This window comes from Diadema antillarum, unplaced genomic scaffold, assembly GCF_040938485.1.
Source record: "Diadema antillarum isolate AM-2024a unplaced genomic scaffold, OU_Dant_1.0 seq00001152_RagTag, whole genome shotgun sequence".
NCBI classification, from domain to species: domain Eukaryota; kingdom Metazoa; phylum Echinodermata; class Echinoidea; order Diadematoida; family Diadematidae; genus Diadema; species Diadema antillarum.
Genome location: NW_027271963.1, coordinates 635,331 through 923,688, shown reverse-complemented (window position 1 = coordinate 923,688; position 288,358 = coordinate 635,331). Strand labels below are relative to the sequence as shown.

General features: G+C 39.9%; 5 protein-coding genes across 5 annotated transcripts; 3 read left to right on the top strand and 2 right to left on the bottom strand.

Moving 5' to 3' along the window:
- Positions 1-50,097: 50,097 nt before the first annotated feature.
- On the bottom strand, positions 50,098-51,582 carry LOC139744271 (craniofacial development protein 2-like). Its single transcript, XM_071654717.1, has 2 exons — positions 51,478-51,582; positions 50,098-51,234 (listed from the first exon to the last, which is right to left on the bottom strand). Exons 1-2 carry the CDS (start codon positions 51,580-51,582, stop codon positions 50,098-50,100), a joined length of 1,242 nt encoding a protein of 413 aa, XP_071510818.1.
- A 22,765-nt stretch (positions 51,583-74,347) lies between these two features.
- LOC139744274 (homocysteine-responsive endoplasmic reticulum-resident ubiquitin-like domain member 2 protein) lies at positions 74,348-211,882 on the top strand. The gene is made up of 8 exons (XM_071654720.1): positions 74,348-74,535; positions 127,677-128,253; positions 140,626-140,703; positions 142,219-142,475; positions 179,704-179,838; positions 189,958-190,335; positions 190,729-190,861; positions 210,322-211,882. Exons 2-8 carry the CDS (start codon positions 128,092-128,094, stop codon positions 210,493-210,495), a joined length of 1,317 nt encoding a protein of 438 aa, XP_071510821.1. The 5' UTR covers positions 74,348-74,535; positions 127,677-128,091; the 3' UTR covers positions 210,496-211,882.
- LOC139744270 (uncharacterized) lies at positions 107,105-108,458 on the top strand. Its single transcript, XM_071654716.1, has one exon. It carries the CDS (start codon positions 107,268-107,270, stop codon positions 108,456-108,458), a length of 1,191 nt encoding a protein of 396 aa, XP_071510817.1. The 5' UTR covers positions 107,105-107,267.
- Positions 109,463-111,598, top strand: LOC139744267 (uncharacterized). The gene has a single exon (XM_071654712.1). The coding sequence runs from the start codon at positions 110,357-110,359 to the stop codon at positions 111,329-111,331; it is 975 nt and encodes a 324-aa protein (XP_071510813.1). The 5' UTR covers positions 109,463-110,356; the 3' UTR covers positions 111,332-111,598.
- A 60,879-nt stretch (positions 211,883-272,761) lies between the features above and the next one.
- Positions 272,762-273,580, bottom strand: LOC139744269 (craniofacial development protein 2-like). The gene has a single exon (XM_071654715.1). It carries the CDS (start codon positions 273,578-273,580, stop codon positions 272,762-272,764), a length of 819 nt encoding a protein of 272 aa, XP_071510816.1.
- Between the last annotated feature and the right edge of the window lie 14,778 nt (positions 273,581-288,358).

Sequence of the window (288,358 nt, the reverse complement as noted above, 5' to 3'; positions counted from 1 at the left end):
ACAATATGCCTAATGAACATAGTACACTCTCATAATATATCTCCGGGAATTAAAAAAAGCACCAAATAAACAAATTTTAATCATCAACAGTTACCAATGAAAAAAAGGAAAACAATGGTGCACAAACCTGTTGAAAGGTTGTATGTTTTCCAAGTAAACTAATATTCGTAGGATATTACTGAGCAAAAAGAAAATTGTGGCTGCCTGGGGAAGTGAAAAGAGAGAAAAGAAAACATTACCAATAAAAATGTATACATATATTGTAAAATTACAAAATTCTCAACATAACAAAGATATTGCATTGCTGTAAATCTTCCAGGTATTCTAAGTACATGTATTCTCTATCAAAGAGTCTCACAATGTTGCAGGCGGTACAGAAAGAGGGGAGGGGAGAGGGGTTGGAAAGCAAGAAAGAAAGATGGGGAGAGAAGGAAAGAGGAAGAGACAGTGGGTGAGAGGAGAGAGAGAGAGAGGTGGAGCGAGATGGAGAGAAAGAGTACACCGCAATACTTTGTTTGCAGTGCTTATAAGAGAAAAATTCATTAACATTAAACTGTTGACCTTGCCGGACCGCACCCATATTCAAACTTATTCAGACTTAACCGGCATCTCAGTTATTATATCTGGTATGACTTAAATGATCATAAGAACCTTTGTTATTGATTCACATCAATCGTGCATTGATCGTTCTCACAAAGTAAGGCATTGTACTGTTTTTCAGTCTTTCTGTTCTACATCTGTATTCCCTCAATCTCTCACTGCGCCTAAGGCGTCTGTTAGAACTCTGCATTTCAGGAAACCAGTCTCTGAAGCATTTGAAGAGAGACAGAGCGAAATTCAAGCAAAGATTCTCATTTCTCATTTCTCGTTTGTACAGGGTCTTGAGTCCGCTTTGTTGCAGAGCAGAATCATATTTCAAGTATCTATCTCCCAGGATGATTCGGGGTGCTCTTTCCTGTACTCGCTCAAGTTCTGCACTCTGCTGGGCGGTGATGGAAGAATGCCTGACAGGCACACAGTACTCCAGCAAGGGACGAGCATAGCATGTGTAGATGGTCATGAGATCCTCGGTGGAAGCACGGAAACGTTTTAGCGTGCGGATGACGTAAAACTTTCGAGAGGCTCTCTTGGTGATGTCTTGGATGTGACTCTGCCATCGGAGGTCCCTCTGAAGTATCACACCAAGTAGCTTAAGCTCCTCGGCCTCTTCCAGAGTAGCATTGTTCAACTTATACTCCGATGGTGTTGGTGGTGGCACGTCTCGTGTAAATGAGATACGCATTGCTTTACACTTCGATGGATTTACACTGAGGCTTTTAACAGAACACCAATCTTGGAACTCGTTCAGGACACCCTGCATGGCACTTTCCTCGCTCACACGACGGCTTTCAACAAATATCAGGTCGTCGACGTATTTCCACCTACCGACAGACGGGCTAGACACGAGAGCGTCGTTGATGATAGCAAGGAAGACGAGCGGGCCGAGTCTTGTCCCTTGCGGTACACCTCCAGAAGGAGTCAATGGTGCAGATAAGGCACCATTGTATCGGGTCATCTGCTGTCTTCCGTCAAGGAAACTGCTAATCCAAGGGATGAGTGATGGACGGACACCCATGACATACAGCTTTTTATTGCGATGTTATGATTAATGAGGTCGAATGCGCTTTCGAGAAGTCTATAACTATCGAGGTGGAGGTAGTTTTCAGTTTATCCGCATGACTGAACAGCTGATGTAGAAGGTGCACTAGATAGTGAGTCGTGGACATGCTTTGTCTACTCCCAAACTGCTATGTGTCGATACTTGTTAAGCAGGGCACGGTAGACAAATAACTCCGCAAGTTTGGCGAAGTGATCCGTCAAGGATATAGGCCGGAGTCTTTCTATCGTAGGCGGGGTTTCTTTAGGTATTGGCACAACAATGGATCTCTTCCATTGAGATGGAACTTCTCCTTCCAGCAAGGACGTGTGTTGCGACAAAGATTGTCGCCCCCGGCTCGGGGCGACAATTTTTGACGGAGTTGGCGTCATAAATTGTCGCCCCGTCACAAATTGTCGTCTGGCGACAATATTTGACGCTTGTACAGTTCCCAATTTTTGACCTCGATGGCGACAATTTATGATGGCAAAAAAATTGTTGCAAACATAAATTGTCGCCCCGTCAAAGATTGTCGCCCCCGGCTCGGGGTGGTTGCTCCGGTGTTATGCTTTGGTGGGGTGGGTATGACTGGTAAGTTATGCGTATGTGTGTGTGTGTGTGTGTGTGTTGGGGGCTGCATGGTATGTGCTGTGTATGATATGTAGATGCGTATAATATGTGACTTGTTTATGAGTTTGCGTATAGCTGTGCGTGTGTGTGTGTGTTTGGAGTATATAATACAATATGTGGAAACTGCATGTGTGGTGGTTGTATAGTGGAAGTGGTTTGTTTGTCTGTGTGTATACGTGTGCCTGTATGCGTACGTGTGTCTGTTTGTGTTCGTGTTTTGATGTTTGTGCGAACGAAGTTTTTTGAGCAGCAGGCACTACTGTGGCAATGAAAATGCCTTCAACGTGTATGCGCACGTGTTTATAGAGTTTACAGCAGCGTTGTTTTCAAAATAGTATGGGTGTGTCAATTTCAGCGGTGAGGCGTGCTAGGTGAGAGAGACCGAGAGGAAAGACATACGAGGGAGGTACCCTCTCTAAATGTTATCTGTCTTTGTTCATTTTTTCACTGCAGTCATATTCTTCCATCATTCTTAACTACAACTTCCATATCACTATTCTTTGTCATATGCACACCGCCAATACATAGTACGTATTGTAAACAAACACCAACAAACACTCAAACAAATCCTCATAATGCAAATAAACCACCTCAACACTTTTTTCCCTTGATATTTATTGATTTCATTCAAATCATTCATAACTCAACCCATTCTGGGTGTAACATGAACAAAAACGTTACAAATGCAATTCAAAACAAAAACAAATCCATTTGTCAATTTATACTACAAATAATCTCACTTCAACATATAAACCTCGATTATAAATCAACCCTACTAACAATTTCTTCACGAGAAAGTTTTGACATGTACCAAACCTATATCCCTTGAATATATTGGTTTGGATCATGTAACTCCTTCTTACTTACAAGGGCATATACATAAAAAAAAACATACATTATACAAATCTAGAATGAAATCATTCATAAAAAACCCGACCAATCCTCCCCCCCCCCCACCAAAACAAATCTACATCTATCCTAAATATTAAATCCTACCAAAATCTGTCATACCATTTAAAACTATTCTTCTTTAAATCAAATCCCCATCCCACCAACCCCCGATTAACAAAACCTAAATCATCCCACACCCACATTCACAAACCCACATACATACACACACCCACACACATACACACACACTGGTGCTGTTTGTTATTCCGAAGGTTCGTTTTTCCGAAGGTTCATTTATCCGAAACACACAAATTCCCTATACCTAGAGGTTCGTTAATCCGAACATTTGTGGCGTCATTCCGAAGGTTCGTTATTACGAAGGTTCGTTGATCGAAAATGCAATTCGGAATAACGAACCTTCGGGCTAAAGAGCCTTCGGAATAACGAACCTTCGGAAAAACGAAATGTAACCCACACACACACCGGAACCGATACCACCTTCCTTCCTGATTGAATCGACTTCCCAATGTTGATACATAAAGACATAATGGACCGTATGCATAAAAGCAGCATCCGCCCGCACGCAAGCACCACTCCGAATTCATATACAAATCCGTCAAACAAACTCATCAAACTCAAAGCTGCTGATAAAATCAATATAACGGTATGCCAGCAACAGCTTATCCCTCCCCACGCGCAGCCAAAACACATACGCTGACATAATAAACACATTCTTCCATCATATACACTAACACACACGCACAAACGGACACTAAATTATCATGTGCGCGCGCACATGCACACTTCCTTGAAACCTCACCGTGACAGTCAGTCCGCAGCGCGAGCGAAAACGCACGTATTTATTTAAGTCGTATGCACGGCTGAGCGGTGCTTGCATACGTAATGAGCAGATACATGGTCATGAATAAATCCGTGTAGAACGAGTATTTCTTGTCAGTTTTCGACACTTTTAATATCGACTGAAAGAGAAAACAGCAAATATGCTCATGATCAAAATAAAACGGAAAAGAAGAATATAGAATATCAAAATCTCTCTCGAATTCGGTATTGTATTCAAAAATATTCCTTCACGTTTGACGCCAAAAAACTAACCTGAAATCTTTCATGCCCCTCTAAAATATGGTAAAGACTATGTCCGCTAAAGTATATAGTTTAACAATAAGGGCAAGTTTTCTCATCTTCATTTCACTGGAAGGAAAGAGGCACAGCAGTGTGGAACCAATACAAAGATTAAATCTTCATTCCAATCTTCGGCTAAGTCATCTACTGCGTTCGTTAGTTTTCTGCTTTTTTCCCTCTAAACATCTCCATGTGACCCAAGGATTTATCAGCACAAAACTACAGCGTTTACGGTAAGCGACGAATCCCCTATCGCAAACTCTTAGCGCAACTTATCTGGTTAGTTCACCATTCCACATTTATTTTGAAGAAGTCCACATAAAATGTACGTGCCCTTCTAAACCTCATTTACTACACAACTGAGCTTTGATACTGATTTACATTGTTATCACTTTTACGAGAAGAATGAACTTGATCTGAAAGGTGCTGATGCAACCTGTGACTCTGTATTTAAACGCTGTGTATACCAAACTAGTCGATCTTGTTACGTACGAACACCGTCTACAGTACGTTTTCCAACCAGCTTGTTAACCAAATTTAATTTGTAATTCACAACTGGTTTGGACATGAACGGACGTCGTCCATAGTATGCTTCCCAGTAAAATCGTTTCACATTATCAAAGTCCATCTGAAATATGTAATTTTAACTGATTTTGACACGAACGAACGTCGTCCTTAATAGGTCTCGCAGGTAATTCGTATTTCACACCTTAATCATACTCAGTTCGAAATACGTAGCCACACCATTACAATCAGTTTGCAACAATACTTGAGCAGTGTGTTTTGTGCTGTAGCCCACTGTTGTCTTATTACCAAGGCAGTCGTTGTAACCGGATAATTGTCATTTATTTTACCCTTATCAAATTATGTTCAACGACTCGCCTAATGCTGTGAAATAATGTAATATTTGTTTTTTCTACACAATTTCACGGATTGTGCATTGGTATGTACGTAAATGGCTTGACATGATTCTTGTTGCATTCAACTGCAGGTTATATTAAACCCAATATGAATGATTTTAATACATTACCTCCAACTTTATTGCTGTTGTTGTTTTTTTTTCTCCAACAGCAACCAAAAAGTAATGACATTGGGTACATTGTACCAGTAATATGTAATTCAGAATCTGTATCATAATGATACTTTTTTTCCTTGTTTACAATAGAAAAGGGATGACAAGAGGAAAAAAGAAAATGTCACCTCTGCTCGTCATTCTGTTCACATGTATAGGAGGGAGGGGTGACCACAAATTGTCTCTATTGGAATCGGTTAAAGAAATGTATAATTCCGTTCTCGTGTTAATGGTATTCCTGCTTCTGTTCTCAGAGGTTGAGACAGTTGCGTTTACCTTGTTTGATATAGTAAGTTTTGATCTATGCACATTATGTTCAACGTCATTTATTCCTTCTGTTTTTTATAGAAGGTATATCTATGTTGAAATGCCAAACGCAAGCTCCACAAAGATTTTTAATTTCTTTTATATGTGTGCCAAGCGTGCACTTTTAAATGCCTATGATAATAGCACAAAATGTATCGACACAATTCTTATTTGTGACCACATGAACTTGTCCCTTCTTTTTCTGGTATGCAGATACTCCAGTAGCCAAATTCACACCCCCTGTCATTATTCCACACCCAGTGAACACAAGCTGTTAACATGTTTCAAGTGTTTCTTATTTTCTGGTTGTAACCGTACAACCGACATTTTTGCTGTCAATGTCTGTACGTACGTAGCTACTCAAATGTGTCACATTTCTTCAAAGGGGAAAATAGTCATTCCAGTGTCTCTCCCTGCTTTTTATACAGTTTTCTTGCTGCTTGTACTGACAAACACAGGTATTTTTCTTTGTAAATCATCCCGTGAAATCCCTACCTCAAGACAAAAATTGTACTCGCACTTCAAGCTTGGTTTACGCATAATGCTTGCTCATGTTTTGTTTATAGACATTCCTTTGCCAGCTACTCAAGCATCTTATATAACTCAGACAGGTAAATGTCGTCTTCTCCCTAAACAGCAAGCAGCAAACAAGTTCAAAAGCAGAGTTTTGTGTCAACAAGTTTATGTAATACCCACTGTTCTGAAACTTTTTCACAATGGCTGAGTCAAATAGTGTGAATGATATGAATAATGGAATCGTTGTTATGTCTGCTTATGCACAAGACAAAGAGGATGTACCCGTACATGCCACAAATAGCGAAGAGGGTAAGAACCCTGATATAATAAGTTTTTTGAACTCACAAGCTCACGAACTGATACTTGATTCTGATGTAAACGACACCAGTCGTCAAACACCACCTACAGAATACCACATTGAAGACGACATAATTTCATTATCTCATTCTAATCCAAACCAATTTTTTATTTCGCACTTTAACATAAGGAGTATAAACAAAAACTTCAATCAATTCAATATGTCCGTGAATCAAGTTAAATTTGATAGTCAGGTTATCGGAATCAGTGAAACCTGGTTAAATGAAACATCACCTTCTTCGCTATTTACCATTGATGGCTTCACACTTTTGACAAAAAACAGGGCAGGTAAAAAAGGCGGCGGAGTTGGGCTTTACGTCACTCAGAATTTGAATTATGAACTCTTAGACGAATTCAGTTTAATGTCTGAAGTTATTGAGAGTATTTTCATTGAAATTAGGGTTCCAAATAGAAAAAGTATTGTTGTCGGTGAAATATATAGACCTCCAAATACAAGCCCCACTGAATTTATTGAATCTTTATCCGTACTTTTAGCTGCTAAATATTTGGAGAATAAAAGTTGTTTCATCATGGGTGACTTCAATTTCAACCTTTTAGACTGTCATACCAACTCCGCATGCCAAGATTTCCTCAATGTGATGTTATCCGAGTCCTTTTCACCTCTTATAAAGAAGCCCACTCGAATTTCAGATGTCACAGCAACTCTAATTGACAACATCTTTGTTAATAGTTCTCTTTCCAATATCACGTTTGGTGTAATAGTGTCTGATGTATCCGATCATTTTCCGATTTTCGCTGTTCTGCCCAATGTTAACATAAGTAATGCCTCTTTTTATTCGCCCAATTCTGGTTTTCGAGAAATGTCAGAAACTAATCTTAATAGACTTAGGGAGAGACTAGGATCCGTTAATTGGTCAATTGTTAATAACCAAAGTGATGCAAATTTAGCTTTTGAACACTTTTCACAAATATTATCATCCGCATTCAATTCCATTATACCCGTTAAGCCATTTACTCGTTTAAACCGTAAAAAGGTTCCAAAGAAACCATGGATTACGAAATCTCTCCTGAGGTCTATTAACCGTAAAAATGCTCTTTTCTACAAATACCGAAGTGATCCTAACAGTCGAACTCGGTCTCGGTATGTGCATTATCGCAACGTTCTTACATCATCCATACGTTTAGCCAAACGAATGCATTTTTCAAAGCAATTTATCAAGCATAAAAATGACATCAAGGTGATAAATGAAGCGCTGAACACTAAAAATAACATCGAACCACCTAGGCATATTATTAATAATGATAAGTACATTGAAGATGAAGCTGATGTGGCAGAAGTATTCAATGAATACTTTGTAAGCATAGGACCTAATCTTGCCAGCAGTATTCCGCATTCAAATACTGATTTTCATTACTTTCTAAAAGACCAGAATCAGCAGTCTCTTTTTTTTGAACCTGTCATTGAAGAAGAAATCAAAGATATCGTGCAAAACTTGAACACTAAGAAAAGCTCTGGATGTGATGGAATCACCAATTTTCTCCTTAAAAACATCATTAATGAAATAGTTATACCATTAACACACATTTTTAATTTATCGTTATCTACTGGCATAGTTCCACAAAAAATGAAAATAGCTAAAGTAGTACCAATTTTTAAAAAAGGACAAAAAGAATCTGTGACAAATTATCGCCCTATATCTTTGTTAACTTCATTTTCAAAACTTCTTGAAAGGTTGGTATATACGCGCACACACAAATTTCTCGAAAAGTGTGAAGTTTTTTGTAACTCCCAGTTTGGTTTTAGGAAAAACCACAGTACGACCCATGCCTTACTCACTTTTATCCATAAAGTTGCTCATGCTATAGATGACGTCTCCCACACTATTGGAGTTTTTCTTGATTTTTCGAAGGCCTTCGACACAATTGACCACGATATTTTGATTTACAAGCTACGACATTATGGTATACGTGGGAAGGCTTTGGACTGGTTTCGAGATTATTTATCAAACAGAAAACAATTTGTGAGTATAAATGGCCGTGATTCTCAGTTAAAGTTAATTTCATGTGGTGTTCCACAGGGCTCCTTACTAGGCCCACTATTGTTCATTTTGTACATTAACGATCTTCCTAGTTCCTCGCCAATTCTTTCCTTTATATGTTTTGCTGACGACTCCAATCTGTTTTTTACACACAGAGATCCTTATACTCTTGTTAACACAGTGAATAAAGAACTTAAATCTGTGCAATCTTGGATATACGCCAACAAATTGTCACTTAATATTGATAAAACTCATTGTATGCTTTTTAGCAATAGTCTTAAAACCCTTCCTTTTCATATTAAGTTTAATGAAACTGAATTAAATCAAGTCAGTAGTATAAAATTTTTAGGGCTTTTTATTGATAGTGATTTATCTTGGAAATCCCACGTTAGTTATTTAAGTAATATTCTTTCTAAAAATACGGGTGTTCTTAATAAACTTAAGAGTGTTTTTCCAAGTCAAATTCTGCTTAATCTTTATTCTACTTTGATTACTCCGTACCTTAATTATGGTATTCTTGTGTGGGGGAATGCAACTAGAAATCTTCTTGATATACTGTTCCGTATTCAAAAACGTGCCATCAGAAATATCAACCATGTCGGATATTTGTCCCACACGAATGATTTATTTTTGAAAAATAAAATACTGAAAATATCAGATCTGTTCAGTTACAACGTCGGCATATTTATGTACAAATTTTCTGCCAACGAGTTACCGGATGTTTTTACTAGCATGTTCAGAAAAAACTATTTGATTCATAATTATCCTACCCGCCAAAGTGACGCATTTCACCTTCCACGTACTCGAACAATTTTCGCTAAAAAAACGATAATGTATACGGGCCCTAGATACTGGAATGACCTCTCCCCCGAAATAACAAGCTGCTCGTCTTTATATTCCTTTAAACGTAAATTAAAAGAGTTTTTATCGAGTGCATATTTTGCAGACACTGAACAGTCGTAATGTCTTATGTAATACTGTGGTATGTTATTGTCCAATCAAACATTTTGTCAACACGTTACAGATTCCATTTAGGGTCTTGCCATCGGGCTCTCTGAATTCATCATTAGCAATTCCACACTCTACTTCGTTTCCCTCTCTTCCTCTTTCCCTCTGCCCCTCTCTAACCTTCTATGCAGAGCTTGACGGCAGGCACCAAATGGCTTAATAGTTGTACATGTTACTTTTTGTGTCTTACTGATCATATCCTGTGAAAGTTTTAATGCAACAATAGTTTATAGTATATACACCAAAGTAGGCTGTATAATAATGATGGCTCGGTCACAGTAAGTTCATATTAATGTATAGTTTGTTTGTTTTTCTTCTACTTCTTTTTCTTCTTCTTTTTTATTACATAAAATTTGGCAACCTTACATCATCATTCTGGTCTTCTATCCGTTCTCCGTTTCTTTTTCACAAACACTGATTACTCGGGGCTTACAGCCAAACAAGCTAGCTTTCATGTAGGTCCCGTCATACTTCTCTTTGATCAACCCCATTTCGATTTCGATTTTGACCAGTTATCATTACATGTAATTACTGTGTTATCACCATGTATATTGTTTGTTTTCTGCACATTGTTCACAAGGTAAAAGAACTTGTCTGGTTTCTGTTGTAATGTTCATAAATGAGAAGTATGAAAATAAAATGAATTGAATTGAATTGAATTTCAATACGGGTCAGGAACTAGCAAAATTCAGAGACATGTCTAGCGTCGAGTTTAAAAAGATTATTCTCACCGGAATTCCGGGTCTGTGATTGGTCGAAATCTGTCGCAAGACGCGGCGTGTCGCATTGCGTAGTATCCATTGGCTGCTGACTCAATGCTGTGAGTTCAAAAACTATGTATCAGATTAAAGTGTCATTGATATGAGTAATAGCTGAATAGTGTACAATTGAGTTGGAGGTAATTTGAAAATGAAAGCCTATATTAGTTTCATGAAATCCATGATTTTTTTTAATGTTAGGTTCCAGATTGTGATCGAATTTTCACTCTCTATACAAAACTTGAACTTTACACAGGAACCAATGATGTGTATGTGAGTGTGCACTTACAATGACCCTGAACAATGGACCTGGCTACCACCTGTCCCGAGCTCTACTGCAAGGCACATGAATGCTTTATCAATTATTCATGTGGATTGCCCTGAGCATTGCTAGTCTGAATTCTTGACACAGGGTGAAATGCATGCACATGAAAGAAGTAAACACATGTTTCCATGTGCTTGCACACACCACATTTCAGAATGAACAAAGACTACTAGTAGCTGCGATAGTGGAATTCCTCATGAAGCATTCCAATCCTGGTCATTGTCCACGACCATTGTCTTGGGTATCAACAGCACACTCCACGCGTGTTCATTCACTACCCAACTTCCGGTAAGAAAACATAATTTGCCTTGTTTTCAACAGGAAAATTCACAACCTTAAAAATGGTGCCCCTCTTCGTTTTTTAATTGATCATACTCGCTCAAGTTTCACGATTGTGAATCGAAGAAATTACGGAGATCTATTTTCAATACCAGTCAGGAACTAGCAAAACATCAAACTATGATCTAAAAGCTTCGTGAACACCGGCAAAATAATCGTTTACTTTGATGCTAAAATGGACTACTATATTGAGATAAAAAATAGGGAAATTAGGTATCAAATTAATGAGCATAATCAGCTCTATAACCTACCCAACCATCCTGGGTCAAACAATGCACTGCGAAAGCTATGAAAGCTGTTATTGCGACCTCTGCAAAAACTCTCGCAAAGTATCGCGAAATCTCGTCAGTCTCAAGGGCACAAACTGCGCAAACGTGATTCTGAATAAACTTGTTCGTGCCTCATTATCGCACGCGCTGCGGACTGACTGATGACTTTTTACATGGCATGTTTGCATGGATGTAGCCATGTAAGTTATGTGTCGGTATTTCAATGACTATGTCAAGAACGATATTACCCAGCAAAATGTGCTTCGAGGGCGGGCGACAATTTTTGCCGCCAGCCCTCATCATAAATTGTCGCCAGGCGACAATTTATGACGGGGCGACACAGGGGGCGACAATCTTTGACGGGGCGACAATCTTTGTCGCAACCGACGTGTTGATGATGTCACAAAGCGGCGAGGACAACTCAACAGCAAACTCACGAATTTTCGTCGCATGAATTCCTTTATTCACATTTTACGAACAGGCATATTCATGTACAAATACGCAACAGATCAACTTCTCTCATTGTTCCACAATATATTTCACTTAAACTCCAATATCCACAAAAAGTTTTTGAACGTAATTACAATAATAACAATAATGATACCATTTTACACCTCTTCCAAAACATGTTACAAAAGTTGTGTACTAGTATTATATTTATGAACAGTATTTCAGAATGAGATAATTTTAATCCACTAACTTGTCCAATGAGTACTTATTTTCCGTCTTTCCGTGGACCAGTAAATGCCTAATGCAGTGCAGCTGTCTGTGTGTGACTCTTGACATCACTGATGGTGTAGTGTGTGTAACCAGCGCTGATGTTATGATGCTGCTACACTGCTGATCTTATTGTTGCAACAAAATTTTCTTCCATAAATCCTCAGAAATTACTTTAGCCTTTTTTTTTACACTGCGGTTACAGCGCTTAAAATAATTACACAAAGTGGCAGATTTCTGTTTCAACCCCAGGGTACCAAAAACAGCATTATACAATGTATATCCAACTTGCCTTTGGACAGACTCATCACCTTGAAGTTATGAATACACCAAAACTGTTCAGCCCAGATACCAATCAGACATGGACTCAACATCTTGTACAACCTACCCAGTCAACTTCACTCTCATTCACTCTTTTCCTCTAAGGCTCATCTATAAGACAGTACTTGTTCTCGAAATAAAGTACCCAGCTATTTGATGGTCAACATAGACAGGGGTGTGTGTGGATGGGGCTTTGTACACTCATTATCGTTTTGTCGCCAGCTGCTTAATCTGTCTCGACATTTTAATATCTGAGTAAAGCGGAAATGGTTCTCTTCAACTTGGAATCATTGACTTTGAATGTAAGCTGTGTGATTTTCTTAAGTTACGGGTCTTAGGCTTGGTTTTCGTCAATTTTTAAACTGTGATCATTTTGATGTTACTGGCTCGACGCGAAAGCCGCATTTTGTTCTATTGAACTATAAACTATATTTTGTATCTGGTATCCATGTGTGGACCATGGCATTTTCATGTTGTTTTCAATGCGCCACGCAGCGGTTCGGCGTAATAATGTTAGAGGTAAAAATGTCAGAGGTAAAAATGATGGAAGTAAAAATATCAGAGGTAAAAATGTCTTGATTACATTGGCGTGATAATAAGTTTGTATTTGAAAGTGATTATATGTCATTATGGAAGGTCTTCTTAAGGACACAAAGCTGACTTTTATATCTGTGAATGTTAAAGGTATAAGGTCTTACTTTAAAAGAATTAAAGTGTTTTCATGGTATAAAGATAAACAGGCAGATGTTATATTTTTGAAGGAGACGTACAGTCTTGAAGACAACGTTACTGAATGGACAAAACTATGGGAAGGAAAGGCAATATTTTCACACGGATCGTCGGGTGATGATTTCGTTCAAAGATAGGTTAGAAGTTGATATTATTGATAAGTAATAAGTGTCGAAAAATGGAAGATGGATATCATTACGGGTGAAGATAGAAAGTAACGAATATTTACTTTGTGATATTTATGCGCCAACAGGCGACAAACACACAGATCAGAGACTCTATTTTGAGCAACTACATGAACGTTTGAAGTCATTTGATGATATTAGTTCTTTGACTGTCATAATTGGGGAAGATTTTAATACTCTTTTGAATAGATGTATGGATTGCGATGGAGATAACCCGGCTGGGTGTAATGTTATTCAAAAGGTGATTTCCAAAATATGATATGATTTTGATCTAGTAGACATTTGGAGATTAAGAAACTCCCTTGCTAGAAGGTATACATGAAGACAGTCCCACACTTTAATACAGAGCAGATTAGATAGCTGGATGATTTCGGATGCTCTTCAAAGTAACATGTTAAGGAAACTGATATTATTCCTGGGGTTGGCACTGACCACTCTGCAATTATTTTAAAGATTGAGAATAAAACAACGAAATATGTTAATGCCACAAATTGGAAGTTTAATAATAGTCTCTGTGATGATGAGCAATTCTGTACTGAGATGTCCCGAGGTATAGATGTCTGGATAACGAATCATTAGAGTTTGAATATTTGAGGGTAAGATGGGATTTTGTGAAGTATAAAATTCGTTGTTTTTCTCGCAAATGTAGTATTATGAAAGCAAAGAAGATGAGGGAGGAGAGACATTAGTTAGAGAGGCGATTATATAATTTATAGAGGTTGATAGGAGAGCAAGGAGATCAATTCCTTCAAGAATACGAAAAAGTCAAATGTGATTCTGATGCGCATTTGAATCATTATTACACATGGTATTATAGTAAGGTCCAGAGTAAATTGGGTTGAATATGGAAAGAAAAAAAACGAGTTGTTTTCTTAACTTAGTCTTATACATGTATTAATGTGTTGAAGAAGGGAGATTTTTGGATGATAGTGATTCTATAAGTAAATATATTACATATTATTATTCTGAGATTTTTAAGGAGCCCGAAAAGAAAATTTTCACAGACTGTTCTTTTTTAAAGTCTGATGAGAGTCCATCACTGTCATCAGCAGAACGCGATATATGTGATGCAGATTTGACTTTGAGAGAATTCACGGCGGCTCTGAAAATGATGGCCAAAAATAAATCCCCCGGAAATTATGGCTTGACTGTAGAATTTTATAATAAATTTTGGAATAAACTTGGTGCTTTTTTGGTAGAAATTATGCATTACAGTCTTATGTCTGGTAAATTATGTTCGTCGCAACGACAAGGAATGATAACGTTGATATCTAAGAAAGGGGAAGACAAATTATCTGTTGAGAATTACCGTCCGATTACCTTATTAAACGTTGATTTCGAGATATGTTCGAAGTTGTTAGCGGTGAGATTAATGAAGGTTTTATCTAATATCATCCATTCGAAGCAGGCAGCCTTCATGAAAGATAGGTATATAGATGAAGCGGTTCGCACCGTTTCAGAGACACTTTTTTTATTCTATCATTAGATTGAAAAATATTTGTGGTTTTATTGTAAACCTTGATTTTAAAAAAGCTTTTGATTCTCTCAATCATCAATATCTATTTAAAGTGTTGAAATTTGGAAAACAATCTTGTAGATTTGTGCGTGTGTTTTATAACGACATAGAAAGTTGTGTTTTGAATAATAATAAGTCACTGGGTATTTTAGGATTGGGAGGGGCGTCCGCCAAGGCGATCCTTTGTCACCTTATGTGTTCATTTTAGCCATAGAGACACTTGCACTCCATAATAGATCTAGCCCAGAAATCGTGGGAATAAAGTTAAGTGCACAGGAGGAAATAAAAGTTTCTATGTATGCTGATGATATCATAGATTTTTTTTAACAGATGATCCATGTTTTCCTAATCTTGCAAAGATTTTAGATGATTTTGCCATCTGTTCGTATTTATCAATTAATTATGATAAGACAAAGGTGGTGCGAATTGATCAATCTGTGTTCACTACTTCACACAAAACGGACATGCAACAATTTAGAAATGTAGAGTTTGTATCTGCTCTCACTGTTTTATATAGGAATAGATATTTCGTACTCCTTTCACGACCGGAAGGCACAATTACAGAGAATTTTGATGAATATCATTAACATTTACATTGATTGTGGAGAGGCCATTTTGTGTGATGGACTTGGGTCGTTCTTTGAATCATATGGACTTGGGTCGTTCTTTGAATCATATACATGATATTCTGCTATATGAGATGAGAGAAGGATGAGAGAGGGCGCTATAATATGAATGTAAAAATGACCCACGTCCTTCATTCTTACATTCATATAAGATTTCACTCATTCATTTCAGGCACTTCCGGGGGTAATTAGGATTTATCATTTATACACAAGATGAGTCCATGCATAAGCTACAATTTCCCATGCAAACTGAATTTGGCCAAAAATTGGACTTGGGTCGTTTTTATATTCAGGTCTTCAAATGACAAAGCAACACAAAAGCGCAGTTTATACTACATGCATAAAATTTATAATTACATATGTAATACAAATAAGGCCGTACATTTGATTCAATAAGGAAGCAGAAGACCGTCGGCATAAGCATAGCTTGACTGGGCTGATGGCCTCATTGGGAAATATAACTCAGGTTTCCCTCTCACACAAAGTACTCTTTTTTTGTTCTACATTACAATACGTTCTTTGAATCATATACATGATATTCTGCTATATGAGATGAGAGAAGGATGAGAGAGGGCGCTATAATATGAATGTAAAAATGACCCACGTCCTTCATTCTTACATTCATATAAGATTTCACTCATTCATTTCAGGCACTTCCGGAGGTAATTAGGATTTATCATTTATACACAAGATGAGTCCATGCATAAGCTACAATTTCCCATGCAAACTGAATTTGGCCAAAAATTGGACTTGGGTCGTTTTTATATTCAGGTCTTCAAATGACAAAGCAACACAAAAGCGCAGTTTATACTACATGCATAAAATTTATAATTACATATGTAATACAAATAAGGCCGTACATTTGATTCAATAAGGAAGCAGAAGACCGTCGGCATAAGCATAGCTTGACTGGGCTGATGGCCTCATTGGGAAATATAACTCAGGTTTCCCTCTCACACAAAGTACTCTTTTTTTGTTCTACATTACAATACGTTCTTTGAATCATATACATGATATTCTGCTATATGAGATGAGAGAAGGATGAGAGAGGGCGCTATAATATGAATGTAAAAATGACCCACGTCCTTCATTCTTACATTCATATAAGATTTCACTCATTCATTTCAGGCACTTCCGGGGGTAATTAGGATTTATCATTTATACACAAGATGAGTCCATGCATAAGCTACAATTTCCCATGTCAAACTGAATTTGGCCAAAAATTGGACTTGGGTCGTTTTTATATTCAGGTCTTCAAATGACAAAGCAACACAAAAGCGCAGTTTATACTACATGCATAAAATTTATAATTACATATGTAATACAAATAAGGCCGTACATTTGATTCAATAAGGAAGCAGAAGACCGTCGCCATAAGCATAGCTTGACTGGGCTGATGGCCTCATTGGGAAATATAACTCAGGTTTCCCTCTCACACAAAGTACTCTTTTTTTGTTCTACATTACAATACGTTCTTTGAATCATATACATGATATTCTGCTATATGAGATGAGAGAAGGATGAGAGAGGGCGCTATAATATGAATGTAAAAATGACCCACGTCCTTCATTCTTACATTCATATAAGATTTCACTCATTCATTTCAGGCACTTCCGGGGGTAATTAGGATTTATCATTTATACACAAGATGAGTCCATGCATAAGCTACAATTTCCCATGTCAAACTGAATTTGGCCAAAAATTGGACTTGGGTCGTTCTTATATTCAGGTCTTCAAATGACAAAGCAACACAAAAGCGCAGTTTATACTACATGCATAAAATTTATAATTACATATGTAATACAAATAAGGCCGTACATTTGATTCAATAAGGAAGCAGGAGACCGTCGGCATAAGCATAGCTTGACTGGGCTGATGGCCTCATTGGGAAATATAACTCAGGTTTCCCTCTCATACAAAGTACTCTTTTTTTGTTCTACTTTACAATAGTATGCTTTAGAGGGAAAAGAAGATGTGAGTGCTATGCGATTGCAATAGGTGAATTGAATGTTTGTTGTGGGGCCATTTCATAATATGTAGGACTAATTATTCTGCAGTATATCAGTACAATAATACCAATAAATTCAGACCAAAACATAAACAAAATCATATCAGTTATCATACTTTATTTTACTAAACATATTGAGTTAAAATATATTTCTTTAAACCAGCTTTGAAAGAAAACAGAGATATTCGTGTTTTTAGGGAGTCGGGTAAAGCATTCCATGTATCAGGTCCGTGATGCCTCACTGACCTGTGAGCTATAAGTGCTACTAGTATCACAGCATCTCTCACAGCTGATATTTGAAGCAATAGGGCAAAGCGAATTTCGGCTGGTGTGACCTCCATGACGGCTAGCAGTCAAATGAGAAAAATCGAAAGTCGGCTCCCAATTTACAACCTTGCTCTGTTTCCTCATATCTAACTCTTGTTGTCCGCAAGTCATCCTGATTGTCCTCGTTCATGATGTAATCATTCCTGGTGTAATCCTATATGTTTCCGCACTGCCCGGCTACGATTAGCATATTCCGGGGTATTTCGCGCTTTTCCGGAGTGATTCCTAGTACACTCGTAGGATTAATGTCCGCAGTCAGTCGGTGGACAGTTCGCGGACATCCCAGAAATGTCACAGGACAAGCCGATTCCCACACTTTTTCCGCGTCTGACGCGGACAAGACGCCGAAATGACAGAAGTTGCTTCCCAACCTTTCATAGGCTTGTCCGCGCCCTAGTGGACGTCCGCCTTTAATAAGCTAGGTGAATAATACCTTTGATTTTTCTTATTTATTATTTTTTAATAGATTGTAGTGTGTGTTGTTGTGCCTTTGGTTTGTTTTGGGTAATATTTAGTGTTTCCGCTTAAGGCTATTTTTCCTTTTTTTTTTCTTTCTTTCCCTCGTTTTCTGTGTATATGATCCTAGAGTGTATGGATGTATAAGAGAGTATAGTTCCAAAAAAAAGATCAGACGCCTGTAATTTACTGTCATTGAATGCTGTTAAAAACGTTTGCTTTTGTGATGTCAAAAATGCATATGTCATGTGACTTATGAAAAAAGGATAATGTTTTGTTCTGATCAATAAACTCCAGAAATACAAAAAAAAAAAAAAATGTCGGAAGTAAAACTGTCACAGGTAAAAATGTCAGAGATAAAAATGACAGGAGTAAAAATGTCAGAGGTAAAAATGTCAGAAGTAAGAATGTCAGAGGTAAAAATGTCAGAAGTAAAAATGTCATAGGTAAAAATGTCAGAAATAAAAATGTCAGAGGTAAAGATGTCAAAGGTATACTACACGACAGAGGTAAAAATGTCAGAGGTAAAAATATCAGAAGTAAAAATGCCCGAGGTAAAAATGTCAGAGGTAAAGATGTCAGAGATAAAAATGTCAGAGGTAAAAATGTCAGAGGTAAAAATGTCAGAAGTAATTATGTCAGAGGTTAAAATATGGAGAGGTATAAAATAATAACCTAGCCAGAGCAAACTGTATTTATCGAATTATCATATCCAAATTGCGGATTTGAAGAATATTTAGGGAATTATATTTTTTAAAACATTAAAGCACTCTCGATATTCTGAGTTTGTTTCCAATGCAGTGGGGTAATCTGTCTGTTCACTGGAATATCTAACCAGCTAAGAGCCTAGTAGACCTATGTGAAATTATTATTATTGGTTTTCCCGGTCAATTTCATACTTTTGTCACTCAAATTCATTAATGTGCATTCAAATTCACGTAGCGCACGCACGCGAAAATATTCGGGCATTCAAATTCAGAATCCGAGCGATCAATTTCATTTATGAGCGTTCTATTTCGTTTTCGTGAAATCAAATTCACGATTGGGCATTCAATTTGAAAATGCGAGCACCGACTTTCCTACTCGTGCATTCAAATTCATGCGATAGTCACGTGATAGTCCCAATGAGCTTATTTGGAGCGTTCAAATTCATTTTTAGGCGATCAAGTTCCTACTTCGTGCAATCAATTTAACGAGGAAAATGGAGAAGACTTTTAAGAAAGGAAAATGGGCCAACACAACCAATGGATGCTTGCATATAGTGTAATTAGGATTGTTTACATGTTCTACATTGTACCCTGTTCATGTATTCTTTGTTTTTCATCTCAATAAATTTCAAATTGCAATGTCCAATCAGCAGTGCATCCAAACAACACAACGACTAGTAATCATATTTCTCGATGATACTGCATGCTGACAACGCCCCAACACCAACCATATAATGACAATTGATCAATTTAAGACAAACTGACACACAATGATCTCACATAGTCCCGCAAATTAAAGTAAATCAATAAGACAGCAATTATACACATCAAACAACACGTATAAAATGTTTATGTATCAGTTTCAATATAGTCGAAGCTGTGTTTTTTTTTTCCTCGAAAGTGGCAACCAACCCTCGTCTGTAGGCCTATACCGTGCCTAATTTTTGTTTGTTTCATTTTCTATCAAAGAAGATGGCTGGACAACCCTTATTCAGCTGCAGAAGCTGGTCCAGTTAGATGTTTTGCTCTTTGCGATGAATAAATGAAGTGGGATCTTTTACGTGCATGAGTGGTTGTGACTCTCTTACACGTGGGACCTCCATTTTATGTCCAATCCGAGGGACATGTGCGTGTATATTCCTATTTGCTAAGCGCGAGTTCAAAATTGTCAATTAACAAGTGGACTTCTATTGTAGAATAAATTATCATCATAAATCCCAATATATTCAAAGCAAAATGAGAAACACAATGCATACACGGCCCCAAGCTAACTAAATTCAAGACTTCTTTTAAATTGAATGCAGTTATTTGAAACATGGTTGCCTATTCACGAATTTGAATGACAGACGAGATTCCGTCTCCAGCTTGACATGAATTTGAATGCTCATTGATGAAATGCGTGCTCCTCTCTTAAATTTGAATGCTCCGATAGTGAATTTTAATGTTCCGATAGCGAATTTGAATGCTCCGATAGTGAATTTGAATGCTCCGAGAGTGAATTTGAATGCTCGGATAGTGAATTCGAATGACCGGATTTTGAATTTGATTGCTGATTCAGTGCTGCGAGCGTGGAATGCGTGAAATCGAATGCTCGGAATAGGAACTTGAATGACAATACTATGAAATTGACCGGGAAAACCTATATTATCATCATTATCATTATTATCATCATCATTATTATTATTATAAGGGGGTTCTAACAATGCCTCAAACCCCTTAAACAGTATAATCCTGCGTTGTTACGCCCAATGAAGTTATCACACACACACACACACACACACACACACACACACACACAAACCCACTTTTGGTATTAACGTATACTTCTACGCAGATATACATACTCTTACATACACACTCTTACACAAACGAATTCTGCTTACGTCCCGGCTAGTATATAGTCATTATTGTTCATTTTTTTAACTGTTTAGTGCGAAGAAGTGAATGAGGCATAGTCTAAGCAAACCGCTAATTTTCCACCTGTTCTATGTTATTTTCTCAAATTCAGGTTTCGTATTTATCTCTTTGTAAGAAATATAAGCCATATGCTTTTCCTGAGGCCGCCATCAAACTCAAGCTTCAGCTTAAGATGACAGTCTCCTGATTTTGTATGTATTAACTCGATTGAATAATCAATGAATTTCCAATTGTTTTTGTGTGATTATGATTCACCTATACAATATTTCATTATTGGTACATTATTACTGTATTTCTATTCATCTATAATATGTTGTAGTACTGGAAAATTTTTTGTTATGTTGTATATATTTTGTGAAAAATGCAGAAATAAATCAAATCAAGTCAATCAAATCAATCTCACAAGGCCCAATCACGACATAAATGTACAAGTAAAAAAATACAAAGCGCAAATAAACAAACTACAGTAGATGTACCGGCAGACATAAGTAAGCTATTGCAAAATATTTTATTACAAGGTTGTAAAAACCGATAGTTTGCCATGGGATTTCTCTTGTGTTGTAACGCAATTATTGTTGAAAGGATCCGCAGGCGAGAGAAAAATCTAAATGTTTGATGCCTTTCAAACTAAGCTGTTGTTCCAAAGTCAGATTTCATTATGTTTAACGTAGGTTTATCACAATGGTGTGTTGCTAAGAATTGCTAGAATCAGCCTCCAAAAATTACGTTGTTCCCTCGTTATACAACAACAATATGAAAACTCCACTAAAAAATAGTAAGAATCTCTCAGTCGAAATTACAAAAGGGGAATAAAAAATTATACAGGCTCAAAATTCGTTAATTTTTGTTAGCAAAAATATGGATATACCCAGGTACTAAACCAAGATTTTACCATTTTGATCATTAACAACATTTCATTAGATTCATATTTTTTTCAGAGGGGGGGGGGGTAGTAAACTAGTATAGCACAGTAGTGTAACATTTGGGGCTCGTGATTGTCTTCCAGATTTTGATTTAGAAAGAATGTATTTAAAAACTGTTTACACATTTTGATAATCTACGTGACTATACAGATTGCACTGTGTCAGTTAAAAAGTGAGAACTAATGCTTTTCGTTTTTATGGGAAGTCGCTAAATTTGGCAGAGCTTTTAATGCTACGAAAACTGTGACATTTTGATGATTTACAGGTAAATAGTTAAACGACAATATTAAGGTGAGCTTACACTATACAGGATGGCCCAAAAAGTGGAACAGCTGGTTTTTAGGACCTTGCTGGGATAAAATGTGATAGTATTTTATCTTGTTGGATGAGCATCCATTCTTCATTGAAATAACACCAGAATCCATTTGGTGGAGAACTCTTTATTTTATTAGCAGTTTAGTTTGAATAGTCATTTCACTGGGTTTGCTCGTGTAGCAAATTCAGAGCTCTGTCCTGCCTTGATATACAAAATCGATTACAACAATTCTGCGGGAGCATCCCACGAGACCGACACCCACGAGTCATACGGTCCACGAGACCGACATCAATATTAGGTCCATGAGTCATACAGCCCACGAATTATGCGGCTCAGGAGTCATACAGCCCATGAGTTCGACACTACGCACAAAAGGCTCATGAGACCGACACTAAGCAAATGTAGCCCACGAGACCGACACTAAGCAATAAAGGCTCATGAGACCGACACTAAGCAAAGAAAGCCCACGAGACCGACAGTAGGCACAAAAGGCCCACGAGACCGACACTAAGCTAAAAAGGCTCACGAGACCGACACTAAGCAGAGAAAGCCCACGAGACCGACAGTAGGCAAAGAAGGCCCACGAGACCGACAGGATAAACAGCGCCATCTACATGTCAATCACCTGTACAGGGTGTTCCATGAACGGAAAAATAACATACTGGCGGGTTTAATTTCGTAATGCTATCAATTGAAAGATGGTGACCATCTACATGATTATGAACGTCATCAAATATGTATTTCTACATACTTCTGGGGGGGGGGGCAAGTGTGTCAGGGAGCGACATTGTTATCAAGTAGAAAAATTGAATTGTATTCTTCATGCCCCCACCCCCCCCCCCCATAAAAAAAAATAGAAGAATAAGTATTCTTCATCCCCCCAAAAAAGAGACAAAAACACAAATGAATTTAAAAGAGGACAATAACGATGCATGGATTAATTTTAGAGCTTTGATAATGCCATCGTGCTATTTTTAATAGGTTTTCCCAGTTTTTAGCTAGAAGATGGACAAGATATATATTTTACCTCTTCTCTTTCCCGATTCACTAGTTGCTTATTCTATTTTAGATATTCTACCCTCCTGCTTTGACGTTTTGTAGTAAGATCTATTTGTAATTTTCTCTGTAACTATAATGTAATTCTACTGATTAAAACGTTTTATATGGCAGGGATTCACCTCAATTTTGTGGCTTGTGTTATTCTCCTCCGAACAGTACATTTTATCGTGAAATACAATAGCTGTTTTCATGGATGAATCTGGTTTTTCCGAATCCCTAACGCTACCTTAATAGAGGATTACGTTATTTTTTACTTTTCATTAATACTAAATCAACACCCTCGCAGGTTTATTGTGAAAAGATCTGTCACACACTTTTACTGTACTTTGTTCATTTTTTTTTTTTGACAAACACACACCCATGCAAACACAATTAAAGATCCTGATCATTTCGGGGGGGGGGGGGGGGGGGCAACTGATGGGGTAACACCCTGCCGGAGATGGCAACTCTTCTTTTCCATCTCTCATATCTTCCTATGCTATTATAAGGACACCCTATACAATTGATTGGTCTATAGGTGGCGCTGTTCATCCTGTCGGTCTCGTTGGCCTTCTTTGCTTAGTGTCGGTCTGGTGAACCTCTTTTGCGTCATGTCGGTCTCGTGAGCCTTGTATGCGTAGCGTCGGTCTCGTGGACCTTTTAAGTGTAGTGTCGGTCTCGTGGGCTTTGTTTGCTTACTGTCGGTCTCATGAGCCTTTTGTGCGTAGTGTCGGTCTCGTGAGCCGTATAACTCCTGGGCTTATTTTACTTGATGTCGAACTCGTGGGCTTTATTTACTCAGTGTCGAACTCGTGATAACTGGTGGGCTGTATGACTTGTGAGCTGTATGACTAGTGGACTGTATGACTTGTGAGCTGTATAACTTGTGGGCTGTATGACTCGTGGGTGTCGGTCTCGTGACGTGCACCCGGTCTCGTGGACCGTATGATGGCAGCCCCCCCCCCCCTCCCCCCAACTTTTGGTTCGTAAAAAAAAAAAAAAAGAAAGAAAGAAAAAAGGGGGAAAATTGGGGGAAAAATCACAACACCCATGAATTTGAATTCCACCCTTACATAAAATTCCCGTCTAAGCACCGGCGTAGCAAAAAGGGGGGGGGCGATGGGGGCGGTCGCCCCTTAAAGACCTAATAAAATGCTTGCAAAATGTTTTAATATGCAAAAGAAACGTAAAATATATGTCATGATTATCAATTTAAATATGTTGTCAGTGTCGTTCCGGTTTTTATCGCTTCTAGAAACTCCCCCAAATATCACATTTTTGGAGGACCCCGTTGCAGCTTTTGCGAAAAAGATAGTCACGTGACCAACACCCCTGAACCGATTGATGACGTATAAGCACGGAGTTGTGCTCAGTTAGCAGACGCCGCTCAGCACAAGCGCTTTAGATTACTAGCTTGGTACATGCGCGTACACGATAGCTAGCCCGGCCGGGCCCCGCGGGATGTGCGCTCCCGGTCGACCCACTGACTGTCGACATGTACGCATTAGTACCACGTACATTATCACTACGTTAGCTTGCACAGATACCTGGTACCTCGAGCATAATGTCTTCCCCTATATGGGTAAACTTCGACATTGATGATGATGATGACTGCAGCTCTGACGATAGCGGAGAAGAAGAGGAGGCACATGAAGTTGAAGGGGAAGATGGGGAGGGAGAGGCAGCCGATGAACCAGAACGTTATCGTGGGGCGGGCTGCACCTTACCGATATGAACCAGCTGCATCTCCCCCGCTGCCAGTGCCAGAGCGTATGAACATGGCACCAAGCTCGAGAATAGACCTCACGGAAACGATCGCCTGGGAAATACAGAGTGGTATGTCTGGTATGCCCCCATATACTAGTAGTTTAACGTTAGAAAGGATATACTGTATTCTACGTGATTGACATTGTAAGTTGCAACTGTTTGTCTAGTAAGTAGATTAGAAGAACAGACCCAGCTCGCTCACAAAGTGAGCGGCTACTCCGGCCGCAGCAAGCAAGCGGGAGCGTCCCGGCCGTGGCCTGGCCCGTCGGCCGGCGCTTACAAGTTAAACTACTAGTAGTAGTCTAGTAGTAGTCTAGTAGTAGATCTAGTAGCAGTCTACTAGTAGTTATAGTAGTCTACTACTAGTAGTAGTCTACTAGTACTACTACTAGTAGTAGTACTATTACCACTACGGCACTAGGTCTAGTAGACTAGTAAGTAGTAATAGCAGAATCTTTGGTAGTAGTACAGAGGCTATACACTCTTAAACGCCTATTAACGGTTAGGGGGATAACTATGTTGTTACAGGGTGGGTCGTGGCTCAAAAAAAAAAAAAAAAAAAAAGGCCTAACCAGTTTCCCATAGTTTCTGCAATATTTGTTATCAGTAATTTAGATGCGCCATTTTCTAAGAAAAACGATACCAAGAATGATCGTCAGTTTTGGTCGAGTAGTTTTTGTTTTATGCTAAAAATCATACTGTGGAAGGAAGCCCAAACGCCGTGCTTATCTACCGATGAATGCCACGGTGGGGCTGGATTCACGAGTAGGTCTAGGCCTATACAGCAGGCGAGTCGCCGTAGTATTAGTACAGACACGCAGTGGTAGTGGGGCTATCGTGAAATAGGTCCCACCGCAGTGCGCGTGCACCGTACCCGTGCGTTTATAGCAAGCAAGGGTAGGTCCTCCTAGGGTTTAGGGTTAGGTAGGGTTGTATTTATGGTTAAATTGGCCGTTAAATTAGTCGAGGGCCACATTATGAAGTCATTTTCGCCGCATTCACGAGTATTGACTGTGGAAGGCAGCCCCACCGCCGTGCTTACCTACCGATGAACGCCACACGGTGGGGCTGAATTCATGAGTATTTAAACAGGCGAGTCGCCGTAGTATTACTATTTAGTACAGTCCTACGCGCAGTGGTGGGGCCTATTTCACGAGTTTGCCGAAAATAATGGATATCCAAGCGTACCACAGTTGTAATCTGTATTATTGGCAGTATTAAATCCGATACAATTCATTAAATATTCTTTTGTCTAAATGCTTGGCCAATGACAATAGTGCAGCGCAGCACCTGCTATGCGCTCACTAGCTCGCTCCCCCGCCAGCGCTAGCCAGTGCAGCCGCCGGCCGGCTGTCGCTGCGCTGCGCTAGCATAGCCTTGCCAGCTCACTGGCTACCTAGACTGGTCGGACAATCAATATCGACGACTCCGTTCTTAGACGTCATCACAATTTAGAAGTGATAGTGCGCCGCATGCGGCGAAAGTATAGAAAGTTTCCCAAAACCGAGGAAATTGGATCCATTATGTTAACAAATATAGAACAAAATTCAGAACAATAAAAAAACCCGCACAACCATAGAATTACTTAGAATTTAACATTTAATATTATTACATCATTGAGAAAAAAATGCCTCAACCATTTTATTAGGTCTTTAAGATTCTGAATAATTCTGAGTGCACAAGACTTATCACTTACATTCTGAAAAATCAATAGTTCCCTCATGTACAAGGGGAATATCCCCTTTTAATCAACCCTTTCCTCTCTCAGTTCCCCCGATCATTTTTTTGTTGTTGATAATTTCCCAAATATTCCATCAAATATGCGTATACGAGATACCTCAATTTCAAATTTAAAAAGGCAAAAAGCTCCCTCGTACGGGAAGGGTGGGGATAGCACTCTCCCACGCTTTCTCCCTGTTTGCCCCCCCCCCCCCCGCCCTGTGCATACAAGTAGGCTTTGGCTACACTTTGAGTTTTCCAAATACATGCCACAAAATGTGTGCACCAAAACGTTTAACTGCAATCAGAAAATACAGAATCTCCCTCAAGTAGGAGGGAGAATAGGGCTTATCCCCTCCCGCATCATCCTGCTATGTCTCCTTCCACAGACTTGCACTTCTCTGATTGACAAAGTTCCAGATATTCCAACAGAAGTGTGCGCCAGATTGTTGAATTTCAGTTTAAAAAAAAAAAAAAAAAAAAAAAAGCTCCCTTGAATATGGGAGGGATATCTTGCCACCCTCCCATTGATCGACTATAGTCCCCTCTATAGACTTAGTACACTTTGGGGAATGACAATTTCCGAATTTCCCACAAAAAGTGTGCTTCAGATCGCTTTATGTCAATTTAAGAAAAAAACGCAAAAGCTCCGTCGAGAGGGAGGGGGTATCCCCCTCCCACACCCTCCCCCTCTACCTCATTAGACTTTGTACACACACACAGATGCACACGGAGAATAAGAGCTGAACGCCGTGATTTTGCTATTAACACTCTCCCTGAGAAAAAAAAAGCCGTAATTATTTTCTTCTTTTTTTTGCGGGGGGGGGGGAGCTAGAAAAAATTCCAAGTATTGCACCAAAAGTTAGAATCAGATCGCTGAATTTCAAGTCTGAAAATGTAGAATCACCTTCGTGTGGGAGGAGAAATATCCCTTATGTACACCCTAGTCTGCATGCCTTTTCTGTTTGATTGCTTAACAGCGTTCATGAAATTCATTGTAAGAATTTATACAATAAGTTTGTTTAAATGCTACCACTTAATATAGGCATATTGTTCAATATACTATTAATCCACATCAAAATATCCTGCTACCTTAAAGAAGTGGGCCGTTTCAAGTCGATAAAACACGCTAAAACATGCATCAAATCGCACCATTTACAACATCAAAATTCAACGAGACATGAAACTCGTCACTGTAAAAGACGAGTTAGGTGATACGCTGGGAGTCATCAGATATCGGTCATCTGTGATCGACAACAAAAACAACGAATATATAGCGATTTTAAGTTATATTGCTGCAATGATAATGTTAGTAAAGTCGGATTTTACCTTTATAATTAAGATCAAATTGTTTATAACAATGACAAACAAAAAGGAAGGTCCCGTACGTGTGTCTGTGTGTGCAAGTAGGCCTAAATAGATTAACAGGTTTTCTTAGTACAGTGTATCTGTACCATGTCGTCCTTGACACAAACAAATTGAAACACGACAATAAAGTGTTTCAAAGATCATGTTGACTTTAATATTGGTCTTTTCAAATATGAGCTTTAACCCTTATTTGCATAACCACAACTGCTATATCTAATCTTGTCATTGTCTGGTCTTTTGTATAGTGATATATCTGATCATTTACCTATATTTTTTATCTGTGACGAGACACAACATTCCCATGTCAAGCAAACAGAAAGTAAGAAGAAGCGCAAATTCACATCAGAAAATATATCATTACTCAACGACGATTTAATCTCGGAAACATGGGATGATGTATTACTTTGCGCAGACCCAAATATTGCTTATGATACGTTCAGGAATATTTTTTTTTCTTATTTTAACAAACATATCCCCGCAATTGAAAGGAAAAGTAATAGAAAGATTAAAAATCCATGGATAACAAAAGGAATTTTCCGATCAATAAAGAAAAGAAATATGTTATATAAATACAGTTTACAGTATCCTAATAATGATAACGTTAATCGATATAAATTATATAGAAATAAATTGATACAAATTATAAGGCTTTCCCGTAGGATGTTTTATACAGAAGCCTTTCAAAATGCTACTCGAAATATGTCAGCCACTTGGAAAGTTATTAATGATGTTATTGGTAAGCGAAAGAATATGTCAACATTTCAAATCATGTGTGACGGTCAAACACTCTGTAACCCTAGGGATGTAGCATGTTGTTTCAATGAGTATTTTGTTGATATAGGTCCTAGTCAAGCTTCAAAAAGAGATCCCGCACAAACTGATTTTTCGCAGTATTTAGGTGCGTCAAATGATAATTCATTATTTTTTAAACCAACAGATTATGGTGAGATTCTTGACATTGTTCACTCATTAAAATCAAGTTATAGAACTGGTCATGATGAAATGAGCATGTATTTTTTAAAACAGATTATTGGTAGTATACTGACACCCTTAGTGTACATTTGTAATTTGTCACTCTCAACTGGTATATTTCCGAATGCATGTAAAATTGCTAAAGTTATTCCAATGTATAAAAAAGATGACTCTTTTCTTGTATCAAAGTACCGTCCTATTTCTATTCTTCCTAGTATTTCTAAGGTAATAGAAAGGCTTGTACACAACAGATTGCATGATTTTTTTGACACAATATGATATATTTAACGAAGACCAGTATGGTTTCAGGAAATTTCATTCAACGGATATGGCACTAGCCCAATTATACGATAGAGTGTCGACTGCCTTAGCTGAACAAAAACATGTCATCGGTGTTTTCATGGACCTAAGCAAGGCATTCGACACTCTTGACCACACTATCCTCATACGTAAATTGCAGTCCTTACGGTGTTCCTGGCATTCAACTTGAATGGTTTAAAGATTACTTGTCAAATAGAAAGCAATATGTGTACTATGAATCTGTTAACTCTGAAGTATTACCTATACAATGTGGAACCCCACAATTTCTAGTGTATGTAAATGATATTTCAAACTCATCTAAGTCACTGCAATATATTATGTTTGCTGATGACACCAATGTATTTTGTTCCAATTCTGATATTCATTCGCTCCTAAGAACTCTCAATACTGAATTACCGAAATTATCTATGTGGTTTAAGAGTAATAGATTATCACTTAATCTGAAAAAGACAAATTTTATGTATTTCTACAACAACAAGCATAACAATGAAATGCAACATTTAAATATCATGGTGGATGGTGTATTATTGGAACAAAAAGAGAGTATTAAATTCCTTGGAATATATATATATATAAATGAAAATATGAAATGGAACGTTCATGTACGATATATCTCTGATAAAGTATCTCGTAAGAAGTTAAAGTATTATATCCCTCAGAATATTTTATTTATATTATATAATTCGTTGATATTATCGCACATTTCTTATTGCAACATTGTATGGGCAACTTCAAAAAGCCACATTGATAGTATATTACTATTGCAAAAGAAAGCTATACGTATATGCACCAACTCAGGTTATCGAGACCATTCAGATCCTTTATTCGCAGAATTAAGAACACTTAAGGTAAATTACATTAATTTTTTTGCAAAACTCACTCTTTATGTTTCGCTTACATAAAGGTCAGTTGCCATCTTCTTTTTACTCACTATTTCAATTAAACGAGGAAATACATTCTTATCCAACAAGACAATCTGATAAGTTTCATTGTATAATCCCAAAACAGTGATGGCTCTGAAATCTGTCAGACAAACCGGACCCGATGTTTGGAATTATCTTCCTTCTGAAATTCGAAGTTTAAAGTCCATGTATTCTTTTAGGAAGGCTGTAAAAACAATGTTGTTATCTGAATATCAGTAATTCCATTGTCATTGTTAATGTATTATACATGAAATTCTTTCGTAGAAATATCGACGCAATTAATCTATTATGTATAATAATGATTATGTAACCGACCATGACCTGTATCAACTGTCCACCTGTACCTCGGTGAGGAAATATGTTGTCATGTCTTGCTAATCATTGATACAGGTGATTTTACTTTGTATAAACCTTTAGTGAAAGCAGACAAACCTCTCCTTTCCCTTTCTCCTTTCAACTATCCTATCTCCATGCAAGTCATCCCTCCCTCCTATTCTCCTTCCGATGTATATCATAATATCATGTTATGCTACGGGGGCTGCACGCAAATCAAGCTACGCTTATGCTGTAGCCCCTCTGTATTATTCATTGTTTTATGTTTTGTTGTAATTTTGCCGTACATTGTACGCCGTCAATGAACAAGAAAATACTTATATATACTTTTATATCTATGTTTGTACATGAATGTGTATATGTACAATGATGATACAGAAACCAATAAATCAAATCAAATCAAATCATTATGTTCCCCGAATATATGATTACGCTATAAAGGAAGAACTGAAATATATGAATGATGTAATAGAATCATTATTTATTGAAATTTCTGTCTGTAAGGGCAAAAACATTCTGCTTGGAGTTATATACAGACCTCCTCAATCTAGTTATGATGATTTTATGAATACTATGAACGATATTTGTTGAAACGGTGCATTCCACAACAAGGATTGCATCATCATGGGTGATTTCAATATAAATCGTTTGTCAAGCAGTAATGCTGCCTGTGATAACTTCCTTGATAACATTTTACAGGCCTCATTTCTGCCTCTTATTTCTAAACCAACAAGAATTACTGGTCATTCTGCTACTCTTATTGATAAAATTTTTGCTAACCTTAAACCTTTTCCAAAATCTGGCATAGTGGTGAGTGATATATCAGACCATTTTATGATATTTTGTCACTTTGATATTGGACCAAGGAGTCATAGTACAATTCGAAGGCATGTATTTCGTCGTAAATTCACCCCTGAAAATATCGCTCTAGTTCAAGAAAAACTTGTCAATTGTGTATGACGCAAATGAAGATATTGACCAAGCATATGATAATTTTTTCTATCTTTTGAATAATTGCCTAGATGCATGCATTCCCTTAAGGAAGTGTCGTACACAGGATTACAAACGAATCCCCAAGCAACCATGGGTTTCCAAAACATTCTTACGCTCAATAAATCGCAAGAGTACTTTATAATATGTTAATTTTATCAAAAACCGTGACGAAACCTCTCGAATGTAATATATTTCATACAAAAATATTCTTACCAATACACTCAGATTAGCTATAAAGAAATATTTTGCGGACCAATTGAGTCAATTCAAATGTGATATCAAGAACACTTGGAAAGTAATAAATACCGTTTTAAACAGAGGGAAGGCTGTAAATCCCATTTCTAAAGTTCAAGTTGATAATGAGGACAGGCGCGCCGGAAGCAGTTTGGGATGGGGGGGGGGGGCAAATATTGGAGGGGGCTCACGATAGACCATACATATGTTACACAATATACAGATACACACACATACACACACAACACACACACACACACACACATATATATATATATATATATATATATATATATATGTACAGTGGCGTAGCGTGGGTCGAGATATTGGGGGCACCTTGTGGAAAAGTAATTTTGAGGGTGTATATTTGTGCATGTGTGTGTGCGCTGTCAGTCTGCAAACTTAATGGGACTACAATACATTACGGAATGTGATACATTCAACAACGCAGTCATTGAGCACCATTGTAAGTTTTCCTTACATGGATTATGGAATGACGGTATGAAACGATAAATTACTGTCAGCAACATTAGGAGAATTGTATAACAATAAAATGCGAGCGAGCTTGAAAATTTTGACATTTTACAGTCCTCAAACTGCCGTTTGTAGCTATATCTCTCGCTTTGGAAATTAAGGGGGCGCACCAGGCGCAACTGCTGGCAATTACTGGTAGCAACATTAGGAGAATGGCATAACGATATCAATGCGAGCGAGCGAAGCGCGCGAGCTTGAAAATTTTGACATTCTACAGTCCCAAAACTGCCGTTTGTAGCTACGTTTTTCGCTTTGGAAATTAAGGGGGAGGCGCACCGGGCTCAATTGCTGGCAATTACTGGCAGCAACGTTAGGAGAATGGCATAACGATATCAATGCGAGCGAGCAAAGCGAGCTAGCTTGAAAATTTTGACATTTTACAGTCCCCCAACTGCCGTTTGTAGCTTTATTTTTTTTTTCGCTTTGGAAATTAAGGGGGGGGGGGCGGCCCAGGCGCAACTGTTGGCAATTACTGGCAGTAACATTCTCTTTTACAATGGCATAACGATTAAATGCGAGCGAGCTTGAAAATTTTGACATCACAGTAAAAAATCTGCCATTTGTAGCTATACTTTTTTTTCGCTTTGGAAATTAAGGGGGGACGCACCGGGCGCAACTGCTGGCAATTACTGGCAGCAACATCAAGAGAATGGCATAGCGATTGAATGCGAGCAAGCAAAGCGAGCGAGCTTGAAAATTTTGACATTTTACAGTCCCAAAACTGCCGTTTGTAGCTATATTTTTTGCTTTGGAAATTAAGAAGGGGGGGGGGGCGGTGCGGGCTGGGGTTAAAACTATTTTCCGGGAGCGTCAGGTGTCACGTTAGAAACAACTGGCGGTGGAAGAGGGACGTATGGAAGATTTTTTTTTCTCGGGGGGGGGGGGGGGCACACGTATAAAAATTACAAAACAAAGAAGAATTTTTAAAAAGTTGCTTCAAAAGGAGGGTTGGCATAGGCCAGCTGTGCCCGCCTCTAAATCCGCCAGTGCTTAAAGCTAAAATTTTGATATTTACACGATTTTCCATAGCCAAAGGCCTCTAAAAACTGCAACGGTTACCGTTGAATGCGGTTGAGATAATCTGCTTACACGCGACGAAAAATGAATGTCTAAACATTTATGAGAGTTAGAATTACTAGTCTTAGCTAACGAATTTTCCAATGTGTATTTTATTTATATATATATATATTCATTTCATTTTATTCATTTATCTATTTATCTTTTTTCTTTTTTTCTTTTTTTTTTGGGGGGGGGGGCTTTTTGTGGGGCAAAAATGCGTTTTGCCCCCCCCCCCCCCCCACTTTTTGGATTGGGGGCGGCCGCCCCCCCCCCCCCCCCCCACTTCCGGCGCCTATGACTGAGGACAAGTCTGAAATTGCCGAGATTTTTAACTCATACTTTTCAAAAATAGGTTCAAATTTAGCACAAACTATTACTTCAAGTGATAAATCATTAAATTTTTTACGAATTTCTTTCCTCACCGAACGACCACTCTATTTTTTTCAAGCCAATTGACAGGCAAGAATTAATCAAAATTGTACTTCAGCTCAAAGCAAACAAAGCCCCTGGCTATGATGACATTGGCAATGTCCTTATCAAAGACATTATACATTGTATAGCAGATCCTTTGTTTTTATATAACCTTTCACTACAATCTGGTCAAGTACCATCTAAAATGAAAGTCGCAAAGGTGACTCCAATATTCAAGAACGGAGACAAATTATGTATCAGCAACTATCGCCCAATATCTTGTTAACTTCGTTATCAAAAATCTTAGAGAAAATTGTTCATTCAAGGACAACTACCTTCCTTGAGTCTCACAACATCATATCTGACTCACAGTTTGGCTTTAGAGAAAAACATAACACAACTCATTCCATTCTAAGTTTGATAAATACCATATCAGCCTCAATCGAAAAATCCTGTCATACTATCGGTTTGTTCTAAAGCATTCGATACTATAAATTACGAGATTCTGTTATACAAACTTGCGCACTATGGTATTAGAGGTAAGGCTCTAGAATGGTTCGAAAGTTATCTTTCTGGAAGAAAGCAATTTGTAACCATTGATGGATATAATTCGTCTACAGTACCAATCACGTGTGGAGTTCCCCAAGGAAGCCTTAATTCTTGGTCCACTGTTATTCTCTATCTATGTAAATGACATTCGATGTTCTTCGAGTGTTCTCTCTTTTATCCTTTTTGCTGATGATTCAAACTTATTCTATACTCACAGTGATCCTAATAAGTTAGTAGAAGTTTTAAATGTAGAACTTACACATGTAACAAATTGGATAAAAGCAAATAAACTATCTTTAAACAAACAAAAAACCAATTACATGTTATTTAGTAACTCTGTTAAACAACTTCCTGACCAAGTGATATTTGATAATTCTGTCGTTAAAGAAGTCGAGATTACAAAATTTCTCGGTAATACAATTGACAATAAGCTAACTTGGAATTGTCATATTGATAATATTTGTAAGATAGTTTCAAGAAATAATGGCATTATTAATCACGTTAAACGGATTCTCCCCAAGTCAGTGCTTCTTATGTTATATTCAACTCTTATTCTTCCTTACCTTAATTATGGCGTAATGGCATGGGGTAATGCAATACAAACAAAAACGGACAGGGTACTTCTCTTGCAGAAAAAAGCGATGCGTTCTATATGCAATACTGGTTACAGATGACACACTGATGTCTTGTTTTAAGAAAACCGTATTCTTAAGATTACTGATTTATATCGTCTTCAGCTGGGTTGTTTTATGTACAATGTAGAAATTAACGCTACCCCTGTTGTATTTTTATTTTTATTTATTGAAAGGTTTATTTATTCATATCACATCTCGTAGCCCGAGGGCTAAATTGCGTATAATATCACATAAAATATATACATACAAATTCAAACATTCAGACGGTTACAGAGTAAAGCATTTGCACGTGTGATAGAATTGAGTGGGAAAATATCATAAGTATGCAAATCAATAAGTTGAGCATTATCCGATATAATATATCATGCAAGATAAGAACATATTCCACATTTGTCAAAACAAGCAGAACTATATAAAAATACTGTGACGGCTGGTTTGCCTCTACTCCAATAAAACTACAAAACATCATACACAAAACATCAGGTTTGCATGACTGATGATAACCAAAGATAAAATATTTAAAAATTTAAAAATGTGATTGCACAACCCCAATATAATTACATCAACTGATTTTTTTTTGTATATTTCATAACCAAATTTTATTCTAATGACTAGATTATCAAATGAAACATATACCCTAGCACTCTCATCCGACCCCTTAAAAATACCCGTGACCCACATTCTTCTTTAAACATAATCCAAATAACAACATCAAACTCACAGAATAGTTCCTCTAACTGTCCAAAAATATACATAAAAATATACATAAAAATGTCATATTTCTCCATTTAGAATTGCAGATTTATTAAAAAAATAGCTTTATGGGGGTGATTCTCAAAGCAATATACGGAAGAGATGTAGAGTATAGAGATACGAGAGGGATAGAGGGAGAAGGAGAGATAAAGGCAATAAGTATGTGTATACAATACATCATGCACAATACGCACAAATACACAGCCTTTTGCATGTAGTCACATACCATGTGCGAACCTTTGTATAAGGGGGCAGGGTTACAAAAATAACATATTTATATTCTGCGTAGCTTTCTCAGTAAGATACATATCATAAACCACACATATTTGTTAATAGATATTGGGAAAATAGAAAGATACCCGGTGATGAACAGCAACATAGTCAGAAAAGTTGCTCCATCAAAAATGATAACATTATCAGTGAAAGTTTTCGCCTGCCGGGGGAGATGGGAAGGACAAAACAAATTGGATCAAAAAAAAAAAGAGGGTCTAGCAAATTTTGGATGTGTATGTAATACATCATACAGGTATACACATACATACATACATACATACACAGACTTATGCATGTGCATACATTACTACGGACGTTTGTATGGGGGTGCAGAATGAGAAAATAACAAATTTATATCCTATTTAACTTTCACAAGAATGAATACATACATATCGTGGACCGCACATATAAAAATTGTAAAGATAAGGAGATACAGCAACGTGATAGGGAAGGTGGCCCCATCAAAATAAAAACAGAGTCAATGAAAGCTTTCACCTGGTAGAGCAGATTGGAAGAACATGGTAGAATGGGTAAAAGAGGGGTCTAGTAAAGATAGAGAGGGAGAAGGAGAGACAAAGAAGGACTACGTGAATGTGTGTATGCACACATAGGTATACAAACAAACACAGCCATATGCATGTACAACTTTACTCAGGAATCCAATAGTGACGTAATCAGAAAAGTAATCCATTAAGAAAATAACATAATAAAACTCATTTGTATTATGCCATAGGGTAATGATATAGAGGTGATGACCTTGATAACCTTTTCTGAACAGGAAAGGAGGAGGTTAAAAGGAGAGAAAGAAGTAAAAGGCTGAAGGAGAGAGAGAGGGGAAAAAAAGACTGTAAGGAATGAGTATGAGTATGAGGGGCGTGTCATCATTCATCACACAGAGACTTGTCAGTAATCTTAACCCGGGATAACAATTCAAAATGATTTACATTGATGTAGAATTCAACAGCCTTGTGAGGTAAGGAATTGCACTATTCTCGAAACGCTTAGTGCGACATTTTTTTTCCATGTAGCGCTTTGTGTGTCTGAGTTTTCGAGAGGACGCATTCAGCACAAACCATTTCTGGAAGTACACAGAGTTTGCCGATTTCTGCGCAAATTTCATAGACAACTCCTCGCGTCTCACTTCTAGGCTGGAGATTTGGGCTGTTTCCAGTGCTACCTCGTAGTTGCAGTGCGGTAAAATGGTCCTCAGTGCTCTCTTCTGCACCCGTTCAAGTAGACCTGCCTGTGCGACCGTGAGACCTGAGTGCCACACTGGGCATGCGTATTCCAGAAGCGGTCGAATGAATCCAACATACACAGACACAAGATCATCAGTAGGCATGTTGAATGATTTCAACATTCGGAGCATATACATGCGACGGTTTGCCCGCGACACTATAGTACGGATATGGCATTCCCACTTGAGGTCACTTTGTATCATGACGCCTAGGAGCTTCACTGACGTCACTTCGTTCATCACTTCGTTGCAAAGTGTAAAATCGAAATCTGGGAGGCTTCGTTTCCCGAAGGATAGCCTCATGACGCTGCACTTTTTGGGGTTGAGCTTTACGCGATTGTTGTCACACCAATCTTCCAAAGAGGTGAGGACCTCCTCCACGCGGTTGTATGGGTTGCAACGGCGATCAGAGCACAGGGCGAGCGACATGTCATCCACGTATTTCTATCTGCTGTCAAGATCACCACACAACGCGTCATTGATCAGAGCGAGGAACAATGCAGGACCCAGACGAGTACCCTGTGGGACGCCCGCTGTGACAGGTTGCCATGGTGACAACGCTCCTTGATATCGGACACGACATCTACGTCTAGTGAGGAACTCACAGATCCATCTAATTATCGATGGGGATAGCTGTAAGTCTATGAGTTTCCTCACCAGGATTGTATGGTCGACCCGATCAAATGCGCGGCTGAAATCAGTTGACACAACATCTCTTGGCCGGCGGTCTCCATGTTCCTGTAGAGGAAGTCCATCAGGTCAACCAGGCAATGCGTAGTAGAATGCCCAGCACGTGCCCCGTATTGCTTTGGGTCAAGATGAAGGGCTAACTCCGACATAACGCGTCTGTAGACGAACAGCTCAAGGATCTTTGCAAAGTGGTTAGTTAGAGAAATAGGGCGGAGTTTGTCTACAGGTGCTGGTGATTGTTCTTTAGGAACTGGGCACACAATTGCATCCTTCCATTGGTGTGGTACGTAACAGGTTTCATATGACGAGTTTAGCACTTCGCACAATGGTTCAGCTAGTTCAACGGAAAAAGTCCGAATAATCCGAGCAGGGATATCGTCTGGCCCACCGGATTTGCCAGGCTTGATTCGCTTCAATTCCCTTTCAACATCCCAGGGTTGAACGCGATGGATCGGCACAGGCGAGGGAAGAAACGCAGGAAGACTGGAGAGATCAAGTTCGGGGATATCGTCAGCGATATTTGCAAAGTGGCAGTTGACGGCATCGGCTATCCCGGCTTTGTCTGAGGATGAGATGCCCGGGACCGTTATGATAGTCTCCTTCTTCTCTTTGGAGGTCATAACTTTCAGAAATTTGTACCAGTCAGACGGGTTCTCGCGTTTTAGGTTCTGTACGCGATCGCGATAAAACATCAATTTGGCGCTCACGATTTCCCGTTGGACTTTGTTGCGTAGTTTTCTCCACTCGTTCTTGTTCTTGTGGAAGGCAACTTGTCTCCGCTGTATCAGTGATTTCACGCGTGGAGTAATCCATGGCTTGTCCCTCCCATGCAGTTTGACAATTCTGGTTGGGAAGTAGACATCTAATCCTTGGGTTAGGGTCTCATAAAATGCATCACATTTCTGTTGTGTATCAACACATTTAGCTACATTTGCCCAGTCCTGCTGCGCAATCCATGTGCCGAATCCGCGAATGGAGGAGTCTTTCATGGGTCTGGTCAACCGCTTCGTGACAGCATTAGTCTGGTTGGCGATAGGTGACTTTGACGTCCATACGACAGCGTTATGGTCGCCACCGCGCCCAAGGGGAGATGATATTTGAGGTTCCTTGTACCACTGATAGATATTGGTAATGATCTGATCCAATATAGCGTCTCCACGAGTGGGCTTGTTGACGACTTGGCGCAGTTCTCCGAGGACGAGTGGCGAGATATCAAGTCTATTAAGGTCACCCAGTATGATGACTCCGGCGTCGGGATGTCTTGTCTTTATGTCATCCACTGAATCTGTCAGGTATCGGACAAGCTCCTCTTCATTTTCATTTGCCGGTGGTGAATATACGGCTGCCACGAAAATGGACGACACTGTACGAGGCAAGCGTCTTGGACGGAGTTGTATCCAAACCACCTCATGCTCCGGTGGGACTGGTAGAAAACCGACAGAGTCTGGCTTGAATTCGGGCTTCGCATAAATCGCTACTCCCCCGCCTCGTCTGCTACTTCTTCATTTCGTAAAGACAGCATAACCATCTATCGTATAGGAGTATTCCGGTTGATCACCTTTGAACCATGTCTCTGTTACGGCGCACAAATCCACATCCAGGTCCTTAATAACAGCCTCGAATTCATCAAGTTTGTTATTCAGTGACCGCGGGTTACACAAGTGCACCGACGGGAATGTTAGATCATGCTGACACCGGTTTCGATTTGTCACGACACGTATTAAGGAAGAGCAAGAGCCATGATCATTGTTCACTGTGGCGATCCTTTGGGGTCTGTCCAGATGTATAACCTTGATTGGTCTCCTTGTGTTAGAGCCGCCACGGCGGCCACGGTATCTAAGGATCCCGCATTCCTTTGCTGCTATATACGCATCATTGGGTAGCCTTGGCTTTGATGCGTTACGTAATAGGTGCAATTGGTCTACTGTGTACCTTATTGGTGTCGCGGGGCCTATTGAAATCGAATGACCCCAGTGCTGGGCAACCATCACTGTTCCTGAACGGCCCGAGTACCGGGAGCTCTCGGGTAGGCAGAGCATCAGGCATGCGTATGTTGTTAGCAATGTTAGTGCGGGGATGAGCGAAGACATAGTTTTCAACAAAAGTCGTCAGAAAACACAATGTTGATGACTTACGCGGAACGACGAGATCCGAGGAACAACACATAACTATAACATCCACAAATTGCGTATCAGAAAGTTGGATATTAGAAGGCAACCAAGACAAATCCAGGACACATTTTGAAGTACGGCTGCAGCTGACACGGCGCCCTCTATTTATTTATAAGGAAATGTTTCGAAAAAATAATGTTATACATAATCACTCAACAAGGTATGCGAATGATTATCATCTTCCTAAAAATAGAACTAGTTTTGGTAACAGAAATTTCATGTTTACTGGTCCTAAGCTTTGGAATTCCTTTGATCGTTCACTAAAACAAGCTCAGAGCTTGAATAGCTTTAAAGGGATAGTACAGTATTGGTGGAGATGAGAATTGGGCTTTTAAATTTTTGCGAGATACCAAGAAAACACTTATTATATAGTACAGAGCATACCATTTTAAGAGGAATTCAAAGTTTATTTGATGAAAATCGGGTTTGGAATGACTGAAACATCCAACAACAAAGTAAAACAAAGCGATCGCGATAAAGTGTGGGTCCCACACTTTAGTAGAATCGCTCTTTTTTGATATCTCAGACATTTCAAAACCAATTTTCATCAAATAAACGTTGAATTCCTCATAGAATTACATGCTCTTTCATATTTCATAAGAGGTTTCTGATTATCTCACCAAAAAATGTTAGAAACCTGAAATTAGGTCTCAACCAAAACTATACGATCCCTTTAAGTATAAGCTAAAAAATTTGTTTCTTGATAAGTATTAATAAACAGTTTTATGGTAATAAAACGTATGTATATTTCAATCAATGTTTTCTAGAAGCACTTTCATTAAGTATACTTGGGAGGTTATCTTCTGTTTCATTCATTATTCTAATGGTATATAATGTACATTGTAAACACTTTATACATAAACCTGTGCTTTGTAACGTATACATGACTTGTTGTATATCCATAGTACGGTTCATGTGCCCTTGTAAATAGTGTATATATGGTGTGTTTGTTATTTCACTCAGCCTTATCCTTGATATTATTTTGTCTATAATCTGTAGCGGGACTACATCTAACAAGCAGTGCTTCTAAGTAGTCCCCTCCACATTTGTACATGGTGTTATTTTTATCTCAGAATATCACGATATTTTTTTTATATACATGTAATATACTCTGTATAGTTTTGATATAATGTCCACTATGTGTTTTACCCTGTATATTTTATCATATAATGTCCACTATGTGGAATATGAATAAATTTCATTTCAGAGTTTTTAATCAGACCTTTTATTGGTTCTGAAAATATTACAGCAAGATACGTGTAGATCTATATGTGGATTTTTGTTTGTTCAGCAATATATGTAATGATTTTTTTATAATTATTCATATCAACACAAGAGACAAAATCTGATCATTCCAATTTATTGTTACAAGTAACGTCCACTGTATTGATACTAGTATCATCATTTTGTTTTTTACTTCGTCTATTTTCATTGATTAACATACATGCATTTCTTCTATCAACTCTTTGTCGGTATGCCATGGTGCAAAACCCCTGTGTACCACATTATTCTGAGACTGCAACGTAGTCATGCTTTTTGAAAAATATTCTGTTTGAAACTGATGTAACTTTATTCTTTTTTAATATTAGTGTTAGTTACCCTGGACATGTAATGAACATAGTTAAACAGAAAATCCAAAGCTTTGATTCGATGTACATTGTATGACAAATCTATGATTTTTTTTCTTTCAAATTACCAATAGTTACATTATTGTAGAGACACAGATTTTTGCACACAAAACAGCGAAACCTGGAAATAACAGAAACCTGGAAATAACAGAAACCTGGAATTTACTCACAAAGCCAGTACGAAACATCGTTTGATAGTCACCACATAAAATGCAAGCTACACGTGACAGGAATAGAATCTAAAGAAACTATTCCATCGTACACTGGAATTTGGGGACTTATCGATTGGTCTGAGCGTTTTTGTGCGTTTGAGCGGAATACGCGAACTTGGCACGTCGCGTGGACTGAGTCAGGCGTGGGAACGTGGCACATGATATACATTAGTAGTGTATTACATGCATTATGGGGGGGGCGGCATTGCAAGTATTGACGGGTGAACTTGTCATAAACTTTTTGCAAACCATGCCTGGAATGACAGGCGCAGCATCGGGTTTCAGCCTTCTTATGCGTTCGTTTGATAACAATCTAGGTGTGCAGCCCCACTTCGAAGAAAGTGGGCACTGCATACCAAGCTTGAGCTGCTGGGCCCATCCCAGTCGGCCCTCGTCAGCGTTAAAGGGACTGTACAGTACTGGTTGAGGTAAGGGATTCATGTTTTGAACATTTCTAAGTCAGACAATGAGAAACATCTTATGAAATATGAAAGAGCATGTAATTTTAAGAAGGATTCGACGTTTATTTGATGAAAATTGGTTTTGAAATGGCTGAGATATAAAAAAAAGTGATAATAAGAAAAGGCGACATGCCACAACTTTATTAGGATCTCTTTGTTTCACCGTGTTTTTGGATATCTCAGCCATTTCAAAACCGATTTTCATCAAATAAACTGTTGATACCCTTTAGAATTGCATGCTCTTTGACATCTCATAGAGTGGTTTCTGAATATCTCGCAAAATGTTAAAAGCTAAATCCTCACCTCCACCAGAACTGTACACACCCTTTAATACTCTTGCTGTCTAAATTTTCCGTAAAATTGGATCTTATGGGAAAGGAGTGAAGACTCACCCCATCCTTTGCCGTGTTACTCCATCCTGCAACGATGCATCGTCTAGGCATGGTTTACAAGGTGAAGCTAAGATCTCCTAAAACAACATTTTTCTTGCAATCAAACGTTTGACAACCCAACGTCTTGTGAGCAATCAACACACGACAACAGCAACAGCGGGGTACGCGTAGGCCTACGGGGTAAGGCCGGGTATACGCGGTACAGGTGTCTCGAACATTGGCTAAATGTTGTCAGCTCTCATCTGCTATACTAAAGCTTCATTCTAGAGATGACGTATGCGGTCACCTGACTCGCGTTTGTCGAAAGTTGACTGTTTTTAGGGGCGGGGCTTAGGAACTTGGAAATGTGCAGGGTGGCAAAAAAAAAAAAAAACAACTGGTGAAAGAATATCAAAGAATAAACACATCTTAGCCCTCTCACAGCTCAAATTTGTGGATTTCAGTGCCCCTTTAAACAGAGTCTGGCCAACTCGGTTTTCGGCTTATGAGTTTTGAAGCCTGTGATTGGTCAAAAGTGGTCACTGGCCTCCGCCAGTGCCTCCGCCAGTGCCGTATATAAAGAGGTTCTGGCCAACTCAGTTTTTGGCTTATGTGTTTAGAAGCCTGTGATTGGTCAACAGCTGGTCCCGTGATCTACAGGTGCCATGTCGTTACCAAAGTCCATCACGCGGTCGCGAGCAAAGCTCATACGCAGTGCCCATTGTTCATTACGCGCAGCTACGCGCTAATTTTATTTGCCTTTGGGAAATCCCCAATATCAGTCACGGTGCAGTGGGGATAATGAATTGTCATTGCCGTTGTCTACTTTATTGAAGTAGAAGGTATATTTTAAAGGTGCAGGGTCCCGGTGTTGTAGTCAAATGCGTACGCGGGCGCACGGCGCAAGTTTCCTATAGAGACCTATGCTATCGACTCCTCTTTATAGCGCTTACGCTGTGGCCCACTTCCCCGAGTCCGAAGAAGTCCGATTCACTGTAGTCTTCTTCTTCTTGCTTATGAGGCAGCAGCAGCTAAATAATGTCCCTCAATTGTTGTAGCCAAGTTACAGTCTGTGGAGTAGGGTGTGTCAGGTCCATGTTGTCAGGAGGGCAGAGATCAGGGCACTCACTCAAGATGTGTTGAGCAGTCTGTTCTGGTGCACCACACTGGCAAGCTGCTGACGGGCGTAGCCCCCAACGATGCATGGCTGCATTGAAACGCCCAACTCCCGTTCGAATCCGATTAAGAGACACCCACTCACTCCTTGGGAGGTTTGCTCCTGGGGGGACAGATGTATTGGGCGTGACAACGAGTTGGGCAGGTCGTTGGGTGTCTTCCCAGCTTGTTCTCCATGTCTGGCAGATGTTGAAGTCTGATCCTCCCAGCGTTGATGCATGGCGGGAGAAAGGGCGGCGAGACTTCAGTCGCTGATGCCGCTGACCCAGAGTTACAGAGCCCTCAACTACGTCGTGGAGGAGGTCGTCCGGGTTGCTGGAGGCCTTATGGTTACCAGCATATGTGTGTGATGTTCTCGGCGCATGGGGGCAGGAGCGATGCCTGAGAACAGGTAGGAATTCTGTTGGTGTAGGCCGGTGACATCCTGTTATTAATATCATGGTGTCATTCAGAACTGAGTCAAGTTTCTTGGTGTGAGAGCTCCTACACCACGCAGGGGAGACGTATTCCGCGGCACTGTATACCAGTGCTAGCGCACTAGTGCGGAGAGTGGTTGCACTGGCACCCCATTTTGAGCCTTCAAGTCGGTGAAGGAGGTTGTTCCTTGAAGACACTTTTGCACTTATGGCCTTGAGTTGTTCCTTGTAGGTCAGCTGCCTATCCAACTTCACTCCAAGGTAGGTTGGTGTAGCATTGTATGGAAGAGGTGTTCCATCAAGAATGACACTGAGTTGCCGATTAGCCTCCTTGGTGTTCAGGTGGAAGGCTGTTACCGTTGTCTTGGACATGCTAATCTTGAGTCTCCAGATCCTGAAGTACTTCGCGATTTGCGACATATCTGCAGTGAGGGTATTCTCTACATTTGACCAGGCTCTGTCAGAGTGAAGAAGGGCAAGGTCATCTGCATAGCCATACTGTCGTGAGGTTGTGAAGGGGATGTCACTGATGTCACTGAATTCTGTTCAATGAAAAAACCCGTCATGTTTCACTTTTCCTTGAGATTTTGTAGTGTGTCCACAGACCTTTTCCATCCCTCTCCTTTTCCTTCTCTATTCTTCCTGCTCCTTTTTCCTCGTTCTTCGTTGTCCAGTATCTGTCTGAGTGCATTTCCTCAAATTCTGTTGTTTCTGTGTATTGTGTTATTGTTGTTGTTGTTGTCGTCGTTATGTTTTTTTGTTTTTTTTTTGTGGCCGATTGCATATCTTCCTTTCCGTTCAATTTTCCTGGCACACCTGGTCCCATAGTGTCTGTGCCACAAATGTGATATGTTATATAGTTTATACGTTTGCATCCTAAAATCCTAGTAAGTATTGTTCATAGTATCAACATCATTATAGCAATGAGTAAAATGTACAATAGTATATATAAGAATTTAAAATGAATATGTCTTATTGGTATAACAAATTGGTGCTGTTGTTGTTTTGTTCCAGTGTTCCACGTTTTACATTGAAGAGCAAGGGGGATAGTACAGAGCCTTGAGGAACTCCATTCCGCAGTTGGCGTGGTCTGCTGGACTGTCCATCACTAGTCTTCAGAACGAACCTCCTGTTGGCTAGAATGTTGCAGAGGAACCTCACCATGTGGCGATCAGGGATTGTCTTTAATAATTTTAGAGTCAGACCCTGGTGCCACACAGTGTCGTAGGCTGCAGTGAGGTCGACAAAGATGGCGCCAGCTTTGTGATTCTTCTCAAAGCTGTCTTCGATGTCATTGGTCAGCTTGACAATTTGGTGGACTGTACTCCGACCATGGCGGAAGCCCGCTTGTTCATCTGGTAATTGTGGGTCAACCACAGGTTCTATCCTCGCCAGAAGAAGACGTTCCAGAATCTTGTAAGGGACACAGAGAAGGGAGATTGGTCTGTAGCTCTTGGGGTCATCAACTGGTTTGTTTGGTTTTGGGAGAGCAATTACAGTGGCTTTTCTCCATATCTTAGGGATGACTTGGTTGGTGAAACAGCAAGAATAGAAATCTGTTAACCACTTCTGACATTTGACCCCGCAATGAATAAGGAATTCCGGTGGGATGTTGTTCGGACCTTGGGCCTTTCCACTCCTAAGTAGGGCTAAAGCATTAGCTAACTCCTCCTGAGAGAAGGGGGCCGACAACCATCCATCCACTCCCGGGGCCTGCCATAGGTTGGTAGTCTCCTGTTTCACAGATCGAGTGTGGGCCTTGTCACAGTCCTTGAATCGCCCATTGCTAACAAGTTGTTCCGCGATGGAGTTGGCTGACACAGGACATGTTCTTGGTTTGGTACAGTTTCCAGTGAGGTGTAAGAGAGTCTTCCAAGCAACTCTGCTAGAGTGAGTGAAGTCTATCCCTTGCACGGTTTCTTCCAACGTTTACGACGCTTCCTGTCTAGACAATCAGTCAGTTCTGAGGCTTTGGTGGAAGCCAAGTCTCCAGGTTCAGATCGCAAGAACTGGTTGTAGATGGCATCACATTCTTCGTCCCAGGTGGGGATGTAGTGTCGGCAAAAACCGCGCGGGGTGGAATTCGTTGCTGCCTTGATAAGTATATTGCAGAAGTCTAAGTAGGCTTGGTCAATGCCACGGGAAGTTGGTGGAGGGAGATTGCATACAGCTTCATCTACCAAGTTCGAGAATTTTTTCCAGTCGGCCTTGCGGAAAATCCAACGCTTAACAGGCTTCGTTGTGACTGGTCGGACTGGGTTTACTGGTATGAGCAGTGATGGCCTGTGTTGTGACTTGGGAAAGGGGTCTAAGATAATCCGGTGAGGTGATGGGCCTTGAAAGTTGACAAAGGCTAAGTCAGGATTTGACGTTGTATTCCATCTGCAAGAGTGGAAGCTGTCTGGCTGTTTTGGGTCAAACAGTAATTGGACACCAGCTGTTGAGGACCAATCTTCTAGTGCAAAACCATCTGGATTAGTGGATGAGTAGCCCCATGAAGTACTGTGACTGTGTTGAAATCTCCAGCATAGATGCAAGGAGCACTGAAGATAGGAAGGGTATTTGGCTGGAGTCGAAATGAGGGTGGCTTGTAGATATTTATAATGATAACCTCTTCAACTAACGTTGCCGTCCACTCCACTGGTGAGTCTGATGGACATGAAACCAATGCTTTCCAACTGTGAGTACTCTTGACAAAAGTTGCAATCCCATGAATTTCGTTTACTGTATGTGCGGCCAGAGTGAAACCAGGGATATTGAGATAAGAGCTGTCCTTAGCATGAGTTTCCTGTAGAAGAACTACTGCTGCTTTATGTGTCTGAAGTAACTGTTCAATAGCATTGATCTTGGCTTTGGTTAGGCCTTCTACGTTTAGTTGCAGCACGGAGACGCCTTCCTGTATGACATCAAAAGATGCTTGCCCTGATAACTTTGTGTCAGCTTCAGGCTGTGGACATGAAGGATTCATCTGATTTAGAGCTTTACTGTTGCTGCTGCTGTCTCAGATTGTTGTCATTCGCCTGATAAATCAGTCACCTGATCGATCAGTTGCCCCGGGCCCACCACAAGGAGGTCGACAACATGGACCCACAAACACTATTCAGTGCTACTCGATATTCGTGTGTATCGACTCGAAGGCTATTTATAGCTGAAAGTTCTAAAGGAGAAAAAAATTGGACGTGTCCTTTAGCTCTTGTGACATCACAATAATGAATTGCGTCAAATCTGGCTGCTTACGGGTGCTTTGTGTGCGTTGCTGAAAGTTAGCTGCGATGACTGTAGGGGATGACGTCACAACGAGGTTTGTTGGCTGAAGATGCGCACTTGTTGCATGTTTCTAGCGCATACGCCTTGTTCCTTAGTAAAGCTGCGTTGACTGCACTGTAAATGGTGACGTCACACTGAGTATTGTTGACTGGTACGCGATACTAATACTAATGTTGATATCTATAGTGACGTCATAGTAGGCTGAAATCCTTGCGTAGGACTATTTGCGCGTCTACTTAGCGTATTTTTGTTTATATTTGTTATTGTTTGACGCTAAGTTTATTATACTTCTTCGACAAAAACGACCAGAAACGAAGAAAAAAACCCGGAAAAACTCGCAAACACTCAAGTTACGCAACACATACCAGACATCCGCGGAATCAGCGTGATGAGTGCAATCCAGGCATATGAAAAAGTTTCTCTGGTGAGGCGAAAAGGCGCTGAAATCAGAGCATAAGATGGAGCTCCGCTCCGGCACGTCCGTCCTCCAGCACATCACATACACATGACTGTGATGATGATGTTCGTCCTTCGCTGGCGAAGACGACCACAACTTCTAGTGTAACACTACATTCCGTGAGTGCGAAGATGGCTTATCAGTCCGATCCTCGCCCTAAAATGCCTGGTGCAGTGTGGACATGGAAATGCCGGAGGTACGCCAAGCTGATGAGATGTCGCTCTGCTCTTCCGTCGCTGCCGTTTTTGCTCCTGCTCCTCCACACGTTTCACTTCGTAGCCTGACACACCAGAGCTGACCACGGATCGCCAGGCAGATCGGTCTTGCGCCGTTGTTTCCCATGTGTGCGGGTTGATGCTACAGCATTTCATGGATGCTTTGAGTGTGTCCTTGTCGCACTTCCTCTGACCTCCGTGAGAACGCTTGCCTTCCACCAGTTCACCATAGAGCAGTCGCTTTGGCAAACGTTCGTCGGACATTCGAAGTACATGCCCCGCCCATCTGAGTTGGGAGCGCTTGAGCATCGCATGAACACTCTCCATTTGGGATCTCTGAAGTACTTCCGTGTCTGGCACCTTGTCTTGCCATTTCACGTGTAGCAGATTTCGGAGGCATCTCATGTGGAAGGAGTTCAGCTGCCTGGCATGCCTGCTGTACACTGTCCATGTTTGGCAGGCGTACAGTAGAGAGGGCAGGACGACTGCTCGGTACACCTTAAGTTTGGTTTGAAGACTTATTCCTCTTCTCTCCCACACCCTGTCTCTGAGGCTGCCGAAGGCCGAGCATGCCCTGGCAATTCTGTAGGAGACTTCTTCGTCGATGTTGATATTGCGTGATAGAGTGCTGCCAAGATAAACAAATTTGTCTGCCACTTTCAACTTCTCGCCGTTGACTGTGATGGTTGGCTCTGTGTAGGGAGTTGCAGGAGCTGGCTGAGGCATCACCTCAGTTTTCTTTATGCTTATCGTCAGACCGAAGTCATCACAGGCGTTGGTGAATAGGTCAATGCTTTCCTGCATGTCAGACTGGGTACTAGCATACAGGGCACAGTCATCAGCAAAGAGAAAGTCACGGGCGACATCCTCCTGAACTTTCGATTTTGTCTGCAGTCTCCGTAGGTTGAAGAGCTTTCCATCAGTTCTGAATCTGAAATCGACTCCGATGTCACCCTCACGAAAAGCATCTGTCAGCATGGCTGAGAACATCATACTGAACAGGGTAGGGGCGAGGACGCGCAGCCTTGTTTCACGCCGTTTGTGACAGGGAAGGGCTCTGAGCGCTCACCGTCATCCTGCACGCTAGCTTGCATGCCGTCATGGAACTGTCTGACCAGTGAGATGAACTTGGCAGGGCAGCCAAACTTGGCCATGATCTTCCAGAGGCCTTCTCGGCATACAGTGTCGAAAGCCTTAGTCAGGTCTACGAAGGTGGTGTAGAGACCGACATTCTGCTCCTGGCATTTCTCCTGAAGTTGACGTGCTGCGAAAATCATATCCACTGTGCTGCGTCCCTGTCTGAACCCGCATTGACTTTCAGGTAGCAAGCCTTCCTCTAAGTGGTCGATAAGGCAGTTCAGCAAGATTCTGGCAAAGATCTTCCCGGCAACAGAAAGCAGCGAGATGCCGCGATGGCTGTCACACATCTGTCGATTTCCTTTGCGCTTGTACAAATGGACGATAGAAGCATCCTTAAGTTCTTGCGGGATTTTCTCTTGGTGCCACATAGACTGGAAGAGCTCAGAGAGCTTTCTAATCACGGTTTTGCCACCAGAGGCGTAGATTTCTGCAGGGATAGAGTCAGCACCAGGTGCTTTTCCACAGGACATATGCTTTACAGCCTCTTCCACTTCAGCTTCTGTAGGGATATCGGCAAGAGAGTTGTTGATTGGAACCTGTGGCAGCCTTGCGATTGCTTCCTCGTTGATGACAGATGGACGGTTGAGGACATTTCTGAAGTGTTCTGCCCAGCGTTCAAGAACCTTTTTCTGGTCCGTGATCAGTACGTTTCCATCTGCACTGAGGAGGGGAGACGATCCCGACGAAACAGGTCCATATACAGTCTTGAGCGCTCTGTAGAAATTTTTCATGTCATTGCGATCAGCATAAGACTGGATCTCATCAGCTTTATCGCTGAATCATGCATCCTGCATTTGCCGTAGCTCCAGCTGTACTTTTCTTCTAATGTTGCAAAAAGCATCTTTCTTGGACGCTGATGTTGGATCATTGAGATGTGTTCGGTGAAGGCGATGCTTCTCTTCCAGCAAAGATTGAATGCGTTCGTTGTTGTCATCGAACCAGTCCTGGTGCTTTCGTGTGATGGGGCCCACTGTTTCTGAGGCAGCGTCATAGACAATGCTGCGAAAGAGAATCCAGTCGGATTCAACATCCAGTGAGGTGAAACTTTGTTGCTGCAGCTTGCTGTCGATCTCTTTAATGAGTGATTGCTTGACATGATCTCTCTCCAACTTGGAGACATCTAGACGTTTCAATGCCTTCTTTCCCTGAGGACGTCTGCGTGGTTGAATCCTGATACTGAGCTTTGAGATCAACAGACGGTGATCTGTCCAGCACTCTGCACCGCACATGGCTTTAGTGACTCTAACGTCTTGCTTGTCCCTTTGTCTGACGATGATGTAATCCAGCAAGTGCCAGTGTTTGGAGCGAGGATGCATCCATGTTGTCTTGTTACGGTTAGGTAGACAAAAGACTGTATTGGTAATGAGTAGCTTGTGTGCAGCGCAGGTTTCCAGTAGCAATAAGCCATTGCTATTGCATTTACCCATACCATTTTTCCCCAGAACTCCTTTCCATGAAGCATAGTCGGTGCCGACCCTAGCGTTGCAGTCACCAAGGATGATGAGTTTATCTGATTTGGGCACGGCGGAAATGGTCGCTTGCAGGTCCTCATAGAACTGTTCCTTCACATCATCAGGGCTGGTCATCGTGGGTGCGTAGGCGCTGATCATTGTGGCATACCGCTTTTTGGCAAGTGGAAGTCGGACAGTCATTAGACGATCGTTGATACCCTTAGGGGGTACAGCCAGCTTGTTGACTAGGTTGGATTTAATGGCAAATCCAACTCCTGCCTCACGACGTTCGTCTTGTTTACGGTCGATCCAGAAGAATGTATAACCGGCGTGTACCTCTGACAATTGACCTTCATCAGCAAGGTGAGTTTCACTAAGGGCGGCAATCTGTACCCTGTACCTTGCTAGCTCGCTGTGTAGCAATAAGTGCAGTCCTTCTCTCAGGTCTTTCAGTCCCGGCACGGTCTAACAGAGTGCGCACATTCCATGCGCCTATGAGTAGTGGTATCATCTTTGGAATGATAACGATGATACTAAGGGAAGTTGTGACTTGCGCGTGAATTGGATTAAAGTGAGGAAGAGTTGTGCAGGGTCGTCAGCCTCACTCTCTCGTCCTGGCCCATCTATATCCAGTGGCAAGACATAATCAAGACGGCTGGAGATAAGTCAGGATGCAGTGGATGGCCATCAGTGTCTTACGTGTCTTACTATGCCCTTGTTGCGCTCCACAACGCTTTGCTGTGTCCGCCTTCCTGCCCGTTGAACCAAACTGGTGGTTTCCTCCGCGTGGTTTGCCAGATCCAGTCTTCGCATGCTTAGGTAGACAAGCCCTATTTCACCGAGAGTTTGAAACCCATCGGTATGCCTCACGTGGTTACTGCTGCATGCAAACAGCTACTCGTAGGGGCCACATGGGAGGGTCGGGTGCAGGTGCAAAACTAGTAGTTGTAGGCAGGTGCTATGTAGCTCCAGCCAGCGTGTGATGATGAATTGCTTGGTGACATCATAAAGACAGTGCGTGGATCTATAGTGAGAACAAAGCTGCATTGACTGTAAGTGGTGACGTCACAATGAGGTATTGACTGGTTGCGCACTGGTTGAGCACTGGTTGAGCACTGGTTGCGCACTGGCTGAGCGTGTTACCAACGTAACTGCCTGGTATTATCGTTATAAGCACCCGTAAGCAGCTAGATATGGGCCACTGAAGGAGCGTTCACGTCGCGGTCCCTGACAGGTGTTTTACACTTGCGAATCCTTCAACCACACTACGCTATCAACAATTATCACACATCATTATCATGACTCAACTAGGCCTTAGAACTGTTGATGATGCCCAAGGTCGCAAGCATGGGCCCTTGTCAGGGCCGGCCTTGAGTATAATATCATCGAACATCGAAGGTCTAACTGGCGCCAAACAAGATCTTTTGGCAGATCTATGCACCAAGCATAGTTGTGATATCCTCTGTCTCCAAGAGACTCATCGCGGACCTTCACGGGTACGTCCTCGCATCTCGGGTATTACCCTCATTGCTGAGAGGCCACATGACCAGTATGGAAGTGCAGTATTCTTACGTAATGGGCTGTCTGCTGACAAGATATCTATTTCTGATACAGATAACACTGAAATCATTACCATCAACACCAAGGGAGTATCTGTCAGTTCGGTGTATAAACCTCCTTCCATCATATTTGACATTCCCCCTGATGTCACCAGCGGTCGCATCAATGTTGTCATCGGAGACTTTAACAGCCATCATGTCAATTGGGGTTATGCTGAAACTAGTGAAGATGGTGAGCTAGTCGAGAGCTGGGCAGACTCCAACCAACTGTCTCTCATTCATGATGCCAAGCTCCCCCCTTCCTTCAACAGCTCACGATGGAGGCGGGGGTACAACCCAGATCTGATTTTCACATCCAGTATTGTTGCCAATCAGTGTGAGAAGATTGTTCTGGATCCCATTCCCCACACACAACATCGGCCAATAGGTCTCAAGATCACTGCAGTCATCTCTCCCCGTGCTGTTCCCTTCAGGCGACGTTTCAATCTCAAGAAAGCCGACTGGAAGGGCTTCTCTGATGACCTAGACTCTGCTATTCTAGATCTTCCCGCTACCCCTGACAATTATGATGCTTTTGTAGAATCAGTTAAATCATCATCGCGCCATAACATTCCTCGTGGCTGCCGCACAAGGTACATCCAGGGCTTGACTGATGACTCTAAAGCATTATATGATGACTACATCTTGCGTTTTGAGGATGACCCTTTTAGTGATGACACCATTGAGCTTGGTGAAGCCTTAGCTAATTCCATCACTGAAGAAAGGCGGAAGAAATGGCAATTAGAGCTCATTGAAAGCACAGATATGACTCATAGGAGCAGGAAAGCCTGGAAGACCATCTGCATCCTAGGAAATGACTACACAAAGCCGCAGCCAAGGCCGCAAGTCACCGCTGACCAGGTTGCCCACCAACTCCTCTTGAATAGCCGGGGAAATCCAAATCACCGTCCACAGAGGGCTAAACTTCCCAGAGCTGCTAATGCATCCTCACAAGACGCCACAAGTTTCACAAGGCCATTCACAATGAGTGAACTGGAATCTGCAATGAAGTCTATGAAAAACAACAAGGCTGCAGGTCTTGATGATGTCCTAGTGGAACAGATCAAACACTTCGGGCCAGGTGCACGCAGATGGCTTCTTGATATGGTCAACGAATGTGTTAAGTCCAACAAGATCCCAAAGATGTGGAGGAAAGCAAAAGTCATTGCTCTACTGAAACCTGGTAAAGACCCTGCCATCCCTAAGAGCTATAGGCCGATATCCCTACTCTGCCACATGTACAAGCTGTTTGAACGCCTCCTCCTGAACCGCATAGCATTGTTCGTTGATGATCACCTTATCCCGGAGCAGGCGGGTTTCAGACCGGGAAAATCATGTACAGGACAACTACTGAACCTCACGCAGTACATCGAGGATGGTTTTGAGAACAGAAAAATCACTGGTGCTGCCTTTGTCGATCTTTCTGCAGCATACGACACAGTCAATCACCGTATCCTTGCCAAGAAACTGTATGAGATGACCTCAGATGTTAGACTCACAAAGTTGATCTGCAACATGCTATCAAACCGCAGATTCTTCGTAGACCTCGGTGGTAGAAAGAGTAGATGGAGGACACAGAAGAACAGACTTCCTCAAGGGAGTGTGCTTGCCCCTTTGTTGTTTAACATCTACACAAACGATAACCTACTCAACCAGACACTAGACGCTTCCTCTATGCTGATGACCTTTGCATTGCATCTCAAAAGGACACCTTCGAAGAAGTAGAGGACTCCCTCTCCAGTGCACTGGACTTACTCATCCCTACTATGCCAACAACCATCTAAGAGCTAACCCAGACAAAACACAAATCAGTGTGTTTCATCTTAAGAATAGGGAAGCCAGCCGTCAACTACGGATTAGTTGGTATGGGAAACGCCTGCAACATGTATCCAAGCCAGTCTACCTGGGGGTGACACTTGACAGGTCCCTCACTTTCAAGGATCACATCATTAAGACCAAGGCAAAGGTGGCATCAAGGAATAGTATCCTCCGAAAGCTCACTTATACGAAGTGGGGTGCTGATGCGAAGACGGTACGTACAACAGCACTGGCTTTATGCTACCCTACAGCAGAGTATGCGTCACCTGTCTGGAGTAGATCAGCTCATGCCACTAAGATTGACACTGTTCTAAACTCTTCATGTCGTGCTATTACTGGTTGCCTAAAGCCCACAAAGGTTGAAGACCTCTACCTACTGAGTGGGATTGCTCCTCCAAGCATCCGTAGGACCGTTGCATCCCAGAAGGAAAAGCTGAAGCAAGAAAATGACCCTCGCCACCCATTCTTCAATCATGATCATTCAAGAAAGAGGCTAAAATCCAGGCGCAGCTTCATGCATTCTGTAAAGGCCCTGAACAAAAGCCCTGACAAGCAGCGTGTATCCATGTGGATTGAACGTCTTACCCATACACCGCATACAGTGTCTACTACCGGCCCTAAGGAAACTACACCATCAGGTGCCAGTGAGGCATGGCCTTTCTGGTCTTGCTGCAATCGCCTAAGAAGTGCTGTCGGCCGCTGCAAATCTAACCTAGCAAAGTGGGGGTATAGTGAGAATGATGACACCACCTGCCTGTGTGGAGAGGAGCAGACTATGCAACATCTCCTGGTCTGTCCACTTCTACCAGAGCCTTGCACAAAGGAGGATCTGGCAGCTCTAACGCCCTGTGCCAGGCAGTGCATCCAACATTGGACTGGACGAATCTAACGTTCCATTCTGCGTAGTGACTCGAGAAGAAGAAGATCGTTATAAAAAAGAAGCGTCGTGGTGTTGTCCTTTCCAAAGTTCAAAGTGCTTTAACCCAGGTGACGTCACAATGGTGGTTTGCGTCGCAGCTGTGTGGAAAGGTGCGCGCTGTGTGAGTTTCCAGAGCACAGGCGCCTGTTGTTCCTTAACCAGTCAGACCGCAACGCCCTGAAAAGCCTTCGCATTTATCGTACGCGTATGCATGGACCTCGCGGACATGAATACGTAATGAGCTGGGAGACCACATTATTAGAGTGTCTGTAAATCTGAACGACATTATCAATCTTCATGATTTATACATCGATAAAAAGCTGAAGAGTTGTACTTTGATGAAATTTAACTACTTAAAAGGTTATGACTTACAAAATGTACTGAACAAGAAATTTATAAAACACAAAATTTGCATATTTTTCATTTTTCTTAAGGGGTACACTAGACCAACGAAATTAAGGTGGACCAAAATGGAAGAGGTATACAATGAAAGAGGAAATATCATTATATGAAAACATAATGACTTTATGTGGACTGATCCTATGAACGGGTCAGGTTGGCGAATAAATCATTGCGTTGTACAGTTAATTTTCACGAGATTTCAGTTTGCCGCTAATACGCGTTTCTGATTGGTTAATTCCCTCTACTGAGTGGAGAGTTGATCGCGAACCTCGCGGAATGACAGTAAACGTGTACTCTACATAACAGTAATACACTGTGTGTAGATGGTTTTGGTTTTTTGACAATGGTTTGGTTTTTTTTATTTTCTTATGTCACCCAACATCAGGGTATTGAAGAAAATTCAAACAAACATCGTAACAGATAAAATCAGTTAATTGATACATTAATACATTGTAAATTACATATATATACAGAAAATTGCATGATATTTACAAAATATACAAAATATACAGAATGGTGCAGGACCCAGAAGAAACTCACTACTATTTTGGGAATTAAATAACTGAGACATCTTTAAAGTGTTTGATCTTATTCTATAATAGGATTTAATGAATTTATTCCTGGCATTATTCAATGTATGACACTCAAATAAATAGTGAAATTCATCCCCTAGTCTATTAGAATTACATAAATTACACAATCGATCACAATGTTCAATACCAGCATACCTACCCGTTACAATTGGCAATCTGTGGTTGGCGCAGCGAAATTTGGAAAGAAGTTGTCTGAAAATGCAAGGGATTTTTAACAAATATAGATCTAAACATAAATTCGTTTTATAGATTCTGTAATTCGTACAACATGAACTGTTACTTATCTTAGATTGCCAATTCTGTACAAATTCGTCTCTTAAGTTTTATCGAACACCTAAACCACGAAGAATTTACGTTTTCAAAGTTATTCCTAACAAAAGACATTCCTAACTCATCTAGTGTATTATAAACTTTCAACAACCATGGTGATGAATATATCTTATAATTATGCAAAAGTGATATATTACATACAATAGATGAATATTTTCTTTCTTTTCCTGTAATAATCTTTAACCAAAAATTAAGCATTCTTTCTTTAACAGTACAGGCTATTTCAAGCCTTCCTAGTTCACAGTGAAGTTTGGTGACTGGCTGCGCACTGGTTGCGCGTGTATCTAACGAATACGCGTGTTACTATCCACTATAAAAAGCAGTGGTCGGATCACAGTTCGGCTCATGATTCGGCTAAGGGGGATGACAGCTTTAGCAAACTTCTTTTGTGATGTCATAATAACAAGCACATATGCACGCATGTACGCACCCTGGCATTACTACGACTGTTAACCAATATTCTGTTGATAATATTGCTCATTCCATCAAAGATATTTATCTTGATGCAGCCCATAAAAGTGGTATGATAAAATCTTACTCCAAAATCCGTTATTCCAAACAGAATAACTACAAAAATAAAAAGAATTCAAAACCATAGTTCGATGAAATTTGTGCAAAACAACGTGCTCAATATTTTCGCTTGAAAAACCTAGTTAAATCGGAAAATTCAGTCAGTATTCGCGATGCACTCACAAAAGCCAAGAAAATTTACACAAAAAAGCTCTTCGTTCTGCCCAAAAACAATTTGATACGAAATTCTTGAATGATCTTAGGGGACTTAAAAAGAAACAGCCTCAAGCGTATTGGGATGTTATAAATTCCTCAAGCGGAACGAAAGCTCAGACAATTCCAATTGATACTGAGACGCTCGAAAAACATTTTCGTGACTTAAGTCTATCTGAGAATACTAATTTAACTGGACATATCAACGCTGAATATAAGAATATTTCCTCAACCAACCATTATTATTACTATTATCATTATTATTATTATTATTATTATTACTACTATCTATTCGGCATTTGCAAAACAATACAAGTGATAACAGAGAAACAGAATAAACAAACAAAACACTAGAAAACAAAGTGTCAGGCTTTCTCAAGCAAATTAAACGTCTAAAAAATGGAAAAGCGCACGGTGAAGATATGATTTTAAATGAATTCTTAAAACTGAGTACGACTTCTTTATTGGAAATTATTGTCAAACTATTTAATATTGTATTAGAAAGTGGTATTGTCCCAACGGCATGCACAATAAGCCTTATTCGTCCACTTTATAAGAAAAAAGGAAATGCCAATGATCCGAATAATTACAGAGGTATTACTCTACTAAGCTGTTTTGGAAAATTATTTTCCGCTGTTTTGAATGAGAGACTGACCTCTTATCTTGAAGATAATGAATTATTAGGTGATGACCAGGCTGGATTCCGTGATGGTCATTCTACCCTAGACCACATATTCGTACTTCTCTCATTGATTGATTTACACTTACATAAGAAAAAGAGAGTGTGTTGTGCTTTTATTGACTATAAGAAGGCATTCGATTTGGTTGACAGATCCTCTCTTTGGTGCAAATTGTTGGAACACAATATTGATGGTAATTTCTTTAAAGTAATCAATCATATGTACAAGCAGGCTAAATCATGTGTATTAACTGGATCTGGAAAATCAAATTTGTTTGAGTGCAACATTGGAGTATGTTATTCGCCCTATTCTTAAATGACTTTAAAGATTTCATTTGCAACAAATACGAAGGGATAGATTTTCTTCCTCATGAAATCGATTCTGAAGCATACGATATTGGATTTGATATTTATTTCAAGCTTTTTACTTTACTTTATGCTGACGATACGATTGTCCTTGCTAATTCTGAACACGAGTAAAACAAAAGTGGTCATATTTTCTCGTGGAAAAGTACGGAACATTCCAATTTTTAAATTTAATGGTGACATCGTAGAAGTTGTTGATGAATACGTGTATCTTGGCACCACCTTTAGTTACAATAATAAGTCCCGTAAGGCACAATCCAAACAACTCAATCAAGCGAGAAGGGCACTGTATGGCCTTTTATCAAAACGTATCATTTACGTTTGCCTATTGATATTCTTCTAGAATTATTTGATCAATTAGTATTACCAATTTTGCTTTATGGAAGCGAAATTTGGGGGTTTGATATCGTTAATGATATCGAAATATTTCATATGAAATTTTGTAAACAAATATTACATGTTCGAAAAAATACTGTAAATTGTATGATTCTGGGCGAGCTAGGAAGGCTGAAATTAGAAAAATACATTGAAAGCAGAATGATAAACTTTTGGTGCAATCTTGTACATAGTGGACAAAGTAACTATCTGGTAAAATCTACTTGATACTGAAATCACTTTTTGAACGAAATATCTATCGCTCACCACGGCTCATGAAAATACACATGACGCTTAATAATATAAGCATGAACAACCTGTGGAACACGTGTGAAACTACAAGTCGTGAATGGATCAAAGCATCGGTAGAGCGCCGACTCGTTGATATACACAAACAAAATTTGTCGTCCACTATCTTTGATAATTCACAAACCAAGACTTATCGTATATTCAAACAATCACTATTTTCTGATATTGAGAATTATTTGATTGAACTCCCGAAGAGAGATAGAATTATTCTTTGAAGGTGGTTTAGGTGTTCAAACCATCACTTACCAATTGTTTCTGGGAGATACACAGATACTCCCAGGAACATGAGGATCTGTAGTCTTTGTGATATGAATACACTAGGTGACGAATTTCATTATCTATTTGAATGCCCTGTTTTCGACAACAATAGACAATTATATCTTTAAAAATATTTTGTTACTAGACCCAATACGTTGAAAATGGAACAAACTCCTGCAATCCTAGAACACGTTCTTATTTACTTAAGTTTTGTCATAAAATAATGATTTTCTTCAAGAACTCATAGAAAACTTATGGTAAACATTGTTAATTGTTACGCCAGTGCCGTATATAAAGAGAGTCTGGCCAACGAACTGCTAATTTGGACGCCATGTCGTTACCGCGCGTATTACGCGTCACAGGGTTAGCGTGTACGCTCAGACGTAACAATATAACCAAGCCAAATAAGGGGTAGTTAACAATGGGCACTGCGTATGAGCGCACTTCAGTAACGACATGGCGCCTGTAGATCACGGGACCGGCTTTTGACCAATCGCAGGCTTCAAAACACATAAGCCAAAAACCGAGTTGGCCATACTCTCTTCTTCTTCTTCTTCTTCTGATTAAGTCTGCCTCCTTCAATAGACTGAAGATTCTTGCAGACTGGTGCTATTTACATTATAATACAATTTATTTACAGATATTTACAAGCACATAGAAAATTTGACGAAAATACTAGCCACTGTGATCAACCGCTAGACGGTTTCGAAATGATCCCACAGATGGCGCTGAAACAATTTCTGACGACAGGGAATTCCAGTTCCTTACAGTTCTTGGGAAGAACGAATGGCGATACGATTCAGTTCTCGAATATGGTACCTGATAGGAGTGTGGTTGCGAGGCTCTCATTAACTGAGTAGCCTGTTTGATGATATAGTCCTGTGCTGAAAGAGGAGTGAGATTATTGTGTATTTTGTACTTCATAATTAGCCTGTCATTTTCTCTGCGCTGTTCTAGAGTGGTCCAATTAAGTTCTTGTAACAGTTCTCTTAATATACGGCACTGGCATCCGCTACCGGACTACGCCCTCTTGTGGTATAATCTCTCCAGCTGGTCGGAACTCAGCATTCATTTAGTCAGTATTATGTCTCCTACAAAATTTTCGCATGGTGTACTGCGACAGTCGCGTTATTGATTTGCCTAAAATTCCCATTTTCATTTTACCTACTATTATTGCTATTGAATTGCATTATTTTGATGAGGCTTGACTCAACAGTACGAAAAACAGCCGATCCTTTCACGCAAGTACTATTCAAAGTCTTTAAATTCTTAGCTGCTAATTTCGGTTAGTTGACGTGTGGTTGTGCTCCATTCACAGAACTATATAGATTAGTTCTGTGGCTTCATTGCATTCCCAGCAAAGAGTATAAAAGCGCACGCGCAGTGGCGCAATGCGTGCGCTAGCACTTCTATAGTCTTTACTTCCCAGCGTTGTCAGTCGAATGTGGTTGTGTGCTGCGCCTGGGAAAATAGACGTGACAAAAAGTGGTTAGATCTGATGACGACATGACCTGCTACGTACCGCTCGCTTATGGTTGGCTATCGCCGCCAAAACGCGTGCCAACACCATACGCATGCATATCAGAACGTACGCACGGTTGTTTCGTAACGTACGCATGGTTCTGTCATAACGTACGCATGGACATTTGTCATTATAATTCTATTAAATTCTTAGCGTATGCATGCTACTGTCATAATGTACACGTGGTCTTATCATTACGTACGTGTGCTTCTGTCATTACATACGTATGGTCCAACAGATTCTTGTCACTGCGTACGTATGCTCTTGGCATTACATACGTATGGTCTTGTCATCACGTAAGTATGGCCTTTTCCTTACGTACGCGTGGTCTTGTCATTACTTGCATATGGTCTCGTCATTACGTGCACATAGTCTTTTCATTTCATGAGCAATCTATAGCGGGTATGTTGGAATGACCAATTTGGCGGTAGTCCTAAGTGGTACGAATTAAGGGGGTTCAAGAGATGGAGTTCCAACTGGCAGTAACTATTCGAACAGCTGTCAGTTTTGTATGCATTCACAAAGGAATTCCACAGGTGCATGTTGTGCCTTTGGTTATTGGGTTTCTATACCGCCGTCTTTCTGAGCAATCTGAAGATTCTCTTGAGCGCTAGCATAATGTCGGCCGTATTTCGCTTGTTTATTTGTTAAATGAAATTAAATTTTACCTAATGGTAAAGCACATTGAACATAAGTAAATCCTGTCCAAATCAATGTTCAAAGTTAAATGATAAATCTGAGCCATAATAGTGTGAAAATATTTGAAACTGTATATCCTCACTGGAAAGCCTATGTTATCATTTTCCGATCAATTTCAACAAGTGAAGGTGATATGATATAACCATGGACGTACTACTGATGGACATTCATCGCTTGTTAATCAATTCATGCACCTGTTTCTGTCAAAGGGGTCACAATAACATTTTACTGTAAATATGCTTTCCTTCTTTGATCTTATCGCCACATGCCGTCAATCCCTCGTTTGAGGCGAGACCCCACTTTAACGAAGCTGATGGGGTGCTATACCCCCCTAACGATTTGTCGTTTGAGAAGTGGTAGTCGATGTATTTGCCCACTGCAAAATAGCTTTCTACTCAGGCGTGGCAAACCTGGAGGCCAAGCCAGGGTTTAATGACTGCAACAGCTGTCATATTACGTAAGAGCATGATAAGGATACCTGCCTGTGGCAGACCATTCAAAGTGCAGGCAATTTTCTCTATTCTTTCTAAAGTTTTAGATTTTATATTCTATTGAGAAATTCTATAGTAATCCGTTTTGAATTTCGAACGAAAAAATTTGACCCATAAATAACGAAAATACAGGAATAAGAAGGAAAGCATTGTAGAAGTTTGTCGACACACACACGCACCATGGAGCTACATAGCCCATGCCAAAACCAAAACAATCTCCTCCTCTCGCGGGTCCCCCCCCCCCCCCTGTGGCGGTGACTGATGCTTAGATTAGGCCAGGGTCAAGAAACAGGTGTTTTATATCTTTGGTTTTTAAGTCCTTGATTGCCAAGATATACACTGGCATTTTCTACAGGGGTGTAGCTTCTTCAAACGAGAGATTTGCTTCATGATATCCTTCATATCATTCAGCCTGGATAAAAATAAGATGACGTTTTGAAAATCTAGAAACTACATGCGCAAAAAATAACTCTCTGAGATCAGGAAAAATGAAAAAAAAGCGTGTGCAGTGGCAGTGTATATTTGGAAATAATTGCTCAAGTAATCTCATTTGCACGTACTTTACAAGAAAAAGCAAATATTTTGGCAGTTTTTTGATTTGTTGTCTAATTTTTCCCATTTCTCCCACATTGTTTCAGAGTATACATGGACAGTAACGATGGACATATATGTCTTACCATTGAAGCAATGTTACCTACTTGCCCACAAGTGTCCAGCGCAGTAATTGCTATTTTTGGACACAAACTTTGTCGTGTTTTGAGGTGGTTTTTTTTTTTATTATATATCTCGGCGTAGGACTGATTGTGCCACAGCCACGGAAGACATTCTGTAGTCAGCAATGGCATGAAGATTTTGATGGCACGGGATCGAAGCAAAACTACAAGGCCTACGCATCTTGTCAAATTTTGCAATATCCAGGTAGTGAGCGTCACATGTTCGTGACACAAGAACAACTACTCTAATTCTCGACACAGGGTATACCGTGTATATATGCCAATGTGATCTCCCTCAAATCAGGCCTTCATGCACATCGTTCTTAGTGACCAATTCATCCATATGCTGATCCCAAGCACTTATAGTAAGTCACATTTACGCTTAATTCCTTTTTCTTTATTAGAAGCTGTTACTCTGTGTCGTAGCATCGTTCACAAGGTGGACGCTTGTACTACGCATGTTTTTTTTTTTGAATTATCCAAGTGAAATATCCTGTAACTAGTCTGGGTGCCAGAGGCTGAACCTTGTTTTACCGTCCACCCAATGTTTTTTTATGGTTTTACCCTATTTCGGGGGTGCTGAATCCGAATCCGGATGATGCAACTCTTGCATCCTTGAGGGTTTTGAGATATTCAAGATGGCCGCCAAAACCGGAAATTCCCACGTATTTCCTTCTAAATGGTGAGATATTGAAAACAAGTGATGGTTTTACCCTATTTCGGGGGTGCTGAATCCGAATCCGGATGATGCAACTCTTGCATCCTTGAGGGTTTTGAGATATTCAAGATGGCTGCCAAGATGGCCGCCAAAACCGAAAATTCCCACGTATTTCTTTCTAAATGGTGTGAAATTGAAAAGAATTGATGATTCTCCCTATTTGGAAGGTGCTGAATCCGAATCTGGATGATGCAACTCTTGCATCCATGGAGTTTTTGAGATATTCAAGATGGCCGCCAAAATGGCCGCCAATTAAAACCGGAAATTCCCTTGTATTTCCTTCTAAATGTTGAGAAATTAAAAACAATTGATGGTTTTACCCTATTTCGAGGGTGCTGAATCCGAATCTGGATGATGCAACTCTTGCATCCATGAAGTTTTAGAGATATTCAAGATGGCCGCCAAAATGGCCGCCAATTAAAACCGGAAATTCCCATGTATTTCCTTCTAAATGTTGAGAAATTGAAAATAATTGATGGTTTTACCCTATTTCGAGGGTGCTGAATCCGAATCTGGATGATGCAACTCTTGCATCCATGAAGTTTTAGAGATATTCAAGATGGCCGCCAAAATGGCCTCCAATTAAAACCGGAATTCCCTCGTATTTCCTTCTAAAAGGTGAGATGTTGAAAACAATTGATGGTTTTACCCTATTTCGAGGGTGCTGAATCCGAATCTGGATGATGCAACTCCTGCATCCATGAAGTTTTAGAGATATTCAAGATGGCCGCCAAAATGGCCACCAAAACCGAAAATTCCCACGTATTTCCTTCTAAATGGTGAGAAATTGAAAACAATTGATTTTTTTTTTACCCTATTTCGAGGGTGCTGAATCAGAATCTAGATGGTGCAACTCCTGCATTGTTGAAGATTTTGAGATAGTCAATATGGCCGTTAAAATGGCCGCCCAAAACGGAAGTTCCCATGTATTTCCTTCTAAATGGTGACAATTTGAAAGCAATTGGTGGTTTTTATCTTATTTTGAGTGTGCTGAATCCGAAGCTCAGGATACAACTCTTGCATCCTTAAGGGTCTTGAGATGATAAAGATGGTCGCCAAAAATGACCGCGAAAAACGGAAATTCATATGTAGACCCCCTATTTCCTTCTAAGTTGTGTAAAATATAAAACAGTTGGTGGTTTTACACTATTTTGAGTTTGCTGAATTTGAAGCTCCAGTATACAGCTCTTACTTCCTTGAGGGTTTTGAGATAATAAAGATGGCCGCCAGAATGGCCCCTAAATGGCCGTCAAAAACGAAAATTTCCATGTGAGCCCTATATTACCTTCTAATTGGTATGAAATTGAAAACAAGTGGCGGTTTCACTCTATTTCGAGGGTGCTGAATCCGAACCTGGTTGATGCAACTTTCATGTTCTTTTTTAAGGGTTTTGAGATGTCCAAGATGACCGCCAAAATAACTGTCAAAAATTGGTAAATTTTAGGCCCTATTCAGCACCCTCGAAACTTGGTTGTTGAAATTCGTCCATTCTTTAGGGTTTTTAGACGTCCAAGATGACAGCCAAAATAAGTGGCAGAAATTCCGATGTCAATATATTTTTTCTTTATGGTAAAATTTTTAAAATAAATTGATGGTCTTACCCTATTTCGAGGGTGCTGAAGGTCTTTGAAGGTTTTCGGACAACTAATGTCCTGTATGAACGGAAACTCCTTAACATGTTCTTATACTGAAATGGTGAAGAATTGTGCTCCAACGCGAAGCGGGAGATTAAACCCATGCAAGGTGAAAAGCAATAATTCGTATTCTTGAATTCAACTCAGTTGAGCGAATTTGTCAAATCAGCCAAAATTTATTGAAAGTCAAAATGACAGTCACAATGGTATTGTAATATACTGAGATATTCCGATATGTCTCAAACGGAACTTTAACACGTACTGGAAAAAAGAAGAAGTGATATTGACATCATACTGAAACGTACAAACGCAAAGAAAGATACGATTGAAAATGTCTTTATGCATAATTGTTATGAAATAATGCTTGTGGTCTCCAATGATATGGCTCCATAGATGTAAAGTTAATCCTTTTCGGCTATCAATATCAAATTATGGCATGTTGGTATTTGGTGTTGAAACTTGTCTTGTATTCTGACGAGTCTCGCCTCGTATTCTTGTGAAACTTGTCGCATATTCTGATTAGGTCATTGGAAATGGTTGCATCCATGAACACTATAGTAGATATCAATAAGGGTAATTTCAAAAGCACTCTGCGCGATTATGATATTCGTAAGTACTGGATTATCAACTATTACCTTCCATGTTGTCGTTTGATTTTTATTTAGCTTTTTTTTTCCAAGGCGTGTTACCTGTGATTTGTCCGTCCCCTCGTGTGTGTTTGTAATAGATTATATATACATATATACATACATAATGTTACATCATATTGAAGAAAAAATTGAAGCATAACAATAAAAATGTCCCACTCGTGTCTTCAACAATGTCATCAAGACCACCAATATAAACCAAATAACCAATTTGAGTGTTCATGGATAAAGAGATTAAAACTGCTCATGGATTAAGGCAGGTAATGTTGGGTAATTTCAGTACACTTCTCTACATCACTATCACAATATGATTTAGATGAACATGTCTTGTCCATTAATTGTTAGTGTTCAAAACTTATCCATTATATGTAGAGGAAACAGTGTAATCTTGCAATTATTCAACCGCATCTGTAGTCTTGAAGGGTTAATTATTGCTGGCACACTTGTATCGTACCAACTCAAAGATATCCAGTAGAGCTGGTTTCACTGTATATACAGCAAGTTCAAACTGTGCCATTGACGAAAACCATCAATTGTTATCAATTTCTTACCATTTATAAGAAGGAAATACATTCGAGTTTCCGTTTCGGCGGCCATTTTGGCGGCCATTTTGACTATCTCGAGGTGCATCATCCAGATTCGGATTCAGCACCCTCGAAATAGAGTAAAACCATCAACTGTTTTCTATTTCTCACCATTTAAAAGCTAATACATAGATATTTCCGGTTTTGATTGGAGGCCATTTTGGCGGCCATTTTGGCGGCCATTTTGGCGGCCATCTTTTGAATATCTCAATACCCTCAAGGATGCGAGGTTTGCATCATCCAGACTCGGATTTAACACCATAGAAATAGGGTAGATCCATCAATTGTTTTCAATTTCTCACCATTCAGAAGGAAATACATGGGAATTTCCGGTTTTAATTGGCGGCCATTTTGACAGCCATTTTGGCGGCCGTCTTGAATATCTCAAAAACTTCATGGATGCATGAGTTGCATCATCCAGATTCGGATTCAGCACCTTCCAAATAGGGAGAATCATCAATTATTTCCAATTTCACACCATTTAGAAGGAAATACGTGGGAATTTTCGGTTTTGGTGGCCATTTTGGCGGCCATCTTGAATATCTCAAAATCCTCAAGGATGCAAGAGTTGCATCATCCAGATTCGGATTCAGCACCCTCGAAATAGGGTAAAACGATCAATTGTTTTCAATATCTCACCTTTTAGAAGGAAATACGTGGGAATTTCCGGTTTTGGCGGCCATTTTTGCGGCCATCTTGAATATCTCAAAACCCTCAATGATGCAAGAGTTGCATCATCCAGATTCGGATTCAGCACCCTCGAAATAGGGTAAATCCATCAATTGTTTTCAATATCTCACCATTAAGAAGGAAATACGTGGGAATTTCCGGTTTTGGCGGCCATTTTGGCGGCCATCTTGAATATCTCAAAACCCTCAAGGATGCAAGAGTTGCATCATCCAGATTCGGATTCAGCACCCCCGAAATAGGGTAAAACCTTCAAAAAACATTGGGTGGACGGTAAAACAAGGTTAGGCCCAGAAAGTGGCTTTGGCACCCAGACTAAACTCACATTTGTTTTTGTTTGTTTTTGTTTGTTTTTTTAAAACAAAGATGAATATTTTATGGGCAATTCTAATATTGATCTTTGGAATATACGAGAATATCTATAAGAATAAACTATGCAGTATATAAACCGGCGAGAATCAGCTTATCAACGTTGATTGGTTATATATTTTAATTAACATTTCTGATCATCTACAGTATATAAACATATATATTTTCCATCCATGACGACACGCAATATTCCTATGCTATACCAACAAAACTTGAGATGAAGTGCAAATTTCTTCTACACTAGAAAAAATATTATTGTTGAACGACGAATTAATCACCGAAACGTGAGACGATATATTATGCGCAGACACAGATATTGTCTCTGAAGCGTACTAAAATAATATTCATCTCCTATTTTGGCATACATATCTTCAATATTGAGCAGAGACATAACATAAAAATAGAAATTTCTTGGATGGCAAATGGAAATTTTTGTTCATTTAAGTCCTCGACATCTTAATGGTGATTATGTTGGTATAGGTCTATAGATTATAAAGAAACAAACTGACACATATTATTAGGCTTTCCCACATAAAGCATATATGGAGTTTTTGAAAAATGATAGTGAACCTACTTAGAAAAATCATTAATGAGGTCATTAGTAAGCAAACGAAGGGAATGCACACATTTCCAATAAATTGTACATAATGAACAGCGTTTTATAATCCTAGAGATAGCACACTGTTTTAATGATTAATTCGTTAATGCAGGTCTTAACTCAAGCAGCTATTTTACACGAAGCATTTGTGTTTCAATACGTACAATCACGCTACCAGTATTACAGGATTGATGTTGAAGTGGTGGTTGTAGTGTAACAGTTGATTTATTAATCTTATCTTTTATCTATTTATGTTTTCTGTTAAAAAATACAGAGCAGGTACATTTGGCATAAAACTGCTTTACAATTCAATTCAATTCAATTCAATTTTATTTCCATTTCCATTGAATAAACATAAACAATGACTCCCAATGACTCCCTGTATGCAGACAAAAGGAAATATAACAATATGATATTCCCAAATAAATTTAACTACGTATATACGAACATCAAAGGTATCGACAGAATTGGGAAAGTGGAGAGTGACTACAGGGAATACCCAAGGCGTGTGGCAATAAATAGTGAAAACTGAAATTGTTCATTGGATTCATGGAAAAAGAACTAAGTGAATTCAAGCATGCGGTAATAAGCCTTAGACAAGATGTTTGGAATATTTTATTCAGAGGCAAAGTCAGCATTACTGCAATAGGGGTCTGTTGAAAAGAAAGCTACAGGTGTATGAAAAGGATCCGTTAATGGTTAATGGCACCTTCCTTTTTGTCGTCTGCCCCATTTTGGTAAAAGTGGTGAATGCAGGAACAAACACAAGGACAGTGATCGTATACATGTACACTTAGCTTATGTTAAGTCAAACAGAGTGACATAGATCTATTTTACAATAATAATAATTATGATAGTGGCTACTTATATAGCGCACAGGTCCACTTTTCAGTGCTCATAGCGCTTCAGAAATGAAAAGATATTTACAAGCATATACATATTCAAACATTTCAACAAAGAAGAAAATGGTAAACAAAAACAAATATATAGCAAATAAAGAATACAACATATACCAATTAAAAATACAATATTGATCCAACATTAATGACATACAGCAATTACAGTCCTCAGTATGAAAGGAACAGATAAGTTTTAAGGTTGGATTTAAATGACTCTGTAGATGACAGTTCCCTTAACTGAAGAGGCAACTGATTCCACAATTTTGGTCCCATAACGGAAAAAGCACGATCACCATACCCATGTTTTACTCTGGGTGTTTGGAGTATGAATGTATCTGATGATGAACGTAGCCTTCGTGTCGGATTGTATTTTTGAACAGAAATACTTATGTATACTGGGGAGAAAGAATGAACTGAATGATGTACTAATAACAGAATCTTTAAAATAATCCTTTTTTCTACAGGTAATCAATGCAAGGAACGAAGAACTGGTGATATGGAATCAAACTTATTAGTAAAAGTTAACAATCGGGCAGCAGAATTTTGCAACCGTTGAAGTTTTGTGGCATCTTTTTTTTTTTTTTGAAGATTACATAACAATGAATTCGAAAAATCCAACCGAGAAGAAATCAAAGCATGAATAAGTATCTAAGCGGGGGATTTAGACAAATATTTCCTTATGAAACTTAAATTACGCAACTGATATCGAACATTCCGCTGAATATGAGTTACATGACTTCGAAATGACATTTCCTGATCAAATATGACACCTAAATTACGGGCTGTTTTCGACGGAGTAATGCAAGTGCTACCGATGTTGACATGACATGATTGATAATCAACTTTGCTTAACATATGCTTTTATCATCATTTAGTTTAAGGCCATTAGATGTAAGCCAGATTTTCAGGTCTTGCAAACATGCTTCGAGTTTTGCAATGACAATGAAGGATGACAATGAAGACACAGTGGGTTTAACAGGCAAATAAAGTTGTATATCATCCGCATAACAATGATAACTAATACAATGCTTGCGAAATACTTCTCTAATTGGTTGCACATACAGAGAAAGAAGCAGCGGGCCTCCAACAGAACCTTGAGGTACACCAAACCTTGTCATAGTTTTACAAGAGGTAGAATCGCCAATTTTGACATAATGAGATCGATCACATAAGTAGGATATAAACCAATCAAGAACAATTTCTTTGATGCCCAAATATCTCAATCTTTGAATCAGAAGAGCATGATCGACTGTGTCAAAAGTTTAGTTCATATCAAGCATGATAAGAGCAGTGATGTTACCACTATCTAATTCTCTGAACACAATATCTGTTAAGTTGACTAACAGTGTTTCTACACTATGACCAGGCTTGTACGCAGATTGAAATTAATGAAACAATTCATTATCTTGCAGATATGTTGTCAGTTGTGAGAAAACAACCTTCTCAAGCTATTTACTCAAGTAAGGTAAATTCGAAATTGCTTAGTGCAAAAGCAAGTAAAGAATACCTTTTTGTGCGTTTTGGATCGGCGTTTTGAATCAGCGTTTCTGTCGAAGTGAGCATGAACTCAACAGCGTTTTGCACTAATCCCGTTTCAAAACGCTGATTCAAAACGCCGTTCATGGGAGCACTGTTTTTGCTCACTTTCTTCGAGCCTTGGGAAGAGCGTTTGCGATTGCTTCGCTGACCTCAGCAGAGGCAGGTCAAATTGGGGCGCGCGCTGCGATTGGTGGCCTGGCCTGGGAGAGCAGCTGGGAAAGACATGCGTTTACACAGTACATGGGAAAATAGCACAGCACAGGCCAGGGTAGCTGGCTGGCCGGGCGCGCGCTTTTTCACGAGAACCGGAAAGGCGTTTAGATGACGTCACTCTAAACGCGTTTAGAAACGCTGTTGCGTTTATGCTTCCCCGTCAAACGTGATTGGTCAGAAACGCCGATCGTAAACGCACCTTTTTGTGCGTTTTGGATCGGCGTTTTGAATCAGCGTTTCTATCGAAGTGAGCATGAACGCAACAGCGTTTTGCACTAATCACGTTTCAAAACGCTGATTCTGGCCCGAAAAGGGGAAGTATAAACACGCGCGCGCCCCAATTTGACCTGCCTCTGCTGAGGTCAGCGAAACAATCGCAAACGCTCTTTCCAAGGCTCGAAGAAAGTGAGCATAAACAGTGCTCCCGTGAACGGCGTTTTGAAACGCTGTTTCTAAACGCTGATTCTGCCTTCGCAAATTGAGCATAAACACACCCTTAGAACCAGCACTGGTTGCCGGGCGAGGCCCGGTGGTCTTGTGGATAAGACGCCTGGTAGACGATCAGGACGTCGCACGAGGTCGTAGATTTGAATTCCGCCTTATGTATGCCTTTGATTATTTCCTATCATGGCTACTACTAAGCACTGCTTAGTTCGGTGCCTATTTATATGTTGATGTAGAGCAATTATCAATTGCAATTGAAACACTTTATTATATTGACCCCCCTCCCCCAAGAAAAAGAAAGTGTTCCTAATAAATCATTTATCCTAGAACACCAGAGATGTTCGTGTGCATTGTCAATTCGAGAATTTCGCGAGTCAAGGTTGGCGAAATTAAAATTAAAAAAACAGTTTCTGTCTACTATTCTATATGCAATGAATGCCAGTTTTGATTCGCGAACATTTTATGCCACGAAAAAAGGCTGTCGGCTCCAAGTCGCAACAATATCATGCCGCTAAAATATTTTGCTTTTCAACCCAGTAAGTAACTCTCTTGTTTCACTATGGCTCAACTTCTGTAACAGCCTACTCTATGGAGTAACTGTAATAAAAACATTACAAAAAGTGCGGTGACATCCTCCATACGAAACGAGCGTTTTTAAATGCACCGCGCAGAGCGCACAATCAGGTATAGGACATTTACACGGACTCTCGACTTTACGAACTCATACCTCCCAGAATATGTCTTTTTGCTTAAATGCACCTGGTTTTTATGAAAATCTAGATGTCAAGCTTGCTCTGCATACCTCATTTGTAAAGTTTTGTGAAAATTTTACATCGGTACATTTCAAGTTGAAAATTTGATGTCATTTTCCACTCAAACGCAATCAGCTCTACGATAACACGCAATTTTACATTGACGGCGCGGTGTGCCAACTGTGAGCCTGAAGGCCATTTTGGAAGGGTTATTTTACTGCCATACCTCTCGTTTTTGTACAATGCACCTGCATAGTGAGTTGCAGCAAATACTCACTTGTATTTATACTGAGTTTGGAGGAATTTCGTGAAACTTCGCCATCGGTACCTTTCCGATATTCATAAACCATGTCAGTCAATAGCCCCGAGTGAATAACCCACCAATATGTTCATACACTAAAGCAATGGCGCGTCCCTGCGTGCCTCTCACTTGAATACGCTACGCTGATTGGCTAAATGTCATCGGCCTTACGAGGTCGCATCGGGTCAACGCGTGATCGTGACGTAGCGCGTATGCAAATTCGTGACGTGACAATAGGTGCGCGCATCTTTATTACTATTTAGATTTCACTAATACATTAGCTCAACGTAGCATTTGCGGCGCGTGATTGCATCATGAATATGTATTATTCTTTAACGCTCAACGCACTGTGATTGGTGGTATGCAAATGACGGATCTACGTCATAGCTCATTATCTGTTTGTCACCGTTCGCGTGTAGACTTTTTATAATGAAAAGTTGATGCGTTATTTCTCTTACAGAAAAGGACATTCGAATGTGTATTCTATCTATTTAGCTCATACCTCTCCTCTATTAAAAACAACTATATAACTATGAAAGTACATGACCTCCGTACCTACCAGTCTGCTATGTTAAAGCTCATCGACATAATTCCTTCATTTCTTCCACGATACATTCATTCCCAACTGCAATATCAACCTCCTATCCCACATATCATTGCAAAGATTTTCATTTCAATATTCCGAAGCAACTCCTCTTCCATAGTTCTATCTCATACCACGGACCTTGCAGATAATAGAAATCACTGCCGGAACGAATCAAATCATGCACAACACCTTTGATTTTCTTTCAAGGCTCCCATGAAGAAGCATATCAAACTGTAAAGATCATTAAACATCTTATGTCATTGACGGAATGCTTTATGCATTTGATATTTCGGATCACTATTCATGAATGTATCCAACATCAAACCATTGAGCAAAATTCACGCCTATAGTATAAGGCATATGGTACCGTCTTCTTGCTAAATGCACACACAGGAATCATTGCCCTCACTCCACCCCTTTATACTTGACAATCTATTTTTATCAACGCAGTGCAACTCCAGAATATTGAATTAAATGGTTTTCTCGTTTTCTCTGTACCTTCAATTTCATATGATTTTTTAAAACTCTTTTCTTCACACCGTCGTCTCTTCAAGTCATTAGACTATTTATTACGACGGCTTCCTGCATTCCAATCCCGCCAAAATCGTTCTAGCATAAATCAGTTAGATCACCGTTTATTCATCTATTCTGGAGTGTTAAAATCAACACGACTTTGCATTTTGTCATCAGACTACTGTATATTTAATTTTACTCATTTGAATTGTGCGCCTTATTATTGTTCTTGAAAAAAAATAAAAAGAATACTCTCTTTCATTTGAAATACATTCAATGTAGACAACAGAATAACGTCTGATTCTAAATTGAACTAAATAGAACTGATATGTTGATTTATACTAGTAATTGCATTCTCACTGGTTGTGCGAGATCGTAATAGCTACAGAAAAATATATTATGCACTAGGTACGCATCGTCTAGTCATTACGTACGCATGGTTCCGTCATAACGTACGCGTGGCTCTGTAATTACGTACGCATCGTTCATTCATTATATACGCTTGGTTCTGTCTGAGAGTGTGCCATTTTTTCCCGAATCAATGCGTATGTAATGGCAAGATCACGCGTACGTATTGACAGAAGCATGCGTACGTTAAGAATTTCATAGAAAAATAATAGCAAACGTCCATGCGTACGTTATGACAGAACCAAGCGTACGTTATGAAATAGATATGCGTACGTTCTGAAATGCACGCGTATGGTTTGGCACGCGTTTTGGCAGCGATGGCTAACCATACTCACTCGCCGGCGCTCCCCGTGTTATATCAAAGATCCTATACGTGTACATACGTACCCATTCTATATGTGTGTACGGTGTATACTATAAGGACGCCAACGAGTAGGTTATCTACGTTTTGCAACGAGAGCAGCGGAGCATGCAAACTGACGATGGTTTCTTATGACGCTGGGATTAGGAGGTAATTATTCATCTACAGACTACGTTCTGACGTAAGATCTATATCTAGACCAGAGTTGTATAAACTTTAGACACCTATATTCTAGAAACTAGAGCTGGATCTAAATTTATTGCTTTGTTCAGACCGTGTTTACATGGATCAAAAGTCAGCGACCTATTTCTATGTAGGTAGATCTAGACTACATGTATCTACAATGTGACGTGTCTATCTGTTCACTGTTGTTTGACCAGATCGCAAGAGCGTCGTCGACACGGTCACGGAATTCGGAATGCGTGGTGTGGATCGAACCTCTGTTCTGCTATATAGGTGCCTAGTTAGTGCTAACTACACGCAGCGCTGGCGACAGCACAGTGTCTGGTCAGGCTAAGTTAGTGCTAGCTTAGACAGAAATACCCGTCTGGCCGGAGGAGTCTTTTACTTTTTTTGACGTTGTCACTCTCCTCCGCTCCGGCCGGAGACATAGAACCATACGGGATCCGACGTGAAGCCAGACGCAGTCTCCGCGGAACATATCCCCGAATTTGACTAGAGTGAGAAAGTGCTACTGCTAGCTCTGCCTGTGAAGAGTGTGAGTCTTTTAAATAGTGTTTAAGGCCCTATAGATCTAGGCCGAATGCCGCCTATTCTATCCCATGTGCACATATAGGCGAATCACAATCATTTAATATCAGTTCGGGAAACCCACTCACAAGGGGGGCCCCTCCTTATAAGTAACCCGTCCCCCTTATAAGTAACCCCCGGGGCACCCCTTATAAGGAGTCTCCACGCTTTTTTGCAATGCAACGCAAAAATGAAAGGACTGCGGCAATTCGCTTGATTATGTCCATAAAGCTTCACAAGTTTCCTAGTTACTCACGAAATTTGAGCAAAATCGGTTTGAGGCATCGTATCTAAAATCATGGATTTAAATGCGATGTCAAACAACCCATGCGAATGCTGAAATGCGAGCGATTACTGGCGCGAGTGTCGCCAGGCGCGGCGGCGCGGCAATGCTTGAGTGCAGACGTGGCGACTGGGTGTACTGAGTCAACACGATTTATAGATCACCAGCCCATGCTCCTTGCATCAAAATATACTGATACACGGTTACAAATTCCACTACAAATTGTATAGAGAAATTCGGCTTGACCTTCTAAAACTAAATAAGTCGTGACTCGTGGATTGTGTTGTGATTTATCCATGGTGGATAGGATGCATCTTAATATAGGGATTTTATCACCACCACTTTCCTACTGAACCCATTGTAATTTTACATGTTTATTCCTATCAACCCCACTTTCCCCTCCTGATCTTCAAGACCACTCTGCCACTTTCAGAATGTCTCCTACCTATCTATCCAACATAAACGAATCACAGTAGAAAACTCTCTATATACTGATCGTGGAATTTGTCACCAGCTCGTGTTAACTGGCGTCGAAATCCCATAGGCGGTGACAAATTCCACGATTAGAATAACTAATCGTGGAATTTGTCACCAGCCCGTGTTCATATTGCGTGGCGTTCCTATAGCCGGTGACAGATTCCGCGATAGGCCCATCGACCAAACTCTCTATAAACTTTGTCACCATATGCGGCCACTTCTGAACTAAATAAATCTTAGTTAACCTGTTTATTCCATCAACCCCACTTTTCCCTTCTCTTCAAGACCACTCTGCCACTTTCAGAATGTCTCCTATCCAACACAAATGAATCAGAGTAGAAAACTCTCTATATATACTAATCGTGGAATTTGTCACCATCACTTTCCTACTAAACCTATCATAATTAACCTGTTTATTCCATCAACCCCACTTTTCCCTTCTCTTCAAGACCACTCTGCCACTTTCAGAATGTTATCCTATCCAACATTTACATACCTATATACTAATCACAGTAGGATTAGGAAACTCTCATACTGATCGTGGAATTTGTCACCAGCCTGTGTTAACTGGCACCCAAATCCCATAGGCGGTGACAAATTCCACGATTCGTATAACTAATCGTGGAATTTGTCACCAGCCCGTGTTCATATTGCGTGGCGTTCCTATAGCCGGTGACAGATTCCGTGATAGGCCCTAACTTTCGACCAAACTCTCCAGTGTCGTTGAGTTTGTCACCATATTCGGCCACCTCTGAACTAAGTAAATGAATCGTAATTAACCTGTTTATTCCATCAGCCCCACTTTTCCCTTCTCTTCAAGACCACTCTGCCACTTTCAGAATGTCTCCTATCCAACATAAATGAATCAGTGAAGGAAACTCCCTATATACTGATCGTGGAATTTGTCACCACCACTTTCTTACTAAACCTATTGTAATTAACCTGTTTATTCCATCAACCCCACTTTTCCCTTCTCTTCAAGACCACTCTGCCACTTTCAGAATGTTATCCTATCCAACATATACGAATCAGAGTAGGAAACTCTCTATATACTGATCGTGGAATTTGTCACCACCACTTTCCTACTAAACTTTATATTGTAATTAACCTGTTTATTCCATCAACCCCACTTTTCCCTTCTCTTCAAGACCACTCTGCCACTTTCAGAATGTTATCCTATCCAACATATATACGAATCACAGTAGGAAACTCTCTACAGTGGAAACTCGATATAACGAGATGGTCGGGACCGAGTCATTTTCCTCGTTATAGCCGATATCTCGTTATATCAGTAGGCATAACATAAAGACATTAATTTGCACATGTGGGACTACCCATCATATTTCAATCAATACTGATAACTTGATATTGTGTGTGAGGGAATTACTCACCTTTATGGGTAAAAAGATGTTTTTCGCCAAGGAAATCCAATATCAAGAATGTGTTTCTTATTAATTGTAGATGTTTGAATTTGTAAATTTATATAGCTTGCGATTGTATCAAGATCGTCTGTGGATTGGTATGTGGTTATCGTATGGGTGTGTGTTGTGTGGAAAGCTTGAATATGGTTTGCACAATGCTGTGTGTGTATGTGACACATTCTGTATGTACATTATGACTGCGTGTGTGTGTGAAGATGGGGAATTCCCTACGTAGAAGGCCAATCACAGCATCAGATTGCCTCACACCTACTAAACGTCATGATGATGTCATGTATATGGCCGTCCCACCACATTTTCTGCATGTATCAATGTGCGCGCACACACACACTTACACGTACAACATGCAGTGCTAGCTGGAGTGCACTGAAGAAAATGATTATGTGTGTACAAGACAGTTTTTGGCGCATCAAGCTTTACAATCTCGGAAGATGATAGCACAGGCGGAGTAAAGCTTTACCGAAGGCATTTTGCTTTACCTCGCTATAGCAGGTTTGATTGACTATGTTTTTCTTTGTTTGGAAGTCACAAAATTTATCTCGTTATAGCAGTTATTTCGTTATAGCCGATCTCGCTATAAGAGTAGCATTTTACATAGACTTGTGTGGAAGGAAAGTTGGGACCGGGTAAATTTCCTCGTTATAACCGATATCTCGTTATAGCAGTGTTCGTTATACCAAGTTTCCCCTGTATATACTGATCGTGGAATTTGTCACCAGTCCGTGTTAACTGGCACCCAAATCCCATAGGCGGTGACAAAGTCTACGATTAGTATAACTAATCGTGGAATTTGTCACCAGCCCGTGTTCATATTGCGTGGCGTTCCTATAGCCGGTGACAGATTCCGCGATAGGCCCTTAAAAACATTCATGAATCAGAGTAGGAAACTCTCTACATACTAATTGTGGAATTTGTCACCATCACTCTCCTACTAAATAAAGCGTAATTAACCTGTTTCTTCCATCAACCCCACTTTTCCTTTCTCTTCAAGACCACTCTGCCACTTTCAGAATATTATCCTGTCCAACATACGAATCTCACTAGGAAACTCTCTATATACTGATCGTGGAATTTGTCACGAGCCCGTGTTCATATTGTGTGTCGTTCCTATAGCCGGTGACAGATTCCGCGGAAGGCCCTTAAAAACAAATGAATCAGAGTAGGAAACTCTCTATACTAATCGTGGAATTTGTCACCACCACTTTCCTACTAAAGCGTAATTAAAGGGAAGGTCCTGTTTTGGTAGATGATGGCACGTCGGGATGAAATTTTTTGGCAAGATAATGAGAAACTACTTATGAAATATGAAAGAGCATTGAAATTTATGGGGAATTCAAAGTTTGTTTGACAAAAATTGGTCTAGAAATGGCTGAGAAATGCAAAAATACGTCGTCCGATAAAAGTGTGGGACCCACACTTTCCCCCGTGATACGACCTTACCTCCCTCTACCGTTTGAATTTGACTACATTGGGCTTGGGGCTTTTTCAACCGTTATCTTCCGCACACGCGAGCGATGTGTACCGCACGGCTTGGTCTGGGAGGTTGACCTTTTCACCTCCGTGAATTTGGGAGAGAGACGGCGCGGCGAGCAGCGAGGGAATATTGCGTAATCATGGGGGTTCATGGCACATTTGCAGACCTGTATGTACGTCGTGTGCGCGTGGAGTTCTGTGATCGCACTGCGCTATCAGCCGTCGTGTCGTTCCGTTTGTTTACTTGAGGGCACATAGTCTCTTTTCCTGGGTGTGATGCTGCGTATAGAGCTCTACGGATTCCGACTCGAGAGCAACTGAAACAGGTTTTGCAAGACGAGGTATACATACGTCTCCGACCCAGAAATCTCGCAAAAGAATATAGAATATTTCGAAATGAGGCGTAGGGGACAACGAACGGATCGCGATTATTGAAACTGGACAAGATGCCCTCATCCCGTAGAAATGAACCGACGCGACACCTGGATCTACCGACCCCAGCTCGCGATGTCCTGAGTGAAAAAGTGAGTATACAGGCATTGAGTGTAGAAGTTAGTCAGTCCGACCCATCTTTATCCGTAAGTGCATGATGTGAGAGCTTGAAGTTTATCTCGTGAAGAATATCCTGTGCCTGCTAGAAAAGATGTATGTAGGATGACCCACAAAAGACTTGATTACTTTATTTTTTCACCTTGATTTTCAAGGTTTTATGCGTGTAAAAAGTTTAGAAAAATAGATTTCTGAATAATGAAATTCGCAAGGGGTAATCGGCCAAACGAGAATGAAGTAGGGTCCCTTAGTGCCGAGTGTTCGTTGATCTGAAAATGAAATAAAATTTCCTTATTCTGAAGCGTCCATAGTATTCTCAAGATTATGTGTATCGATCCGAAAACGAAATAAGGCTCGTTATTCCATAAAGGAGATTCGTTAGTCAAAAATGAAGGAATATTCGTTATTAATTCTAAAAGTGAATAATATGTGCCCAAAGAGAATGGGGTAAGGGGTGATCATAATTTCTGTCGAGTATAGTTTACATGAGATTTGGAAGGGGATGATCTACACTGTATACTACTAGGTAGTATCAGAAACAGGGGAACACAATGGCGTGGCAGCATTACACCCTCGTCGTCATTTTCTTTTCCCTACCTTTGAGTAGCCCCTATTTATAATAACCGTTTCTACATCATAATATAGCTCATCCTTATGATGTAATTAATCTGTCATATCATAATCATAAAAATGAAATATACAATACCTGCAACATAACGACTAACGCTGGCCGTTTGGCGGAGGTTCAGTGGTCCGATGCATCATGATAATGTGCGTGTGTTTGCGTATCATTTTCATTCAATTTTCTCTGCGTAGTATCCTATATACTTTTTTTATATGTATTTTGATTTGTATTTTGATTTGTTTGCTTTTGTTTTCAAAGCTCTTCAATTACTGTTTGTTATTATTAAATTGACTGAGACTCTACATGTATATGCCGTAGAAGACTGTAGGTTGTTCATTCACTGTGTCAGTTTTGTCCATCTATGTAGATCGTACATATTGTACATAGATCCATCATGATGAATTGCTGTTTGCTTTGATGTGCCCTTTTCTTTGAAGTGCTGAATAATTATGAAAGTTATAATAAAGGAAATATGAAATAGATTTTGTAATTTGACAAGCTATAAGATGATTTGCAGGTTGCTTAATTCCATTTCCATTTCATAATTTGTTATCACAGTCAGTAAGAACAGCTTGATGTCAGGTTCTAAAACTTTTTAGGATGCTATGATTATGTTCCCCGGATGAATCCCTTCTGAGAAAAAAAAAATCTTCAGATGTATATTTTTTTTCTCAAAAGGGATTCATCCTGGGAACAATGCGTGTATAATTTTTTATAGATTGTCGGTTATGAATGCAACCAATGTCTTTTCCTTTAACACTTTCAGTAGGCTATGGATACTCTACATCTCAAATGGCACTTTAGTGGTTTCTCGGGACCTCTGAAATGAAATCAGACCACCAAAATTCTAAACAGTTTATATTTTGACGGTTCCATTGGAGAACTGTGTCGAAAAAAAAATGTGTCCTTTCATTGGTAGGCCACGATACATTTCTTTTTTCGGGCCATCAAAATTCGAATTGAACGTTTTTGTAAGCGATCCGAACAGGACACCAAAAATAAATGAATAAATAAAACTCAAGTTTGTCTCGGAATTAACTTGTGAAAACTCAATTGATTCCATTAACAGGGAACGCGGGATATTGCGATGAATCATGGTAGTCAATGAGATACGTTGTATGACCCGACGTTACTCTTTCAATATACGTTTACGCGTGAAAAAAGAATGAATCTCTAATTCCACTGTATCAATTTTGTTTTATAGATCTCAGGAGCAAATCGAGAAAAGACAGGAATGCGCATTGGAAGCCAGTCAACAAAGGTAATGTTATTTTAATAAATATATCAACAAACGTGACCTGTTCTTTTTCGCATTGTGTGTGTGTGTGTGTGTGTGTGCATGTGTATTTGTGTTTTTGTTTTATTTTGTTTTGTGCTTTTTTTGTAGAATGTGAAAACTCGTAAGGCCTATATCAGCCTATATGACGCTTATTTTTATTCCGCGAATTTCTTATTAGTCAGAATGGAAGGGATTGTGTGAATATCATTTTACTCTGGTACATAAACTACGGGATGTGCAATTGAATCGTATATTACTTGAAGAAAATCTCTACTCATGGAACCATGGTAATGATAAAGTTATATATGAAAATGTTTCTGTTTTGTTCTTTATTACACAGGCAGATGTGTTCAACAAAATAACAAAACCAAAACCAAAAGCACTAAAGAAATTTGAGAGGTTCGGACATGCCTATTTTCTATTCCCGGCCACGAAGTATCGCCAGAGACAAGTCGCTTTATCCATCTGTCTTTCTCCTGAAAAGTTTCTTCCTCCACCTCTCCGAAGTTCGGCTGAGCCCCTTCACAGCCTGAACGTTCCTGGCGAAAACCATGCCCAGCCCGAGGCCTGTCATTCCATCTGGCCCGCTGCTATACCACTGCCCACCTGTCTAAAGAGTTGAACATTGGGGAACGACGTTGATGGCATCACAGCGAGTATCCACGGTGGTTGTTCAAACTGTGTGAACAGTTCCTTTGGAAATCTACTCTGCTGTGGAATCGGCAGTAGACTATATCATGGTGTACTATTAGGCCGTAATTTTTTTTTAATACAGTGTACTGTTTATTGTTCTAAGTTTTGCACACAACTATATCCCCACAAACACAAGAGCCACTATTAGGGTTCGCGCGTATGCCAAAAAACGGGATACAAATCTCGAGATTTACATGACCATCGTAATCTCGAGATTTTTGCAAATGTGCACACAAAATCCCACTAATTTGCGCGATCAGCATCGCGACGGTACCCCCAACAAATCTTGCACTTGATTTCTGAAATAGTGCGCTGATTTGCTCCCGGTGACCGCGTAAACGGCTGACCGAAAATACTTTACTCATCTCCAGATTTTATATTCCATCATTCAAGCGAGCATCACAATAATGGGTAAATGACAACATCACACTACTGTGTGGCAGCTGCGTAAATATTGTCGGTACATGCAAACGCGTGAAGAGGGGGAAAAATCTCGAGATTTGGAGTTCAATCGTCATCCTGGGTCGTCATCCCGCTATGTTGTTATACGTGTGGATCCGGCTAATGGCGCGTATATATTCTACATACTGGAAAGATAGTAAACACAATATCAAGACATGCATGATCATGAATGCGAACGATCCGGGTGAACAAGCGCATGTTGTATCATTGTACTGATAGGGTGTTATGAAAGAAATTGTACGTATAAGGTCCACGAGTGTTACTTAGTGGCCGCGTTTGTACGTATCATATAGCGGGTTACCAAGCTCCCCGAAACTCGAGTTTTTATTTTGTTTTGTTTTATTTGTTTTCTTTGTTTTTGTTGAAACAGTTAATCGACACTCTCCAAATTAATTGGTTAGTAGAGTATACTATGAGCTCGGAAACTAGAGTTTGTTGGGCTTTTTGTCTGTTTCTTTATTTGTCTGTTTTTATTTTTGCAGCCTTTCTCCCTTACAGAAATACTAGTAACTCGCTAATTGCCTATCGATAAATCGATACAAAACTACAAGCATTGTTCTTGAACCTCACATACATTGTCGAGTGCACGCCGTTGTGGCGTGCGCTATGAATGATGGGATATGAAAGATTCGAGTTTTTGTGGTCGACCGTTCACACGTATCTGCGGGACAAAGATTAGCGCGCTAATAACAGCAAGATTTCTTGGGTTTAGCATTGCGCTGCTGACCGCGCTTTGTTGGGTTTTTGTCCACTCGTGCAAAGAACTCAGTTTACTAGGGGGTTACAAATTTCTCGTTTTGTTACCCAGTAATTTTTATACGTGTGAATCCCTCTATAGGCGTGTATAGATGGGTAATGAATGCCAGCGCGTTTTCACTCATTTTTCATGTTTATTTAGGCTGTATGTTTGTTTATTATTGCCATTGTCATATTCAACAAAATAACAAATTACGATACAAAATAATAATATTATACTCAGTATACATTACGCAACAGTCACTCCAAAGATATTACCCTGAATGCCCATCCCCCGTCACATGGACGTAGGGCCTAATTTACACTGTACAGTGACGTTCAAACAGTAAAAACATTGACTCAACGATCAATCATTAGTTCACACATTGTATACACACATGTTTACATGTATGCTGGTTAATTTCTTTGGTAGTGCAATACGCTGTACAGGCCTGCTGGTAAATTCCCACAAGATGTTCGTAATCTGTCCTTTTTAGTACCTCGGATAAGCTTGATTTTCAGACATTTCCTTTTTTATGTCGAAGGTATATTTTCTCTCTTCCTTTTCTCATATTATCCCTGTGAATTATCCCTGTATGAATTTTCTTTGCAAATATGCGGCTCGACCGTAAGTTTCTTATAGATAATCTATTACATCGGTAAGTATGTAAATTTTACTACAGCTGTATTAACAAACAGGCAATGTTCGCACCTCTTTAAAATAATGGCAGAGAGAAGTTTAAATTTGCGCTTTCAAGCACAGCGATATGCTTGACGTGGTTATTATAGGTGATATATTGAATACGACTGGGAAGAACACTGTCGAACCGAAGATAATGATAATTCACATGCTACTGCTCAGTATTATCAGTGTAATTCATTTTTGTATAATATTCACATTATTAGTATTATGTCTCGCCATTGTTGTTCCTGTTACTGGTCATTGGTCATTGGTGTTTTTTGTGTTTGTATGTGTGCTATATGCCTATATCTCGCGAATCGTGAAGAGGCTAATGGCTGGGAGTCAAATGATATCAGATAATTATTGTCGATAGCATTAGCACTAACTGGAACGGATTCCACGTACTCTGGCGTTATGAGCATCGTCAAAATAATCTTGACAAAACATATCTTCTCCTCAATCAAAACAGAGGTTCTCAGGAGGTTTGTAATGACAACTTATATAGAGAATGAAATTATTTGTGATGATGATAATAGTACAGTATTCATGATAATCATTACAATGGTATAAAAAACGGTAACAACAAAGGCAACAATTTCAAGCGGCAATACCAATTCCAGGAGTTAGCTGTTTTGTTTAGCAATAGCCTCGATTTTTTTTTGATACCACGAACTGCGTGTTTGTGATTGATGAAAAAAAAAGTTAAGTGCATTAATTACTTCACGCAACCACAGTGGCCTCATTAGCTGTTATACGAGTTGATAAGAATAATCACAGAAATATTCATTTTCAAAAGTGATTGACACTTCGTCTTGTAATTGTACTTACATTTCCCTTGAAATGTTGGTATGTACGGTCCGATATCACCATCTCCGGTTCTGTCCGAGGTCATAATGTGCAGTAATCGTGGATACTGGTTAGCTCGGTTAGCTTCAAGAGGGATAATTTTAAAGCGAGCTGCCGATCCAGAGCACTTGCAAGATAAACTTTATACACTGACGAGAAACTAACTGTAAACAATCGAGGGAACTTGATTAACCACAACTGAAATGCTCTTCCAGGGAATATAAAGCATATGAAAATATGTATGTAGGGTTCACCTTCAAGATCAACTCTTCTTGTTTTGTTCTAATTTATTTATTTTGTAATTCAATTATTTTTTAGTGTCTTTTTATTGCACTTCATTGTACTTGAATGATGGTGAATAAAACTAGACTGAACTAAACTAGAACCGAGTTTGTAATCCTTGACAAGATCAACCTTGTTTCGTTATGTTCGTCAAGTTCACAGCTTTGTCGACCTCATGTTTCAGCAAGGAACTGTGAACGGAAAGATATCCCCTCCCTCTCTCTCCCTCCCTCCCTCTCTCTCTCTCTCTCTCTCTCTCTTTCTGACCTTAGTTTCAGGCTTACCGTGTTGTTTTGTTTCAGTTTTTACATCAGAATTGTTGGAAAAGATTTGAATGTAATCCATGGTCGGGGAGATGTGCTGCCGCACATTTTCAGCCCTCGTCTTACTGCATCCGATTGAAAAATTGCCTTTTATACATCGACGTTTATAAGCATTAGAAATCTGATCAGTGTTTTTGAAGTATCTTTGACAAAATAAATCATGGATATACATAATCGAGAAGAATTCAAAACTACGGCCTCTTGATCTCCGGATTTTCAGGAATATATTGACATCTTATTCCTACACAAAATTGTGGTACACTGTCTTTTACATCTATGTACCTGTGTATGCCCGAAATGAGTTGGATGTGATGTATACAATTTCTATAAAATGATACATGTATCTATAGTTCACACCAATGTCTCATCTGTATTACAAGGTTTGCGAATTGTCTCCATGTTGATACTTTATAGTTTCCCCCTCCAAAATAGCCCAAAAGAGTCTTGCTATTTAATTTAAAGAGAATTGCTGCAGTCTGTAGGCCTATCGTTGTATTTTTATACTATGTGAAAATTATTTACCATAATACACGCATTTTCTTTTAATATTACAATGTTATTATATATAAGATCAACAGATTTATCATTATTTATTATAAGGCTTGTTTCTTATACTACTTACCTTTCCACATCAAACAAGATACATTGTTTAGCACTGTCAGAATTGTGATTGAAAAAAAAATTATGTGGTGTGGTTTACGTAGGTACATGTATACAAGTATTTATTATATATATATATATATATATATATATATATATACATATATATATATATGTATATATATACATATATATATATATATATATAAAGTAAAAGAATTAGTAGAAGAAAAACGCTGTGAAAAGATAAATCATAGATCTTGAAGATCTTAAAAACGGAGCATAGCTCTCAAATACTGAAAGGCAAGGTCACACTCTTCATCAGTTCAAGAGTGTGACCTTGCCTTTCAGTATTTGAGAGCTATGCTCCGTTTTTAATATCTTCAAGATCTATGATTTATTTTTTTACGGCGTTCTTCTTCTACTAATTCTTTTACTTATTATCATCAAGATGCCGAGCAGACCAATTTTCTTATTACATTTCTGTATATATATATATATACATATATATATATATATATATATATATATATATATGTGTGTATATATATATTGGCCTCTTGTTATTACTATTTCTATTTCTGTTCAAATGCATGCAAATTGGTTGCTATTTTGCTTTTATGTTTATGTCTCATCAAGCCCTTAAAAAGGCTGGTGAAACAGCCGAAAGCTTGGGGAATAAAGGCAAGACTGAACATCACTGCAACGTCTATACTGCAAGTTTTCCTTCCGTCACACACACACACACACACACACACACATGTATATATATATATATATATATATATATACGTAAAACTGTCTCGAAATTACTCAAGTTTCCAGTTCTATTCTGAAGAATGGGAAAAGACACGCGAATACAAGCGGTGTTCAAAATTTACAACAAATACACATGTACACACATCTCTGTATGAACACTGTCAAACACTGTACAGTTTGTGATATGATGGTCACTGCATGTTATAGATTTTGCTTATGGGGATAGATTGACAAGAATTTTCTCTTGACGGCATCGTCTTCCATACGGTTACAGCTCGTTATTCCGAAGGTTCGTTATTCCGAAGGCTCGTTATTCCGAAGGCTCTTCAGTCCGAAGTTTCGTTATTCCGAAGGTTCGTTATTCCGAATTTCATTTTCGGATTAACAAAATCTTCGGAATAGCGAACCTTCTGAATAACGCTACAAAAATGTTCGGATTAACGAACCCTTTTTCATTTTCAGATTAACCAACCTCTAGGTATAGGGAATTTGTGTGTTTCGGATTAAGGAACCTTCGGAATAACGAACCTTCGGAATAAAGAACCTTCGGAATAATGAACAGCACCCTTCCATGTACAGCCAAGATTTCAACCTGCAGATGAGCCAAGACACCTTGTTTCATACGTGAGTATATAGCCTATAGGTAACATAAAAAGCTGTCATTTATTTGAAATTGTAACAGGACATTTCCATATAGAATAATGTAAACCTAAATATAGAATCATATAAAATGTCTTTCAGGGTGTCTTACTAAAAATTGTTTGATTAAAACATTGTTGATTTCTCCGTACCGAAACTTTTATGGATCATCACATCGCCTCCAAGGTATACGTTGTTTATAACAAACGCTCAGTAAGATTTGTGTAATTATGAACCATGACTCCATTCTGTCAATATATTTCGAGTTTTGCAGTCGAATTTCACTGTGGGGTGTTTGAGAGATGTACATCATGATAACTGCTAGGGAGTTGAATGTTCCAGCACGATCCTGTCGAATTTACTTGTATTATAGATATACATCGGAGCTCTATTGTAGCTCGATCCACTAAACATGGGCAAGTCAGTTTGCATGCTATGCACAATGAAATCAGTGAAATTTCGGCCACTATAATTATACTGAACAAAACATACGATCCCATCGCTGACAAAAACCTGACAATTGATTATATAGCATTTTAACTAGAAGTTTCCATGAAGTATAATACAACATAAATATGTAATCAAGTCACTGCCAGGGGGTCTTACCAAAAACAATTCTGAGTAAAATATTTTTGATTCAATGATTCATCACATCGCGTTCGGTACGTGTTTACTTATTTTGTTTACACGCGCTAAGCAGAATAAAGCAGAATGAACCATTTTTTTTTTTGTCAAGCAGGTAAGTCATATTATTCATGGCGTGATTGACAATACAGACTTTGCCACAATAGTTCCGTAACGGTGAATTAACACAAAATCTATAATCATCGTTTGATGATAAGAAACCAAGTGTTATCTTTATTATATTCCATGAATACTTCACGTATAAAACGTTGTGATACTATACGTACGATACCTGCCCGTAACATGGATCATTCACGTAAACAAATCCCCGCTCTTATTTTTTCTTCGGCAGTTGTAACGGGGAAGTGACTGTATGTGTATCAGACACAGCTATTTAAAAAAAGGTGATTTCATTCATGCAAACGTGTATTATTACTATTTTGTCGCATGATTTCGGACATGAATTTCATACAGTTCAGAAGCAGCAGTGAGATTGAAATATTAACATACCTATAGAGATGACCCTTGGTTGCTAAACATACCGATTTGGCAGTCCAAATCAAGGAACCAGCCAATAAATGGTATATATTTTCCTTCTCTACTTCAATTCAATGTATTAATTTCTTTATTTCCATCTTTGAAAAGATATGATTAAGAAAAAACTTTGAATTTCGGAAACTCAAGTCCGACAGACCTACCGGTAATTGCAGTGTCGTTGATTTTCAATTGACAATTACAAATGTATGTCGCATAACTCACATTATTATCAAACATAACTCTCTAAAAAACAAAGATCGAGTGAAAATATTCACTCTCGAAGGAGTGAATACAAAAAAAGAGTGAATTTAGAGTGAAATTGGAGTGAATTTCGAGTGAACATGTTCATTTTCACTCATTTTGGAGTGACCGCAGGGATCACTCGAAGATTTTGGACTTTGCCACAATAGTTCCGTAACAGTAAATTAACACAAAATCTATAATCATCGTTTGATGATAAGAAACCAAGTGTTGTCTTTATCATATTCTATAAATACTTCACGTATACGTTGTGATACCAAGGAGGTATTTACGTACGATACCTGCCCGTAATATGGGTCATTCACGTAAACAAATATCTCGGCCTCGAATTATACGATTGGTAACAAAAGCTATCATTGATTTGAAATTGTAACACGACATTTCCATAAAGAATAATTAAAAAACCTAAATAAAATGTCTTTCAGGGGGTCTTACTAAAAATTATTTGATTAAAACATTGTTGATTCCTCCGTACCGAAACGTGTGTATGGTTCTATCACATCGCCTCCAACGTATACATTGTTTATAACAATATAACGCTCAGTAAGACTCAATAGGCGCTTTCACATCAGCCCGATGTTTCGAAATACACTAGCGCGCTATTTTCTGACTTGGGAAATTAAAAAAATATCTCGAGCTTGGATTTTTATCGGGCTGATGTGAAAACGCCTATTGTGAACCATATAACTCCATTCTGTCAATATCACCGGGGAGCTCTATTGTAGCTCTATCCATGGCATGGGCAAGTCAGTTTGTATGCTATGCACAGTGAAATCAGTGAAATCTCGACCACTATAATTATACTGAACAAAACATACGATCCCATCGGTGACAAAAACCCGACAATTGATAGTATATATAGCATTCTAACTAGAAGTTTCCATGAAGTATATACAACATAAATATGTAATCAAGTCACTGCCAGGGGGTCTTACTTAAAATAATTCTGATTAAAATATTTTTGATTCAAATGATTCATCACATCGCGTTCGGTACGTGTTTACTTATTTTGTTTACACGCGCTAAGCAGAATAAAGCAGAATGAACCATTTGTCAAGCAGGTAAGTCATATTATTCATGACGCGATTGACAATACAGACTTTGCCACAATAGTTCCGTAACAGTAAATTAACACAACTATAATCATCGTTTGATGATAAGAAACCAAGTATTGTCTCTATTATATTCTATAAATACTTCACGTACAAAACGTTGTGATACCAAGGAAGTACTCCGTGATACCTGCCCGTAATATGGGTCATTCACGTAAACAAATCTCTGCTCGTTAGCTTTTTTTCGGCAGTTGTAACGGGAAGTGACTGTATGCGGTAAATTTTGATTAAAAAAACGATAATTAATGACCGGACGATAGATTGCCTGAATTTCACCCCAGCATTTTTTTTTTTTTTTTTGGGGGGGGGGGGGGGGGCTGTTACTTCACAATTAATTTCTATAAAAATGTAGAGTCTATACTAATGTATTTTGGCTCATTTGGAGGTTGAAATCTTGATGTAAACTTCTTTCGTTTCATGTGTGTGAAGCTGCAGCCTGCAATATAGGTGTAGCGTTTCCAATATTGGCGTCGTCTATCTGTTTGGATACTTTCTGTAATGTCTTGACAAAAGAAAAAAAAAATCGGAAGTTACCAATCGAGTTTTTTTCCTACTTTTGGGAATTGTGAGGGTGGCTAGTCGCGATTATTCAATAGTGCCTCACATGCGCTGATCAAGCCTGTGTCAAGACAGTCATAAACATATCTCTGAGCTGGCGGTTTGAACATCAAAAATTCAATCGAAATCCATCTAGGATCTTTTTTCTGTGTGTGTGTAGTAGCTAGTACACGTGTGTCTAGTCTTCAAACTTTCATGTTCGAATAGATGATAAAATCGTTGATGCCGGTGGTTCTCAAGTACAGACATACGTGAAATATCTACAGTCGGTGCCATAATCATTCAATTACATGTACTTTCTTCGGACTCACAAAGTTTAGTACCCAATGGCACAACCTTGGATACATAGTATTCAATGGATGGAGCTGTACATTACTAGACATTCGGATCATTTCCATAACCAGGTAGGTAGGGATACTGGTTCTGGTATCGGCGACCCAACACGTTCAATGGGGTTACGATACCCCGGTGTGTGTTCCACCGTACACCAAATGAAGCAAGTGGCTGGGCATTGGGTATTGTGTGTGTCTCTCTGGTGTGTGTAGGCCTGTACGGCGAGAGTTGGGAGAAGGGGAGAGAGATTCTGCCGAGATTCCTTGGGGAGCTCGCAGAGTGATAGGAAAGCCTAAAAATAGATGTGTTTCGGTCAAGGGGTCAGGAGGGCCTGTCGCTTGGTGGAATGGAAGGCGTGGAAGGTGGCTGGAGTTTGGCTCGCAAAACGCAGAGACAGTATCGTATTGCAATGGAAACGGCAGGTGGCGCTCTGTATGTAACGGTCATCCTGATAGATGTTGGAAAGATTTTGCCTTCTTGCAGCAAATTACTATGTACTAAATTCGTAATTTTCTCATCTATTTTACCCCGTAATGTGAAACGAACCATCGTGGATGTTGATACTATCCTTCCTCAACACAATTTCATCAAGTATTCTGCAAATACTAGCAAATAACATTCTGATACGCCACATAAACAGGAACAGGACCATTCCTTTAACCTGTTTCTTCCATCAACCCCACTTTTCCCTTCTCTTCAAGACCACTCTGCCACTTTCAGAATGTTATCCTATCCAACGTATACGAATCAGAGTAGGAAACTCTCTATTATACTGATTGTGGAATTTGTCACCAGCCCGTGTTAACTGGCACCCAAATCCCATAGGCGGTGACAAATTCCACGATTATAATAACTAATCGTGGAATTTGTCACGAGCCCGTGTTCATATTGCGTGGCGTTCCTATAGCAGGTGAGAGATTCCGCAATAGGCCCTTAAAAACATAAATGAATCAGAGTAGGAAACTCTCTATAATCGTGGAATTTGTCACCATCACTTTCCTACTAAATAAAGCGTAATTAACCTGTTTATTCCATCAACCCCACTTTTCCCTTCTCTTCAAGACCACTCTGCCACTTTCAGAATGTTATCCTATCCAACATACGAATCAGAGTAGGAAACTCTCTATATACTGATGTGGAATTTGTCACCAACCCGTGTTTACTGTATGGCGTTCCTATAGGCGGTGACAGATTCCGCGACTCTCGATAAACTCGCCACTCTAGGAATTTGTCATCATACCACTACCGAACTGAATAAATCGTAATTAACTTGTGTATTTTCCATCAACCCCACTTTTCCCTTCTCTTCAAGACCACTCTGCCCGGCACTTTCAGAATGTTATCTTATCCAACATGAATAGATATAATAGGTCACAATTCATGATTTATTTAGTGTAAGGAGACTTGGTAAACTCTCTATATACTGGTCGTGGAATGTGTCACCAGCCCATGTTAGCAGCAGCTAAAATCCCATAGGTGGTGACAAATTCCACGATCAGATAGAGAGTTTGCTGAGAGTTTCCTATATACAAGGATCGTGGAATTTGTCACCGCCTATGGGATTTTGGCTACAATTAACACGGGCTGGTGACAAACTCCACGATCAGTATTATTCCTATGAAAATTATTATTTATATTACAAGTTAAAGTGTCTGAGCATTCATCGTCCCGCCAGGAGATAGTGTATCAATAGGGAAATGCGTGGTGGAAATCTGTCACCGCTTGCCTCTTGTCTGAGGAGAGCTTCACACGCACCGAACAATAGCTTTCATTCAAAATCACGGAAGCATGCAAGCGGTCTGATATTCGGGTACGTGTTAGAAGATGTCACCAGTGACAGAAAACACGATATGGCCCAATAAGCTGAAGAATCTTGCAGACTGTGTTATTTATTATTAGACTAGGTAGGTCTACATTTAACTGCGACCAACCCCAACGCTGCCACAGTAAAATTATAACTCTGTATAGAGTCTAGGTTCCTACTGTCTTGGTAACCCCAGGGCGCTCCATGTACACAGTACTGTGGGAGCGCCCTGAGTCAAAAGAGTGCTATGTCGGTAAGCTTGAAAAAGAAACACAGTCAGTCACAGATCTTCCCGGCTCTATTAGTTAAGAATATCACCAGAAAAAAGCTTGTTTTTATAGTATACATACATACGTTTCTTATCTAATTCCTACTAGTCGTTTACTTGTTCTTGTTCACACTGGTCCCATGCGTGATCTTGAAAAGACGTTTTTTACAGACCCTGTCTATCTCCATTCTCCCTGTCCCATCCGCCATTTTCGAAGCAACCTAGATATGCGGCACACTGTGCATCATGTTTCTCAAAATTGAGTCGCTCCTCGTAAGGACCTAGATCTACTCGTGAATATTCATGAACTGGCAGAGTTGCAAGATTAGCCTTTTGACGAGGCCCGCTCAGCTGGGATCGCTTCTTCTTTACTCACCCAGAAAGCAACGCGATACAGCGAGAGGTTTTTGCCAACAGTAAGAAGGCCTTGCCCAAAAGCTACACTGCATTGACTGCCAGCGCATGCGCACAAATTTCAAATCTTTTGACCGGATAAGATTTCGTTCTCCCAGGTTCCTCTTGACCAAGTCACTTTAAGTCATCAATTCGAACAGAAAGGCATGGGTGTATGCAGGGGGGGGGGGGGGGGGGAAGGGGGGTCGGGAGGGTCGTACTACCCCCCCCCCCCAAATTTTCAAAAGGTCCACTTTTTGTAAAAGACATTTTTGTTTTTCGAGGGCTTTTTACCCTATATCTGTACAACAGGAAAAAAAAAGTGACCAGGTGGTGTTCCAGCAAATTGTCGAAAAACCTCGTAAATTTCGTAACTTAGTTTTAATATGCCATATCTTATTTCTAAGCCGCACTGCCATGCCGCAAAAGTCACTTTTGTATGCACCAAATGGCCCCATTTTAAGATATAAAATTCAAAAACTCCCTACTGTGGGAGGGGGGACACCCCCCTCCCACACCCTCCCCCCGCTCGGTCACTCCGCTCCCTCACAAAGGTAAAGGTCCAAAATTTTTTATTACGACCCCCCAGAAAAAAATCCTGGATACACCCCTGAAAGGGACTATTGGCAGAACCGAACGTTGCACGTTACCTGTTGTCAATACTTCAACTTCACCTGTAAGTATTCAAATTGAAGAAATTTTTCAAATTTAAGTTGATATTTATCCGCAATACTACCCCTGTCATGATCCTGAATCCTACAGTGCACAGCCCGAACGCGAAGCGTTCGGGCTGGTCGCAGTTTCGATATACGGTGTACTTAGGTGGCCTGCACCTTGCCAGAGTTAATGCATATTTGAATCACATTTCGTCACTGAAATTCTATGAAATCCCATTCACATATAGGAAAAATTATGAAGATTCCAATGAAACCACGGGTAAATTACAGTTTACCCGCAGCCAATCTCGGATAGCGCAAATCGCTCTAAAAAGAGCGTAATTACGCTTGCCGATAGCAACCATCAGAAATATTAATCCGATCTGCGATACGGTACATGATTCAGCTGTCGACGATTGCATTTGTTTACGTGTGTTTTCTTTGATCTGTGCTATGAGAAGTGTGGTATCTTACGTTGTTCTTGGGGGTGTCCCCCGAATAATGTAGTTCTAGATCCTTGTTTATTTGTTTGTTCATTTCCATCTGAGAAGATGGCTTGATAGCCCATATTCAGCTACTCTAAGCTGGTCTTCCATAGGGTCCGGTTGGATGTGAGGTGGGACCACTTCACCGTGTTAAAGGTGCATGGTCCCCGTGTTTTAGTCAATTGCGTACGCGGGCGCACGGCGCAAGTTTCCTATAGAGACCTACGCTATCGACTCCTCTTTAGCGCTTACGCTTTGGCCCACTTCCCCGAGTCCGAAGAAGTCCGATTCACTGTAGTCAGTGGTCGGATCACAGTTCGGCTCATGATTCGGCTGAGGGGGATGACAGCTTTAGCAAACTTCTTTTGTGATGTCATAATAACAAGCACATGCACGCACCCTGGCATTACTACAGACTGCGCGATGCGCAGAGAAGACATCGAAGGCAACGTTACTTAGCAACAGGTACGCACTTTACTCTTGATGACAGCTCAACTTCGGTAATCTTCGTATCAATGCTAACGGTGATCGGCAGTATCATCAACAGCGCCCTCTACACTACCGGAACTATGCCCCTTTAAACACCCTGCTCTTTGCAATGAATGAATGAAGCGGGATCTTTTACGTGCATGAGTTGTTACTCTCACATACACAGGACCTCCATTTTATGTCCTATCCGAGGGACAGAGTGTTTTGCCTCTTGCTAGAGGGGGCGGTATGCTTACACACAACATTGCTCAGTCCTGATGATCCTAGTCTAGGCTAGCCGCTAGAATTTACCCGGATTTACGATGTATACTCATGTTTTTAGGAGCGGAGGATAGTCTGTATTCATGTAGACAACTAGAAAACGATAGAAATTTAGGTGACACTAAAAAGCAATCAACCAAAATATAAATAAAATTATTTTATTTGAGACCAAGTTTTTACTGGGGGGGGGTCAATTTGACCCCTTCAGATCTATAAGAACTATAAGAAACTGTGTTTAAACGCATCTCTAAACGTCTACGGAGGTGTGTTATTGTTTAAAAGACTTGCGTTATTTTTTATTTCGTAAACAAAATTACAAATTAAATGCAACTCTGAAAATCAAATGCAAGTCCATCAAATCACATGGAACGCTGAAAAGACTTGCGTTTGATAATCATATGAAACTAGAAAATTGTAGGAAACTTCAACTCAATTGCATTTAAACGCAACTCTAAAAATCAAATGGAAATCCATCAAATCACGGAACGCTGAAAGACTTGCATTTGAAAATCATACTATACTAGAAAATTGTAGGGAACTTTTTTTAACTCAATTGCGTTTAAACGCAACTCTAAAAATCAAATGCAAGTCCATCAAATCACATAACGCTGTATTTAAACGTAAGAGCGTTGCAGAGAAGACTTGCGGTTTTTGTACGAAACTATATGAAATTTCGTTTAAACGCATCTCTAAACATCTACGGAAGTGTGTTATTGTTTAAAAGACTTATCGTAAGCAAAATTAAAAATTAAACGCAATTCTGAAAATCAAATACAAGTCCATTAAATGACACAGAATGCTGAAAGGACTTGCGTTTGATAATCACACAAAACTAGAAAATTGTATGAAATTTAAACTCAATTGCGTTTAAACGCAACTCTGAAAATCAAATGCAAGTCCGTCAAATCACAAGCAACGCTGTATTTAAAACGCAAGAGCGTTGCAGAAAAGACTTTCGGTTCTTGTACGAAACTAAAAACTGCGTTTAAACGCATAAAAATGTATGGAAGTGCGTTATTGTTGAAAAGGCTCGCATTATTTTTTATTTCGTAACGGAACTTTCGCCGTGACCGAACTTAGTCTGCACTTGCAGGGGAAAGACATCGCAACAATTACACGTTTCAAACTAGCAAAACGCATGCTGCTTCACAAAATGTCAATGAAAAAAATGATAACGAATTATTGTTTAAGTTCGCTATGCCAAAGTTTTAAATCTCAGTCCAAAGTTAAATTAGTCCTAAATGCGAAATCACACGCATATCTTCCCAGCAACGCACTTGAATTTAAATCACAAAGTTTAATGCAATTTTGGGGAATTTGCCTTTGATATTTCAAATCAAGTTTAAAACCTTAGTGTCTAGAAATGGGCCTAGGTTTCCGATCCCGCTCTCTCAAAATCTCTCTAGAGATTTGGGAATTGTGCATTGTCGTTACTAACCTGCGCAAGATTTATGCATGAACTAAAACATTATTGTTGCTCATGTCAGTAGGCATGTTTTGGCGGCAAAAGGAGTAAGATATGAGTAGCGATCCGCATCGTGATCCAAATCTTACTCTGTACAAGGGAAATTAATTTTCATTTATAAGTCGACATTCACGTAAGTTGACGTGCTTTGCTCAGTCCCGATTATGTCGACTTATTCGAGGTTGACTGTACATCTATTCTAATGAAAGCAAGAAAGTCTGAGTATTTCCACACTTCGTGTTCAAACTCTGCTGTGTTAGGATGGTGTCCAGCATAACGGCGGTATTTTTTGGATCCATTTTGATGACTATAAATTTTTTAATGGGGCAGCTTCTCCCAATTTGTTTGTTACAATATCCGTATGTATTAATTACTTGTATGCAATTCTTATGGCATTCAACATTAACAGTTTTCATCTGGCATTGACTTGTTATGACACCGTCAGTAACGCCGGTATGGCTTGTATTGGCCAGAGTGTCACAAAAATCTATAATTTCGAGTTGAATTGTTCGCAATTATACGTGTGTTGAGAGGTTTTTCATAACTATCATGTCAAAAATAATCACTAAAGGTATACAAGCTGTAACTGCACAAAACTTGTCATTTGGCAAGTACCAAGGTTACATGGACACAGTGTCCATGTAACATGGTATATTTTTTGCAGAATTATGCTACACAAAATTGCAGAGACTTATAATAATAATACATTTCTTTTCCTTGAGCGAGGATTACTCAGCATCCAAGGTAAAAACACCATTGCATTTTCAAGAAAATAAACTTTTGGGAGATGATACATAGTACATGTACCAGTGTTACATGGACACCGTGTCCTCTGTGTAACACTGGTATGAAAGGGGTACAGAAAATTGCATTCATGTCATTGAATGATTCTGTTTTTGGCTCAAATACTTTATATCAACATGGTATATTATGAACATATCTTTAAAATAATCCTTTTGTTTTAAAAAGGCCCCTTTTCTGCTTTTGAAATTAAGACATGGTGTCGTAACATCGGTAGATCACCTACTACTGGAGCCACACAAAAACACACACAAGAAATTTGCTGTTACTTGGTGCAGGAATATAGAGTTCACCATTTAACCTATTACCACTGTATCACATTATCAGATAGCCTAAGACTGTCTTGTTTTATAAGAAAAAATTATTTTTGTAAAGGCGGTATTTTTACACATTCTTCGAGTGATAGATCAAATTTTCCCTAAAAAAGATAATTGAGGACATGAGCATTTGATTCTTGGTTCATAGTGTGGATGGTATTCATTTGTGATATTACTGCTATTAAATTACAGTTCTCATGCCATTTCTTGGAGAAAAGGAGAAAGATACAAAACATTTTCAATGTGGTGTCCATGTAACATCAGTATTTACAGTAACTCTCATTCTCATCCAAGGAAATTATACGGGATTTTCAAGCAAATCCTATATGGAATATATTATAGTATGGCTAGATGTAACTATAAATGTCAGTCATTTTCATTAATTTGATGTTTAATTTTGGACCTATGTGTCAAACTTTGGGTCCCAACTTTTTGAACAATCCCATATGCAAAACATTACGTAACTTTAGAACGGTGTACCTGGACATTGCAAATATGGTCTCAAAATATGCGGGAGACTTCAATGACAAAAGTAATGAAACGACGCGGCAAAATCTTTGTGCGTTGTGGAATCGTAGCGCGAAATGTCGAGGGGGGTCAATTTAACCCCCCCCCCCCCCCAGTTAGAATAGGGTTAACTAATTGCGGTTGCTAGAGCTTTATGCACTGTAGGGTGCACTTGACAGCCTTCCATGTTGACTCTATGCAGTACTCTTAGTATCTTACTTGTGTGGTGTGTACGTACGTGTACGTACTTGTGTGTGACAGTGGTGGTAGCGCGTATTGAGTCTGCAGAATGCGCACATGTTTACTAGTATACAGTGTACAATATGCAGCAGATGAGCGCGCAATTGTCGCTTGACAGTACGCGTATACATGCTACCTTGCCAAACTAGTGTGATTGATATGGATCGTGAATGACTTGTGTCGAAATGAGATGAAGCAAGAAGGATGTCAGCTGTGATGACGTCATCACGTTTAACATAGTTCCATCAAAATCGACTCGACTTTCTTTATCAACGATTCACTTTGAGTCATCTTGATTTAGAGCAGTTTTCTTCCGAAACCACTTAATTTTCATAAAAATTGTGTGGTCAAGCTACTTTTTCATGGCTGTTCTGTTCCCGGGCTTTTTGGGGGCCCCATACGACGGGAAAAATGAATTTCAGCCCAAAGGGCTGAAATTGATCTCTAAGGGAGAGCCGCCTCCGGTGGCTCTTATACGCACAAATATGCTAATTTTATTATGTAAAACCGGTAAACTGTAATTTCCTTGGAACAACAAGTTGACTGTTCGATACCGGAAATTTGCAGCTATCATCCTAAAACGCGAACGATGCAGAATAGTTGTGCGCTAAAGCAAGGGGCCCGCAACTAGCCACCCGCGCTCCCATAGACAAAGCATGTAAAAGACGTGTGTGGGTGACCGTGATGCTCCCATAGACAAGCACATAAAAGATGCGTGCGGATGACCTTGATGATACTTATAATAGACAGGGCAGAGCCAGGCAAAAACTGCCTTTTTTTCCAGTCAAGGTTTTCTCGCTTGATTCTGGTAATTTAGACCATACTTAACAAAATAAGCTTCTGCGCCATCTTGAAATCTGTCCCAAATCCAAGATGGCCACCAAAAATCCAAAATGGCCGCCAGAGGACCTAAAAAGTGCCTTCTGTGGTTAAGATTTGTCTGGAAATGGGTTTTTTTTAACTCTATTTGATGATAAATGGTAAGAGGAATAAGATTCAGTGAATTAAGATTAAAATCAGTTTCTTTTTTATTGCGAAAATCCAACATAGCCGCCAGACGCAGCTCCCGAAATTAATAAATGTCATAATAACCGGAGGGCCAAACCCTAAAAACTTGCTTACTTCACAAGTGAGTTCCACTCTCTCTACAAACTAAGTAGACCATGCCTATTTTCAAATTTTTATTGTAACAAACAACATTCCACTGGTCTACCTCAAAAAATTTGTTACGAAAGCCTCCAAATCCAAAATGGCGTCCAAGATGGCCGCCATATTTACTGAATTTGCTATTTGAAAGATAGAATTTGATAGAAACATCAGATTTCAACAAATGTGATGTCATATGAAAGAGAATAAAATTTCCTACAAGTTGATACCATTTTTGTGGGCGATTGTGATAACTGAATTGTGATATGAAGGAAAAACACTCATTTTTTGATATTTTTCTGAAAAAAGGAAAATCATGAAAATTCTTGATTCAGCATAAATCAGAAAAAAGACTGAAGGATTATCTTGAAACGTTTTCAAGAATTTTGCTTAACATATAATTAATATTTGGAGAAAATTAGGGGTCAGTACCATTTGCGGTTCAGGAGTTATAATGTTTCAAACTTGAAAACTCACTATGTAAAAATTTCCACTTTAGCTGTGACAAGACCTTGTTGGTCGTAAAGAGAGTCTGCACACGCCAAGAGTACTACACGCACCACTGGCACTGACGCTTGCAGCAGTGCCAGTGGTGCGTGTAGTAGTCTTGGTGCGCGCAGACTTTTTTTGACAAACAAAGAGTTTGTGCCTGCAAACTAACTTTTCATACCAAGTGGTAGCTCAGGTGACGCTGATCGTTATTATTTCAAAGTACAGCTGTAGATCATTCTGATATGTTTTTATGCCTCCGCCAACGAAGTGGCCGAAGGCATTATGTTTTCGGGTCGTCCGTACATCCGGATGTCCGTCCCGTTTTGTTTTTGTCGATATCTCAAGAACCGTGTGGTGGTTTTACATCAAACTTGGTATGAGGGTATATCCTGGGGGATAATACTTTGTTTGGATTTTAGGGTAATGGGGTCAAAGGTCAAAGACCACAGGTTATTTTGTGAAAAAAGGTTGAAATTTCATGTTTTTCTCCATATCTCGCAAATGGCTAAAGGTATCTTCATGGAACTTAGTATATATATGCTTGTACCGATGGGCAGTGATTATCTAGGAAAGTTGGGGGTCATGGGTCAAAGGTCAGGTGGGGGTCAAAGGTCAAGTTCAACTCCTCAAAATATCACTACTTATATTTATGCAATGCCTGAAGGTTTGTTTTTTTAACTTGATGTATGCATGTATTACCAAATATATATTCTGTGGGAAGTTTTTGCCAAAAGGTCAAAAGTCAAAAGATCAAAGGTCAAGTGAAAGTGCTTTATTGCACTTTTTCCTCCATATCTCGAAAGTAACTCAAGGTATCATCATGAAACTTACATATTTATGCATGTTCTACCTGACAGTGATTCTCTTTGGAACTGTGAGGTTAAAGGTCAAAGGCAAGGTTTAGATAATGCTATTTTACCATTTGATACTGAAATTATACTTTTTCTCAATACCCTGAAAATTACTCAATGCATAAACTAATGAAAGGGTCAAAAGTCAAGTAAAAATCATCAGTTCCCCAAATACCTGCACTCTGACGTTTTAATCATTCATCCAATTGAACCTAGTTCCAGGAAAGTGAACATTCAGCACATTTGTGGCAAACCTGTCATTTAAATATTTTGCCAATTGTGTGAAACTGTCATCACACATTGCCAAGACATTGTACTATAGACCTACTAGGAGAACCATGCATTATGGCGGAGGCATACCAGTCGCCGTAGCGACATTTCTAGTTTTTTGTGCTAAGCTGTCAACAGTTATCAATGTTACGGTTTCTTGAAAAGAAATGGTGATATTTTCGTATGTTTTAGGCTTCATTATATATATATATATATATATATATATATATATATATATGTATATATATATGTTTTTTTATTTACATGGTAGAATGTTTTTTGATACAACTAACCTGCACATATAAATCGAATGTGATATCTCTTCCAACGGTAAAGGATACCTTTAGTGTGTTGCGTCAGATTTTTAGAATTTCTTGTATTGCTGTCTATCATATATATTGTCCTTGTTTAAACCATATTGAGGGTTTTTTTTTTGGGGGGGAGGGGGGTGGAGCTCCTTTTAGTGTTTGGGTAAGGCCCGATCTTTGATTTAAAAAAGAAATGCTTCTGTATCAAAGATATGCTTTTGTACTTGTATGTTACTCTGCAGTTGTAGAAACGTGAATGATGATGGCATATGTGTAATAATATCTGATCCGTACATGTCGTTGAAAGCCCTTCTGATCCGAGCACCCCCCCCCCCCCCCCCCCGAAAAATCCGACATTGCGGCAATTTCTCAAAGTTGCTTTTAAATGTGTTGTGCGAAATTACTTTTCAGTATGTTGTTCAAATAACACTGTCCAAAATGATTATTCATGCTGTATATTCACATTTCTATGGGGCCCACATTCTACAAGACTTGTCTTTTTAGTGGGTCCTTCCATTTTTCGAATTATCCACAATGTTTACTTACTTCAAATCACTCGAATTTTATGATAATCTGTAATGATTGTAAGGTGCTACAATTATTGTATTCTTTTCATCCTACATAGTTTTGAGCACCTGATTTTCTGTTACCAAAAAAGAAGAAGTGATGTTTATATGTTCTTGTCGAAAAATGAAATAAAACATCGAATTGAATTGAATTGAATTGAATTGAATTGAATTGAATTGAATTTACAAATAAGCATGCTGAAAGTGTATTCACTGTGAATAGATTTTTCTTAAATCGTTTTAGGCTGATTTCATGTGGGTTATAGTGTCAAAATTGAATTGAACTAAATGCCATTGGTAGATGTGTTCACATTTTAGATATCAGGATCACTCGAGAGTGGAAATGGGCAATTCCGTGGTTAGTAACGTTACATTATAGGGACATTCTCATGATTTAGATTAGACTCATTTCTCTATCTGTGGATGTGAAGTCTCATTAATGTCACCAGAGATCATTCTAGTGTAGACCTAGAACAGAGCAAAGAATGAAATCATTTCATGAATTATTTTAGAAGAAAGGTCTGCTTTTAATGCCAGTTAGTAACGTTACAAAAAAAGGACATAAAAAATTGATGAGCATCTTTGAACAAAAAGTTTGCTAAAACTGGTATAGCTTGAAATATATCAACACTTATTTTTCATTTCTAGCTTTAAGGGCAATATCTGCCCCAAATATCCTTTCTCATTATAACTTTGTTTGAAAATTAAGTACAAAAATCGTGGTTAGTAACGTTACGGTTAGTAACGTTACGGCTTGTCCAGTTTTTACAGAATTGTGTGTTAACTCAAATCATTACATGTTTCCTCATGAGAATGCAAAGTTAAAGCTAAGAAACATCAGATAAGACATGAAACTCTTATTTCAATCATCAAACTCATGCAGTATAGTACCATTGTACTTGTACATGTTAAAAAAGACTAGAAAAAAGTTTTCATAAATTACAAACTTTAAAAAAAAAGTACCACTTTTAAAGACTAGGTCAAGTGATATCCACAGTTTCATAACTTTGCCAATCACTGTTCATCATGACTCACAGTAATTCACAAAAACAGCCTGTTTTATTGAGCAAAACAGTTAATGTGTCCCTTATCAACAGTACCTTTAACAAAGGGGAAAGAAATCAAAGAGCAAAAACTAATGTTCCTGTATGTAGTATGTACAGTGTATGGCCAATTGTGGTGTGCGTAGTCATTGCTCAATAGGAATCCAGCATAATGCAATGTTGTGTATTATTGTGAAAGTAGTTTAAGTCATATGACATTAACTCAAATAATACAGTGTATTAGTTGAATTCATGTTTATTCAAGTCTAGAGACATGTGTTTTTATTTTCTTTTAGACCAGTTTGAATGTCAAATCTCTGCATTGTTCTGAAAACAAAAGTCTGTTCGCTGTACCTGAAGCATAATTAACCCCGACAAACTATTGTATGATAATTTCAAATTGGGACAGAAAATTTGAATTGACGGCCTCAATTGTTTTTAACACTACTTTCCACACAAAATGCTCTGCTGGCCCACAGATTCCATCAATTGCCTCTTCCCATGGGAAGTGGTTTAAAAAAAAAAATCGCTCAATGTGCACCTTGTGAGCCTTCTTTAGTGATGCAAATGCTGTAGACCCCCCCCCCCAACATTTCCCGCCATGATTCCGCAACGCGCAAAGATTTTGCCGCATCGTCTCATGACTTTTTTCAATGAAGTCTCCCCCATATTTTGAGACCAAATTTGCGATGTCCGGGTACACCGTTCTACAATTATGTAATGTTTGGCATAAATGCATGTCGACCTGAAAACAGCTCAAATTCATGACATCGTGTGCAAATCCAATGCAAATTGTGTTTTTTCGTTAATTTGATATTAATTAGATTGTTTCAACCTTTGACCAGTGAAATTAATCAATTGTAATGTAGATAAGCTTGAAAAAGTGCCTGCAACAAATTTTGGCAATAAAAAAAATAGAAAACAAAAGGTAAAAAAAATTAAAATACATAAGAAATTAACAAAACAATAAAAGACAAAAAAAAACTAATTTTGATTTTGCTATTTTTTTTGCAAGAAAATTGTTTGATGTGTCTTGAGGAACTCTTACACTAAAATTTAGCAATCCTTCAGTCTTTTTTATGGAGTTAAAGGTGAAAATATGATTTCATGCGTAAATTTGCATAATTAATTTACTAAAAAAAGAAGCCAATATCTTTTTACTGTATGACCACATAATCTTGTAGTTGATATCTGGCTCTATCATCAGGCAAAATTTTACCAGACCAGGACCTGTCCATTGGAGTCTTATTCACTTATTTCATGGTTAGTAATGTTACAATACACACAGACTGTGGTTAGTAACGTTACGTGGTTAGTAACGTTACACATTTTGACTGCTGTTATTTCTAGCTTCTATAATGATTAGTAATACTTATTTTTATATTTATGTTAGTCATTGGACACAGCAGGAAAAATTGAAATATTATCATTCATAGACACTTTATACTCTCTGGAGGTAAATAATTTCACCTTTTGGTTAGTAACGTTACATGACTGTTCGATGGTTGGGGAAATGCACACATGTTTGCATTTTGAAGACATGTAAGTTGATTTTACTTAATTTATCCATGAAAGCACTGCATTGCCTCTATGAATTCAATATTTGTGGCTAGAAAATGGCATTTAACTTGACTAGCTATCTTCTTTGCCATTATAGAGATTTTGCTGATGAAATTCAATCTGAAAGTTTACTTGTTCAAAATTGGTTAAATTCAATCCCTAAAACTATCAAGATACCCTGAAAAAAAAGTTTTTCCTGAATTATCAATGTGTTCTTTCTGAAGTCAAACACAAAAATCAAGGAAAAAACCAAATTGAAATTTTATGGTCATGTCCCTCTATTTGTTCATTTTCATTCCTTTTAGAGTGATCTCAGGGATCACTCAAAGAGTGACGAGTGATCCCTAAGGTCACTCTAAAATCAGTGAAAATGAGAATTTTCACTCAAAATTCACTCCAATTTTACTTTAAATTTACAGATTTCCATTACTAACTCCTTCAAAAATGAAACTTCCACTCGATTTTTTTTCTTTTTCGGAGTAGAATATCACTGGTTTAAAAAATATCTCCATAAAAACCCATGACGGTTTGAAATAGCACTACAATGTTCAAAATATATAAAAACTATAAATAGATAGCACAACAGACAAAATTGTACCAAAATTAAAAGAATACATTTAATTTGGCGCAATAAACTATGTCAGCTTAGATGGCCTGCAATCTTGAAGTTTTTGAGTGATTGATCCAAATTTTGTTTTAAACTTTCTATAGCATGGTTGTTTCAAGCTTGTACCTCTATTTGAAAGACATTTTTTGCTTCATCTCATCTGCTCCAGAACAATCTACTTTGAAATGATAGCGATCGGCGTCACCTGAGCTACCACCTGGTATGAAAAGTTAGTTTGCGGGCACAAACTCTTGTTTGTCAAAAAAAGTCTGCGCGCACCAAGACTACTACATGCACCACTGGCACTGCTACAAGCGTCAGTGCCAGTGGTGCGTGTAGTAGTCTTGGCGCGTGCAGACGCTCTTTACGACCAACAAGGTCTTGTCACAGCTAAAGTGGAAATTTTTACATAGTGAGTTTTCAAGTTTGAAACATTATAACTCCTGAACCGCATATGGTACTGACCCCTAATTTTCTCCAAATATTAATTATATGTTAAACAAAATCTCAATCCAGTTATAGCAATCTCCCACAAAAATGGTATCAACTTGTAGGAAATTTTATTCTCTTTCATATGACATCACATTTGTTGAAATCTGATGTTTCTATCAAATTCTATATTTCAAATAGCAAATTCAGTAGATATGGCGGCCATCTTGGACGCCATTTTGGATTTGGAGGCTTTCGCAACAAATTTTTTGAGGTAGACCAGTGGTATGTTGTTTGTTACAATAGAAATTTGAAAATAGGCATGGTCTACTTAGTTTGTAGAGAGAGTGGAACTCACTCGTTAAGTAAGCGAGTTTTTAGGGTTTGGCCCTCCGGTTATTATGACATTTATTAATTTCGGGAGCTGCGTGTGGTACACTTAATAGTTTTGTGCAGTAGGGCCTAGTTCCAAAATAGATGAAGTCTTGAGTGTATCTTTTGGAACATTGTGTGTCAATATAATGACATTCTTAATGCATATTTAAGATAAAGAAATTATATAAGAAATTTTGCCCCCCCCCCCCCGAAAAGTGGTTTTTGTGTTACCTTCTTTGCCCTTGGTGCCATGATTGGTACAGCGTGTCTTTGATTGTTAAACACACATGATTTGTATGTGCTGTAGGTCTAATACAACTTCATTTATTTGAACGCGTCAACAATACAGTATCACCCATAAGAATCATGTAGCTGTACCAATCATGGCACAGCGCTGTCTGGAGGCAAGGCTGACAGTAACTATACACAGCCCTGTCGCTGTATACAAGTGTCGCGACGCACGGGACACCGTGTGAAGGTTTGTGCCTGGTCGGGCTAGGCTGACAGTATTAGAAATTCTAGGTACATATCTCTGTGAGCTCACTAGTCATTTGTAATATGGCTGCTGTTGAAATTACGACCAACTTCACTTGCACAAAAGATGACTATTCACCATTCAGTGCACAACAACTGGTAAAAGCGGTCCAAAATGAGGATCTACGGCAGAATACGCCATACTTACCTATACCATATCGCTTTTCCTTCCCTACCTGCTTTAAAACCGGCAAAGGTTCTCTCTAGTAGAGAGAAACAAGAAAAAAAGGGTCTGTGATGGTACACTAACCTCACAGAGTTCCCTTTACTGTATAACGGGAAACCTCGAACCTCTCACTATAAAAGGCCACGCTAACCTCGTATCCTCCTCTTTCCTTTGCCGGCGCCTGATAGGCAGTCGCCTGTGATTCTACCGGCTATCAAACATGTTATACAAACCTCTCCGACCACTTCGCATTTTTGCTTCTCTAGGTGTTCTACAGTGTGTACAATAGATCTGACGATGTCGGAGAGTAAAGGAAAATCGGGAAAGAGCGACAGGGCGGAGAGTGGCCATCACAAGGTGGGCTCTCCTGCCACTGTCGCTCCAACTCAAAATTCCGTACGGGATGAACCTCCCAATAAGCCGACTGCTGTTCGAGGGAAAAAGGAGGAAAACACGGAGAAACAAAGAATCCCTCCCAAATAGCCGACCAAAGTTCGGGGGAAAAACATTCACAAACCCATGAATCAAAGGTTACATGTACCTCCCAAAAAGCCAGCCAATGTTCGGGGGAAAGATAATCATGACAAGGGCAACAATAAGTCGATAGATCCGCCAGAAATATCGAACGGCAAAAAAACAGTTGCACAGACCACGCACGCCATACAGAACATTACAGACCCGCTGTATTCGAAAGTAGAGGGCGCTCTACCTGTAACAGAATCCAACATGAAATCGGTCACGTAGACAACGCTTTGAACTCGACACAAAATACAGCCAGTAACTCGAATCCAGGCCCGCCTATCACCCTTGCAGAACCGTCAGTGGTGGCGGCTTGGTTCATTCAAGCCATCCAGATGGCTCTCCAAGGAAATAATCCGCCTTTTGGGGGAAGTTTGGACACGTCTATTCCCCGTTTACTCAAGCGCACTGGCAACAACTACCTGCCCCGACGGACCCGGGGAAAGCTCCTCCCTCGCACCGCTAGACTCCGCGGGAAGATCGGCGAGACGTTCGCGCCCACGGGAATGGGAAGGAGCACGAAATCGTAACCGTGGATCGAACCCGAGCCTTCCACGATCATCGGGCCTCTCGCGCTATGCCGTTTCTGTCCAATTGGATTCTGAATCGGACTCAGACTTGGGCTATCATCGTCCTACTGTGGCTTCTGGTTGCTGGAAAAGAAAACGTCATGATTCAACATCCGTCACATCTCAGGCTTCACCAGATAGAGCCTACAAGCGACGGAAATATTTTCACCTCAGCCTCTGCCTCAGAGAGAAGCTCTATGGTCAACACTGAAGCTGTCTCCGACTCAGCCAGGTCTATACATGCAGATAATAGTTCGAGCTTCAGACAGGGAATAGACTCTAAAGCTAGTAGTTCCCCACCCACGGCAGCCCAGCTCATCACGAAATTTTGGCCCCAATTGAAAGCCAACCCAGGGGAACATCATGAGGTTCCACAACCCATTTTTTGTCTGGAATCGGATCTTAGCTCCAACAAAGGCAAATCAGCGACCTGTTCTGTGAAATTGGATGCACCTTTTGTTTCATGTGTGAACCATCTCAATGATAAGGGAAATCATCTTCGGCCAATGCGCAGGGAGGTAAGTAAGAACTTATTTGGCGACAAAGATTTCAAGGCCTTTTTCAAGGCCCCCTCTGTGCCTGAGACAGCCATTCGTGTGGGAGATTCCAAGGCAAAACGTTTGCCGTCAAAGCACAATCCTCTTCGTACAAACAAATTTCAGAAATTTGAATCCCAGCTACTCAATGTGGAACGATCAGCAAGAACGTCTATGCGCCTAGCTACCTTTCAGACATACCTCCTTACTGCGCAACGTGAAGCAGACAGGCTGAATATCTCTACAATGGATCGCAAACACATTGCTGACCTCATCATACAGATATCTGAACTGCAATTTGAACAGGCAGCGCGAACAACCTTACTCACCACACGAGTCAGAACAGCATGGGTTTTGGAACAACTACAAATCAAAAAGAATGCGACGACTCTCCTAGAAAAACTACCAGTGCAAAGAGAGGATCTGTTCGGGGGAAAATTCCAGAAAATCTTGGACTCGTCCCTCACAGCTGCCTCGATGGCAGACAAGACGGTCTACAAACTGTCTGCCATATCAACCTACCACGCATCCAAGACCCTCCCTGACACGCGGTATAGGGAGACGCATAGGCCTAGCTATAATCACAGTGGCCTACCCAGACCTCCTCCGAGGGAGACAGGAAAATCACCAAGGGGAAAACAAAACGAAAGATATTTTTCGTGACCATGCCAAGCAGCAACCAAGCCGTCCACCCTTCCAGAACCACAAGCAATTCTGACTACTTTCCGAGACCACAGCGAGAACTCCACGCAGTAGGGGGGAGACTAAAACACTTCGAAAAAAATTGGGACAACATCATTCACGACAAGTTCGTTTTGAACATAATCCGAAATGGCTACACGATCAAAATAAATCCAAAATATCACAAAGCTTCCAAGTTACTACGGAAGGTTACCCCACTCCCCAAAAATACCTTGCTCAGAAAGAGCCTGCTCAAATTCAGTCACTGGAAAGAAAACAAGCCATCAGACAAGTCTTTTCCCGCGACGGTCTCGTGCTATCTCCAATCTTCCTCACACTGAAACGCACAGGCGATTACAGGATGATTCTAAACCTAAAGAAACAAAATCGCTTTATCCCAAGCCGCCCCTTCAAGATGGAAAGCCTCGCCAAAATCTTACCCCTAATTCATCACAACAAATGGGCCGCCACAATAGACCTTTCTGATGCATATCTTCAGATCACGTACCAGTGGCCCCACACTCTCAAAATTTGCTGGGTTTTGCAATAGAGAAAAAAACATATGTTTATGAAGTCCTACCATTCGGTCTTCGATCATCCCCTCGGGTATTCACCCTCATTGTTCAACTGGTCGCATCAGCACTAAGAAAGAGAGGGATCAAAGTTTTCTACTATCTCGACGACTGGCTAATATTGGCACTGTCAGAGGGGATGCTAAGGGACCAGCTACAGACCACGATCTCCCTTGTGACCAGCCTCGGATTTCTCATAAATGGGAAAAATCCAAAATCAACCCAACTCGGGCACCAGAATTCCTGAGAGAGGTCATCGACATTCCACATCTACGAGCCACACCAGCACCGCACAGACAGAAAAAAGTAAGAGCCTTGGGCCGTGCTCTTCTATCACATCAGAAATCCTCGCTCAGGGATTGGCAAGTATTCTTAGGCTTGTTAGCCAGCCTGGTAGATGTGGTGACACAATGTCGAATGAGGATGAGAGCGCTACAACTACACCTCCTACAATTCCAATGCCCCCGCAGACAAGACACATGAAAATTCTGATGACTTCCAAGACTCGGGAAGCGATCAAGTGGTGGACTCAACCACACTCCCTAGAGACAGGAAAACTCTTCCGGGACCCCCACCCAACGAGGACTATTCTGACAGATGCTTCCAAACATTGCTGGGGAGCTGTTTTGAACTCGAGCCAAGCAGGGGGCCCGTGGGACCCGCAAGAAAAGGAATGGCATATCAACAGACTGGAAATGCTTGCGGTAAAACGTGCACTCCGACACTTTCAGGGGTTAGAAGGGAAATCAGTGCTCATAAAGTTGGACAACAGAACAGTAGTGACCTATCTGAACCGACAGAGGGGAACTCGATCACACACTTTGCAACCTAACAATGGAAATTCTAACCTGGGCCAACAAGAGAAATATCCATATCTGTGCCTCACCTCACATATCCCAGGCAAGGACAACTACATTGCCGATTTCATCTCAAGGGGAAGCTGCCTTCCAACAGAGTGGATGCTTCAACCCAGTGTAGCGAAACAAATGTTCAACCAGTGCGGTCAACCATCCATCGACCTATTTGCCTCAGCCCTGAACAAACAATTGAGAACATACTGCACGAAACATGAGGATTCCATGGCTCTGGCAGCAGACGCTTTCTCTATCCCATGGAGCAATGTTCTGGCCTACACATTTCCCCCTTTTGCACTGATCATGAGAGTACTAAACAAGGTCCAAGAGGATCAAGCAAATGTGCTACTGATCGCCCCATGGTGGCCCAGACGACCTTGGTTTCCAACCCATGTGAGCCTTCTGAGAGCACACCGATAATCCTCCCAGTCAGGGAGGACATCTTGAGCCAACCATGGACAACACAGTACTACCCAAACCCATCCAATCTGTGGCCAATAACAGGAATTCAGGAATTGAGGCAGGACTTTCATTGAGAGCTGCCGATTTTACATCACAGTGTCTCAGAGTGTCAACAAGAACAACTTATGACTCACGACTGCTGCACTACACTAGATGGTGCAGAGAGAAGGAGATTGATCCAAGCAAAGCATCTCTAGGTGAGATCGCTGACTTCCTCATTTACCTTTATGATAAGAAACTGTCAATTTCCACCATCAAAGGTTACAGATCTGCCATTGGAGTCATACACAACGGGTTTCCGAATGGGGAATCCGTGTCCTCCTCGATTATGTTAATGAGATTGATGAAATCCTTTTTCCTGAATAAACCCAACAGGAAAATGTTATCACCAACCTGGAGTCTCCCCAAGGTCCTTCAGGCCCTGGCTCGCCCCCCATATGAACCTATGCAGGAAGCAACTCTGAAAGAGTTAACTATCAAAACCTTCTTTTTAGTAGAGGCATCCTCTGAACAGCGTCAAAGCTCCATTCATGCTCTTTCTTCAGAGACGGGACACTTATGCTGGGAGAAAAATAAAGTGAGACTTCTACCACATGCACGATTTCTGGCGAAAAACCAACATGAAGCTTCACCATCGTTAGAAATTGTTCTCCCCTCTATATCTTCTCTTTCTTCAGTTCCAGAAGATAGATTGTGGTGCCCTGTCCGGGCTCTCAAATGTCATGTTCACAGGACTCGGGAACTTCGATCTTCAAGACAACTTTTTGTGAGCTATCAGGCCCCACATGGTGCAGTGTCACGTGATTCCATCTCTCGCTGGATAGTAACCGCGATAAAAGCAGGTGGTCAAGAGGCCCTATTTGCTGACAAGATCCAAGCACATGACACACAGGGATTAGCGGCCTCCTGGGCACTTTTTAACAGGGGCTTCCATGGAAAACATCATGAAGGCGGCATACTGGGCTAATGAGAATACCTTTACTGCCTGCTATTTGTCCGATGTCATCCAAGCAGAAACTAGCTTCGCAAGGGCAGCCCTCAAGGGATTCCATCACTAGAAGTGGGTAAGTGTATCTCACACCCTTTGTTTTTCTAGCCTTTTCATACTGACCTTCTTCACATGTTCATGTCGCCAAGAATATCATGCATGTGGCACTATTTCACGCTAACCTATACCCATTTCTTCCCACTGCCAAAAGAATATGTGGTACTCTGGTATGGCGATATGGTATAGGTAAGTATGGCATATTCTGCCGTAGATATGAAATTTCAGTAAGTGAAAATCAGATCTATTAAGTAGCCATACTTACCTATACCAAACCCACCCTCCTCCCCTCGATGGTCTCAAAGTTTGGGCGCCGACGGAGAGAGAAGGATACGAGGTTAGCGTGGCCTTTTATAGTGAGGGGTTCGGGGTTTCCCGTTATACAGTAAAGGGAACTCTGTGAGGTTAGTCTACCATCACAGACCCTTTTTTTCTTGTTTCTCTGTACTAGAGAGAACCTTTGCCGGTTTTAAAGCAGGTAAGGAAGGAATAGCGATATGGTATAGGTAAGTATGGCTACTTAGTAAATCTGATTTTCACTTACTAAAAATTCATACCGTGTCTTAACTCGCCTGCTAATTTCCAGCTTGAAATCTAGTTTGGCAAGAGGTCACGAAAATCAAAAACATTTTTGTGAAGCTTTACTGGTCTTTACTGTCCTGTTTACTGTGCATTTTAAGAGGTAACAGGCTGCATCTTTCAAACATGATATATTATAAGGCTTTGAATTATTTTTTAGCTTCAGTGTGCCAAAGAATACTAGGCTGTACCAATCATGGCGTTGTACCAATCACAGGCTTGTTACTCTACAGTTTATTTACAAATATTTACAAGCACATAACAAATATGAAGTAGAACACTAGCCACTGTGCTTTGATCAACCATGTTGGTTTCTAGTTCTAGTTTTGGCATTATCGTGAAAAATTACCCCATGGGTCTTATTCCGCCCGACAGACTTGAGTACACAGTAACAGACACGATATTTCTTATTGGAGGTAGTTATTGGAGGTAGTTCCGGCCTAGTGATATCGATACTGCATCGGCATCGTTGGTTGGGGTCGTTTTTCACGAGTATATAATAGGGAGTTGAAACTAGGAATAGTATCATGAATCTAATATTGTTAGAAAAGAAAACATTTTGAAGAAGGCTTGCGCGGCACGGCTAACCGAAAAAAGAAGGGAAAATGGGTTAGTGAAATACAGCCCCATGAAAGTGAAGTCCGACATCATTTTACAAATATTTGTAACAAGAAAAATAAATTTGGAACTAGCCTGATCTTGTGCATATTCCAGATTACTATTCCATACTGATAGAGTAGATGGGTACTCCAATTTGTCACCAAACTAATCATTTAGTTCACTTTCTTCGTGAATTCCGACGTCCACCAGACTTTGGGCGAGTTACATGCACTCGTCCCACGTCATCCAGCGCAGGCGGCACACAAGCTGCGGGATTTTCAGAGTGAGCTTGCACATGCATGGGAGGATAGTTTTGTGTGCACAACAGTGTAGCTTGATCACGCATGTGTCGTAATGGTCTGTAGGTTCACTTACTACTTACATGTATATATAATTAACTTTTACAATATACGGAGGAAAGAAAGAAAGAAAACTATCTGCACATATTTTTCATATTTTTTTAAAATATTCTTAGAGGTATGAATACATGGTCCATGGCTTTCTGTCTGCGCATTTTCTCACCAAAAACTATGCGATTTTATTTCGTAAGTCTCGACATCGAGACTACGCATTACTGCGTATGAGAATATAGGAGATCCCGCGCACGTGCACGTGTTCAATTCGTGCGCAGCCATGTTCTGAAAAGGAGCAGTTACGATCTTGCTCCAGCGTGATCAGGATTTTCTACCCCTTTTTGCCGTTTCTCCGAGATGTCTCTTTCCGGATTGCCTAAGAATTGTTACGGAAAATACAAGGAGAAGCAATCTCCACCCTCTAATTCAGTGCTTGCTGCCTCGCATTTCCAATCCAAGATGGCTCCTGCGCAGCGGGATGCCAGCAGTTGCAGTGGAGCTGCATCTGCCGTAACGGACAGTACTAAAAAAAGTACAAAACCACAGGCTGACCGCGTAGCGGCGGCTGGAGGTGGTAGCAGGAAGAAAAAACCGAGCAGGGTGAAACCTTGCTCAGAGTCAGACGCTGGATCGTGATCTTCTTCTACTGTCGGTACGAATTCGGATTTGGCAGAATTGACCGGGAGGCTAAATAAACTCGAAAATTTTCTCTCCCGAGTCGTTGATGCTCTGCCCGGTGCATCGATGCACTACACGCAAGACGACTATGATTTGCCAACGGTGATAACACGTGGGGAATTCAATTGTGATTCGAGCGGGCTTGCGGATTCACGCGATGAACATCTGCTGCCTACCAAGCGCGGTAGTATGCAGGGCGACGACCCAGATCAGGGCAAGGTGCCTGCCTTCGCAGCAAAATTCGCGGTACTTTCAGAGATTGGGCAGGCTATTGGCAAAGAGCTAGCAAACTCTGTGACTTATTTAATGAGCAACAACCTGGAAGAGAAAACGCTCGAGGATACAGCTCACAAATACCCTTGCCTGGCAAACTGCCAGTTGATCGACTCGCCGCGTGTAAACCAGACAATCTGGGACAACCTCAGCACAACTACTCGCACTCGCGATGCTAGGATCCAGAAAGTGCAAAGGTCATTAACTCGCGGTGTTAATGCGTTTCTCCACACACTCGACCCAGAGATAACTGAGGCCCAGCAAGATGCGCTTGCTCTCCTGTGCAACGCTAATTACGAATTGAATGCACTCCGAAAAGAACTGATTAGACCAGATCTGAACAGTAAGTTCACACACCTGTGCAAGGCCACTCACCCCGTGACCAAGTACCTCTTTGGAGATGACTTGGGGAAAAAAGTCAGAGAGCTTCAGGACCAGCACAAGGCTGCTGCCGGGGTTATGAAAGCAGCAAAGCACTCGTGTCCACTGTACCATCCTTACCGACTTTCAGCCAAATCATCTCGCCGGCAGTTCAGAGATGCAGGTTGGATGAGATCACCAACTTCAGGCAACCCAAACAGGCCTTTTTTAGGCCCACGACCAGCTTGGCGGAAGCGATTTCAACCGCCACATACTTACACCCCTACTGCCTCCCGAGGGAGCCAGCTACCTGCTCAGAGGGCAGGCCAAGGGAGGAAGTAACTCCGACAGCAGAGACAGCAAAGGAGGTAAAGCCCACAAATAATTTGATCGGACCTGTTGGAGACCGACTGAAGTTATTTCATAACATATGGGGCAAGATCACTTCAGACCCGTACATACTCAATGCAGTACAAGGCTATGAGATTGAGTTTGAGCCAGATAAATTTCCACCAGTTAGAAGTTTACCCCTCCATCAATACAAGCACAATGAAGCTGACACAATGGCAATACAGGAGGAACTCCTGAACTTACAAGCCAAGAATGTTATAGAAACATGTGGTCATGAAGAAGGGGAGTTCATATCAAATATTTTCACGAGGCCAAAGAGAAATGGTGGAATTCGATTGATTTTGGACCTGTCAGATCTAAATGAGTGTGTTGTCTATCAACATTTCAAAATGGATAGCTTGAAATCAGCCTTGCCTCTTATCTCACCCAACTGTTACTTAGCTTCAGTCGACCTCCAGGATGCTTACTATTCAGTACCTATTTACTCCAATTGCAGGAAATTTCTGAAGTTTATGTGGCTTGATCAATTGTGGCAGTTTAAAGCCCTCCCAAATGGACTTAGTTCAGCCCCTAGACTATTTACTAAACTGCTAAAACCAGTTTTCGCTTCCCTCAGAGAACAAGGGCACACAGTGATTGGGTATCTGGATGACACTCTGATCTTAGGTAAGTCAAAGGAGGATGTTCATTTGGCAGTAAATGCAACAACTGCACTACTGGCTGACCTGGGGTTCCTTATCCACCCACATAAATCTGTTCTGGTGCCAACTCAGAAATTATCTTTTCTTGGGTTCAATTTGGATACGGCAAACATGAAGGTTGAATTGCCAAGAGAGAAAGCTACTGAAATCAGACAGATGTGTATAGAGTTGAAGCACATGGAAAGTCCTACAATTTGATTCGTTGCCAAAGTCATAGGCAAACTTGTAGCTTCATTCCCTGCAGTGCAATATGGGCCTCTCTACTACAGAGAACTAGAAAGAGACAAAATCTGGTCCCTTCGTAAAGAAAGAGGACATTTTGACAGAACCATGACCTTATCAGAGGGTGCTATATCAGAATTAGAATGGTGGATACGTAGTGTTAATTCCCAGTACAGTCCCATTCAAAGGAAGGCACCAGAGATGGAACTGTGCACAGATGCAAGTGGGAAAGGATGGGGTGCTACTGATCAAGTCACAAAAACAGGGGGTCATTGGAACCATACAGAATTAAATTTGGCTAGCAAGAACAAAATCAACTATCTGGAGATGTTAGCGGTGAGCATGAGACTGAAATCATTTTGCTCAAATCAACAAAATGTTCATGTTCTCATTAGGGTAGATAACATGACTGCTGTGACTTACATCAACAATATGGGAGGCACCAAGTCTCCAGACTGCAATGAAATGGCTATTGCCATATGGGAATGGTGCATCAACAGAAATATTTGGGTAACTGCGGCACATCTACCCGGTTCCGATAACATTGAGGCAGACCAGATGTCCCGTAATTTCTCAGACAGAACAGAATGGATGTTAAGCAGAGACAAATTTCGGAGCATTGTAAATAGATTTGGGAAACCAGACATTGATCTGTTTGCTTCTAGACTGAACAGACAAGTAGAGAACTATGTCTCATGGAAGCCAGACCCAGAAGCTAGTGCAGTTGATGCCTTTACCATAAACTGGAAGACATTGAACTTTTACGCTTTCCCTCCATTCTGTCTTGTTTCTCGTTGTCTGCAAAAGATTCATGCAGACCAAGCAGTAGGGCTACTACAGTGCACTCCCGTTATAACTAAATGCTCGGGACCGGCAGTTTTCTTTCGTTATAACGAAATTTCGTTATAACCGAACAAATACAATATATAACGAAAACAAGGAAACCACGTATATATATCATATTCTGTTTGCTGAATACTCATCATACACTGGAAAGCTATGTGAAGAATGATGGGATAACTGTATCACAATAATAAACGCAAGTTCCCCTCAGAAACTGTGAGTGACACAAAGAGCGAACACAGAGTGGTGTGAAGCGTTCACCCCTGCAGAGACGCTATAAATGCTTGTTCCGCTATGTATTTCCAAAAGCAATTCGCATTTCGTTATAACGGAGCACATTTCTTTTGTTTTTCTTTGTCTGTGGCGCTCGGAAAAGGCTTCGTTATAATGGAAATTTCGCTATAACCGTGTTCGTTATAAGCGAATTTTTTACCATAGACTTTAATGGTGATAATTTTGGGACCAGAAGATTTACTTCGTTATAACGAAATTTCGTTATAACCGTGTTCGTTATAACGGGAGTGCACTGTACTCGTACCAAATTGGCCAACCTAGGCATGGTTTCCTCTATTACAAATGATGCTGTTAGAGGACCCTTTAATAATCAGAGACCAAAGGAAACTTCTCACTCAACCGGTGTCAGGGGAACCACACCCCTTAAATAAACATCTTTCTCTTCTTTGCTGCAGGCTTGGAGGAGACCATATGAGCTGCAAGGACTCCCCAGCGAAACTGTAAATATCATAGCAGCATCGTGGAGAAAGTCTACCAAATCACAGTACAATGTATATATCAAGAAGTGGACTAAGTTCTGTGAGGAGAAGCATCTCGACTTTTTGTATCCAAGTGTTCAGACAGTTTTAGCCTTTTTAAGTAAGATGTTCTATGTAGATAAAGCCAGTTATAGTAGTCTTAATACAGCAAGAAGTGCTCTTAGCTCGTTCATTACTTTGAAAGGTAGCAGTGACAACTTAGGGTCACATCCAGTGGTTTCCAGGTTTATGCGGGGTGTTTTCAACCTGCGCCCTCCAGTCCCGCGTTACTCATCTATTTGGAATGCAAAAACTGTCTTGGACCATTTGCGCAGACTCTCTCCAGCCAAGGCACTGAACCTCCAGCAGCTAACAAAGAAAGTGACTATGCTGCTTACATTACTTTCTGCGCAAAGAGTCCAATCACTACATCATATTCGGATTGATAACATGAAAAGAACAAAAATCGTCAATCGAAGTCTATCTAGGTCATGTGATCAAGCAGAGCAGACCCGGACATTGTGGACACAGCTTCATTTTGCAGGCCTACCCGCCAGACAGGTGACTTTGTATAATGAACTATCTTACCGAGTACCTCAACAGGACGCAAAAGTTAGAGGCACAGAACAATTTCTCTTGTTGACTTTCAGAAAGCCACATCACCGTGCGTCATCACAAACAATCTCTCGCTGGCTGAAACAAGTACTGACCGATGCAGGTATAGACACGCACAGATACAAGTCACACTCTACGAGAGCTGCCGCAGCCTCGGCTGCAGAAAGCCTGCATGTCCCTGTTGCCGAGATATTATCCAGAGCGGGATGGACTTCTGAGAAAACATTCAGAAAGTTCTACAGAAAGCCACTTCTTGACACAGGGAAATTCGCGAAAGCTCTACTGGACCAATAGCGTATCAGGACTAAAGAAAAGGTGAATGTGAAAGGTGTGTATTCCCTGGTATATGACTTATGAATGTTGACTACTAGACAGTCCCTTATGCCTATTCGGGCTTGTCATGTAGACTAAGTGACCACAGAGCTTTGAAATCTCCTGTATTCTCATACGCAGTAATGCGTAGTCTCGATGTCGAGACTTACGAAATAAAATAGGAAGATTAAATGAGAACTTACCTGTTCGAAATTTGATCTTTATTTTATGAGTAAGGCGAAGAGGAGAGACTTCGCACCCACCTCTCCCACCCTAAAAATGGCTCCTTACTCAATGCATAATGGTAAGCTCTCAACCTTATCTTGGGTTCTGATATCTGTGGACACTTAGTCACTTTAAAAATTGTGCACGTGCGCGGGATCTCCTATATTCTCATACGTAGTAATGCGTAGTCTCTCCTCTTGGCCTTACTCATAAAATAAAGGTCAAATTTCGAACAGGTAAGTTGTCATTTAATCTTCCTATTATGTTTTATAAAAATATCTGTCAATTGGACATTTCTCGCATATCCTTTGATAGATTTTACATTGGATAAGAAAACAGTCAAACCTGTCTATAGTGGCCACCCAAGGGAAACAACAAAAGTGGCCGCTACAGACATGTGGCCGCTATAGACAGGTTAGTGGCTATTTCAAATTTCAACACTTGCATTTTATAATACCAGAAAATACTGCATGTTATTCTTTAAAAAGAGACAACCAGCAAATAAGTTTGCATGTGCAGCTATTATGGAAATATTTGTTGTACAATTCACTTCATTTTATTGTCTAGCCCACCGGCGTCCGTCCGTCCGTCGTCTGTCTGTAACGCTACAAAAACTTGAATAACTCTTTACTGAGGACTTCAATTTCAATCAAACTTGGAGGGAAGAGTGGTTATGCAAAGTTACGCATTTTACCAAACATGAAGGTCACCTTAAGGTCAAAGGTCATGGGCAGAGGTCAATGAACTTTAGGGCTCAATGTTAAGTTTTTACGGCGTGTTTCGATTATGGCTCATAACTTTTGATGTATATGTCCGTTTGTGACCAAACTTGGATGGTAGATGTCCCTTGAGGAGTTGAAGGTCATCACAAGGTCAAAGGTCAGAGACAGGGGTCAGCAAACTTTAAGGGCCCACTGTTGAGTTTTCATCATTTTGATTATGACTCATTACTTTTGATGTATATGTCCGTTTATGACCAAACTTGGATGGTAAATGCCCCTTGGGGAGTTGAAGTTCACCACGAGGTCAAAGGTCATAGGCGGGTCAATGAACTTCCGGGATTTAGAAAAACATTAATTTCTTCTACGTGAATGGGCGAGACACAATTTGGCACTTGCCTTGGTTTTTTTTCTTGCCTGCTTCTGTTCTTTTGATTTTAAAAACATTTCGGGCCTGAGGAACTGCTCTGTTTCGTACCGGTGTGCATAAGTGGGGTTCACGAGTGCTGAGTTCGATGGAGATTGATAATGTGTGAAGCTTAGGTAAACAACAAACAATACCCAAACAAGTACCACATTGTCCTTATTCAAAAGAACTTAAACACTAATTAGTCGGCATTTTATAAAATTCTAAGATGTTGTTAGGAGTTGTCCTTGCCTTTGTAGCATCTATTCAGGGTGGAATTACTGAAGCCTAGATCTAATCTAGTCAAGTTAGTGGTAAGACGGCTTTTTGTGGCAAAGAGCTGCATTAATTTTGTCAGCCGTGTTTGTGTGATTGTGACTGAGCTATAGGACTCTGTAGAATTCATGCAATGAATGGACATCGTATTCCTGGCTGATTTAACGGTTCAGCTAAATTTTTGTGGCCACTATACACAGGTAGATACATGTATTCACCACGGGATACAAAATGAGTGGCCGCTATATAAAGGGTCCATTATACAGCAATTTCATCCAGGGGATTTTTCAGTGGCCGCTATAAGCAGGTGGTCGCTATAGAGAGGTGGCCGCTAAGACAGGTTTGAGTGTACACTGTCCACAACACAATTATGAAATATATCAGTCTGTTCATTTTGTTGCTATAATTGACATTATTTCATGCTTAACTTGGATGTCTTTTCAAAAAGTATCGTAAGAAAAAAAAATTTACATTTCTCGCATATTTTTTTAATGATTTTTCATATGGTGTATTAATACACAGTACACAAGGCAAATAGTAAACATGCTAAAGATTTATGTCTGTGCATTTGCTCACTATAGACACATTCCATGACGTGGCTTTATGATCAAAATACATACTTTCAATCGGACATATCTCGCAAATTGCTTTCATAAGAATTCATATCTGGTATGACTACATTGTCCATAACGCAGATTATGAAAGATTCCTGTCTGCGCATTTTCTCCCAAAACACATATATGTTTGTGATTGTTCATTGAAATTTATGTCAAATTGGACATTTCTGGCATTATAAAATTTCACATGGGGTATGAAAATATTGTCAAAAGCGCAATTGTGAAAGATATCCCTTATGTCCATTTTCTCTCTGTAGACAAAAAAATTATTTCGTCTACTAAAATTGCATGCCTCGTCATACTATCTCTTTAAAAAAATGCGAAATTTTTTACATATTATTTTAATGTTATTTCATATGGGCGATGAATACACCGTCCACATCAATGCAAATATGAAAGATTTCTGTTTGGGCATTTTCTCGCCAGACACAGTGTCATGACTTGAGGACTGTATCAGTTTGGCCATTATTTTTGTCGATTTTGTTTTTTTGCAGAAATCAAATCTTTGATATGTTTTCTACATCTACACTAAATTTCGCGCCAGTATGCCCCGTGTTGCTACGGCGCAGGGTCCCGCATGCGATTGGTCGATGCGTAGCACACATTTACATAATTCAGCTTTCGGAGACACGTTTGGCAGCATTTCGGGGATGTTTTTTTCCATGCGTGCATACATTATGCTCCATTGTTCTTGCTACATTAGATACAGATATGCTTGCTCTGTAGTGTATTCTCTTCGTTTGGCTTTCTATCCGAGTTTCTCTACTGCAGTGTTCGACAGCGGAAGTGAAAAAAAAATGAACGGCAGCGCTAACTTCCAACATGAAAACGTGTACATGGGGAACATGGTTTGATCACATCAGAGTCGCAAAGCAACACACAAATCGTGCCAACATGCGATCGGAAACTCGCCCGTCAATTGCAGCAATATGACATACGTAGAGTGAAAAGAAAGCTTCTGATATTCTTGAAACTGTCTACTCCTAGTAAATAATTATTATGACAGCAGGTTGACTCAAAGGACAGTAGATGAGAGGAAAGAGGCGGTCATAAATGAATATTAAATGGGTTAGTCAAATACCGGTTAGTGATTGGCTAAACACAGTCACGTGATGGAGGCACATTGGTTATGTTCGCCCATGGGCAGAACATTTTTGTAATGTTTTCCTATGTTAAAGGCTTACTTCATTTCGTCGGGTGATCGTGTTTGGGTCGGGTGGTCGACACGACCTTTTGTAGATTATATGCCCTAATATACGAAGGGTCGGGTGGAGCATTTCAGAATTAGACCCCTATTATTTACGATGTATCGGGTACAGCTTACCCAAATCTTTGCAAAAAGGCCAGTGCAAATTTACGAACGTTCGCGTGTTTTACACGATGGTATTCCTCTTGATGTTTTTACTCTGAAAAAATTATCACAAGCGTTTGCATACAAGGCTAGCAGCACAGTACTGTTCAAATGCTCGCCGTGCATAACTATGGCAAAGCGAGACGATCACGTGCGATAAAGTGATATGCAGATCAATCTGTAGATGGCCATTCCATGTACTATGTGCGACGAAGGTTTTAGTCGATTCGTGGATTACAACAATCTGGTCCTTCTTGTTTTATCTGAAGCTCTTGACAACATTGTTATCGCCATTATAGTGGTTTCTGTCTCCACTCATTTCTTCACTGCTGGTGACAGCTAGCTCATCCCACCTCCATAGACTTTATTGGGCTAAATCGTGATATCGGTCCCCTCTTGTTCTGCGTGTGCGTCTTCACCATGCATGTGCAAAGTCTATGGAGGTGGATAGCAGTCACCGGCTATGATGAAAGGAATGACGGTGAATGGAGTGGGAACCTATTTCAGGATAATGCCCTTTATTGTACAAAACCACGTAGTATCATTATGGAGACATTCTTTCAGATCACTGCAAATGCTTGTGTTATTTGACTGACAAGATGGAATTCTTTTCAGATCTGATCAGAATCTAGTTACCGGTGCATGAAAGAATTACTTCAAAATTTGATAAGATTGTGAAACCTTTTCAATCCCTTTCTGAAATATTATTCAAAACTGATTAGTTTGTTTGGTGGGTCAAAGTAGACTCGCAGAACTCTTAATTAATTGGTTCAGTTCATGTTTTCTGCTTTACCATGTATATTCTGTGTTTTGTAGGCCCTATAGACTGTGCAAAATGCGAACTTTGGGATTGAATGATCATAGATTCTGTGTACGTGATTTCTGAAGTTGTATGCCACTGTTCTTTGTTTCTTCATCTGTCCATATGAACAACTTTGAATTAATTATCATACTGAGTACAATATCAAGACTTTTATGTTAACCCTAAAGCCCAAGGGGAGGGGGGCAATTATGCCCCCTACCATATTTTCAATTTGCCACTCCTACATTCTTTTTCCTATTTCAACCAAATTTGTTGACTTTTCCTAAAATTTTGTTGCAAACGTTTTGACATATAATCAAGCCATGTCCATATTTCTGGTTGCCATAGCAAGCGTAAACTGACAACCATGTCAGTCAGATTTTGTGTGTTTTTCCGTTCCATAGGACCTAATAGTGGATGAATTGGGGTTTTCTTGGCTGCAATTTGCTGAATTGGGAAAATAGTAAGTAAATATGGCTGTTAATGGCCCTGAAATGTTGTTCTTATTTGCTGTATTTTTATGTGACATAGGCATCAAACAATAGATATAATAGAGATGATTGAAAAAAGCGGCATTTTTCAAAGATTACCATCTTACTTTGTGTCATTTTCTCTCTTTCACTCAAGTTTTGCCTCTAGTATCATCTCTCTACTATAATATCATTCTGCAAACTCAAAATTCTTATATCATGGAAATGTGAAATGTGATAGCTATATGTGTACCTAACTCAAACAATACATCACTGGTCTCAAAATATATTTCTTTATACTACGAATGGCACCCCAATTGGTGACCTTGAGAAATTCAAACCATGACAGACAGTGAAATTTGACTTGCTTTTTGTATTGTGACAAATATGAAAATGATCGGTCCAAAATAGAGACATATATCCTTTGCAAAAAAAAAAAAAAAAAAAAAAAAATCATGTTTTTAGCGTATTTCTTATGCCCCTCCCCCTTGGGCTTGGGAAGGGTCAAAAAAGCTTCCAAGGGCTTTGTTGTCTATAGGGTTAAAAAAGGAAATACGACTTCACATCTATTCTCACCCTGAATTATACAATGTACCGGTACTCTAAACCATGGAAAAAGTCGAAAGTTAAGGATTATTAAATTCAATAACATCATGAGTATTGAATCCAAGGGATGGTGGGGAAAAAGAGGGACATATTGTACTACTATTGTATGTGTGCATGTATGTGCATGTGTGTGTGTGTGTGTGTTTGTGTGCGTGTAGGCCTTTTGTGTCAAGCTGTTTGCGTGTATATAGGTGCAAACAATGATAGACCTATAGTATGCTGTTATATCATGGAGAGTTTCATTGCAAAATGAGCTAAGGGCCATTTTAAACATCTTAGAGTTTGTCCATCTGAGCAAAATAAAACCTTTCCAGTGATTACCTCACTTGTAATATAACAAGGGATATTCTAGTAGTTACAAAACATATCCCACATTTTCTTATTATTTGCTTTATTTTCTAGCAGGTTTAATCACAAATATTTCAACTTAACAAGAATGGAGATAGCGCATTTTGCGATAAAATTCTTCATAATTATGTTCACACTTATAGATTTGCTGTTTTGATCGGAAGTAGGGCCTACACTAAAGCTTGTCCATATTTGTGCATCATTTTCTCCATCCTGTAATGCAATTGTTTTATTTCGCCATAGAATTGTTTCTGTGGATATTTTATACTCTTTTGTTTGTTACTGCCATTAATTTGTGTGCTATTTCTGTGGCTTGTTTAATGTCTTTTGCTTTGATTTATTCACTGGATTCGCCGTCCCTGATTCACCCAATACTTCGTCACTTGAATGACACTTTTTGTCGAGCCCACCGGAGGTGTGGGGAGACTAAGGGATCGCCTGCGGCGTCTGTCCGTCCGTAATGCTACAAAAACTTGGAATAACTCTCTACTGAGGACTTCAATTTCAATCAAACTTGGAGGGAAGAGTGGTTATACAAAGTTACATATGTTACCAAACATGAAGGTCTCCTCAAGGTCAAAGGTCACAGGCAGAGGTCAATGAACTTTATGGGCCAATGTTAAGTTTTTAGGGCACGTTTCGATTATGGCTCATAACTTTTGATGTGTATGTCTGTTTGTGACCAAACTTGAATGGTAGATTTCCCTTGGGGAGTTGAAGTTCATCACAATGTCAAAGGTCACAGACAGGGGTCAATGAACTTTTAGGGCCCAATGTTAAGTTTTTAGGGCGCGTTTTGATTATGACTCATAACTTTTGATGTATATGTCCGTTTGTGACCAAACTTGGATGGTAGATGTCCCTTGGGTAGTTGAAGGTCATCACAAGGTCAAATGTCACAGACAGGGGTCAACAAACTTTTAGGGCCCAATGTTAAGTTTTTATGGCTCGTTTCGATTGTGGCTCATAACTTTTGATCCCTATGTCCGTTTGTGACTAAACTTGGCTCCCTTTGGGAGTTGAAGGTCACCAAAAGGTCAAAGGTCAAAAGCAAGTCAATGAGCTTCCGGGAGTTAAAAAAACATTAATTTCTTCTACGCGAATGGGCGAGACACAATTTGGCACTTGCCTTGTTTACAGTCATATAGTCGCGATAAACGATCAGCCTTATGTCAAGGATTATCTGTATTAAATTGTGATTATTTTGCCCCACCTTACCCGGCCCTTCGTATATTAGACCACCTGATGCGAACGCGATCACCCGATGGAACGAAGTAAGCCCATGGGAAAACATTTTCACGTAACAAATGACAAACAATATCAAACGATTGAACGATCATATTTTTCGTGCAATCGATAGGATAAATTTGCCTGTTCCATACAATGTGAAAAAGCAGATGACCGATTATTGTAATGCGTACAAAAGTGTGATTTGAAGGACCCACGCACAGTGAATTTGGCTCTGCGTTAGCAATCTAGTGCGTTGTGCTGGTGGTTGACGTTGCGAACGTGGCTTGGTATTTGATTAACCCATATAATATAACAGATGATGACTTTTACAGATGATGACTTTTGTTGTCAGGAACATGTACCAAACATTCCACCCTCGAGTTTAAAGGCTATAAGTCCCTCGACTTCATCTCGGGACTGATAATCTCCCTCAATAGCATTTCAAACCCTTTGGGCGGAACATTCGGTATGTTCCCTCCCCCGCCAGTCATCATCTATATATTAGTATTCAAATACTACACGTCAAGATTACACCAAACTAACTAGCAGTGTCTATTTGTTTTGTTAATACAATAAACACCACACAGGGCAACACATGCATGGCTTGAAAAACAAAAGAAAACAACAAGAATCGTGGCCCTTGCCAGCTGTAGCATTTTTTTAAGAGGCGAATCTTCAAAGCCCGTTTTCTCACAAGTTTGTCAGGCTAACAACTTAAAAGTCATTATATTTCGCTTTATATGCCCACTTACAGTGCCCGAGAATACAAGTGTTTTATATTAATGCTAAGCTTTGGAAATGGACAATGTGATTCAATGAAAAAACAAATTTTCAAAATTCCCGACTTTTGCCTGAAACCATTGTCACCAGTCACATATGCAAATGGACACCATGCCCCCAGCTCTCAAAGCTGCTCCCACCCCAAGTTTCCAATGTTCTCAGGTAAGAGTTTTCAAGAATGCATGGAAGGTGAACTTGCGATACTCAGGTGAGCGTGAGACCCCGGGGTCTCTTGTTTCCGTAGATAAATGACGTACCAGTGACTCACCCTGCGTCACTTTTTTGACTGACATTGATAGGATTATGACGTACCCCTCAGTCACAAATTTGACAGACAAACCTTGTTAAATGACGGCACACCTGGTCACAAATTTGACTGACCAAACCAGGAAATGACGCACCCATGTCCAGGGGTAGCAGGGTGGACTTTACATTGACAAGTGCATTAGTTTTTGTGTTCAGCACCCCCAGAGTAGGGAAATAGCAAAACAAAACAAAATATTAAGAAAAATTAGAACCCGCCATATACACGTACTGCAGCCAAAATTAACCACACTGAGTTCAATCTACATAATTTCTACATTTGTGGTTGATGAATGGAACTTCGTTACTACATTTACTTTACGTTCACAAGCAGTTGCCAAACATGAAGTTTAGGTCAAAAACTTAACTGTCGATGATTAGCTCCACTGGTGAATTCAAGACGCGGGTTCACACGCACACCTAAACCTTAAGTTACAACTTTCGAGCGAGCCCCACTCGATGATTAAAACGGAAGTGCAGAGTCTTTGCTAGATGACCTTATGCCCATACAAAATAGCGTAGTGAACGAGACACAGGGTTCATGCTAACTCACAAGCTCATTGATTGTTGTGTCCACATGGAGGGAAACTACAAGTGGGGACCTCCTGTGGCTCGTGGAGAGAGCATAAACCCTTTAAGGTGTCTTGTGGTTCTAACCATCGACTAAACTTTAAGATTGCTAACTTTCGAGTGCGTCGACACGGTGCTGAGCTACGAGCTAATTATCGAGAGTTAGGTTTTCTTTGTAACTTTAAGTGTAGGAACAACGTGTAAACCTAACTTACATTAGTGGGCACTGTTCGTTTCAACATTTTTGGTTGAAAATTTCCACATTTGTGAGCGATTTCTACATTTGTGGGTTCAATCAGTCTACATCTGGCTTCACGGAATCCCCTCATATATGGCAAGAGTGGTCAAAGTTGACAAAATTATAAAAAGAACTGAGGACAGACAGATTTTTCTGTCTTGTAGTCTCCATAAAATATGTGCTTTTTGAATGATTGCATCAATGTACCGCTGCACTCGTAAAGGGTTGATTTAATCTGTGACATGGTGATTTAGGGCTCGCGAAAGACAGCTATTCTAGAGCAAAAATCCGTGAAAAGAATTAATCAGTTTTAACTCGCGATTTCTCAGTGGCACGAATATCTTGTAATAAGTCGTATTGATAATCTGTTTCAGGAGACATTTTCCTCTGCTCTATGATTTTTCCTTTAATCTCTCATAACAGTGGCTTTAAAGGAAGAGAGCAGGTGAATGTAATACTTCTTTACTAGTAATACTACTACTGGGCTGTAGGAAAAGGAAACATCCTGAAATTTTGATTGAGGTTCTTCTCATACGTTACAGAAATGGTCTAGACATTTTTTCAGTATTCCTTCAAGACTCAACATGGGTTTGATTGTGCCTCTATATAGCACCACAGATATTTGAACTTGGAAGACTTTCTAGACATTACTGTCTGTTTGCGCTTTTCTTCTCTTTCGCACTGCAGGATCAGGACTGACGAAACGTACCAGCTGTCGGGATAGAATATGTTTTAAATCTATTACCTTCTCCTGGAGTCTGTATAGTTATATGCCAGACACTCGCCATCTATATCGGGAATGAGCGGATCATCGAATCTATCACTCTGGAATCCAGGCTTCTAAAGTACTGGCGCAAGAATCAAGTGTCAAGTAAAAGTGCAACTTCAGTCGACAAGTTTGGTTATATGAATGGTGAAAGAACTTAGTGTGACCATCTAGAACCCACTTGGCAAAACTACCACCACCAGCAAAAAGCCAAAGAGGAGGAAGGTCTAGATATATCCTGTTTGCATGCTGTTGATATAACTTTGAATGCCATCATTGTGTGAACTTCTGTCTTCAAGTGGAATGAGACCTAATTACATCTAATCATAGATCTAAATGCAAACATTGCAAAACATGGAGGCTCTTGCTGGCTCACCGTTCACTCTTGTTGTGAAAGCACCAAACCAAGAGATAGGTGACCAAACAGTGGAATGCTTCCTTGATTGGACAGTCAGGAAATTGAAGAAACATTTATCAACTGTCTATCCCACAAATCCTGTAAGTTCAAAAGTTCAAGATGTGCTGGGTCTACATTATGAAAATCATGCTTTGTTATGAAGACATTGGCAAGAGTTCTAAATTAACCAAAGGTTTGATTTGACATTTGTTACAGTGAGCTCCCATTATAACAAAGTCCTCGGAACCAGCAGTTTTCTTTCATTATATTGAGATTTGTTTTTTACGGAACAGTATACAAATAATGACTGCCATGAGGGGCACAGTTAAAATTATGGGCCCAAGGTGATGTGAAAATCATAACTATGCCCGAAGCGAAGCTGAGGGCATAGTTATGGTTTTCACATCACCGAGGGCCTACATAATTTTAACTGTGCCCCGAATATCAAGCTGTCATTATTTGTTTTATATGCCGAAAATATAGATTCCGAAATATAGGTAATGAAAATATAGATTCTAGTTTCTTTTACAGCACTCGTAATCAACGCTGATCGACAGCGCGGCAGTCGTATCATTGGTGCGTACATATGAGTGATCTATGTGTACAGGGTTGCAACTGTCTCCAAACCTATTTACAGAGCACAGTTGATTCTATGCCCTGGGCACACTGGGCACAGTAAATCATGACGTCATTTTGATCAAAAATGGGGCACAGCTATTTTCATGACTCCACTTTTAAGCAATCAGATGAGAGGAATCTATATATGAGGTATGTAATACAGTACAATACATAAACATGTATCTAGATGATATTTTTGGGACCTGAATTGTTACTTCTTTGTAACGAGAATTTTGTTATAATTGTGTTTGTTATAACGGGAGTGCACCGTATGTATATTTAGAATCTTTAACACTTGTAAGGTACAGAGATGTCATTTTTGTCGAGCCCACCGGAGGTGAGGGGAGACTGAGGAATCGCCTGCGGCGTCCGTCCGTCCGTCGTCCATCGTCCGTCCTTCGTCCATCGTCCGTCCTTCCGTCCGTAACGCTACAAAAAGTTGAATGACTCTCTACTAAGGACTTAAATTTCAATCGAACTTGGAGGGAAGAGTGGTTATACAAAGTTACACATTTTGCCAAACATGAAGGTCATCTCAAGGTCAAAGGTTACAGGTAGGGGTCAATGATCACAGGTAGGGGTCAATGATCTTTAGGGCCCAATGTATCAGCGCGTTTCGATTATGGCTGATAACTTTTAATGTATATGTCCGTTTGTGACCAAACTTGGATGGCAGATGTCCCTTGGGGAGTTGAAGGTCACCACAAGGTCAAAGATCACAGGCGGGTCAACAAACTTTTAGGGCCCAATGTTAAGTTTTTACGGCGCATTTTGATTACGGCTCATAACTTTTGATCTCTATGTCCATTTGTAACCAATCTTGGATGGTAGATGTCCCTTGGGGTGTTGAAGTTCATCACAAGGTCAAAGGTCAGAGACGGGGTTCAACGAACTTTTAGTGCTTAATGGGTCAATAGCACAATCAGGGTATGCAAATGTGTAACAGGGAAAAAATGAGAAAACTTGTTGAAAATATGTTTTTTGCTGTTTGTTGTAGCTGAGTGTTCAAATTTGCATTTCATGTAAAGAGAGAGTCAAAATTTTACATTTAACTGCGTATGAATTATTTTAATTAGGGGTGTCAAATTACATTGGAATGACTAATATATTTGAAAAAAATAATTAAAAAAAAGGGAGAATGTTTTTTTATCTGAATTTGCTTGTAGATATTCAGATATTCCTGATAAATACCCCTTCCATTCACCACTAGCACAAAGCCATGACATATCACAAAATATGAATTAATGTCATATTTTCACTACTCAGAATAGATGATCAATTTTGTAGGCATTACTTTGAATTCGCATAAAACCACTTGTATATATTTTATAATATTTCACTTTTGCCAAATAGTGAAGAGGTGAAACTTCCAGGAATAGGTAATAGACATTTACTGGCCGTTATTACAAAGTTTTATGAAATTAGGGCTGGTATTTTGGAAGATATATTTTTCATCAAAAAAATTATCTGAACATTTTGACCTTGAATGTGCGCATAATGTTTTGTTCTATTCTCATATTTGTAAACACAGATAGAAGAATGAATATGAGATTTATGATGACTTGAGTTGATATCCAAGCTGTGACACTCAAACAATGACATATTAAGCCAAAATACTATGTTTTTGCTTATGATATCTTTAAAAATTGAAAAAGCATTGAAATAAGAACACTGAACACTTATCATATGACTTTCATGCAGAACATGGGCATGGATCAGTCTTATTTTTCCTCAGCAATTTGTAAAAATATGAAAAAATAAGTTCTTATTGCTCAAATTTGCTAAAATTTTCACACAATAGATTACTACATATACAATTCATGGCTAAAAAACCAAGGATATTCAATAAGGGGGAAAGATTCTTTTAAGTAGTGAAATTAGGATATACCTCACTGAAAATAATAAAAAACGGCTGCACTTATTTTCCTCAGCATTTGAAAATGGCTCAAAACTCAAAACTGGATGAACATTTATTGGCAAACAGCACACCATATTATAGTGTATCTTCAGTACTTTAAGGAAAAGCAGAAAAATAAGCTGTTTCTCCATGTATAGCTGTACAGCATGGGTTAGAAGGTCACAATGTCACAAAAATAAGCCAGCATTACACTCCTACCATGACGGGACTTCAGACCTCATAACTTTCTCCAGCAGAAAGGACCACTGTTTTTTATTGCATGCAAGCAATGCCAGGAAAAAATCCATTAATTTGATACCAAACACTAGGGGTTGACTTAAAATTCGGACCTCAAATCTTGATTTTACATAAGTTGTAAAACGCTTTTTTTGATGCATTACATGGGTTTTGGGCGACTTTTTGGTAATTAATGTTGAATAATTAACAGAAAATGAGAAGAAATTAGCTATTGTATTACCACATGTGATTATTGATGTCTCAGCATGCTGCATGTGAATTTTGAAGTCAGTTGGTGCAGGCGCGCCGGAAGCAGTTTTGGATTGGGAGGGCAAACATTGGAGGGGGCTCAAGATTAGACCATGCATATGTTACACAATACACACACACACACACACACACACACACACACGCACACACATCTAATATATATATATATATATGTAAAGTGGCGTACGGTGGGTCGAAACATGGGGGGAACCATAAAGTAATTTTGACGGTCTGTATGCCTGTGCGTGTGTGCGTGAGCAATAATGGGACTACAATACATTACAGAATGTGATACATTCAACAACGCAGTCATTGAGGAACATTGTAAGTTTTCCTTACATGGATTATGGAATGACGGTGTGAAACGATCGAAAAATTAGATACTGTCAGCAACATAAGGTGAATGGCATAACAATAAAATGCGAGCGAGCGAAGCGAGCGAGCTTGAAAATTTTGATATTCTACAGTTCCAAAACTGGAGTTTTAATTGTAGCTACATATTTCGCTTTGAAATAAATGGGGGCGCATCGGGCGCAACTGCTGGCAATTATTGGCAGCAACGTTAGGAGAATGGCATAACGATTCAATGCGAGCGAGCGAAGCGAGCAAGCTTGAAAATTTTGACATTCTACAGTCCCAAAACTGGGGTTTGTAGCTTTATCTTTCACTTTGGAAATAAATGGGGCGGCGCATCGGGCGCAACTGCTGGCAATTACTGGCAGCAACATTAGGAGAATGGCATAACGATTCAATGCGAGCGAGCAAAGCGAGCGAGCTTGAGAATTTTGACATTTTACAGTCCAAAAACTCCCGTTTGTAGGTATATCTTTCGCTTTGGAAATTAAGGGGGGGGGCATCGGACGCAACTGCTGGCAATTACTGGCAGCAACATTAGGAGAGTGGCATAACGATTCAATGCGAGCGAGCGAAGCGAGCGAGCTTGAAAATTTTGACATTTTACAGTCCCAAAACTCCCGTTTGTAGCTATATTTATTTTTCGCTTTAGAAATTAAGGGGTGGGGGCATCGGGCGCAACTACTGGCAATTACTGTCAGCAACATTAGGAGAATGGCATAACGATTCAATGCGAGCGAGCGAAGCGAGCGATCTTGAAAATTCTGACATCCTAGAGTCCAACAACTGCCGTCGTAGCTATGTTTTTCGCTTCACACCGGGCTCAACTGCTGGATGCGAGCGAGCGAAGCAAGCGAGCTTGAAAATTTTGACATTTTACAGTCCAAAAGCTGCCGTTTGTAGCCATATTTTATCCCTTTTATTCATATACATATTTATTTTATTTTCTTTGTTTATTCATTTATTTTTGTTATCATTATTTTTTTTTTTTTTTGGGGGGGGGGCTTTTTGGGGGGGCAAAAATGCATTTTGCCCCCCCACTTTTTGGATTGGGGGGGCGGCCGCCCCCCCTGCCCCCCTACTTCCGGCGCCTATGAGTTGGTGCATTCTTTTAGAAGTTACAATTTTTTTAAGTGAGAAAGTCATAATTGCATACGCTGATTGTGCTTATCACCAATGTTAAGTTTTTATGGCACATTTCGATTGCGGCTCATAACTTTTGATCCATCATATGTCTGGTTGTGACCAAACTTGGCTGGTAAATGTCTCTTTGCGAGTTAAAGGTCACGACGAGATCAAAGGTCATAGGTGGGGTCTGCGTCCTCGCCAGGTGTTTTACGCATGGTGGGTGCGCCACGCGTAAATTGTGGCAGCCAATTTTGCGCCACGCGTAAATTGTGGCGACCAATTTTGCGCCACGCGTAAATTTGGACTGCCACGTGTAATTTTCAGAGTTTTTATCTTTCTTCCCCTTTTTGTAATGTTTCCCATTAAAAAAAAAATATGTATATATTTTTTTGCTGTTTCCTTCGAACGCATTCTCGACAGTTACTTGCTTGGCACTCGCTTTTAGCGTGCAAGATCGTCGATCGTGTGGGATGTACCCGCATCGCACGCGGTCCATTACATTACCGATTCCACTTTGCATGCCAGCATATGCAGGTAGTAGGTGCACAGTGAGAGCAGTATTATACCATGTTCACCGAGATTCCGCTGCACAACATGTACGGTCGCTTCTCTCCGATCACTGAGAGTTGCCACTGTTACCATTATACGCGCGCAATCCCCAGAGCAGCAGATCGCAGATCGAGCCATATGCGAGTGATCCAGTACGCAAAGCTGCCATCTTTGGAAGCACAAATTACTACTGTACTCAGCAGCTCTAAAATTCGTATTTTTTTTTCGTACGTTTCAACCTCGGAGTCCTTTTTTTTCTCGGATGTTTGCCTTTACTTTTAGAAATAAACAGCGGTAACAATCGGCTCCGTAAGATGCTAAAATAAATGTCGGATGACCTCTTTGACGTTCAGAAATGAATAACAATAATATTCAACTCCGTACGATGATAAAACAAATGTCTGATGTTTGCTTTTATGTTCGAAAGTAGATAGCAATAACATTTAGCTCCAGAAGATGCTAAAATAAATGTCGCATGATCCATTTGACGTTCGAAAATGAATAACAATAATATTCAACTCCGTACGATGATTGAATAAATGTCGGATGTTTGCTTTTACTTTGGACAGATAGCAATAACATTCAGCTCCGGAATGCCAAAATAAATGTCAGATGACTGCTTTTACGTTTAGAAGTGAATAGCAGTGATATTTGGCTCTGTATGATGCTAAAATGATTGTCAGATGATTCATTTCACTTTCGGAAGCGGGCAGCAGTAACATTCGGCTCCGTATGATAATAAAATAAAGTAATGTTGGATGTTTGCTTTTAAATTTGGAAATGAATAACGGTAATAATCTGCTCCGTACATGCTAAGATAAATAACAGATTGCTGCTTTTACATTTGGAAATGATGAATTGGCTCAGATGCTAAAATAATTAACGGATGTTTGCTTTCACGTTCGGAACTGCATAAGGATGACATTCTGCTCTGTAAGATGCTAAAATGAATGTCGGTTGTTTGCTTTTACATTTGAAGATGATAACGGTATAACATTCAGCTCCGTAAGGTGCTAAAATACTTGTAAATGTTGGATGATTGCTTTTACAATCAGAAATGAATAACGGTAACTTTTGGCTATTTACAATGCTAAAACAAATATCGGATGTTTACATTTAATGTCTAAAATGCTCCCGCTCTCTCATTTCAAAGGTAAGTTTTGACCACCTAAATAGGCATCAGTTTTTATAACAATCTATAAGCCTATGTTATGTTAAATCTTAGAACTCAGAATAACAGTAAGATGATTGAATTTTCTATTTATCTATTTTAGACATGGGTACCTGTATCACTTCAGTTATGCTTAATATTCATTTTTGTATGTCTAGTATGACCGATTTAGTTTTTATGTTTTTCTTGATTTTTTTTCGGCCACCAAAAAATAAAAAATCAATGATTTTGGTGGCCCAATCGGGCCAATCGGGCAAACAATTGGACAAGACATAACAAAACAAGAAACGAACGAATGTTGATAGCCAAATCATCTCTGTATAAAGTGGACCGTCACAGTTCATAGGTAAAGTTCTTTCAAACTTTGAAAATTAATACGCAGTTTTAATGACCTTGACATTGTGATTTTACTGTCTAACCCGGTAGTGGCTGCATATCACATACTCGTAGTGAATTTGTGTCTGCAAACGAGTCGTGCCCTTTCATAATTATTGTCTTTCTGTGATTCCATAAATCGAGTGATTAATCAATCCCTTTCTATAGTTCAGGAACATCTAAAATAATCAAGTATACACTATTATCCCGGACTATGATCGACTGTTCGATGTTTCTAATATGGGTCAAAAGAAAGACTAAATTAATAGAATCATGATCCTTGTAATGATTCCTTTAATTCTACTCCGGAGCTATTTCTTCGATCGATATTTCCAGGGTATTTACACTTTGTTTCTTAACAGAATTCTAGTGCGCGCATTCTTTCGTCTGGCACCTGGTTTTGTGGAAATTTCCGCAAGGGGGAGGGGGTGGGGATGTCAAGCGTCTTCTATTCGAAGAGACTGCAGACAATCTTTTTCACTTCTATTTATTGTCGTATATCCCCCTTATTCTTTGCTGGCAATCAACAATTAGATTTAACTTTACGAAGGTTGCTAGCACGTGGTTCTTTTTGTTGTGAGGTAGACATGTATACAATTTTTATTTTCATCATTCATGCGAGGGGAAATAGAGTAAAATAGGAAAAGATGAAATAAGACGAAGGACCACGATACACGTATGCTGAGCATTCGCAGCAAGCTGTCTTTTACACCAGCATCGGTAGGCCCTAATCATAATCACCATCACTCAGAATAGTTTTCCCCTATTCCTATAACATTGGGAAACACGACAACCATTATCACTTCAAGATAAACACCTATAGCAAACAAATTACAAAATCTCAACGACCTCCCCGACACCACAATAACTACAAAAGTAACACACAGCACACCGAAGTGGCTGCAATCAAACTTCCTTGGAAAATACTGCAGCGAAGCGGTGAAATTGCCATTACGAAAATGTGAAAAGTTTGAATTACTTTTAGATACTTACGAAATATAAAGAGAATGGATAAAATAATATTAATCAAAGAAATCCTACCAAATGAGAGGTATGAAAAACGACGAAAATAAAGCAGTAAACCGAAGTTCGTAGCACCGAACGCCACGCGAAAATGAAAACAGTGAAACTCGGTATGACGAGATCCTTGTGAAGAAGACAATTTGTTCTTATTATTAGCAGTCAATAACTGACACAACACAACGGAAATTAATTAATTGGGACCTGAGAAAATAGTTTATGATTTATCAAGTATTTTGTTCTACAACGGTGTATCAGATCACCGTAGGCCTAGATCTAAACCATCTATATTGGGTTTCCACGATACATGGGAAACAAAGTTCAAAAGCCTTTCACCTGCAGTGCACATCGACACGTGAACATAAATCACGCAACGGTGATAAAGACTTCCTTTGTTTTTGCACCGATGTGTCTTCTTACTTATTTCATTGAATATTTTCCGAATGTTCCACCCAAAATATGCACCAGACCGTTGATGAATTTCTACTTCACAGTGACGCATAATATGCAGCGTTGATAGTTGCAGATACCGCTTCGTTATAGTTGCACAATTTTTTTTACATGTAGGCTAGGCCTACTTCTTCTTCCTTTTCTTTCCATGTTCTCCTAAATCGCGTGATCTTTGAAGTATAGGGAATAATAGACGAAAGGATAAAGTGTGATGCAAACCAGCACTTTATTACTTGATAAAGTACTAACGATTATAAACAAAATGATAATTTCGAACTCTAATGCCACATTTTAGCGACAAAAAGCATTGATAGTGTGATGTCACTGACTCTGCGATGAGTTTGTTCCACTCATACTTTCTTCTTTTTAATTATTTTATTGCTTTTTCTTTTCTGTTAAATTTCGCGATTCTTGAATGATAAAATAAAATGAACTGTAGTCACATTCTCAGTGACGCAAGGAAGCTAAAACGCAGCTTTCATATAGCGAGATGCCGGGCTTCTGTTATCTTGTTGCACTGATATTTTCTTCTTTTTCCCTTTTACTTCAAATCAGTGTAATCCTTGAAAAAAAAAACGCAAAAGAAAGTATGAAAGCGATGCAAACCCTCACTTTATTAAGTGATAAGTATCCACAATATTGTCATAAAAGAATAGATAATTTCGAAGATATTTTCAAAGTCACATTTAGTGCAAGGCGGCTGACTCTGCGCTCAGTTCGTTCCAGTAATACTTTCTTCTTTTAATCTTTTCTTGCTGTTACTTTTTCTTCTATAGTGCGCGACTCTTGACATAAAAAAGCCAAAGAAATTATGTAAATGCGATTGAAATTTATGCTTTAGTTACGTGATAAATATCAACAATCATGTCATGAAAGAAAATAATTTTGGACACTTAAGTCACTTCACAGAGACGTTTAGTTAAACTAAATGCAGCATTGATAGAGCATGGATGCTGCTTCATTGCGATTGTTGCACTATTTTTTTTCCCCTCATCTTCGTTTTCTTTCCACATTCTTCTAAATAGCGTGATTTTTGAAGAAGAGAAAAAAAATGAGATGAAAGGAAATAGTGCTAAGATGCAAATCTTCACTTCACGTTACATGGTGAATAACAACAATTATGTCATTGTATGATGAAAGAAAACATAATTTCAGACACTGGAAGTAACATTTTCAGCACCGCAAAGTTAAGCTATAAATGCAGCTTTGATACCGCGATGCCGTTTTGTTATAGTTCCATCAATGTTTTCTTCTTTTTCTTTTCTTTTTCAAAACTTCTTCCTTTACTCATATTTTTCTTCTTAATCGTGTGAGACTTGAAATAGAGAAAGAAACGCACAAAAGTAAAGGATGAAAGCGATGCAAACTTCCACTTTATTACGTGACAAGTATCAACAATATTGCATTAAAGGAAAGATAATTACGAAGACTTTTAGTCACATTTTCAGCAACGCAAAGTTAATGTAAACGCAGCTTTTATGGCGGGTTAACGCTTCGTTAAAGTAGCACCAATATTTTCTTTCTTTTTCTTCTTTTCTTCAAATTAGTGCAATCCTTGAAATGAAAAAAGAAACGCAAAAGAAAGTGTAAAAAGTTATGCAAACCAATACTTTATTAAGTGATATGTATCCACTATTGTCATGAAAGAAAAGATGATTTCGCAGACTATAAATCACATTTTCAGCGACGCAGAGCTAAGCTAAACGTAGCGTTGCAGTGTGATACCGGTCCGTTAAAAAATAAAAAGAAAGTATTACTGAAGTGATACAGGTACCCATGTCTGAAATAAATGAATAGAAAATTCAATCATCTTGTACCATTATTCTGAGTTCTAAGATTTAGCAAATAGGCTTATAGATTATCATAAAAGTTGATGCCTATTTAGGTGATCAAAACTTAGTTTGAAATGAGAGAGTGGGAGCATTTGCAGACATTTGTAAACATCCGACATTTGTTTTAGCATTGTAAAGAGGCGAAAGTTACCGTTATTCATTTCTCTTTGTAAAAGCAATCATCCAACATTTACTATAGTATTTCAGCACCTTACGGAGCCGAATTACACCGTTAACGATTTTTAAATTTAAAAGCAAACAACCGACATTCATTTTAGCATTTTAGCATCTTACGGAGCTGAATGTTATCCTTATTCATTTCCGAACGTGAAAGCAAACATCCGCTATTCATTTTAGCATCTATCTAAACCGATTGATACCGTTAATCATTTCCATAGGTAAAAGCAACAATCTGTTATTTATTTTAGCATCGTACGGAACAGAATATTACCGTTATTCATTTCCAAATTTAAAAGGAAACATCCGTCATTCATTTTATTATCGTACTGAGCCAACTGTTACTGCTGTCCACTTCCGAAAGTGAAATGAATCATCTGACAATTATTTTAGCATTGTATGGAGCCGAATGTTATACTGTTTTTCATTTTTGAACGTCAAGGCAGACATCATATATTTACTTTATCATCAAACGCAGCAGAACATTACTGTTATAAATTTTGAAATTTAAAAGCAAAAACCAGACTGTTATTTTAGCATCGTATGGAGCAGAATATTATTGCTATTCGCTTCCGAACGTAAAAACACTCATCTGACATTTATTTTAGCATCCTCCGGAGCTGAAAGTTATTGTTATTTACTTTCGAACGTAGAAGCAAACATCAGACATTTATTTTATCATCGTGCGGAGTTGAATAGTATTGTTATTCATTTCTGAACGTGAAAGGGATCAATCAACATTTATTTTAGCATCTTCCGGAGCTAAATTCTATTGTTAATTACTTTTGAACGTAAAAACAAACTTCCGGCATTCATTTTATCATCGTACGGAGTTGAATACTATAATTATTGTAATTCATTTCCGAACGTCAAAGCAAACATCAAACGTTAATTTTACCATCGAACGCAACTAAATATTACTGTTATTCATTTCGAAATTTAAAAGCAAACATCCGACAGTTATCTTAGCATCGTATGGAGCTGATTGTAACCGCTGTTCATTTCCAAAAGCAAAGGCAAACATCCGACTTTTTTTGTGGCCCGACGTGCTTTTTTGATGGCCCGATGTGCTTTTTTGGTGGCCCCGGGCCACCATTAGTGTCGGGCCCAGCATAAGATCTGTTTCAAACGGAGGGATGATTTCGGACATTTTTAGTAACATTTTTTTAGCTACCAAGCTGTGACATTATAACGCAGCGTTGACAGCGCGATGTCGCACCAATTGTCCCTTTCTCTTTTTTTTTCTTTTTTTTTGTGCATGCTTCTCGCGCATGCGCATATCGGTGTGTAAGCGCTGTTTCTTCCCCCGACGACCCGACCACATGTTCAGTTTGAGCAACCACGCGTAAATATTTCAAACTGCCTGACGGCACTTTTCCGCCACGCGTACTTCATTTTTTGGCGAGGACGCTGGGTGGGGTCAGTGAACTTCCTGGAGTTAGAAAACAGTAGTTTCTTCTACGCAAATGGGCGAGACGCATATTGGCACTTGCCTTGTTACCTTGACAAGGGGGATGCTTACAAAGATACAAGAGTGAAGTCAAGCATACTAAGTCCCCAAATCATGCATGTAACTTTATGCACAACTTTAACCTTGTTTCACAAAGCTCTAAGTTATGCACATGCCCTGCATTCACCTCATGAGTCCTGTAGTTCAACTTTATGCATGATAGCCTAGGCCTAGGCCAGAAAATGCTCAGTCCAAAATTGGGGGTTTTAGGGTCATAGAGTAAAAGGTCAAGGTTTAAAGCTCAGGTTAAATGCTAAGATTCTACTATTCAATATCAAAATTGCATTTTTAAGCCTCCGCCATGAAGTGTCGCCGGAGGCATTATGTTTTCAGGTTGTCCGTCCGTCCTTTATATTCTGAGCCATTCATCCAATTAAATCTAGTTTAAGGGAAGTGAACATCCAACACATTTGTGACAAACCTGTCATTTTGATATTTTACCAATCATGTTAAACTGTCATCACACATTGTCAAGATATATTATAGACCTATTGGAGGACCAAGCATTATGGCAGAGACATACATTCACCATAGCGATATTTCTAATTTCTCCATACCTTTTGAAATTACTCAATGCATAAACTTAATGAAAAGGTCAAAGGTCAAGTAAAAATCCTCAAATCCCCCAAAACCTTCTATCTTAAACAATGTAGCCATCCTTCCAAAATAAACGTAGTTCAAGGAAAGTAAACACACAACACAACATGATAAACATGTCATTGTAAAATGCCAGTTATGTGTAACTGTCGTTACACATTGTCATGACATATTATAGACCTATCAGGAGAACCATGTATAATGGCAGAGGCATACCAGTCACCACAATGACATTTCTAGATTCTGAGTATGTTCATTTTTAAATGTTTTCTTCTATGTTTTTTCCAGAATGAACAAAGTCAAAGAATCATATTCTCCGGCAAGTTGTTACAAGATAATCTGGTCTTGAAGGATGTTCTGACAGTTGTAAGTATGGAATTGAAATGATTTAAACAAAATGTTTACATTTGAGAAAGGAGAATGCCCAAGAAAGAAGAGATGGTGGGAGGGCATGAGAGCTGCTAGGTAAATCCGGCCATCCTTGTTTTAAAAAAAATCTATGCAGATGTGGATTAAAACTGGTGTGATGATGAGTGACTGTGACATATCTTTAGACTATTATGACATATCAATTAAAAAGAACTAAACTGGAAGATTATACCATATCGGTTTATTTGTCTGACAAAATAAAAAAAGTGATGAAGTCAGTTTTCCAGGAGCGTAATTTCAAACACTTACATTCGATATAGCTCAGATTTATTCTTTTGCACACAACTTTAGGTGAAATTTCATTCATTAGGTATAGAAACAGCAAAATAAGCCCAATATAATCGTAGCATTAGCAATTAATCTTCAGATTGCTCAGAAAGATGGCGGCAGCAACCCCCAGTCATCAAAGGGGCAATGCACGTCCTCTTGTGGAATTCTTTCGTGCATCCAAAGAAAACTGACAGCTGTTTGAATAATTGTAGCCAGTTGGAACTCTACTCTTGAACCTCCTTGGTAAAACTGAGTATGAATAAGTTTGTGTGTAGTTGATAAAATGAACAAAGATTATCGTTTACAATGTACTAAACTCTAAAAGCTGTTCTTTAGTTTCACATCGCTCCATATACTGTAAAATCCCAAATGTTAAAGTGCATTTTTAGGTTCATAAATTTCAGGAGAGCCAAGATTTGCGCAATTGATATACATGCGAAAACTCTTGTCTACATGATAGGCATTGAATACCAGTGGCAGTTTGCTATTCCAAAATTTCATTGCGTGAAAAGGGCAGTCAACTGCAATTTGTGACAATTTTATGCCACGAACATTTCTTACTTTATAGTATCGCATTCCTGTACCCACACATATCAGACCACACAATTTAAATACACACACACACACACAGTGTTCCATGAAAACAGTGAAATGCAATATCCAAATTCCACACAATGATTATTATAATGAAATACAAACAAAAATGCTAATTATTATCATGAATTGAATGATAATTAGAATTGTTAGTTTAACTGTTCATTATTATCCTTACTATATACTATGAATATATTTATGCATACATGTATATCTATATTTCTATCATCAAATCAATGGTATTCTTCCATCAAGTTTATTGAAAGTAATTGAGAAATTGCCCCGCATTGACGTTTATAAGTACTCAACTGAGAGACATTGCTTGGTGTTTGTCTTCGTCAAGATGTCTTTATTGCAATTGATTGACAAACTGCCCCACTTTGATGTAAATGAGCACTGAACTGAGAGACATTGCTTGGTGTTTGTCTTCTTTGAATTCACATACTTTATAAAGCAGTGCATTTTCAGTGCATTCATTGGGAATAGAGTCAAATTGTAAACAAATATATTGTAACCAATATCCATGTTTATTTGAAAGCAAATGAGAAACTTTACAGATACTCTCGTTCCTTTGGCGTATTTTTACAGAATGATGTGAAAGATAAATGCACAGTTCACCTGGTGTGCACCCCTTCTCCAGAGGACCAAGCAAAGCAAGAGGCATGCAGCAAACGGAGTCAAGAGGCAGTGAATAGGACACGGTCTAACTGGTCTCCTGCATTATTAGGGAATGATGGTATAAGGCAGAGAACAACGTCTTCCCAGTCAACATCAATGGTGCCTCCGATTCACACATTGCAACCATCATTGCCATCCCCACACCAAACTCTTCTACAAAGTGCCAAGTAAGTATCCAGTAGAGTCATTGAATCCGTGTGTGTGATTGAACTAAATTAATTCCAATTAGATAGTTTGTTGTTCTTAGCTGTGCTCTCACAGCCATGTTGCCATTTGTGATAGGCAAAATTAGCTCCCAACATTTTATGTGTACATGGTGCTTATCATCAATGAATAGGACTCACGGCTACCAATGAGCCAAACTTGATAAACTCTGAAAGTGAAGTATGCCACGTGCAATGTCCTCAATGCCATGCGTACGAAGCAAGTGCACACAGGTGTACATTCACTGGAAGAATTTTAGCACTCACAAGAGTTAGGCCTAATTACGAGCTCTTTAACTGCAATTCAGTCAGGCCCGCTATCTATGATGCTTGGCAAGGGGTGCCCTCATCTATCCGCACATGTCCTAACTAAAAGATTTTGTGTGTTTGAGGAGCATCACGTTACAGGAATAACGGCCAAGTACGAGTATTGGGGTGCATTTAAGCGCTCTTTTAACCCTAACCAGGCCGGGCTTTTTTGGGTGTTCTGTGGCTGGGGAGGGGTTGATTCAACCCCCCCCCGAGATCTCGGCCATAGATCGCGCAATCGCTATGAAATTTGGCACGTGCATTGCCTGTGGCGTATTCTACCATGCTATACAAAAAGAAATGGAAACTTTTGTCATAATTAATTATGCTAATATATGCATAAAATCATATATTTTGCTCTAAATCAGAAATTAAAGCTCCTAGAATCCTAATTTTTGGTGAAAACATTCTTTGTAGCATTCCTAACAATGTACTTGAAAAAAAATTGGTATCAAAGTCAATTTCTTGTGTATTTTATTGTTTTATGAATTTCTTATGTATTTCTTTGTTTTTTCGACCTGTTGTTTTATCCTTTTTTTTCCGCAAAATTTATGACAGAATCTATTTCAAGCATAATTATGCTAAAATTAATCAGTTTCAGCCTATGAAAGTGAAAATAATCATATCTTTATGAATAAGAAGAGAAAACTCCATTTGCATAGACTTTGTACACAAAATCACGTTTTTGAGCCATTTTTGGCCTGACAGGCATGTATAAAATGTCATGCAGCGTCATAATGGTATGCGCGATTTTCCGAAAATGGTGTCAAAAGATGCGCGAGACTTGAAAGTAAAAAGTCAGCGAACGGCGCGGTCAAAAAATTTCGCGCGGCGGAGTAGTCGCGAAAAATGTCGAGGGGGGGGGTTGATTCAACCCCCCCCCCCCCCCCCGGCCTTTTTAGGGTTAAAGCGTACTGTACCCATGCCGTACCCGCGCCAGAGGAGCATTCGAACACTCCTGAAGTATACCATACTGTACTATACAAGCCAAAAATGGATCACTTCCCAATGTGCTCCAAAGGCAAACCATAATTGTACCAGAAGTTGGTACGAGAAGAATGCGCGTAACACACACATGCGTTGTAATGCAAAGAGTTCATTCTCTTGTTTGGAACATCTGTAAGTAGCTTAAGTGCGCCAAATGAATGACCCTGTTGCTACAAAATATATGACTCCCCTCTAAAAAGAACTCATGAGATACAAGTGTCTCCTTTCTTCACAGAGCACTCAAATGCTCCAAGTCTGACACAGTATGATGCGGTACGCATTGAATGGGTTCGCTTTGGTTCGCTTTTAGAGCTTGGATTTTGTTTCGAATTCAAATGAATTTATTAAGAATTTTTTGCATCGAATACAGTCATTGTATCCCCTGAACAGAGTTCGGAGGATACTATGGATTTGGCCTCGTTGCGCCGCGTCCGCGTCAGCCGCAGAGATTTTCTTGTGAGCTCTCTACTGGCTGCAGTTCTGCTTAGATCATCTTCAAATTTGGCATGAAGGTGTATTATGGTAACAGCAAGACGCCTGCTGTTTTTGGTGATGGCGCCCTCGCTTGTTCCGTCTTTATACATGAAAAGGTAAATTTAACAGGGTCTGCTTGTGTGTGCGACGCTGGCCTTGTTTCTTGACCGATTTTTTTCAAATTTGGTATGTAAATGTATCATAGTCAAATCTATACACCTATACCTAATGATAATGCTGCCCTCACTGTTCCACCTTTTACAGGGTCAAAGGTCACCCTGATCATGTCAAAATTTGCGAAAGTGCTAATTTATGCAATAACTTGATTGTTACTCAACATATTTTATTCAGACTTCCTAGGGTGTATGGGTGGTCATTCTACATGAAGGACACAACAGTTTGTGGTGACGGAGCCCTCAGTGTTCCGACTTGGATGCCATGTGACATTTCTTGTGTGCGCTCTATCAGCCACATTTCTTATCAGATTTTCTTCGAATTTGGCCAAAAGGTGCATTATAGTGAAATAAAGATGCCCATTGTTTTTGGTGGTGGCGCTCTCGCTTGTTCCGTCTTTATACATGAAAAGGTAAATTTAACAGGGTCTGCTTGTGTGTGCGACGCTGGCCTTGTTTCTTGACCGATTTTTTTCAAATTTGGTATGTAAATGTATCATAGTCATATCTATACACCTATACCTATTGATAATGCTGCCCTCACTGTTCCACCTTTTACAGGGTCAAAGGTCACCCTGATCATGTCAAAATTTGCAAAAATGCTTATTTATGCAATAACTTGATTGTTACTGGATTTTACTCAGACTTGCTAAGAAGGTGTATGGGTGGTCATTCCACATGAAGGACACAACAGTTTGTGGTGACGGCGCCCTCAGTGTTCCGACTTGGAGGCTATGTCACATTTCTTGTCGGATTTTATTCAAACTTGCTATGGAGGTTTGTTGGGGGGTTATTCTAGGTAACAAAAGTTTCCATTGACAGCGCCCTCATTGTTCTGACTTTTAAGGATGCCATGTCATATTTCTTTTATGTGCTATACTACATGTAACCTCATTTTTCATGGGATTTTATTTAGACTTGCTGAGGATCGGTGAACAGCCTTAAAAGAGAAGAAAAAAAGAAAATTGGCAAAACATATATCTTGTATACTTATTGAAAAGAAAAGAAAAAGCAAGACAAAACAAAACAGTGACATTTTGGCATCACATTGCAACAACTAAAATTGTATAGACACTATATATACAGAGAATGAGGTGAGTGAGGTGAGTGCTGGTGCAAGTGAAAGAGCCCAGCAGGTGCGCGATACTAGGTGCCTTTTTAAGATAGGAAAATTTAAATAATTATGTTTATTGAATAGTTTGATGTAAGGAGACTGGGGGGTATCAAAACATTAAAAATTAAACTATGCAGTTTTTGGTTACAAAGGTCAGATATCAGCTAATTCCCATAACTTGATGTAATGTACTTTTTCATGTTTGCTTTAAAAGAAAAATGTGATATGCGCGCTTTAATTTGTTCAGGAAGAGAATTCCATATATCCGGTCCATGGTGTCGGATAGATTTATGAGCGACAATTAGATTCGGGTTATGTAGATAAATGTCATTGCAATGACGAGTAGGATAGGAGTGTACTTAGCTATTTGAGATGAAAGTATCATGGAAGAACGGTAGTAAATTGTCAGATGTATTTGAACATAAAAATGGCGGATTAATAAATTTGAAAATCATTTACTTTTAATATTTTCAGTCGTTTAAATCTAGAGGATCGGTATGGGCTAAATAAGGTGAATGTGTACAATTTCGGACAGCTTTTTTCTGCAAATGAAATAACAAATCAATTTTGGAATTATTATAGTTGCCCATACGATTTTAGAATAATTGAATTAGGTGGTAGAACAAAAGAGCTGTACAAGATTAGAATATATAACATTCTTTGTCAAAATTGGTTTAAACCTATAGAGCATACCAATCGCTTTCGAAATCAAAGTACGTATTTTTTGAATATGTTCATTCCAAGTCAAAGTTGAATCCAAAATAACAACTAAGAACTTGGTGGATATCTTTTCACTAATAAGTACACTGTCCGTAAAAATATCTATTTTGTGATTAGTACGGGATTGAGGGCTCTTAAAGTGCATAAAACAGGTTTTATCAACGTTCAAAGACAACTTAGATACCTTGGACAATTCGGTATTCAGAGTGTTAATAAGAGTATTTATACATTTGTTTGAATGAAATATATTTGTGTTGTCTGCAAATAATATGAAATGAAGAAGATGTGATGATTTGATAATATTTATAATATCAAAAAAAAAAATAGGTCTGAGGATTGAACCCTGGGGCACGCCACAGGTAATATCGGAATAAGAAAAAGTTTTAGACTGAAATAAAACAAATTGTTTTTAAAAAGATAACTTTTAAACCAGGAAAGAGCTATACCTCTTATACCTAATTTTGATACAGTCAAACCTGCCTTAGCAGCCACCTGTCTATAGCGACCCCCTGTCTAGAGCGGCCACTGAAAAATCCCCCGAGAGAAAAACCCGTTAAAGACCCTGTGTATAGCGGCCACCTGTCTAATACGGCCAGTGGCCACAAATTTTGTTTCCCGCGGTAGATTTTAACCTGTCTATAGCGGCCACAGACCTGATGGAGCAGTAGCCGAGCTGGTAATTCAGCGTGTTTCTATGCCTCCGCCACGAAGTGGTGCCGGAGGCATTATGTTTTCAGGTTGTCCGTCCGCCCGTCCGTCCGTAATGAATTTTGTGGCAAGCGTAACTAAAAAACCTTTTGAGGTATCCTATTGAAACTTGGCGTGTATGTTTATTAGGGGGTGAAGTTGTGCCTATCAACTCTTGGGTGCACATGGTCAAGGTCAAAAGGTCAAGGTCAAATATGTAAAATTTCACTATTTCCTCCATATCTATGCATTGCCTGAAGATATTTTCTTGAAACTTAGTGTATACATGTATTACCCAATTAAGATTCTCTGGTAAAAGTTTGAGGTCATGAGGTCATGAGGTCAAAGGTCAAAAGGTCAAGTAAAAATATTAGAATTTCACTTTTTTCTCTGTACCTTGGAAATTGTTCAAGATATCTTCATGGAACATAGTATATATACATGTACTGACTGGCAGTGATTATCTAGAGAATTTAGGGTTCATGGGGTCAAAGGTCAAGGGCAACACTTCAAAATTTTACTATTTCTCTCATATTTATGCAATGCCAGCAGGATTATTTTTTTTTACACTTGGTGTATTCATGTATAACCCAATAGAGATTCTCTGTTAAGTTTTTTTTTCTTTTTTTGCCTCAAAGGTCAAAAGGTCAAAGATCAAGTAAAAGTGCTGAACTGTTTCCTCCATATCTAAGAAATGGTTCAAGTTTTCTTGAAACTTATTACATATTTATGTGCATGTTCTGCCTGACAGTGATTATCTTAATATGAATTTTAGGGTCAAAGGCCAGATGAAAATTACAACAAATTACTATTCAATACAGAAATTGCACTTTTTCTCCATACCTTGAAAATTACTCAGTGTATAAACTTATGAATGGATCAAAGTCAAGTTAAAGTTCTCAAATCTCCAAGTACATGCTCTCCTATTCATCCAATTAAACCTAGGTCAAGGAAGGTGAACATTCAACACATTTGTGACAAAATTGTCAATTTAGTATTTTGCAAATTTTGTGAAAATGTAATCACAAATTGTCCATATGTACTCTAGACCTATTAGGAGAACCATGCATTATGGCGGAGGCATACCAGTCGCCATAGCGACATTTCTAGTTCTGCTTTGTAGCAGTGCCAGATATTCATGGGCAACGTTCAGTGACCACCACCGCTGCATTTATCACTCAGTCAGTCATAATAATGCACTAGTTTTAAGCTACTGTGCAACAATTTCATAAACACCGGCATTCCATGCATGAAACACAAATGTTCATACTTACTCACACACATGTACACGTAAGTACTTTACAACAATGGCACATGTACATCAGGGTTCTCGCCAGGAATTTCTTCACGCTTGTCGGCACTTATACGTGCTGTTCTGGGGGTGGGTACGGGTGGGGTTTCCCCTCCCGCGCAAAGCGCGGAAGCCTTCGCTAATTCTCAATACAACACAGATAAATCGCCACTAAAATGCCACTAAATGCGACATTTTCACGGAGATGTAATGAACGTTGTGAGGGGCATATTCTCACAGAAACAATGCAGAAACTCCATACCTTTTGTTGGCGGCAGTTCCTAAAGAATAAATGAAAGAGAAGTAGGTGCCGATGGTGAAGGTTCCGATTTCTTTTAGGCCTTTCCTGTTTCACTGTTGCAATAATTAGCCGTCTCTGCATCGCAACAACGCGCATCGTGTACTAACTATACCCGTAGGGTTTTTGCTTTCTTGCCGTCTGCTCGACCACATGGTAGGCCTACTGCATGCAGATGCGCGAGAAGCGATCGAGAACTTTCGGGACATCGTTGCACTTTCCTTTCTGGGTATACTGCAGTAGTTTGGCCGTGACATAAAAGAGATATCACACAAAAATGTAATGATGGTCATTATTCTGAAGGTTTGTTTAATCATGAAATGAAAGGATTCATTACTGAGTACTTTGAAGGTTTGTAATCGAAAACAGCAACAACACCGAAGGTCGGTACTACGGATGAATGTTCAAAATAAACAAACTGATTTCGTTCGGAGATTAACAAACATTTTTTTCTTTATTATTTTCCGATCAACGAACCTTCAGAAAGGAATCTATCATCTATCATCGTTATTGTATCGGAATAACAAACCTTCAGAGTAAGAAAACTAACCATTTTTGGGCCGTTGTTGTATAACAAACATTTCTTCTTTATCGTTTTCCGATTAACGATCGTTCAGAATTAAGAATCTAAAGTATTTTATCATCATTATTCTTTCGGAGTAACGAACCTTCAGAGTAAAGAAAACTGTAACCGTTTGGGGGCCGTCGTTTTATTCCGAAATTTCACTGGCAGAACGTTCGAAATAACAAAACTGATTTTGTTGTGAAATGAACGGACATTTTTTCTTAATCATTTTTGGATTAACGAACCTTCAGAATAAAGAATCTAGCATTATTTTATCATTAATCTGTCGGAGTAACGAACCCTCAGAGTGAGAAAACTGCAACTGTTTTTGGGCAGTCGTTTAATTCCGAAATTTCACTGGCAAAACGTTCGAAATGACACACTGATTTCGTTTTGAAGTTTACGGACATTTTTCTTTATTTAATTTTCGGTTAACGAACCTTCAGAATAAAGAATCTACAATGTACTATTTTATCATTACTATTTCTGTCGAAGTAACAGACCCTTAGAGTACGAAAACACGCTGTTTTGTGCCGTCATTTTGTTCCGAAATTTCACTGGCAGAACGTTCGAAATGACAACTGATTTCATTTTGAAATTTACAGACATTTTTTTCTTTATTCTTTTTCGGTTAACGAACCTTCAGAATATAGAATCTAGTACTATTTCATTACTATTTTTTTCTGTCGGAGTAACGAACCCTCAGAGTAAGAAAACTTTATTTCATTCCGAAATTTCACTGGCAGAACGTTCGAAATAACAGAACTGATTTTGTTTGGAAATTAACAGACATTGTTTCTTATTATTGTCCAATTAACGAACCTTCAAAATAATAAGGAATGTAGTATTATTCTATCATTATTCGGAACAAACCCTCAGAGTAAAACCGTTTGGGGCATCGCTTTATTTAGAAATTTCATTGGCAGTGAACTGAACACTGGCTAACCAAACTGCTTTTGTGAATTTTAAAAAACATTGTTAACTTTCACTAAATCAAGAACTGATCTGGAAGGAAAACAATTCATGTGTTAACGAAAATCAAAACTGCGTCACAAATATGATATGTATATATGCCTAGGCCGTCATTGCTAAAGAGAAGAACATTTCGCTCTCTCCCGTAAAAGGAAAAAAAAAAGAAAATGCTCGGCAGTTACGCGCATGAAATGTCAAAATAATATTTTTTACATTACTTGAGCAACCAAACATTCTTTATTTTAGATTAAAAAAACTATTATAAATAGATAAAGAATGTATGGTTCTTCACGTCAAAACGTGGGCCTCTGCGTGCGGTATCCATTATTAATTTTACGCGGGAAAAGCGTAGCTCCTTGGAAGCAAGAGCATGATAAAAAAAAAATGAATAAACACAGACACACACACACACAAACCAAACTTCCCTAATGAACATTAATGTAATACATTATACGTTGTGTTCATGAATCCCAAACGGATCCATTTTCACACATTTACAGTGATTGGGACAGAGAAGGGATGGAAGTACGAAATGGAAAGGAGAGCAAACTTCATATCGGTGATGGAGAACAAATATTTCAATAATGAACTACAGGGTGGGAAGGGAGAGGGCTCGGAACTCCGCCTATCTATGGATCATTGGCACTATTTATTCCTTGCATTATCAAAATTTCCGAGAAAATTGAATTCAAGTCCATTCATAACTTTTTTGAGTTATCTAGCCGGAGGAAAAAAATGAACCTTGGTGGTGATATTAACTGATGCTGGTGTAGAGAAAAACAAGGACAGCTTGCTCAAAAGATGCTTCCTTCTTTCAGTTTATTTTCTCCCCAGTCATTCCTATCGTTCTCCTCCCATGAACCCCTACCATGCACGGACGATGAACAAAACAAAATGTTACCGACGCTGCAATAAAAAAAAGAAAGAAACTAGTGCTCGAAACAAATTATCTACACTTTTCAAGTTGAACAAATTGATGTTCGTAATGAAGAATAAGAAAAAAACCACGACCACAGGCAGTGGGGAAACTTGATATCATGGCTTGTGGAAATTTCCACGAAATTTCCACGATAGCCAGGTGTCAGATAAAGGAATGCCGCGCGTACTGCCACCTTGCTTCAGTGGTCGTAAACAGCGTGTAGATAGCATGTAAACCAACTGGGAACATCGATGAATGATTATCCATTTATTTTCTGCCCATGAAGGCCCCCTAACCCACCTGTTAACAAACCAAGCCAGAAGCACGCGGAGCATTACGTACGTTGAATTTGAAAGACCATCATGACAGAATTACTATAAATTTAGGCCCGGAGAAGGAAAATGGAATATTCACGAATGACGTTCACAAATCCATGGAAAGTGAAAAGGCCCAAATGGAACACATAGCTTTTTAAATTAAAAAAAAAATAACCCGCTGAAACTACCAAAAAAAAAAAAATAACAATTTGCATTTGCTTACTGCATCGCACGTTCTTTTTTCTTTTTTAACGAAAGATGGGGTTAATTTTCTCTCTGCGGCAATGCTTTTAACGCATCTAATTTTGCGTCATTGCCGATGGCCAACTTCCTAAAGAATTGATACGAATCCTTTCAAATATACGAAACAAAGTCTAAAAATCCTGGATCCTGGCAGTGAATTCCGGTGGTATTATAAATCCTGCTCACTATCAAAATTTAATCATCTGTTCCTTGCGCCATTTTACCAACCAACTGTTCCTGAAAATTTCATCCCAATCTGTTCCCAAATTTTGACTTATTTTGCGAATAGAGAGACAGACAGGCAGACAAACGAACAAACAAACCAAAGCAGCAAAAAAAAAAAAAAAATACAGCCTGTGGCGGAGGGGGGCATGCATTTCATATCATTTGTTTTTGCGTAACCCGACAACAAGCGTGACAACAAGCGAGCACGTGTCAGCCTTCCTCGGCCTCCGACCCTCTCTTTCCGTCCTCTCTCTCCCTCTCACAATACCGTCGTACACGCAGGCGGCTGTCTGTGGCCGGCTGGGTGCAACCCTGGTGCATGTGTGTGTGGATCCCGAATCAGACCACATGTGAGTGAGCAAGTGTGTGATGTGGTGTGTATGTGCAGCTAGTACGTCGCTATGTTGAGCCGCGTTGGTGCGGTGACTGCGTGGATAACTTTTTGCGCTTGTAAACTGCTGCTCCTTTCAACATATAGCTTCTTTTCTAGCCAGATAATAAAGAGTAAAAAAGGCGAGAAATTGGTCCGAACTTAGCTCGTCAAGCAAGTTCACGCATGGTGTTACCCTTGTCGGCAATTGTTTCTTCAAACCGCATGCTTGTTGGCGCCGATAAGGGTGATATACGCTGGCGAGATCCCTGGTACATGTAGGGATTGTAGGCAATGCACACAAAGTTGGATAACCTGTCTATAACGGCCACTTTTCTCGTCTCCCTTGGGTGGCCGCTATAGACAGGTTTGACTGTAGTTTGTAAATTAAAATTTGATGATCAATTGTATCAAAAGCTTTGCTTAAATCCAAAAAAACTCCAATTATTAAACCCCCGCCACACATAGTGTGGAGGGGGTATATAGGAATCACCGTGATGTTGGTCGGGCGGGCGGTTGGGCAGTCGGTCGGTCAGTCTGTTTCAAAATCTTGCGTCGCGAACTCCTACAGTTTTGAAGCAATTTAAATGAAGCTTTAAATATTGAGGTATAGATGTGCAAGACATCTTTTTTGTGTTTGTCGGACAAGCATTGCCATGGTAACCATAATTTTACCAAAACCTTGTGGATTGAATAACTTCCATAGTATTTAAGCAATCAATTTCAAAATTGGTATCTATGATGATCTATAGGTGTAGTTATGCAAGACACTCTTTGTGTTTGTACTTGACAAAGCGTTGCCATGGTAACCGCATGTTTTCTTCGAAATTTTGTGGAGTGAACAACTTCCACAGTTTTGAAGCAAATGAAATCAAATTTGGTAGGCATTATTGCCTTGAGGCATAGATGTGGAACACATAATTTTTGTGTTTGTCGGACAAAAGCATTGCCATGGTAACCATAATTTTACCAGAACCTTGTGGATTGAATAACTTGACATCAAGCAATTACGGTCAAATTTAGTATACTATGATGATCGGGAGGTGCAGTTATGCAAGACACCAATGTATTAATATAAGAAAAATCTGTTGCCATGGTAACCACTCTTTTTTGTATCAAATTGAACCATTTAATCTTTGAAGGTGAAATTTGGTGTGTGTGATGCTCTTTAAGTGTAGTTTTGCAAAATGTCCTTTGTATTTGTATCGGACAATGCGTTGCCATGGTAATGACATTTTTTTTTTTAATCCTGTGGAGTGAACTTCTTCCACAGTTTTCAAGCAATTGAAACCAAATTTGGTAGGCATTATGGCCCTGAGGTATAGATGTGTTTGTCACACAAACCGTTGCCATGGTAAGCACAATTTTACCAAAACCTCGCAGATTGAAATAACTTTTCCATCATTCAAGCAATTAAAGTCAAATTTAATATGTATCATGATCTAGAAGTGTAGTTTTGCAAGGCACCAATGTGTTAGTTTAAGGAAAATGTGTTGCCATGGTAACCACTCATTTTTGTATTAAAATAAACCATTCAAGCTATGATAGTCAAGGCGCTAATTCCTGTAAGGGGCTTAATTAAGGAGTTCGTTCAACCCACCCCGCAGAAAAGGTTTGACCAGACAGGGTGGTAGATGGGACCTCCATGAACATCCCCAGGTAGTATGTGATTCCAAATTGTGGTGTCAGTAGGATTTTACAGGCCACTTTTCATCATTATTTGTTAGAACAAACGTAAAAGAGTCTGCGCACGCCAAGACTACTACACGCACCACTAGCACTGCTGCAGGCGCCACTCATCCAGTGCCAGTGGTGCGTGTAGTAGTCTTAGCGCACACGGACTGTTTCTTCGACAAACAAGGGTTTTGCCAGCAAACTAACTTTTCACGCCAAGCTGGGGTCGGTGTAGTACTGTTCCTAGACGTTTTTATTTCGTCTTTATTCTCCGAGTTGGAGCTAGCCGAGTGAGAGCGCATACCCAGTGATTGCGACGCCTGAATTGCAATCACTGGGTATGTGCCCTCACTCAGCTTAGCGCAATACAGCGGGCTTCTGCACAATACACAAGCTGCAACTCAGAGAAATAAAGACGAAATAAAAACGGCTAGAAATCAAGACTAAGGTCGGTGACGCTTGTCGCTATTGGGGCACTGAAAATGACAAACTTATTACGGTTTTTGCATTTATTTCATGAATAATCCATCAAAACTGCATAAAACTATATATGTACATGTTGCTAGAGATGTCAGCAATACAGTGGGATTCATTGTAAGTTATAATATTGTGCATGGTTACCATGGTAACCGGATGCCTACAGGTGATTGGTAACCCCAAAATGCCTCCTACTGCTGCAAACTTTGATTTTTTGATAATTCTAGTTTTTGGCTTGTCAGCTGATGAAGCCTGGAAGTGGCCAAGAAACAGAAAAATTGTGCGCTTAAGGTTTTTTTGTTTTGTTTTGCTTGCTTGTCAGGCGATGAAACCCAGAAGTGGCACCAGAAATATTTTTGTCGCCCTCCCCCCCCCTTTTTGGAATTTTTATACCCCCGCCAAACGAAGTTTGAAGGGGGTATATAGGAATCAGCGGACGGTCGGGCGGTCGGTCAGGCGGTCGGGCGGTCGGTCGGTCGGTCGGGCGGTCGGTCCGTTGCAAATCTTGCGTCGCGAACTACTTCCTCAGTTTTCAACCGATTCCCATAAAACTTGGCACAGATGTGTGCCTTGGGTTGTAGATGTGCAAGACGTATTTTTTGACAGTACCCAAAAGTACGTTGCCATGGTAACGGCATATTATGGGCAAAAATGGGTACAAATCTTGCGTCGCGAACTCCTCCCACAGTTTTTGATCAATTTTTATGAAATTAGGTACAGATGTTCATCTGAATATGTTAATGTGCAAGACACATATTTCCGCAGTGGCAAAAAGTGCGTTGCCATGGTAACGGCATGTTATTGGTAAAATATAGGGCAAAATGCTTCATGGCAAAACTGCTTCATCAGTGTTCTTCCAATTCTCATGGAATTCATATTGAATGTTTGTCTTAGGATATAGGTCAGCATGACACATTTCTTGACAGTGACAAAAAGTATGTTGCCATGGTAACAGCTCACATATTATGAGCCAAAATGATGGAAAATTTTGTGTTGCAAACTACTTCCTCAGTTTTTGCCCAATTTCCATGAAACTTGTGTGCCTTTGGTTGTAGATGTGCAAGACGCATTTTTTGACAGTACCTGAAAGTACATTGCCATGGTAACAGCATATTAATGGCAGAAGATCAAGGAAAGATCTTGCGGATTTAACTACTTCTTCAGTTTTTTGACCAAAGCTTATGAAATGTTGTTTGGCGGGGGTATAACCAGTCGCTGTAGCGACATTTCTAGTTGGATCTGCCCCTGTAATCATAATCATGATCGCTCATAGTTGCACATTTTTCCTTTTTCCCCTTTTACATGGTGACGCGACATTTACTCCTGCAACCGTTGCTCAGATCTTTATTCCCAGGACTTCGGGTTAGGTTGTGATAGGGCTTTATGGCCCGAATTCACAAAGGTGGTAAAAGTTTAAACCATGGACATTTGAAACCGTGGTCTATGTAAAAGTGGTACATAATTAGACCATGGTTTAGACCATGGAACAATTCATGAAGAAGGTTTAGAAAAACCATGGTAAAATTTTTGTCCATGGTTTAAACCATGGTGCAATCCATGGTACAATTTGTGTCCTTGGTTTAAATGATGGACAAAAATGGTACCATGGAGAAAACACTGAACTGAGTATGTTCAGTACAAATCATCATACTCTCACAAGTGTACTGAGCAGTACACTTGCAGCTTACATGTACAAAAACACACATAAACAAATCACAGATTATATAAGTTCATAACACACACTGCTTGGGAAATAACTTGTAAGAATGGCTGGTGTATGAGGCAGAGGGAATTGGCAAACAGTGGAAAGAAACTACCTACTCAGTTTGATAGTAGAAAGAATAAAGATTAAAGCATGTACATGTACTGCAGAACAACAAAAAGAAAAAAAAAACTAGACATGAACTCGTCACTGGGACGAGTTTGGTGATACGCCGTAAAAAGCACAAATCAATGGGACTCAGACTAACTATACTACAGAATTGTTATTAAAAAGTTGTCATCTTGTAAAATAATCAATTTATCTGGTCTAGATGTGCTAAATGTGTGCAAATATTTGAGCAAAAGGCTATGTATTTACGGATATACAGTACGAAGTATTTTTCATTTTGACCCTAATTTGCATATTCAAGATGGCGTCTGATCAAGACGTCGCTATTTTATGAAATGATCAGGGTAACATACTTCGCATGTGTCCAAAATATGGGGGAGATATGTCATGTATTTCCAAGGACACACCCTAATGCACATTGTGTATTCTACAATATAGAAATGAGTGTTGTTGACCTTGACCCCAATTTGCATAGCCAAGATTCAATCTAAGAAGTCTTTTTGTTATAAATACAATGATCCTTGTAACATTTTCTTTACGTTTGCAAAATATGGGAACAATAGACCATATGGTGATCTCCAAGATACTGATTAAAGAGATGTAAGAAATTTAGACTTTGACCCTAATTTTCATATTCAAGATGGCGTCTGATCAAAACATCGCTGTTTTATGAAATGATCCTGGTAACATGGTCTACATGTGTTCAAAATATGGTGGGCATAGAGCATGTATTTTTACAGTGGCATGCTAATTATTCCCCAATACAGAAATAAGCATTGTTGACCTTTGACCCCAGTTTACCCAGCCAAGATTGCATCTGACCAAGCAGTCGATAGTTTATAAAATGATCCGAGTACCATGGTCTGTATGTGTGCAAAATATGGTGGCGATAGAGCATACATACTTTCTAAGATACAGACTAAAATATTCTTGACTTTAACCCTAATTTACATACTATCCAAGATGGCGTCTAATCAAAAAATTGTTACTCTATAAAATAATGCATGTGACGTAGTCTACCAGTGTAGAAAATATGGGGGTGACAGCGCCTCTTGCTCTCAAGCTATACCAGCTTCACGATACGATTTGCTCAACAGCTCATTCAATCGAAGCCAAAGTATCAATTTCAACCACATTTTTAGACATGATCCCAACATCCAGTCAAAAAATGGAGAGCACACTTCCGATAGCCTATAGTGTCAGCTATAACTTATTAAAAGCTGGGAGAAAACCGTCCAAGGATTAAGGACCTACTGCTCATTGAATGAAGTCATGTCAATTTTCATTTCGAAAAAAAATGGACTCCCATAGAGATAAAACTAAAAATGGTCAAATTTAGCATAATTAAATGTAATCCATTTTTTCACAGTGATGACATCATTTTCAAAAACTGTAAATAAAACTTTGATAGACAATACTGTAAGCTACAACAAACTAAAATCTGGGTGAAAATTAGTCAAGGATAAATGAAATATATTCAAATATATGCAAATATTTGATGACGTCATTTAAATTTTTCATATTTTTCTTTATATACTGGAATTTTGTAATTTTAAAGCATTTTGTCAGTCTCGACAACCCATCAGATGACATCTACAACTCATCAGCTTTCAGAATATATAAAGAAAATGGGGGGGTCACCTTTCATCCTGACGAGTTAAATCAGATTTAAAATTGTCTGTTTTTTTGTCATATTTGCACTGTATATATATCGCCATTGATGCGCACACAGGATTTCAACTTTGATGCGTCCGTATGGCATCATATTGACTCGGATTTTCCTCAAACCTGGCAAACATGTGCTCAATGATATTACAAGGCGATTTCATGCAAAAAATACTATTTGTGCATTACGTACGCCCATATGCGCACGTATGACGAGCGCACGGATGTGTGCATGCGCAAAATTTTGAAACGCTCAAAATGGCTTGAAACGTATGCAAAATGATTTTCAAGTCATTTGGAGCATTTTTTTATTTTGACGCCCACGTACGCGCCCGTCATGATAGCCTGACTGTTGACTTTAATGCAATACTATTACACGTGACTTGAAGATACTGCTTACGAAATTTGGTACAGAAGTGACTATTAATTACAGAGATATGACTGATCGTCTTGACTTGACTCCAAAAAGACAACATGGCGCATAGATGACGTCATGCATGACTGAGCTGACTGACCAGATACTAGGACTTAGACTTGACTCTGTCACATGACTGTATGAAATTGCACGGACATTGGCTAAAAGACTTTTGAGATACAATGCCCACAAAATATGGCAGAAGAAAGAAGAATAAGAAACAAAGAAAGAAAGAAAGAAAGAATTCGTACAATCACAAAAGGTGAAACGCCAGACTGGCATATCACCTAAAAAACAGATGTCAAGACGAACAAGGGAAACAAAGCAAGGGAAGACATATCAGATTTGTTCCAAAAAAAGTTTGGAGCAAAATGGAACACCTCGCAAATCAAGGATCAATGGAAACGCCGTTTGCGTTTTTCATTTGCATTTATGAAAAATCCTCCATATTTTAACTTGTCCTTGACATTGTGTGACATTATCTGAAAATGCACACACACAGTTACTGGACAATGAAGAACGAGGAAAGAGGAGCAGGGAAGAAAGGAGAAAGAAAAGGAGGAGGAAAGGAATGGAAGAGGTCTGGACATTTAGACTAGCAGGAAAAACTTGGGACATGTAAGGTGATAACAACAGTCAATGAAATCATATTAAATAGCAGTCTTGTCATCCTTGTATTTCTTTCTTCTTAAGTAAGATCAATGAAGAAAGTAAAGATTGTCTTCATTTATTTAAGAATTATCATTTTTATTTGATTTAGATATCTTATACTACCCTACCAAAATATTAGATTAGATTAGATGAGCTTTGATGAGATTAGATGAAATGCATATTGTACAATGGACACAATGCCCATCTAGGGGGCCACCAGGGGGCCAAGGATCCCCAAGGTGGAGAACCTGTAAAAATTCTTCTATGAAACCCGAAATGACATGGAGCTAAAATGCTGTAAGTACATTTGTTATACCCCCGCCAAACGAAGTTTGAAGGGGGTATATAGGAATCAGCGGACGGTCGGGCGGTCGGGCGGTCGGGCGGTCGGGCGATCGGGCGGTCGGTCCGTTGCAAATCTTGCGTCGCGAACTACTTCCTCAGTTTTCAACCGATTCCCATAAAACTTGGCACAGATGTGTGCCTTGGGTTGTAGATGTGCAAAACGTATTTTTTGACAGTACCCAAAAGTACGTTGCCATGGTAACGGCATATTATGGGCAAAAATGGGTACAAATCTTGCGTCGCGAACTCCTCCCACAGTTTTTGATCAATTTTTATGAAATTAGGTACAGATGTTCATCTGAATATGTTAATGTGCAAGACACATATTTCCGCAGTGGCAAAAAGTGCGTTGCCATGGTAACGGCATGTTATTGGTAAAATATAGGGCAAAATGCTTCATGGCAAAACTGCTTCATCAGTGTTCTTCCAATTCTCATGGAATTCATATTGAATGTTTGTCTTAGGATATAGGTCAGCATGACACATTTCTTGACAGTGACAAAAAGTATGTTGCCATGGTAACAGCTCACATATTATGAGCCAAAATGATGGAAAATTTTGTGTTGCAAACTACTTCCTCAGTTTTTGCCCAATTTCCATGAAACTTGGTACAGATGTGTGCCTTTGGTTGTAGATGTGCAAGACGCATTTTTTGACAGTACCCGAAAGTACGTTGCCATGGTAACGGCATATTAATGGCAGAAGATCAAGGAAAGATCTTGCGGATTTAACAACTTCCTCAGTTCTTTGACCAAAGCTTATGAAATGTTGTTTTGACCAAAGCTTATGAAATGTTGTTTGGCGGGGGTATAACCAGTCGCTGTAGCGACATTTCTAGTTAGTGCTGTTTGAAGTGTGTTTATGTCAATCCAAGGGTGTCCAAGTGGGGCAAATTTTCACATTTTCATCTTCATTGTTACGAGGGGTAAAATTTGTCACCAAACTTGGCAGGTGTTGCCACTAGGATGGTAGAGTACAAATGGGCACTATGCCCCCATGGGCCTCCAGGGGACTTCGAACCCCAAAATTAGAAAATTTCAAGGAAATCTATTTTGAGGTGCTTTGAGTAAATACATGAATGAGAGCACCATTAAATTTGTTTATGGCAGATCCAGGGGTGGCCCCCTTAGGGCCTCTCCTAAATTAGGGGCCCATTTCCACACTGTCATCCTGTGCTGATATTTTCTTTTCAAATGTATGCTGTATGAGTCAAAAAAGGGTACAATACTGAATGAAATTAACAACTACAGTGCTAGTATTCAAAAGCATAGTACCTAGAGGTTTATTTTTTTCTTCCTGCCACCTTGTCATGGAGTGATGCATCCTCAAAGTGCAGCAGATGCAGTGAAACAGTGAAATGTCAGATGTTGTTTTTGAAATTTTACTTCATTGTTGTCTTGCTGCATGGCAGAAGCGAGACATTGGCATCACTTTTCTGTTGTCATTGGCTTTGTCAACAATTTGGTGTACTCTTTAAATTTCCACAATTTTAAGCTATGACCGGTGAACTCACACCACAGCTACATAACCTAAAAATGTCAGTCAAGTGCGAATATGGGTGAAGTCTGACAAGGTCAAGGGCATAAGGCCAATGAACTTTCATTGTTAAGCACTGTACTCACAGTAATGCGTACTCTCATATCTCGACTTTTTATAGGTTTGAGGTATGACCACCGAACTCATGTTCGATTGATGATATCTTTTATTAGCCGGATTGACAGCAATTTTTTGTTTTGTATCATCAACAATTTGGGTTTACAATGTATAACGTGGTTATTCCACATGTATGGCACTACTAAACTGATAGAAAGAATACCGAATACATTTGAAAATCATACATTTTAGGTTGGAATATTTTTTTAGATTTTACAACATTAGGCATTTTATTGTGTAGGCCGTAGTGTATTTGTGAAATTGAAGTATGGAAAGAGAAGTAATGTTTTGAATTGGTTTGAGAGTTATTCATCAGATCATACACAATGTACAGTTGCAAAATCAGATTTGTGAAATGTGAAAACAGGAATTTTGGAGCTTGAATATTTGTTCCATGTTCATCGTGTCACTGCTGGCAACCAGGGACAGCCTGGAGGTAGTGTCGCTGCCCAGAAAGCAGTAGATGACAGGTTCGAGTCCCACTGGTTCCTTTTTTCAGACACGTTTGTAACAGATCAGCAATTGCGATAACAAATTTCATTTGAAGAGGGAGACAAATCAAAGAAACGCACACCTGAACCTTCCCCCCTCTGAATGATATCTTGCTTTCATTTAATATGCCTTGTCCGCCTGGGACTATTAGCAGTGTCTGAATTTCGGAGCTTGGGTGTTTGTTCCATGTTCATCGTGTCACTGCCGGCAACCAGGGACAGCCTGGTGGTAGTGTTGCTGCCCGGAAAGCACTAGATGACAGGTTTGAGTCCCACTGGTTGCTTTTTTACATATGCAAAATCATGATTGGGAATAGTTTTGTGATATTTTATAATTCTGACCTTTCAGAGTGATTTGTTTGATATGGAATCATACCTTGGTTTATCAATTGCAAATACACAAATGAAATGAAACATTAGTCCATTTTCTTTGTGTTCTATGAAAACTTAATGGTAAACATGTCAGTAACTGACGTTACGTAACTGATGTTACACATACTTTTGCTATGGGGTTTACAGAAAACTAATTTATTTAACAGGTTATTATACTGCTGCTGTATACCATGGGGTAACAATCCCAGGCAATTACTTAGCAACAAATTCAAACAAAATCCAAAGACACAAATGGGGTGGGGCTCTTAGGGGGCAAGCAAGCCCCCCACCCCCCACGCCATAAGACATTTGGGCAAAAATAATGGAAATGCACCAGAGGATATTTCTTGAAATTTGTCTTAAAATTGAATGCTTATTAGGAAGATTAAATGAGAACTTACCTGTTCGAAATTTGATCGTTATTTTATGAATAAGGCGAAGAGGAGAGACTACGCACTACTGCGTATGAAAATATAGGAGATCCCGCGCGCGTGCACATGTTCAATTTTTAAAGTGACTAAGTGTCCACAGATATCAGAACCCAAGATAAGGTTGAGAGCTTACCATTATGCATTGAGTAAGGCGCCATTTTTAGGGTGGGAGAGGTGGGTGCGTAGTCTCTCCTCTTCGCCTTATAAAATAAAGATCAAATTTCGAACAGGCAAGTTCTCATTTAATCTTCCTATTTTGTTTCGTAAGTCTCGACATCGAGACTACGCATTACTGCGTATGAGAATACAGGAGATTTTAAAGCTCTGTGGGCACTTAGTCTACATGACAAGCCCGAATAGGCATAAGGGACTGTCTAGTAGTCAACATTCATATGTCATATACCAGGGAATACACACCTTTCACATTCACCTTTTCTCTAGTCCTGGATCCGCTGTTGGTCCAGTAGAGCTTTCACGAATTTCCCCGTGTCAAGAAGTGGCTTTCTGTAGAACTTTCTGAATGTTTTCTCAGAAGTCCATCCCGCTCTGGATAATATCTCGGCAACAGGGACATGCAGGCTTTCTGCAGCTGAGGCTGCGGCAGCTCTCGTAGAGTGTGACTTGTATCTGTGCGTGTCTATACCTGCATCGGTCAGTACTTGTTTCAGCCAGCGAGAGATTGTTTGTGATGATGCACGGTGATGTGGCTTTCTGAAAGTCAACAAGAGGAATTGTTCTGTGCCTCTAAACTTTTGCGTCCTGTTGAGGTACTCGGTAAGATAGTTCATTATACAAAGTCTCCTGTCTGGCAGGTAGACCTGCAAAATGAAGCTGTGTCCACAATGTCCGGGTCTGCTCTGCTTGATCACATGACCTAGATTGACTTCGATTGATGATTTTGTTCTTTTCATGTTATCAATCCGAATATGATGTAGCGATTGGACTCTTTGCGCAGAAATTAATGCAAGCAGCATAGTCACTTTCTTTGTTAGCTGCTGGAGGTTTAGTGCCTTGGCTGGAGAGAGTCTGCGCAAATGGTCCAAGACAGGTTTTACATTCCAAATAGATGAGTAACGCGGGACTGGAGGGCGCAGGTTGAAAACACCCCGCATAAACCTGGAAACCACTGGATGTGACCCTAAGTTGTCACTGCTACCTTTCAAAGTAATGAACGAGCTAAGAGCACTTCTTGCTGTATTAAGACTACTATAACTGGCTTTATCTACATAGAACATCTTACTTAAAAAGGCTAAAACTGTCTGAACACTTGGATACAAAAAGTCGAGATGCTTCTCCTCACAAAACGTAGTCCACTTCTTGATATATACATTGTACTGTGATTTGGTAGACTTTCTCCACGATGGTGCTATGATATTTACAGTTTCGCTGGGGAGTCCTTGCAGCTCATATGGTCTCCTCCAAGCCTGCAGCAAAGAAGAGAAAGATGTTTATTTAAGGGGTGTGGTTCCCCTGACACCGGTTGAGTAAGAAGTTTCTTTTGGTCTCTGATTATTAAAGGGTCCTCTAACAGCATCGTTTGTAATAGAGGAAACCATGCCTGGGTTGGCCAATCTGGTATGAGTAGTAGCCCTACTGCTTGGTCTGCACGAATCTTTTGCTGACAACGAGAAACAAGACAGAATGGAGGGAAAGCGTAAAAGTTCATTGTCTTCCAGTTTATGGTAAAGGCATCAACTGCACTAGCTTCTGGGTCTGGCTTCCATGAGACATAGTTCTCTACTTGTCTGTTCAGTCTGGAAGCGAACAGATCAATGTCTGGTTTCCCAAATCTATTTACAATGCTCCGAAATTTGTCTCTGCTTAACATCCATTCTGTTCTGTCTGAGAAATTACGGGACATCTGGTCTGCCTCAATGTTATCGGAACCGGGTAGATGTGCTGCAGTTACCCAAATATTTCTGTTGATGCACCATTCCCATATTGCAATAGCCATTTCATTGCAGTCTGGAGACTTGGTGCCTCCCATATTGTTGATGTAAGTCACAGCAGTCATGTTATCTACCCTACCGAGAACATGAACATTTTGTTGATTTGAGCAAAATGATTTCAGTACCATGCTCACCGCTAACATCTCCAGATAGTTGATTTTGTTCTTGCTCGCCAAATTTAATTCTGTATGGTTCCAACGACCCCCTGTTTTTGTGACTTGATCAGTAGTACCCCATCCTTTCCCACTTGCATCTGTGCACAGTTCCATCTCTGGTGCCTTCCTTTGAATGGGACTGTACTGGGAATTAATACTACGTATCCACCATTCTAATTCTGATATAGCACCCTCTGATAAGGTCATGGTTCTGTGAAAATGTCCTCTTTCTTTACGAAGGGACCAGATTTTGTCTCTTTCTAGTTCTCTGTAGTAGAGAGGCCCATATTGCACTGCAGGGAATGAAGCTACAAGTTTGCCTGTGACTTTGGCAACGAATCGAATTGTAGGACTTTCCATGTGCTTCAACTCTATACACATCTGTCTGATTTCAGTAGCTTTCTCTCTTGGCAATTCAACCTTCATGTTTGCCGTATCCAAATCGAACCCAAGAAAAGATAATTTCTGAGTTGGCACCAGAACAGATTTATGTGGGTGGATAAGGAACCCCAGGTCAGCCAGTAGTGCAGTTGTTGCTTTTACTGCCAAATGAACATCCTCCTTTGACTTGCCTAAGATCAGAGTGTCATCCAGATACCCAATCACTGTGTGCCCTTGTTCTCTGAGGGAAGCGAAAACTGGTTTTAGCAGTTTAGTAAATAGTCTAGGGGCTGAACTAAGTCCATTTGGGAGGGCTTTAAACTGCCACAATTGATCAAGCCACATAAACTTCAGAAATTTCCTGCAATTGGAGTGAATAGGTACTGAATAGTAAGCATCCTGGAGGTCGACTGAAGCTAAGTAACAGTTGGGTGAGATAAGAGGCAAGGCTAATTTCAAGCTATCCATTTTGAAATGTTGATAGACAACACACTCATTTAGATCTGACAGGTCCAAAATCAATCGAATTCCACCATTTTTCTTTGGCCTCGTGAAAATATTTGATATGAACTCCCCTTCTTCATGACCACATGTTTCTATAACATTCTTGGCTTGTAAGTTCAGGAGTTCCTCCTGTATTGCCATTGTGTCAGCTTCATTGTGCTTGTATTGATGGAGGGGTAAACTTCTAACTGGTGGAAATTTATCTGGCTCAAACTCAATCTCATAGCCTTGTACTGCATTGAGTATGTACGGGTCTGAAGTGATCTTGCCCCATATGTTATGAAATAACTTCAGTCGGTCTCCAACAGGTCCGATCAAATTATTTGTGGGCTTTACCTCCTTTGCTGTCTCTGCTGTCGGAGTTACTTCCTCCCTTGGCCTGCCCTCTGAGCAGGTAGCTGGCTCCCTCGGGAGGCAGTAGGGGTGTAAGTATGTGGCAGTTGAAATCGCTTCCGCCAAGCTGGTCGTGGGCCTAAAAAAGGCCTGTTTGGGTTGCCTGAAGTTGGTGATCTCATCCAACCTGCATCTCTGAACTGCCGTACAGTGGACACGAGTGCTTTGCTGCTTTCATAACCCCGGCAGCAGACTTGTGCTGGTCCTGAAGCTCTCTGACTTTTTTCCCCAAGTCATCTCCAAAGAGGTACTTGGTCACGGGGTGAGTGGCCGTGCACAGGTGTGTGAACTTACTGTTCAGATCTGGTCTAATCAGTTCTTTTCGGAGTGCATTCAATTTGTAATTAGCGTTGCACAGGAGAGCAAGCGCATCTTGCTGGGCCTCAGTTATCTCTGGGTCGAGTGTGTGGAGAAACGCATTAACACTGCGAGTTAATGACCTTTGCACTTTCTGGATCCTAGCATCGCGAGTGCGAGTAGTTGTGCTGAGGTTGTCCCAGATCGTCTGGTTTACACGCGGCGAGTCGATCAACTGGCAGTTCGCCGGGCAAGGGTATTTGTGAGCTGTATCCTCGAGCGTTTTGTCTTCCAGGTTGTTGCTCATTAAATAAGTCACGGAGTTTGCTAGCTCTTCGTCGATAGCCTGCCCAGTCTCTGAAGGTACCGCAAATTTTGCTGCGAAGGCAGGCACCTTGCCCTGATCTGGGTCGTCGCCCTGCATACTACCGCGCTCGGTAGGCAGCAGATGTTCATCGCGTGACTCCGCGAGCCCGCTCGAATCACGATTGAATTCCCCACGTGTTATCACCGTTGGCAAATCATAGTCGTCTTGCGTGTAGTGCATCGATGCACCGGGCAGAGCATCAACGACTCGGGAGAGAAGATTTTCGAGTTTATTTAGCCTCCCGGTGAATTCTGCCAAATCCGAATTCGTACCGACAGTAGAAAAAGATCACGATCCAGCGTCTGATTCTGAGCAAGGTTTCACCCTGCTCGGTTTTTTCTTTCCCGCTACCACCTCCAGCCGCCGCTATGCGGTCACCCTGTGGTTTCGGACTTTTCTTAGTACTGTCATTACGGCAGATGCAGCTCCACTGCAACTGCTGGCATCCCGCTGCGCAGGAGCCATCTTGGATTGGAAACGCAAGGCAGCAAGCGGTGAATTAGAGGGTGGAGATTGCTTCTCCATAGTTCTTGTATTTTCGTAACGATTCTTAGGCAATCCGGAAACAGAAATCTCGAGAAACGGCAAAAAGGGGTAGAAAATCCCAATCACGCTGGAGCAAGATCGTAACTGCTCCTTTCCAGAACACGGCTGCGCATGAATTGAACGCGTGCACGCACGTGGGATCTCCTATATTCTCATACGCAGTAGTGCATAGTCTTGATGTCGAGACTTACGAAATAAAATAAGCAGTTATGATTACACAGAGCCATTTAGATTCAACAGTTCCAAGTTTATAGATATATTGACATAACTAAGGGGTTTTTGTTGTTGTTGTTTTTTTTTACATGAACAGGAAAGTGTCTGTTTAGAGCGCCCAACCCATAATACCCTGCAGTACTACACAAAACGCATATATTTTTGTGTGAAAAAAAAAAAAAATCTTTCAGGTCATGGGGCAAAAACACATACAAATATCGACTCATAAATACAATTAAGCTCGCATAAGTCGATCTTCTCAGGAATGAGCAAAACACATCGACTTAGGCAATTTTCGACTTGTGCGTAAGTCGAAAAAAATTGACTTACAGTTACACCACACATCGATGTATTATGTACATGTATGTTGTCTACTCCGGAGCCGAGAGCTGGAGCGGTGTGCCGCAGCACGGGTCGCCTGGCAGGACCGCGGCTAACTTTGCATGGACAGTGCATTAATATTGGCACAGGTCCGATTACTTTGGCACAGGTCGGATTACTTTACACCCTTGTTAAACCTTGGGGAAGTGAATATGAACGATATTTGAGCAGTGATTGATTCCAGTTTACCATACCGTGGCTTGAAATGCATGTAGAGGTGTAATTCTGATTTACCCGTGCCCGTAACTTTCCCCCTACTTTCCGCTTTGAAAACTCAGCAGCTTCATCCATACCCAGGGCTCGTACTCGTCAGGGAATTTAAAAATACTTTTTCCAGAAGCAAAAAGTCAGGGAAAGTCAGGGAATCCATCTATTTCTTCTGGAAAGTCAGAGAAAATCATTTTTTCCAAGGTATTTGTTAAAATGGTATTTGATTTCTCTTATCAACAAAGGAAAAACAGTTTGTCAAATTTGTGGTTTCTTGTATTAAGACCGTTTTGGTAATAAACTTCACACAGATACTGTGTCTATTGCGTCCTTCATGTGCAGTGCACGTGTACTTGTATGTATGACTATCGACTTGCAGTGGTGTAAGGTGCCGTGGTGCCTTTGTGTACACATACATTTATGTGTGACATGAGCGCTGCTGGTGATGTGATTGGCATTAATTGCATGCATGATCGAAGCGTCAGTCATCTAATAACACGAATGTATGATTACTTTTGGATCGAGATAGTGCTTTGATTTTGATATAAAATTTGCATTAAAGCATTCTACCACAGAATATTGACAACACAGTCATTTCAGTGTATATAATTTTGCATCATATGCCACTCATGTGTTCTTATTAAAGAAACTCTCAAAAAATTGTGTCTACTTAGCTTACTCGACGGACGATATCGCTACCTCGTGGTTGCTTATTTCCAAAGGCGCAATTATCAGTATCGCAAGTCTGCATTTAGGCTGGGCATGCGAGCTCTAGCTAGCTTGCACTACTTTGCTGCAGTGCGACCGGCCTATTTCATGGTTGTTTTCCGCAAGTCTACCTTTTTTGCGAGATACGCGTGCATGATATTAGGTCAGACCAGAGCGCAACGAAAAAAAAAGAAAATAGCACATTCAAGAACTTTTCATGTAGCAACACTTGTGACCAAAAATGGAAAATTGAAATGCGTGTGCAACTCATCATATACTTTCCAATTTTAGTTCCGACTTCCAGTTCTTTTGCTGGTTAGCTGAGTGTGGATGATTAAAGCCGAAATAATTAATGAATTCATCGCGATCCCGCCGGGTGACAGTAGCGTAAAAATAGTTGAATAATGCATGTTAACCTACTTAATCGGTGTTCAGTAAAAGAAACAAACGCATTTATTAGTTTTAGTAGAACTGAATTTGTTCATTATCATTAAGCAAATGATAATTTAAATATGAGTGTGTATGATTAAAGCCGAAATAATTAAATCATCGCGATCCCGCCGGGTGACAGTAGCATAAAAAGAGTTGAATAATGCATGTTGAACCTACTTAATCGGTGTTAAGAAAAAGAAACAAACACATTTATTAGTTTTAGTAGAACTGGATTTGTTCATTATCGTTTAGTAAATGATAATATAAATATGAGAGTGTATGTTTAAAGCACATTACTAGTGAAATCATCGCGTTAAAATAGTTGAAAAACGCATGTTAACCTACTTAATCAGTGTTCAGAAAAAGAAACAAACGCATTTATTAGTTTTAGTAGAACTGGATTTGTTCATTATCATTTAGCAAATGATGATTTGAATTGATTTGAATATGAGTGTGTATGATTACATCCGAAATAATTAATTAAATCATCACGATCCCGCCGGGTGACAGTAGTGTAAGAATAGTTGAATAATGCATGTTGAACCTACTTAATTGGTGTTAAGAAAAAGAAACAAATGCATTTATTAGTTTTAGTAGAACTGGATTGTTCATTATCATTTAGCAAATGATAATCTAAATATGAGTGTGAATGTTTAAAGCAGAAATAACTAGTGAAATCATCGCGATCCCGCCACGTGACAGTAGCGTAGAAAGAGTTGAATAATGCATGTGGAACCTACTTAATCGGTGTTCAGAAAAAGAAACAAACACATTTATTAGTTTTTATGCCTCCGCCACGAAGTGGTGCCGGAGGCATTATGTTTTCGGGTTGTCCGTCCGTCCGTCCTTCCGTCCGTCCTTCCGTCTGTCCGTCCGTCCTTCCGTCCGTCCGTAATAAATTTTGTGGACAGGGTAACTATCAAAACCTTTTAAGGTATCCTAATGAAACTTGGCATGTATGTGTATTAGGGGGTGAAGTTGTGCCTATCAACTTTTCGGTGCACATGGTCAAGGCCAAAGGTCAAAAGGTCATGGTCAAATACGTAAAATTTCACTATTTCCTCCATATCTATGCAATGCCTCAAGATATTTTCTTGAAACTTAGTGTATACATGTATTACCCAATTAAGATTCTCTGGTGAAAGTTTTGGGTCATGAGGTCAAAGGTCAAAAGGTCAAGTTAAAATATTAAAACTTTGCTTTTTTCTCTGTACCTTGGAAATTGTTCAAGGTATCTTCATGGAACATAGGATATATACATGTACTGACTGGCAGTTATTATCTAGAGAATCTAGGGTTCATAAGGTCAAAGGTCAGGGGTCAAAGGTCAAGTGCAACACTTCAAATTTTTACTATTTCCCTCATGTATGTATTTATGTAATGCCAGCAATTTTTTTTTTTTTTTTTTTTTTTGCACTTGGTGTATGCATGTTTAACCTTTTCTTTTTTTGGGGGGGGGGGGATTTGCCTCAAAGGTCAAAAGGTCAAAGATCAAGGGAAAGTGCTGAACTAACTTTTTCCTCCATATCTCAGAAGTTGCTCAAGTTATCTTGAAACTTACTACATATTTATGCATGTTCTGCCTGACAGTGATTATCCTATGAATTTTAGGGTTAAAGGCCAAAAGAAAATGGTAACAGTGTACTTTTCAATACAGAAGTTACACTTTTTCTCCATACCTTGAAAATTACAGTGTTCATACACTTATGAATGGGTCAAAGTCAAGTTAAAATCCTTGAATCCCCAAATACATGCTCTCATATTCATCTAATTAAACCTAGGTAAAGGAAGGTGAACATTCAACACATTTGTGACAAACATGTAATTTCAATATTTTGCCAATATTGTGAAAATGTAATTATACATTGTCCACATGTACTATAGACCTATTAGGAGAATCATGCATTATGGCGGAGGCATAGCAGTCGCCTTAGCGACATTTCTAGTAGTAGAACTGGATTTGTTCATTATCATTTAGCAAATGATAATTTGAATATATGAGTGTATGATTAAAGCTGAAATAATTAATGAAATCATCGCAATTCCACCGTGTGACAGTAGCGTAAAAATAGTTGAAAAACACATGTTAACCTACTTAACCCATACCATACTGAATTCTTAAATCTCCATTGACTTAATTCACAGCTAACCAGGTTCCCGTAGGGAACGGGTTAATCAGTGTTCAGAAAAAGAAACAAACGCATTTATTAGTTTTAGTAGAACTGGATTTGTTCTTTATCATTTAGCAAATGATAATTTGAAAATGGGTGTGCATGATTGAAGCCGAAAGTAAAATTACAAATTAAAACTAACAGAGCACATCATGGTGCGTGGATGCATCCAAACTTCCGTCTTTTTACATTTTTATTTTGGATATTCTATAATGAAAACTCCCACCTCTCCGTTCGGACGTTTCTTTTTTATTTTCCTTACCATGGATACGTCACATTTCCCCCGCTTATTTTGTTCAATGGGTTTTCTTCCACAAATTTAATGATTTCATACTTCTCTTCATATGACTTCGTTGTTAATTTTCTCTTTGGAGCCATGATGAACGCATGTGTACTGTACGAACGCCTTACTGCGAGTGGAGCAAGCACATGGAGCAAGTGAGAAAAGTGTTCCTTCAGCGAGGCTGCGTGCGAAAACAAAAGACCCAAAATATTCGTGCGACTAGAGAATGGTTGCATAATCTCTCAACTTTCCCACACCACATTCCATCTAAAGTTAGCAAGAGTCGAAAGAGGAGAGAGGGGGAAAGATAGGGAGAGAAGCGTCGTGAAGTCTGGGTCTTATGTAAACAAAAACTGGCGTCTCATGATTTTGACAGTGATTTGTTACACGATAAAATTTTATTCGACTTAGGCACAGTGAATTCAATGGTTTTTCCGTGAAAGTGTTCTTGGAATTTCTTCGACTTAGGCGAGTATTCGACTTACAAAATTCGACTTGTGTGTGAATTAATACACGTAAGTCAATGGGGAAAAATCGGGACTTTTTAAAATCGTTGACTTGCGCGATTATTCGACATATGCGATGTCGACTTAGGCGAGTTTAACTGTATGTATGAAATCTACTGATTTATTTTTTCTTTTCTTTATTTTACTCCTTCTCCTTCAGGGTATTGTTAGGACCACAAATTATTTTTTTAAAAAAATGATCGCCACCATCAATTGATTTAAATGAAGTGATGCACTTTTAATATTTTTCTGTGAAGAAGAAACATTATGCTTTTTTTGTCAAAAGAGCATTATTGGTTTACTTCTTGCTTGAAGTAATATAACTGTTTTTCTTTTCCTTTTCACTGGTATATCAAGGCTTGCAAATACATCCCAGATACCAAGATATAGGACTTTGCACCGAAAGAATTCTAAGATCAATATAAACGAATCTTCCTATTCATAATCATCATGTATTGCAAAATGTCCCTGCATGAATGAAATAAAGTAATCAACAATGAACAATTTTTTTTACCCTAGAATTACCTCTCACTTTGAGCAACATTAGTGTTAAGTTTCAAACAGTAATGACAGTACATGCCTTATGTACCATAATACAAGATGCGCCATATTAACTAAACCAGACATTTAAGTGCAAGCAAAGAAATATATTTGTGCATTTGCCTTGAGGTGGAAACTTCACTAAGCTTCGAGAAAAAAAAGAAAAATGCTAGCAAAAGCAATCATTAGTAAGCATTATAAAACTGTTGGTATAGCTGTACACAAGCTTTTTTATAGAAAAGATGGTTACCATGCTTGCAACCACATCATTGATTAGGCCTACAAACTCTGGTAGCTTTATTTTTCCGTGGGACTGAATGAACTATATAGTAATTTGAGTGCATATATTGCATGTGGTAAACCCGAAACTTCTAGATGATTTAGCCTTAAATATGTGCTGAATCAAAAATCAAAAGCTCAAGCCCCCCCCCAAAAAAAAACAAAAAGAAGATAATTATGATAAATAAATAAATGAATTTAAAAAAATAAATAAAATGAAAAAAAAATGTAACCATGAACATACTATGGTGATGACATCATTCCCTATCAAAGGGACTGCTGCTCTTTGTTGATAACCTTTGACTTCCCAGATGTATTGAAATGGCCTAAAGTCAAAAAATTTGCCTCGGTTATAATTACTGTCATGGTAACTGACATTACATACTGGTGTATGACGGTTCGGTAAACTGATGTTACACATTTTGGAGTGTTCATTTTGACTCTCCAGTATGGCAAGTATCCTTATTTCTGGTATTAAAGTGAAAACTAAGTTTCGGTAAGTGCTTGAGAACCCGTCTAGCACCATTTCATTTTTTCTTGCAATATATCGAAAGAGTCCACTAAGAAACTTACCTGGCTGACGCGGTTTGCCGGAATGATGAGTTGGTTTAGAGTATTTTGAGAAAAATAATAATAGTAGGAAAACCGACTTTTATTCCAGAAGGCTCCAGACTAACTCGGTCTCGGGGAAATTCGACCCTACTTCAGACAATTCACACGCAGTTCGTGATCGCCACATTCTACTGGCCACTGCATAATACCAAATGAGGCCTAACTGAATGGACAGGAAAGTGCGTGCTAACGTAATCCTGTACAAAACAAAACAAAAATGATAGTGCGCGGTCCTCAGTTGCTGAGACACGTGGTCTTTGGAGTTTTTGTTGTTGTTTATCAAGCGCCTTTGATTGTTTTAGAGGTGCTTGATAGGCGCACACTAATTTTGCATGCGCGCAAAAGAGGTTTTTGATGCGCGCGTTGTAACAACTCGGACCATTACTGCGAGTAGCCAGAACACGAGGCGCTAGTTTATACAGGCCGCTCCCATAGGACAACACTTTACAATCAGAGGGACAACCATTACAACTCATCCCGCCGTCAAAGCGAAGCCGAGTTATCCCCGAGTCCAAGTTTAGCCTGACCCCGGGGGGGGGGGGGGGGGGGGGGGGGGGGGGGGGGGGGGGGGGCAAGTGTGTCAGGGAGCGACATTGTTATCAAGTAGAAAAATTCAATTGTGTTCTTCATGCCCCCGCTCTCCCCCCCCAAAAAAAAAAAATAGAAGAATTAGTATTCTTCATCCCCCCCCCCCAAAAAAAAAGAGACAAAAAACACAAATGAATTCAAAAGAGGACAATAAGCATGTATGGATTAATTTTAGAGCATTGATAATGCCATCGTGCTATTTTTAATAGGCTTTCCCAGTTTTTAGCTAGAAAATGGACAAGATATAAATTTTACCTCTTCTCTTTCCCGATTCACTAGTTACTTATTCTATTTTAGATATTCTACCCTCCTGCTTTGACGTTTTGCAATAAGATCTGTTTGTAATTTTCTCTGTAACTATGATGTAATTCTACTGCTTAAAGCATTTTATGTCGCAGGGATTCACCTCAATTTTGTGGCTTGTGTTATTCTCCTCCGAACAGTACATTTTATCGCGAAATACAATAGCTGTTTTCATGGATGCATCTGGGGTTTTTTTCCGAATCCCTAACGCTACCTTAATAGACGACTACGTTATTTTTTATTTTTTATTAATACTAAATCAACACCCTCACAGGTTTATTGTAGAAAGATCTGTTACACACTTTTACTGTACTTTGTTCATTTTTTTTTTCACAAACACACGCCCATGCAAACACAATTAAAGATCCTGATCATTTCAGGGGGGGGGGGGAGGAGGGGGGCAACTGATGGGATAACACCCTGCCGGAGATGGCAACTCTTCTTTTCCATCTCTCATATCTTCCTATGCTATTATCAGGACACCCTATACAATTTATTGGTATATAGGTGGCGCTGTTCATCCTGTCGGTCTCGTGGGCCTTCTTTGCTTAGGGTCGGTCTCGTGAACCTCTTTAGCGTAATGTCGGTCTCGTGAGCCTTGTATGCATATCGTCAGTCTCGTGGACCTTTAAAGTGTAGAGTCGGTCTCGTGGGCTTTGTTTGCTTACTGTCGGTCTCATGAGCCTTTTGTGCGTAGTGTCGGTCTCGTGAGCCGTATAACTTCTGGGCTTATATTACTTGATGTCGAACTTGTGAGCTGTATGACTCGTGGGCTGTATAACTTGTGGGCTGTATGACTCGTGGGTGTCGGTCTCGTGACGTGCACCCCTAGTAAAGTGGATATACAGAGAGTAAGTTATGTGACAATACACTCTTTTTACCACTGAGTTATAGGCATACTTTGGCAGCCATTTTGAAAAACAAAATGGCCACTTTTATTGAAAAACATAATGATTCTTAAAACTTCAACTCAAGTATTGTCTGAAAATGTATGGTGTTTGAAACATTTTGAATTTTTGGCACCTGTGTCCTATATACCGTGGACTTGCCCAGTTGCAATCTTAACCTGTTGAGGACAAGTCCCCAGTATACTTGGGCAAACATCTATGGGAAATGCATGTAGCAAAATCAAACCGTCCTGAATGGGTTAACAAATTTCATTTGTAGAGGGAGACAAATTAAAGAAACTCACACCAAAAGCCATATTGTCAGGAATATCATTTTTTTTTTTGGGGGGGGGGGGTTGCAAATATGCATTTGCCTGATGCTAAGCTTTGTACCAATCAATATGAAATATGCTTGTCGCTTTTTTTTTTAAAGAAATTTTGCCAAAGTCACCTTTGCGCATGTTTTTATTCCTTTTGTGATCGCTGACTTTGCACAAGTAACGTGATGACGCATCACATTTATGAATAGCTATCACTTATCCAAAAGAAACAACGTGAAATATCTTGTCAAATTCATGAAATTCCTCTGTCGAGTTCGTATGCCCATGATTTTTTTTTCATGGTTACTACTATATAAACACTGATCAATTCAGTGCTTATTTATGTCAATGTAGGGCAATTTGTCAATCAGTTGCTATCAAATATCTATTGTCTTTACAGTGCACTCCTGTTAGAACAAACACGGTCATAATGAAATTTCAGTATAACAAAGTAAAACTTCTGGTCCCAAAATTATTACCATTAAAGTCTATGGTACGAAATTCGCTTATAGCAAATTTTTTGTTATAATGAAATCTCTTCTGAGGGCCATTGACAAAGAAAAACATACTTAGGAAATGTGCTTCATTATGACAAAATGCTGACAGACTACAAAAATACATAGTGGAACAAGCATGTACTGAGCATCTTTGCGCAGGCTAGCACTTCGCATCACTCTGCATTCACTCCGTGTGTCACACACCATTTCTGAGGAGAACTTGTGTTATTAATCATAGTCTCTGGAATGCATAAAGGTTTGTTTTTCCGACAGTTTCTTGTTATGAAATACACAGATTTGGATATATATGTCCAGATGTCCGTCGTTTTTTTTTTTTTTTGTCTCGCCCACCGGAGGTGAAGGCGAGACTAAGGGATCCAAATGGCGTCCGTCCGTCGTCCGTCCGTCGTCCGTCACAAATGTTAAAGTTTACCTGCAAGACTCTCTTATGATGCATAACTTGACAACTGTTACAGCAATGGCAGCCACACTTGTGTGATAGAAGTCTTTTCTATGTTAAAGTTTACCTGCAAGACTCTCTTTTGACAAATAACTTCACATAAGTTGCTTGGATTACAACCTAACTTGGGTCATAGATGCACTGGGGGTACCTTCATGTTATGGTGCCGTTGGAGGTCACAGGATAGGGTCAAAGGTCATTTGAGGTCATACGTTAAAGTTTACTTGCAAGACTCTCATATCACATGTAACTCGACACATGTTGCTACAATGGCAATCAAACTTGGGTGATGGATGCACTTGGGTACCTCATGTAATGGTGCCGTAAGAGGTCACATGATAAGGTCAAAGGTCAATTGAGGTCATACGTTAAAGTTTACTTGCAAGACTCTTATCACACGTAACTCATCACATGTTGCTACACTGGCAATCAAACTTTGGTGATGGTAGATGTCTCTTGGGAAGTTGAAGGTAACCACAAGGTCAAAGGTTACAGACAGGGGTCAACAAACTTTTAGGGCCCAATGTTAAGTTTTTAGGAGGCATTTCGTTTATGGCTCATAACTTTTGATCCCTTTGTCCGTTTGTGACCAAACTTGGATGGAAGATGTCCCTTGGGGAGGTAAAGGTCGTCACAAGGTCAAAGGTCACAGACAGGGGTCAACAAACTTTTAGGGCCCAATGTTATGTTTTTAGGGCGCGTTTTGATTGTGGCTCATAACTTTTGATCCCTATGTCCGTTTGTGACCAAACTTGGACGGCAGATGTCCCTTGGGGAGTTAAAGGTCATCACAAGGTTAAAGGTCACAGAAAGGGGTCAACAAATTTTTAGGGCCCACTGTTAAGTTTTTATGGCGCGTTTCGATTATGGCTCATTACTTTTGATCCCTTTGTCCATTTGTGACCAAACTTGGATGGTAAATGTCCCTTAGGGTGTTGAAGGTCACCAAAAGGTCAAAGGTCATAAGCAGGTCAATTAACTTCTGGGAGTTATAAAAGATATTAATTCCTTGTACGCGAATGGGCGAGACACAATTTGGCGATTGCCTTGTTTGGAAATGAATTAGCGTACATTATTACAAACATTGTGGCGTTATTTCAAAGGTTCACTATATGTATTCAAGGTTCGTTAATCCAACAATAAAATAGTTTTCTAATAAATTTTGAAGATTGGCTGATACCGAAAATGGTAGGAATCTCTGTTACCGTATTCCAAACGTTTGTTGATCGGAAAATGAAAAAAGCACATTAATCCAAAAGTGAAAAAAGGTGGGTCCACTAACAAACTTCTGCAATTACAAACCTTACAATCGTCTTTAGATGAACAAACCTTCGAAATAATGAACCTTTCTAATTTTTGAGTGAACAAACCAGCAGAATAACAGCCTTATTTTATGTTGAGATTAACAAACCTTGGGAATAGTGAACCTTTCTCATTTTTGAATAAAACTTTGCGGAATAATGAAGCTTATATTCATTCTCGGAAGAACAAACCTTCTGAAAATGAACCTTAAATCTCTCCTGGAATTATGAATTTTCGCAATAATGATCCTCGGAAGAACGAAGCTTCAGAATAATGGACCTCATTTAATTCTTAGATTAATAAACTATCAGAATAACGAATCCTGGAATGGTGAACCTTCAGAATAAGGCGCCTTCAGAGTATCGAACCTTAGTAATAACAATCCTTAGTAATAACAAACTGTAACCGCATCCTAAACCATCATTTTCTAAATATGTGTTTTGAAACCAGGCATGACAGTTTAAACAAAGTATTGTATGCTCTCTCTTAAATGTAACATTTAAACAAAATTAATAAGATAGCATCCCATTTGAAATGGCTTTGAAGTGTGTGATGAATATTCAATATACAGGTATACGCATGGTTTGTGTGTTTTTATCACATTCGGTGTTTGTTCAGTTATAGCGAAATTTCATTATAACCAAAGAAAACTGCCAGTCCCAAGGATTTTTATAACAGAAGTGCACTGTATATTGAAATTCAGTCATCATTTTTGTAATCTGCTTAATGTAAACTTTAAAATGGTATGTAATTCATATAAGTGTAATGCTTAGAAATATTAAGAAATATTGATTAGAAACTGATAGGTGCTATGGACTAGTGTGTCTATAAACCTTTGGATGTGACTACGGCACAATGTGTATATGGGTGAGAATTTTGAACGATGTACAATTGCCAATTTTTGCACCTTATGGCACTCTTTCCCTTAGAACACACTAGAATGATCTAAGAAACCAGTTTCTTTCATGTGATCTCAAAGCCTGATAAATTTCCTTTCAGGAAATGTATGGGTTGGTATACTTTTGATATTTTGCATTTGACAAGTACTTAAGCGTAAAAATACGGTAAAAAACACTATTTTCACAATGATTTTTGTTTTTTAAACCAATAATGTACCCTTTTAAGGTACATGGCATCTATTATCTGACCATGTTCTGGATCTGCCTATGACGTAATCTAAACTACCATGAAGTTGATTTTTAAAGAAATTATCATTTGTGCTAAATTATGCTAATTTATGCATAATGATGCATGAAATCAGACAATTTGGTATAAATCACTAAATAAAGCTCAAAACGAGCACATTTTTTTGTGTAAATATTCTTTTTAGTGTCCTAGTGAAAAATTTCTTAAATATTTTATTGTTTTTTTAATTATGTATATCCTTGTTTTTTCAACTTTATGTTTTTCATTGTTTTTTTTATGCGATTTGCCGTGACATTGTTCTGAACAAGAAAATATGTTATTAATTGATTTTAATCAATAAAACACCAAAATAAACATGCTTTTATGAAATTTGCCTGTAAGCACAGATTGCATTGAAATTGTACACGAATTCATGTTTTTGAGCGATTTTTGGTCTGACATGCACTTACATATTTCTGTGCAACTTCGGAACGGCGCGCCCGGGCATCACAAATTTGGTGTCAAAAGATGCAAGAGACTCGAAAGAAAAAAGTCATGAAACGTCGCGGCGATAGCTTTTCGCAATAGCGATACATCGCGCGGAATGTCGAGGGGGGGTTCTCGGAGGCCTCCGCCCCCCCCCCCGGCCTAGTTAGGGTTAAGTGAGTGCCAGAATCCAAACAATAGTGAGAGGAAGTGAGGCAAGGCACTGTGAAATGTTTGGTCAAGAGTTTAGAGGCTTTAAAGAGGTCTTAAGTTGACATCATTGTCCAAGCTATTGCAGCTATGGATTATCTGGTAGATCAGTGATTGCAGCATATGCTTGAGCTACAGGATATCCCATGGATTGGCAGTTATTGGTTAAGATATACAAAATCTATGCTGCAGATATTGAATACTGTTTGTGTGTGTGTTTATCTCATTTTTTCAACACTCAATGATTTTGACATTGTGATATTTACCATACAATGTGCATCTGTGATTTATCCTCATGTCATAGTTTTCAAGCTAGAAACCTTGCCACTCGAGTGGAAGTGATAGTGGATTGAGTTTGCAGGTATGTCTACATTTGTACTAATCCCTCTTTCTCTCTTCCTTTTTTTTTACGACTGTGTAGTTCTCTGTCTTCATCATCATCTGGTCCCGTTCCTGTGCCTCCCAGTGTCATGTCAAATGCTACTGTATTGACACAGGCTCAGCAGCAGGTGCTGCAGCAAATATATGCCCAACAGATGACCGCATACATGCACTAGTAAGTAGTAAATTTTTATATACTGTTGATGACACTTCATTGGCATGGAGATTAGGTAGAGACCTGGTAGGGACTTGAGTCTCCCTGGTTCTGGAGATGTCCCCAGAACATCTCCTGGAAACTACTTTGTAGCTTGGTCTCTAGGGAGTCACAAGAAAATTGGATATGTTTGATTTTTAAAGATTTTTATGCCTCTCTCTATGCCCGAAGAGTGCCGGAGGCATTATGTTTTCGGGTTGTCCGTCCGTCCCCATTTGTTTATGCGATAACTTGAGTAATATTGAGTGGAATTTTACCAAACTTGGTTTAAGTATAAAGTGTGATGGGGCAATTACTTGATTAGATTTTGGGTGAAATCGGCCAGAGGTCAAATGTCAAAGGTCAGGGTCAAATCATGAAATTATATCCGTTTACGTGATTACTCAAGACTGCAGGCCTCGAATTAACCGACGGCCACCGACGGCCATGGCCGTCAGTGCCCCTCTCGTTGGCCGCAATGCCTTTCTTTCCTTGATCAAAGTTACGGCAAAAAAAAAGAATGTGCCCTTTTTCTTGTGGCAGTGGTGCCCCTTTCAGAATGAAAGTAATTATTTATGACGTATAATATGCCCTTTCTCAAAGTCTACTCAAATATCATACCTTCAGTTCACTCGCATCCCAATATATCTGATTCAAACTCAAAGTATCTTTCCGAGATATGAGACGACGTGTACGTACATGTGTCTACACCCGACATGGCTTTTTTACCGTCCCGACTGCCTCCGCAGCGCAGCAGCCATAGAGTTACTAGCTAGGCAGCGGCGAACCGGAGCAAGTGGTCGCACGCCATGCTAAAAAATGCCAGGCCTGTCGGACGGCTGCGAGCATTGCCAGCTCTCTCGCTCTGCATTCATGCCCACCCGCCCGACCCGCGCCGCATGCTCAAAGCAAAATGGCGCCTGAAGTGCTCCAGAGCGCTAAGCGAGCGCGGCGTGTGCGTTGAGAACGTACTGTATTACAGAACCTACATCGTATTGCGTATGGCCTACTGCCTAACGTCTGCTGCGGAGAGATCTTATGCGTGCGTGCGCTGCTGGAGTGTAGCAGCACGGTCGATAGCATACAGCTCTATGGGGCGTTCACATCACGTATAAACACCCAACATGCCCTTTCGAATGTGGCCTTGGTGCCCCTCTGACTGACCCAAGTGCCCTGGCCTCTTGGAAAAAGTGCCCTTTTCTAAATGGCCTTGCCCCTCCAAAATCCTATTTCGAGGCCTGAGACTGGATTAATTCAGTTACAGGGGATGGCTAGTAACTGATCAGTGAGAATCAGTGGGAATACTGGGGGATGATTGTTCCAATCTTTGTGGGATTCATTAAGAGGACATTACATATCTATTGTTGTGTGAAATTATTTGCTTCAGAATGGTCTCATATTCAAGTAATGTGCAGTTCAATGTTTCCAGGTTAGTATGCCTGTACAGTGACAGGGCGATCGTTAACAGGCCATCAAAAGGTCAAGGTCAAATGCTCCAAATTTCATTAATTCCCCCATATCAATGCAATGCCAGAAGGTATTTTCTTGAAACTTATTGTATACCTGAGCCCCGTTTTATCAAAAGATAAATTTAACGTTAAGTCAAGATAATCTATGATTAAAGGGATGGTACAGTATTGGTGGAGATGAGAATTGGGCTTTTAACTTTTTGCAAGATACCAAGAAAACACTTATGATATAGTACAGAGCATACCATTTTAAGAGGAATTCAAAGTTTATTCAATGAAAATCGGGTTTGGAATGACTGAAACATCCAAAAACAAAGTAAAACAAAGCGATCGTAAGGAAATGTGGGTCCCACACTTTATTAGAATCGCTCTTTTTTGGATATCACAGCCATTTTAAAACCAATTTTCATCAAATAAACGTTGAATTCCTCATAGAATTACATGCTCTTTCATATTTCATAAGAGGTTTCTCATTATCTCACCAAAAAATGTTAGAAACCTGAAATTAGGTCTCAACCAAAACTGTACGATCCCTTTAACCTCTCAAATCAACTCTAAGTCCACTTAATCTATGATTAACTTCCAAATAAACTTCAAGTCCATTTTATCAAGAGACCCAGAGTTGAAATCAACTCCAACTTCCTCCCAAATCAACATATAAGTTTTCTCAACCGCTCCAAATCCATGATAACTTTACAGTTGATAAGATGTTAACTCTAAGTAGAGACAAGTCTAGCTAGACTCAATTGTAAGGCAATTTACAGAAGAAAGATGACCGTCACACTTTCCTAGTCTAGCTGGGATGTTGTCACAAATGTTTGTCTGTTAACTGCTTACTTTCTCTAACATTTAGTTGCGTTTCTTTCATGTAATTATGGTCTTTTCCTTGCATGAAATTCATGATCGGCACGCATTGCTTACGCGACTGCTGCACGCAAACACCCTAGACAGCAGTCTCAATCCCAGCCTGCGCGCCCGGCGCCTCAGCCCGCCCGCCCGCCAATCAAGCCATCGCCAGCAAGGGTAATTAAGTAACCGAGTAATGCATATCTTGCCACAGAACCCATATGCGAGGAAGCCAGTGATTTCTGACGTGCGTAGGCCTACGTAGAGCTGGTTCGTCAATAGTTACTATTTAAGAGTTGAGTAAACCTATACAGAAAATAAAGAGTTTAATTCTAGACTCTATAGCACTGCGTACGACAGTAACTTAAGATCTATCCAGTGAATAGGCCTAACATTAGACCTAAGTAATGTTACAGCGAGTCGTTTGTACTTACCGTAACACTGCATGACTAGCGGCATCTACTAGGTCTAGAATTTCGACATGTAGACTGGCGATCTATTCTTTACAAAGCCGATCTGCGCCCTAGAGGTAAAAACAAGCTACTGTAGTCACCACACTCACAAGTTTCCATAATCCTACACGTAAACACACAAGACTTGAAACAATACATACACGACCTTCACCTTGGACAGTCGGGTACTGTACGTTTATATCCATGTCAGTGAATACTGTTATAACGTTAGATTTACTGAGATCCTACGTAGTGTGTGTGCGGGATCTTTACGGTACGCAGATTTTCGTTGAGCTCGATTTGTGCTAGATCTATCGACCTACTTTCTTCAATACAACGCAAAACGGCGTAGGGCCTATTTTGTGGTTCTGTTGCAAACATACTTCTAATTCAGCGGCTGTAGCGCTAATAATACTGCGTCACACTAGCAGACTATGCTTCCGTGGCTTGTTGTTTGTTTTGCTTTATGTATTGTATTGTTTTTAAGCAGACAGTAACGGAAACCAGCATAGTCTTGTGTTTTTTGTTTTTTACTAAATCAATAATTAAGTCATGGTGATGAGCTATAACTATAATCGACTATTAAGTCTCTTCGTAAAACGGAAACCTACAGTTGATTTAAAGTTATAGCGGACTTCAAGTTGGATAAAGTTAGTGTTGATTTCACAATCAACGCTAACTTTATCTTGATAAAACGGGGCCCTGTACTACCAAATAAAGATTCTCCAGAGAGATTTTCAGGTCTTGAGGTCAAAGGTCAGGTGAAAATGTTAAAATTTTACTTTTTTCTCCATATCTTGCAAATGGGTTCAAGGTATCTTCATGGAACTTGGTACATACGCTTGTACTGACTTGCAGGGATTATCTAGGAAATTTATGGGTCGTGGATCGAAGGTCAGGGGGTCAGAGGTCAAGGTCAGCTCCTCAAAATTTCATTTTTATGCAATGCTTGCAGGATTTTTCTTGAAACTTAATATAAATGTTACCTAATGGAGAGATTCTGTCAAGTGAAAGTGCTATATTTCACATTTTCCTCCATATCTTGAAAGTGACTCAAAGTATCATGAAACTTAGTACATTCTATGCATGTTCTACCTGACACTGATTCTCTTGGGAATTTTAGGGTTATAGGGTCAGAGGTTAAAGGTCAAAGGCTAGGCTAAAATTCAAGAAATTTTCTATTTAATACTAAAATTACACTTTTTATGCCTCCGCCAACGAAGTGGCCAGAGGCATTATGTTTTCGGGTCCATCCGTACGTACGTACGTACATCCGTCCGTGCGTACATCCGTCCCGTTTTGTTTTTGTCGATATCTCAAGAACCGTGTTCTGGTTTTACATCAAACTTGGTATGAGGGTATATCCTGGGGGGATAATACTTTGTTTGGATTTTAGGGTCACGGGGTCAAAGGTCAAAGGTCACAGGTTATTTTGTGAAAAAAAAGGTCGAAAATTCATGTTTTTCTCCATATCTCGCAAATGGTTCAAGGTATCTGCATGGAACTTAGTATATATGCTTGTTCCAATGGGCAGGGCAGTGATTATCTAGGGAAGTTGGGGGTCATGGTTCAAAGGTCAGGGGGTCAAAGGTCAAGGTCAACTCCTCAAAATATCACTGCTTTCCCTATATTTATGCAATGCCTGAAGGTTTTTTTTTTTTTAACTTGATGTATACATGTATTACCCAATATATATTCTGTGGGAAGTTTCTTGCCAAAAGGTCAAAGGTCAAGTGAAAGTGCTGAATTGCACTTTTTCCTCCATATCTCAAAAGTAGCTCGAGGTATCATCATGAAACTTACATATTTATGCATGTTCAACCTAACAGTGATTTTCTTCGGAACTGGGAGGTCAAAGGTCAAAGGCCAGGTTTAGATAATGCTATTTTCCCACTTGATGCTGAAATTATACTCTTTCAATTCAATTCAATTCAATTCAATAGTTTATTTATTTCCATCATCACAAAGAAAAGAAAAGAAAAAGTTGACATAATCCAAAGTGATACATTTTTTTTCATTTCTCTTCCACTCGTCCGATAAAGGATTTTTTCAATACAATATAAAGTATATTATACACGAATGATGTCGTAAAAAAAAAAAAACAATGCACTTTGTCATGGCAACAAAAATAGTAAATAATCACAATGATGGAAAACAGTGTTCCACTAAAAAAGCCACGCTTGTAGAACGTGGAACACTGGAACAAAACAACAACAGCACCAATTTGTTATACCAATAAGACATATTCTTTTTAAATTCTTCTATATACTATTGTACATTTTACTCATTGATATAATGATGTTGATACTATGAACAATACTTACTAGGATTTTAGGATGCAAACATATAAACTATATAACATATCACATTTGTGGCACAGACACTATGGGGCCAGGTGTGCCAGGAAAATTGAACGGAAAGGAAGATATGCAATCGGCCACAAAAAACAGAACGACGACAACAACAACAACAACAATAACACAATACACAGAGATAACAGAGTTTGAGGAAATGCACTCAGACAGATACTGGACAACGAAGAACGAGGAAAAAGGAGCAGGGAAGAAAAGAGAAGGAAAAGGAGAGGGATGGAAAAGGTCTGTGGACACACTACAAAATCTCAAGGAAAAGTGAAACATGACGGGTTTTTTCATTGAACAGAATTAACTGGTATATTTAGAAAACAAATATTTTTTGAGTTTATACTTAAATGTAATTAACTTCACAGATTCTTTTAGATCATTATCTAAGCTATTCCAAAATCTGGGTCCGGTATAAACAAATGTATTTTGAGTGTGTACAGTTCTAACTAAGGGAAGATGAAATTCTTTAGATTGTCTAGTGGGATAATTATGTACGTGGCTGTTACGGTGAAATAAAGAATAAAATATTTTGGGTAGATGATTGCAGTTGTAATTAAACATAAATTGACCAAGTTGAAACAAATACAACTCTTTTATTTTCAGAATTTTGTGCTCAAGGAAAAGCTTGTCAGTATGTGCTCGGATATGAAGGTTAAAAATGATTCTGAGTGCCATCTTTTGCAGAAGAAAAAGTTTATCTAACAATGTCAAATATGTATTCCCCCAAGCAAGAATTCCGTAATTCAAGTATGGCAATACCAAACTTGAATAAAGCGTAATCAAAGCCGAAGAAGGAAGATAATATTTCAATCTATTCATTATGCCTATGTTACGTGCAATTACTTTACAAATATTGTTTATGTGACACTTCCATGATAACTTATTATCAACACAAACACCTAAGAATTTAATAGACGAAACCTCTTCTAGAGGAGTAGTGTCAAATATAACATTACCTGGTAATCTATCTAAAGAATTACTGAAAAACATATACTTTGTCTTCTCAATATTCAGTGACAATTTATTTGCATATATCCATTGTGAGACATTCTTCAATTCATCAGTCACTGTACTAATCAAAGTATTAGGGTCAGGGTGGGAATAAAAAAGATTGGAATCATCCGCGAATAATATGAAAGAGAGTTTATCTGAAGATCTATAAAAATCATTAATGTAAACTATAAATAACAGTGGGCCTAACAAACTTCCTTGCGGAACACCACATTCTATTTTCTTCATAGAAGAATCAAAACTGTTCACATGTACATATTGAAATCTGTCAGATAAATAACTCGTAAACCATTGCAAGGCTTTTCCGCGAATACCATAATGGGATAACTTAGAAAGAAGTATACCGTAATTAATCGTATCAAAAGCCTTTGAAAAGTCCAGGAAGATGCCTATTGTGTGCGAAAATGTATCAAGTGCATGTGTAATCTTTTCCACAAAGGTAAGTAAAGCGTGGGTGGTGTTGTGATTTTCTCTGAATCCAAATTGAAAATTCGTAAATATATTACTCATATTGAAAAATTTTACAGTTCGGATATATACTATTCTTTCCAAAATTTTAGAAATTGAAGTTAATAACGATATTGGTCTGTAATTATTGACATCATTTTTTTCCCCTTTCTTGTATATAGGTATAACTTTGGCAGTCTTCATTTGACTTGGTACAAGCCCAGTACTAAGTGATAGATTAATAATATATACTAAAGGATCTATTATTTGAAGAATTATATTTTTCAACAAATAATTATCGATTCCATCACAACCTGGGCTTTTCCCTTCTTTCAAATTATGAATAATATCAATAACTTCTTCATTATACGTAGGGTCCAAAAATATAGTTTTAGGATTAGGTATATCTAAAAAATCATAAAATACTTTATTAGATGAAGGGATACTTTGTGATAAATTTTTCCCAATCGATTCAAAAAAATCATTAAAAATTTCGGCCATACCAGCAGGTACATTGCTTTTTCTCAATACCTTGAAAATTACTCAATGCATAAACTTATATAAGGGTCAAAAGTCAAGTAAAAAATCATCAGTTCCCCAAATACCTGCACTCTGACATTTTAATTCAGCACATTTGTGTCAAACCTGTCATTTTAATATTTTGCCAATTGTGTGAAACTGTCATCACACATTGTCAAGACATTGTACTATAGACCTATTAGGAGAACCATGCATTATGGCGGAGGCATATCAGTCGCCGTAGCGATATATCTAGTTCTTCATACCTTGAAAATTACTCATTGCAAAAATTCAAAATCGTCAAATCCCAATATACATGTGCCTGCACTCTTAGACAATATACCTAGTAAACCTAGTTCAAAGGGAAGTGAACATTTGTGACAAACCTGTCATTTCAATATTTTGCCAGGTACATGTGTATGTGAAACTGTCATCACACCTTGTCAAGAGATTGTACTATAGATGCATTAGGAGAGCCATGCATCATGGCAGAGGCATACCAGTCACCAGAGCGACATTTCTAGTTTCCAGTCTCCAGCTGAGATATCTCTGCATTGTTAAATTAGTTGCGGCCAAGTCACAGAGTCTAATTTTGCCCTAGACATCTCCAAGACTTTCCTGCAACCTCGCAGAGACCAATGGCAACGTACCGCTGATTATGTGGAGACATCGCAGAGATGTCTCTGCAACTGAGAAGATGTCTGGGAGATGTTGCAGCGATGTCGCTGTGACTTACAGGCAGATGAGTTGTCACTTTGTTTGTTGGTGTCTCTAAAGTTGTCCTTGAATTACCTCATTCTTGAGATCACAAGCCATTTTTAGCTCACGTGAGCCAAAGGCTCAAGTAAGAGCCAAAGGCTCGAGTAAGCTATTGCGAGCACTTACTGTCCAGCATCCGGCATCCATCGTGCTTGTATCCATCGTTTGTCGGACGTCGGGCATAAACTTTTCACGTTTTCATCTTCTTGAAAACTCCATGATGGATTTTCACTGAACTTGGCAGGTAGCGTCCATACGTGGATAGGATCTCAGTTTGTTTCAATGGGCACCATGCCCTCCTGGGGGCCTGTTGAACCCACAAATGTAGAAACGGCCACTAATGTAGAAAAACATCAACCACATATGTGGAAATGCCCACTAATATAGAGATGATTTGCTATCATCACCCACAAATGTGCAGACAGTAAATTGGTTATTGGCTTTTGTTGATGGACATACCTATCTAGCGTAGATTGAGTATGCTGTGTACAGTGTGTTCGTATGTGTGTGTGTGTGTGTGTGTGTAGACCAGATTAGGAAATTATGTGTGCGTATGTATACTGTGTGTAACATGTTGGTGTGCTGTGTGACCACGTAATATTGTGCGTGGGTGTGTGTTTGCGTGTGTATGTGTGTGTGAAATATGATGGTATTTTATGCAATTGGTATGAAGTAGATGCCAGTATGCGCGATTACAGTAACATATTTCTCTCCCCCTCCAAAAAAAAAATAAATTTCTGTTGCCGTTTCTGTTTCTATTCTGTCGGTGTACATTGTACTCAGAATTAACTGTACTCCACCAACATTGTGATTAATTAGTATGGTCGTGTAAGTAATGTGGAGGGCAGGAGAAGTGTTTCACATTGAATTTCAAGTCTCTTTAAAGACTGCACTAGCGGTAGACATGACTGTTTTCTCATCAAGTTCTTACTTATTAAAGTTATTACAATGCACTTTAAAATTGTGCAGTCGAGGAAGATTTAGACCTATACACATAAGTGTTTTATAAAATTTCTAGGGGGCCTTTTACTTTGATAGATATTAGAGATGTTCATCAGAAATGTGATTTTAATGAAAAACGTATAAGGAGAAAGTTTTGGGGCCTGGAACCTCGAAACATATTGTGGGTCTTAGAGAATTTCTACTTCATAGGGTGGTTTATATAAGGAGCAGTAATGAAAGTCTTGTTTTGATGTTAGAATTTGTGTTCAGCACCCTCAAAATAAATAGAAGAAAAAAGACCTCCAGAAAAATTTATGAAAAAATTGAACTCACAGTACACATAGGTGACTACAGCCGAAATAAACTACATAGAGTTTGGTCTACATAATTAAAACACCTACTAATGTAAAAATATGTCAACCGCAAATGTAGAAGTTTTCTGCATTTGTGGTTGATATATGAAACTTTGCTACTACATTAGTGGGCACTGTCCGTTACTACATTAGTGGGCACTGTTCATTTCTACATTTGTGGTTGAAATTTTCTATATTTGTGGACGATTTCTACATTTTTGGTTGATGGATTTCTACATTAGTGGACGTTTCTACATTAGTGGACATTTCTACATTTGTGGGTTCAACAGGGTCCCCAGCGGCCCCAACCTCCCCCCAAAAAAAGTAGAAAATAAAAAATAAGGAGAATTACAAAAAACAAGTCATTTTTACCTGTGTGGTGGAATATGCAAATGGACACCATGCCCCCATAGAAGCTCTCAAAGCTGCCTCCTGCTCCCCAAGTTTGCAATGTTCCCAGGTAGTAGTTTGCAAGAATGCATGGAAGGTGAACTTCTGATAATCAGGTAGGTGCGAGACCCCAGGTCTCTTGTTGGTCTTTCTAGTTGCACGAGTCACAGCAACGTCTCCTCCAGTGAGATAGGCCCTTTAGCTCAGGTTCTCTTTACATTACACTTCAGAATGTGTGAAAACAGTGCTTGAAAGTGATGATTGTGATATTATGTTATGAGCTTCTGCTCATAAAAGAAAAAGTGTCTAGAGTATTTAGACTCTTGTCTGGGAAGCTGTCAAAAGTACAACATATGTTTACAGTTCTGAAATAGCAGTTGTGATTGTAACAATGCAGTGAAAATTTAATTTTGACAGAATTCTGTTCTACATAGCTATCAAGAGGTTATTGTGGACTAACCGAAAATTTGTGACAAATGATAAGGCACATAATCATGCTGTTAGGCCTGGTTTCATGTTAAACTCGCCTTGCAAATTCTCACTGTTGCAGTATCAATATGATAGCAGCTGCTGGTGGTGTGCAGCCTGGATGGAGTTCCATGTCACCACAGTGGGGTCACCCTGCTTCACATCCTGCTCCCACCACATCCTTATATCAAGCCCAGCCTGCCCCTGATCAACAGCAACCTGTGGCCCAAGCACCCAACATCCCCCAGCCGGCAGCAGCTCCTGCCAACAATGCCCCTCAGAGAATGAACGTAGGTGGGGGCATGGCCATGGATGATGACAATGAGGAGGGAGCCAGACGTGATTGGCTTGACTGGACATTTATGCTCTGCCGCTTTGGAATCCTACTCAGCATAGTTTATTTTTACTCTTCTGTCAACAGATTCATTATTGTTGCTGGAGCAATGTTCGTCATGTATTTGTAAGTATTCAATTATTGTAGAATGGGAGGGAGATAGGCTGACAATTGAGTGTAACAACTAAATGTAGAAGCCATTCTGACACCTTGCTATGATAAGATTTGTTCCACTGGTCTTCACAGGGTGTATTGCCTTCAAAATGTTTACATTTTTAGTGCTAACTGGATTTTGATGTGTTAAGTATGGTGATGTATATGGGTCTGTGTACATGCATGATTAACTCATTTACGTAGTGAGATAACCGTGGAGGGAAATAAGTACCAGTAATTACATGCATCAGATCTTCATTCAGACATAAGATAAGCCTTGCTCAGGAGCCCTTGCACATTGTATTTAATAAGTTATCAGCAGTTTTGAGAAAGCTTTGCCCCATTCCTACACATTTGTTCCACAAGGTATCAGGCAGGCTACTTCCAACTGAGGAGAAGAAACCGTGCACAACCACCAGCCATTCAGCCCCCAGAACCAAATCCCAGGGCAGAAGATGGACATGCCCAGGATGGGTCAATAAATATCAATGATGATCACGTTAGTATTTTTCCTCTTTCCATTTACCTTTACAGTGAATTTTGTTGACTGCAATCACCTTTTTTTTTTGTTGACTGCAATCACCTTTTTGTGTGTGTGTGAATGATTCAGTTCAACAATTTGGAGTGAATGTAAGAGCATGTAAAAGTCATGTCAATGAAAGATAGCCTGGTTTTGGAAAATCTATGTGGGAATTTTGGTGAGTAATTTTTCATCTGTTGCCGGGAAGATGAATTTTGTGTTGTTTATTACATGGAGTCAAATATAAAAAAGATTCGATTTGGTCACTGGGACGAGATAAGTGATTCGCAGGATCGGGGTAGTTTGCAGGCACAAACCCTTCTTGGTCGTGGAGGAGTCTGCGCCAAGACTACTATATGCACCACTTCGGCATTGTCCCATAGGCCCTGTGTTGTAGCTTCTCGGATTTGCGTGTATTAGTCTTGGCACATGCAGACTCCTAATACAACCAACAAGGGTTTGTGCCTGCAAACTAGGATCAGGGGGTGGGGGGATGATAAACAAGGTATTAACCAAGATATAATGTAAAGATGAGATATTAAACTCATCGCTTGAAGACAAGTTGGGTGATATGCTGGGGGGTCATCAGATATCGGTCACCCGTGATCGACAACGAAAAGGATGTGATATAGCAACTTGAAATTATATTGAGTTATGTTCGTGAAGTTGAGTTCTTTGTACCTACATTTCATTTCATTTCATTTATTTTTTTCCATCTCCAACAGAACTTGTAAATACATTTTCCTTCCACATAAAATATAGATACATATATATGGCAATATTACAAAGTATGATAAATGGAATTTATGGATATACAAATAATAAGGTGAAAAAGAAAAAGCCCAAAAAACATTCTGAAGTTAAGAAAATGCAGGAGATGGGGAGGAATGCTGAAGAAGCAAAGCTTGTAGGTTGCATTCCCCCCAAACATATAGTAACATCTTATATCATTGATCTTCTACTTAGCACATGAGACTAAATTTACAAAAAGAATCACACAAACTACAAACAAAAACCTAACTAGCCCTAGACAAACACCCAGACAAATCCACAAACTAAGTCGCTGTCATGCAGAAATAGAACAGGAAAAGTAAGACAGAAAGATGAAGAAGAACTGATAACATGGTTGGAAAATAGAAAGAAAAACAATGTCGATTGTGAGGACGAAAAGTGATGAGTGAACGGAGCCGCTAAGTCATACGCATGAAAGTAAATATTACAGTACTTCTACATTCATTAAGAAATCAACAATTTTATCCCATTGAGGTTTTGAGTATATACACATATATATATATATATATATATATACACATATATTTAATGATGACGTTCGAATGAAATCTTATGAATATCTAAAAATAAATTCTTTAATGATTTTAAAACAATTCAAACTTGGGGCCGCTTTTTAATTATCACTAAGGTTATTCCAAAATTTTGGTCCAACAAAAGTAAATGTGGATTGAGTAAATATAGTCTTGCAGGGGGCCCGTTTCATAAAACTTGTTATCAGTGACAACTGCCACATTTCTATGACAAATTTGCTCTTAGCCAATCAGATGCAAGGATTTCAGTAGCTTGTCACAACTATGACAACTTGTCACTGATAACAAGTTTTATGAAACAGGGCCCTGGTTAAAGGCAAATGAAATTCATTAGAATGACGAGTTTGGTATCTGTGGAAAGAATTCTTCTTCACAAACGTCCCAGTAAAAATGGGAGGTAATGAATTATCACTAAATTTATACATAAATTGACCAAGATGAAAATAATAAAGATCAGTTACTTTTAAAATCTTATTTTCAAAAAATGAAATGTTAGTGTGAGATCTCCAAGATGCATTGCAAATTATAGTGAGGGCTTTTTTTGGACACGTAGCAGTCTATCAAGATGCATTGAATGAGTGTTCCCCAAGCTATAATACCGTAATTAAGATAAGGCAGAATGAAAGTTGAGTATAACATAAGGAGGGTGGGAATGGGAAAATGAAATTTTACTTTGTTTATAACACCAATATTACAAGATATATATGTGACAAATATTATTAATATGTGTCTTCCATGAAAGTTTATTATCAATTGTCAATCCTAAAAACTTCATTGATGAAACTACATCTATAACAGTATCATCTAATATGATATTATTAGGAAGACTATCCAAAGAATTACTAAACAGCATAATTTCGTTTTGAGAAGGTTCAAAGACAATTTTTTGGATCTTGTCCAATAAAGCAACTCTTTCAGTTCTGAATTTAAGGTATGCACCAAAATGTGGGGATCCGAATGTGAAAAAAATACATTTAAATCGTCTGCGAACAACAGAAAAGATAAAACATGAGAAACATTTATCATATCATATATATACAGGGTTCATACAGGTCATGGAAAACCTGGAAAGTCATGGAATGTAGCCTAGTCTTTTTCCAGGCCTTGAAAGTCATGAAAAACTTATATTTCCATCAAAAGGTCGTGGAAAGTCATGGAATTGCAAGAATTATAGAATTTTATCTGTTATTTGTGTGAGATGTGTGTGTATTCCCTTTGCTTTGCTTTGAATTGAGATCAAATTTATGGTTTAATGTGTTAAAAAAAGAATTGTGTAAAAGTCATGGAATTCTGGCTAAAATGGTCATGAAAAGTCATGGAATTTAATTCATGAGAAAGAGTATGAACCCTGTATATACGTTAAAAACAAAAGAGGTCCTAATAAACTGCCTTGAGGAACACCGCAAGTAACAGATTTCTTTGTGGAACTTTGACTTTTGGAGAAAGATACAAATTGTTTGCAATCAGTAAGGTAGCCCCTGAACCACTCCAAGGCCTTCCCACGGATACCATAGTGACACAATTTATGAAGAAGTATTTTGTGATCGATGGTATCAAAGGCCTTGGAGAAGTCCAGGAAAACTCCCAATGTATGGTAATGTTGGTCTACGGCTTTGGTAACTTTTTCAACAAAGGAGAGAATAGCATGAGATATGTTGTGCTCTTTACGGAATACGACTTGAGAGTTAGATATAATATTATGCAAATCAAAAAATTTAGGAGTCTAGAATGTACAATTTTTTCTAACAATTTAGAAATCGAAGACAGCAGAGAAATTGGTCTATAATTACAAATATCTTCTTTATTACCTTTTTTATAAATTGAAATTACTTAAGCGATTTTCATTTCCAATGGAACAACACCATTACTTAGTGATAAATTAAAAATATCAGTTAATGGTTCAACAACACTCTCACTAATATTCTTTAAAAGGATATTATTAATACCATCAGGTCCAGGGCTTTTTTTGTTTTCCAAATTCATTATGATATCTTTTATTTCTAAACAAGTGACAGGATCAAAAACAAGTGAGTTGATATTGGGTTATGAAAGAAATTTATGGGAATTCTTCTGAGATGTGGGAATATTTTTAGCAAGATCATATCCAACCTGGGAAAAATAATAGGGAGCTTTAGATTTTGACGCATGGACGATTGAGACGACGAGTGCGCTGGACATTCTCCTCTCCCTTGCGTCGTGCTGAAAAGCTTGTGATTACGCTGGGACGCAACGTATAAAAAATAAAATCGCGCCCCCATATGATCGATGCATGAAGTAGCTCTCTACGTTGCAAATTGTGCGGACTTAAAAATAGCAAAGTACGCGTAGTGAAAAACTCAGGCAACGCAAGCTAAAAATAAGTCGACTTGACGCGCACTTCTGCGCATGCTCAGAACATGTTTTTTCCTTCTGAACGTCCGCGTGTCTAAAATCTAGAGCTCCCTAATGATTAAATGTATCCGCTATCAACGCAGGGTCTGTTGTTTACATACATACAGATGTCCCGCTTTTGGCGGAAAATCATCACTTTCTCGCCATAGGGATTTTTACCCCAAAACTCCCGCTGAATCAATATTTTGATTATCATGCATGTGTATGTGTACATTACTCAATGCGCTTCTGTATGGCGCAATAGTAGACCGTGTGGTGTGTTGTTTATTTTGGTTTTTTTTAAACAATTGCCAATTTGACGAGGAAATCAGTGCACCGATCATTCTTCTAATGCGTATTGCGAGCACTACCAACTGTCGGGGTAATATCCTGTTCAAATGTATGATCTTCAAATTGGTTTGCAGTGTCTGGATGTAATCGCTAACTTCAGTTTATGGCTTAAAGGAACTGAGATTTTCTTCCATAGAAAAGCACACGAGTCGCACACCGCTCATGAGCAATCTTCCATACGTTCATACAGCATGAGCTTGGTCTTAAGTAAGACCAAAGATCCTGTACAGTTGCAGTGTGTTGGATCTTTGCCAACAAGTGAGAGCACGTGTATGTGTTAAAGTTTCGAAAGAAATGCTGCTATCAAAGAGACTATCCTTCCAGCACAATAAGGAAAGCAAAACATACAACACAGATTGGGCTTTGACAACTAGCAAACTGGAGAATACTGTGTAGGAATTAAGTAGTCAGTGAGGTAAGGCTTCAGATTATTGCTAAAGAAATGTCTCTCCATGCAATCATTTACATGTAAGAAAAAGTTTGGAAGTCATTCATGAGAATGCACATTGTTAATGTGTCAAAGTAGGCCTACATGTAGTTAGTGCATCTCATGAATAAATTGAATGCATTTGATTTTACAATCTACTCGACCAAGGATTGATTGAAATATTATGTGTAACAATCATTTACCCATTTTTATTTTTTTTATGTTAAGACAATGAGTTAGTACATTTGTGACTGTAGTTTCAAGTTTGTTCATGGCGGAATCAGGGGTGTCCCCCTCGGGACCCAGGGGAGGGGGTGGGAGGGGTCCTAATGGAGGCCTAAATACAGTGAGACCCCGTTATAACGAGGTCCATGGGACCGGCGATATTACCTCGTTATAACTGTACGCATCAAAAACAAAGAAAAACATAAGCACGACGTCATATGCCCATCAATCCAACTTAAGAACATCCTTTTGCGTTGTTATTACAAAATTATGGATCATTGTCCCCGCCGAACGAGTTCGAGCAGGGAACTTTGAAACGGGCTCCGTACGTGTGTGCATCCGTGTGTGATAAAAATCTTCAATTTGCTACTTCTCTGTCAGTTATGAGCCAATTTTGATTCTGTTTGCTTTATATGATAGCACTACATGGGAGCTTTGAAATTTCTACACAGAATTTCAGTTGTAACCTTTGACCTTGACCTTTGACCTATATTGTACATTTTGCTACAAAATGCTACTCCTTCGCCATTTCTAACCCGATTTCGATTCCGTTTGCTTTATGTGATGGCACTAGGTGAGGGCTTCAAGACTTTTGCACAGAATTTGGACCTTTGACTTCTTTGACCTTTGACCTGGATTTTTTTACCTATATTGTACATTTTGCCACAAAATGCTACTCCTTCGCCATTTCTAACCCGATTTCGATTCCGTTTGCTTTATGTGATGGCACTAGGTGAGGGCTTCAAAACTTATACACAAAATTTTGACCTTTGACTTCTTTGACCTTTGACCTTAATTTTTGACCTGTATTGTACATTTTGCTACAAAATGCTACTCCTTCGCCATTTCTAACCCGATTTCGATTCCATTTGCTTCATGTGATGGCACTAGGTGAGGGCTTCAAAACTTCTACACAGAATTTTGACCTTTGACTTCTTTGACCTTTGACCTTGATTTTTGACCCATATTGTACATTGGCTACAAAATGCTACTCCTTCGCCATTTTTAACCCGATTTCGATTCTGTTTGCTTTATGTGATGGCACTAGGTGAGGGCTTCAAAATTCCTGCACAGAATTTTGACCTTTGGCTTCTTTGACCTTTGACCTTGATTTTTGACCTACATTTTGATGTAAGTTTGCTACAAAATGCTACTCCTTTGCCATTTCTAACCCGATTTCGATTCCGTTTGCTTTATGTGATGGCACTAGGTGAGCGCTTCAAAACTTCTGCACAGAATTTTGACCTTTGACTTCTTTGACCTTTGACCTTGATTTTTGACCTGTATTGTACATTTTGCTACAAAATGCTACTCCTTCGCCATTTATAACCCGATTTCGATTCTGTTTGCTCTATGTGATGGCACTAGGTAAGGGCCTCAAAACTTCTACACAGAATTTTGACCTTTGACTTCTTTGACCTTTGACCTTGATTTTTTACCTATATTGCACATTTTGCTACAAAATGCTACTTCCAGCGGGGACATATATTACGCACCGTGTAATTTCTACTTTTCCTTGTTGTTATTGAGAGAATTAAAGGAAATTATTTGCGAATTGATTTTTAAAAAACACGAAAAAAAGTAGGGGTTGAAATGCATTATTTCTTTATTTTTCTTCCGAAAATCTCTTTGCATAATAGTTGCTCATTATGTTCTTGACAAGTAGACCTATATTTTATTCATGATTCTTTCTACACCTATATCTTCCTCTTGTATTGAACCATTCTGAAAGAATATTTTTCATTTCTGAAATAAAGTGTCAAATGACATTGAACAAATTCAGATTGTATAAAATGCGTTTCTTAAGTTTTTCTAAACACCAGCGCAAATAGAGTAACAAACATGCGTTGTTTACCGTAACTTTCGAGGTATTTTACGCTGTTGCTGCTCAGCGGGAATGCGATGATTTCATGAATCATTTCGGTTTAATCTTATACAATGTATGATCGTTGAGCCCGAAGGGATTAGAAATGCGTTTGTTATTTTCTTCCGAAATTCTCTTCGCGTTTTGTACATCTGTTCTTGCAAAATATGCGACAGGGAATTTGGAAGGTCGTGATCCTTTTAACGCAAATCTGTACCTCGTAGACCATTTTGAAAGATGGGAAAATCTTCATTGTGAAATGCAATGTTAAATGATAATGAACGAACGCAGATCTTTTCAAACGGTTGAATGCGTTTGTTTCTTTTTCTGAACACCGACTCAAGTAGATTAACATTGACTTGACGTCGATGCTAGACCATAGTGTACTTACATTGATTTCTCATTGCAATTTTGATTTAGGTTTCAAACTTTATTCTTAAAATCTCTAAAGATTCTCTCTCTTCCTCTCTCTCTCTCTCTCCCCCTCTCTCTTTACCAACCGCGGGTTTTGCCAGTATTCAGTGGTGAAATTTACAAGAAACTTTGCTGTTCATGTCACTCTCATTACCGAAATCGTGATATTGTACTCAGTTCAGTTATAGAGTTTACGTTTATTTTCTAAAGTTAATGTTAGAACCGATAAATTCAGAGCTGGTTTATTGCCGTTTTGATTCTATGTTGCTTTGCGTAAGGCAGATAGTTACGGTCGATTATTACTCTTCAATACTTTTTTTTTTCTTTCTTGTGTTTTTGTATGTCTGTGCTCTGCAGTCCTGCAGATCATGTCGGTAATTTTGTTTCAGTCACTCCTCTATGGTCAGTTACAGCACGTCACGCACCGATGCACCTCATCGTATACATCCCGTGTATACGATGTGCACTGCACTTCACGTTGCACCATGATAGGCCATTATTATGTAATGTCACTCATTGTAAATGGATTCTGATTTTGGAATAGATGACCAACAGCTAGTCAACCACACAAGCCAGTATTTCACTATTAATGAATTCAACAGTCAGTTTTTTTTTCAATAAGGCAAATCAGATTTGTGCTAATTTCAGTTTAATTCACTTTAATTCAAGAAGCTTAACTAAAAATTTTGATACGTTTGAACTATTTTTAAGTTCCCTCAATGATTTTCCATTCTCCGTTATAGGAGTCACCGAAACATGGTTGCACACCAATTCCCCGGACCTATTTGGCATTGAAAATTATAATTTTATTCGTAATGACAGAAAGCATGGCATAGGAGGTGGGGTTGCCATGTACGTTAATAATCACATTAGATTTAAAATTCGAACTGATTTAGGTATTCAGGGAGCAGAAAGTTTATTTATTGAAATCTTAAATGATAATGAGAAAAATATTATAGTTGGTACCATTTACCGTCCTCCACAAAATGACGTTCAATCTTTTATTGACAACTTCGACCAATGTGCTAACGAAATTTTTGGAGAAAGAATATCCATTTCTTTGATGGGAGATTACAATATAGATTTATTACAACCCACCCATTTCCATGACATATTACTTTCCAACTCACTGCATCCCCACATCAATAAATCTACCAGAATAAATAACACCACTCATAGTAAAACATTAATAGATAATATACTGTCTAATGTTATAACTGAAACCTGTACGAACGGTATTCTTTATTCAGATATATCTGATCATTTACCGATTTTTATGATTAATGATAAATCTGTAATAACTCCAATATGTCGCCAACCCAAACAATATTTGAAAATGTATCGAAATGAAACGCCACAAAATATTGATTCATTGAATCAAGATTTATTCGAAGAACAATGGAATGACGTCTTTGAACTCCAAGATGTTAATTCTTCCTATGAAATTTTTTTTACAAAAACTATTAGATTATTATGATAAACATATTCCTTTAACTCCCAAAGTAAATGGAAGGAAAAGAGCTCGGCAACCGTGGATTACTCAAGGTCTTATACATTCCATTCTTACTCGAAACCGTCTTTATGAAATATCTCTGAGGAAACCTACTCCTGAAAACGTGAAAAGGTATAAAACATATAGAAGTAGATTAACTTCTTTGATTCGAGTTTCACGTAAATCATATATTTCAAATAAACTCGAATCTAATAAGGATGATAAAAATTCTCTTTGGTGGATTGTTAATGAAATACTCAAAAAGAAACCTACGGAATGTCCTGATAGCATTACCCATAATGATAAAGTTATCAATCCTGACCAAATTGCAAATATCTTTAACAATTTCTTTGTTAATATTGGTCCTTCTTTAGCTGCATTTATTCCCATAAATGATATCAAAAATTATAAAGATTACTTACCTGAAAGTAATCAAAACTCTTTGTTTTTTACTCCAATTAATGAATCAGAAATTATCGATATTGTTCGATCTCTGAAATGTAGTAATTCCTGTGGGCCTGACAACTTAAGGGTGAATTTTTTGAAAAAAATAATTTACCCCTTAGCAGCCCCTCTCACCCATATATTTAATTTATCCTTACTTAACGGTGAGTTTCCAGACTCTTTTAAAATCGCCAAAGTTATCCCCATTTATAAAAGAGAAGATCCATCATTGGTGAAAAATTATAGACCCATCTCATTGTTACCTGCAATATCGAAAATTTTAGAAAAATTAGTTTATAAGCGTCTCTCCTCGTTCATGATTGAAAATGAAATATTAAATGTGAATCAGTTTGGTTTGTTTTAGGAAAGGATTTTCTACCGATTATGCTATAATCAAATCTGTTGATAATATTATTGATGCGCTTATTAAAAAGGAGCACATAATTGGAGTTTTTATGGATCTTAGTAAAGCATTCGACACTATTGATCATGACATTTTATTTGAAAAATTACATAATTATGGCGTGAGAGGGATTACTTTGTCATGGTTTAGAAGTTATCTAAGTCATCGAAAACAATATGTTGCATTTAAATCCAGTCATTCGTTCCATTTGAACGTGTCATGTGGTGTCCCTCAGGGATCTATCCTCAGGCCCCTACTTTTTTTGATTTATATTAATGATATCATTAATTCCTCTCCTTGTTTAAACTTCATTTTATTTGCAGACGACACCAATGTTTTTTATTCCCACAAGGATATTATAACATTGGTTGATACATTTAACATGGAATTAAGTAATATTTCGAAATGGTTTAGAAGTAATAAGCTTTCATTGAATATTGATAAAACATGTTTTATACATTTTCATACGCTTCAATCCCAACCCACCCTTCCTCAAAGTATTTCTATTGATGATATAAACATTGCTGAGAAACATTCAACCAAGTTCCTAGGAGTGACCCTAGATAACAATCTAACTTGGAATACTCATGTCCAGAATATTATAACAGCAATATCTAAAGCAACTGGTGTTTTAAGGAGAATAAAATACTTAATTAATGATCAAACTTTAATGATGTTATACAACACCTTATTTTTACCATATGTAATGTACTGTAATATTGTATGGGGCAACTGTAGCAAAACCAAATTGAACACAATTTTTCTTCTTCAGAAAAAGGCTCTTCGTATATGCACACATTCAAATTTTTTGACTCACACTGATCCCATATTTTATCGCCTAAAAACTCTAGAGGCCCATGATATACATTCATACCTAACTGCTATATTTATGTATAAACACATTTGAAATTTATTACCATTTTTCCATAATGCCCTAGTAACTAATGATCACGTTCACTCATACCCTACCCGTCGTTCCCATAATTTTCATTTAAGTAATCCAAAGCTTTTACTTGCTCAAAAGTCGATTAGACATCACGGTCCGGATACATGGAACACTCTTCCTGAGGAGTTGAAACAGTGTGCCTCCTTGTTTTCATTCAAAGCAAACTTAAAGAAGCATATTTTATCACAGTATACTTCAAATACGAACGGCCCTCTGCATTATCACTTCTTAAATATAATATTGTTATTGTAATCCCAGCTGCAAAGCCATGCATACTGTAATATCATTAATTTCCTTTTATATCATTGTTTATGCAAGTCAAACGACTCTGTTTCAAATATACTTTGTGTGTTTCCCATGTTCACGATTATTCAATCTGTGTATATATTGATTTGCAGAAAATAAAGTATCTACCAAACAAACATGCTTATTCAACTATTTTTACGCTCCTGTCACCCGGCAGGATCGCGATGATTTCATTAATTATTTCGGCTTTAATCATACACACTCATATTAATTTACATTATCATATGTTAAATGATAATGAACAAAGCCAGATCTATTCAGCTGTGAAATGCATTTGTTTCTTTTTCTGAACACCGACTACATTAAGAAAATTAACATGAGTTATTAAACTATTTTTACGCTCCTGTCACCCGGCGGGATCGCGACGATTTCATTTCGGCTTTAATCATACACACTCATATTTACTAACCAGCAAAACAAGTGTATGTCGGAACTAAAAATTTAAAGGATATAATGATGAGTTACACACGCATTCCAGTTGTCCATTTTTGGGAGGGGAGACTTAAATGGAGACTTAAATTGTACATGTTCATATTCTTCTTGAAAACCCGGTGATGAATTTTCACCAAACTTTGCAGGTAGTATGCCTAGGGGGTTAGGATCTCATTTGTTCAGCTGGGCACCATGCTCCCCTTTGTGGCCGCTGGGGACCCCAGCCCACCCCCCCCCCCAAAAAAAAGAGGAATATTTACAAATCTTCTTCTCTAGAATCAGAAGTGCTAAAGCGAAGTTAATACCTGAGTTAGTACATTGATGACTGTAGTTCCAAATGCGGGGCCTAAATTGTACATTTTCATCTTCTTCTTGAAAACAATATAATAGATTTTCACCAAACTTGGCAAGTAGCATTCCTACGGGGATAGGATCTCAATGTGTTCGAATGGGCCCCAGGGGGCCCAAATCTCCTAAATTAAGGAACATTCAATAATATTCTTCTCTAGAATCAGAAGTGATAGAGCTTTAAGTCTTTTTTTTTTCCAAAACTGCATAGTCCAACTTTCTAAGTACAGTGTACTTGGCAGATATGTTTACCATCGTGATGGAATATGAAAATCAATGGACACCACGCCCACAGCTCTCAAAGCTGCCCCCACCCCAAATTTCCAGTGTTCTCTGTTAAGAGTTTGCAAGAATGCATGGAAGGTGAACTTGCAATACTTGGGTGAGCGCAAGACCCCTGGGTCTTTGTAAAGAATATTACAATGATATTAGCATAATATGCTTTAAAAGATACCTCTTTCTCCCTGAACAATGAAGCAAATCTAATGAGGTTTTCTGCAAGATGTAGATGATAAGTCATAGCTTCATTATATTAAATCTGATATTAAGGCTTTTATGTAGTGACTGTCTCGTCCATTTCATGCTTTTTTGTAGTTACATAAAAGCATTTTTTGTGATTATTAGTGTACTCTGTGCTTTCCTAGCGCATGTACACATGATCTGTACATACAGTTAAATTGGCCACGCAGAGCTTGATTCTGAATGCAGCTTAATTCTGCCAAACATGAACACAGCGTATTTCTTCAAATATTTGGAATGTATTTGAGGATATTGTTGATTATAACGGAAGTACGATATATTTAGACTGTCTCGTGAATAATGCAGCTTAATTCTGCCAAACATGAACACAGCGTTATCATTGCGAAGTTATCATTGTGGAGGTGACCGTTGTAATTTTTTTGGGGGGACATATGGTATTTAGACTGTCCTGATGAATAGTGCAGCTTAATTCTGCCAAACATGAACACAACATATTTCTTCAAATCTTTGGAATGTATTTGAGGATATTGTTGAATATACAGTAAGTACAATGTATTTAGACTGTCTTGTGAATAGGTGACTTTCTTCGCGTTTTTCACGTTTAAAAGCTGATATTTACGTGTAGTATTGTGTGAAACAAACACTTTGTTTGTGGTTTGCGAAGTATTCATGTTTGATCGCCTCGCTGATGCTTGGTACATACATACAATGTATGCACCGTTACGTACTGTATACATATATGTATTATGTGTGTGTGTGTGCACGGTTACCATGAGGCTGTTACGAATACTCGACGGCTTGGAGAAATAATTTTTAAATATATGTATTTTGTTATCGTGCAAAACTTGAAATGGGAACAAGTCATTTCCTAAAGGCCATGTCACACCTTTCTGGGTAAGCCTTATGTGCGACTTGCGAAGAACAATTTTTGCTACCCGGAGGTCCCCGCAGATGACCTGCACATGAGAGTACCTAGCACGTATCTCACCCGTAGTTACCCGGAGTTGCGCACACAAGTCCTATTTACCCACAGGCAAGTATTTTGTTAACGTACAAAGCTTGAAATGGGAACAAGTCATTTCCTAAAGGCCGTGTCACACCTTTCTGGGTAAGCCTTGCGTGCGACTTGCAAAGAACAACTTTTGCTACCCGGAGGTCCCCGCAAATGACCTGCACATGACAGTACCTAGCACGTATCTCACCCGTAGTTACCCTGAGTTGTGCACGCAAGTCCTCTCTACCCGCAGCCAAGTTTTGGCCCTGTCACATCTTTCCGGGCAAGATACGTGGGCTTGATGCGTGTGATTTTCTAGCATACCGGACAATTTCTGAGGGCAGACGAGGATTTTGGCGAGTTGTGCATATACCGGGTGTCCCAAAAGAAGCGGAACGGTGGATTTTTCAGTACCTTGCGGTCTAAAAGTTATATATCTTTTGACATCATTAGAAAGAGCATCTTCCACAGAAGACTATGATACCAAAATCATTTAATTTGGTTCTGTACTTTTTATTCTACGCCAATTTCTGAAAATGCAGTCATTGTCAAATTTCGCCGGATTTTTGCGACTTGTGAGATAATAATTTGAGTGCGATACGCGATCCATACGGTGAATATTGTGTAAGCTCGGTGATCCATGTCAACAAAAGATACAGCTGTCACATTGAGTTCGGGCCAGGAAAAACAGTGTGTGTGTGTGTGCGCGCTCCCAATATGAAAGCGTTATCTTTTGTTGACATAAATCAACGAGCTTTACACAATTCACCGTATGGAACGCGTGTCGCACCCAAATTATTATCTCATAAGTGGCAAAAAATTGAAAATGACTGCATTTACAGAAATTGGCGCAGAATAAAAAGTGCTCAACCAAATTTAATGATTTTGGTGTCATGGTCTTCTGCGGAAGATGCTCTTTCTAATGATGTCAAAAAATATATCATTTTTAGAACGCAGGTACTGAAAATCCACCGTTCCGCTTTTTTTGGGACACCCAGTATATATCTTATTTGCTGAACGCGTTCTGTAAGTATCTCTTGCAGGTGTTCTGTGTGACCTGAGTGCCAGGCGCGTGGGGGCTGACAACTCAGTGAAGAAATTCCTCTGAAGGAATGGCAGAAGTCCCACAGAATGTCATTATCTTGGCCGCATATGGAGACTGCGAATTACCTGTGTGGGAGTTGCCTGCGAGGTGCTGCTGCTAAGGGCCTCCTACTGGCGTTTTGCATTGACTTCTACGGGCAATCCCTGCGACTCACCCGGGAAAAGTTTTGGTCATGTTCAAAACTTGTCTGCGGGTAAGTCACACTTGCGTTCGCACCTCAGGGCAAGTATGGTCGAGATACGCACTAGGTACTGTCAGGTGCGAACCAACTGCTGGGAGGTCCGGATAGCAAAAATTTTTCCCCACTAGTCAACCCGCAAGGCTTCCCCATACACGGTGTGACAAGGCCTAGAGCATGCTCAAAACTCATTCCGGGTGAGTTGCGGGGGTTTGCCCGCAGAGGTATTAGTGGGCCAGATATGAAGCAAAATTGGTCGACATGCTCACATCCTGCGGAAAGTATGAAATTTTGGATATAGGGGTATTTTGGGGCGCTGATTTCAAAAATTGCCGGATCCAAGAGATCTGACCATGGGGTCAGCCGACATTTTGAATTCCAATATGGCCACCATCACAAAACAAATTTGGAGATCCCTATCTACAGTTCTGAATAACCTGTGGCACCAAAATATGGTACACAAGAACATTTTGACATATTGAAATTGATGACAGATTAATTTGAAGTGTCTGACAAACATCTAATGGCCCCCATTTTGAATTCCAATATGGCCACCTCGACGAAATGTTCAAAATTCCTATCTCGAGTTTTAAGTGATAAGTGACACTGAAATTAGGTGCAAACAAGTAATTAAAGGCATAGTTTACCATTTGCAGATGAAACAAAAACCCAGCATTAGTGCTTTAAGATAGTTCTAAAATGTGAGTTACGGATAGAAACAACCACTGTATAAATTTGAATCAGTAAAATCGATGTTAAGTATTGTTAAATATACAAACTGTGAACAATATTTATGATAAAAATGTTTCCAGACTAAACCGTATACAGTTACGGCTTTTTGAGAAAAATACTTAGCATTTGTATATCTCCTTATATTTTAGGCTTTATTGTGAAAATTTTATATGGTAGGATATTTTGTGGTACAACAGACCTACTCATATGCATCAAATGTGAAATCTTGCACATTTTTTTAATCACTGCTCCCAAAGGTATACTGGACCTTTAACATACTGAGTTTTAAAAATGGACTAATGTGAAGTGTCTGACAAACGCAATGCCCACTATTTTTAATTCCAATATGGCTGCGCAGACAAACATCATGACTAACATTCACGGGCATGTCAAAAAATGAAGCAATAACGAAGCATGATGCACCTTTCACTGACGTCACAATGTACATACAGCAGCGCGCACTCAATCAGTTACAAACGCGCGCTCAATCAGGTAGCCTAATTTACAAACCCAAGATAGGGATTTTCAATACTCCAACATGGCAACTATGTAGGAAAATTCAAATTGGCTGCCGTGCAGCTTGTCAGACATATCAAATAAGCCTTATTGAAGTCATCATATCACCATGCTTTTTATGTATCAAATTTCAATGGCTTATGTCATTCAGAAATGAAGATAGGGATCTATGATGGTGGCCATATTGGAATTCAAAATGACTGCCAACCCCGTGGCCAGATCTCTTGGATCCGGCAATTTTTTACATCAAAATACCACTATATACAAAATTTCATACTTTCCGCCGGATGTGACCCTCTTTTTCACATATCTGCCCCACTATATGTGCAGAACACCAGTAGGAGGCCCTTAGTGGCAGAACCTCGCAGGCAACTCCCACGCAGGTACTTCGCAGTCCCTGTATGTTGGTAGCTGATAATGGATTGATTTCAAAGCTCTCACACAGGTCACATGGAATACACGCAAGTAGCAGGTAAAAAGCATGCCTCTAACAGGTAAGACGCAAGTACGGAACTCGCTAACATCCTTGTCTGCCTGCAGAAAATTTTCCTGCGTTCTGGAAAATCCCTTCTCGCAATAAGCCCACATAGCTTACCCGGAAAGGTGTTACAGGGCCTTAATTGATGTATTTTTCTCCTATTTTTCAATGTATCAAAGCAATATCACGTCAACTTGTCAACGAACCTAAACGAAAAATAGGCTCGGCTCACAGCCTATCTAGACTACATTGTACAGTGTACGTGTGGGATACAATAAACTTAACCACTTGCCACATCAACAATGAACACATTTTTCCTCAAAGAAACATTGGGATTCCAATAGCATTGAATAATGGAAAAATGTAGAACTGGCTAATTACATTCTGTCTTTTTGAAGCTGAATGATACATATTTTGAATGTGACAGGTTGGCAGCTCTGCCAATATCTGATGACCCCCAGCATATCACCTAACTCATCCTAAAGGTAAAACATAGTTCCGGTATACCTTAACAACTGTCAAATTTCGCTCCAAAATGTACCTGTATGCCTAAGAAATGTGTGGAATAACGATGTAATAGCGAGATATTCGTTGGGTAATGACAAAAATGTGAAATATTAACCAGAAATGTTCACGTCTCAGAACTTACCCGATCGGGGTCAGGCTAACTCGGACTTGGGGTCAACTCGGCCTTGCTTTGATGGCGGGGCCGGGTTGTCCCTCTGGATTGTACAGTGGTGTAATATGGGAGCGCTTCGCATTCTGGCTCGTCGCAGTTATGGGCAGAGTTGATAAATGCGTGCATCAAAGAAGCTTTTGGCGCGCATACAAAATGAATGTGTGTGTATGAATAAAATATTGGCAATCACAAACTGCGTACTTTGCTGCGTCTGAAATAGGGCCGAGTTGTCCCCAAGTCCGAGTTAGCCTGGATCCTTCTCGAATAAAAGTTGGTATACCGACTTTTATTTTTTTATTTCAAAATACTCCGAAACAACTCATCATCCCGGCAAATCGCATCAGCCATGTAGGTTTCTTGGTAGACTCTTTCAATGTTCTGCAAGTAAATATGAAATGGTGCAAGACAGGTTCTCAACCCTTACCAGAACTATGTTTTTTTTCACTTTAAAGTGACAAGTTTCATATTTCGTTTTTTAAAGTTATATGCAGAAAGAGCATTGCCATAGTGACTACTAATGGCCCTCAAAATCAGGATAAAGGAGACCTCCGGGTGATTTTCAGAATTTTACAATTTAAGAACTACAAATCAGTTATGCCGAGTATAGAATTTCAGGATTTATGATGATTAGGATGAAGAATAAAAATGTTTTTAAAATTTATGACAAATTGCAATGAACAAGGATGATGACATGTCATCACCAATAAGAATGCATGAGTTGGGGCTCAAGGAAGCAGAACAAAAGAAGAAGGCATGTGTAGATTATACACAGGTGAACTTGCAAGCAAGTAGTATTGTGATGGAAATACACTGCTACATTTCTGAAATATGTGAGCCTCCCATGTCATCATCATTGTTCAGTTTAAAGGGATGGTACAGTATCGGTGAAGATGAGAATTGGGCTTTTAACTTTTTGCGAGACACCAAGAAAACACTTCTGATATAGTACAGAACATACCATTTTAAGAGGAATTCATAGTTTATTTGATGAAAATCGGGTTTGGAATGACTGAAACATCCACAAACAAAGTAAAACAAAGCAATCGTAATAAAGTGTGGGTCCCACACTTTATTAGAATCGCTCTTTTTTGGATATCTCAGCCATTTCAAAACCAATTTTCATCAAATAAGCGTTGAATTCCTCATAGAATTACATGTTCTTTCATATTTCATAAGAGGTTTCTCATTATCTCACCCCAAAATTTTAGAAACCTGAAATTAGGTCTCAACCAAAACTATACGATCCCTTTAATTTGTTTAAGGTTTTTCAAAGTATTGTTTCTCTGCTCGAGGACCTTAATAATTCCACAAATTTACACATGGAGCTGTCGATTTATGTACTACATGATGTAAAATTATGAAAATCGTCAGGAATGCCCTTTAAAGATAGAACTTCTTCAATAGTTTGTAAATGAATCAAAAGAAATATGGCACATATGGTGACGGTGCTATCAAGTTGTGCAAGGCACATTTTTTAGTGTAGTGGAAGTATGTTGCCACAGTATCAGTGCATTGTGGCCCCAAATCAAGAAAGTGAGTAAAATCAAATTTGGTACACTTGTTGAACTTAAACAGAGCTATGCAGGACAAATGAGAAAGAGTGTAGGGAAGTAAGTTGCTTTGGTAACAGTCCATTATAAATGTCCCACTGCAAAAATTTTGAAATTTTTACAGTAGTTCCTGAATTTAATAAATTCATCTTTTGAGTCATGAATTTAAAAAGAATATCAGTCCTTGATCTTCTTTTAATCTGGGTTATATCATAAAAGTGAAGATATCACCTTAAACAAATGGAAGTTTCATTGACAACACATCAAAGTCTTGCTATTTTTCTTCGCACAGGCATTTGTCTTGTTTTTAGGTTTTTGTTTTGTGTTTTGTTTTGTTTTGAGAGAGAGAGAAGTTGATCATAAGCCATATTCTTAAGTGAGAAGATGAAACCATTCAGATCCATGGGAGGGATGTTTACACCTAACTAATAGAGTTGTCTTGCCAAATACACCAATTTTACAAAGCTGTAAAGCCATTTTCAAATTACAAAGCTCCCCTTTATTTTTATTGAGGGATTAATCCTGTGTAGCGGGGGGATTTTAAAACATGAAAAAACTTCCGCTTAAATTTTGCCACTTTTTTCTTTCATGCCTTGTGACCCTATTCGCGAAAATCATGGGTATGCCTGCCAAGATATAACACATTTTCGTGACCAATGTCACCGAAAATAGAAGTTTCCAATTACTTTTGTGTGTACATTGTTTTGGTTTTACAAGAAGTTTAAGATGAATGTTTTTCCCTGTTTTTTCTTAAAAGACATCCCCTATAGTTATCAACTATTCTAGATGAGAGAAACAATTAAAAACACAGATTTGAACAATAAATACTTCTTAAATACAAAACGAAGAAAGACATGAAAAGTTTAACCCGTTGAGGACAGGCTGATTTTAATACAACACTCATTTCCCATAGACCTCTGCCTGAGTATACTCGGGACTCGTCCTCAACAGGTTAAAAAAGAAATACGTAAATTCATTTTGTTACCATGATTTTAATGTAAATTTGTTAATTATACTACAGTAGCCCATTTGAAGCTTTGTTTAAGAATTTTAAAATGTGATGCATAAATAAGCAAAATTAGCATAACTTTGGGAAAATGATCATGTTTTGGGAAAAATTAATAAATCATTATTCGAAATTATGGATGGGCAATGTGCGTGCTGACTTTCGCCATAATTTGGCAATTGACGACCAAGATCTTGGGGGGGGGGGGGCAAGTAGCAAATACAATGCAATTTCAAAGTAATCCGGGCTATATTTGATTAAGGCAATGGGCAAACCAAGATAAATTTGTAACCATGCAGGTTGTATACTGACTCTGTAAATGGCAAAATTTATAGCAAGAAGAGTGGAAATCCATTTATCATTCATTCATTTTGCAGCCTGATGAATCAGATGGCAGTACTAGTAACAGTGATGACACTGATGGAGCAGAGGGCACAGAGCCAGATGATCCACCCAGACCAGGATTACTAGCAACAACCTGGATCTTCATATCTACCTTCTTTACATCGATAGTGCCACAAGGACCACCTCAACAGATTCCAGCAAACTGATTCTGAACTTCTTCCTCTTCTCTACAAAGCATGTTTTCTTGACATGTTAGATAACATATGAGTGATTATGAGTGATTGAATTCATTAAAATCTTTCAAGGACACATCAAGATGCTGCAACATTTTGTCAACCAAGACGGGAAAGATATACTAGTACAGGCAAACCCGTGATAACAACTTACTGTTGACCACAAGATTCTTACTAAAGCTAGTGAAAATGGATGTCCAGGTTGCTTCATTAGTACTAACACTGATTGTGGCTGAAGCTCCACCTGCAGGTAACAAAAACATAAGTCTTGTTTGTGGGAATATCTTGCTTTCTCTAAGAGAAAAGTAGATTATAATTTTTTAATACCTGCATTTATAAATTCACAGTGAAACCACAAAACTTGGTATTAATATTCTGTCATGGAGGGGGGCGGGATGTTCTACATGCATCCAATAACAAGCTTTCAGGGGTTGAAGCATCCGCTAATTGTAGCCCATAACCATCAGTTATACCCTCTCCTCTGATCACCTGAATAAGTTGGCAAGTAGTACCATGTGCTGTGCTTATGTGTACTTCAGTGAAGCTTCAGCCCTCATAGACATTGTTAAATTTTACTGTTCAATCAAAGTTTATTTCTTCATATATCTTGAACTGTAAAGCACTTCAAAACATTGGTAATAGGTGTTGTATGAGTTTTTCATATTTTTACTTAATCTTAACCTAATGCTTAAGTGAGCCATAGTCATCACTCTTTGTCTGACGTCTAGCTTGTGTTATCCATCATCCATTGTCCGTCGTGTGTAAACTTTTTACCTTTTCATCTTCTTGAAAACCTCGTGATGATTTTCACCAAATGTGGCAGGTAGCAGCCCTAGGGGGATATGATCTCACCTTGTTCCAATGCGCACTATACCCCACCTGGGGACCCGAGGAAGTCTTCTTTTCTTTAACCAGAAGTGACAGAGCTTAGTTAATACTGTGAGTTAGTACATTGATGACTGTAGTTTCAAGTTTGTTCATGACGGATCCAGGGGTGCCCCCCATGGAGCCCGGGGGGCTGGGTCCAAATTAGTGTATTAATTGTACTGTACATATGCATCTTCGTCTTGAGAATGCATGGTCAGTTTTCTACCTCGGCATGTATTATCACTTGCGTGATAGAATATGTATGTGTACAAATGGGCACTATTCCCCACCTGGGGGCCCCAGGGAGCCTGGAACCAATGCCAGAGTTGGGGGTGGAGACTGACAAAACCCCCAAATTAATGAACTTTGCAAATCTTCTCTTAAATTATTAAAGCTACATTAGTGCTAAATGTGATTTACATTAGTAACTGTGGTTCTAAGTTTGTGGCAGATCAGGGGAATGAGCCAAGGGAAGCAAGGGGAGGGAGACCAAATTGAGACCAATCTTCACATTTACATTTCTTCTTGCAAATACATAATCACCACCCCCAAGTTTTGAAGGTTCTCAGGTAAGAGTCTGTAGGAATGCGTAGAAGGTGAACTTGCGGTACTCTGGTGAGTGCGAGACGGGGCCTCTTGTTTGTAATCATGACCTTTGCACTGCACAACAATCCACTTTCTATATGTAGTGAGCACACAATGTGTGCCACATGTTTGTGTGTATACCGTGTAAAAAGATATGCCCCTGGTAGTGAATCCTGTGGCCTGCACTGACTTGTAGCAAACAAATCAAGTAAGATTAAAAAATGAATGTTTTTATGCCTCCGCCACGAAGTGGTGCCGGAGGCATTATGTTTTCGGGTTGTCCGTCTGTCCATATGTCCGTCCGTCCGTCCGTCCGCTTTCGTTTACGCGATAACTTGAGTAATATTGACTGGAATTTTACCAAACTTGGTCCAAGTATGAAGTATGATGGAGCAATTATTTGATTAGATTTTGGGTGAAATCGGCCAAAGGTCAAGGTCAAATCATGAAATTGTATCCGTTTACGTGATAACTTAAGACTGGATAGAGCAAATCTCACCAAACTTTGTTGGAGGATGATGTATGATGGGACAATTACTTGATTAGTTTTTCAGTGAAATCGGATGGAGGTTAAAGGTCAAAGATCAAGGTCAAATCCTAAAATTTATCTGTTTACGTGATAACTCAAAACTGGATGAAGCAGCTTTCACCAAACTTGGTCGAAGGATGATGTATGATGGGACAATTACTTGAGGAGATTTTAGTGACATTGGCAAGAGGTCAAAGGTCAAAAGGTCAAGGTCAAATGCTACAAATGTTGCAATTTCCCCCATATCTATGCAATGCCCAAAAGTATTTTCTTGAAACTTGGTGTTGACTTGTACTACTGTGTAAAGATTCTCCAGAGAGAGTTTCATGTCATAAGGTCAAAGGTCAAAAGGTCAAAGGTTAGGTGAAAATGTTGCAATATCGCTTTTCTCACAAATGGTTCAATGTATCTTCGTGGAACTTGGTACATACGCATGTACTGACTGGCAGGGATTATCTAGGGAATTTAGGGGTCATGGGTCAATAGTCAGGGGGTCAAAGGTCAAGGTCATCTCAAAAATTTACTATTTCCCTCATATACTAGTATGCAATGCTTGCATTATTAGTTTCAAAACTTAATACATGCATTACCTAATGGAGATTCTCTGGGAAATTTCCAGCCAGAAGGTCAAAGGTCAAAGGTTAAGAGTCAAAGGCCAGGTTTCAATGCCCCCCCCCCCAAAAAAAAAAAAAAAATCCATTTTGTACCGTCATTACACTCTTCTTCATACCTTGGAAATTACTCAATGCAAAAAAGGTCTGTCAGAATTCGTACAAGTAAGAATTCTCAATTCCCCAAATATGTGTACCTGCACTCTTAGAAAATTAAAGCAAACCCAGTTCAAGACATTTCTGACAAACCTGTCATTTCAATATTTTGCCAGTTATGTGAAACTGTCACGGATCACCCATTGTGAAGACGTTGTACTATACACCTATTGGGAGAATCATGCATTATGGCGGAGGCATCAGTCGCCATAGCGACATTTCTAGTTATATGTCATGCTCGTACACAGAATCTTGTTCTGTGCTTCAAAAATGAAGTTGCTACATCAAATGAGTTGTGCAATATAATTATGTGTTTTGAAATACCCACACTGGGGGGATTTTGCAGTAATGACAATTCATATCAGTTTTTATGCCTCCACCACGAAGTGGTGCCGGAGGCATTATGTTTTCGGGTTGTCCATCCGTCCTACCGTAATGAATTTTGTGGACGGCGTAACTAAAAAATCTTTTGAGGTATCCTAATGAAACTTGGCATGTATGTGTATTAAGGGGTGAAGTTGTGCCTATTAACCTTTTGGGTGCACATGCTCAAGGTAAAAGGTCAAAAGATCAAGGTCAAATACATAAAATTTCACTATTTCCACCATATCTATGCAATGCCTGAAGATATTTTCTTGAAACTTAGTGTATACCTGTATTAACCAATTAAAATTCTCTGGTGAAAGTTTGGGGTCATAAGGTCAAAGGTCAAAAGGTCAAGTAAAAGTATTAAAACTTTACTTTTTTTCTCCGTACCTTGGAAATTGTTCAAGGTATCTTCATGGAACATAGTACAGTATATATACATGTACTGACTGGCAGTGATTATCTAGGCAATTTAGGGTTCATGGGGTCAAAGGTCAAGGGCAACACTTCAAAATTTTATTATTTCCCTCATGTTATGCAATGCCAGCAGGATTATTTTTTTTTTTTACTCTTGGTGTATGCATGTATAACCTTATAGAGATTCTCTGGAAAGTTTTTTTTTTTCTTTTTTTTTGCCTCAAAGGTCAAAGATCAAGTGAAAGTGCTGAACTAACTTTTCCTCCATATCTCGGAAGTGGCTCAAGTTATCTTGAAACTTCCTACATATTTATGCATGTTCTGCCTAACAGTGATTATCTTACGAATTTTAGGGTCAAAGGCCAGATGAAAATGGTAACAATTTACTATTCAATACAGAAATTGCACTTTTTCCCATACCTTGAAAATTACTCAATGCATAAACGTATGAATGGGTCAAAGTCAAGTTAAAGTCCTAAATCTCCAAATACATGCTCTCCTATTCATCCAATTAAACCTAGGTCAAGGGAGATGAACATTCAACACATTTGTGACAAACTTGTCATTTTAATATTTTGCCAATTTTGTGAAAATGTAATCACACATTGTCCACATGTACTATCTAGACCTATTAGGAGAATCATGCATTATGGCGGAGGCATACCAGTCGTCATAGCGACAATTCTAGTTGTTATTCAGTAATTTGGTTCACCTGTTTCCTGTAAAAAAAGTTGTATAGTAGTCTTCGCTGAATCAGGTACAGTGAAACCCCGTTATGACGAGGTCCGTGGGACTGGCGATATTACCTCGTAAACCGGTACCTCGTTATAACCGTACGCATCAAAAACAAAGAAAAACATAAGCATGACGTCATATGCCCATCAAACAAACTTATGAACGTCCTTTGCGTTGTTATTACACAATTATGGATCGTTATTATTAAGAGAATTTAAGGGAAATTATTTGTGAATTGATAAAAAAAAAGACGAACAAAGTAGGGGTTGAAATGCGTTAATTCTTTATTTTTCTTCCAAATGTCTCATCGCATAATAGTTGTTCATACGTTCTTGAGAAGTAGGCCTACTCAGCAGGATCATATTCGTGATTCTTTCTACACCTATCTCTTCCTCATGTATTGAACCATTCTGACAGAATGATGTTTTTTTCGTTTGTGAAATGCAGTGTAAAATGACGATGAACAAAAAATCAGATTGTATAAAATGCGCTTGTTAAGTTTTTTCAAACGCAAAAAGAGAAGAAGCACACATACATTGTTTACCGTAACTTGTGACGTATTTGATGCTGTTGGTGCCCAACAGGAATGCAATGATTTCATGAATCATTTCGGCTGTAATCATATACAATGTATGATCGTTCCGCCCGAAGGGATCAAAAATACGTTCTTTATTTTCTTCCGAAAATCTTTTCGCTTTTTTTGTTCTTCCGTTCTTGAAAAATATGCGGCGGGATTGAATTTGGAATTGATTCTTTTTTTACGCAAAGCTGTACCTGTTGGTGCCCAGCGGAAATGCGATGATTTCATGCATTATTTTGGCTGTAATTATATGATCGTTGCGTCCAAAGGGATTAAAATACGTTCTTTATTTTCTTGCGAAAATCTTTTTGCGTTTTGTACTTCCGTTCTTGAAAAATATGCAGCGGGATTGAATTTGGAATTTGATCCTTTCTACGCAAAGCTGTACCTGTTGGTGCCCAGCGGGAATGCGATGATTTAATAAATCATTTTGGCTGTATGATCGTTGCACCCGAAGGGATTAAAAAATATGCGTTCTTTGTTTTCTTCCGAAAATCTCTTCGGGTTTTGTACATCCGTTCTTGAAAAATGTGGGCCAGGATTAAATGTGGAAGGTTGTGATCCTTTTTACGCAAATCTGTACCAGTTGGTGCCCAGCAGGAATGCGATGATTTCATGAATCATTTCGGCTGTAAACCTATAGGTAGTATGATCGTTGCGCCCGAACCCTTTTTACTTTCTTCCGAGAATCTCTTCGCGTTTTGTACATCCATTCTTGAAAAATATTTGACAGGATTGAATTTAAAGGTTGTGATCCTTTTTACACAGATCTGTACCTGTTGGTGCCCAGCGGGAATGCGATGATTTCATGAATCATTTCGGCCGTCATGGCCGTAAGTCTTATACAATATAATAATGATCGTTGCACCCGAAGGGATTTAAAATGCGTTCTTTATTTTCTTCCGAATATCTCTTCGCGTTTTGTACGTCCGTTCTTGAAAAATATGCGACAGGATTGAATTTGGAAGGTCATGATCCTTTTTACACAAATCTGTACCTCATAGACCATTCTGAAAGAAAGAAAAATCTTCATAGTGAATTGCAGTGTTACTAGAGTTATCGATAATGAACAAACCCAGAGCTATTCAAACTGTTAAATGCGTTTTTTCTTTTCTGAACACCGCCGCAATTGAAAGTAGATAACAGGCATTGTTCAACTATTTTACGCTACTGCCACCGGACGCGTATCTCGCGAAAAAGGAAATCGAATGATTGTATTCAGTAACTTAGTATAATAGGAACATCGGAAGGTATTTCTGTGTTTTATTGCGTGGTTTAGAAGAAAACACGGACGGAAGGGTACTCTGCAAAACGGGAAAGAGACTTGGATAGCGTGAATTTGGTTTTCAATGTTTCGTTTGTCGCGTGTTTGAAAGCGGCAAGTCAAGAAAATGGAACCTCGTTATATCCGATCAAATTGCGTATGTTTTTCTTTATCATGATGCACCAAAATTGTCCTCGTTATAACCAGAATCTCGTTATAACCGAACTCGTTATAACCGATTAGTTTTGCCATAGGTTTACACGCGAAGGAAAACGGGACCAACGCCGTCACCACGTTATAAGCGGTTCCTCGTTATAACCGAACTCGTTATAACGGGGTTTCACTGTATAGCGTCGAACAGAGCATTTCTCACTCGATAAAGTGTTGTACTGATTTAGTGGTATACTGATTAACTGGAGAGCACTCTCTTTTTGTACATCACAGCGACCACACACTAATCATGCACCCATCTGTACTACATACACAACACAGTATGTCTCCTAATGCTTAACCCTAAAGGGGCCGGGCTTTTTTGGCTATGCTCAGAGTGGGGGGGGGGGGGGGGGGGGATGGATTCCGCCCCCCCTCCTGAGATCTCGGCCATCGGTGGTGCAATCGCAATGAAATTTTGCATGCGTGAGACCCGCGTCATAATCTACAAGATTGTGTCATAAGATTTTTTGAAACAATCAATTTCTAATTTTAATTAATTAATTATGCAAATTAAGCTCAAGATGATATTTTAGCCTAATTAAAAGCAATGAGAGTCTAATTTTTGATTTGCAAATCTGTTTTAGCATATTCAACAATTGTACATCACAAAAACTTCCAAAACTCATTTCAATTCTTATGTATTTTATTGTTTTCAGAATTTCTTATGTATTTCTTTGTTTTTCAACTTTTGTTTTTTTCTTTGTTTTTCATTGGAAATTGTCACTGACCACTTTTCTACCATAATTAGCACAAAATTAATCAGTGAAAGTGATTAATTGTAAAAATAATCAGGTTTTTATGACTTTCATGACAGAGCACTGTTTTTCATAGGAAATGTACACAAAATCACAAAATTGTGCCCGTTTTGGGGCTACATTCCATTACAAAAATGGGCGTGGCTTCGCAAAAGTATGCACGGACGTTGCAAATTTGGTCTCAAAAGTTGCGCGAGACTTGAATGAAGAAAGTCAAGAAGACTCGCGACGAGGCCTTCTCGCGTTACAGAATTATAGCGCGAAACGTCGAGGGGGGACGGATTCCGCCCCCCCCCCCCCCCCCCGGCCCTTTTAGGGTTAAAGGGAAAATGACATATTGATGTACAAACACAGTGAAGGGTTTACCCTGTTGATGATTATCTGCAAAGGATAATCAGCAATCTATGCTGACGCTCTGCTTGCACAAGTGCAGGCTCACCATTCATGAATGTACAATGTACTTTTGACCAGTCACGTTATGATATAAGTCACATTAAAAAAATGCAATTGTTACCATATGCCATTTCTGTGATGGTGCAGTTGTGTAGGTCCTGTTAAAGAATTATAATGATAATAAATGAATAACTGATAAACAGATTTTCATTTTTCTCTTTGACCTTGGTTTGATTACAAGTTTTATGCAACAGGTCATAATCATGACAAGTCAGCAAGATTTTTCCTCTCTCCTACCCTCATCTTTTTTCTCTGTAATCCATGTGTAGAGTGAATGTCTACAGCATGATTTTGTAAACAGTGGGCATGTAGCCCCAACATCATGCAAACCAAGCCCTCATCAAGCCATATGTGCACGGCTAGACATGCCTCATGTGCAGCTGGACTTCAATGCTTGGCATGCAGCCACATGCTGCAGCAAATTTTGCTGCCACCTCATGTGTAGTGGCGACCATCGAGTTTTCACGAACAGCCTAAAAAAAAGTCTCAGTGGAGCCAGCCTATTCTTTTAGAACAAACTAGACGCTTGTAGTTATTAGTATGTCGTGTATGTGTGTGTGTATAGTTTAGGTAGAAAGAGTGTTGCAGGTACAAGGGTTTGTACATGGCATGTATAAATGCATCACTTGTACTGATATGGTAAATTGACTGCACCCTTCCCATTCATATTGTCAAAACATAAACATAACAAGCTCTGTTGTCTCTTGGCACCTCATAGATTCTTCAGAATTCATAATATTTACCCCTGTTTTTAAGGACTTTAGCAGGAAACTGAAGATACACTAGGTTTATCTGGAAAATGTCTACCCTAAAGAACAGATGAGGTTTATTTGGAAAATGTCTACCTGATTATGCAGTAAAGATAACATGTATCAGACCTGTTCCAGTTTGTATCAGTTTGTCAAGCGTCCGATTAAGTTTAACTCCCTGAGTTTTTGAGGAGTTGACTTGAAGTTTGGCACATGTAACCATTATAGTATGTAGATGTGCAAACTTTATCTTACATTGATCATTGTCAGTGTGTTGCTATGGTGACAGCATATTTTGTTCAAAAATCATGCAGAAATATATATTTAGCCAACTCCTTCAGTTTTTGAACATTTGACGTTAGATTTGGTACATATGACCATTGCAGTTTTAAGATGTGCAAAATATAATGTCAATGAAATGTGGCACATGTGATTCCTTCAATATGTAGCTGTGCAAACTTCATCTTTCTTCAATGTCAAACAATTGTCATGGTAACATTTTTTTTCATGAAAATCACAAATTACCAGTGGATTGAACGCCCTCAGTTTTTGAGCATTTGACGTGAGATTTTTCATGTGACCAACATTATTCTTAAATAAGCAAAACACATCTTTAATCAATGTTGAACAATGCTTTGCGATGATAACAACTTTTTTTTCAATAAAAAGCATGCAAAAATATTGTGGATTGAGCCAATCCCCTTTTTAGGTGGGGATGTTCTTCACATTCAGTGATAGTTTTAGTTAAGGCTATTACCATGTCATTGATTTAATTTCAAATCATAAAACATTTCTGAATTGCAGATAATATGCTGTAAAGATGTCTCTGCACAGCCTGGCTGTGTAGGAAGGAAAGAGGCATTCCTGAGAATGTAACAAATATGTTGAAACTTGCAAAGAAGAAAGGCATCATGCTCTTGAAGTCACTCTGTAATTTCGTATGACCTGTATGTTGACTTATAACTTGTTGCAGTTGTACATAATGGGAAGATTATCCCTGACTTAGGGGCCCCCAGGGGACCTAGAACCCAAAATTACAGAATCTTTACAAACACATAGAAATCTTCAATAAACTCAGAAATGCTGTAAATGGCTACATTTGTGAGTGCAGTTTCTACTCTGTTCATGTCATCTCCAGGAGTGTGTCCATTGAGGACCATTGGTGCTTGGGAGGATAAAAGTGGGGGCTAATTTTCACATTTTCCTCTTGTTGAAATGGCATGGTCAAATTTTCACCAAACTTTTCAGCTGTTATTGCTACAATGATAGAATGAATGTTGATAAATGAACACCATTCCCCACTTTGGGCCCCAAATTTGAGAATCTTTAAAAAAGATCTTATTCTTTAAAACAAGCAATCCTCTGAGTGAGTACTTGAGTGTACATACATGTAAGTCAGTGCATTGTAAATTTGTTTATGGCAGATACCAGGTGTGGCCCCCTTTGGGCACAATTTGGGGGCCAATTTTTACATTGTGATAATATTTTCTTTCGAGAACATGTGCTCAAAAGTTTTCCATACTTGGTAGGTATTTTTGATAGTGTGACATAAAATACAATACACCATGCTCCCCCACCCCCTCTATGTTCATGTTCTTCTTTAGTACTGCAATGTACTTGTCTCCAAGAATGCATGGAAGGTGAGTGTCTGGGTGCTGGATGTCTTGTTAAATACAAATGTAGTACACTACATGCGTATCCGGGCACTTACCCCCTGGGCAACTACTCTCCGGATAACTACCGCCGGGATAATTACCCCTCAGAGCTATTCCCCCCTAGGGCAACTACCCTCCTAGGGCAATCACCCTCCAGGGCAATTACCCCCTAGGACTATTGCCCCCTCCCCCGGACATCTACCCTCCTATAGGGCAACTACCCCCAAGGGCAATTCCCCCTAGGACAGCTATTCCCCCCCCCCCCCCCCCCCCAATATGTATGCCGAAGGATGCCGGAGGATATAGGCCATGGGCTAGTAGGGGTCAACCTGCACCCCCTCTGCACCTAACATTCATTGTTGTTTCCATGTAGCCCTTGGTCTGGAGAGTCAGAAAAGTGATGTTAACAAAAGAAAAGTTGGGTCCCAAGACCCGCCCCGTGACATTTTGTAACGTCACTTCCGGAACGACCTTTTAGCAAATATGGAGGAATAGCATTTGGGTATTATCCTAATAAAGTGGTCCCCATGCCTTTATTTTTCAATGATAACCAAAGATTTTGGTATTTCTAGATTTCTCAGAAGATGGGCAATATGATGCAATGCAAAGTTTGGCAATACAAGCCCTCAGATTGTCGTCATCAACAACGAAATGGGCAACAATGTCGACAAAATTCAACAAAATTTTACAAAATTTGTGCAATTTTTCAAGTTTCACCCTTTAAGTTTGTATACTTTCGTGAAAAATTTGTTAAATGACTTGATATTTGGTCTGGATATTAAATAAATATCCCTTTTTATGAAACCAAAAGATTTCGGCCTAATTGTAATCCTATCTTCTTCTGTAGACATTCAAGTGCGCATGCGCAGTGTCTAGAAATGAGCCTCCCAAATACCCTTTGTTTGACTTCCATTATCAAAAATGAGTTAGAACTCATCATGTACACAGTAATTCACAAATTCAATCATATTTTGCAATCAGCAATCACCTGATTGAATAAAAGTTGCCTTGAAATGAGAAATCAAAGGTGACCATGATTCTTTTTGATGATGACGATGGTCACGACAGCGAAGATGAATACGACGTCAAAGACTATAGAATTACAACATCGTAGAGACTCTTTTAAATCTCTTTTAATCTCTTTTAAAATTTGGTAAAATATTGTAAGTCATGTTTGTAATTTTGTTAATCACATATGTACATTTATTGTTGGTAATGATTTCATTAACGTCAATATCTGATTGTTTATTCCTTTTATTTCACTGAATAGATATTCACATGATTAATACACAGTTGTGACCTATAACTATTTATTTTCTTTCGAAAATTTGATAATAGGGACTTGCAGGTCATCAACAATGAAATGGGCATAAATGAGATCGACAAACTAAGTCATTACTTTGGGGTTAATTCACTATATGAATTAGAATTCAGTCTGGATGTTAAAGGATAAGGCCAGCTTCATGTACATGTAGGTGAAGTGAATGCAGCAATATTAGTAGAATTCCACATAAGTAAAAGTTGGGAGGGGGGGAAGCGGACAATCCATTCAAAAGTTTTGAATTTTTAAAGTATCTGCACTGTCACTGCTGGATGAGAAGACTACCAGTTTGTGATGTCACATGCGTAGAACAACATATACAATGTAAGGAAAATATAAAGACAATTCTACAAAATCTTATTTTTTGAAAAACGTGCATATTTCTTCGACATGTCATTGACTTATTATTGACTTATTGACTTATTGACGTAAGGATATCATTCTCCCTGCCTTCTGACAGAGACAAGTGTTCTTTATTTTGTAAGAAAAGTGAATATATGTTGAATTCTCTTAATATCATTGTCTTTATATCGTTCTACACATGACAGTGACATCACAAGCTGTATTACTCTTCTAATCCAGCAGTGAGCAAGCAGAAACTTCAAAAAGTTTATAGCTTTTGAACGGATTGTCTGATTTTCCTCAAACTCTCACTGATGTGTTCTACTAATATTGCTGTATTCACTCTATCCACATGTCTGTGAAGTTGAACTTGTCCTTTAAATAAATAGCCATCTTTGCTTAACAAAGAACAAATGAGCCATTATATTAATCCTGGCCTCTTCTGTAGACATTCAGGAGGGCATGTGCTTAGCGCAAAATAAGAACCAACAAAATGCCATTTTTGGTCTCTAGTAAATATCAATATTAACTCGTATATGTCAAGTAATATCGGAACTTTAATCATTTTGTTTTAATCATCAAACACCTGCTGAAATACATTTGACTTCAGAGATGACAGCAAAGACGGCAAAATTCACATTGTAGGGGGTGTCGTCTATATCCAAATTCAACGGAATGTAGCAATTAGTTTCAAATGACCCTTGAAGATCAACACCAGTAGCTGTGAGGAAAAAAAAGATTTTGATTACATCTGCATTTTGCCTTCTCAACAAACTCGAATCCTTTAAAAAGAATTTAGTATTTGTTTTTTTAATAATCCTGTAGTCTTTAAAGATGTTTAGTGTGCAAGCAAGTTGTGTGAAACAAGCCGCCGTGAGTTCTTTTCAACCCGTTCTATTTCAGAAATAGACTTTCTACATTAGTCTAAAAAATTAGACTGATTTTGCTAAAAATAGGTGCTCAAAAAATGGGAAAATCAGTCTACAAATGATCGAAATTTTAAATCTTAATCTGAAATTGTGGTGCAAGGTTCGGCATAAACAAAATGGAATTAACAAATCTATCCTTCATTTCTTTCAGAATTGCATCAGTCATAGCTGGATATGTCAATGTTGGTCTTCTGCCAAACCTGCTGAGCTGTCAAGGTTCGGTTTTAGACGAACCTGCCAAGCTGGCAAGGTTCGGCTCTAGACGAACTTGCCAAGCTGCTAAGGTTCGGCTTTTGACGAACCTGCCAAGCTGCTAAGGTTCGGCTTTTGACGAACCTGCCAAGCTGCCAGAGTTCGGCTTTTGACGAACCTGCCGAGCTGCCCAGATTCGGCTTTTGACAAACCTGCCGAGCTGCCAGGGTTCGGCTTTAGACGAACCTGCCGAGCTGCCCAGGTTCGGCTTTTGACGAACCTGCCGAGCTGCCAAGGTTCGGCTTTTGACGAACCTGCCGAGCTGCCAAGGTTCGGCTTTTGACGAACCTGCCAATCTGTATAGGTTCGGCTTTTGACGAACCTGCCGAGCTGGCAAGGTTCGGCTTTTGACGAACCTGCCGAGCTGCCAGGGTTCGGCTTTTGACGAACCTGCCGAGCTGCCAAGGTTTGGCTTTTGACGAACCTGCCGAGCTGCCAAGGTTCGGCTTTTGACGAACCTGCCAATCTGTACAGGTTCGGCTTTTGACGAACCTGCCGAGCTGCCAGGGTTCGGCTTTTGACGAACCTGCCGAGCTGCCCAGGTTCGGCTTTTGACGAACCTGCCGAGCTGCCAGGGTTCGGCTTTTGACGAACCTGCCGAGCTGCCAAGGTTCGGCTTTTGACGAACCTGCCAATCTGTACAGGTTCGGCTTTTGACGAACCTGCTGAGCTGGCAAGGTTCGGCTTTTGACGAACCTGCCGAGCTGCCAAGGTTCTGCTTTTAACGAACCTGCCGAGCTGCCAAGGTTCGGCTTTTGACGAACCTGCCGAGCTGGCAAGGTTCGGCTTTTGACGAACCTGCCGAGCTGCCATGGTTCGGCTTTTGACGCACCTGCCGAGCTGCCAAGGTTCGGCTTTTGACGAACCTGCCGAGCTGCACAGGTTCGGCTTTTGACGAAACTGCTGAGCTGGCAAGGTTCGGCTTTTGACGAACCTGCCGAGCTGCCATGGTTCGGCTTTTGACGAACCTGCCAGCGGCTGCACAGGTTCGGCTTTTGACGAACCTGCCGAGTTGCACAGCTTTTGACGAACCTGCCGAGCTGCCAGGGTTCGGCTTTTGACGAACCTGCCGAGCTCCCAAGGTTCGGCTTTTGACGAACCTGCCGAGCTGCCCAGGTTCCGCTTTTGACGAACCTGCCGAGCTGCCCAGGTTCGGCTTTTGACGAACCTGCCGAGCTGCCCAGGTTCGGCTTTTGACGAACCTGCCGAGCTGCCCAGGTTCGTCTTTTGATGAACCTGCCAAGCTCCCATGGTTCGTCTTTTGATGAACCTGCCCAGCTGCCCCGGGTTTAGCTTTTGATGAATGTGCTGAGCTGCTCAGGTTTGGCTTTTGACAAACTTGCCTAGATGCACAGGTTTGGATTTTGCTGAACCTTCCCAGCTTTGTGTGAGAGGTGTCGTCAGCAAAGAAAATGAAACAAAAATTATTGCGAAGAATTGTAATGTATAGTTTGCATAAAATGCGAATAGGTGTTCAGACATATTAACGTGGGATATGCTACACTTTTAATTGTTTGAAAGGAATCCTATACCAATATAGAAAAAAATATGAAATTGCATGTAATTTAATAGTTTTCAAATCAGAGAACAGCCATGCCTGTGATACATATACTATACTCACTTCATTTGTATGAATCAATTTGTATGATCAATTGTATAAAAGACTACTCAATTCAGCAAGAAATAGGCCAACTACATGCTCTATATTTCGATGTCTTTCAGAAATGGTCTTAATTAATCGCTGAAAAAAATGTTATTGATGGAGACATAAGGGCTCATAATATTGTCTTTCACACACAGACACAGTCTACATGGCTGCATTAAGCATGCAGTGTAACTGAAGCTTCTAATATGTGGAGCAACATACACTAAATAAATAGACTTTTCAAATTTACCTTGTCAAGCGATAGGCACACTTCAATTGATTTCCAGTACAAAAAGAGTACTGAGAAAATTGAATCCATGATTGTTAAGAAAAGAAGAGTCTTGAACTGTATTTTTTTTTTAGTTTGTTTAAAGTGGCCTCAGAAAGTGGTGAAGTTATTCTCTGTGCATAACATTACTCAACACTGAAATAGAAAAAGGTACTCAAAAGTTTTTAGCCAAGTTAGGATAATTAACTCTTGCTTGCAGGTCCATATGCAGTATGCAGGGTCAAAAATTAACTGTGGCCCATTAGCCTGGTTTTAGGTTGATTAATTGTGGACCATCAATTTAAAAGAAAAAAGTTATCTATTGTCCCCAAAGCAAGCAACTATCATAGAAAATAGATTGTTTTGTTGGTCTTATTTTGGGCCAGTACTCATTTCCTTTTTGGCCACCAAAATTTCAGGCTAAACCATCTTAGACACCTGTTACACACAAACACACACACACATAGTCACACACACACAAACAAAAACACAAACAACAACACATATGGAAAACTTTCGCACGATTTCGCGCATTTAGGGTTGACAGATCAGAGTGCACGTAGTCGCCGAGAGCCAACAGCCGAGTGCACTCGAGCATAACATGGGATGGAGCGGACTCGTCCATTGTACGGGAATCGGGAGCCAGAACCGTGCGTGTGCTTACTGGAGGGACAGAATACGTCTTTCAGGACAATAGCAGATCTGTACTACCATTTGTTTTTCGGACTAGTTTAAATGTTGAAATGATATTAGTATTTTTAGTACCGGGAATCTAGATTTCCTACAACGGCATTTCCATTTCACCACACAAGTTGAAGTCTTAGTGCTGTTGTTACTTCTGTCTGGTGACATGACCCTATAAGGAAGAAACAAAAATTAAAAAACTTAAACACAAACTCTTGGGACAGTATAACACACAGATAGTAAGGTGTTTCCTGTTTAGCAGCAGCACAGAGGTGTTTGTTTTCTGAAGCTTTGTTTGACTTTTCAAATCTCCTGTTTGGTGACCACACATGTACTTCTTAAACTGCCTACATTGTCCACACCTCTTTAGAGGGCCAAGTTTATGCAGAATTAGGATTAAATGCCTCTTGACTATTATATGGGGAGTATACGTGCTGTGATTGCATAGGAAGCACACCAGTAGTGTGAACTGTCTGACCTCACACTGGATTGTAAAAGGCTCATTATTACAGTCATGTAGTATAGCACTTATTTCATCCGATTGTATTGTCGATAGGGTACTTGAGCTAGCGATGATAGTATAAAATGCCAAGTATATTTTCAAATAATTGAGGATGAACCATTCCTGTCATCCCTAGCATGTACATTGTATGAACTATTCAGACAAATTTTCATAATAAATCTGTACTCTCATTTTCGAGGATGTAAAGATAGATTTTCACATACTTCAACACCTTTATCTATCTCCTCTCTTGAGTTATCTTCTTTGTTGCTCATATGAGGCCTCTTCAAATTTTACCTTCTTTCTGGAATCTTTATCAATGTACATTGTACTTGGTCATATATCATTTTCTATCTCTAAACTGCAGTGTGATTACTACATGATGATCAGGGCCTAGTCTATCTGTAAACGTTACCCTTCAAAGTACATTTAGAGACCCGTTAAGTCTTCTACTACATTTTTTTTTCTTTAAATGTTGTGTAAGTTTCAATGTACCTACAACTGTATATATCTTTTTACTTTATACTGTATAACAATGAATTGGGATATTTCATTTTCACACACCAGTCCATTGCTCTTTCTTATTGCCTTATTGAATTTAACATTGTTACATTTTGGAAGAAACAATACACATATTTTTCAGTATCAATATTGTCATTGTCTGCCTAAATTTTGCTCGACAACAATTTTGGTTCCTTTGATCTCAACAGAATAGAATTGCATCACATTTTTTGAATGGGAGGCAGGAAGTGCACATACATAAAGGTTTGCATATGACAAAGGGATGTCAAATGAGCTGACTGATTACTATTCCTTCCAAAATTGAACAGTATTATTATATTTTGAAATTGCTTTGTGTTTATTGCCAGATATTATAACCATCACAGTAATTGGGTATCTGTTGTTAAAAGGAATCTATACATTGTGATGTAGGCAATCAGCCATCGTATGGAGACAGGGATTAAATGCATTTCCTTTCAACATAGACTTATTTTTTAAAATAGTTGAAAGTACTTGCTGAATGTGATTACTACTAAAAACTACAAAGAATGGAACTGTCCGAGTGCAAGACCTCTTTTAAGACCAGTATGCATCATGCGGAATAGCAGTAATTACTTTACTAATGCCTACTTTTTGCTTTGATGCAAATGAAAAACTTACCTTTAACACCTAGGAATACTTTCAGCAGGATATTGATGGTAAGATTTGAATCATAGCTGTGATGTCCAATATCTAAAAGTCAAATTCTTTTGTTGTTCATGAAGGATAACACCAGTCACATGTGTCTTGAGGAGTTCTGTATCATTGATACCCTGTAAAAAAAAAAGAAGACACATAGAAGGGAAAATATTCATTTCGTTTTTCATGCAAGAAACATTTTCTCAATTTGTGAACTAATTCTTGATATACCATGTATATGTCAGCAAATTTGGTTAACTAATTATTATAATAAAGTTGTTTGACACTTATAACAATCATGCATGTCATGAATATCAAGAAATGAACTTGGTTTCAAAAGTTTGTATGAAGCAAAAGTCTATAGAGTTTGTTGACAAGGCTGGTGACAGACTTTCTCAAAATGCTTCTCGTAGCTGCATGTATTTTACATGGATGTGACTGCTGAGTACTGTTTTTTAGGGCATTTAATCCTTATCATCATATATCTGTTGGGTGATCAGCTTGCAGATTTTATTTACAGAAGTGTTGTCGGCCCACTTTTATCAGCATAAAAATGGGTGTCTTTCCATCCTAAATGTGTGTCATGCAGTCACAATCCATGTTTAGCTGTATGAACATTCAAAACTTGTTTTAAGTCTGGTTGAAATATATCACATTAGGACCTTTATCAATAACATTGTTATAAAGAACAATGACTTGTCCAGCTCTAGCTAGCTGATAGTCAAGTTCAGTGTCCTGTTATCAACAACTGGCTAAGCAGTCCAATATACACTGAGAAGTATAAAAGCCCCAACCTGTTAAAGAACAAGTTCGGATCACCTTCATAGACATGTGGGTTGAGTGAATGCAGCAATATTAGTAGAAATTGAACAGTTCAATGAGAGTTTGAGGAAAGTCTAACAATCCGTTCAAAAGTTATCAATTTTTTAAGTTACTGCTTAGTCATAGCTGGATGAAAAGACTACATTAGCTTGTGATGTCACATGCGTACGATATAAAGAAAGTATAAAGAAAATTCAACATATTTTTACTTTTCTTGCATAACAAAAGAACACTTCACTTTTCTCTTTCAGAAGGCAGGGGGAATAATATTACCCTTATATCGGTGACAAGTCAAAGAAATGTGCACTTTACATATTCAAAAAGTAAAGTTTTGTGAAATTCTCTATTCATTTTGCTTATACATGTAGTATCATTCTACACATATGACATAATACACTATAGTAGTCTTCTCATCCAGCAGTGATTTTGAACGGAGTGTTGGATTTTCCCCAAACTTTCACTTAAAGGACAAGTTCACCCTCATAAACATAAGGATTGAGAAAATGCAACAATATTAGTATAACACATCAGTGAAAGTTTGAGGAAAATTGGACAGTCGATGCAAAAGTTATGAATTTTTTAAATTTTTGTGTTGGAACCGCTGGATGAGGAGACTACTACAGCTTGTGAGTCATATGCGTACAACAGTATAAAGAAAATATAAAAGAAAATTCAACATACTTTCACTTTTTTCGCATGATAAAAGAGCAATTGACTTGCCTCTTTCTAAAGGCAGGGGGAACAATATTACCCATAACATTTATCGGTAACGAGTCAGGGGGATGTGTATTTTTTTCAAAAGATGGAATTTTGTGAAATTCTCTTTATATTTTCCTTATATTGTTGTACGCATGTGACATCTAAGTTATTCATACACTGCAGTAGTCTTCTCATCCAGCGGGTACTGCACAAAAACTTCAAAAATTCATAACTTTTGAACGGATTGTCTGATTTTCCTCAAACTGTGTTCTACTAATATTGTTGCAATCACTCAATCCACATGTATTAAAGGTTGACTTGTCTGTTAGGATCAAAGACACAAGCTGCAAGCTGCCTATCTGGTGTGATACCAACTCTTCTGGCCGCTAGCTTCCCAGAAAATGCAGTGGTTGGAGTTACCTGCTCAATCTTGTTTATGTACACACTGATCAGGGAGGTGGAAAATGCTCTCATGCCCTTCACTGGTGGTCAATGGAATGTGGCACAGGGAGGCAAGCAAACAAACAACAACCACCACAGGGCTGTGAACTCACTGGCTCCCTGGCCACAATCATACTTTCATGATATCCCCACTGCATGGTCTGCCAATACACTGAATATCAACTGCATGCAAAGATGCCAGCGTTTCTTACTGCATGGCTCTGAGTGAATTCTCCTACCAAGGTGGAACTGCAGTAGGAGGGGTGAGGAAGGGCCATAAGGCAGGAGTTTGCTCCCCCACGATACAGGTTAGGGAGCTTTTTACTTTAGGATTACAAATTGACAAATTGTGCCGTTAAAAGTAAAGGAGCTGGCTGATATGGTGTTTGAATTCGCATTTGGTGTTTTATTTTGCAACGCGCGATGCTCTCGCCGCGACATTTTATGACTTTTTTCTTTCAAATATCGCGCAACTTTTGAGACCAAATTTGTCACTCCCGGCCATACCGTTTTGAAGCCATGCCCCTTTTGAAAAAAATTTGTCGACCCAAAAATTGCTCAAAAACATGATTTTATGTACAAATCCAATGTAAATTGTGTTTTTGCAATTAATTCATTATATATAAAAATAGATATTTTTACTTTCAGTGGCTGATAATGATTCATTTTAGCTTGATTATGCTTTAAAAAGTTTCTGCGACAAATTTTGACGACAAAAAACAACTAAAACAAAAAGTAAAAAACAAAGAAATACATAAGAAATTCTATGAACAATAAAATACATAAGAAAAATTACGAAGCTGAATTTTTTCTTCAATATTATTGTTGAGGATAATGAAAAAATATGTTTACCAAAAATTAGAAGTTTTGGAGCTTTACTTTTGGATTTATAGGCAAAAAATTATTTTTGCTTAAATAAGCATTAAGTTAATATAAAATACATAAATTAAAATTTGAAAAATCTAACTATACAATCTTTTAGATTATTGGCCTCTACCTAAGTGCAAATTTTCGCGAGGATCGCGCGATCCACGACCGTGATCTAAAGGGGGGGGGGGGGGGGAGGCCAAAAAAGTTTGTCCCTCAAATAACCCAGTGGGATTAGGGTTAAACCCTAATCCTAGACACCAAGTGCATACTTTGAATGTACTTGTATATGCAATCACCCACTGACACAAAGCACTGCATCCTTTAATTGCACAAACTGCTTCTTAGAAAGTTAGTAGGTAGATAAACTATTAAAGATGATTGAAAAGGCTTCTTCAACTCAAAGAGATACCTATATTACCTCCTTGTTCTGCTACAAAGACCACATAAAACACAGAAAGGTGATTGGCCTTGACCACTGTCTTATCCCCAGTAGATAACCAGCCAGTAGGTATATTCATCACATCAGCTCAGTATCTTTTCTCTGTAACTGCCATTTCATCTACTTTTTCCCCTTATCATTCTGAGATACTTAGTTATTCTAAAGTCAAAGACAATCATTTGCAGGGAGATGTTAGACCCAAAATTGTGTACTTCTCCCCACTCCTCACTTCCCTCCTATACTTAATGTCCTTGCACTACCCTATGACCCACTGGTTTATTTGGAAAGCACTCAGTCCCCACTGACCTGTTCTACCCACTTCTATGTGCCCCTTTGTTTCAGGCTACTGACCAGCACATTCCATTGTGTTGACAACCACTACAGCAGAGCAGAGAGTTCATTGATAAAATCTCATGACCATATCAATTTAATTCCATTTCAATTTTTCTTATTGAAAATCAGACATAGTCAAAGTACAATTTGTAATGAATGACATAAAGCAAATGAATATGAGCCCCCATGAAACAGAGCTTATGACCATGGTGCTGTAAGGATATCGTAGGAAGGGAGTGAGGAGTGGGGGAAAAATACACAAGTTTCAATGCATAGATGTAATTTAATTAACTTAATTAGAATTGCTCTGTTATGGATATCTCAGCCATTTCAAAACCAATTTTCATCAAATAAATGTTGAATTCCTCATGGAATTACATGCTCTTTCATATTTCATAAGCGGTTTCTTATTATCTCACCAAAACATGTTAGACCCTGAAATTAGGTCTCAACCAAAACTATACGATCCCTTTAATATGCATGTGAATTGAGAGAAAGTAGCAATATTATAAGTACAATACATCAATGCACGTTTGATGAAAGTCTGACTACTGATCTGTTCAAAAGTTATGAGTTTGTGAAGTTTCAATGCTTCCATGGCAGGATAAGAAGACTAAAACATCTTGTGATGTCACGTATGTGTACAACAAAATAAAGAAAATATAAAGAAAAATCAACATACAATTGTATTTTTCACTTTGCAGCATTTTTTTGACAAGAACAATTGACTTGTCTCATTCAGAAGGCCGGGGAATGATATTACTCTAATTATACATCAGTACCAGTTAAGGGAATCCTTTGTACTTTCTTCTCAAAATGAAATTTTGTGGAATTCTCTTAATAGAAATGTTTTCTCATTACATATCATTCTATACATGTGACATCACAGACTGTAGTAATTTTCATCAGGCAGTGACTGTACAGAAATTTTTAAAAATTGCTAACAAATTGAACAGATTGTATGATTTTCCTCAAAACTATTATTGATTTTCCTCAAACTGTCAATGTGCTCTTCTGATAGCGCTCTATTTTCTCACATACTCCACTTGTCACATGAAGATGGACTTGTTCTTTTATCTGATTTCAGACGTTTTACTCTAAACAAAACACTGTTCTTCAGATTTTGAAAGCATTGATATTTTTGCGGTACTAACATTATTTGTCTGCATTTTGGATTATTTGAATTTGTCCCACAAATGCTTTCACACCCCTTTTGGTACACATTATGCAGACTGTGCTACAAAAAGGGAAACCCAAACTGCAAGTTAATTCTCTGTGGAAAGGAAAAAAATTCATGAAATATGATGTTGCACATCAATATAAATTTCATATTATATTTGGGAAATAACATGGCATGGTATAAAAAGATGTAAACATCATGATGATGGAAGATGATGGACATAGACCTTGAGGGATTGTGATTATGTGACAGTTTTACCATCAAGCAGTAGATCGAGTTACCATTTACTGATACACAGATGAAATGTATAATAGTTTCCTGAAATTCACTTACATTTGGCTTTCATTGTGCATCATCATTGCATTCTCAAGCTCTTTCCTTTTTGGTCTGGTTCATTTCCTTGTCTAGTGTCTTCTCCAGGACAATACATTTCTGGCATTTTGAAGAAATCTCCAGTCTGCATGAAATGAAAACTGATGAAGTTAGAATATCAATTACACCAAACTCTAAATCTGAAATTTTTTATGCATGATCAAATCACCACTCCCATCAAAGTACTGCAGTGCACAAAATTACATGCATTAGAATATAGGGATATTAAAAAGCAAGTGTGCATAGGTTAACCAGAACACACATTCAAATCCCACCAGTAATTGAATGACAGCTACATGTACACTGTAGATGTTTCCAAATGTACCCCTTGATTAAGAAATTGAAAATTATATGTTTGAAAGACAAAATAAAATGACTTCACAGGTCTACAAAAACTTTCTGAAGCACTCTCAATTTATTTTATTATATTTTCAAGTGTCACTTAGAATATACAACCGAAATGCCTCACAACAGTCACAATTGTGTGGATGCCTGAATCATCAATTGTGATGTCATTAATTCATATAGCACCATATCTGAAAATAAGAAAGAATCCAATTGAACATTACATTTTCAATGAGTTTATAGAGCTGCGATTAGCTAATACGAGGTAATGAGATATATCTGCATTTTTAATTGTGACACTATAAAGAATATGGATAGGTTTTCTATGTATCATGTATTCCCAAATAATTCATTAGCACTTGTTGAAAAATAAACATGTTGAGCCTTCTCTGTTGGTGCAAAAACTCCCCATGATTGGCAAGTATGTTTGCATAAAACTTACCTTTTTCACTCTCACTTGCCAGAAGAACTTGAACGATGATTTGTAGAATTCAGCTCGGCCAAGAGTAGGATCCAGTATTTCTGCCTTGCCACAAAGATACTGACTGTTATGTCTCTCTTGGTGCATATTCCATGAGGCAAGCGAATTTCATCTTTATGTGGCATGCAAACTCCTCTGTAGGAGTTGATCTTTCAGCATCATGTCTAATATGAGCTCATCAAAGCTCAGGTGAGATAAATCCATCATGTCAGAAGCTCCATTGGTATTTGTTCTTGTTGATAATTTTGAGGACAAAATGTTAGCACCATCTCCATCATCATCAATACTGAGCTGAGATATCAAGTTCATTGATATTTCCATCATTCGTCTCCATTGTAAGAAAATTAGAATCATAGTTGTCCAGAGGAACATGTGCAGCTGACGAATGTGATATCTAACCAGAGTACACAGCTGGTATGGATGGAGCATCAGTTCACTTTCTCAATGAAGGCTGAGAGGAATGCCATGGAGCTTTGAGTTTCAACCACAGACTGCCCAAACATTGTTTGCTGACTGTGGTTAATTGGCAGACCACAAAGCACTTCTCTGAGAAACAAACCATAGGGCTTGGCACTTCCCCAAACCAGCAGAGCATTAGGGCTATACATTGTATCTCTTCCCCCTCCCTGGCTATATCAACAATCTGATCTTGGAGGTGCACAAGAGAGTTTTCATTGTCTCTGATGAGGAGATAATTTATTAGGATTGCCTGCTCAGTGTAGCTTATTGGCAAGGGCCTGTTTTATAAAGGTATAAAGGTATAACCTCATTGCATGGACTATCCAACCAAAGCCTTATACGAATTGCCCACCCTGACTCATATTATCTTGCACAAGGAGAAAAGGAGGTTAGTGTAGTGCACATGTTCCTACACCACAAGTGGAGGATACCACACATCAAGAATCATCAGTCATCTTCTCCATCAAACAGGTATAATGCATCTTAACTCTCTGTGATTCAATATGGCATACTACTTTATGATCTTGTATTACTTTTACATGGGCTGTGTTTATGCTCAATTTGCTATGTAGAATCAGTGTTTCGAAATACACTGTACTGATTCAAAATGCCATTCACAGGATTGAGTACCGATGTGCTCAGTCTTTTTGAGCTCCAGAAAGAGACGATACTGCAAATATGCTATGCTTATTGTTGAAACACGCATTTTTCCACAAAATCTGCCATAACTTTTAAACTATTTAAGAAGCAAACTTGGGGCGCCCGGATTCTGAATGTAGACACTTTAGGGATTATTTATGTGTACATATCATTATTGTAATATTTGTAGTCGTGACGCAAATTTGATCAGAAAAGTACCTTATGAGTAGATTTGTCTATGGCGAACAGTCCAAATTTGACGAATTTGAGCATATTTTGCCGTCTTGCAATTCTTCCACACGGGATATCTCGAGAACGGAAAGCCGCATGAACTTGGGGCGCACGGTTTTAGAAAGTAGAGATTCTGCCCATTTTTGTGATATAAGAATCTTGTTCATTGGTTGAGCAGTCCTGACGCAAATAAGCAGTAAAGCTAGACTACCCAGTCACAATTGCTGTCATAGGGAACGTGTACAATCCACACAGAGCTATCACGTGACGAGACTACCAACGAAAATTTGAGCCGTTGACCTTCACTGTCTGCCGTCGTCAGCAGTGTGAATTCCTGTGATTTCAAGCTTTTGTTTCTAGCCAAATATCATTTTCAATGCAATATCAAGATACAGTTGTATGTGAGACATTATCTAGATACGTAGCAGCCTTATGAGCAACATAACTGTTAAGTTTGGGAGCAAAAACAACCAAATATATTTCATATTCCGTCTCATTTTTCGATGATGGCTCTAGTCGGACTGGTGCATTTTCTTCGGAGGTGGTAATAATGTAAGTAGTTGCAACGGTCGCTTGCCACCTGCTGTCTGCAATCGGGTGCTTATATACACGTGTTGTGCACAGGTAATCAACTGAAATAATGTTGTAAAGGAATGATAAGGTCCTAGATTATATCTCAACTGTAGATTTAACCCGATTTCTGCCGCCTACACACAACACACTACGCGTGAAATTATGTGAACATGATGTCCCTCCACGCACGGTGCTGCAGGCCACCCCCCATTAACGTGTCGACTAGCCACTCGCCCCACACGCACTCACTTTCTCCATACTTTGAACTGTACTCTACTGAACTATTCAGCTTGCATACCGTATGTGTTTTTCATATGTTTCATATGTTATAGTGCTGGAGCATAACATTCCTGAAGCTGAATATTAACTCTTTATGTGCCATGGTGGAAACCCCCTGTATGCCACGTTATTCTGGGACACGAAGGTAGACCATGCTTTGAGAAAGAATTCTGTTTTTCCAATTTGTGTAACTTCTACAAATTTCAGCTGTTGAGCTTTGACATAATAGTGAGCAAAGTTTAGAGGAATGCCAAACTTTGCTTCGATATAAATTGTATGACAAATCTATTTTCAATTTTCTTTTGAATGACCAGTTTGCTACATTACTGTGAAGGCATGACTTTTGCACATGAAACCGTGACAGAAACTTAGAATGTACACACAAATCTATAGTTGGGAACACCGCTTGACAGTCAATCACCACATAGAATGCAAGCCGTATGTGAGAGGAACAAAAGCGCTAGAAACGCTTTCATTGTACCGCAGGACTAGCGATTTATCGATCGGTTTTGGCGGCTTTGTGTGTTGAGCAGAATGTGCGAAGTTGGCACGCCGTCGACTGAGTCGGACGTGCGAACGTGGCACATAAAGAGTTAATAATGAAAACATTGTTTAGTCAAATGAGCAATTAATGTTCCTCAAATTTTTATCTTACCCTTTGTGGAATATTCTCCTTTTTTCTGCAGCATATTTTGTGACTCTGGCAATTGAAAATGTCACAATTAAGCTAGTGAATAAAATTTTTTTCATTTTCATGTTTGAATATCACGTTTTCACTGCAGTTTGGTCCCCAAATTGGTATGCATGAACCATGTAGCTTCTTGTGGTTTTCAGCGTACTGGATAATCAAAACAACACAAGAATGAACCTTTCAATGTGGCATGATAGAAGTGCATGTTTTTGCATTTCAACAATGAAAAAGCATTTCGCTGAAAACTGATTAAACTGAACTGCATTTAAGATGTATTTCTGCCTATTATTCACTGCAACTAACTGTTTCTAATCCCTATTTTTGTGATCTTCGCAAAGGGACATTGCAACAGATGAAAAATTTGGAGCCTGACAGGATCATTAACCCTAACTAGGCCGGGGGGGGGGGGGGGGGGGCTCCGAGGCTCCCCCCCCCCTCGACGTTTCGTGCGATGTATCGCTAACGCGAAAAGATTACGCCGCGACGTTTCATGACTTTTTTCTTTCAAGTCTCCCGCATCTTTTGACACCAAATTTGCGATGCCCGGGTGCGCGGTTCCGAAGTTGCGCATAAATATGTACGTGCATGTCAGACCAAAAATTGCTCAAAAATGTGAATTCGTGTACAATTTCAATGCAAACTGTGCTTACACGCAAATTTCGTAAAAGCATGATTATTTTGGGGTTTTACCGATTAAAATTAGTTAATAACATATTTTCTTGTTCGGAACAATGTCGCGAACAAGTTTCATCAAAAAAACAATGACAAACATAAAGTTGAAAAAACATAGATATACATAAGAAATTCAAAAAACAATAAAATACTAAAGAAATTTTTTCCGATGGCACAATTTTTTTCTCTTATATTTGCTCAGGACACTAAAAAGAATATTTACACAAAAAATGTGCCCATTTTGAGCTTTGTTTAGTGATTTATACCAAATTGTCTGATTTCATGCATCATTATGCATAAATTAGCATAATTAAGTATAAATGATAATTTTTTAAAAATTTAACTTCATGGTACTTTAGATTACATCATAGGCAACGTGTGTGCGAATTTTCGTCGCGATCATGCAGTCAACGGCGAGGTCTGGGGGGGGGGGGGGGGCCTCCCCCCCCCCGGCAGCTCGGCAGGTTCGTCAAAAGGCGAACCTGTACAGATTGGCAGGTTCGTCAAAAGCCGAACCTTGGCAGCTCGGCAGGTTCGTCAAAAGCCGAACCTGTACAGATTGGCAGGGTCGTCAAAAGCCGAACCTTGGCAGCTCGGCAGGTTCGTCAAAAGCCGAACCTTGGCAGCTCGGCAGGTTCGTCAAAAGCCGAACCCTGGCAGCTCGGCAGGTTTGTCAAAAGCCGAACCTGGGCAGCTCGACAGGTTCGTCAAAAGCCGAACCTTGCCAGCTCGGCAGGTTCGTCAAAAGCCGAACCTTGCCAGCTCGGCAGGTTTGTCAAAAGCCGAACCTGGGCAGCTGGGCAGGTTCGTCAAGAGCCGAACCTTGGCAGCTCGGCAGGTTCGTCAAGAGCCGAACCTTGGCAGCTCGGCAGGTTTGTCAAAAGCCGAACCTTTGGAGCTCGGTAGGTTCGTCAAAAGCCGAACCTTGGCAGCCCAGCAGGTTCGTCAAAAGCCGAACCTGGGCAGCTGGGCAAGTTCGTCAAAAGCCGAACATGGACAGCCTGGCAGGTTCGTCAAAAGCCGAACCTTGGCAGCTTGGCAGGTTCGTCAAAAGCCGAACCTTGGCAGCTTGGCAGGTTCGTCAAAAGCCGAACCTTGCCACCCTCGGCAGGTTCGTCAAAAGCCGAACCTTGGCAGCTCGGCAGGTTCGTCAAAAGCCGAACCTTGCAGCCCGGCAGGTTCGTCAAAAGCCGAACCTGGCAGAGCTCGGCAGGTTCGTCAAAAGCCGAACCTTGGCAGCCCGGCAGGTTCGTCAAAAGCCGAACCTGGGCAGCTGGGCAGGTTCGTCAAAAGCCGAACCTTGGCAGCAAGAGCCGAACCTTGGCAGCAGGTTCGTCAAAAGCCGAACCTTGGCAGCCCGGCAGGTTCGTCAAAAGCCGAACCTTGGCAGCCCGGCAGGTTCGTCAAAAGCCGAACCTGGGCAGCTGGGCAGGTTCGTCAAAAGCCGAACCTGGGTAGCCCGGCAGGTTCGTCAAAAGCCGAACCTTGGGAGCTCGGCAGGTTCGTCAAAAGCCGAACCTTGGCAGCCCGGCAGGTTCGTCAAAAGCCGAACCTTGCCAGCTCGGCAGGTTCGTCAAAAGCCGAACCTTGTCAGCTCGGCAGGTTCGTCAAAAGCCGAACCTGGGCAGCTCGGCAGGTTCGTCAAAAGCCGAACCTGGACAGCATGGCAGGTTCGTCAAAAGCCGAACCTTGCCAGCTCGACAGGTTCGTCAAAAGCCGAACCTGGGCAGCTCGGCAGGTTCGTCAAAAGCCGAACCTTGCCAGCTCAGCAGGTTTGGCAGAAGACCAACATTGACATATCCAGCTATGACTGATGCAATTCTGAAAAGATTGAAGGACAGGTTTGTTAATTCCATTTTGTTTATGCCAAACCTTGCACCACAATTTCAGCTTAACATTTAAAATTTTGATCATTTGTCGACTGTTTTTCCTATTTTTTGAGCACCTGCTTTTAGCAAAATCAGTCTAATTTTTTAGACTAATGTAGAAAGTCTATTTCTTGAATAGAACGGGTTTTTCTCTTGTCTATTTTTCATCAAAGATCAGAAACTTCAAGTATTATGATTTGTATTAAAGAAAATATAAAAGAAAATAACTAAGAGAAAATTGGCCTAAACTGGGAAATTAGAGGCAACTACAATTCTCTTGTCATCATTTCTAATGATCATAATGACAACATTTGAGTAATTCTGTCATAATCTACCACGACAAACCATTCAATGTGAATAATAAAGGCATGCTTATTGTAAGCAATTCCCAATTCAGGGGACATTTTCTGAAATGGATGATAAGAGTTTGATTTCATAGATCATGTTTAAGGCATATGATATTCATTCATTCTTTGCTAAAAGTTGGTTGCTTTTTAGATACTCAAATTGCCAAAGCCTTTTTTCAAGAGTGTTCTTTTGTTTAGTCAGGTTTTGTAACTTATGCTTTGAATATATTACTAGCATTCATATTTTATAGTCAGCACTAACCGATTGTACTTGTGATATCTCTTTTTAAAATTTTCATTCCATCTGAAGTATAAAGAAACTTTTTAAATGTAATATTGTTCCTGGTAGAATTCGTTATATGATGTTTCATGGAAATTATTTGCTAATTAGTACGTATTTTTTCCAGCATGATTTACTTCAGATGAAACTATTGAGAGGCAAACATCGAAATGCTTCAAATGATTACCACTGGCTTCATACCTATATGCTGAAATTGATGAAGTCATCTACCAGCTCTAAGTTATCCTTTCAAAGTCTGACACTTGTTTGCTCATGAACACTGTAAAAATTGAATTCCAATGTCACTATCATTGTAACTCTGTGATTCTATTCGTTGAATGAATTCATTTACACTAATTTCACTGTCACTATCAGTATCGGGCTCCGATTCATAAGTCATGGTGCCTAACTAGATGTCCACAAGCTGATGCGAAATCTCATCTCCCCATCATGCCAGAGTTTGACATTCATTTGCACATGAGTTCTAAATCAAATTACATGTAAATTCAAATGTCACATATGGTAATTTTCTGAGTGCGGTATATGTTGAATGAATCCATTTTTATTCATGTCACTGTTGTCATACCAGTAGACCTATTGGCTCTGATTCATCAGCCACAGTGACTTCCAGGATACATGTCCACAAGTTGACGCAGCAGCACCTCCCTTGAGTTTCACAGAGGTCGCGTTAGATCTTCATCCTTTGTCCATCCATGTTCTTCGTTTGGGTTTGTTGCTAGCTTCAATATTCTGGCAAATAAGGTCCATGAGTCCGAAAGTATGAAAACAAGGCCCGCAATTTTGACACCATAGGTAAACAAGGTCCATGAGTTTGACAAGCAACACCCCCTCCCCCCACCCAAAAAAAGAAGAAGAAGAAGAACAAAAACAACAACTCACGAGTTCGACATTACATCACAGGGCCGTAAATGTGTTTTTCTCATGAGTCTTGTTTATTACGTGTCAAACTCGTGGGCCTGGCTTGCCTAGTGTCAGACTCAAGGGTGTCGAACTCATGGGCTGTACGACTCACAGGCTGTATAACTGGCGGGCTCTGTGACTTATGGGCTGTATGATTCGTGGGTGTCGAACTCATGAAGTGCACCTGGTGATTCAGCGTCAGCTTCTGGACATCCATAAGGCACAAAGTATTGACTTTGCGTTAAATGTCTACAGAAGATGCCTGAATTAAGAAAATTTAATGCCTTATTTGTTTTTTATTGAACATGGCTATTTATCTACTATCCAGGCTAGATTTAATTCAATTTAATGAATTATCCACAAATAATAGATATTTCGCTGTGAGAACTTGCAAAAAAAATGTGTGGACTTTTAAGTTTGTCAACCTCATGCATGCCCACTTCGTTGTCGATGGCCTGCAAGTCCATACCCAAATTTTCGAAATAAAATGGTTAAAAAATGAATAAGATACATAATCAGATAATGATGTTAATATGATCATTACTAACGAGAAAATGTACATCGTGATTGAATCGTGACTCGAAGTCGGGTTTTGTAATCGAGTCAGGAGTTTAATGCACTATGCCACAGAACTGCCAAGAACCCACAAGTTAGCATTCCCAAGTTAAGGAAACATTAAAGTACTTTAGGCTTCTAAAAGTCCATTGTCTCCATTATGCAACATGTAATGTGCCATTTTGGTGACAATTACAATGTAGATGCAATTTCTGAACAAAATAGAAAATCATGTCAAAATATTATCCATGCCTGAAAGTATTTAGAATTGTGCCAGTGAGTGGAGAGTAGTTAAGATGAGTGTTTTAATTATGAAACTATTTATTAGCCTTTATCTAAAGGGGATATCCTGTCCAAATAAAATTTGTATAGTCTGATAAGGAAAACTATTACGAGTTCAATGGCAAAATCGTAATCGACATCGCATGAAAAATAAGGAGGTTATGACATTTTGGAGTTTCGCTATTTTTTTAGGAAACAGTTCTTGAACGGTCAATATGAATATGCAAATGGCAAAGTGAGCATGTCATCCCCTCACATCTTGCCATATGTATAGTTTGTACATTAAATTTTGACATTTCCAGTTTTTCATTCAAACGCAATTATGCTCGAGGCTCAAATCCTAATATATCTAACATCATTATTACGAAGTTATGCAACCAGGAATAACATCATGTGTCAGACTTCAATGACAGAAACATTGAATTTTCCTCATTATTTGTACAGGATCAACGGAAAATTGTGAGGTTATGACATGGTCAGATCACTCATTTGCATATTATCCACTGTACAAGAAATGTTTTGCAGAAATTAGCAAAAATATATTAATTTAAAAATCCTAACTTCCTTATTTTTCATCAGATTATAGTCAGATTCTTACCGTTGAACTCGTAACATCTTACTCTTTATCAGACTAGCTTATTTTTAAACTGGATTTTCCCTTTAAGCAGGATTTGAGTTTATCACAAAGAAGTCAAAATGCTAATAGAATTGAAAATTCATTTTCTTAATTTACTTTTCTGTGAATAGTTTATTTATGGCTAAAATCAATCAATTGAAATGGAGATTTGTAAAAGAATCATTGCTATGACGTAATTCTAGTGTTTGATGTCGTCTTCATCTTCGATGTCGTGATCAACGTCATCATCAAAAAGAACCATGGTCACCTTTGATTTCTCATTTTAAGGCAACTTTTATTCAATCAGGTGATTGCAGATTGGAAAATATGATTGAATTTTGTGAATTACTGTGTACATGATGAGTTTTAACCCATTTTTTGTACTGGAAGTCAAACAAAGGGCATCTGGGAGGGAGACTTATTTCTAGACATCGCGCATGCGCACTTGAATGTCTACAGAAGAAGATAGGATTACAATTAGGCCAAAATCTTTTGTTTTCATAAAAAGGGATATTCATTCAATATCCAGACCAAATTTCAAGTCATTTAACAAATTTTTCACGAAAATATACAAACTTAAATGGTGAAACTTGAAAAATTGCACAAATTTTATTAAATTTTGTTAAATTTTGTCGACATCGTTGCCCATTTCCTTGTCGATGACGACAATCTGAGGACTTGTATTGCCAAACTTTGCATTGCATCATATTGTCCATTTTCTGAGGAATCTAGAAATACCAAAATCTTTGGTTATCATTAACAAATAAAGGCATGGGAACCACTTTATTAGGATAATACCCAAATGCTATTCGCCCATATTCGCTAAAAAGTCGTTCCGGAAGTGACGTCACAAAATGTCATGGGGCGGGTCTTGGGACCCAACTTTTTTTTTCCCCCGCCAAACGAAGTTTGAAGGGGGTATATAGGAATCAGCGGACGGTCGGGCGGTCGGGCGGTCGGGCGGTCGGTCCGTTGCAAATCTTGCGTCGCGAACTACTTCCTCAGTTTTCAACCGATTCCCATAAAACTTGGCACGGATGTGTGCCTTGGATTGTAGATGTGCAAGACGTATTTTTTGACAGTACCCAAAAGTACGTTGCCATGGTAACGGCATATTATGGGCAAAAATGGGTACAAATCTTGCGTCGCGAACTCCTCCCACAGTTTTTGATCAATTTTTATGAAATTAGGTACAGATGTTCATCTGAATATGTTAATGTGCAAGACACATATTTCCGCAGTGGCAAAAAGTGCGTTGCCATGGTAACGGCATGTTATTGGTAAAATATAGGGCAAAATGCTTCATGGCAAAACTGCTTCATCAGTGTTCTTCCAATTCTCATGGAATTCATATTGAATGTTTGTCTTAGGATATAGGTCAGCATGACACATTTCTTGACAGTGACAAAAAGTATGTTGCCATGGTAACAGCTCACATATTATGAGCCAAAATGATGGAAAATTTTGTGTTGCAAACTACTTCCTCAGTTTTTGCCCAATTTCCATGAAACTTGGTACAGATGTGTGCCTTTGGTTGTAGATGTGCAAGACGCATTTTTTGACAGTACCCGAAAGTACGTTGCCATGGTAACGGCATATTTATGGCAGAAGATCAAGGAAAGATCTTGCAGATTTAACTACTTCCTCAGTTTTTTTACCAAAGCTTATGAAATGTTGTTTTGACCAAAGCTTATGAAATGTTGTTTGGCGGGGGTATAACCAGTCGCTGTAGCGACATTTCTAGTTTTTTGTTAACATCACTTTTCTGACTCTCCAGACCAAGGGCTACATGGAAACAACAATGAATGTTAGGTGCAGAGGGGGTGCAGGTTGACCCCCACTAGCCCATGGCCTAATACAATGTACGGTACTTTGGATTCAGCAGAGTTATGCCGCCGTCACATTCTTGTGTGCACTCTACCGGCCACAAACCTTGACGGATTTCGCTTTGTATGGAGGTTCATATTGGTAATATCTCCACTCCTATAACTTTGGGTGATGCTGCCCCCAGTGTTCCACCTTTAATAGGGTAAAATGCCATATTTTTGTGCATAGATTGTGTGCGCTCTAGAGGTCACATTTATGAACGAATTTTGTTCATATTTGGTATGGAGGTTTATTGAATGTCATCCACAAGCCTATAGATTTTAGATGTGCTGCCCCCAGTGTTTCATCCATTATAGGGTCAGAGGTCATGTCAGTGGATGGTTTGTGTGCGCTCAATAGGCTACATTTCTTAACGGATTTTGTTCAATTTTGGTATTAAGGTCTACCATGATATGAGCTATAAGTAGAAATATTTTGGATGTGCCACCCCCAGTGTTATGTCTTTTATATGGCCAAAGTTTATATTGTTGATTAATGGTTTGTGTGCACTCTATAGGCTACATTTCGTGACGGGTTTTGTTCAAATTTGGTACGAAGGTCAACTCTGATGGAGTCTACAAGCCTATAAATTTTGGATCTGCTGCCCACAGTGTTCCGTCTTTTATAGGGTCAAAGGTCATATTGTTTGTGGATGGTTTGTGCGTGCTCTATAGGCTACATTTCTTAACAGATTTTGTTCAAATTAGGTATGAAGGTCTACCATGATATGAGCTACAAGTCTAAAGATTTTGGATGTGCTGCCCCCAGTGTTCCATCTTTTATAGTGTCAAAGGTCATATTGTTGATGGATTGTTTGTGTGGATTGTTTGTGTGTATGTGCCACCCCAGTGTTTCGTCCTTTATAGGCTCAAAGGTCATATTGATGATGGATGGTTTGTGTGCGCTCGATCTATAGGCTATATTTCTTGACAGATTTTGTTCAAATGCGGTACCGCTAGGAGGCTCTACCATGATATAATCTCCAAGCCTATTGATTTTGGAAGTGCTGCCCCCAGTGTTCCATCCTTTATAGGGCCAAGGTCATATTGTTAGTGGATTGTTTGTGTGCCCTCTCTAGTGCTCGGGGATACAATCGCATTGCGCGGCAATGGAGATTTCTTGTTTTCCATGCAAGTATGATCGTGCTAGTTTTCAAAGTAAACTTAGTTGATACTTAAAGGGATGAAAAAGTATCGGTGGACATGAGGATTGGGCTTTTAACTTTTTACGAAATACCAAGAAACCAGAGCGTATCACAAAAACGTTGAATCCCTCTTTGAATTACATGCTCTTTCATATTTGGTAAGAGGTTTCTAATTATCTCACAAAAAAAAGATGTTAGAAACCATGCAATCCATTTTATCTGAAAAAGAAAAATGTTTTTTTTTTTTAATTCAAATAACAATCGATGTTTGAAAATAACAATATTAATTTTAACAAGGGGTAATTGTCAAGGGAGGTAATGGTCTGTGGTAATTATACCATGGAGGTGGGAATCTCTTCCCACGTCCGTGATTATACTAGTTGTTAACACCAAATGATGCAGCAGGGCAATTCTGAAATGAGCGTTTACAGTATAACAGTAAAATCTCATCAAAGAAATGCCTAAACACAATTGGTGGCAGTGATAGGCATTGTCGAAATAGATACAGTATCTATCCAATAGTTTATACAATAAATATATGTAGATATAAGTATGGGTGATAACACGGTTACTCAGTGACTTTTTTCCTAGCAGAACTTAACCTGAGTTGTTGTCTGAGGGAAGGGGGATTGCCCTGCAGGGAATATTGCCCTACGGGGAATAATGTCCTAGGAGGAATTGGCCGTGAAGATAATTGCCCTAAGAGGGTTGTTATGTGGTGGTAGTTGTACTGGGGGAATTATAGCCCTAGTTCATCCAGTTTCAGTTAAGATTTGTTTATTTCATTTCCAACACATCCAATTACAACATTTGAATACACATATACATGTACTAATGATTTCAGGGGACTGCTGAAAAGCAGAGCTTGTAGTCTGCAGACCTCTAATAAAAAAAAAATTAAAAAAACATTAGTTACCAAATTGATAAAACGAGGCAAAGTAAGTGAAGTAAGGCAGAGACGAAGTACACACAGACATATTAACACACACTAAACAGCTCCCTAGTAATGAGGGAAACAGGAAAGGTAAGTAAGGGTGGAATGAATGATGGGAAGAGACTGCCTTCACGGTGGACAGAGAAAAAGGAGAGGGAAGAGGAAGATGGGTCAAAACCAGGGCATGTGAGGCATGAGATATAAGCTCCTCAAAATAAAGAAATGTAAAGCGGAGTTGTGGCAAACGATCGACAATTGTAGTTTTAAAAAATGGACTAGAAATTTAAGCTTAGGTGTAACTCATTCTGAAATGTAAAATTTCTTTAAAATTTCTTTAATTTAAGAGTAAAGTTAATCTACATTCAATACAACTGGCCGCCTGTCTCTCAAAAGTATGCTATTAAGGCTACGCCGAAAAAAACCTGAGAGCATATAAGCACAGAGAAACAAAAACAAAAATAGTCACTTACCACACGCACCCTCCTTGCGCCCGCCGTGCACGCACTCGGCGCGCGGAAGTCCGCCATTGAATCATCCTCTTTTACCGCTCGCGACCCGCAGAGTGAGCACGTCTGCTACATCGCTCTCTTTCACCTGCTACCTCGTGTGATCTGACAAGCTCACCCGACCGATAGGTTCGACTAGGGAGACACTAAGGTCAGACCCACCCTTTATTTTCTTGGTAGCTCAAAATAAGCTACGGTTATTTAGCAGACTCGTTATTTACCTGCCACTAGAAAAGATTAATGGCGGTAAATTTCATTAATGGTACAGAGAAACCAGGGCCTCCAAACCAGGGCCTCCGCCCTGGTTTCTCCACCGGGCAGGACACCTTAGGATTCGAGCGTTTACTCTTACAAGTAATGTTTAGCTACGCTCACAGTCCTCCCGGCGGCGTTTACATAGTAAAACGGTTTGAAATCCCCGCCGCCTTAATTGTTGTGCATGTCAACGCCGTACTGCGGTACAGCGTGGACGGGTCTTGGTACTTTTCCACTCTGCCGTATGGCACGCCGCGTCGATAAAGCACGCTCCTTGGGCATATTCTACCATACTCTCGTTGGGTAACATCGAGTTTGAATGGGGAAAAATTTTTCTTGCTTCCTGGAGCCTTGAACTTAGCTGTCAGGCTTCTCGAAAATTCTCTCCAGTAACTGGGGTTTCCAACCAGTCCTGCCTCCGGCCCGGAGGGTGAACCTCCCCCCTACCGAGCCCCGCCCCCATGCCTAATAAAAACCTGGTTTAAGGGGAGCAAACTGCTCTAGTTATTCGACTTCCCATGCCTAATAAAAACCTGGTTTAAGGGGAGCAAACTGCTCTAGTTATTACGACTTCCCATGCTTAACTCAAATTAAATAAAAGGTCGTAAATTTACGGGAAAGAAGATTTATTTTACCAGTACGACAGGCCTTACGTTACCCAAATACACTATATATGCATCTACCTGCATACTGTTGTCTTTTTGACTCACCTTCCCTTACAGGATGGTAAGTATCATGTTCCTTCCCATGTTCTCCCCTACAGTCACTACCAATGATGCCTCGCTGCGACATCTGACACACACGTTGTCCCCGATCCTGACATTCGCACGGTGCCGTGCGAAACGTGCGCGAGGTGGACACATACTGCGTGGGCGGCTAGGGAGGCCTGGCCATCCGCCAGATCAGCCCCGCCGCCTCCTGGCCCCGCAGAGCCATCGGGCTCGCTGACCCCGCCGCAAACTGACCCGCTCCCCCTCCCGCCCCACCAGAGCAGCTCTCGGCCTCGGATACCGACCCCGATGAGCTGTCTCGACCCTGGTTACCCGCCGCGCACTCGCCTAAGGACAGTGCGCAGGATGGTACACCCTCGAGATCCCGCCTCACGCCTGCGCCACACCATTAGGTGCCCAACTGCACTCTTGCGGCACCTCCCTCGCCGGCACCGCCCACTCTTCGAGCGCTTGGGTGCACGCCCCTTGCCCGCGGCAGGAAGCTGCCCGCCACCATTCACGCGGGCCTGTCCCTCCACTGGCTCAGTTCCCTTGCTGGGTTGACCACGTCCGCCCACGGGTGAATTCACCCTTCCAGAACCTACGAACCAGAACCAGAACCAGCGAGCCAGAGCCCCCCACCCAGTGGAATAGGAAGCGCAGACGTTGCGCTCCCTGCCCCACCTTGCCCACTACCCTGGGCGGCTATGGCAAGCCACTTATACCATAATAAAGATAACAGTAAAGAGAATAGGGATTCGTACTACATGTTTCTCCCTAATTGCATGATGCTTTATGCCTACACTTGTACTGCTATTTTTCCCCACTTACAGGTGGTAAGTATGGTTGATCCTACGATATGCTTTCTCCCTCAGAGGGTGGCGAATATTTCACTGATTTTTACACATGTTTCCTTTACAGTGAAAAATACAGTGCTGCTGCAACAATGCACATGCGCAACTCCGCGCGGCAAGACACGAGTTGATCAGCGGCCCCCGGGACTTCCCGAAGCCCGGGCTTGCTGCATGAGGGGTACCGCTGAGGCCAGCAGTCATCCCTCCCAGCTCGTCTGCCCTCGCAGTGCTCACCTGGAGCCCACTCCTTTACCATTAGTTCTCGCGTCCACCTCAAAAAAAAAGTGGATCAGGCTCGGTAGTTTTCCACTTGAGCCATATGGCTCGCCGCGTCGGTATGGCGAGCCGCATGGGCATCTTTACCCCTACGCCCGTTTGTTTCTACCGCGACGGGACTTATCTTTAATGGTTTCGTTCTCGGAGCCTTGTTTATACCTTTGGGCTACCGGAATTATTACCCCCCTAAACGGGTCTCCAAAAATCCTTTTTCATTAGCACCCTCGCTTCCCCTTCCAAGCCCCTTGTCTCCCTTAGCTAAAGGACGACCGGCGCTGGGCCCAAATGGCGCTCCTCACACGATCTACCATGCGCCTAGCGGCCTATGCCGGCATGCTGGCCAGCCTTCGGCGCAGGCCGACGTGCTAGCGGTCACTCAGGAGGACCAGTCCCTACTGGCCTCCCTAGTGATCTCCCTGACCAAACTGCTGTGGCAGCAATCGACGCTGGCAGCTCTGTATACGATGCGGGTGCCTCTGTATACGACGTGCTGCCGTCGCGACCTGAGCTTGCGCACGCACGGTTTCTCCGAACGTCACAGCACCCAGCTGACCAGGGGCATCCCTGTCGAAGGGACTCAGCTCTTCTCCGGTCAATTCGCGCCTCGGCTACTTGAAGAAATTGCGGTGTGACAACAAGCGAGAGAACGTAACTCACACTTCCGCTGCCTCCCCGCCCGCGGCCGCGGTGCCTTCCGCGCCCCGCCCCGGCAGGCAGCCCCCCCCCCCCCCCCCCCCCCCGCTGGTGGCCCCCGCCCCAGCCCTGAGATCGGATGCCTCCTCCGGACAGCGGCGCCACAACTCTCATGGCAGGAACCACGGGCATGGCTCCTCCCGCCCTGGTACCCGCCCCTCCGCCAAGCGCAGCGGCCTTTGAGAGGCAAGCCCTTACGTTGGGACAGGTGGAACGCGTGGGCGGCCGCTTGTTAGCATTCACCCCCACCTGGCGCAAGATCTCGGAGGACCCCTTCGTGTTGGCGGTCGTTCGGAATGGCTATTCTGTAGACCTAATACACGACCTTCCCGAAGGGGTCCCCCGTCTTCCCTCCCCTCCCCTAAAGCTGGTGGAATGCCAGGCCCTCGACAGGGAAATTGCTTCCCTGCTCGTGAAGGGAGCGATCGAGGAGACCCAGACCATCCGCACCTCTCCCTCTCCCCATCTTTCTTGTCCCCAAATGTTCGGGCGAATACCTCAAATCTCAAACACATCAATCATTCGTCTTCACTCCGTCTCTCCGTATGGAGACCTTCGTGTCGATACTGCCCCTTCTCCGCCTCAGAGACTGGACGGTATCGTTCGACCTGAAAGACGCATACCTTCATGTACTCATTGCACCGCGATCGCAAAACCTCCTCAGCTTCGCGTCAGGGGGCAACACCTATCGGCACAAAGCTCTCCCCTTTGGTCTCAATTCCTTCCCGCAGCTGTTCACGCAGACTAGTTTCCAAAGTGATAGGCTTTCTCCGGTAACATGGTTTTATGCGTCTATGCTTACTTCGACGATTGGCTGCTAGTGGCTGCGTCACCACAGCTCCTCAATCGCAAGCTGCGTTTTCTCCTCTAGACCATTCAACAACTCGGCTGGCTCGTGAACTGGGACAAATCCCAGCTCACTCCCACACAGCACCCCACCTTCCTCGGCACCATAATCGACATCCCGCGGGGTCTGGCCCGTCCGACCTTGCAGCGCATCGATACCATCGTGAGCACCTCTCGTTTGCTCAGCACCAGGGGCAGCGCCCCAGCCAGGCTGTGGCTACGCCTGCTGGGCCTGCTAGCCAGCCTCGTGGATATCCTTCCCGACTGCAGGATGCGAATGTGCCCCCTGCAATTCCATCCGCTGCGGCACTACTCCCCGCATCACGACCCCCTGTCCAAGCCCATCCCCGTCACGCCACACGCCCGTGCCCTCATTCGACTGTGGAGTGCTCCCACCTCCCTCTCACAGGGGAAGCCCACTTGCACGGCTTCCCCGTCTGTCACGGTGTGATGCGCTTTGAACAAGGCTAATACCAATAAAGAGGTCTGCAGCAAGTTATCGCTCTTAGATCAAGACATGCCTTCCCAATCATGGTTTTTTGCAAAATTGTTGTGATGGTTTGGGTGCGATCTGCCAGGAATGGAGTGGAACATTTTGATTGTCATGATGTGGTGATTGGGTTGAGTCTTGACAAATTGGGGGCTTGTCCGGGAAAATGAACAGATAAGCTGTTTTCTTTTGCATGTTCCACGCGGATTGTGGTGAGTGTAAGTGCGTAGTGTATAGCATCGATGGTGTATAGGCTCATGTAATATTGGGCCTATGCATATTGCTTGCATGTAGGTTTTGATAGGCCTCATGCGTTTTGGTGAGGATTCTCACGTTTGGTTGTGCACATTGTGTTTAACATTTATGTTGCATAGGCTTTGGCAGTCATTGACTGTGTTTGTAGTTATAAGACTACGTTTTGTGTGAAGGCCTAGTGTAGGTTTTGGTGAGGATTCTCACGTTTGGGTGTACACGTGTGCTGTAAGTATGTAGTGTATGGCGTCGCTGGTATATATAGGCTCATGTCGTATCGGGCCTATGCATATTGCTTGCATGTAGGTTTTGATAGGCCTCATGTGTTTTGGTGAGGATTCTCACGTTTGGTTGTGCACGTTGTGTATGAGACTATAGTATGATATTTATGTTGCATAGACTTTGACAGTCATTGACTGTGTTTGTAGTTAGGTTCTATATAGGGTCTAGACTACGTTTTGTGTGAAGGCCTAGTGCAAATTTTGGTGAGGATTCTCACGTTTTGTAACGTTTGTCGTTTTTGCATGAAGGTCTTGTGTAGACTTATTTGGGTGAGGATTCTCACGTTCAGTTGTATGCGTATATAGTGCATAACGTGGATATTGCGTACTCAGTACCATAGGCTTGCATGTGTTTTGCAGTCGCAGACGGTCGGTCTAGCGAGCCGTGTGTAGGGCTAGTGCAGTTTGTGAGTGTGCGTATGCTGGATGTGTATGTGTGGGGGCTTGCGTACACATTGGCTACGGGTCACGCCAAATTTTCTGGAAGGTTAACCTCGGTTACAGGCTTTGGTATATTTTCCTTAGGCTAATCTTTTGCACAATCGTGCTATGTGGTCGTTTGTATTGAGTTTGTACACTCATTTGATGTCTCTAGATCACATGCTAATGTCATGCAATGGTGTTCTGATTATATGCCTGATTCGAAGGCTTAGGGATTTTGTTGTTTTCTGCTCATCGCAGGAAATTTTTGCATGTTCTGCATGTGTGACTGGGTTCATGCGTGCATGTGTACTCATATGCAGTACATTTCTTTTGGCAAGGCTTTGTAGTTTAGTAAGAAATTGTGACTTCTTGCAAGTTTTGATTTTGATATTCCCACAATGGCTGATGTGGTGCAGACCTTTGTTGATGAACCCACTCAGGAAGGTTTTAGTAACCTTAGGAAGGGAGAAATGGTGGAAGTTGCTCGAATTTTAGAAATCCCTATCAAAACATCGGATCGAAAAGCAGATATCAAGGGCACAATTTCGGAGTTTTTTACCAATACCGGTATTTGGCCTGCCTCTTTGTCAGAGGATGAAGCAGGGACAGATGATGGTGAAATTACCACACCTTTGGTAACCCCTGCAGAAAGTGAATTGAAGAATATTGAGATCCAGCTTCAGATGAAGCAGCTGGAAGTCGAGGCAAAGACAATTGAGCTTGAAATCAAGTCAATCGATGCAAAATCAAATGAACCTTCTTTCGGGAGTTCAACAAAGGCATCAAAATTTGATGCCTTAAGGCAATCTCAGTAGGTGCTGAAATTTCGTGAAGACCGGGTAGAAGAGTTTTTCCAGCACTTTGAAAAAGTGGCTGTGAGTGTAGAATGGCCGAAGTCAGTGCGGCCGACACTGATACAGAGCTCGCTGGTTGGTAAGGCCCAAGAGGTCTATGCGTCTCTCACTATCGAAGAATGTTCTGACTATGAGAATTTGAAGAGTTCCATGGTAAGGGCGCACGAGTTGGTGCCGGAAGCCCACAGGCAACTGTTTCGGAATTACAGGAGAAGGGATGATCAGACATTCGTTGACTTTGTGCAACACAAGGAGACCCATTTTGAACACTGGTTAAGGTCGTCTGGTGTTGATGATTTCCACAAGCTGAAAGAGTTGGTATTGTTAGAGGAGGTGAAGAGGTGCGTTCAGCCAGATCAGCGGCAGTACCTGGAGGAAAGGGAAGTAAATGGTGCCAGGAGAGCTGCTGTCCTCCAGGAGAGCTGATGTCCTCCTTGATGAGTATGTGCTTACCCACAAGGGTACTATCAAACTTGCTTCAAGCAAGAAAGGAGGCCAGGGTGTGCCAAGAAAAGGAGCTGTTGCTCCGAGCACTCCCAAGCCCGATCTTGAGAAAAGCCAAACAAGGCTTGCTTTTATCGCAAGAAGGAAGGACATGTGATGTCAGCTTGCTTGAAGTTGAAGAAGAAGCGGGAAAAAGAGGGGATCAGCAACCCCAAAGCATTGCCATATTCTTTAGCTATCACTCGCACAGAGCATCTGCCGTCGTCTAACGTGTGGCAGAGAATTACAGACCTTCCATATCTTCAGGGTATGTTAGTTTGACGCCTGATAGTGAGCAGGTTCAGGTTCACATCTTTAGAGATGACGCCTGATAGTGAGCAGGTTCAGGTTCACATCTTTAGAGATACAGGAGCATCACAGAGTCTCCTATGTGCAAATATATTGCCATTTTCAGTAGAATCTTCTGTGAATTCAGAAGCGTTTGTGAGGGGAGTTGAAGGTGGGAGTGTCCGAGTGCCTCTTCATAATATTGAATTGAAGAGCGATCTTGTCAGTGGCTCTGTTGTAGTAGGTATTTTGCCTACATTACCAGTTGAAGGTGTCACCTTATTGCTCGGCAATTATATCGCTGGAGAGAGGGTTTTACCTCACTTTCTCCCAAGTAAGACACCCGTGGTTGATGAAGCCACAGAGAAATTGGTTCAGGATATGCCTGATGTGTCTCCCTCATGTGCCGTTACTTGGTCAGTGACTTGTGACATAGAGAAAGAGGAGCAAGAGGATATCTTGGCTGATACTTTCTTCTCTAAACTTGAAGAGTCTAGCAGCAGTGATGATGCATATATTGACTACAGTCAAATGTCAGAGATTTCTTGTCAGAGTCTTGTTGAATTGCAGGGCAAAGGGCAAAGACCCTGAAATAGTGCATTTTGCAAAGTCACTTGTACCTGTGGAATTCCACAGTTGATGTTGAAGAACTCTGAGGTGTTAGCAAATTTATTTGACACATTATCTCATCTTCCAGGAGTAGAGAGAGCTTCAGGTGATGGATTTAGTCCATGAGTGTGAATACCTCTTCAGTGATGTACCAGGTCGTACTAGTGTAGTGGTGCATGATGTTGATGTTGGGGACTCCTCCCTTGTCGAGCAACACCCATGTCGTGTGAATCCGCTGAAAATGGATGTTCTGAGGAAGGAAGTTCAATACATGCTTGAACATGACCTTATTGAGCCCAGTAAGAGTGGATGGAGTTCTCCTTGTGTGTTGGTTCCAAAGCAGGATGGTTCTTTGCGTTTCTGTACGGATTACAGGTTGCTCAATTCGAAAACAAAGTTAGACTTGTACCCTTTTCCCCGCATCGATGATTGTATTGATCGCGTAGGGAATGCCAAATACGTCAGTAAATTTGACCTTCTGAAGGGGTACTGGCAGGTTCCCCTCAGTGAAAGAGCGAAAGAACTGTCTGCATTCGTGACTCCTGATGGATTCTTCCAATACAAAGTGATGCCGTTCGGGATGAAGAACGCTCCCGCTACATTCCAGAGACTCATCAACACCGTCACGTCTGGCTTGGTGGGATGCGAGGCATATCTGGACATCATAGTGTACAGCCATACATGGGAGGACCACCCTCTGAGAGTCAGAGCACTGTTTGACCGCTTGACCAGTGCCAACCTTACGGTGAACTTGAGGAAAAGTGAGTTCGCCCGAGCAAAAGTCGTGTTCCTGGGTCATATTGTGGGACATGGTTCCATCAAGCCTGTTGAAGGAAAGGTGGAGACAATCCTGAATTTTCCCCGCCCACAGAGTAAGCGAGAGCTGAGACCATTTTTGGGCATGACTGGCTATTGTCGGAAGTTCTGCCATAATTTCGCTGATGTTGCCACACCGCTCACCAACATGTTGCGGAAAGACTTGCAGTTCGACTGGTCAGATGACTGTCAAGTTGCTTTCAACCAGCTGAAGGCAATGTTAGCGAGTTCTCCGGTTCTTGCAGCACCGAACTTCGACAAGCAGTTCATTCTTATGGTGGATGCGAGTGACACAGGAGGAGGAGGAGCCCTGATGCAGAAGGACGACAACGGAGTTGACCATCCCGTCGCGTACATGTCCAAAAAATTCAACAAACATCAGCAACGGTACTCCCACTGTCGAGAAGGAGACGTTAGCGCTCGTCATGGCTCTTCATCATTTTGACGTGTATTTGAACACTACAAAGTATCCAGTGGTGGTGTACGCAGACCACAATCCGCTTGTGTTCCTGTCGCAAATGAGGAACAAAAATGGACGCCTAACCAGATGGGCTAGAAGGAGTACAACCTCGTGATACAGCACGTACGCGGAAAAGACAATGTCATTGCAGACGCTTTGTCCCGTGGATAAGATAGAAGTACGCGTATTTCCACGGATAGGACAAAAGGACACAAATGTGCTTATTATCCAGAGATAATAGACTAGTGATGGCTTGGAAGCATGAACAATACCAGACAAAAGAAATGTGTTTCCATGCATTTGTAAGAGGATTATATTTATCATGTTGAAAAAAGAGTACTTTTGATTACTTTGAAATGATGACACAAACATTGTGTACACTGTTTTAATTTATTCATAATTTGTTTTTGTCTGCACGGAAAAAGCAGCATGTTTTCCAAATTTGTCATGATTTTTGCACCAAAACAAGGCAAAATCATTTCCAGTGACATAGCATGAGTTTTGCTATGTTTTATGCTTTGTGTGCTGAAGAAAAGGTTTTTCAGTAATACAGCATATTTTTGATACAGTGTATAAGGTAGACATTGTATTAATTGGAACTGCAAATTAAGTTGCATTGCTGTTTGCAGAAAGCACACACAAACACACAAAAGCTGTTGTTGTATCTCTTCAAATGCTTAATTTGCAAGAGTTTAGAATATGGTATCACAGAGTTGACCAATTATACGTTTTCCATAGCATAGATATCGATTGAGTGAAATTATGAAGCTATGATATTCATGATGTGAATGTGTAAGGTTCATGAGACCATACAGGTGTACAGTCATAACCAGGTTATATTCATGTGATATCTTGTTTCGGAAACAGAGAGTATAGCAGGTGTTCATAATTGCATTGTTTTGCTGTACGGTACTCTAGTGTACTTATTGTACATGCATTTATTGTCTTGACGAACAAGGCTTTACAGTAACTTGAACAGAAGTGTCAAGAAATTAGAAATGTAGAGATGTTTGTCAGACCAAACAGTTGAGCTGAACACATTGTTATATCAGTTTTCAACTAAGTTCAGATTGCTACAAGCTCACCATGTAAAAATGGTTACTAAGTAAATGAATGGAAGATTACTTCTAACTGTATGATTATCAGTGTATGCAGGTTATTCAGTGATATGTGTAACGGGTTTTTTTAAGCATATGCACATCGAGCTAAGAGAGAAGTTTAATATGTCCATACTTTTGCATATTGTTTCATGTTACAAGTACAGTGTACATGTATTTTGTTCTGAACCAGCAGAATTTCTCATGACTTCGACTTGGTGTTCAGGAATGCTAAAGAGAATACATGCTTATTGATTTATGACCTAGCAGAGAAAAAAGAAAAAGAAAAGAAGGAATGTTGTGGTTGTAAAATTTTGTGCGTGCTTGTTCCGAGCAGGTAGTGGATCTATATTTAGACAGTTAGCCTACGCTCAAGAAAGGTTTTGATAAGACTCATAGGTCTGAGCTTGTTTATGTGAAGAATCCACTTTAGTGTATGAACACACAACTGTGCATTTTGATGTCTTGTGTTTCGGAACATGATTGTAACCGCTGTTTGCAGTTTGACTGGAAAGTTCTTCCATAACTTCCCGTCGTAAGAGGGGAGGTGTGATGCGCCTTGAACAAGGCTAATACCAATCAAGAGGTCCGCAGCAAGTTATCGCTCTCAGATCAAGACATGGCTTCCAATCGTGGTTTTTTGCAACATTGTTGTGATGGTTTGGGTGCGATCTGCCAGGAATGGAGCGGAACATTTTGATTGCCATGATGTGGTTGATTGGGTTGAGTCGTGACAAATGTGACGACGGACGCCTCCCTGTAGAGCTGGGGGGCTCACTGCCTTGGACAGACTGCCCACGGCACGTGGCCCCCAATGTTGCCTCCCAACATATCAACCTGCTGGAGATGAGAGCGGCACTTCTCACACTCCGCTCCTTCCAGCGGCATGTGCAGCGCCATTAAAAGAACATCGTTCGGGGATGGATAACCAGTCACAATAGTTAAGGTTTAAGCAAACTTTATTATGCTCACGCAACACATAACTGCCGGCCGAAAAGGGGCGAAGGTTGTACAACAACAATTTAACATACTTCTCAAACACTGCCCGTAAGAGGGCAGTATAACACACTGGCGCAATCACTTTCTTCTTTGTCTTCTTCTACATATCAGAAAGGAAAACACTTGGCATTCGAATAATCATGCACATTCAATATGCCAGGAATGTGTGTGGAATTAAGCCAGTCAAACTTCCGACTAATTGCATGGATAGGTAGACCACATTACGAACACTCAATGATTAGATAACATTAACACAAACATTATCCCGATATAGACACAATGTCTCCAAAGACGTGTATGATCTGACTGACAACTAACTAATATAAAACATTAACTTTACATTAGCTGTAATCAGCACTGCTATACAGTACATACATGTATACCCACTCATTGGAGCAACAGTCAGAATCCTGTGCATACAAGCGTAACAATAATCTACGCTTTACATGTGCCTTCATGTGCATTCTACCAATTATAAAAAATGACACTAAATACAACTGCAAAATCAACCACCTTACGCTGTAAAAACCAGAAAATATTTCACAATATCAACTATCAAATACATACCTAACTCACTCACATTCTACCCTTTTCTCACAACATGAAACATTACTATTGTACATAAGTACAACTGTACCATGATCTCCACATTCTCATTCACTCTTTTGTTACAACACTATCAAACACTGTACATGAATAACATACAGCTGTAATCACTTTTCTTCTGATGGAATATGAAACAACAGTACATAAACACCACACCATAGCTGTCTTTCCTTTACAGTCCCCCAAAGAAACACAATGCTGTCAGAACCAAATAGATGACCAACTATAGACCCCAAAAGGACAAAAACAAAAATCCTAGATAAATCAAATTAAAGCATAAACACATTACAGGTTAAGTAAACAGTATATGGGTGGCATGGAAACAACAATGGTGTGTATGCATTATAATACATGTCGTACCTGATACACGTATTCAAATCGGTATGAGTAAGACACACATGTACAAGAAAGCCGCTGAGAATAATCACCCACCTGATGTAACAATATCAAAACCTTAGTGTCATCATCAACTTATCATGTGAGTTATTACTACAAAATGTACAACTGGCTTTGGCATATACCAAACAAAACAACTGAAAACGATACATTCTTCAGTATAAAAAAAAATGTTGCATATGAAAACAAATTATCAGAAATAAGCAGAGATCAAATACACCTGTATTATACTTTTGAAAGCATACTCAAACTTTCGAACCATATTTTGTCCTTAAAGTGTATCACTGTATGAACTGCTTTGTACACATGCATCAAAAACGGAATCCTACATCGACGTCACTCCATACAGTATGACCTGACACATGATTCGTACATACCAAAAAAAGGGGAAGGATGAGCTACACGAGGTACATCAAAACTATGTGCTATGTACAATGTGTTACCATACATATCATGTAGGCTTCATATAATTACAAATTGTATCATCATACATTCATCTTTTCTTTATCAAAAAACCTGTTACTGATATTCTACCCTTGCATGTGCAACAAAAAAAAAAATCAAACGAGCATCATACATACGGATAACAAAAAGTCACCTCTCCTACATGTGTGCAATATGTATGTGACATAAGACACAAAAAAATGACTCTAAGAATCATACACATTGGGCAAAATGAATGGCGAAAACACAAACATAAAAATGCTGACTTATACTTACTGAGTTGCCATCAAAACTATCATGTCAGAGTGATGTGTATGCTACATACCAATAAAAACATAAACATGTAATTCTAATTTGCACAACTTTCTATGTGCAAGTCACCTGGCTGCTTACGTGATGTATACTACAACAACATGGACTTGCATCCAATAACAATATACATGTACTGTTTCTGTACATTACATTGAATCAAAATCAATGCAAAACACTTAAAACGATAACAAAAATACACTGTATTATCAAGTTTGTAATATCCTTAAACAAAAAAATAATACATGCATAGATTCATTCCATACAATCACAAAAAAAAAAATGAACACGAGTTTTAAATCTCAGAGTGCCGAAAATATCAAGAGATGCAAAACCACACAATTTACACAAACTTCACTCGTTGTCAGAAGAAATTCCAATGTAACTAACATAATTGTCAACTAAAATTTACAATATTACCTTGGGCATAAAACATAATAAATCACAAACTTATACATCGCAAGTTTGTTTTGCTCACTTCGAAACACTAATTACACGTACGTTATACATTGTGGTAAAAAAATATTCCATAAACTTAAAAATCCTTTGTTATTTCAATAAAAACAATCCGTTTATCCTATTACATACACAAATATATAAATTTAACAAAACTTTTAAAGGTGAAGTAGTATATAACACATAATTCAAGTCACAAATCAGAGTCCAGAAATATCCGGTAGCCGAGGTCACAAGTGGAGGTTATCAGCTTCTGGATAAACAGTCAATGTCTGGAGGACGGCCAGGAGGGGGTCCTACATGCAAGCACGTGTAGTGACCTGGTTGAGGGTGAGGAGCAATGTCTGAGGTTGGAGACATCACAGGTGTGTTAAGATGAAGACGACGGGCAGGAATCTTCTTGCCCCGTGGAAAGCGAGATGTACCTCCAGGAGTGGAGGCATTGGTGAAGGCACGGGGTTCACTGGATGCATCTGGGGGGCGCCCAGGAGGGTCATTGATCTCGATAATGCGAGGATGGTCGGGGGGGGCACTGTGTCGATGAGGAGTGGTAGTGCTACCAACACTGATGTTTAGAACATCCACAGGAAGCTCATCAGGGGGTGAGGTGTCCAAGGAACACTGGTTGACATCTGAAGATGGCTGACATGCTGGCCAGCCACAGAGATGACGAGGTGTGGCTAGGGCATCACAGGAATCATCATCACTGACATCAGGGATGGTGCCATTCATCTCAGGGGTGCGAATGATGGCTAGCTCAGACTGAGCTAGACACTGACGTGCAGGTTCAGCATCCTGGGAACAGGGGTGTAGGCCTATGCCTTGGTGGTGACAGTTGCTGGCTGGTGAAGGTTCGGTCACATCATCAGGGATGGATGAAGGTGGGTTGTAACGGGGAAGGCTGAGAGACATTGGAGGCGTACGGGACAGCCGAATATCTACCTCTGGTGTAGGATCAGGACCATAGGTGTACGAAGGTCCATCACCAATTGTGATGCGGCACTTCGCGGGACGGATGGTAATGTCGTGTAACACTATAAACGGAATGCCTGCCTCAACTAAAACATCCGGAGAGTCAACAACTAACCCTTCAAAGAGAAATGCCTTTCCATCTCTTGTGAGTGTAAGGCACGTACCTCCAATGATTGCATACGGTGAAGAACGGTCAACTGAATAAGCCTCAGAAGAGTCCGTTAAAACACCTCCAAGACTCTTAAACACTGAGTAGCCAATCAAGTTCTGTGGAGAACCGCTGACAAGAGTAACCCGGACACTCTGTTGGCCATGGTCAAGATCAATGTAGGGAGACTACAGGCCTTTTCAGGCAACACTGAGGGACTAGCTACTGGAGACTGTGGCGACTGATCAACCCGGAAGTGGAACTCATCCGACTCCAATGAGCCACGATCATAGCAGTAAGAATTGTCTTGAAACCCTATTGACCTGTCTAAATCTGTCATATCCTTTGCATCTCCAAGACAAGTACTGTCTGAATCAGCAACACATACCCTAGCAGACAAGCAGACAATATCTGTAGCCAAAGCACTGTCATGAAGTTCATCAAAACATTCATCAACTTCTGAGAAATCACATTCTGACTCTAGCTCATCATAATCATCCAGATAGTTGTCATATGGACACAGGGAATCAGAGTAGCCAAGGATGGACGCCGCTTGGCGAGCACATGTAATGATATCTCTTTCATGCTCTGGTAGGAATGAGCAATCACTGATGTGATGCTGGTTCGGGCGATTGGCCACGAGACATATTGGGCAACTGTGAACTTTATGTCTAACATTGGAACGACTGGACTCACTAAGACTAAGACTACTCATACACATAGGGACAGGACGAGGAGTAATGCTACATGAACTTGGATTGACAGCATCATACCGAGTAGCATGCAATACTCTATCCTCATGGGGACGAGGTTGGTTAGGGTCCCCGAAGGGCTCATCACAACTGTCATAACTTTCATCATCATAATCGTCACAGAAATCATTATAATCAAGACCGACATAATCATCTTCAGCCATCCACTTATTGCTTTCATTTCTTTTGATTTGAATTGACTCAGAATCGTAAACAGCGTAAGGTACCTGGTACATTGTACTTCTGGTTAGGATACTGGTAGGGGCGGCCTCTCTCTCGGGCCTGGGTGCGAGGTCGTTGCCTCAATAGGGGACAGGGAACAGCCATTCAAGGGCTATGTATGGGACTACAGCAGATGCGAGCAAACCATAACTACCTATCACGACACGTTTTGCCGACCAACTGGCTGCCATATCATGCATAAAATCCATCGGTAATGAGGGAAGAGCAGGGTACTTGATCCCATATAGCTGCCACCACGCCATTAAAAGAACATCGTTCGGGGATGGATAACCAGTCACAATAGTTAAGGTTTAAGCAAACTTTATTATGCTCACGCAACACAAACTGCTGGCCGAAAAGGGGCGAAGGTCGTACAACAACAATTTAACATACTTCTCAAACACTGCCCGTAAGAGGGCAGTATAACACACTGGCGCAGGGCAACACTGTCCTGATACGTACAGACAACACTACCATTGCCGCATACATCAACAGACAGTGGGCACACGTACAGCTGAATGCCCTAGCTGCTCAGCTCTAGACATGGTGCCGGGCTCAGGCAGTCTTGCCGATTGCTTTGTACATCCCCGACGACGAAAACCTCATTGCCGACTTCTTATCTCGAGGGCAACATTGCCCCTCCGAGTGGACCCTCCACAGTGAGGTAGTCCACTCGCTCAATCAAATGTTAGGGCCGTTTGATGTCGACCTTTTCGCGTCAGCCCTGAATGCCAGACTCCCGCAGTACTGCTCGAGGGTTCAGGACCCAGCAGCCACGACACTCGACGCATTCTCGCTGAGTTGGAAACACCTCCGCGCGTACACCTTCCCCCCAATCCCTCTCCTACCCCGCGTCCTCCAGAAAATCAGGGAGGACCAAGCGACCCTGGTGCTCGTCGCAACGATGTGGCCCAAGAGGGTTTGGTATCCAGAACTGAGGAGCCTGGTAGTGGGACTTCCGGTCCCTCTACCACTCCGGCCAGACCTCCTCTCCTAGCCCATCTCGGGAGCTCTGCACCTTCATCTCCACCACCTGCGTCTGACTTCATGGCCGTTATCAGGGACGCCGGGACGACGGCGGGCCTCTCTGAGCGCGCAGCCTCCCTGGTAGCAGCCTCGCATAGACAATCCACAGCCCAATCCTATAACTCCCGTCTCGCAGGTTTCTTTAATTGGTGCCAGGAGCGCGGAATCCAATCCCACCCCGCCCCCTTAGAAAAGATCGCAGACTTCCTGATCCATCTTTTCGACAAAGGCCTAGCTCTAGCTATGATCAGAGGTTATAGCTCAGCCATAGCGGCCATTCACGCCGGTTTTGCCAACGGCTCGTCCGTCACTAACTCTACCATGCTGACACGCCTCTCTAAGGCATTTTTCCTCCAACAGCCCCCTTCGCGCAGCCGCCTTCCTTGGTGGAGCCTGCCGAAGGTACTTGAAGCGCTCTCAAAGAGACCCTTCGAGCCTCTCGCTGAGGCTTCGCTTAGAAATCTCACCATTAAGTCTGTCTTTCTGTTGGCCATAGCCTCAGGACAGAGGAGATCCACGATCCACGCCCTATCCACCGCGCCCGGCCACATCTGCTGGGAAAGGAGCGCTGTTCGCCTCATCCCACACGCTGACTTCATTGCTAAAAGCCAATCGGCTTCTTCCGGGCCAGCTGAGATCCTCCTTCGTCCTCTTGCGGACTTGTCTTCGGTCCCGGAGGACAAAGTATGGTTTCCTGTTCGCACGATAAAGTGGTATCTAGCGCGCACAAAACCTAAGCGGCAGGGTGAACAGCTCTCCATAATCACTAAAGAACCTTTCACACCCACCTCTCGTGGATCGTGGCGGCAATTAAAGCCGCGGACCCGACGGCTCTCATCTCAAATGCCACGCCGCGCACCCACGACCCTCGCGGCATTAGTGCCTCCTGGGCGCTCTTCGACGGCGTCCCCCTCGAGGAAATCCAGTCTGCAGCGTACTGGTCCTCCTCTAACACCTTCACCTCTTTCTATCTGAAGGACTTACTTGCCTCTGGAGGCTCCTTTCAACGCGGAGCCTTCCCGGCGGCTCCAAAATCCTAAACACCCTCCTTCCGGGCCTCGACAGCCGGTCACCCACATCTGTGTCAGTCTAGCATACTCTTGAGAGACAGGCGGCCAGTTGTATTGAATGTAGATCAGAAGAATCAGTAGTGATTCTCTTATCTACGAGATACAACTGGCCGCCTGTCTCAGGTGCCCGCCCACCGTCCCTCGCCTTGCTTCGCACCGGGCTGTAGCTCCTGTCGGAAGGCCCTCTACTGCGTCAATACTGAGGATGATTCAATGGCGGTCTTCCGCACGCCGAGTGCGTGCGCAGCGGGCGCACGGAGGGTGCGTGCGGTAAGTGACTGTTTTTGTTTTGGTTTCTCTGTGCTTATATGCTCTCAGGTTTTTCGGCGTAGCCTTAAGAATAGTATACTGTTGAGAGACAAGCGGCCAGTTGTATCTCGTAGATACTGATTCACTACTGATTCACTACTGAATTCACTACTGAATCACTACTGATTCTTCTTTTCAAACTTAAAACTTCTTTTATACTACTATCAAGAGAAATCCAAAATTTCGGAACAGAAAGAGAAAATACAGATTTATCGAAAATGGTTTTGGTTAAAGGCAATTGTCAATCACTGGATTGCTGGGTAGGATATGAAGGGACAGTTTCGTTTTTGATGAACATAAGTCAAATACAGAAGGGAGAAATTAAGCTTGTTCACAAATCTAAATATAAACGATACAAATTGTAAATCTTTAAGAATGATGTTAAAATAAACCGTCAGCATGGCCATCTCCATGATTCCTGACAAATAATACAAAGAACTTCGTTTTCTGTAGTAATAATATTCTTTCTATCAAAAGTAAAAGTTACGGAGGGGTGAGGGGAAATCACCCGACACATTGACTTGGGGGCATTCTCGTGATAGGTATGGGGGGGGGGGTTGTAACTACAACTCCCCCCCCCCCCCGTAATCACCTATGGGGAGGTATGGGGGGTTAGTTATCGGGTGGTAGTTATGGGGGGGTAGTTAACCCAGGGGTAGATATCCGGATGGTGTTATCTGGGGGTAGTTATCCAGGGGGTAGTTATGGGGGGGTAATTATCCAAGGGGTTGCTATCCCTTGGTAGTTATCCAGGGGGTAGTTGTCCTACGGGGGAATTGCCCTGGTGGGTGATTGTCCTAGGAGGGTAGTTGTCCTAGTGTGTAATTGCCCTGGAGGGTATAGTTGCCCTAGGGGGAAATTGTCCTGGGGGGTAATTATCTGAGTGGTAGTTATCTGGAGGGTGGTTTGCCGGGGGGGGGGGGGGGGGAGTGTCCCTAGACCCGTCACAATTTCTTTAAGTTCATTGAGCTGAATGTAACTGTAAACAAAATGGTCTATCAAAATGATGTTCATGTATTGGCTAAGCATATCGTGAGCAAAATCGATTTTGTCACCGTTGCCTGCATTTTTCGTCACCCTTTGTTTACAACTGCCATATATGTATATGGGAAAAAACGTCTTGGCTCGACACATTGACAAGTATGGAACTTAAACATGGCTGGCAGAACCGGGAGGGCCAGGGACACTCGCCCCCCCCCCCCCCCCTCCTCACACACTTTTTGTGCACTATACAAAGGAATACATAAGGTGTCATCACTTTGGCCCCCACTTTTTTTAACCCGGAAGTACGTAGGTGGCACTAAAAAGAAATAGAGATCTTGTAGTGTGAGCGCGGCATCATAATGTTTTTGTACTGAAGACCTTTTATTTCTTTCTTTTTTTTGCTTGTTAGCTCATGAAACCTGGAAGTGAGTGCCCCCCCCCCCCCCACACACACACACACTTTTGAAAACGCTCTGCCGGCCCTGTTAAAAGCAAAGGGGTGTCAGGATTTGGTATATTACTTTACTGCCTCCATCGATTTCGTCACCATTGCCGGCCTTTTTCGTCACCTTTGCCAGCCTTTTCCGTCACCTTTTTATGTTTATTTCTCTAGTGTATATGAGCCGTCTTAGCCAAAGCAAATGTATCTCCGAGAAAAAGATCTTGATGAAGCACATCGAGAAGCATTAGATATATTCGTCACCGTTGCCGCCTTTCTTGTCAGCCTTTATATTTACAATTTTATGATGCATTTGGGCCTCCTTTAATCCAAAGCATTTGTCAGTTGAAGGTAATTATTTATGAAACACATTGAACTTCATGAAACTGTAAGCAAAGTGGTATATTAATTTCATGTACGAGCTAGGCACATATGGGAACAAATCGATTTCGTCATCGTTGCCGATTTTTTTTTCATCACCCTTTATGTTTAATTGCATAGCACACGTCTGGGTGAAAACGTTGTTTGATGGCATATTGAGAAGCATTCACTCCTGAGCAAAGCTGTAAACAATTTCATGTACACTATTAGCCGAGCATATTGTTGACTGAAAAGATTTTGACACCGTTGCCATTTTTTTTTTTTGTCACCCTTTATTTACAACTGCCTGATGCATTTGCGTCCTTGAATCCAAAGCAAATGTCCCTTCAAAAATTCTTCATAGAGCACGTTGAGATGGGATGCAACTGTAAACGAAATGCTATATCAATCTGATTGCACTTGAGCCCTCTAATCCAAAGCACATGCCTCTGGAGTAAAATGAATCTTCTTTATATGGCATATTGAGAAGCATTCCGTTGTAAGCAAAGTAATAAGACGATTAGATGTGTTAATTTAGCATATTGTGAACTGATTCGATTTAATCAGTGTTGCGGGCTTTTTTCGTCACCCTTTATGCACATCTGCCTCATGTATATGAGCACTCGAATACATGACACATATCTGTAGGAAAAAAACGTAAGGTTGAACATTGAGTTGCATCCACTTCTAGGTAAAGCGATGTAGAAATTGATGTAGTAGGTTGGGTATAGAAAGATTTCGTAACAGTTGCCGTCCTCTTTCGTCGCCCTCCATTTACAATTGTCTAATGCAATTAAGCCCTCTAATCCAAAACATATGACTTCAGAAAATTCTTATCATGGCACATTGGGATTCATGAAAATGTAAACAAGGTGATATATCAATTGAATGTATCAGCTTAGCATGAGAGCAACAATTCTACATACAACACATCATGATATGCCTGCAACTGTAAACAAAATGTTATATCAATTTGATCTGAGCATATCATGGGTAAAATTAGATTAGTCAGCATTGCCACCTTTCTTGTCACCCTTAAACAACATCTGTCTGATGCATTTGAGAACCCAAAACTGGAGAGTATGTCACTACAAGAAAGTTCTTCATAAAGTACATTGAGCTGAATACAACTGCAAACTAACACCCCGTTCAGACTGTCCCTCGTCTCCCGGGGGAAGGGGGAGAGAAAATTTTTCTCATTTTACGACCGACCGTCCACACATCCCCTGGTGTGCGGGAGATGGGCACAGGGGGATTTGTGGGCTAGGTCATCGTCGTGGTAACGTAAGGCGCGCCCGCACACGCTAGCGCGGGAAATGCAATTACCTTGAAGCTAGTTAGCCGGTAATAATATTAGCACAGAACAATTGCATGGCGATCACTGTTGAATTGTCGAACTTGATAACGGGTTTGCTTCATCGAGGATGAATGAGAGTGGGATTGTATTATTCCTCGGATTGATTAGCTAATGAAGATTGTCAGTAGTTTTAAACTGAGATAATTATACAATTTGAAGCGTCGCAGACACGTTTCCAGCGGATGATTGTAACATTATTATTAGCGAAAGTCACCATTTTAACCTGAAATCGCGGTGTATGACATGTATCGAAGCACCGCTGCACTGGCCTGGATGGAGCTGTAGTCACGAAATTGTTTACGTTTACCATGGTCGACCTGAGCGGAAGCAGTTCTCTCGACACCAAATATCGCGCATGCGCACTTGTGATTAAAACAGGTGTGCGATCTCGGATTACGAGGTCGCTCTTCCTTCGAAAAACCCGGCGGATAGAACCGGGAGACGGGGGACAGAAGAGCAGAGCGTCCAGACTGTCGATTTTCCGGGGGATATCCCGGGTACCGGGGGATCCCCGGGGGATGTCCCGGGACACGGGGGACAGTCTGAACGGGTGGTAAGTGATATATCAATTTGATGTATGAGCTAAGCATATCATATTGTGGGCAAAATCGATTTCGAAACCGTTGCCTGCTTCTTCTTTTTCGTCACCCTGTGTTTACAACTGCCCTATGTGTCCATTATAGAAGATAACGTCTTGATATGGCATATTTATATGCATGCAACTCAAAAGGGGTGAAGTAAGGATTTGGTATATTCTCTCTCTGTTCTGCCATGGACGTCACTGCCCGCTGGCGATCACTGATGCAGTATGTTTCCGCCATCTCCCTCTATCGTCGCACGAATGCAGCAATGTAGATCCTCTCTCGCCGACTAATCCAGCCATTGCAGAAAGGAAAGTGAGTCGCTGTCGTCCACGTGATCTCTTCCCATTCACAAATCCTGACAGGACTAGATGTTCAGTTTGCCTCTTCCTCACGACATGGCCCAAAAACTGCATCTGGCGTTTCCTGATGGTCGAGAGCAGCTCACGTTCAGCCGACACCATTTCTAGTACTTCTGCGTTTGATTTTCTTTCCGTCCACGATATTTTCAACATTCGCCTGTAGCACCACATCTCGAAATTTTCTATTCTGTGTCTCATCGGCTTATTAACTGTCCATGTCTCGGCGCCGTATGTCATAGCTGACCATATGTATGTCTTCCAGAACCGTTTCCTTGTGGCGATGGACAATTTGCGGTTCGTCATCACCTTGCGCATGTTCTGAAACGCTGTCTTTCCAATGCCAATTCTACGCTTGATTTCTTGTTCTGAGCGGTTGTCTGAAGTCAGCAGGCTACCGAGGTAATTGAAAGATGACACCTGCTTCAGCTCTTGTCCATTTATCATTATCGAACATCGAGGTGGCTGCGCAGTTTTGCTGAAGACCATGGTTACTGATTTCGCGATGTTAATCGATAGCCCCTTTTCCTCGCTTTATCTGGAGGCAACATCCATCAATCCCTGCAACTTCTCTGCACTGTCAGCTAGAATCACCGTGTCATCGGCGTACCTCATGTTTGTGAGTTGACTGCCTCCGATTGCAAAGCCAGGTAATTCGTCCAATTGTCGCATAATTGACTCTGTGTACATGGGCGTCACCAGGGGGGGTGCGCTGGGTGCGAACGCACCCCCCTTCAGAACCTTAAAAACAAAACAAAAAACAAAAAAAAAAACAAAAAAAAAAACGCTTCAGTCTGCGAGCGACGTCAACGCCGGACGCTAGATAATTGTTCTTTTATTTAATTTTTCTTCTTATTTTTTTTTTTGCACCAGGAGGAAAAAAACAAAAACAAAAACAAAAACAAAACAAAAACAAAAAACAAAAACAATCGCACCCCGGCTCTGGCAGCACTGATACTATATACATACATCACGTGTTTACCATCTATCGCCCGTACTGTATACGTAAGGTATATTTCATTCATTGTGCAACGGATTATCAATTCAGAAAATACAAAAGCTCCGTCGCATGGAAGGGAGATAACCCGCCCACACCCTCCCCCGTTATAGGTCTCCAATCAGTGGCGTAACTGGGGGGGGGGGGGGGGGCACGTACCCCCTCCCCCCAATCCGCTGTTTTTTGTTTTTTGTTTTAAAATCTAAATGGTATAATTCAAGGGTTGGTAAACTGCTTTTGAAGGGAGAGCAAGAAATTATTTTTTTTTTCTCTAAGATTTCTTTTAACCATAATTAAAGAGGCATCAATAGTGTGAAACACTGTTCAAAAAGCCCGGAGCCGAATAAAAGATTGTGATTCATGTGTGATTCCTGGTTGGCATTCCGAATGATAAGCAGGATGGAGCAGTGTACTCAGAACATCCGAACGGCAAAGAGTCGCTGCAATGTTGCGCAATGTGATGTACAATGTACACCTCTGTACCTTACACTTCGTTATATCAAAACTAGATCACTGTGTGTTGCTGTGTACATACTAAAGTCTATATAAAAAGCCTTGCATTGCCAATAATAAGACTTGACCTGGGCTATTTCCCAACTTTTCCATGTATAAAACACACACACACACAAACACAAACAACTAGGGGATGCTTTAAAGTGCAGAATTTGGACATCCTTCCCCCGCTTGGTCACTTCGACGCCCCCTCGCTGGTCATACCTCCCCCAATCATGAACATAAACCGACATCCTTGACTACCAGTGGCGCACCGCCCCCCCCCCCCCCCCCTTAATTTCCAAAGCGAAAAAAAAAACATAGTTATACAAACGGCAGTTTTTGGACTGTATAATGTCAAAATTTTCACGCTTGCTCGCTCCGCTCGCTCGTATTTTAACGCTTTGCCATTCTCCTGATGTTGCTGCCAGTATTCAATAATGCCAGCAGTTGCGCCCGGTGCGCCACCCCTCCTTGATTTCCAAAGCGAAAAGGAATAGCTATAAACGGCAGTTTTTAGACTGTAAAATGTCAAAATTTTCAAGCTCGCTCGCTCCGCTCGCTCGCATTTTAATCAATTCAATTCAATTCAAACTTTATTTCAATTTTCGAAAAGAACATAAGCATTTCACTTTCTTTGGTAACATAGAATAAGGTTGCATAATCAAAACAAAGTAAATTGAAAAAAAAAACAAACATAATTGCGGAACCTTGGGTAACAAAAACGTTGTAAGGAAAATTGATTGACTGAAGTGATACAGACGATATAATCGTTATGCCATTCTCCTGATGTTGCTGCCAGTAATTGCTAGCAGTTTTGCCCGGTGCGGCACCTCCCCCCCCCCCCCCCCCTTGATTTCGAAAACGAAATAATATAGCTACAAACGGCAGTTTTTTGACTGTGTCAAAATTTTCAAGCTCACTCGTTCTGCTCGCTCGCATTCAATTTTATGCCATTCTCCTGATGTTACTGCCAGTAATTGCCAGCAGTTGCGCCCTGTGCGCCCCCTTAATTTCCAAAGCGAAGAAATATAGCTACAAACGGAAGTTTTTTGACCGTAAAATGTCAAATTTTTCAAGGTAGGCGCATTTGAATCTTTATCCTATTCTCCTGATGTTGTTGCCAGTAATTGCCAGCAATTGCGCCCGGTGCGCCCTGCTTAATTTCCAAAGCGAAAAAATATAGCTACAAACGGTAATTTTTTTAATGTAAAATGTCAACATTTTCAAGCTCGCTCGCATTTAATCGCTTTGCCATTCTCTTGATGTTACTGCCAGTAATTGCCAACAGTTGCGCCCGGTGCGCCCCTCCCCCCCCCCCCTTAAAATTTCAAAGCGAAAAAATGTAGCTGAAAACGGCATTTTTTAAACTGTTAAATGCCAAAATTTTCGAGCTCGCTCGCTTCGCTCGCTCGCATTTGATCGTTGTGCCATTCTCCTGACGTTGCTGCCAGTAATTGCGCGCAGTTGCGTCCGGTGCGACACCCCCCCCCCCTCCATTAATCTCCAAAGCGAAAATATAGAGCTAAAACGGCAGTTTTTGGACTGTAAAATGTCAAAATTTTCAATCTCGCTCGCTCCGCTTGCTCGCATTTAATCGTTATGCCATTATCCTCATGTTGCTGCTAGTAATTGTAAGCAGTTGCGCCCGATGCGCCCCCCTTCATTTCCGAAGCGAAAAAATATAGCTACAAACCGCAGTTTGGGATTGTAAAATATCAAAATTTTCAAGCTCACTCGCTCCGCTCGCTCGCATTTAATTGTTATGCAATTCTCCTTTTTTTTTCTTTTTACAAAAAGTCCCTCCTACACCCTCTCCCGCGCGGTTGCTTCGCTCCCTCGCCGAAGATCTCACACCGTCACATAATGTACCTCCGTAATAGTCCTTCATAGTATTTTTATTTTCACTATGCTCTGTAAACGCGACTTTTACACTCTTGTTTTTACAAAAAGTTCCTACCGTGGGAGGGGGTATCCCCCTCCCACATCCTCCGCACTGAAGGAGAGGAATGGATCATCGCCGAGGAACTCACACCGTCACATAATGTACCCCCGTATAGTCCTTCATAGCGAAAGATTCGTGTATGTACACAATCACATGTATAATAATCTACATAGAGTATGTATAAATGTACATGATGACACAGGAGCCAATAAATCAATTAAAAAAAAAAATCTCACAGTTTACATTTACTGTCAAAACGCACCCCCCTTGAAAAACAGCTGGTGACGCCCCTGGTGTATAAGTTGAACATGTATGGCGAACCAACACATCCTTGTCGCACACCTCGCTCAATATCCTGCCAATCACCAACTTCTCCATCATGCTGTACCGCAGCTGATTGCCTCCAGTACAGGTCTGCCAACAACCTTTTATCTTCGTCATCAATGTCTAGCTTGTCGAGTGTCTTGAACAATTCTTCATGTTTAACCTTATCAAACGCCTTCGTGTAGTCGATAAAACATACATACAGATGTTGCTGCTTCTCTATAGCTCTTTCTGCCAAGCGGCGAATGACGAAGATCGCATTCCGTGTTCCTCTGTCTGGAACAAATCCATATTGCTGCTGTGAAATCTCATTGCATGTTCGACCTCTTATCCGGTTTATTAGCAAACGAACAAGAATCTTGGTTAGATGGCTCATCAAACTGATGGTTCGGTGTTCCTCACATTTGGTAGTTCCTGCTTTCTTCGGTAGAGCAATGAAGATTGATCTACACCAGTCGTCTGGTATATGTCCTTCCCGATATACTGCGTTCATCATCTCTGTGACCGTGTCAAGGAATTCGTCTTCTGATGCTTGTAGCATCTCTACCAGTATACCATCCGGTCCTGCAGCCTTTCCGGAAGCGCTCTTCCATATCGCATTTCTGACCTCATCTTTGGTGAATTCCAGCATCCGACGTTCTCCTGCATTGTCATCCCCATATGTAGGCTGCGGACCTCTATTGTCAGCGAATAATTGGCCTATGTACTCTCTCCATCTGTCTGATATTGCCGTTTTTTCCATCAAAATTTCACCGCTGTTATCTCGCAGGCAACCGCCGGCAGCTGACCTTTTCCGCTTTCCAGTAACTTTCTGGATGGAGCTGTGCATGTCGTTATACTTCTTCTCTTCTTCCAGTTTCTGGATGTGATCACATTGTGCGTTCAAAAATTCCTCCTTTGCCCTTCGGCACTCGTATCGCACTTCCCGGTCCAGCTGTTTGTACAACACAGCATCATGGTTTTTTGCTTTTCTTCTCTGATCCATTATTTGAAGGATATCGACAGTCATCCATTTCCGCTTTGCCTGTCTCGGCTGCTCAGGTATTACCTCTTCCGCTGCTTGTACCAAAGCTTCTGTCAGCCTCATGTTCAATATCTCAGCCTCATCTGATGTCGACTCCTTGTTCAGCCAGTTCTCCCACACGCTTTCTATATTGATCAGCTACCGCCGGGTCCGTTCTTAATAGATCAAATCGACATCTTGGCTTTCGAGATGGATTCCTCTTCGCAGGCCGGTTGATCTTTAACCGTAGATTGCAAATCACTGGAACATGATCACTCCCGCAGTCTGCCCCAGGGTATGTCTTCGTTGCTGTAATCCAGCTATGAAAACGACGGTTGATGGTGATATAATCTATTTGGTTACGCACTCCATCTCCTGGACTGCACCATGTGTATAGGCGGCGTTTCGGCTGTTTGAACCAAGTGTTCTTAATCACTTGTTGATATACCATACACCACTGAATCCATCGCTCACCACGTTCGTTCCTCTCTCCCAGCCCATAGGGACCCAACACATCGTGCTCGCACGTGGTTCCATCTGTACCATGTCCAACTTTGGCGTTCATATCCCCTATGACGATATTTAGTTCACCTGGCTTGCACTGCCGATATGCCTCCTCGACACTTTCGTAGAATTCTTCGATTTCATCTTCTGTACACGCGCTGGTAGGTGCATAAAGCTGGATGATATTACAGTTGAATGGCTTGGAGTTCACTTTCAAGACGATCACCCTTTCTGAAACGGCGTAGAATCCGGCCATTGCAGACGCAATCTCGTTTGACGTCAATATCCCGACTCCATTTATATGTGCCTTTCTGTTTCCCGAGTAGACCATGGTGTACCCGTCCACCTTTATTTTCCCCGCTTGCGGCCAGCGCACCTCTGACATTCCCAGAACATCCAGCTTCAATCTCTTCATCTCCAGAACAATGTTTGCAAGTTTTCCTGCCTGATACAGTGATCTCACGTTCCATGCCTATTCTCTTTTCCGATTTTAGCTGCATGGTAGCATGATGATGGTCGAGGGAGTCTCGTGCTGTTGACGACTCAGCGCTACCGATTACGTTGTCTCGAATAGCATCAGTACATGTATTCATATCGCATCATTGATTCTCATAGCAATTCAAGACGGTGGTTTGCCGTTGCCTTCCGAATCGCAGTGGCTGCTAACTAGCCTGGTCCTGCCAGTCGATGGGAGTTGTCCCGCGTCTCCACGACACTTCGCCTGCCAGGGTGACATTATATACCGTAGGTCTGATCATTTCACACCCGCCATACAACGTCAGCCGAATCCTGCTGCCAAGCCGACTCAGGCAATCAATTTTACAGCCGGAGGTTGCCCTCAACTCCATGCCAACGTGGTGTTAATCAGGACCACGCACTCTACATGTGATGCAGACGATGGTAGGACCTACTGCTGATAGAGAGAGTCTCCTTGGTATATTACTTTGTTGCTTAAATCGATTTCGTCACCCTTACCGGCTATTTTCGTCACGTTTTATGTTCAACTCTCTTATGAATGAGCTCTCTTAGCCAAAGGAAATACAATATATCTTACAGAAAAAGTTCTTGGTAAAGCACATCGACAAGCATACAGGTTTTAGTAAAGTGGTAAAACAATTTGTTATATTTGTCACCGTTGCTGCCTGTCTTCATAAATACAAAGGTATTTACAAATTTAGTGTAAGTATTTGATATATCCGTCACCGTTGCCGCCGTTTTCATCAACCTTTGTATTTACAATTTTCTGACGCATTTGATCCCTCTAATTCAAAGCATACATTTATAAACAAGCGATTTCATGTATCTACAAATTGTACTGTTGACTGAAAAGATTTCGGCACCGTTGCCGCTTTTTTCATCTGGCTTATGTATATGAGAAGTGTTACGACCAAAATCACTCTGAGAATGATCGCACAAAAGAAACAATCAACTGATGTTCAGGCGGTTTATTAACAGTGATATTGTGGGTACAGACTGGTAATCAGCGTCACATCAGTACAACAATGATCAATAGAAACAGTTATAAATCGGTAGTGGAATCACTTACACGTATTAAATAATCCTTTGAAAGTGTCCAAATACGATGTTCGATGCACAGACGAATGATCCTTGACGCACGGATGAATGATTCCTCCGACGTAACTCCAGAGGCGCAGGTTACGATAGTCCACGGTATAATGTTCACAGCGAAATGTGCAGAATCCAACGATCACGTCCAGTCGATGCGTTGAATGATGATTCACTTTATATTGTCCAGCTAGGAATCCAGCCCGTCCCAGCTTTGCCGTAGCAATGTCCATTGACACAAAAATATGGAGTCCAATGAAGGCACATTAATTCTCTGCAGGCAAAATGTCTCCCAGGCCTTATCTCCACAAACATAACAGGTCAGCAGGTAACACAGGACTGACTATAACAAGTCGCTTCAGAGCCAGAAGTGACGTAACTCTCAGAGCAGAGGTGTTGGGTACTCTGCCTACTGCAGAATTTCTCTGGCTTATATACTATCCATTCACCCCCTTCTAGCACATTCTATAACTCTCTCCAACCTACTAGCCAGTCCAAGTTCCAGGAAACCTGAATGACTCACTGCCTAACTATGTACAAAACATCATTACCAAGAATAACTACCAATCACATTGGGCTACAGGGACAGTGCCTCACTCAGCCAAATATGTAAGCACTTCCCAGAAAATTCTGGAAAGGGTGAAATCATTCTAAATTGAGTGAGTTATAATGTATTTCCTCTTACATGCATGTACTGTGTAGTTACATTGTATACCACCTAGAAAATTCTCCACTGATCTGGTCAGCCTGTATGTACTATATCTATACTACATAGAATGTTCTCCATTAATCTGGTCCACCTGTGTACATACATATTAAAACAGCCCGGCATACAGTACATCATACATGTACGTGTACATAACTACTAGTGTGTACATTTGTGACACCATCCCCCATGGGAAAAAGAAAGCCTTGCTGTAGCAAGGGTTTCTTTTACCTTCACAATTTCTCATTGTTATTTGCAACGAATGTGAGGTAAAGTCCAAGTCAAGCAACAATAATCACATACTATCACATGCCTTTTGGATAGCTGTATTAATTCCATGTTATCTTTTCATGGATACCATTTACAATAATATTGCTTGGATTCTCAGAGCTTATACAATCGTATCAAACTGTTTTGCACACATTAATGAATATGCTAAACACATACAATGGAAATGATATACGGTGAAAACTTTTCACCCTTAACTTCTACTGTGCTATCCACTATCTATGTCACACCAACTGACTTTCTGTTTTAGCACTCTTTCAGCATGTTTACATGACACACCCTCTGATCTTTGCGTCTGTCTGGCGTACTGATCACATAGTTCACATCATTGAATTTCTTTTTGACATAGTACGGGCCACTGAACTTGGCTTTCAGTGGTTCACCTTGTATGGGCAGCAGTACAAGAACTTTGTCACCTGGGTTGAAAGTTCGGGCTTTGGCATTTTTGTCTGCCTTTCTCTTCATAGAGTCTTGTGACACTTTCAAGTGTTCCCTAGCTACCTCACAAGCCTTTGAAAGCCTTTCACGAAACTTTGACACATAGTCAAGTAGGTGGACCTCATCATCTTCAGTCATGAATTTCTCTTTGATGAGCTTCAGTGGGCCCCTAACTTCATGACTGTACACCAACTCAAATGGGCTGAAACCCGTCGACTCATTTGGGGAGTCCCTCGTTGCAAACAGCAGGAAAGGGATGCCCTTATCCCAATCCTCGGGATACTCCTCACAAAATGCCCTAATCATTGTCTTTAGGGTCTGGTGGTAGCGCTCCAACGCACCTTGGGACTGGGGATGATAAGCTGACGACTTCAGCTGCTTCACACCCAAACGATACATCACCTCTTGAAATATGCCTGACATGAAATTTGACCCTTGGTCAGACTGCACTTCCTTGGGCAACCCATACCTAGTGAAAAACTGCACTAGAGCATCTACCACAGTCTTAGCAGTGATATTTCGCAATGGGATAGCCTCTGGAAACCGTGTAGACATATCCATGATTGTCAAGAGGTACTTGTGACCCGACCTAGTCCTAGGCAAAGGTCCAACACAGTCAACTAGAACCCGACTGAATGGTTCTTCAAACGCAGGTATCGGAATCAATGGCGCCGGCTTCACTGAATGCTGTGGTTTACCAGCCACCTGACATGTGTGACAAGTCTTACAAAACTCAGCCACATCCACATTCAACCCTGGCCAATAAAAATGCCTCATGATCCGATCCTTTGTCTTTCTGACGCCTAAATGGCCGCCAACAGGTAACTCGTGAGCAATCCTCAAGATCTCACCGCGGTAACTAGGAGGGACAACAACTTGACGGACCACCGTCCAATCCTCATCAGCTGGCCTATGGGGAGGTCTCCACTTCCTCATCAAAATGCCATCTTTGACATAATAGCACTCAGGGACCTTTTCAGCCTCAGCCTCAGAACACGCCGTCTGAGACAAGCCTTTCAACTCAGAGTCTGCCTGCTGTGCTTCAACCAAGGAAGACTTGCTAAACAGCCCATCACTGTTAGCCTCGGAGCCTAATACAGCAACCCCATCATTCAAATCCTTGAAAAAGGTTTCTGCCAACCAAACACCGGAATTCTCCTCCACATCAACAGAATCCGCATCATCTTGAACAGCTCTACGAGCCTGAGACCTAGTCACGACACAATCTGGAAAAATCCCAGGAAATTCCTCCTGCAACTGCTCAGTTTCAGCAACCACCACTGGTTTCTCCGAAACAACTGGAGACGCAACCACCTTGTCCCCAGCCAAGTCATTCCCCAACAGGAAGTCAATGCCTGCCATAGGCAACTCAGGAACAACTCCAACAGTAACAGGACCAGAAACTAGGTCACACTTCAAATCCACTCTATACAGTGGCACTGACATATAACTGCCATCAACAGTCTGAATCAAGACTTTTGCATTCACTGCACTATCTGGTGGAAAAGTCATACCACCATCCACCATCAACGACTGAGAGGCCCCCGTATCCCGCAGGATGACTACTGGCTTACCTGCCTCACCAGAGGTACATGGGGTCACCTCACCATCAAACAAAAAGCTACGATAGCTCTCATCCACCTGCTTCATCCTATCTTTGAATTTGGGAGACTGACTTTCAATGGCCTGTGTTTCACTGAACGGGACACTGTTTTCTGGTAGGACACTTTTTGACATGACAAATCCCAAGTCCTTCTTTGTTTTGTTTTGCAACTTCCAACACTGTGACTTTACATGCCCTGTCTTGTTACAGTGAAAACATTTGATGACATTTGCACTTGTACTGGACCCTTTGTCAGATTGAGGCTTTGGTGCCGATGAAGTTTCAGAACTCGTGCCTTTTTCAGAACCAGCATTCTTTGGATTGCTCGACTGATTTTTGTCTCTCTTATTTCCAGAGAAATTCCTGAAAGGTGGTCTGTTGTCATTTCTGTGGGTCAGCTCATACTCATCAGCCATCAAGGCTGCTTTATGCAAACTTGTCACTTTGTGATCATCCAAATGCGACCTCACACTGAAAGCAACACTCTTTTTGAATTCTTCCAAGAGAACAACCTCACGTAGGTTATCAAAATCCTGATCCACTTTCAGGGATCTGTACCACCTATCAAACATCATTTCTTTTTCACGAGCAAACTCAACATGTGTCTGGCCTGGTTTTCGGTACGAATTTCTGAACTTGTGTCTGTACGCCTCTGGCACCAACTCATAAGCATTCAACACTGCTTTCTTGACTGTAGCATAGTCACGTGATTGCTCTTCAGAGAGAGATGAGTACACATCAGCTGCTTTGCCGACAAACACACTTTGAAGGAGCAAGGGCCAAAATTCCTGTGGCCAGTTCAAACTGTTAGCCACCTTCTCAAATGACACAAAATATGCATCAACTCTGTTTTCTTCAAACTTTGGCACCAATCGAATGTTCTTGGCCAAATCAAATTCAGAGGGAGCCCTTTCACGATTTCCAACAGTGTGTGCATGAGTCAATTCCATCTCACGCAATTTCAGTTGTTGCTCCACTTCAAGTTTCTTCATTTCAATTTCTTTCTCCACTTCTCTTCGTTCTCTATCCCTCTCCCTTTCCATTTCTAATCTCATCTTCTCTTTCTCCAGTTCTAATTCCCTTGCCCTTTCTCTCTCCTTCATTTCCAATTTAGCAAGCTCAAGCCGTGTTTGATCTGAAATTTGAGCTCGATCTGGAGTGTCAATTTCTTCTTTGAGCTCCATGTGACCAGCCACTAAGTCAAGAATTTCTGCTTTTCTTACACCTTGTGGAACATCAACATTCAAATGCTGTGCAATAGCAGTCAAATCACATTTGCGTAACCTTTGCAAATCTTTGAGGGACAAATCTGTCCTCTGAACAAATGCCTGAACATCCATTGTACTGATTGACATTGTCACACTGTAATACACACAATATACAATTGAACAATCAAGTCAACCGGTATTTTGTCTGTACCAATATTCTGGATTCTGGAACGTTCCAAATTCTAAGTTTTGGCTTAAAATTCAATTCTCGGACACAAGCCCCCAATTTTGTTACGACCAAAATCACTCTGAGAATGATCGCACAAAAGAAACAATCAACTGATGTTCAGGCTGTTTATTAACAGTGATATTGTGGGTACAGACTGGTAATCAGCGTCACATCAGTACAACAATGATCAATAGAAACAGTTATAAATCGGTAGTGGAATCACTTACACGTATTAAATAATCCTTTGAAAGTGTCCAAATACGATGTTCGATGCACAGACGAATGATCCTTGACGCACGGATGAATGATTCCTCCGACGTAACTCCAGAGGCGCAGGTTACGATAGTCCACGGTATAATGTTCACAGCGAAATGTGCAGAATCCAACGATCACGTCCAGTCGATGCGTTGAATGATGATTCACTTTATATTGTCCAGCTAGGAATCCAGCCCGTCCCAGCTTTGCCGTAGCAATGTCCATTGACACAAAAATATGGAGTCCAATGAAGGCACATTAATTCTCTGCAGGCAAAATGTCTCCCAGGCCTTATCTCCACAAACATAACAGGTCAGCAGGTAACACAGGACTGACTATAACAAGTCGCTTCAGAGCCAGAAGTGACGTAACTCTCAGAGCAGAGGTGTTGGGTACTCTGCCTACTGCAGAATTTCTCTGGCTTATATACTATCCATTCACCCCCTTCTAGCACATTCTATAACTCTCTCCAACCTACTAGCCAGTCCAAGTTCCAGGAAACCTGAATGACTCACTGCCTAACTATGTACAAAACATCATTACCAAGAATAACTACCAATCACATTGGGCTACAGGGACAGTGCCTCACTCAGCCAAATATGTAAGCACTTCCCAGAAAATTCTGGAAAGGGTGAAATCATTCTAAATTGAGTGAGTTATAATGTATTTCCTCTTACATGCATGTACTGTGTAGTTACATTGTATACCACCTAGAAAATTCTCCACTGATCTGGTCAGCCTGTATGTACTATATCTATACTACATAGAATGTTCTCCATTAATCTGGTCCACCTGTGTACATACATATTAAAACAGCCCGGCATACAGTACATCATACATGTACGTGTACATAACTACTAGTGTGTACATTTGTGACAGAAGTCAAATGCATAGCACATATCTGTGGCAGAAAACTTCTTATGGTGGGACATTGACAAGTATGATGGTCCCTTCACAGCAAATCAGTGTAGCAATTGTTGATGGAAGAAAATGAATGCAGTGAAAAAAAAAATGATTAAAGACAGATAACATTTAGGGAGGGTACTTCCCTCATTTGCCTTTTCTCTCGGTCTCTCTCTCCTAGCCCGCCTCACCGCTGAAATTGAAACACCCGTACTATTTTGAAAACAAGGCCGCTGTGAACTCTAAACACGTGCTTATGCACGTTGAAGGCATATTCATTGCCACAGTAGACTTTTGCTCCTGCCTGCTGCTGAAGATTTATGTGGTAAGACTTTCTCAGTTTGATTAATATTTAATTAGAATGTTCGTTTAGGGTCCGTACCAACAAATCATACACAACACATACCATGCAGCAGACGTAACAGACGTTCTGATGCATTTGAGAGCACAAAGTGAAACACAATCTCCATTAAAATACATTGACATACATGCAAATCTAAAGTGGAACATGCATGTGAGTTCTAAGAAAAGCAAATCGTGGACTAAGTCGATTTTGTCACCCTTGAGCATTTAAAAGCAAAACTCATGTCTACAGGAGATTGTCTAATGCATTTGAGCCATCTAGTCCAAACGACAAATCACTTGAAGAAAATTCATAATGAAACAAATGAGATTCATCCAAATCTATTCAAAGTAATATCTCATCGTAATGCATAAACAAACTAAAATGTGGGCTAAATCGATTTCGTCACGTTTGTCACCTTTTTTCGTCACCCTTTATATTGATCTGACCATGCTAAGGACAAATTTATGGGAGAAAACGTCTTTACTGCCTTCTTTCGTCAACTTTTGTGTACTGTCTCTGTGCTTCTAGAATCAAATCAAAAGCACTTGTCCATATGGAAAAAAAATTGATATGGCAGACTGAGGTTTTTTGGTCACCCTGTGCGTTTCAAGAATCCAAGTCAAAGTTCGTGTGTTACGGCACAAGTTGTCGCCCCCCGGCATGGGGCGACAATTTGTGCTAGAGTTGGCGGCGCAAAGTAATAATTTGTCGCCTGGCGACAAATTGTACTGCTTGTGTAGTTCCCAATTTTTGACCTCGATGGCGACAATTTGTGCTGGAAAATAAAACGTAGCTGCACAAATTGTCGTCGGCCATGCACTATGAATTGTGTGGTTGGGGTCGTTGCTCTGTTGTTATACTTGGGTGGGGTTGGACGGACTGGTAAGTTATGCGTAAGTATGTGTGTGTGGGGGGGGGGGAGCTGCGTGGTATATGTTGTGTATGATTTGTAGGTGCGTATTATGTAACTTGTGTATGCGTTTGCCATAGCTGTGTGTGTGTGTGTTTGGAGTATGATAATACAATATGTGGAAACTGTGTGCATGTGTGGTGGTTGTATAGTGGTAGTGGTTTGTTTGTCTGTGTGTATACGGGTGCATTCTTCCAGAATGTTTGCATATTATGGAAGAATGCACACGCATATATAATCTTGACGAAGAAAAAAAAAGAGCTTCCATTTACTTGGCATCTTCTTGAAGCAATTAAGAAGAGTAAAATACTCAGTAAACTGCAAACCTTTACCCTTACAATCCTTCCAACGCAGAGGTCGGCCATATTTATATAATATTTATGTCGGTTACCTTCAAAAAATCCTTTTCTACTATATGTGTATTAAACATAGACTTTCCATGAAACAAAATATATTTATTATTCCAAATTATTAGATTCGGTATGCTTAAATCTCTGTTTTGAAGGAATGACCACGTTTCTAATACCTCTAAGAACCAGTGTGAAACATTAATCTTCAACTTTGAAACATCAAAGCTGCAGAAAACAAGAAAACAAAAATTCTCCTCCTACAGATGCTAGGCAGTTCAAACAAATGGATTTCCACCCTTTTGAACATAACCCAAATAACCTCCGCACCAATTTTTTGTTTTTTGAGCTTGCATCATTGACTGTAAACAACACATTTTCAAACCTCCTTCCTCATAATCTTTTACTAAAACATCGCGCCTTATTCTATCCGGGCCTCTCCAAATAAATTCGTAAATAACTCTATTCAGTTCATGTATAACAGAATCTGGCACTGAAACTATGCTTGCGAGATATTACAACTGAGATAACAGTCTGAATTTTCCCGTACAGGGGTAAGTCTCTAGATCTCCACCGCAGTTGTGATTTGATATTCATCAACATTCTCTGTAATTGTGCCTTCCGGTTGTGAAATGAGTACGAAATATCTATTCCTAAAACAGTGAGAGCAGATACAAAATCTGCATTTCTAAATAACAATTTAGAAATTTTGGGGTACAGTATTGAACACAGATGGACCAATTCGCATCACTATTGTCTTATCATAATAAATTGACAAAGACGAACAGATGGCAAAATCACCTAAAATCTTTGCAAGATTGGGACAATATTGATCATCTATTGAAAAACTGTAATATCATCAGCATATATAGAAAGTTTTATATCCTCCTGTGCACTTAACTTTATTCCCACGATTTCTGGGCTAGATCTAATATGGAGAGCAAGTGTCTCTATGGCCAAAATGAATATATAAGGTGACAGAGTATCGCCTTAGCGGACGCCCCTCCTAATCCTAAGATACCCAGTTGACCTACTATTTTTCAAAACACACCTTTCTATGTCGTTATAAAACACGCACAAATTAACAAAATTGTTCTCCAAAATTGAAAAATTTCAACACTTCAAATGAATATTGATGATTGAGAGAATCAAAAGCTTTTTTTTAATCGAGGCTTACAATAAAACCACAAGTATTTTTCAATCTACAATGGAAAAGTGTCTCTGAGACGGTGCGAACCGCTTCACCTATATACCTATATTTGATGAAGGCTACCTGATCCGAATGGATGATATTAGGTAAAACCTTCTTTAATCTCATCGCTAACACCTTCGAACATATCTTGAAATCAACGTTTAATAAGATAATCGGACGGTAATTCTCAATAGATAATTTGTCTTTCCCTTTCTAAGCCATCTAAGTTATTATTCCTTTGTCGTTGCGACGAACATAATTTACCAGACATAAGACTGTAATTCATAATTTCTACTAAAAAAGCACTAAGTTTATCCCAAAACTTACTATAAAAGTCTACAGTCAAGCCATCAGTTCCGGGGGATTTATTTTCGGCATTCATTTTCAGAGCCGCCGTGAATTCTCTCAAAGTAAAATCTGCACCACATATATCGTGTTCTGCTGATGACAGTGATGGACTATCATCAAACTTTGATAATGATTCAAATTCACATCATAATCATATTTGACTTTTCGTATTCTTGAAGGAATTGATCTCCTTGCTCTTCTATTAATAATCGCCTCTCTAACTCCTGTCTCTCCTCCCTCATCTTCTTTGTTTTTATAATACCATATTTGCGAGAAAAACAACGAATTCTATACTTCACAAAATCCCATCTTACCCTCAAATCTTCAAACTCTAATGATTCGTCAATCCAGACATCTGTACTTCGGGACATATCAGTACAGAATTGCTCATCATCACAGAGACTATTATTAAACTTCCAATTTGTGGCATTACAATATTTCGTTGTTTTATTCTCAATCTTTAAAATAATTGTAGAGTGATCAGTGCCAACCCCAGGAATAAAATCAGTTTCCTTAACACAACTTTGAATAGTATCAGAAATCAACCAGATATCTAATCTGCTCTGTATTAAAGGGTGGGACTGTCTCCATGTACCGTATGTCCCAGAAAAAAATTACAACGGGACCGTCCGCAATGATAACAATAGTGAATCAATCCAAATACAATTTCAGAGTATGAAACTATAACTCAATGAACACATCTTACAGAAAACCCAATTCCATTTGCTTCAGTGGTCAAAGAGAAATGAGGAGTTTTGTAGAGCATGTCAGGAATCTCTTCCCTCCAAGTTTACACATTGGTGTATGGTGTTTACACTATGGTGTTTACACAATGATGTGCAGTTCCAAGAGCATTCAAGTGCTAAACTTGGAAGAATCGGACTCATGACATGCTTTACAATAATCCACATTTCTCTGTGACCGCTCAACCAAATTGAAAGAGGTTTTCTGCAAAATAGAGCTAAGATGTTACATTTTAAGACCCTGTAGTACCATTAGGACAGTTTAATCATATTGGATGTTATCAACGCGAAAATCCGATTGTATTCTTTTGGGACATACTGTATACCTTCTAGCAAGAGGGTTTCTTAATCTCCAAATGTCTACTAAATCAAAATCATATCATATTTTGGAAATCACCTCGTGAATAACATTACATGCTGCCGGGTTACCTCCATCCCCATTCATCTATTCAAAAGAGTATTAAAATCTCCAATTATGACAGCCAAAGAACTAATGGCATTATCATCAAATGACTTCAAACGTTCATGTAGTTGCTAAAATTAGAGTCTCTGATCTCTGTGTTTGTCGACTGTTGACGCATAAATATTACAAAGTAAATATTCGTTACTTTCTATCTTCACCCGTAATAATATCCATCCATTTCGGAACATGGAAATTTTCCGAAACATACTTATCAATAATATCAACTTCTAACCTATATCTTTGAACAAAATTATCACCCCACAGCTATGTAAAGATCCGTGTGAAAATATTGGCTTTTCCTTCCATTGTTTTGTCCATTCAGTAACTTTGTCTCCTGCAAAAATATAACATCTGCCTGTTTATCTTTACACCATGAAAACACTTTAATTCTTTTAAAATAAGACCGTATACCTTTAATATTCAAAGATATAAAAGCCAGCTTTGTGTCCTTAAGAAGCCTTCCATAATGACATATAATCACTTTCAAATACAAACTTATCATGCCAATATCATCAAAAATTAACAAGAAGGAATTATTACACTTATGCATATGGAAAACCGCAGGATAAAGAGTACACAATATCTCAACCCAAGGGATGATATCAAACCAACCAGTTTTCCATAGCACCATACCCCAAAGTGCTTTGACACTGATGCGCCGACGACGTCCAAAAGGAAAGCAACGCACAATTCGTACCAACTGAACAGAAATGGATTTACGCCAAGAGAAGGAATGAAATGTCTTTTTTCTTCTTAATCTTTAATCGCGTGTGCTATAGTTTCTTATCTTTGCGTCATTACTACTAATGACGCAATGTATTAACGAAACTAAGAAACTTCAGGAACTTCATGAAGAGTATGTTGTGAAATCAAGTGACTGATAAATGACCAATTTAAAATGCTTGATAGTCTAATTACTTGCAGTTTCAAACAAGTGTCAAAGTATTTGAAAGTTGCAGAAGGAATGAAATGTCTTTTTTCTTCTTGATCTTTAATCGGGTGTGCTATGGTTTCTTATCTTTGCAATGTATTGAAAATAACTTGGAACAAACCCGTTAATTTTGTCAATCTGATTACAAACCTATTTTGATCATTATTGGGGAAATCGTACATTACATTGCAAACGGCTTTGAAACCGTTTACAACGTAAAACCGTCAAATTTTCGTGCAAGGTAAACGAAATCATTGGTTTTCAAGAAACAGTATGTTATGAAACCAAGTGACTGATAAATGACCAGCTTAAGATGGTTGATAGTCAAATAATTTGCAGTTTGAAACAAGTACCAAAGTATCTGAAAGTAGCAGAAGGAATGAAATGTCTTTTTTCTTCTTAATCTTTCATGGCGTGTGCTATGGTTTCTTATCTTTGCGTCATTACTACTAATGACGCAATGTATTGAAAATGATTTGTAGCAAACCAGTCAATTTTGTCAATCTGATTACAAAGCTTTTTTATTCAAAAGAAAACAAAACTGTCATCTTTTAGTATGGCGGAAATCAGAAGTTAAAAAGAAACTTTAAGAAATGGTATGTTGTGAAATCAAGTGACTGATCAATGCCAATTTAAGATGCTTGATAGTCTAGTTACTTGCAGTTTGAAACAGGTACGAAAGTATTTCAAAGTAGCAGGAGGAATGAACATTCTTTTTTGTTCATGATCTTCAATCGCGTGTGCTAACTAATGACGCAATGTATTGAAAATGATTTGTAACAAACCCGTGAAATTTTTCAATCTGATTACAAAACTATTTTCTCCCTTATTAGGAAATCGTACATTACATTACAAATGGGTTTGAAACCGTTTACAACGTAACACTCATATTTTCGTGCAAGCTAAACGAAATCATTGGTTTTCAAAAAACAGTATGTAATGAAACCAAGTGAGTAAGAAATGACCAATTTAGGATGCTTGATAGTCTAATCATTTGCAGTTTCAAACAAGTACCAAAGCAAAGTATTTCAAAGTAGCAGAAGGAGTGAAATGTCTTTTTTTTCCTGATCTTTAATCGCGTGTGCTATGATTTCTTATCTTTGCGTCATTACTACTAATGACCGAATGTATTGAAAATAATTTGTAACAAACCCGTCAATTTTGTCAATGCGATTACAAAACTATTTTCTTCGTTATTGGGGAAATCGTACATTACATTGCAAACGGGTTTGAAACCGTTTTCAAGGTAAAACCGTCAAATTTTCGCGCAAGGTAAACGAAATCATTGGTTTTCAAGAAACAGTATGTTATGAAACCAAGTGACTGATAAATGATTAATTTAAGATGCTTGATAGTCTAATCATTTGCAGTTTGAAACAAGTGCCAAACTATCTGAAAGTAGCAGAAGGAATGAAATATCTGTTTTCTTCTTAATCTTTAATCTCGTGAGCTACGGGTCATTACTACTAATGACGCAATGTATTGAAAATGATTTGTGACAAACCCGTCAATTTTGTAAATCTGATTACAAAGCTATTTTCTTCGTTATTGGGGAAATCGTACATTACATTGGAATCGGGTTTGAATTCGTTTACAACGTAAAAGCGTCAAATTTTCGTGCAAGGCAACCGAAATCATTGGTTTTCAAGAAACAGTATGTTATGAAACCAAGTGACTGATAAATGACCAATTTAGGATGCTTGATAGTCTACTCATTTGCAGTTTGAAACAAGTAAAAAAGTATTTGAAAGTAGCAGAAGGAATGAAATGTTTTTTTTCTTCTTAAGCTTTAATCGCGTGTGCTATGGTTTCTTATCTTTGCGACTAATGTATGACGCAATGTATTGAAAATGATTTGTAACAATCCCGTCAATTTGTCAATCTGATTACAAAGCTATTTTGTTCAAAAGAAATACAACTTTTATTTCTTATTATGCCGGAATTCAGAAGTTTAACAGAAACGTTAAGAAACTTCAGGAACTTCATGAAAGAATATGTTATGAAATCAAGTGACTGAAAAATTACCAATTTAAGATGCTTGATAGTCTTATTACTTGCAGTTTGAAACAAGTACCAAAGTATTTGAAGGTAGCAGAATGAATAAAATGTCTTTTTTCTTCTTCATCTTTAATCGCGTGTGCTATGGGTTCTTATCTTTGCGTCATTAATACTAATGACGCAAAGTAGGCCTATAGTAGATTAAATATGTAACAATGTGTGAAAACATACCGCGAATTTTGTGAATTGGGTACAAAGCTTTTTTTTCTTTGTTGAAAGGAAAAAAATATTATTTTGAGACATTGAAACGGCCTGGGCCACACTGGGGTCGGTATAAATGTGTAGCTTAGGAGGTTAGCAACCTCATCTGACCACTCACATAGTGGCCCAGGCCTTAGGGGCCTGACATTTAAAGTGGGGGTGGGGTAAGCAATTTCAACTGGTTTCAACTGGTCTCTGTTTGTAACTGATTTCAACTGGTTTCAAGTAGTTTTAACTGGTTTCAACTGGTTTCAACCGGTTTTAATTGGTTTCAACTGGTTTTAACTAGTTTAAAATGGTCTCAACTGGTTTCAACTCTTCTTGACTAGTTTCAGCTGGTTTTAACTCGTTTCAACTGGTTTCAACTTTTTTTGAACTGGTCTCAACTGGTCTCAACTGGTATGGGCTAGTTTCAACTGATCTCAAGTTATTTCAACTGGTCTCAACTGGTTTCAACT

What these genes read in the sequence shown, in the direction of transcription:
- LOC139744269 (XM_071654715.1), bottom strand. Translation starts at nt 273,580, where the DNA reads ATGAAGAGATTGAAGCTGGATGTTCTGGGAATGTCAGAGGTGCGCTGG.
- LOC139744267 (XM_071654712.1), top strand. Translation starts at nt 110,357, where the DNA reads ATGGACAACACAGTACTACCCAAACCCATCCAATCTGTGGCCAATAAC.
- LOC139744270 (XM_071654716.1), top strand. Translation starts at nt 107,268, where the DNA reads ATGCCGTTTCTGTCCAATTGGATTCTGAATCGGACTCAGACTTGGGCT.
- LOC139744274 (XM_071654720.1), top strand. Translation starts at nt 128,092, where the DNA reads ATGCAAACATTGCAAAACATGGAGGCTCTTGCTGGCTCACCGTTCACT. An exon ending in TGAAGGATGTTCTGACAGTT is followed by an intron (nt 140,704 to 142,218) that starts GTAAGTATGGAA and finishes GTATTTTTACAG; the next exon opens with AATGATGTGAAAGATAAATG. An exon ending in GCAATGTTCGTCATGTATTT is followed by an intron (nt 190,336 to 190,728) that starts GTAAGTATTCAA and finishes TTGTTCCACAAG; the next exon opens with GTATCAGGCAGGCTACTTCC.
- LOC139744271 (XM_071654717.1), bottom strand. Translation starts at nt 51,582, where the DNA reads ATGCGAAGACTGGATCTGGCAAACCACGCGGAGGAAACCACCAGTTTG. An exon ending in TGGAGCGCAACAAGGGCATA is followed by an intron (nt 51,235 to 51,477) that starts GTAAGACACGTA and finishes GCACTCTGTTAG; the next exon opens with ACCGTGCCGGGACTGAAAGA.